At 49.0% G+C, this 276,884-nt stretch overlaps 2 protein-coding genes and 1 long non-coding RNA gene across 8 annotated transcripts in view; 2 read left to right on the top strand and 1 right to left on the bottom strand.

Moving 5' to 3' along the window:
* The first annotated feature begins 76,604 nt into the window (after positions 1-76,604).
* On the top strand, positions 76,605-78,137 carry LOC123845573 (uncharacterized). Its single transcript, XR_006791065.2, has 3 exons — positions 76,605-76,625; positions 77,283-77,391; positions 78,040-78,137. It is a non-coding gene; the product is annotated as an uncharacterized LOC123845573 (long non-coding RNA).
* A 6,373-nt stretch (positions 78,138-84,510) lies between these two features.
* Positions 84,511-217,338, top strand: CPXM2 (carboxypeptidase X, M14 family member 2). Of its 6 annotated transcripts, XR_010412608.1 has the most exons (16): positions 84,511-84,909; positions 97,243-97,341; positions 120,534-120,643; positions 138,674-138,813; positions 175,812-175,896; positions 176,870-177,020; positions 188,258-188,346; positions 194,733-194,861; positions 196,079-196,270; positions 197,261-197,440; positions 201,870-202,016; positions 202,697-202,994; positions 207,543-207,682; positions 208,676-208,825; positions 209,656-209,755; positions 215,285-215,303. XR_010412608.1 is itself a non-coding variant. In XM_064595405.1 (15 exons), the coding sequence occupies exons 1-15, from the start codon at positions 84,603-84,605 to the stop codon at positions 215,536-215,538; spliced, it is 2,421 nt and encodes an 806-aa protein (XP_064451475.1). In that variant the 5' UTR covers positions 84,513-84,602; the 3' UTR covers positions 215,539-217,335. The 6 variants fall into 6 exon arrangements, 5 of the variants coding, with proteins under 5 accessions (XP_064451476.1, XP_064451475.1, XP_064451478.1 ...); XM_064595405.1 differs by lacking the exon at positions 208,676-208,825 and having other exon boundaries at positions 84,513-84,909; positions 215,285-217,335; XM_064595409.1 differs by lacking the exons at positions 84,511-84,909; positions 208,676-208,825 and adding an exon at positions 98,260-98,375 and having other exon boundaries at positions 215,285-217,336.
* A 42,726-nt stretch (positions 217,339-260,064) lies between these two features.
* GPR26 (G protein-coupled receptor 26) overlaps positions 260,065-276,884 on the bottom strand; it is a 24,355-nt gene continuing 7,535 nt past the window's right edge. The window contains exons 2-3 of the mRNA XM_045876315.1: positions 274,464-274,577; positions 260,065-260,337 (exon numbers count right to left, since the gene is read on the bottom strand). Coding sequence (XP_045732271.1) covers positions 260,106-260,337; positions 274,464-274,577 — 346 coding nt within the window. The 3' untranslated portion in view covers positions 260,065-260,105. The remainder of the gene's footprint in view (positions 260,338-274,463; positions 274,578-276,884) is intronic.

Below are 276,884 nucleotides of genomic sequence, written 5' to 3'. Positions count from 1 at the left end.
CCATCGCTGGTGGCCACTGACCCCGTCCTCAGTGTAGCATCTTCAAATCTCTCTCTGACTCTAGTTCTGCGGTCACATCGCCCTTCTCTTGACTGTCCCCCTCCTCCCCTCAGAAAGACTCTGGTAATTACTCTGGGCCCACCCGGATAATGCAGGATCTTCTCCCCATCTCGGTCATGTTTGTAAAGGCCTTTTGGCCACGTAAGGTGACTTATTTACAGGCTCCAGGGATTAGGGTGTGGATGTCTTTGGGAAGGGTGATTGTTCAGCTGCCTATAGGAGGGTGGTCCTGCGAGCCAGTCAGGCAGTCAAGGGAGTCTTGCCCCTGGCCTGTCCCTTGCAGCTGTCCCCTGTGGGGCCCAAGCAGATGTGAGTGGGCAGGCGGCTGCCTAGCAGAGTACCAAGCTTTATGACATGTCCGTCCTGAGATGGTGCGTCTTCCTGTCCAGCAGGATCCTGTGGCTGGGGTGAGCAGGATAGGGGGAGGCCAGGCAGGGCCAAAGACCTACTTTTCTCCCAAAGTCACATTGCAAGTCATTCTTAAGTGTGTTTCTCCAGGTGAGCCCAGGGCCACCCCAGCCCCAGATAGAACTATTTCTCCCTCTCTGGGTAGAAGTGATTTCTGAGGGCTTACAAGTTTTTTTTTCTTTAAAGTTACTTTCTCAGTTCCCTAGGGGACCCACACCAGCCACGTGGGCAGGTTTGAGTTTCTGAAGTTCAGCTGTTTCTGAGTTAGTCATGCTTCAAGGGGAGCAGCTTCTGAAAGCTACAAAAATAGTTCGCACGGTTTCTGGTCCCTACGAGAGCCTGGGGGGCCGTGACCTCTGTGGGTCCATGCTCCAGAGGCGGCATGGGACGGCTGACCTCCAAACTCTCTCTCCTCGGCCCTGCCTCCTGGCCCCACGCTGGACTCAAGTCCACGACCTCTACTCTGTCACTGCTCCTGAAGCCCCTGGCAGTCTGGACCCTGTCCCCAGCCCTCCCGCCCTGCCATTCCCCTGCCACCCTCCACCCCCTCTTTTGCTGACCTGCTCCAGCGCAGGGTCTCTGAGGGCTGTGTCTCCCCTGGGTCTCTTAGTGCTGTGCTCCCCCAGAGCCACGGAGTGGGGCACGGAGGAGACTATGAAGGGGACCCCTTCTCCCACAGTGGGGGTTCCTTGGGGCACAGCATGGGGCTAGCAGAGAGGCCACTGGCGCTCCTGTGGCTCTCTGGCATGCACCCTTGCTCTGCCTGCTCTGAAAGGCCCCTTTAAGGAAGGCTCTAGAAGCAAGGAGGTCTATTTGAGGCTGATTCCTGGGCCTCCCTGAGTAGCATGGCTTTCCCAGGGCCACATGGTGACGTAACAGCGGGGACCCAGTGGAGCAGAGAAAGGCCGGGTCCAGGGCATCATGATGGGAAAGCGTCCAGCTTCTCCCCACGTCATGAGCCATTCTTCCACCAGAAGGGATGGGCTGACTTGCACCCACCAAACTCTACCCCCAGAGAGGGACAGCATGGGAGGAGGACAAGCCCTGGGCCTGGAGCCGGATGGGCTGGGTTCAAGGCTTGGGTTCCCCAGTGGAGGGCCTGAGATGCACCCACCCCATCACCTTGGGGACACCACTGGCCCTTCCCCCATCCACAGGTCTGGGGGCCTCGTGTGTGTGTGAGAATTAGTGAGACAATGGTACACAGAAGTACAAACAGGATCAGAGAGGCTGCCCACCTGCCAGAGGTCACACAGCTCTGATCCCCAGAGACAGCAGAAGGGCAACTCATTTTTTACTTGTTAACTTCAAAGTCAGTGCTTTTACCTGCCGTGCCAACTGTATACCCACGGTCCCCCCAGCAGGGCTCCCCAGCCTGTCCGCCTTTCACGTACCAGAACTCCTCCTCCCCTTTCAGTCCCCATTTGGAAGACCCTCAGGGATGGGGCCGTGGTTTCCGCACACCTCCCGATCTAGGGCTCTGGGTGGTGACTGGAACTTCTTGGGGAAAACAAAGGGAAATGAACATGACTTTGTTCTGCCCAATGGGTTTGCGGTGGAGTCACCTGACCTCCCACCTACAGGCTGAGGGCCTGCGGGCTGGCTCAAGGGGCCAGCAGAGTCCTCAGAAGTGGGCTGCCCACCCCTGGGCTCAGCCCTGCCCCGCCGTCTCAAAGGCACCAAGGGACACACTTCAGCTAGAAAGTGTGCAAGAGCCAAAACTTAATTTTTTAGCCAATGTTTCCTGAACATCTACTTGGCGCAAGGCACTGGGCCAGACATTGGGCTGGGCTGGGCTGGGGGCTGCTTTTCACCTCTTCATTCCCCAAGTGATTTCGGAGTGCTGCCTGGGTGCCCGGCACTGGAGGCTCCCAGGAGAGCCGACCTGGTCCCTGTCCATGTGGACCCAGGATCTCGTGCAGCAGACAGATACGAGTCAGAGCATCACCCAAGCAATGCCGAACTGCAGCAGCTTCGGGTGCCACGTAGGAGAGGTGCTGAGAACAGTGACCTGTTCTTGCGGTGACCGCCGCCCCTCCCGAGGCCACTGCATACCCTGTGTGACCTCCCCATCAGTGGCAGAAACCCAGTCGGAATGGGTGACCCAGCTTCCCCCAAATGGCATGGGCACCAATCCCAGCATGCTTCCGACTGGCCAGGGCGCCCCCAGGCTGGGGTTCCTGATCCTCCTGGGAACCAGCAAAATAGAAGAGATTACGCAAGTTCCTGTTTAACAGCAGAAAGAACAAATTTCCACAAACATTTCCTGATCGGATTTTACATAAAATAATTCAGTATTATAATACCAGTGTTTTGGTAATACAGGTCCACCCGTGAGAAGGTGGAATTCTTTTCGGGGGTAACATTTCACTTAATGAGATTCAAAGTTCATGTACCCTATCACATCCCTTGTGGAAGTTCATCCGTAAAGACTGTTCCTAGCTCGTCTCCTGGCCCCGCTACCCTCCACTTGGGAAACGCTAGACTCCAGCTTCCAGAGCAGTTTCTTCCTGGCTCCACCTCTTGTTTCTGACCTTGAAACGTTGGGGGGTATCCCACGCTCTGTCCTCAGCCCTCTGAGCTAGCTTTACCCCAGTCCCTGGCCCCAACCGCCACCTCTATGTGATGACTCCCAGACCTCGGCCCTGTGCCGGTGTGTGTCTTACCGGGTCACAGCATCTCCAAACTAACTGAGCGACCCAGAGCCCTTGGGGTCTGACCCCGCCCCCGTGTCCCGCCTCAGTCACAGTGGCCAGCCTGTGTAGACCGAATCTCTGAGCTCCCGTCCAGTCACTGCTGTGTCTCTCACCGACCCTGGAGCCCACCTGCCCTGCACTCCAGCTCTTACTGTCTGTCCTGCACAGAAGGCTCTGCCCCTTGGCTGCTTCCTTCAGGTCCTCCCTTGTGTCCCATCCTCCCCGACGAGCTTGACTAAACAGCCACTCCCTCCCCCTACCCCAGGGGTTGCTCCTCTCCTCTTTCCCAGAAGCCACCGTTCTGTTGCTTCTGCCCCCCAATTCTGACCACTCCTCGCCACCAGCCCTGTATTAATCATGGTTTCAGTTTCTGTATTTCATGACTCTTTGACGTCTTGGGAACTCGTTGACCCTCCGGGGGGCAGCTATGTCCTAGAGGTGGCAAACAAGTCCCTTCTGCGTGAGCCTCTGATATGCAAACCAGCCAATCCAAGCGCCCTCCTCCAGACCACCTCCTTTATGGGTCACCCCAGGGCCAGGTGCCAGACAACCAGGACAGCCCTTAGCCTGGAGCCCAGCCAAGTCATCAAACCGGCCGGTCCCAACCCTGCTTAGCCTGATCACCCTCTGCACCCATTTCTTCCCTGGAAACCTCTTCTTCCTGGCCCACCTGCTGGTCCCCCACGTGGCCCTGCGTGGCATGTGTGCCCTCTCCTCTTGGGAGCTGTGAATAACAAACTCTTCAGTGGCACTTATCTCCTGGTCTGTGGGCCTCACTCTGTCACCTACATGAAGGGGCACCTGGGTGGCAGAGTTGGGTGAACATCTGACTCTTGGTTTCGGCTCAGGTTATGACCTCAGGGTCATGGGATTGGGCCAGAGTCTGCTAAAGCTTCTCTCCCCCTCTCCCTCTGCCCCTCCCTATGCACGCTCTCTCTCAAGTAAATAAATAAATCTTTTTTAAAAAAACCACCTACATGTAAAAACATCCCACCCCCAGTGGGGGGAGCCCCGCCAGGCCTCCCAGGCCCCCCACTGTAACTCTTTCCCTGCAATCTGCAGCCAAGGCAACCTTTTAAAACATCCCTCCAACCATGTCCCTCTCTGCCAGGAAACCCTCCTCAACCTCCCAGCTCGCTTAGGATAAAAGGCGGAGCCCTGCCAATGCCCCCGAGGCCCTCCCTGACCCGCCCTGCTGACTGACCCCTGAGCCCCCAGCCACCCCCACTCACCCCTCCGGGCCAGCGCTGACCTAGAAGCCATCCTCACAACGCCGAGCCCTGCCCTGCACCCCATGCCTTCACTGTCCCCTGCCCGGGGCACACCCTTCCGGGCCTTGGCAAGGCTGGCGTCTTCACCTCCTGGAAATCGGCGGTGGGAGAGGACGGGCTGGCTGGGTGGGGTCACATTCTGGCAGCATCTGTAACTGTGGGATTAATCCGGCAAGTTGGATCAGTGGGAAATCCTACTGAGCCATATAAGCATTTTTAAACATGTTGTTTTTACTTACACTATTTAAAGCGCATTAATTTGTCTGTCTTTAGTAAAAGGGCCAGAGCCTTTCCTGCACACGTGAGTGTGCAGACAGGAGCTCAGGGCTGGGGCTTGCAGAAGCAGCGTCGTGATGAATCAGTGCTGGGTTCCGATTCGGGCTCCCTGAAGGGGCGCGGGCCCTGGGAGGCAGCTCCCGGGCAGTGGGAAGTCCTTCCTCACGTATGTGCTTGTTCTCAAATTATCTCCCTCATCTGTGCTGGGACTTCCTCAAAGCCTCCGGGCTGGTGTGCCGAGAGCAGCCCATGTTTTGCTCTCGCACGTGGTTAGTCTGCAGCAGGGGTTCCCCAGGGGTCCGGGTGCTGGGGACCCTCGAAACCCTTTCAGGAGGTCCCCCTGTCCAAACCGGTGTCATGATCCTACCAAGATGTCATTTGCCCTCCCGCGCTCCCAGTCCTTCTGGAATGTCCAAGGGACGACGTTCTGCGGCCCCAGGTCCTCCCACAGCTGGGGCTCGAGCATGCACGGGCTTTACAGATGCATCCGCCTCCATGTCCAATGCGGTCAATAGGAATGGACGGAAACCACGTCCCCAGACTCTCTCTGGGATCTTCCATCATTTTTAAGAGTGCAAAGGAGTCTGAAGCCAACACAGTTGAGAACTGCTGCTTTGTCTGTTTAACGAGATCGTCGTTTCTGAGGTCGGGCCCAAGTGGCCGAGGACGGATTTGGGAACAAACATGACTGATTGATGGTAAACAAAACCTCCTGGAGGGCACTTTGCAGAATGGCCCGGAGCACTGAGCTTGCCCTGAGAATCCGCCAGGATGGGGGGGTGGGGGCGGAGAGTCAGAGACGGACATCTGTCCCTGGGAGGCCGGATAGGTAGCGGTAGCCTGAGTAATCGTGGCACCAGCTGTTTACTGAGCACATGCCCAGCGCCAGGCCCTGTGCCAAGTGCTCCTTCGAGAGGCCCTTTGGATCCTCACCTCCACCCCAGAAGGGAGGTCCTGTCATCATTCCGGCCTACCATTATATGGATGGGGGAACAGAGGGAGGAGAGGGGCCAGATAAGGAGCCCCAGGGCCCCCAGCGACTAAGCAGCGGAGGTGGTCCTTGGCCGCAGGTCTGCTGGTTTCCAGGACCTGAGTCTTTACCTGCCCACCTCAGTTCTGAGTCCCTGAACTTTGAGTTTCCAAAGAGGTGGGTGGAGAGGGCAGAGCCTCTGGTGGAGAGGGGTGGTCACATGGCCTTCCGGAGTCTGGGCTGGGAGGCTGATGCAGGCACGGGGGCTGTGGGCAGGCCCAGGGGGCATCTTCAAGGTCATTTCCTTGTGGAAACAGCTGAGTGGATCCACACAACAGCCCCCCTTCTCTCTACGTGCCCCCCGCCCCCTGATGCCCAGCCTTCCTGGGGACACTGAGGCAGAGACTCAACCCTGGCCTCCTGCCCCCACTTCCTGCATCGCCTTCTGTGTCCTGCATCCACCTGGACCGGGGGAAGTGAGCTGAGGAGCCCCTGCCTTCTCGGGAGAGGGAGCAGGAGGGCCTGCCTGCTCCATGGGCCCCCCCACCTCAGTCTGAGGCTTTCTCCGAGCCCCGGAATCCTGGGCTGTCCCAGCAGCCAGTTTTGAGGTTAGGAAGAGCCCCCCTGCGGCCGGCAGTAGCTCCTTCCGCTGTGAGTTCGAGTCACAACTGAGGAATGGGGAGTGGCTGCCTTCCTCCTCAGGGTTGACCTCCAGAGCTCAGAGGGGGCAGCCAGACATCTCAAGTTAGGCCCCACAGTCGCCATGGAGACCATTTGTTTACTCCTACCTCCAAATGAGATAATCTGGAGAACTGCCATTTTCTGTACTTTCAACATAATGGAATTCAGGAAAATTCCAAAGCCAAGCCAACCCCCAATTCTAAAGACAGAGACCTAGGCAGCCTGCATAGAGATCAGGATGTGGCAAACTTCTCTGTCCCGCCTCTAATCTCCTTCCCCTAAGAGCATGTATCTCGCTGATGCTCATTTTCTCCCTCCCTGCCTTTGCCCAAGCTGTTTACTCCACCAGCAGTGCCCCCACCCCACTGTTCAACTGAGTCAGCGTCTTACTCCACCCCAAGGACAAGTTAAAGTGTCTCCTCCTCCACGATGGCCTCCTGGATTCCACCCTCCCTCTCACCTGCATGACGAGGTCCCTCTCCCACCTAGTGCGGCATTCATGGCTTTCTACCTGACCCTGTGGCCAGTTGTGTGTTCCCACTCCCATCCAGACAGCGAAGCCTGGGGACCCTCCGCCCCCCAATACCCAGCAGTGGAGTGAGGGAGGCAGCAGGTGCCTGGAGAGAAAACCAAACCAGGAGCTGGACGATACTGGGCAAGTGGCTTAACTTCTCTGAACCTCAGTTTCCCCAGCTGCGGACCAGGGTAGGGGCCTGGAGGATGTCAGGGGGCCTTTCAGATCTGCTAATCTTGTTATTGCTTTTTAAAAACCTGCCGCTCTCCCCCTGACACTTAACATCCTCAGGTATTTTGCAGATTAGTGTGTGGAGAGGAGGTGGAGAAAGGGGTGAGGGTGGGGGCTGGCAACCGGCTCCCCAACCTTCTGGGGTTCTGGGGACAGCTCACCTGGGGCACGGGAGGCACCGAAACTCAGCCCCGTGCTGCCCCCGTGTGGCCGCGCGGGCACTGCAGCCTGGAAGCCTGTTTCAGCCAATCTTTGCGAGGACGGCCCTGGCCATGTCCCATCACCCATCTGGACCCCCACTGTCTTCCCACTCACCTCTCACGAAGGCCAGGGAGCTCCCAGGAGCCAAGAGTAACCCCAGTAACAGGGCTTCCAAGGGTGGAAGGACTCCAGGTCTCAGTCCAGCCAATTAGGAGCATTGTCCTGAAGGCACCTGGATGGGGGAGGAAGGGGTGGTCCTGGGTGTCCCCGGAGGTGCACCCTGCCTGCTTCTTGGCCTCCAGGCTTTTAGGCATGATCACACCCCAAGTGTCCACAGGGAAAGGGAGGCTGGGAGAGGGTCAGTCGCAGAGCTGAGGCTCCTCGGGAGCCGGCCTGACTCCCCATCCAGTGCTCCCTCCACTCCATCTGGAGACTCCAGGACACAGCTCTTGATGGGCTGAACTGAGACCCTTCCAGCCTCTTTGTACCTGGCCGTGGTGCAGACACCTCCTCCCCAGCCCCTCCCCACCTTGGTCCTTCCACCTGGGATGCCTCCCCTTACCAACCCCTCACTCCCAACTGACCCTTCCAAGCATCCAGTCCCGAGCCAGCCTGCGCGTGGCCAAGGAGGGCCCTGAGGAAGCCATCACCTACCCCAGCAGGCTCGGAGGTGGGGGTGTAGGAGATGGGGAGGGCCTGGGCTTGCAGCTTCTGCCCACAGACATACAGAACTCCATCCCTGCCCATCCTTGTCCCGCTTCCACCTTCTCGCTCCTCCCCTGCATCCTCTCCTGGCTGTGCTCTCCTCTCTGTTCCTTGCAAAAGGTCTGCCTGGCTGCAGGCCCCACCTCCTTAAGTCTTGTGTCTGTGATCTCTTGGCCCCAGCAGGCAGACTCTCCTACCCCTAGCCTCAGACCAACCCTTCCTAGATGGGGAGGGAGGAGCTCAGTGGGTCCAGGGGGCTACTGGGCTCCCCACCCCCCCGCTTCCTTTCCCAGGGCCTCCCTGTGCTAACTGAGCACCTGTCCTGCCTCAGTTTAGACACGCTGGGGTCTGGAACCTCCATGTGGCAGCAGGAACTCATCCTGCTTGACCCAATCTAACAGAACAGACCTGACCTCCCCTCTGTCCCCCGTGCCTTTGAGTTCTTTCTGCTTCTTCCTCCCACTCCCTCCCTTTTCCCCCTTCCTCCCCACTTGCTGTCCCTCCAGCAGCAAGGAGTTTGCTGGGCTGGGCATGTTGGGCTGAACTGGGCATGTTGGGCTGGACTGAGCATGGCTGGGTTAGACTGGGCACAGCTGGGCTGGGCTGAGCTAGGGTTTTTTTTTTTTTTTTTTTTTTTAAGATTTTATTTATTTATTTGACAGAGATACAGCGAGAGAGGGAACACAAGCAGGGGGAGTGGGAGAGGGAGAAGCAGGCTTCCCACTGAGCAAGGAGCCCGACGTGGGGCTTGATCCCAGGACCCTGGGATCATGACCTGAGCCGAAGGCAGACTGAGCCAGGTGCCCTGCTGAGCTAGGGTTCTGAAGGGCAGATCATGACCCATATAAATCCCCGTGCCCCACATCACCAGGATCTTCAAAGAAACAGTCCAACCACCATAGGAAATGATCCCAGTTTACTAGCATCTGCTAAGAGACACTTTCCTCTGGCTCCTCGGGTTCATGGGCTTTCACACAATCCCAGCAGCTCCAGGGCTCCTCCCTCACCAGCTGGGGGCTGCTCTTTCTGGAACACTCGAGCTTCTGGGCTGGGTATCAGAGGAGAGACCTCACCCCTGCCTCCTCTGAGAAGTGAGCCAAGAACAGTTGGCTGATGTTGCGATGGCCAGAGCCCCCTGCGGCAGGTGGTCTAGCAAGTGCCCGGATGGAGACCCATTGCTGGTGAGCACCTGTCAGTCATTTCATTGCAATCCCATCTGCCCCCGGCCTGGCCCTCCTCACCGCCTTCCCCATTCCTTCCTCCCTTCCAGATTCTAGTAGCACCCCACATTATATCTGCACCGCACTCTGTGAAATATCCTTACATTTATCTCCTCGCTCACCAAATCTTTCTGCTTGTCTAAGCCACCAGTTCTGCGAGCTCAACTATTGGTTTTAGGTTTTAAATGACTTTTTTTGGATCATTTTCAGTTGTGGGACTTCAATGTGGTTCATTTTCAAATCTCGTTTTTTTCACAGAATCTTGTTCCTTCCATATGGTTTTTATTTCTTCTTTACATAATCATTTTAAACATGCTTTAAGTTTGATTTATAATCTCAACTGAACTCTTCTGTTATTTAAATGTGGTTTATAAATGATTTAAATTTATGTGTGATTTAAATATGATTTGTAGTTTCACACATTATCAAATGTAAGTCATAAATTTAAGTATGATTTATAATTTCATTTGAACTGGTCTATTATCGCAAGTGCGTGGGGGATCTAATCCTGTTTATCTGCTGATTTTTACTCACTGGTAATTGCTTCCTTGTGTAGTTTGTGATTTAAAGAAATTATTGTGAGTCTTTCTTCAGCTGGTGTTACCAGTTTTTGCTATGGGGGCCTCATGTTCTCTGCGGTGGAAAATGTCTCCAGGAAAGCATTTGTCTTTGCTTTGGCCTGAATCCAAGGGGTCACATTTCTGAAACCAAATTTTGCGATGACTTTTTTGGTTTGGGATATATTGAAACTTTCCATCTGACTGGGGTGGGGTAGGTTTGAGCTTCAGTTTCAAACGGGAGCCTTTTTCCACCTTCACCTTTTCTGAGCAGTCAAGCTTTGTTCCTGAGATTTAGCTCTGGTTTTCCTAGTCTCTCTTAGAAAGAAGGGCCAGGCTTCCAGGGTCCTGGCTTTGTTCAGAGTTCTCAGTTCACCTCCGTCTCTTGTATGTCAGAGCTGTATCTCCCCTCCTACGAGCATTAAAACCCAGCCCCAGGGAGGTCCCCTCTACTTGTCAAATGAGATGCAACGTGATTCATGAATTGCTTAATAAAGCCGATTAGATCTTCATAAATAAATAAATAAATAACCCCCAGCCCTGAAGACACACACTTGCATCTCCTGCCTCCCTGGGCGTAGGTGCTCTTGGCTCATGAATGATCCCTCTGGCTTGTAGTTCCTACTTTATGTCTGGCTCGAGAAGTGCTCCCTTTCCTTCTTTCAAGCTTGCCTCTGATTTACAAAGAACTTGACATAGATTTGGGGGCAGAGATGATCAGCAGGGCAGAGGTGATCAGAATTTTGGGAATTGACTTTCTGTTATTAATTCCTAGATTAATTCTGCAGAGATCAGAGGACTGACTTAACTGTGAATGATGTAAATCCCTTAAAACGCGTTGGCGTTTGCTTTATGACTCAACATATGGTTCATTTTATTAAATGTGCACTTAAAGAGGTGTCTTCTGTCATTGTTGGATACAGTGTTAATTAGGTCAAGCTAATTGTGCTGTTCAGCCTTCTATCCTTACTGCTTTTCTATGTCTGTTGGGAGGACTGTGCTAATGTCTGCTAAAATTATTGTCTGTTTGTCTCTTCCTCCTTTTTGTTCGGTACTTCTCTGGCATAGTTTTTGGTGTTATCATCTTTTGCTCTTATTTGAATCTCTCATAACTAATTTATGATCAAGTTCTTGAAAATCCAATAAGACAATTTTAGTCTTACTTGGAGTATTTAGTCCATTTATATTTAACATAATTATTAATCTATTGGGATTTTTTTTAAGCTACAATTTTACTATTTATTTTCTATTTGTTGCACCTATTTTATGTTGCTTTTCCACACCTTTGTTTTCATGTTTTCTTTAAGGGTTTATCGCTGTTTTCCCTGTATAAACTTGGCGCTAAATTATACTTTTATTTGTGTTTTCATAATTGTCCTGGATATTACAATATATATCCCCTACTTATTACCATCTAATATAATTTAAGACTTTTATTTCTTCCACGCAATGTGAAGATCTTAGAACACTGTATTTTCCCACCGTTTTCTGTTATTGTGAAGCATTTTCATTCTACCTATGTTTTAAATCAGAATGCTGTGCGCACAGTGGGGGGCCTGAAAGTCTCAGGGCAGAGGGTGAGGGTACAGGGAAGGTCAGGAAGGGGAACATCCATGCGCTTGGTATGTTTCAGGGAGGAGAAGACACATAAACCATCCAGTTAGCCAGGAGGGCGGACCAAGCAGAATCCACCTGCCTTAACCCTGCAGGATGACCTGGGAAAAATGAACTGATGGGCTCCTTCTAATTCCACAAACCCCTTTAACTGGGTTGCTCGTTAGGAGGACCATCACATTCTGGGGCAGTGGGGCAGAATGTCACAAATTAAACAAAGTTGGAAGGTGGCCTGTCCCTGGCTTGTAACTTCAAGAGCTGAGGTCTAATGCTAAACAAAAGATTCCGAAGGCTCTGCAAAAATGTTTTCCGTCATGAACAGTACCTTCCCTTCCAGCTAAGGCAAAGCCAGATGGCCAGGAGCAGAGCGTCTGGGGGGCGTGGGGTGAGGAATATGCCGCAGCGGAGCTTGAGTGGGGAGCAGGTGCTCACGGACCGAGCCTCAGCTTCTCCAAGTGCATCAGCCAAAGCACTGAAGACAAAAGGTAGCAGCAGCATCTGGACGGTGACAAGGTGTGTGGCACTCGGGAGAAGCACGGTTGAGAACTTGCCAAAACCCAGCAAGAAGGCCCGGGGCCGTGGCTGTCCTTCACCGTCTGCGGTGACCTTGCCCTTCAAGGTGCTGACCTGGCCTGGCGCCAGTAGCGGCCCTGGAGACCCGCTGGCCCCCAAATTAGGAATTCACAAGCAACTCTGGGTTTACAAGAATCAAAAGCATATTCCTGCCCCCCCCCCCGCCCCCCCGAAGAGTATGTCAAGATCCAGAAACAGTCACACAAGGAGACAACGAACTAAAACCTCTGGAGAGTTGCCGTTGGGGTGACTGGAGGTGGGGCTGACCTTATCAGGGTGACCCACTGGTCCTGATTTACGTAGGACTTCCCTCATTTCAGCACCGAAAGTCTTGCTTTCTGGAAACACCCCGCCCCTTGGTCCTGGGCTCCGCAGTTGGCCAGGTGGGCTGGAATTGCAGGGTGAGCCAGAAGCTGGGGGCCTGAACTCTGTCCCTCCGCTGAGTCCTGCTCACCTGAGCTGTGGGGCGGGAGGCGAGGGTGAGGCCTCCGTGCAGACCCCACAGCTGGGGTCACCTGCAGTGTCTGCGGGGCCAGCCTGGTCCCTGAGATACAGGAGAGAGAGGTTCCCCTTCCTGTGGCCCGCCGTTTCCAATCTGACACCTGGAGGAAAACCTTTGTGGCCCCCAAGTATATTCAGAGGGACAGGAACGTTATGGGAAGCAGCCATAAACACAGAGCAGCAGGGAGAAGGGCGGGGGGTCTGCAGCCAGGACCCCTCCCTGGGTGCAGCTGATGGTGGGGAGCCTGGCACCCCCCACCGCGCCCCGTGCCAGCCGCCCCCCCCACTGCGGCTCCAGCGTGCCTGCATGACGGACGGACTGGGGGGGATGGTGAAGACCCCTTCCTCTTGACTGCCTCTCCCCCCCCACCCTGCTTCCTGGACTGGGAATTAGAGGACGTTTGTTAAAAATATTAAAATAGCACACAAACGATTTGACCATCCATCCATATTCCGCAGAGAAGATGAAGAAGCCCGCTGTCCTCCAACCAGGCCACTCTCCGCAGGGAACTGACCTCAGGGCTCCAGGGAGCAACCAACTATTACAGCGTGGCCGGGACCTCTGGGGAGGAGCTGAAGGGCACGGAGCCTCCTCCAGGGAGTGCTCCTTCCCTGGGAGCGGGATGCCTGGGCGCTGTGCCTCCTTCCCTGCCTGGCCAGGGGTGTGCAGTGAGGCCAGGACATGGAAACTCAGCACCAAAAGGAAAGTCATTTCCACTCCCCCCACCGCCAAAGGGTGCGCACACATGCGCACATACGTACACAATGCATGCACGCACACACATGCAGGCATGCACACATGCAAGCACGCAGACACGTGCACGCGCGCACACCCACACGCATGCACGCGCGCACACACGCTCACACATGCACGCACGCACACACATGCACGCAGACACGCACGCACACATGCGCAGACACGCGCACACACGTACACACATGCATGCACGCACACACGCACGCAGACACGTGGCGCGCGCACACACCCACACACATGCATGCACGCGCACACACACACACATGCATGCACACACGCATGCACGCAGACACGCGCACACATGCACACACACGCAGACACGCACACACGCATGCAGACACACACACACATGCACACAAATGCACGCACACCTTGCCACTGTGCCTTATGGTACTTATCAGCATTTTTCAGCGTTTTCCTGACAACTTGAGAGCTTCGTGGGATTGGCTCAGGAATCAGGACAAGATGTGCTTCCTATGAGCTAAGCTTGTGCCTTCCCTTATATCCCTTTTGATTGGTCCCGCTGCTTAAAAAGGAAGTCTCAGAGTCGCTCCTCATCACAAATCATATTCATAATCAATACTTAATATACTGCAGGGCATTTTAAAAAGTACACATAGGCAGAGTTGGTTTTTCAGGCTTTCCTGGGCTCCCTGCCTAAAACTCTCAGCCAGGAATGGATGGGGGGGAGGAGGGAGGAGAAAAAGAGTCAAACCCTCTGTGCGTGTGTGCGTGCATGTGTGTGCGCGGGTGTCTGCGTGCATGTGTGTGCGTGTCCATGCACGCGTGTGCCTGCGTGCATGTGTGCGTGTGCACATGTGTGTGCATGTATGCGTGTCTGTATGCATGTGTGCGTGTGTGCATGCATTGTGTGCGCGTGTGTCTGCATGCATGTGTGTGCGTGCGCGTGTGTCTGCGTGCATGTGTGTGTGCGCGCACGTGTGTGCGTATGTGTGTGCTTGCATGTGCGCGTGTCTGCATGCATGCATGTGCGTGTCCGCGCGCGTGTATGAGCGCACACATATGTGTGCGTGCGTGCATGTCTGCGTGCGCGCACGCACGTGTGTGCGTGTCTGCGTGCACGTGTGCGCGCACGTGTGTGCATGCACGCATGTGCGCGTGTCTGCATGCATGTGTGTATGCGTGTGTCTGTGTGCATGTGTGTGTGCATGCACGCGCGTGCACGTGTGTCTGCGTGCATGTGTGTGCGTGTGTGCGCGCGCACACGTGTGTGCGCGCGTGTGCAAATATCTTGTACCCTGAGGCTTCAGGGTTGGGTCCTGCAAGGTGCAGGAAGGATGTTCCTTTCCCTTAGGGTCCCCCAGAGCAGCAGAGAGCGCCTGGATCCCTGGCCCCCGGGTAGTGGGGCCCCACTGCCACCTTCGGAGTGTGTTAGCAGAGCTGCAAGTGGCTGTGGGGGCCCAGGGCGGAAGAGGCCCATGGGGGGCTGGTCAGCCGTGTTCTAGATACTGAGTGCTCACCAGGGCCGGGGACTGTTCTAGTGCTGGGAGCGTAGCCCCGAGCAAGATGAGTGTCTGTCCTCAAGGAGCTCCGGGCACCTCCTGAAGAGGCTGGACAACGCAGAACCAGTCGAGGTCCTGTCAGGGCCGGTCTGGGCCACGGAAAGCGTGAGACAGGGTAGTGTGGGGGGGGTGTGGCTGGCAGTGCTGCCTGGAGAGGCCAGGGCAGGAAATGAGCATGGGCAGGGGTGGTCACGCCGAGGGTGAGAGAGGAGGGGGCATCACCTCAGCTCACTCCCCCAGCCAGACTGCTCTGCAAAGCTCTGGACTGTCACATCCAGCAGCCCATTTGCCCTCACCACTAGCATGTGCATGAGCACCTCACACTCCTGACCTGGCTGACCTTCACCACCTCTGGAAACCTGCTGCCCACCTCCTTCCCTGCCTTAGAGCCCGATGCCTCCGTCCTCCCCCAGGCCTGGGTCCCCGGCCAGGAGCCATCCTCGGCTTGGCTCTCTCACCCACACTCCATTGGGTGACTAAATGCAGACTCTGGCCACCTCACCATCTCTGTGGCTGCTATCCAAATGCACGCCTCCATCCTCCTGGTGAGTGGCTGGACAATGGTCTCCGCACCCTCAGCCCTCACCCCGGACTCCTTACAGAAGAGGCATTCTGAGTATGAGCTAGAGGCTATCCCTCTGCTCAAACCCTGCCCAGACTCTCCACTACTCAGATGGACGCCGAGTCCCTGTCACAGCTCCCAAGGCCCTACGTGGCCTGCTCTCATCCTCTGTGACCTGGTTCCTGCCATGTCCCCTTGCTCCCTCATTCCAGTCCCACGGGACCCTCTCTGTTCCTCAAACCCGAGGCCTGCCCCCACCTGGGGGCCTCTGCCCTGGGATGCTCCTGCCTGGGACACTCCCATCACCTGGCAAGGAAGCCACTGTGACCCTCCTGCTCTTCTTTTTCTCATGGTACTTTTCATTTTCTATACAATTATCATTTACTTATTCAGTTGGCTTATTATTTTCCTACCTCCCCCTAAATAGCTCCAGGGACATAGGGAGTTCTGAGGTTTTGCTCCCTGTGTGTCCTATCGCAAGCTCCCAGATTGGTGCCTGACACATAGTTTGTGCTCCATAGATGCTGCTCACCGTTGGGTGAACTTGAGCCCTGGTTGGGCACGGAAGGAACTTGAATTTTTCTCTGGCCACTGCAATCGGCAATAGGAGGGTTTAAGCAGAAGTGTGATGCGAGCGGATTTATGCTTTAGGAAGAACCCTGCCTGCCATGTGGAAGATGGACTGGGGTGGAGGCGGGACACCCAGGAGCAGGCAGGGATCCTGGCCATTTTCATTCCCTGGGAGGTCCTGGAGCAGCGCTTCCCACAGACTTTCTGCCAGGGTGGAAATGTTCTGTACCCGTGCTGTCCGGAACAGTGACCACCGGCCACTTGCGGCCACTGAGCACTGCAGCCCGGCTCGTGTGATTGAGGAGCTGGGTGTTAAATTTCACTTTATTTTGATTCATTGAAATTTAAATTGCGACATGTGTCTAGAGGCTCCGTATGAACACTGCAGTTCTAGAATCTTGGACAAGGGTGGAAACAGGGCAGCTGGTGGAGGAGGCCACACTTGCGATGCATTTGGGAGAAGGACCCCAGAGACTTGGATTCGGGCGGAGGGAGGGAGGCTTTGGCCTGAGCGTCAGACAGGGAGGGCTTAGCGGGAGGGCTGTGGATGGGAACGGCACTTCTGTTCTATTGCACGGGTCTGGAGCGCCTGCAGGGAGGTCTGGATTCCACTCGCTGTTATTAGGGGAAGGGGGGCTGGGCTCCCAAGGTAAGTCCAGAGGCAGAGAGCTAATGCCTATCCTGCCCCCTGGGCTGTGGCCTGTCAGGTGCATCCTTGCTACAGATGGTAGCCCACGAGCTTCAAAACCCGGCTGGGGGAGAGCAGACTTTCTCCCACAAATACTCCAGGAAAAGCCGCTGATGAGAAGCCAGTCTGACCGGAGGCTGGGATTTTACTGGTGATTAAGTTGGGGTCATGGAAAGATGCAAATTGGCTGGATTTCTGAGCCTCTGTCGCTGTCCTCTGGGGTCAGAGAGCATGTCTGTGGCAGCCGATGAAGGCTTTGAAGATATCTAGACTGACTGACAGAGGGGGATGAGCAGAGGGGGAAAACCCCTCATTAAAAAACAGTTTTCTTCGTGCAGTTTTCTCAACCCACTTCAACACCTGTTCTTAAATGTTGAGGGTTTCCGTTAAGCCCTGAGTCCAATGTTTTAGGCATTTTGGTCTTGAGTGTTGAGTTCCAAGTGGCCTCTGGACTCTGAGCTACGGCTTGTATCCCAAGGCCCTTGTTAAGGACCTCTTGGCAGCTGGCCAAGGGGCTCTAACTTTGAAAATAGAGCAACACTCTTACCTGCTGCGTACACGTGAATGGATCCTGGTGTGCGGGGATGGGGTGACCTGGAGCCCAGCCCTTTCACCCCCAGCCCTCCGCACCCCCTCCCTGCCCCCAGCTATGCCGCTCACGCATGTGCAATTCAAGCAAGCAGCGATTTCATTAACAAGCAGGACATGAACGAACGTTCTCGGTCCAAATACGTGGGTAGAATGGATGGCACAGGGATATGCGGGACTCTCTTACTGACTTGGTGAATTGTCGCTCCCAGGTTAGGAGCGGGGACCTGAAAGGGACACCTGAGTCCCCAACTTGAGAATGTGGACTCCATTTTCCGGTCCCTTGACAGGCCCAGCAGAGGGCAGGCTGGCCCTGGGAATGCGCTAGAGGCACTCCAAATGGGAGGCGCCAGCTTCCCAAGCAGGAGCCCGTGGAAGCCTGAATCTGTGACTCCCTCCAAAGGCTGTCTCCCCACTGCGCCCTGCCAGGACCCAAGTTACTCCCCATCAAAGAGAAGACCTCTGGGAGTTCTCAGCCAGGTCCCCCTCCCTTCCTACACTGCCCTGCCCTGCTCCATCAATAGGAATGTCCTGGTTCACCTGTCTCCTGGGGGCTGGGGTTCTGGGGGCTTGGAGTCCGGGTCTTGAGAGAAGGCTGCCTCCCTCCCTCCTTCCTGCTGCTTTATTAGGGCCAGCTCTCTTGGAGCTAGCTCCGGGCCTGCTGAGCCCACACGGCAGCCCTGGGCCATCTCATAGCCCACCTCAGCTCCCCGCCTTCCTGCCCAGACAGCCCGGCACAGAGGAGAGGAACCTGCATTCTAGACCAGCCCAGGCTCTCCCAGGTAGTGTTAAGTGACCTTGGCTCTCCTCACCTTGTTTTCTCATCTGTAAAAGGGGACTCAATGGGTTAATATTGGAGAACCGTTGAGAAGAGTGTCTGAGATAGATACCTGATAGATGATAGGCAATAGAGATGATACACATAATTTTCTTATGCTGTGGGGCACTTTGTTTTTCCACCTGAAACCTTCAGTGACCTCAGTGTCCCAAGGCCAGGTGCCCGCAGCCTGAGGGGCCGCCCTCACCCATCAGAAACCTGCTTGCGTCCGAGCTTTGTCAGCAGGCAGGGCCGGCAGCCGTCGCAGCCCTCCTGGATCTCTCAGCTTCGGCGGCCCACGTCTCATGCTCTATGTTCTTTGGAAGAGACATGAAACTGCAAAGTGCTGTGGAAGGAAAGGGTATTGAGTTTTCCAGCTCTTTCTTTTAAATCCTTAGAGGTTGAGTTTCAGGGCCAGGCTGGAAAAGTAAGGAAACCCTGAAATTCTATATAGGTCTGGATCATTCCAGAAGCCCCCAGAGATATGCAAGACTGCAGAGAGCTACCAGGAGCTGCAAAGCCTCCTCACAGCCCTCGCTGGCGGCCTGGGCACAGGTGGCGGATGCTGAGCCCAGATTCGCATGTGGCTGGAGGAGGGGGGCGGGCTGCGGAGGACACAACACTGCCCAGGGCACACTCATGTCCCCCGTTTGGGTCACAGCACAGGAGACCGGCCCCTGCACGAGGCTTAACCCCAGCCCCGAGTTTGCTCCAGGTCACCCTAGGCCCCCGCCCCACCCCAGCCCATCCTGCAGGCCGTTCCTTCCGACAAAGTCCACTGGGAATGGCTTTCTTTCCGGATTCAACAGCATGGCCGGCTTCTGTGGCGTCTCCCTGTAGCTTAATAGGATGCGTGCGTCGTGTGAATTCCCATACAAAACCTCTTTGGGCTCATCATCTTCATTTTGTTGGGTTTCCTCTGACTCATGTCATCAGTTGAAATGTTAATTCTAAAAAGATGGCCCAGCGCACAGAGCTGGATGGAGGTGATTTGGTCTGGCTCCTTCATAAACAAGGAGGAAAAGGGCCCAAGGAGTGACTTGCCCTAGATTGCCAACCCCTGGCAGAGTGGGAGGGTGGGGGCTTGAATCCAGGTCTCCCGAGCCCCTTCCTTGGTCCCCAGGGCTTTCTTCTATGCTGCTGCTGACTCAGCTTGCATTTCCAGCACTGATTTCCCTGCAAGTAGCAAAGCACTAGAATGACCCGGGAACTCAGGAGGCCCCAGTAGGAGCTCAGGCCTTCTTGGAAAGGAGGTCTGGAGTGGCGTGTACCCACTGTTTGCTGCAGGTGTGGGACAAGGGGAGGGGGCACAGAGCTCTTTCTTTCCTGCTTCAGTCATTCACTGAGTGGGAATCCCAGCGCCCCTGACCCCCCTGGGGGGATGGGTGACATCGGGGCTCTGCTGTCACAGAGGCTGCCCTCAGACCAGAAAGGGGAGGGGCGCTGGCGGCCAGTGCCCCCGCTGGAGAGTGGCCACACTGGCCCATGCAGGACGGGGGACCAGGAAAGCAGCACTCATGGCTGTGCCCGGGGCCCTTGGGCAGATCAGAGCCTCAGTTTTCCCATCTGCACACAGAAGGGGGCCGCGATGCTAACAGTTTATTTCACAGTGTTGTAAGGATAACGTTGAATCTCTGAGAGCCTTTACTAGCAAGAAAGGTCCAAGAGGAGCCAACAATGACTTTTTCATGACCCAAGCGCACAGGTCCTGTGGGTTTGGCTGGTGAGAGTGGGGAATGAAAGAGCCATGTCACCAGCGTTAAAGTATCAAACAAGGAGGCTGCTCGGCTGGGTGGCTCTGGCACGTTGGCAGCCTCCGCAAGCTAACCCAAACCGGAGCTGAGTCAGTGCGCTCGATCGGAGAAAATGAAGCTTGAGAACAGTGGATCACGGGCAACTAGCTTTCCCCCAGGAAGGCGGCCACTTAAGCTACAGCCAATCAGGGGCGCCTGGGTGGCTCAGCTGTTAAGCGTCTGCCTTCGGCTCAGGTCATGATCTCAGGGTCCTGGGATCGAGCCCCGCGTCGGGCTCCCTGCTCCGCGGGAAGCCTGCTTCTCCCTCTCCCACTCCCCCTGCTTGTGTTCCCTCTCTCGCTGTGTCTCTCTCTCTGTCAAATAAATAAATAAGATCTTAAAAAAAAAAGCTATAGCCAATCAAATACATTTCCTTGCTTTGTTCGGCGTCTTCTGTAAAAACCTCTCCCCAGCTCCTATCAGTGAAGTATTCCTAACCTTTGGATTCAAATCAACGTATGCTCACATAAACGTGCATCAGTTTATCTTTTTACCACTAAGCACGTCGCACAGCATGCCACCGTCAGCCTCCCGCAGTCCCTGAGGGGAGAGCAGGTCTCCAGGGGGAGACGGGGAGGGGGCGCCCAGGCAAGTGGCTCAGGGACTGAGAAGGTTTTCAGCCCCCTGTGCACAACGCCCTCGAAAACCTGCTCTTTCCCCGGGGGCAGCTGTAGCTAGTGGCCCGAGGGGGCCCCTCACATGCCAGGCCCCTCCAGCATCACGAAGGATGGCAGATGGGCAGACCTGCCCCTTCCTCCCAAAATGAATCAGGCCATTTCTCGTCACCGAGGGCCTGCAGGTCTGGCTGGGGAGTGGAACCCAAGTTTCTGAGGGTGGAGGCTTCTAGGTTCAGGGTAAACTGAGCCCGGCCACTGCTGAGGCTCGGGGAGAACAGGCTCAGCCCCACGCGGAGGCTCTGTGTGGTGAGAATGTGGGGATTGGGGCACCAGGTGTGAGTAGTGGCTAGTAAATACCCACGGCCTTTCGAAGAGGTCGGTGCTGATCCTGGAGATGCAGGGTGTGCAGGGCCCAGCGTCGACACGCGAAGCATGCCCCTCAGCGCTGCATTTCCTTCTGTCTGTTCAGTGCAAGCCATGGAAGGTCAGAGTGTCTGATAGCGGGCGGGCGGCCTCCCTCCCTTAATAGCCACGGCCCAGGTGGCGCGGGTGGGCGCGCGTGTGTGTGTGTGTGTGTGCGCGTGCATGCGCGCGCGTGTGTGTGCGTGCGTGTGTGTGTGCGTGCGTGTGTTTTAGGCGGCAGTGCTTCCCAGACTGGGCTTGGAACACATGGGACCGTTCCAAGTTTAGAAAGCAAATGTGAGAAGGATGAAGGGGGCGCTGCCAGAAGGTGTGGGCTGGTGCATCTTGGTGCCTCTTCTGGAAATTAAGGAAGAAGAGTTCTAGTCCGAGTCCTCCCGCCGCCAGCCGTGTGGTCTCGGAGAGGCACTTCCCTCCTGGGGCTGCCACTTCTCATCTGCTATCATTCATCACAGCCACGGCAAAGGCTCTCCCAGGGGTGTGCTTTGGGGTGAGGAGGGACCCCCATATTCTTAGGGGTTGGATGGGGTTGGGAGATGGCAGGGGAGACTGGGAGTCCCAGGCTTACTCTTCCAGGAGCACAGAACGAAGGCACCTCGGGCTGCAGGCTGCCGCCTACCTGCCGTCCACCCACGGTGCTCCAGAAAGTTTGCATTTGACGTAAGGATTCTGCAGCTCCGTATCATTTGGACATCTTCGCATCCAGAGCTCGAACATTCGATGATTCTCCTGCAAGCCCTCCTTCTAGGATACCAACCATGCTGGTTTTCCCAGGACTGAGGCTTCAGTACTGAAACCCGGAATGTTCTAGATAAGTTAGACCAGTTGGCCACCCTATCATGTCCTTACTGAAGCAGCTTATCTTTGGGGGAGGGAAAGACACACCATTTAGAAAGCCTCCTTGATGCCCATGTGCCAAGAAAAATGGGACCAGTAACCCAATCCAGTAGTAACACTGGATGGGAAGGGGAGGGAAGCTCATCCCATCTGTTTCTGAAAAAGAAGCTTTTATTTCAACTTGCAAAACACAGAGGGAAGGCAGCTGGAGCCCGTGTAGGTGTGACTGATGCGAGCGGAGGGGAAGGGGCCACTTTTAAAAAGGAGAAGAATTTCACACTGAATCTCTTAATCTGTTTCACAAAGAAACTCATAAAACCTTAATATAGCCCCGGGGCTGCATATTTATCAGTGCGCAGCAATCAAGGGCTTGGACCGAGCCCAGAGAGCCTGCAGCCGTGGCCCGGGGTGGGGTGCGGCCCACAGCGGCAGAGCCCCGCTGGGCAGGGTGCAGGGGGCACAGCGCGCCCCACACGCCAAGGAGCCGAGCTAGGACCCCGTCTGGGGTCCTGGGTCTCTCTCTCGTCCAAGAGCTTGATCATGCCCAGCCCTGCCCCAGGGAGGAAGTGGAGCCCGGGCCCCAGGAAACCCTGGAGCATGTCACTCCCCAAGCGCAGACCACATCTACGAGGCAGTGTGAGTTCACTAGCACGGTGGACACACTTGAGGTGCGATCGAGAATGGCTGGAGGTAGCTGAGAAGGAAGGGGGGCTGGCTCAGGGATCAGGGAGGCTCCCGGGGCTTCCTGGGGAGGGGCCCGGGGCTGCGCTCCAGAGCATCTGGGAAGGCAGGAGGGAGGGCGCCGAGGGCCGTGCAGGCTGGGCAGGTGGCCGGGGGAGTGCAGGAAGGGGCGGATGCCCAAAGTTAAGATGAGAGATGAACTCCACCCTCGTCCTGGCCTTGGGGACAAGAAGAAGAAAAGCAAAGCAAAGCCTGTCCTTCCGAAGAGCTTACCATCTAGACACCACCTGGGGGAGATGAGCTTAGAAACCAGTGCAGGGGGCCCCTGGGTGGCTCAGAGGGTTAGCGTCTGCCTTCGGCTCAGGTCATGATCCCAGGGTCCTGGGATCGAGTCCCGCATTGGGCTCCCTGCTCGGCGGGAAGCCTGCTTCTCCCTCTCCCACTCCCCCTGCTTGTGTTCCCTCTCTCTCTCTCTGTCAAATAAATAAATAAAATCTTAAAAAAAAAAAAAAAAAGAAACCAGTGTGGGAGCGAGTGCGAGCCGGGACCACGGGCCAGTCTGAGCCGGTGGTGGTTGGATCCTCCAACAGAACTGGGACAAGCCACGGCCATGGGCGCACCTTCCAGATCCTCTTCTCCCCTTTTTCCCCTCTGCTCTATCACTGCCCTGGGAATCTGGGAATTTTTATCTCTTTCATGCTTTAAAGAAGTAACTTCCTATGGTGGTCTATGCGGGAATAATGAAGAATCAAGCGTTTCCTGCTCGAAGGCAAAATGTGAAAAATAGAGAAAATATAATGAGTTTTTCATAAAGCTGAGTTTTCCAACTTATAGGCGCGCCCTCTGCGTGGAGAGCGCACTGTTCCTTTCTCCGTCGCTGTTTGATGGGCATCGGTTAGTGGAATTGTGGTGATGGGATGGCGCTCTGGCCGTTCTTGCTCTGCTTTGTTTAGTATATTTGTTTGTTTTAAGCTGACAACCCAGTATCAGCCCCTGATTCAACTTAAAATGAGAAGTAATTTCAGATTCCTGAAATCCTCAAGCCTGAGGACCGCTGATTAGACCGCCGATTCTCTCCCTGACTAGAATGTATGTCCCTGTAACTTGGAAGTTTGACGTAGGGACATTTGGCATCAAGAAGACAGAAGTGTCTGGACTGTGGGGGACTAAGACCTAACTGACTGTGCCCAAGAGTACGTTGTGTCCCCGGAGAAAACAGGGCCCACAGAAGGCGAACCCCACAGCTTCCGTCCTGCCTCCTTGGCTCCGCCCCTTGGAAGACGAGTGCCTCTGTGGTCATGGAGGGTGGGGACAACTTGGGAGGGGGTGTGGGTGATCCTGTAAGGTTAGAACCTACACAACCTTTGTGAAAGTTTGTGAGGGTTTGAAGCAGGTATGGGAAGGGAGAAAGGGGAGAGCAGGCTGGGGGCCAGCCACCCTCACACCGCACGTTCCACGGCTGAGGTCCACAGAGAACCCTGGCAGGTTGGGAATATGACCGCGTCAATGTACGCAAGCCATAGATGGTCGGAAGAAATCGGAGAAAAAAAGAAAAAAGGGGAAACAGGGGAGACGAAATAGAAAGTTAGAAGATCAAGTTAGAAAGTCTAGTATCTGCAGAAGAGAGCCAGAAAGAGCACCCAATAAAATTATTAAATTCATCTGCTAATGTGACATTTTCAGCTGGGTGAAAAGTAAGCATGCTGAAGCCAAAACAGAACTCTGAGCCCTCCTGCACGCCACTCCCCACTTGTAACGCACCCCCTGCCCCCAGACAGGCCTCCCCTGCTGTCCTGTGTCAGTGACGAGGACGGTCATGGGCTTGGGAGATGGAGCTGGGAGGAGGCAACACCAGACTTGCCATTACGTTGTCTGTGACGATCTTCCTAAGTCAGGAGAAGTGCTGGAGACGAGGCAGGGCTGACGCCACCCTTCTGGACCCGGGACCCCGGGAAGAGTCATGGCTCCAGGGAAAGGCCTGACTTTCTGATTGCCCAAACAGTACCATTTGCTTCTGTCGTCCCCACTGTTTTCAGCAGAGAGCTGCCCCATCAAGCTGAGCGGTGGGCAGGAAGGAACCAGCCTCAAACTTATGCGTAGATTCAGCAAGAAGAATAGACAAGGAGGAAAGGAATCTTAAAGATTTTTTTAAAAAAAGATTTTATTTATTTATTTGAGAGAGAGAGAGCATGAGAAGGGAGAGGGTCAGAGGGAGAAGCAGACTCCCTGCTGAGCGGGGAGCCCGATGCGGGACTCGATCCCGGGACTCCAGGATCATGACCTGAGCTGAAGGCAGTGGCTTAACCAACTGAGCCCGCAGGTGCCCGGAGGAAAGGAATCTTAACTAAAAGTCAGATGAACAACATGCCTCCAAAGAGGGCTTGCTCACAGAAGGGAAGGACAAGGTCAAATGAGTTGCCCACAGTCCCCCAGAAGCCAGAGACACAGTCGTCTGGAGAGTGGGGCTCAGCTGAGATCTGTGGATGCTTCTGGGAAGAAGCTCGGGGACAACAGAAAAAGATGGAGGGTAAGTGGGCAGAACGGGGGGAGACAGTGAAAAGAAAAATAAAACATCTCAGGGATGGAAACTATGTGCAAAGCAACAAACCCCTGAAAACACGAGTTTGACCCAATCATGCAAACCAAACCTGCATGAACAAAGATGCAAATGTGATTATGGAGATGATTTGCGTGGAAGGCGAAGGACGAGCGGGTGCTTCCGAAGAGGAGAACAGGAGGAACGGAACAGAAAAGACATTTAAGGGAATTACGAGAAGCAAACTTTCCAGAAGAGGGACTTGAATCTTTAATTCAACAAAGTACATTGTATCCCAGGAAAGAAAAAATGAACAGAGTGATGAATGCTGAGACATAACCACGTTTAGCTATTGAACACCATGACGGAGGCAGAATCCTATAAAGAACAAACCCAAACAGGGGCGCCTGGGTGGCTCAGTCGGTTAAGCGTCTGCCTTCAACTCAGGTCATGATCCCAGGGTCCTGGGATCGAGCCCCGCATCGGGCTCCCTGCTCGGTGGGGAGCCTGCTTCTCCCTCTGCCTCTGCTTCTCTCTGACAAATAAATAAATAAATAAAATTAAAAAAAAAAAAGAACAAAGCCAAACAAACTGAAACAAGACAAAGATTCTCCCCGACATCCCAGTGCCTGTGGATGGTGGCCAAGGTCTACAGAGTGTGGAGAGAAGGGGAGTGCGACCTAGCATCCTGGGATGCCAAAGGTGGTGGTGGCAGACAGTTCCAAAAAGCCCTTTTTATGACAGAACCCTGAGAAATCAGACCACACATCTCAGAAACCAGCCACCCTCCTCCTAGAAGGGTTGGTGGTGAGCATAGAGTCTATTCTGTCCTGGAATTAAGACTCTGTAACTCTTGGAATGACGGTATGGGACAGGACGTCGGCGTCGCAGAGCTAGCCAGCGTAATGATGCCAGTAACCGAACTGGGGGGGTGGGGTTGGGAGGGCGAGGGCACTATTTCCCTCATCTTTCGCGGCCAGAAAGATGAACACACTTGAACACACAGTCATCTCAAAATATAATAACCCCAAGTTCTTATTATTTTTATACTCTTTCCCTCCCTTAACTTTAAAGAGATCTTTTGGTCCTTTTTATATTGCTTGCATTTTTTTTTTAATGACCATGATTTTTTTTTTAATCAAAAAAAAAAAGAAAAAGGTCATTATCCTGAAAACATTTCTTTTTGAGTTTTCTCTTTTCCATCTGGTTTGTTTCATTTAAAAAAAGAAGAAGAATTCCCTTGCCTTTGAAAGGCAGTTATCTTGATTCAACATCCCCAGGGCAAGAAAGGAGCTGAGAGAGCTGTGGGCCAGAGCCTGGGAAGGGTGGGTGTGGGTCTCCCTGCTTCCTGCTGAGTGGCGCCAGGCTGGGAGGCTCTGGGAGCCCCTGGCTCTTGGAGAAAGGGTCCATGGCCAGCAGGGGGCTGAGGGGGTGCCCTGTGCCGGGGATGGGGCTTGCTTTGTAGGGCAGAACCCTGGGAGGCAGGCAAAGAATATGATTGCCCAAAGCCAGTCTGGAAGGAGATTACTGGGGACTCCCCTTCTCCCTCCCATCCCCCTCCCCCTTCCCATCTCTATCTGGGGTTTGGAGTCAGACAGTCCCAGAACAGCAGTTTTGCCTTCTGCTTTGTCTTTCCCCAGTCGTGAACTGTGCCCCGTCCCAAGCAGGAGCTTGAGCAGAGAGAAACCGGGTTATGCATGTGGGGGGGGGGGGGGGAGGCAGAGACAGGGGGATGCCATGCATGCATCCTTGTATTTGTGCCCTGAGCAGCCCCTCCCTGCAGGCTCGCACAGTGTCCCCAGACACAGAGGTGATCTGACACTCTCAGGCCTCTTGGCGTCTTTGTCCAGCGTGAGGAGACCACCGAGGAAACCGTCACAGAAGGCTCAGGGCCCTAAGGGAGTTGCAGGGGGTGGGCTGTGTGCCAGGCACCACCCGAAAAGTGGGCCTGATGGTGGCTCCGGGCTGGGAAGAGGGTTGCTTTCTGGAGGAAGGCCTTCTCTGCTGGGCCTCAGAGGATGACAGTGGAGTGGCTCATGTGGGGTGTCCTCCTGGCTCTTCGCTGGCAGAAGCTCCCCTTTCCTTCGATGCCCGTGTCTTCTGGCCTCCAGGCCTTGCTGACTGAGCCCGGCAGGGCGCACCTGACCTGCGTGGCCCAATCAGAACGGAACAGCGCCAGATCGCTTGCTTCAGATCCCAGCTCCCTGACCGATGGGTCGGGCGAGTTGGCACTGGCCCTGGGCCTCTGTCTCAGCATGAAGTGGAGCCCGGCGCACCCACCACAGCGGCTCGTGGAATCCCCCGATGAAAAGCGTGTGGCACTGTGCCAGGTGCCCGGTGCGTGGCGGCACAGATGTACCCAGGAGATGGGAGGTGTCCTGGGTCTCCAGGGGCCCAGCTGGCTGTGGTTCTGGTCCTTCCAAAAGGCTGACTTTTCTCTCATTCTTGGAGTTCATAATCCAACCTGTGATTTTTATGATCAATTCTCCTTTTTGCTAGCATGGTGGTGATGGGGGTGGTGGTGTTCTGTTACTCACGATGGTGTCCTGGGGGGGGACAAGGGTGTGCAGATGGGGTGGGCTAGGGGATGCCTTCTAGGGCCTGATGGACAGGAGCAAAGCTAAGCAAGCTTGGGCTCATGCCATTCACCTGGAGCACAGAGCCTTGGAAGGGGCCGCATCAGCTGGGCGGCAGGGCGACCCGGGACCAGGCTGTGGGGGATCGAGGTGGCAGCCAGGAAGCAGAGTGTGGGCCTTGGCACATTGTGGGCACTCAAGAGGAATTAGCTTTCACCTCCCTGCCGCCTGACACTAGCGAGCCACTGCCTCCCCCCACCGCCGCCCAGATCAGCCTGTCCTGTGAGGGGGCGGTTGAACTAGAGGATTTCCCAGACCCCTTCCAGCCCAAGAAGCTGAGTTCTCTGGGCTAAGTGATGTGCAATTTGTGAAATGTAATAATACAGCTTATGCTGATGTAGGCACCCTTCAGACCCCCGCGCCGGCTTCATCCCACCCAACCCTCGCATCCTAGCTCTCTGTGGATAGACGGGGACGTCAAGGCTGGAGAGGTGCCCACCTGCCAAACAGTAAGTGGCCGAGACACTCATACCTGGCTTTTCTGACTCCAAATCCCCTGCGTTTAATCAGTATATTCTTCCTGCGTATTGGTGGCCTATTTATTTATTTATTTATTTATTTATTTATTTATTTATTATTTATTTATTTTTTAAAGATTTTATTTATTTATTTGAGAGAGAGAGAGAGCGCATGAGAGGGGCAGGGTCAGAGGGAGAAGCAGACTCCCTGCCGAGCAGGGAGCCCGATGCGGGACTCGATCCCGGGACTCCAGGATCATGACCTGAGCCGAAGGCAGTCGCTCAACCAACTGAGCCACTCAGGCGCCCTTGGTGGCCTATTTAAATAATGATTTTTTCCCCCTTCTAACTGGTGAGTAACAAAATACCCGAAGGGAAGAACTAGTCGGTGCACACAGAAAGGACAGTGGGCAGGGAGGGAAGGAATAAAGGGCCGTTGGGGAAGAGCTGTGCCAGAGCCGTTTCCCCTTAATTGAGAAAGTGTTTGGAAAATACCCGCTTTCCTGCATAATGAAAGACTGGAGAAACCAGCTTATTTTAAGGTACCATGAGCTAATGCATATGCATGTGAACACTGATGTGCAAGCTTGTGTGATGTCTGCTTTCTCATTTGTTTTATCCGGATGTTTCTGCATTCAATATACATAACAAAATGCCCCCATTGTGGTCTGTTTCTTGTTTAAAGAAAAAAAAAGCTCTAGATTTAGAAACGCAGTATAGAACCAAAAGCTTTTAACTCATCGGCTTCATTAAAAAACAAAACAAAACAAAATAGAATAAAATAAGGCACCTGGTTTCCTAAAAAAGAGGTTTCGCAATGGTCCAGCTAGGCTGCCCCTGTGTAGCCCACCCTCCCTCGGTGGGTTGTTATTACTCGCCCCGCAGAGCCTCCCTGGCCTGAACTCTCAAGTCGGTATTTGCTGTGTGGATGCACAAGCAAAGAGCTCTCCCTTTAGAGAGAATCCAGTTATCTGACCTTTTGTATCAAAGACCCATCTGGAGAATTTTAATCATTCCAGCAGAATGGAAGATTCTGGTGGCTCCCGGTTGATCTCTGTGATTATGCGGTTTTATTATCTCTCTAGGTAAACAAGGACGCTCTCTCCGAGATGCTCAGTGCGAGGGCGTGTGGGCCGAGCGCCCTGTGGTCTTAGGAGGGGATGTTGTGTCTCCAGCTGAGATGGGTTCTGCATTGTATTTTAAGGGGATTAAATCACATACGTGCCCTTGTTCTTTGGGCCCCGTTAGTATTGCTGACCTTGCTGGCTTAGATCCTAGGCCGGCACTGTCTCCTACTGGCCATGGTGCCGCTTGCAGTGAGTGACCCTCCCCCCCCTCCCCGGGCACTTTCACCAGGCTGAATTAGCAGGTGTCTTGCCAGCCCTGGGGTGAGCAGGGGATGGTGGCCATGGTCCAGGAAAGGCTTGGGTGGAGAGGAGAGGTGTGGTGGGGAGGGGATGGGGACAGTGAGTATTTTCAACAGCAACCTGCCGAATTTCCTCCGGTTCCGGCGACCCTGCTCTACTAAGGGAAATGAGCTCTATCCTAGTGGCAGTGGGAAGGTTTCAAAGGGTTGTGAGCAGGAGAGCACGTGATTATAAACGTGGCTGCGGGGAGAGGGTTGGAGGAGGAAGGAGAGGAGGCAGAAGCCGCAGCTGGATATGACGGGTCTGCTGTAAGGCTGTGTTGGGAGAAAGGTGAGGGAGATGTGTTGTGTGTCGGGGGGAAAGGAGGGCGAGTTCTGCAGGGCTTGGAGCTGGACAGCATCAGCGCGCTGAAGACAGAAAATGCCCAAGCCATTGTAAACACCCTCAGTGAATAACAACAGGCTTGTAAAATTAGCTCCCATTTGTCATTGCTTATGCCACAGAAACTTTCCAGGATTTTTCTCCTCCACAGTTTTAATGATGCTTGAAAATTTATTTTGCTTGTTGCAGATAATATGCACACTCAGAGGCAGTTCCTCGTTTCACTATCCCTTCTGTGCTGATGTTCCACACCTTCTCTCTCTCTCTCTCTTTTTTGGAGAGACAGAGAGAGAGAGAGTGAGTGTACACATGTGTATGTGGGTGATGGGGTGGGGAGGGGGAGAGGGAGAGAGAGCAAGATCCCAAGCAGGCTCCATGCTCAGCATGGAGCCTGATGCAGGGCTCGATCCCACGACCCTGAGATCATGACCCGAGCCCAAATCAGGAGTGGGACGCTTAACCGACTGCACCACCCAGGTGCCCCAATACCTCTTCTCTTTTACGACTTAAAGAACGCATTTGATTCGTACAGTTCTCACACCGCCTTAGTTCTGGATAAACGGAAAAACTTGGATGCTGGAAAAGCAGCAGTGCATCCAGCCCCAAGTCTGCGTCCATACCTTCCCCAGTTAGTGCTTGCGGCGATGTGGCCTCAGCCGTGGCCAGGAACCCCCAGCAGAGTTTGCTAGAGGCTGACCCCACCCCACGGCTCAGCCCCTCACCCTCAACACCGAACGGTTGCAATTCCCTCACCTCCTTTCTGCCTCCATGGCTACCCTGAAAACAATCTGTCCTGCTTGGTTGTGTCCCAGCTGCTGTGTTCTGCATAATAGAGAAACTGGAGTTCCTCGAGGTAGGGGTGAGGCAGAGGGAGGAAGGGTGCAGGGGAAGAGAGGACCCAGGGACACGTGGGGAAGATGAGAGAGTTTCTGGGGGAAGAAAGAGTTCCAGTGGTGGTGTGGCCAGAGACCCAGAATGCGATTCGGATTCGATATCTGCACAAATTTTGTGTGAGCCGGCCGTTCTAACAGCAAAATCCACCCAAGTCGTGTTTCGACCCGGGGCCGTTCACTTCTTGCTCTCAGAACAGCCTGGGGGTTGGCTCTCCTCCACAGTCGCTCAGGGACCAGGGCCCCTGCCCCTCTCCGTCCTCATCCGCATCGGTCAGCGGGAAGGGAGGGGACCCAGAGTGGGACATGGGCGGGGCTCTTCCAGCTCAGTCCTGGCAAGGGCACCCTCACTTAACCTCACTGAAGTGTATCTTACATATCATAAAATTTGCCCATTTCAGATGTACAATTCAATGCTTTTTAGTAACTTGGGAACATTTCCATCACCCTCTCCCCCCATAAGATCCCGTGTGCCCATTTACCGTTTCCATCCACAGATAATTCCTAATTTACTTTTCATCTCTACCGATTTGCCTAGTCTGAACATTTCCTATGAAAAAAATCATACAACACGTGGTCTCTCTGTCTGGCTTCTTTGGGCACAATGTTTTTGAGGTTCATCCTGACAGCGCTTGGGTCAGTCGCTCGTTCCTTTTCGATGCCGAGGAGCATTCTCTTACCTGCAGGGGTGGTGCCAGGTTCCCTCCTGCTCCCCCTCCATTGGCTAGAGCTCGAGTCACATGGCCTAACCCGACTGCAAGGGGCGCTGGGAAAGGTAGTCCGCGTGCCCAAAGGAAGGCAGCCTATTGTGAGCCGCTACACCGGGCACTCCCTCGCTGCCTCCGGTTACCCCACTAAAAACCTGTACACGTGCAGATGCCACACATGAGTGGTGTGTGTGTGTGTGTGTGTATAGAAACCGCAAAGTCCAGGTCTCAGCTGGCTGCATGAGCAGCACACGGTGTGCACGGGAGGACGTGGGAGGGGACACAAACCATACCGTGAGGGCCAGAGGTGATCTTGGGGACATGAACGTAACGCCTTCCCTGCCCTGCCAGACTGCGCGCTTCCACGGACCCTGGAGGAACGGTCGGGGCAGATCTTACCCAGCTCCTCCCAGGCAGGGAGACACGTGGGTCACAATTAATGGAATCCTTTCAAATGCACTTGAAACAGTTCTTGAGAGGGACCTTGCGGGGGGCGGGGGGGCCCGTTCTAAAGACATCTCTTTTGTGCTTTCACATTTCCACATCAGCAGCTTCTCGTTGACTCTGCTTAGCTGCTGATGCATATACATCAGCCTCCAGCTCAGAGTCTGGAGGCAGAGTTTTAGCAGAAAATACGAACTTCCCTTACACTTGGAATAGTCATCAAGGGGGAAAATGACGTTCAGAAGAAGTGTGGTCTTTGTAGGGGGGGAAAAGAAATTGTACCCCTGGGCCCTTCCCAAAGTCGATGCTGCTGCCAGAAGCTGGGGTGGGGGGGGCAGAGAAGCTACGGAAGTGCAGCCTGGGAGTTATTTCAGGACACGTCTCACCCTGGCTCTCTTTGATTCCCAGCAGTGTTTTTCACTTAATATTAATCATTTGGCCAGAACGGGGAGGCTAATTCCTTCATGGACCGGGGGAGCTTTCCAGGCCAGAGAATTCCATCACCTTCCATAATAGGCCCAGCTGCCCACGCCGACCTGCGGGTGGCCGGCTTCTCCTGCCGCTGAGGCCCCGCACCTGCTCTGCAGAGCTCACACACTGGCTTCGGGTGCCTGAGACCCACCAAGCATCTTAGTGACAGAAAGAAGTATGGCTGTTTCTTCCCTTCGAAGGCGGGCTGTTGGAAATGTGGCAGAGATCCTGTCTGTTTTCCAGAAGGTGGGGGCATGGGGGTTATAGAAAATGCGGCAAATAACTCTGAGGAGTCATCCGCAGATTTCTCTGCCCCTTCCAGAAATTCTTGTCCATCCACAAAGCGTCTGGGGACGGTCAAGAGGAAGAGAGAATGCGGCGGCGTTTTGCCCAAACTTTGCAGTCATTTCTTAGGAAAGTAGCTCCATTTTCTCAAGTCTTGCAAAATGGCAGTGTTGAATGCTTGGTTTTCATACCTGGTTCAGTCCCCTTAGTTTAATAAGGCCTGGGGAACAGAAGTGAGTGAATCTGTGTCAGAGCTGGAAGTAAAACACTGCAGATCTTGTTTCGTGCTTTGAGAGCCTATATCAGACCTCCTGGTTCCCCTCGACACGAAGGAGCAGGTGGGCAGCCAGTATTTGGATAGACTCTGCTCCATACCAGCGACCATTTTCGGCATGTTTCCTATGTTCTCAGGTAATCCCCCAACCCACTAGGTGCACACTGTTGCTATTCTCCTTATATGAACTGAGGAAATTGAATTGAGTACCTCTCTGGAGGTCACACAGCAGGCAGGAAAGAGAGTCGGGATTTGAACCCAGGTCCGTCTCGTGCCCAAGCCTGGGTTCTTTGTACCACACTGTGGATGAAGGGTTCCTGACATTCTAACCTCACAGGGCTCCCATATCCTGTGCCAAGCTCTGAAGTATTGCAGGATGGCCCCAGGTGGAAACAGCCACAGGTGACCAAAACGATGGGCTTCTTCATTTTTTTTTTTTTTTAGATTTATTTATTTGAGAGAGAGAGGGCATGCGAGCATGTGCAAGCAGGGGGAGGGGCAGGGGCAGAGGGAGAGAGAGAATCCTCAACCGGACTCCCTGCTGAACACGGAGACCTACATGGGGCTCGATTCCAGGACCCTGAGATCACGGCTTGAGCTGAAATCAAGAGTTGGATGCTTCACCGACTGAGCCACGCCAGCGCCCCATGGTGGGCTTCTTTGATTAGAATTTCACGAAGGACCTGCCCCAGCTCTGGAGTCAGAAATGCTTTCCTAGAGTCACCAAGTGCAGAGACCCTTCTCCTCTGTGGGGCAGCAGGGGCTCTGTCTCCTCCTCCCTCCAGGACCAAGGCAGGCTGTGTTTGTGCGCATGGCGTAACCACAGTGAGCAGCCCCACCATGGCCTTGGCCCTGGACCTCCACTCGCTGGGGCTGTCAGCAGTGTCTCAGCAACCTGGCTTCAGCCCATTGGCACACACATGCCCCAACATACAGCCAGTGGTGATGTTTTTATGATCCTGCTTGTTATTTTTCTCTGCACTCTGTGGACCTGAAATACAGCCCAAGGGAGCGTCGGGCCTTCCTTGCAGCCTACCGACCACCTGAAGATTTGCCTCTTGCTGATCATTCTGAGATGATGCTCGAGTCCACAGAGATCCCTGGGGTGTCACATCCTGGTATTATTGTTGTCGTTGTCATCATTTGTGACCATACGTTGCTCCACTTTCCAGGAACTCGTACATTCACATGCTTTACTGTTAAAAAGATCATTTAGTAAAGGTTAAAATCATGAGTCTCAGAAAAATGTGAAGTAGAATACAGGCAAGTTTAACGCATCCCTTAATGAGGAAACCAAGAGTATGTTACCATCAGTTCAAAGGAAAAGTCAACACAAAAATATAGAGGCCATCAGGAATGCTGAAGGGAATATAGAAAGAAATGCAAAGCTGACCAACATCAATGGAGCAATAGTCAATTGCATTCTTACAGACAAAACTCATTTGCACTTCTAGGGATAAGCACTATTTGTACTGTTCTAAGGTTTCTTTAACTTGCAGAGTAGTCAGCTGGCTCAGACAGCGAGAGGTGCGGACCCCTAAAAAATCCGATAACCCTGGCTGGGTGCATTAGGCAGGGCGCCAGTAACCCTTTCTCTCTATGTCAAATTCTTGCAAATTTTCCCGACGCCCTTATAAAGGTCTACACACGTGTGCTTATGAGCCATCATGCCTGCTCCTTCCAGGTTTGCATATTTGCGTTCCCCCATCCTTATCTCAGATGACGCTTGGCGGGGGTAAGTGGCCTGCCCAAGGAAAAGGCTCTTTTCCCCAAGCACCCCCAAAGGGAGAGGAGGGTGAAGGACATCTGAGGTCCCGCCTGTTGCAGGTGCAAAGGTCTTCATTATAGCCTACGTGGATTTTGCATTTTATTCCCTCATTTATCCATGTTGGGTTAAACATTAAAAGGATGTTTTAAAATTACTCAGTTAGGGGTTGAAATGTGTCCTCCAGAAAGACATGTTGAAGTCCTGACCCCTACTGATGTAGGAAAGATGTTAGGGTTTGAAGCCAATGGCCAAGAAAGAATTCTGGAGACGTCTTTGGTGCAAAAAGGTGGTTTTATTAAAGCCCGGGACAGGACCTGTGGGCAGAAAGCTGCGCTGGGGTCATGAGGAGTGGCCCATTATATACTTTCAAGTTGGGAGGGGGTTAGGGATAGCGTAAGTTCCTAAGGAATTTGGAAGTAAGGTTTCCAGGACCTTGAGGGGGCTAGCTATTGTTGGGAAATTGTCCTTTATTACCGTCTAATAGAACTTGAGTCATGAGACCCTTCAGAGGCATATCAGTGGGTCATATGCTTGGGGGATGATTGCCAACATGTATCTTGGGGGTAGAGATAAAGGAAGTTTCCAAAAGAATTTCTATATGTTAAAGTAGACTTACAGGATCCTGGGAGTCGGGCTAAGACTACCTTTTGCCCTTGCAAAGTATTAACATCGAGGCAGCCGAGGTCCTAGAGGAACGTTGCTCTGCTTGTTTCAAGGACTTGTCAGTGGGCTATAGGTAGTAAGGAAATTTATTTTTTCTTTTTGCCTTTGTTTTCACTACTACCTCAGAATGTGACATAATTTGAAATAAGGTTGTTGCAGATATAAATTTTGATGGGGTCGTACCGGAGTCGGGCTTTAAATTCTAAATCCAACATGACTGGTGTCCTTAGAATAAGAGGGCAAAGACACCGAATGGCAGACAGGAGGGGAGAACGCCATGCGATGGTGGGGGCAGAGACCAGAGGGCTCCCGCTGTCAGCCAAACGACACAGACAATTGCCACCAAGCACCAGGGGCTGGAACAGGCAAGGCGATGCTCCTGCAGAGCCTCCAGAGGGAGCAGGGCCTGCTGACACCACCATACTGGACTTCCATCTTCTGGATCTGGGACACAAGGCCCGTCTGTCCTTTAGGTACCCCCATTCTGAGGGACTTTGTTATGGGAGCCCCGGGAAATGAGCCCCCACCGTGGAGACTGTAGACGCTTCCGGGAGAAGTGCGGGCTCTTCTGTCCCTTGGCTTCCAGACCCAGGGCGCACTCATGTCCTGGAGAGCCACGGGCTGCTGCTTCCCACCCCACCTCCCAAAATTTGGTGTCAGCTTTAAACGCAGAAGAGGAGAGAGAAAAGCTGCCGACATACAAAAGCTTCTTAGGTAGACGCCGAGGGATCCCCGAGGACTTGGAAATGAAGGAACGCCCATGTGACCATCAACCCGGCAGGCTTCCAATCAGAGATGCGCACACCTGCTGGAGAGGGATCCCCAGGCTTGGAAGCTCCTTCGTGGGGCTGATTCCTGGGAATCTCCCAGAACGTCAGGACCAGGGCTCGTATGTCAGCCGCAGGCGGGTCAGAGAAGAGGCACCCAAGCAAGTGTAGGTGGCGCCTCCCAGGGAAGGAGGCGGACCAGCTGGCACCTGTGGCCCTCTCCACAGGGGCTGCGCTTTTGGGGTGAGCCGGGCGCAGGGAGCTTTGTAGTCAAGACACCAGGAGGACGATGTGCCCAGCCAGCTCTGCCTGTGGAGGGGAAGGTGCGCCGGCCACCCTTCCGATGGCCTCTCTCTCCGTAGACGTGGCATCTACACCACCCCAGATGCGGGTCCTCTGGCGGCTTGGCACCAGGCGCTGGGCCCAATCGCACACATGCATAGTCTTCTTTTGATCCCAACAATCATGTATAGTAGGGACAGTGCCTTGCTCTTCCCCCTTTTTAAGATGGAGAAATCGAGGCCGAGACAGATCAATAACTTGCCCGAGGCCACACACGGGTCATTGGCCAAGGCAGGATTGGAATCCAGGTTTGACTCCAACGCCGGGCCCCTTTGACTCTGCCTCACCAAGAGCTGCCGCGTAACCCAGCTGGTCCAAACCCACTGGGGCACCAAGAGGGGAGATTTCCTGAACCCGCCTGCCCTCCGCCCCAGGGCCCTGCTCTGTGCTGCTGTATGGCTTTGGCTTGAATACATGGGTCCTGTTTCCAACCTTACCCGAGGCAGGCCCAGGTAGAAAACATCACCATGGTAACCCTTGTTTCCAAGGGGCAGCATGTTGCTTCTGGAAAACATGACACCTTTGTTCCCAACACTCAGTGCTCTGTGGGTCTGCAGGGTGAGTTTAATTGGCATCGCTCACAGTTGGCTCAGTGGCTACGCTTCTCAGCTTTATGTCCCTGGTGTGGTATCCAGCAGACCAGGAAACATGATGTGTTCGCTCCGAGAGAAGAGGGAGAAGGGGAGTTGGGTGTGTCATCTGCTTTGGCTCCAGGCTGTCTGATGAGAGGGGCTAGCAGGGCTGGTGCTCTGGCTGGGCTATGGGGACACCCGGGCTGCGTCCCACCCGTGTCCCCCTGAGGAGGGTCACCTGGGCTGGGTCTCACCTGCGTCCCAGATGAGGGTTGCCTCCCATTGTCACCACCTGTTCCATGTTGAAACCTGGCATGACCCCCCCAATTTCCATTGGCCCTCAGTAGACAGAGAAGAGAGGGGTGCCATCGATCACTTGAATGACGGCTATGGCAGACATTGCTGGTCGGTCAGCCAGCAGCGAGTCCCCTTTCTTGCTTCCTGAAAGCGTCTGTCATGATAACCTCTTTCCCTTTTGCCAGATGCCCATTCTCCCAGACTCCCTTGCAGCCCAGGTGGCCATGAGACAGAGCGCTGGCCAGTGAGATGTTTGGGGATGTCTCCTAGGAGGCTTCTGAGGCAATTACTCCCTTCCTAGTAAAAGGACCAGACCCTGGAAAAGTGTACCTTTCTGCCTCCTGTCAGGGATCACTCATGTGAGGACATGCCATTTGCAGCCATCTTGGGATCAGGAGGATCACAGACACAGCATGTTGACATGATTGGGCTGCAGACTGCCCTGCATCTTTCCATTTCAGGCCTCTTGCTTGGTGACAAAAAAAAAAAAAAAAAAGTACTTTGTATTGTCTGAGCCCTTGTTACTCAAAGTGTGATCCCAGATCAGCAGCTTTGGTATCACCTAGGAGCGTGTTAGAAATCCAGATGCTCAGGCCTGGCCACAGACCTACTGAATCAGAATATACATTTTTTAAAATTATTTTTTTCTAAAGATTTTATTTATTTATTTATTTGACAGAGAGAGAGAGAGAGTGCACAAGCAGGGCGAGCAGCAGAGGGAGAGGGAGAAGCAGGCTCTCCGCTAAGCAGAGAGCCCAATGTGGGGCTCAATCCCAGGACCCTGAGATCATGACCTGAGCCAAAGGCAGATCCTTAACTGACTGAGCCACCCAGAGGCTCCCAGAACATACATTTAAAAAAGATCTCCAAGTGAATTGTGTGTACATAAAAGTGTGGGAAACACTGACCTCAGAGTGGGGGGTGGTGGTGGATATAAACATCTTGTAAGAACTGAGATTTTTCTGGAGATTAATTTTCTTGGTGGTATTTTTGTGTTTACGCCTCTTTGAGCTAGAAACAATGAAATCTTAATTCTTTTAAAAGGAAGGCAAGGCATCCCCAGCACCTCAGCACCTCCTCCCCATCCAGTTGCAGAAATGCAAGGGGGTGGGTGGGGTTCACAGGTCCATGATTGGTGGCTGTGGGCAAAGGACCCCTTTGAACTTGGCTCATCGCTCTCAGGATTTGATTATCCCTCATCTTTTCTGAAGTCTGAGCTTTACATTTAGAAAGATTAAAACCTTCATGTTCAAAACAGAGCCCCGAGAAGTAAAAAGTGTTGCCTGAGGCTTTTTCTTTTAAAAAAGCTCGTTTTCCTTCTCAGACAAGCAGTCAGGATGATTGGAGGAGAAAACTCAGTGTATATTTTAGCTTCAAGAAACAGTCAGGAGAGGGGCACCTGGGTGGCTCAGTCGTTAAGCGCCTGCCTTCGGCTCAGGTCATGATTCAAGGGTCCTGGGATCGAGCCCCGCATCGGGCTCCCTGCTCGGCAAGAAGCCTGCTTCTCCCTCTCCCACTCCCCCTGCTTGTGTTCCCTCTCTAGCTGTCTCTCTTTCTGTCAAATAAATAAATTAAATCTTTAAAAAAAACAAACAGGAGACTTTGTGGAAAATTGGAATTCTTTCATAAGGAAGGGTATTTGGTTCCTGGAAGTACACAGAGAGTTCAAATCTTGTGGAGTTTCTCTCCACAACACCAGGATTTTTTTTTTTTTTTTAAGATTTTATTAATTTATTTGAGAGAGAGAATGAGAGAGAGAGAGCACATGAGAGCGGGGAGGGTCAGAGGGAGAAGCAGGCTCCCCGCCGAGCAGGGAGCCCGATGCGGGACTCGATCCAGGGACTCCAGGATCATGACCTGAGCCGAAGGCAGTCGCTTAACCAACTGAGCCACCCAGGCGCCCACAACGCCAGGATTTTAATGTTTGGTTTTGCCCTTGTAACGGCTCAACACTGGAGAAGCACGCTGGCTAACAGAAAGTGGGATGGAGGGACTTCAAATTTGCAGAACATCAGAGAGGATGCTCAGTACCAGCGTGAGAAGGGAGGCTCCTCAGCTTATAGTTCAACGCCTTCGCCTCCCACCCCCCATGCAGAAGGAGGTCTGAGGCCGTGAGGGAACCAGGGCTTTCCAGAGTGTGGAGTCGGGTCCAGAACCCAAGGCCATGTGAGCACGGCCCCCGCTCCCCCTACCCGCCCAATGCCTGAGTTATTAGTAGAGGAACTTGGGGCCAGGTGGGTTTCCCGTAGTTTGTCAGGGAGGCCAAGGCCCAGAGAGGGGGCATTGCCAGTGCATCAGATTTGGAAGAGGTTCCAACTTTGCTCCTTCTAGCTGCCCTTGATCTCAGAGTCTCCATTCCCTCCTCTGGTTGAGATGACAAGAGATGTGGTATTCACAAGCTTCCCCACCCACCTTCCAGGGAGGAGCCTTGGCTTGTGGCACTTGCTGCCTGGTCTTCCCCCTGGCGAAAGAGGTGAAGGGTTCAGAAGTTGCAGAAGAAGCCAAGGGAAGGGAGCTGATGAGTGCTTGCCGAGGAAGAGAAAAGATCAGGTTGTGGCCTGAGAACCAGGGAGTGGGAGTATGGGGAGAAAGAGGAGGGGAAATGCCACTGCGTGCGAGATCTGAGGACAGTAGAGAACGTTTTAAAGAGATCTTGAGTGTCCTGTGATTTAATTCTCCCTCAGGACAAGACATTCAGCCAAGACCTTCATTCCTTTCCGTGGCTTATTGGAAGTGTATTTCCATTTTGTTTGGATGCACATCGGTGGTGATGAAATGGGGCTCAGAGTGGCCTCATTTTACTTGGGAGACATGTAAACTGTGCATAATACCTCTTCTGTGTGCCTGTTGCCCAGAAACAGAACCCCTGCACCAGCCTGAGGCTCCCACACGCAGGAAGCTGGTGTGCAGCCAAGAAGAGCCACAGACCTTTCTGGAATCTTCTGAGTAATCATCAGTTTCTGACCCATCTGCTCCTGTAGTTGCTGATGGATCTTCAGATGGCAGTAAGGCATAATGGTTCAGACCATATGCTCTGGAGTCAGGCAAATATGGTTTCAAGTTCTGGACTGCCTGGTGACTTCGGGAAAGTTAATTTGCTGCCTTTGAGCCTTAGTTTCCTCATCTGTAAAATGGGGATGATGAAGTTGATCTCACAGGGTTGTTTTGGCGATTAAATTAAATAATAGATACAAAGGACGGAGCCTAATCCTTGGTAAAAAAAAATTCAGTAATCATTAATGAGGATGATGATGGTGATGAATATGATTATGATGGTGGTGGTGATGATGGTGATGGTGGTGATAATGATGGTGGTGATGATAATGGTGGTGATAATTATGATGATGATATGATGATGATGGTGGTGGTGGTGGTGATGATGATGATGGTGGTGGTGATGATGATGGTGATGATGGTGGTGGTGATGATGGTGATTATGTGATGGTGGTGATAATTATGATGACGATATGATGGCGATGATATGGTGGTGATAGTGGTGATAATGGTGATGATGATGGTGATGATATGACGGTGGTGATGATGATGGTGATGATATGATGGTGGTGATGATATGATGGTGAGATGGTGGTGATGATGATGATAATGATGATGATGATGATGATGGTGGTGGTGGTGATGATGGTGATGATATGATGGTGATGATGATGATGATGGTGATGATGATGATGGTGGTGGTGGTGGTAGTGGTGATGATGATGATGATGGTGGTGGTGATGATGGTGATGATAATGGTGGTGATAATTATGATGATGATATGATGGTGATGATATGGTGGTGATAGTGGTGATAATGGTGATGATGATGGTGATATGATGGTGGTGATGATGATGATGGTGGTGGTAATGATGATGGTGGTGGTGATGATGGTGATATGATGGTGATGATGGTGGTGATGATGATGATGATGGTGATGATGATGATGGTGGTGGTGGTGTTGATGATGATGATGGTGGTGGTGATGATGATGGTGATGATGATGATGGTGGTGGTGATGATATGATGGTGGTGATGATGGTGGTGATGATATGATGGTGATGATGGTGGTGATGATGATGATGATGGTGACGATGATGGTGGTGGTGGTGGTGATGATGATGATGATGGTGGTGGTGATGATGGTGATGATATGATGGTGGTGGTAATGATGATGGTGATGATGATGATGGTGGTGGTGATGATGGTGATATGATGGTGATGATGGTGGTGATGATGATGATGATGGTGATGATGATGATGGTGGTGGTGGTGGTGATGATGATGATGATGGTGGTGGTGATGTTGATGGTGATATGATGGTGATGATGGTGGTGATGATGATGATGATGGTGATGATGATGATGATGGTGGTGGTGATGGTGGTGGTAATGATGATGGTGATGATGATGGTGGTGGTGATGATATGATGGTGGTGATGATATGATGGTGGTGGTGATGATGATGGTGATGATGATGATGGTGGTGGTGATGATGATGGTGATATGATGGTGGTGATGATAGTGGTGATGATGATGATGATGGTGATGATATGATGGTGTTGATGATGGTGATAATGGTGGTGGTGATGAAGATGATGATAATGATATGCTTATTTCTCTGGCCAGATCTTTGCTCAGAGTCCCTCCCTGGCCCTCTTGCTCACCTTGGCTCTTTTTCCTCCCAACTGCCTTGGGTGGTTCCAGGCCTGGACTGCCACCCCCTACACCAGCTTCAAAGTGTCTGGCACCTAACTTACCAGCCACAGTGGGAAGAGCATTTAGGCCATGAGGTGGGGTGAGGGGATCCTATATCTCCCTGCCAGAGCTGTTGAAGTTGGCCATGGGCTGTCTCCTCAGTTTCTGGGCCTTCCTGGCCAAGGCAGAATTATACCAGCAGCCTCACCCCATCAGAGGTGGGGCTTTGAGTGAGAGATGCTGTTGAGTCCTGAGTTCTCCAGGCTGAGCTGGAATGGGCAGATGCCACCTGGTCCCTGGAGCCTAGTCTGATGGTTCCCTCCTGGAAGGGCTTTGTTGGGGCATAGCCCCTCAGTTTCCTGTTCCCGACCAGAGGGCTGCTGCCTCTACTTGAGGCCCCGTGGCAACTGGAAATGGCACCAGTTGAAGTCTTTATTCATTTAGAATATAGCTCTCCCTGAGACAGGCCATGCGTTAAGCCAGCCATGTCAAACCCTTGTGCGTTCTGGCCACCGTGTTCGTTCTCACTCCGTGCAACAGCGTTAATAGCTCACAATTTCCAGGACCGAGCATGCTCTGTGCATCAGGTTTGGTGGCAGGCCACTTACCTCATTCTTTCCTGCTGTACACACCCCTCCCTTTAGAGAGAAAGAGACAGAGGATGTGAAGCTAAGTAACTTGCTAATAGATGCTGGAACCTGGGCTGAGATGGGAAAACATACGGAATGGAACAACCTAGAACTTTCTAGCTGGATTGTGCCTGCCTTACAGTTTTGCCTCAAGAGGGCTTCGGCTGCTTCTTCTAACTTCAAGTAGTGAGGTGCTCACTTTCACTGCAGCCTGACAGAACATGAAGGCTCAGCATTGGGATCAAGGGGAACGTGAAACAAAGCCCACGTGACACCGAGCCGACAGGATGCACAGCTGCCATCCTTGTGCACAGAATTAGGTTTAAGTGGTAGACAGTGCATGGCAAATCCAGACACAGGGAGAGAGGAAGATGGGCCCTGCCATCTCCTCCTTCCATGTGGGTGGGGGCGGGCATGGAGGAATGGACCCACATGCTATGTTCCTAGGACGCGCCCCCACAGGAGAAGGAAGAACAATGCCCACTATTTAGTTTCCACAAAAGAGCCCTGACTAGAAACCAGGCCTGCTCTGGCATGGGATTCATAGGATCTCTTCTTTCACTTGGGGGTTTGTAGCGGGTTGAATAGTGATCCTCCCAAAACTCATGTCCATCTAGAACCTGCCAATGTGACTTTATTTGGAAATAGGGTCTTTGCACGTGTAATCAAGTCAAGATGAGGTCAAACTAGATTAGGGGGGATCCCAAATCCAGTATGCCTGGTGTCCTGCTAAGAGGGAGAACCTCTGGATCAGGGATACAGACACGCCAGGGAGAAGGTCAGCAAAGACTGAGGCAGAGACCAGACTGATTCATCTACAAGCTAAGGGACACCAAGGATGGCCAGCCAACACCAGAAGCTGGAAGAGGCAAGGAAGGATCCTCCTCTAGAGTCTCCAGGGGCAGCAGGGCCCAGCTAACACTGTGATTTGGACTTCCGGCCTCCAGAACCATGAGAGAATAAATTTCTCTTGTTTTCAGCCACCAGTCTGTGGTACTTAGTACCAGCAACTCTGGGACACCCAACACAGTGCTCTTGTCTCATGTCTTCCAGGGGACAGGGGCCCTGCTGGTTGTCTGCCTGCACGTTTCTTCCTTCTCCTTTGCTAACAGAACCTTACATTTGCTCAGTATATCACCCCCGTGCCCTGCTCCAACATGAATAAAGTGGAGGTGATTTTCCCTGACCCCAGAACACCCCCAGGTCCCCTGACTCAGGCCTGGGCCTGTTGCCCAGTGTCCCTCCCTGTGTCTGGTTTTGGGGCAACAAGACAGGAGGGGAGTCGGTGGGGGTGGTCGTGGTTTCTGGGAAGAAAGGTCTCCTCTCTCTCAAGAAGGAGCCTCCAGGGAAGAAGATGGCCCCTTCCTCCTGCACGCCTTGCATCTTTCTGAGGGTGTCGTGGCCTTTCTCCACCTGCCCAGGAGCGGGGAAGAGAGGGAGCAAGCACAGGCTGGGTTGGGGCTCCATTTTGTGAGATAATGAATCATTATTGTTGAAGCGAATTTGAGTTGGGGGTTTCTGTTTTGTGGCCCAAGGCGTCCTGGCTGACCTCCAGGCCTGGACTCAGAGTAAGGCAGGTAAGAGCGGACCCTGTGGCCAAGTAGGAGAGGAGAGAAATTGTTGTTAAGGCCGGCTGCCCACACAGCTGCTGCCCAGATTTTGGTGTGCCTCCTTCTCTGTCTCTTGAAGTACAAATACGGTGACATCACTTTTTGGCTTTCTTCTTGATCCCTCTAACAGCTTGTCCATGTTGAATTATCCCCTCCTCTGATCCAGGATCGGAACACCTGGGATTTATTTAATCCAAAGGCAACCAGTCTGGGGTCAATGTTGACCCTGGACATGAGGTGGTCAGTGCGGGACTGTTGCCACTTGCTGCCACGTGGTGTTGCTGTTGGAGACTGGCCCTACTTGTCCACCCTTGTGACATCCTTGCTGTTCACTCCCCGTGCAGGCCACGGTGGGGCCCCGTGCTTGGTTCCAAGGCCATATGCAAGGTGACCTTTAATTACACCTCCTTGGTCAGCTATTGTCCCTAACGCATAATCACTCTACCATCCTGGTTTGGTCTTGAGATCTTCTTGTCTGCCAAGGTCCCAGCTCCAGGGGACACAGGCACACTCTACTTCGGAGTTGCGCTCTAGGGGTCCTGTTGTTACAGCTCATGGTGCTTTATAAGAACTAACTCTCCCAGGTTGGCCCAGTGCCTTGTGCACCACCAGCCCAGCCCCCTCCCTCTGTGCACTCCATACTGGGGCCCTCAATATGTTTCATACCTGCCATACTAGGAAAGCATCTTCACGGACACCAGCTCTTTTTTTTTTTTTTTAGATATTTATTTATTTATTTACTTTTAAAATTTATTTATTAGAGAGAGAGCGTGCACAAGCAGGGGGAGAGGCAGGCAGAGGCAGAGGGAGAAGCAGGCTCCCAGCTGAGCAAAGAGCCCGATGTGGGGCTCCATCCCAGGACCCTGGGATCATGACTGAGCCCAAGGCAGATGCGTAACTGACTGAGCCACCCAGGCGCCCTTGACACCAACTCTTTTACGTCCCCAGACCCAATTCCAATGCGGGGGTCCCTCCGCAACACCAAGCCATTCTCAGACACCAGCAGGGTGTCCCAGAATTCAGCTCCGTTTTGGCCCTGTCCACCCGGGGATAGCATCAAAGTCCGTGGGCTAAGGGCTCAGTCCTACGTGACTGCCCCTACCCCTCACTTCAGGTCCCAGGAGCAAGCCCCAGGCTGTTACCTGTGCTCCTAACCAACCGGTACAGACTGGAGGTTCCAATGATCTTATGTTAGATTAATTCACTAGAACGGCATGTGGAACTCAGGGAAACACTTAGGCTTACCCGTCTATTAAAGGATATGATAAAGGATATGAATCAATAGCCAGATGAAGGAACACATAGGATGAGGTCCTGAACACAGGAGATCGTGGGGCCCTGGGCCTGGCTTGGTGGCACCTGGAAGCCTTCCAGTTCCCCAAGCAAGAAAGCTCTCCAAAGAAAAAGGGCCAAAAGCCATCCTCTTGTTTTTTTTTTTAAGATTTTATTTATTTATATGATAGGGAGAGAGAGACAGCGAGAGAGAGAACACAAGCAGGGGGAGTGGGAGAGGGAGAAGCAGGCTTCCCGCGGAGCAGGGAGCCCGATGCGGGGCTCGATCCCAGGACCCTGGGATCATGACCTGAGCCGAAGGTTAAGCCATGATCATGGCTTAACGACTGAGCCACCCAGGCGCCCCTGTCCTCTTGGGTTTTGATGGAGGCTTCATGATTGGCTAAGGCATTGGCTATTGGCTGATTCAACCTCCAGCCCCTCTCCCCCCTCCCCTCCCCGGAGGTGGGGGGCACTGATCATTCCAACCCTCGAATCACATGGTTGGTCCTCCTTCAACCAGCGCCACCCTTGGGTGGGGTCCAACAGTCGCCTTCATTAATAACAAATCACCAATTTCCCTTTTCTGGCTCTGAAGCGTTTTCAGGAACTGTGCGCGAAGATCAAATGTAGCTGAGAAATATGTATTTGGTCATCTGAGTGATTGCCCATGAATCATTCTGTATTGGCATCTCTTAGTTTACCCCCATGTTTCCTGCACTTGGAGCTCTGGGTACAGGCATCGGAGTTCTCAGCCCTCCTGCCCCGGAGGCTCTTGTGTTCCTTGCGCATTGGTTCACTGTGTACCCAGAGCCTTGCATTCAAGGAGGAGAAGCAAACTGAAGCACACACTGTCTTAGCACTGCTGGGAGCAGAGTGGGGGTCAGGGGAGTACCCAGGAGGTTGGGGAGTCTGCACAAAGATGCATATTGAGCTGGCCACTGTGAAGGACAGCTAGTTAGTTGCCCTATCCTGCAGACTTTCTGAGCATTCTCTGGAATGTGTTTTGGAACTGTCCCACCCAACAAAGTGGGAAATACTCTGCTAGCTCCTGACCCCATAGGTCAAGAGTGTCCCATGGGGTCCTAACTAGCGAGCTGAGGGCGGGGACTTTCGGGTTAGCCGAGAGCCCTCTGGGGGGGGGGGTGCCCAAGAGAGGTGGGATACCAACCCCCCAGCACAAGAGAATGCTTGGCCTCTCGACCTTGCACCTGCAAACCAAGCACGGAGTCTGGACAAAGCCCTGGACAAAGATGATGGGCTTCACTGGGGCCACAATCTGTGCTTGAAGAGGTAGCTGATAGGACCCTTCTGCAGTTTCACCTGTCCCTTCCTAAGACTCACATCCTTTACTTTAACCAATACCTTGTTGCCCTGTAAGGCAACTCAGACTTATCTTCTGTGTACAGTCCCGAATCCTGATTTTTCAACTATTGCAGAAGTATTTCTCATGTTATGTCAAACTCTTGTGATTTCCTCCTCAGCGCCCGCCTAACGTTCCCCGTGTGGCACACAGTTTGGAAACGGTGGTGCTACTCCAAACCCCCCCACGTGGTGGGCATCCTTCTGCAGAAGTTGTCTTCTCTCCCATTTAATTGGTGGACAATGACTACCCTACTTCTTTTTTTAAAAAAAGATTTTATTTATTTGAGAGAGAGCAAGCGGGGGGAGGGGCAGAGGGAGAGAGAGAGAGAGAATCTCCAGCAGACTCCCCGCTGAGCACAGTGCCCGACAGGGGGCTTGATCTCACCACCCTGAGATCATGACCTGAGCCCAAACCAAGAGAGTTGGATGCTTAATTGACTGAGCCACCCAGGCGCCCCCTATCCTACTGCTGTTTGCTTAATATGAGGGCAGCGGGAGGAGTTGAGAAGCACGATCATCCCTTTTTGATGAAGCTCAATTTACCGGTTTCGCAAATGTTGCTTGTTTATGAGTTGTGGGGCTGCCTTCCCCCGCTGGAGGCGCAAGTCTTCCACGATCCTGGAGACGCTTGGATTTGACAGTTGCCCAGAGGGACCACAGAACACACCGAAAGTGATTACACTCATGGTCGTGGTTTATTACAGGGAAAGGACACAGATTAAAACCAGACAAGGGAGGAGGTATGTGGGGCAGAGTCCAGGAGCGTTCCAGGCACGAAGTGCCCAGATGTTCTCTCCCGGTGGAGTTGGGAACTTTTCCTGGCAGCCACGGGAATAACACACCAAAGTTTGCTGACCAGGGAAGCTCACCTGAGCCTTGGTGCCCAGTGCTTTTATAGGATGTGGGAAAGGCAGACCTGGTTGGTTGCTCATGGCTGACCTCAGTCGGTCGTCTCTCTGGAGGCTGAGCTGATCACGCATGGCCCAAAGGAGGCGCCCACCATAAATCACAGTGTCAGCTTATCTGCTGTGGCCCAGGGCCTCCAGATAAACAGACACTCTTATCAGGCAGGACATTCCAAGGGTTTGGAGGTCACCTCCCGGGAGGTGAAGGCAAAGGCCAGATCTCTCCTTGGGCAAGGTTAATTCCTAAATGCACAGCACCCGAGTACACGCGTGACCACGAACATACACGTCTGCGCACAGACATCCAGGAATGCAAGTTCCATTAGTTTGGGGTTGTTCAAGGAGTCATTTTCCAGAAAGTTCCTCTGGTCTCCCTTCCTCCTTTGTTAAGTAACAAATAGACACCTCAAGGCTTTCCCTTGTCACCCCCTCCCTCCCATGGTGGCCAGTGCCTGCCCTACGTTTTGGGAGCCCTCCCTGCCTGGTGCCTTAGTCTGTGTGGGCGGCTAGAACAAAGTACCACCCACGGGGTGGCCTATAAACAACTGAAATTTATGTTGCCCCGAGTTGGAAGCTGAGAGTCTGCAATCAGGTTCTGGCAAGAGCCCCCTCCTGGAGTCCGCGCAAGAGAGGCGGGGAGCAGAGAGGGGGAGAAAGCACGCTGGTGACTCTTACAAGGGCACTAATAGCATTCATGGAGGCTCCACCATGACCTCACCAGCCCCTCTTCACCTTCCAAGGCCCCCACCTCCTCATATCATCACCCCGAGGGGTCGAGTTTCAACAGGATTTGGGTGGGGCGCAAACATTCAGCCCATAACCACCGGGGAGCCTCCGTGGTCTGCGCTCTCCGTGGAGGTTACCAGGGTCAAGTTGTCCTCACGGATGTGGCTGGAGACTCCAGCCTGGGCCATAGACCAGGACATCATGGCAAACCCGGTATGGGTAAGGTCCCCCCCTGCTTGCACTCAGATCTGCCGCTTTGGGGATGAAAGATTTATTAGCTCATTACCCAGTGCTGGCGACTTCCTGGGTTGCTTATGCTCCACAGCTGTGAAAGGGCTGTGATCATCAAACATTAAACTATCCAATTAAAATTAACGCCAGGAAATGCCATTGCAAATTGTTTGGGGAGCTTTCTTTTAGTGCCTTGTTGGATCCACTCTTTGGATGTCTTTTTTGCCTGCTTTTACCGTAACAGGGAAATTAAAAGCACATGGCAGCTCCCAGGCCTGTTTTGAGTTTTCAGAGCCCGGCTGCCCAGCTGGAGGTCTGAGGGGCCGGTTATCTCTTGGTCGTGGGCACTCGGAGGCTCTGGCGGCGGTGGGAGGCCAGGCTGCCGGGACGGCGGGTCCGCCGGGCCCCAGCCGAGCACCAGGCATCCTGTGCGGGGCCCAGCAAGACTCGCGCTCTCGCGCCGGCTCCGCCCGGCTGGTCCCTCCTTGGCCAAGGGAGGACCGCGTTCCTTTGGAACGTGTCAGGCCCAAGATAAACGAAAGCTGGAGCCACGGGGCTGCTGGAAGCTGCACGACCCAGTTTGTTTTTATTCCGCAGACAGCACCTCTCCCTCCGGCTCAGACGGCGCAGCCGAGAGCAAACAGAAGGCCTCTCATCGGCAGGCTGAGAGCAGGGCTGGGAGGCCAGCAAGAGGCTTCAGGGAGAGTCCGGGGTTCCCTTACAGGTCCCCTGTGTGACGCTGTGCACAGATTTTCCCAAGCAAGGCGATCAAGCCATCAGGTGTTTCGTGTTGAGCAGGCCCTTCCGTGTGTGTCGTGTATCTGGGTGAGAAGGGGCCAGGGCCGCAGCTGTGCCCGAGAGAGGTGCCGGGCTCCCCGGGGGCGAGCCATGGACGGGGCGGGCAGCGCGCGTATGGGGCTCGAGGCAAACCAAGGAGGCCCCGGACCTCGGGGAGCAGGACCCGGCAGTTGGGAATGTGCGTTTCCCATGCTTTTCCCCTTCCTGTGGATTATGGGCGGGGTATTTAAACATGAGCGGGGGCTGGCGGGGGGCAGGCTATGTAGAGGTGTGGCGTACACTCGCCCCCCAGGGGGAGGCTGCTAGCCCCTCCGGGCCATCATCAAAGTAGGAGCTCTTGGGTGGCAGCTCATGTGGAGGTAGCCATTTTAAGATAAGGCTTGCAGAAGGCAGAGGAACATTTCTCTGCAGGAGCAGAGGTGGGGCGGAGAGGAGCCATCACCAGGGCTTTGGCTGGAGCACCCACTTCAACGCAGGATCTAAAGGGAAGTGAAACATCTGGTGCAGGGGCAAATGAGGCTTCCTCCAGGGTGGGCTCCTGGCTTTCTTCTTCCTAGACTTACTGTCTGCTTGGTCCTCAGTGTCTCTGGTCTCTGCTCAGGTGCAGTTGCTATTCTGTAATTTCTCTTTTGGCAGGGACCCCGGAGACTCTACCCCATAAGACCACCAAGGGGACCAACCAGGTAGGCTCCAGCTCCATAAGGCTCAGTCAGCCTCATTCCCTCCAGGGGATGATCTGCTGGTGCCCCAGCTCATTGGCTTCTCAGAGCCCTCACTGTGTCTGTCCCAATCACAGTCCAGCTCGTATTCTGAGCCATCACCTGTCCTGGTCCGGCCTGCCCTGCCCCATCACCTGTGACAGCTCCCTTTCTCAGATCTTCTGACAAGGACCTCAAGATGTCTTCTGGCTTCAAGCCCGCTGGCTTCTTGAGGATTCTCTGGCCCAGCCTCCTGTCCAGCAGAGGAACCAGCAGCAGGCTGCCTGTGGGAGTGTCCCCTGCTCCACTCAGAACCACTGGTGGCTTCCCAGGCACCCACTGGGGCAGCCCCGTATCCTAGTTACTACTGTTATGTAACCAACCACCCCAAACTTAGTGGCGTACAGCATCTACCTTTTTATGCTTCCAGATTCTGTGGGTCAGGAGTCTGCAAAGAAGTCCATGGGGATGACTCGTCTCTATTTTCAGATGTCTGAGAAGATTGAAAGGCTGTGATCCCTTGGGCAAGGTGCTTCACGTCTCTGTGCCTCAGTTTCCCCATCTATAAAGTGAGGGTGACATTAGTATTCATGGGGTCACAGGGAAGGGTAAAGGAATTACTGAGTGTAAGGGTTTAGAATTGGGCCAGGCACGTGGTAGGTGCTGGGTAAGCCTCTGTTGTTCTGATGGTCTGTGAGAACCGGCTGAGTCATTTCTCAGAACAATTCTTCCAGGCAGATACTGTTAGCATGCCTATTTTATGGATGAGGACACTGAGGCACAGGGGGCATTTTGCCGGTCAGTATCAGTGGAGGGTGGGGCACAGGACGCTGCCAGAGAAGGAGCCTCGAGGAGGCCTCAAGGGAGATAAGAGGAGAGACAGTGCTTCTTGTTAAGGGAGCAACGTCTGAAAAGGCCCTGGGGTGAGCCAGAGCATGGGGTACAGAGGGCACAGAGGGCACCGTGTGTGGAGTGTGGCCGAACCTGGAAATCAAGAAAGAGAAGTGATGACAATGAGCTGAGAAAGTTGGTAGAGGTTAGCGGGGCCCGCCCTCCACACATGAGCATTTTTTGGGTTCTTATTAGGTGCTCGACCCTGTATTTCATCTGAGAGGCTCTATCGGTTAGGGTGCATTTGGCTGGGACTCAGGAAACCAGAACGACAATGACTGAAGGCGGTAAAGGAAGTTTCCTCACATCACAATAAATCTGGAGCCATGCAGTACGGAGCTGATGCCGCAGCTCAGAAGCCAGTGGGGCCTCCATTCTCTTCCTATCTTTTTGCTATGCCTTGTGGTTTTAGTCCATGAGGCTGTAGTCCTCATGGTTGCAATTTGGTTTCTGCATCTCCAGATACCACATCATGTCCCAGGCTCTCTCATGTGTACACTCACCACCCCCGCCCCACCCCCAAAGGCAAAGAAGAAAAGGCAAAACCAAGAGGGAACCAGGCTAGCTGAGTCTATCTCCTTCAAGAAAGCTTTGCAGTAAGCCAGACCATGTTGCGGAGCCAGCCTACTTGCAAGAGAATCAATCGAGGAAGGGGAATAGTTTTATCAGGACCCACTGCCATTTTGTCTACTGCCCTGTAAAAAATGATATTCTCTAAGTTCTGAAGGAGGGGAGAATGGATGTTGGGGAGTTCAGGTTGAGGGAGAGAGACGAACATGTGAGCAGATGATTCCAATAGACCTTGGTCGGTGGACGATAGAGATAAGCTGAGGTCACTGGGGGCCCATCAAGGGGTGTCCAGCCCAAGGAGGACTTCTCAGAGACGGTGGTGTCTGGGTGAAATCTTAGGGACAGTAGGAGGGAGCAGAGACTGAAGACTAGTCCTTGGAAGACCGGGTTAGCATTCCCAGGTCCTCGCTGCCCCCCAGTGACTTGCTTTGGCCAGTGGAACTTGCCAACACAGCAAAGGCCCTCCTGGCCTTGCCCTCTGGCCCTCCTGTGACCGACCAAGAGAAGGGCACATCGTGGGTAGCTTCTAAAAATGCCGTGGTCTTGGGGTATATGACCTCTGGGGCCCTTCTGGAGCTGTAATCCTGCCATGCTTTGAAAGCATTATACGCACATATCTGTTACTGGGATTTCATTGGGAGTCTGTGGAAATGGGGCAATTTACCTAAGGTGTAGATCTCGGAGGCTAATTTTGATTGTATGAAGTTATTGCATCTTGTTATAGTTACGTCTTTAAACTCCATGAATTTTGTTCACCACCACATCTCTCGTTTCCAGAACCGAGCCTTGACACTTAGCAGGTTATCGGTAAGTATTTGGTGAATGAATGAATGAATGAATGAACGAACGAACAAATGAATGAATCTCATAGTCTAGAGGAGGAGCTCACAGGTACACAGAAGACGAAAACCTTGTGGCAAGAGTGGGGGGGTGGGGAATCACGGCACGGCAGGAGCCGGAACCTCTACCTTGCAACACAAGAGAGAGATCTGGGAGATGCCAGTTTTGTTGGATGTGTACAACTTACGAATATTTTGGCATAGGCTTGGATTTCCAAGAGGATGTTTTCAAATTAGAATGTTCTTGAAATTTATGCATTTCAATTAACTTCACGCTATTATGTGAAATTGTTGTTGAAGCTACTATTTCTCTTCGTACATTAATTAGCAATAAAAATGCCGATGTGTTTTGCAGATTTAACAAAGCCCGGCAACGATGATTTTTGATTCACTGGGAAAAAAGTTAATAAGCATGTGAGATGCTTTCTAGTAATCTCCACTACTTAATGAGCTCTGGAAACTCGCCGAAGAACTAGGCAAGCATTCAGGCCTGACTTCCTGGGTTATTTTAAAGTGATATAGTTTTGGGGCACCTGGGTGGCTCAGTCGGTTGGGCGTCTGCCTTCGGCTCAGGTTGTGATCCTGGGGTCCTGGGATCGAGTCCCGCGTCGGGCTCCCTGCTCAGCGGGAAGCCTGCTTCTCCCTCTCCCACCCCCTGCTTGTGTTCCTTCTCTCACTGTCTCTCTCTCTCTGTCAAATAAATAAATAAAATCTTAAAAAAATAAATAAAGTGATATAGTTTTTACATGGTAGAGATTACACTGAATTGAGAAAAATAGCCAATGGGTAGTACCCCCAAATCTCTTGCTGCTAAAACTTTATGGGTGAAGCAGTGGAAAAAGCATCATCAGAGTTGGGGCTTAACTTGGATCCATCAGCCTCGTCTTTCTCCCCCTCTCCGTGGGTGGTAGGCTTCTTAAGGTCCGCTGAGGTTGCTGGACCATATGGAGAAGGTGTTCACTGTCATATCGGAACGGACACGTTAATGAATTGCTACGGGAACTAGAACCTCTAATCCTTTTTTTTAAAAAAAACATTTTATTTATTTATTTGTCAGGGAGAGAGACAGCGAGAGAGGGAACACAAGCAGGGGGAGCGGGAGAGGGAGAAGCAGGCTCCCCGCTGAGCAAGGAGCCCAATGCGGGGCTCGATCCCAGGACCCTGAGATCATGACCTGAGCCGAAGGCAGACGCTTAACCCGACTGAGCCACCCAGGCGGCCCTAGAACCCCTAATCCTTAATAAAATTTATCAAATTCACAGAAGGTACACTTCACCTAGATTCATTGGAACATTTTGCCATATTTGAATGTTCTCCCTTAGGACCGTATCTGTGTCAGTTTCCTGACTGTAGATACATACTGTATACACACCCACACCCACACGTATTATTTGGAAGTAAGTTCTATTATGACATTTCACACCTAAATTCTATTTCTTCAGTACGTATCTCTTGAGAACAAAGACACTTTCTTGTATCAACCAATATTTTTGCTACACTAAAAATATTTATTTATTTTTTAGATTTATTTATTTGACAGAGAGTTAGAGAGCACAAGTAGGCAGAGCGGCAGGCAGAGGGAAAGGGAGAAGCAGGCTCTCCCTGCCGGGAGCCCGATGTGGGGCTCGATCCCAGGACCTTGGGATCACGACCTGAGCCGAAGGCAGCCGCCCAACCGACTGAGCCACCCAGGCGCCCCACTACACTAAAAATATTTTAACTATATGATATTCAGTCTAAGTTCATATTTCCTCAACTGTCCTAAGAATGTGTTTCACGGGTATTTTTTAAAAAACCAGCCTCCATTTCAGCCACACCTTTGATTTGGTTGTCGTGCCTCTAAGTCTTTTTAATCCAGAATGGTTTTTCCACTTTTTCTTTTTTCCACAACATTAGTTTTTTGGAGAATGCAGACCAGTTGTCTTCTAGAATGCCCCACATTTTCAACTTGTCTTATTGTGTCCTTGTGGCTTTTGCATGTTCTTCTGTCCCACAATTTCCTCTGAGTTGGGAGGGAGGGCTAGAGGCTTTGTTAGATTTCTTTGGTGAAATACTGTGTCGTCGGGTGAGGGGGGGGGGCATTGTAGGTATCAGCAAGCCCACAGCATCAGGCTGAGCCGCTGCTGGGGATCTCATCACTGGGTTAAGGGAGCACCAGAGAGGGGTCTCCACATTAAAGTGACTTTTCTCTTTGTAGTTCATCTTCTGCGGGATGACGTGCCATCACCTCAGGAATGTCTTGCTTCCCCAACTACTTTTCACCCGTGTTTCCAGCCTGAGTTCATTATTATATTGGATTTGCCAAATGGAGCTCTTTTTCCCTTTCGCTGGAGCTGGGGACATTCCATAGAGAAGAGATTCCTCCTCCACAGTCCCACCCACTGGGGAAAGTTCTCTCACTTCTCTGAGCCTCCTTTTCCTTGGGGAGATTAATCTCAGCTCTCAGCAATATTGTGGGGCTCTGCGAGGTAAAGTACAGCTTATAAACTGCGAGGTTCTGTATTTGTTTCTGCAAACTTGGGAGGTGGTTACAGAGGCAAGCTGACCAGACCAGCTGCTGCCCAGCGAGGAGCTCTGCAAACACCCCACGTAACGAGCGTGGTTGGAGCGGATGAATGAGCACCCCAAATGCAAGAGGAGTAAGAGGAATATTCCAGTGGAATAGCAATAAATTAACATGGGGAGAATTGCATTCTCTCCAGACAACATTTTACCCTTTTTCAAATTAGAAAAGCAAATCTTGAACCCAACCTGTTTGGCCCTCATTCCTCTGGGCTCTGATGGTCCCTGTGACCATGCTAATTAAGACAACTGGACCCACCTCCTGCTCTTCAGCAATCACTGCCCCTGAAGTTTCTAAAATGTTCTAGTTGATTTTGCTCCCCAGGGGATATTTGGCAATGTCTGGAGATGGTTTTGGTTGTCAGCCCTGTGGGGGTGGGTGCTTCTGGCCTCCAGGGGCTACAGGCCAGGGGGGATGCAGGACATCCTACTGTGCCCAGGAACCCCGCCCCCCATAACAGAGAAATGGATGCCCCCAAAGCCGACGGTGTTCAGGTTGAGAAATCTTGGAATAGACAAGAGACATTCTCAGTTCGAGGGAAAGGATCCAAAGGGCAGTGAAGGAAAGATGGGGTGGGGTGGAAATCCCACCTTTTCTTGGCAGGAATGCACTGTGCAAAGAGGGAAGGTTTCCGCTAGCCAGGACACCCTGCAAGCTTCAGACCTCAGTTTCTCCTCTTGGCTCCTGGAAGAGGTGGAAGACGGGACTTGGTTGTCCTCCCCCAGCCCGGAAGCTGCCGGGGAATGATCAGCCCTGGCTCTGCACCACCACATCTCCAGGATTCTCCCCAGCTTCCTAAATGCCTGTCTTTCTCTTCCTGATGCAGGCTGATCATGGCACAGAAGGCCGCCTCCATCACCGCCCTGCCACCCCCCTCCCCCGCCCGAGCGACTCTGGTTGCATCTGAGCCTCTCAGCTTGTCCACTGTCTGGAGGCTGACCCCACACCCCTCAGCAGGGTGTTCCACCCAGTTGTCTGCTGCTGGCTCTTGTCTCCTGTGCCAGCATCTCTTAAGCTCTTCAATCCGCTTTGGCCATTTGTGGCTCTCTGGTTTTTGTTCTTTTGGGTTTTTTGGTTTGGTTTTGTTTTGCCTTGGGCTTTGTTTGCTCCTTTAAGTGGTTGGTGCTATCAATTGTAGGACAGTGATCACCATTAGCACCGTGGGGAGTCCTTTCCATAAAGACCTTGTTTTCCATGTCCACAGAATTAAGAACTTCGGGCAGGCTGTAACTATAATGTTCAATGATACTGAACTCTAGGTTTTTGCTGGTTTGTTTGTTTGTTTTGATCCCAGTTATCTTGAATAACTGGAACCTCATGAGAATGAGCGAAAGAGGGGCACCTGGGAGGCTCAGTTGGTTAAGAGACTGCCTTCGGCTCAGGTCATGATCCTGGAGTCCCTGGATCGAGTCCCGCATCAGGCTCCCTGCTCGGTGGGGAGCCTGCTTCTGCCTCTGACCCTCCCCCCTCTCATGTGCTCTCTCTCTCTCATTCTCTCTGTCTCAAATAAATAAATAAAATCTTAAAAAAAAAAAAAAGAAAATGAGCGAAAGTTAAGTTTGCCATATTCTTCATGGTGTGGGCACTCTCCCACACCCCTTCTCTCTAAAAAGAAACCGACGTGATAAGCATGTTATGTTTCTTGTACCAAAACTGAGACAGGGACTTCACCTTTTTTCCAAACTAACCAGTGCTTTAGAAGGAATTATTTTAACATTATAAAAATAATTGATCACCCACTGAAATTTTGGAGAAAAAATAAATGAAGAGCAAAATTACCAATAGTTCTTTTACCAAAAGAAGTCACTAGTAACACTTTATTTTCCTCACATCCAGTCCTTTCTCTATGAAGAAGCATATTGCAACCATGCCATTGGACATAATTGCAATCATATGTTTATTTAAATCTGTATCATGATGTTTTAAAACATTAGGTTACAGGAACTTTTCAAGGTTATTACCAACCCTTTATAAAATAACTGTGTAGTGTTCTGACTTTTACAATTTATTTTGTAAGGTATATACTGCCGGTGAGAGATTCTCCTGGTTTTATGTCTTTACTTCTCTTTCATTCCTAAGCAATATTTGTGCTACACTGAGGATTCTGGCTTGACAGTTCTTGCCTTTAAGAACTTTAAAAATGGGGCACCTGGGTGGCTCAGTCGTTAAGCATCTGCCTTTGGCTCAGATCATGATCCCAGGGTCCTGGGATCGAGCCCCGCATTGGGCTCCCTGCTCCGCGGGAAGCCTGCTTCTCCCTCTCCCACTCCCCCTGCTTGTCTTCCCTCTCTCGCTGTGTCTCTTTCTGTCAAATAAATAAATAAAATCTTAAAAAAAACAACTTTAAAATTAATTTTCAACTGTCCTCTGGGCTCCAAGGTTTCTGATAAGAAATCTGCTGCCACTCAAATTGCTGTTCCCCTATGCGTAATGCATCATTTCTCAGACTGATTTCATGAATTTTTCTTTATCTTTGGTTTTCAGCAGTTCAATGATGCTATATCTTAACATGGTTTTATTTAAGCTTATTTTGCCTGAGTTTTGCTGAGTTTCTTGAATCTGTAAATTTATATCTTTTACCAAATTTGAGAATTTAAAAACATTTTTTATTCTTTTTTTTAATATCATGCTCTTTCTGGGTCTCCAATGACATAAATACTTGACCTTGTGGTATTGTCCCAAAGGACTTGGAGACTGTTAATTTTTTTCCCAATCTTTTTACTCCCCATCATGGGATCATTGCTATTGATCTATCTTCAAATTAACTGACTCTTTCCTTTGCCATCTCCATTCTGTTGTGCTCCTCTAGTGATTAAAAAAAACTTTTTTTTTGGCTATCGTATTTTTCAGTTTTAAAATCTCCACTTGGTTCTTTCTTATTGGTTCTATATCTCTGCTGAGAACTTTTGACTTATTTGTTTCAACAGTGTTCTTTCCTACTTCGTGGAGCATGGTTGCCTTACTTATTTTAACTCTTTTGTCTGATCATGCCACCAACTGGGTCGTCTTGGGGTTGGCTTGTCCTGATTATCTTTTCCCTTGAGAGTTGTTGGGATTTCCCTGGTTCTTTGTATGCTGAGTGATTTCAGATCATATCTTGGATAGTTTGAATCCTATGTCGTGAGACTCTGGGTGCTGTAAAAAGCCTCTGGTAAACGTTGTTTTTTGTTTGTTTGTTTTTTTGTTTTAGTGGGCAACCAACCCTACCCATCTTCTGTGGGCTGCGGTTTCAGCGTCAGCTTACCTTTCAAAGCCTTTGCAGTGCTATTCAGATGTGTCCTGTGTGTGCACCATGTGGGGTCCAGTCTGGCATCTGGACTGTGCTTGTACTGCAGTTAAGTTCTTGACGATGTGTCTCTGCTGCTTGTGTCTAATCCATACACACGTGTGGTTCAGAGATGAGCCTGGGGCTTCATACACAGAGCCAAGGGATCTCTTTCTCCAGCTTCCTCCATACATTCCAGCTCCCAGGGTCCCCTCTCTTGGTGCCCTGGCTGGAAAGCTGAGGTTTTTAGCTTCCTTATATTCTCACACACACCCCGTGCCTGGGTCTGCCTTGGGGACAAAGCAGCTCAAAAAAAAAAAAAAGAGAGAGAAAGGAAAAGTCCCAGGCATTCTTCCTGCCCCACTTCGAACACTAGGGACCCCTCTTCCAGGTTCCTCTAGTCAGAGAAAATAGTTTTCTCAGAATTTTCAGCACTTGCATGACTGCCATGCCCACGGATGCTACAGGGTGGCGGCTTCCTGACTGGGACTCACTCAGGGCGGGGCTGGAGAGGAAAAGGAGAAGACTGTAAAACAAATTTGGGATTCTCCCCACATTCTGTATTGCAGGGGCTGCACTGCTGGTTCTCCAGTCAGATAGAGAGGAATTCTCTTGGAATTCACTTTGTCTACATCTGCTGCATGGTTTTGGGATTTGACTGCCTTCATGTCAGCCCGAAAGTATGGGGGGGGACCCCAAGATGCTCACTACCGTATTTGTATTTTTTCAAGTTCTGATTCTCTCTCCACTCCACTTTTTCTTATTTATTTTTTAGAGTACTCTGATAGTTGTTCCATATCATCTACCAAGGTTTCTAGTTGTAATCAGTGGGAGGGATGGAGTGGGGTGCACCTCCCAGCCAGAATCAAAGCCTGTAAGATTATTTTTCATGGCTGCGTAGTATTTCATTGAACACATGTGTCGTGTTCCTTGAAATTTTCTCCTGTTGGATTTTAGGTCATTTTCATTTGTTTCCATTATTATGAATAAGCCACAGAGGATAACTTTTTTCTGTGTTAAGAATTATTATCTTACAACAGATATTCAGGAGTAGAATTACTGAGCCCAATAAGGTAAAAATTTTTAGACCTTGGGTTTCCTTCTGCCTGGAATGCTCTGCCCTATTTCTTCCTGCAAATGGGTCCTTCTTGTCATTCTTCTCTCAATTTAAGTCACCTCCTCAGGAGGCCCCTGACTCCTCCATCACCTGCCATATACTCTTGATCACGACATACTGTTTTAATTTTTTCCTGGCTCATTTCTCTGTATAAAGTTGTCACATTCATCATTTCCCTGGTGAGTGTCCCTACTATAATGTCATCCTCCAATACAGGGACCTGTCTCTCTCACTCCCTGCTACTCCCTGGCACCCAGCACAGTGCCTGACACATAGTAGGTGCTCAATAAATGTTTATCAAACAGATGATGTAGCATAGTGTTTAAGAATGTGTTCTTAGGGTGCCTGGGTGACTCAGTTGGTTGAGCGACTGCCTTTGGCTCAGGTCATGATCCTGGAGTCCCGGGATCGAGTCCCGCATCGGGCTCCCTGCTCAGCGGGGAGTCTGCTTCTCCCTCTGACCCTCTTCACCCTCATGTGCTCTCTCTCGCATTCTCTCTCTCTCAAATAAATAAATAAAATCTTAAAAAAAAAAAAAGAATATGTGTTCTTAGACTGCCTGGGTTTGAATCCTCACTCAGAGCTCCAAAATTGTTGAGAGTAAGGGTGATAACATACGAGAAGGTCTGTGCCCGGGGTCCGGCAAGCGTTCAGGGAACATCTGTGCTTACTGGTGCTCTCCTCAAATTGTTCCTCTGTAAAATGGGCCTACAAATCCTTCTCCCCTCTTCAATGTACAAAAAGGGAATGTTAGTGGGAACACATTTGGTTGTTAGGTAAGAAGGGGCCATTAAAATCTGAGGCATTCTGGCTGTTAGCGTACAAAATAGTAAAAAAGTGTCAAATGGATTGTGAGCCCATTACATCCGTCTGCTTAGAGCGGCAGTTGAAATGAAGGTTCTGTCCGCGGGCTCTCTCCAACTCCCCAGTGTCTTTGCAATGTTTCATTCTGAAGGAAAGCGTTGAAAAAAGTCCACACTGGGTGTAAGAAATGACTGTGTAATTTAATTATTTTAATGACATTAAAGATGTTAGTCACTGTTAACTTTCCTTCCTGTGGCTGGGTACCTCAAAGTGGATCCTTAATTAGAAATGGAATGAAGGATCTTTTCTATGGGCTTCTCTAGAGAGACGTTCCGGGGAGACTCAGGACATTCAGAATATTTTGGCATCTGGTGATTGTATAGATCTATTTTCATCTCCCACTCCCTGCCTCCCTGCCTCAAGCTCTTTCTGCACGTCTGTGCCTCCACCCAACCTCATTCAATTTCAAGAAAGCCAGGCTCTCAGCCTCTCCACCCCACCCTCCCTCTCCTCGCTCCTTCCTGGCTTCTATTTTTGCATCTGTCCTTCTTCCCACCCTCTTCCTCCCGTTCTCCCTCCCTGCCCCAGGGCAGGTGGGAGGCAACTTGAGCCAGAACTCGAAGGGGCCCTTGAGATAATGCAGGCAGATCAAACCAGTGAACATTACTTTGATGCATTTTGTATGCCCGGCTCTGAGCTGAGGGTAGTTGAGATCCAAGGTCCTGCCCTTGAGGAACTTCTGAGTTAATGAGATTAGACCCATGCACGCACGTGCACATGCAAACACACGCACAAGCACATGCACACGCGCGTGCGCACATGCACGCACGCACACATACACACACACAGAGGAAAGTTTAAGAGAGAGAGCATAAGGCAATCTGAGAAAAATGGCCAGCTGCAGTGGATAGAAACTCCCATGGGACTGTGGGAAGGAGCAGTCCCTCTCATACCTAGTTGGTGTATGGGGTGTTGGGGGGATGTTGAACTTTGTAGCTTGGTGGCTTGGCTGTCTAAGGTCACAGACCTGGACTGAGAAGCCCAGAATAATTCAGAGCCTTGTGCAGTTTATGGCTTGTCAGTGCAGAGTGGCTTCTGTACCCCAGGAACCCGCCCTCACCCCATGGGTCCTTCCTCTTCTCCCTTTACCCAGACACCCCTGTCACACAAATCATGGCGTTTTGCCCCAACCCCTGGGATGCAATTCCAGCTCAAGAGTGGCCAACACATTGCTCCCAGGGTTGGAAATGAGTGGTGGCAGAGATGGTCTCCCTCCTGCAGGAATTTGAATTTGCACCCACCTTCAAGCCTGAGAGCGGAACAAGTCTTATGACAAGTGTCTTGAAATCCATAACCTTCCAGAGCTGGAGGTTGGCTCCCCAGAGGGCATGGAGATGGGCTCTGGTCTGGGCCCTAGAGAGGACTCTGGTTGCAGTAGCAGAAACCTGCTCAACCCCAGAAGGGGGCTTTGTTGGAAGATTCCAGAAGTCGTCAGGGGAACTCCAGGGCTGGGGCTGCACGGCGGCTTCCAGAGCAACCGGAACTAGAACTGGAATATCTAGAGGACACTTTCTCAGTCTCCTGTAGTCTGCTTAGCTTTCAAAGTAATACGGACCAAATGTTGACTCTGGACAGATTCTGAATTACAGTGACAGTAAGTCAAGACACAGTCCCTGTCCTCAGGGAGCTACAGACCAGCAAGGAAAGTTGATGTTACACAAGGCAACAAGCTAATAAAAAATGACCAGTGTGCTGAGTGCCAGGAAGGAAGCAAGCAGCTGGCCAAGATGGAGAACAGTAGGTGGGGCTTATTGTGGAGGGGTGGGGGAGGAGGTCTCTCTGGGGGATAAAGTGCAAAGGTATGAGGAAGAAACAGGTGCACAAAGGTCAGGGCAAAGAACATTCAGGCAGAGAATCAGTGAGTGCAAAGGCCTGGAGGCAAGAAAGACCCCACATTTTGAAGAAAATACAAGAAGCTGGTTGGAGGGAGGGATGGGGAAGGAGCCAGGGAGGCTGTTGGCGGGAACAGGTCCAGTCTCAAATGACTGAGAAAGGAGTTAGCCCTTGATTCTTAATGTGATGCGGGTCCTTGAAAGGGTTTAAAGCAGGGGGATGACTCGATCCAATTCTTGTAAACTGATTCCATGCAGAGCAAACTGGGGGGATCAAGAGTGGGCATCTGGACTGGTGAGGAGGCCCTTGAGCAAACTCAGGCTGGAGACAGGGGTGGCCAGGAGTGGGGGAGTTTAGAGAATAAGAGGAGGAAAGGAACTCATGGTTCATTTTGGAAGTTGAATGGACAGCCATGGCGTGCTGATGGCAGCTGTTGCTGGGGGTGTGGAAATCAAGCTGAGTACCAGGTTTAAGTCACCATCTGGGAATAGGATGGTGTCATTTACTGAGAGGAGAAAACAAGTTTGGGGGAGCCAATCAAGAATTCACTTTGGATGTCCATCTGGGATGTTGATGCAATGTCTAAGTGGAGACGTCCAGGAGGCTGTGGACATACCGACCTGGAGTTTGGGGAGCCGCTGGGGCCTGGGGACTACCTGGGATCCATCTACATGTGTGGTGTTTAAACCCACAGGAAAGAAGGAGAGCTCCCGGAGAGAGGAGCAGGAGAACTAGAAGAACAAGGGTTCACCTTCCCCAGGAGCCCAGCCACGTGTCCCAGGGGAGGCCCTGGCCCACTACTCTGACGTTAGAGTAAGACCCTAGTGCGATGCAGCTGAGAGAGGAGGGACTGTCTGAAGTCTTGGCAAAGGATGAGGAGTCAGAGCCCGCCTGGTCAGGGGGGCGGGAGGACAGCCACGGAAGTCAGGCATTCAGGATCCAAGATGGGGGAGTATTTGGGAAGCAAGCCACAGTCCACAGTGTCCAATGTTGCTGAGAGATCGAGGAAGAAGAGGACAAGTCATGCTTGGCCTCAGGGAGTCCATGGCCGACCTTGGCAAGAGCTGCGTTGACCTTCAGTTTGACCATACTCACTTTCCCGGCTTTTCAGTCCACAAAGTGGCTTAGAATCCCTCTGAGCTTATATGCTCCATCCACAGGATGAGCCACCAGCCAACACGACTGCCCCTCCCTTGGGTGGAACCCAGGTCCCCAAGGGAGGGAGTTTGCGGTGGTCACCCTGGGGCCAGCAGGTGCAGCTGGGGGCCGAGGGCAGCTCCCAGCCTCCGGGGTGCAGGGAAGCTGCTGCTTTCTGGGCTGGACCAATGACTGGAAGGAGGCCCACTGCATGCGGTTAGACCACTGGTCCCCAGCATCTTCCAGAGCAGAGCATCAGAGCCTTGTCTCCATGGCCCTGGAGCTGCTGGTCACCATGGAAACAGAGGCTTTGTTCACCACTTCCCCTTCTCTCTCTCTCCTCCTCCCCCAGTTTTCCCCTTCTTTCCTGTCCTTACAGACACTCGCGTCTCCCCTCTCCTTTGCCTTCCTCGATTTTTATTCCTCATTTTCTAATTCACTTGCCCTGCTTTTCTCACTTGTTATTCTATTACGTGTAGCTTTGTTAGCCGCCTTTAATTCCTTCTGTGGGCTCAAGGTGGTGAATACATAGCTGTGTTCATTTGGACATGTGTGCATCCCCATCTACACGCATAAGCACGTTCGGGATGTGAGAATCCTGGTGCTCTTTGACCACGCCAGTGCTAGCCCAACAATTATTAAAAAGAAAATAAAGAGCGGGGAAGGTGCATTCTAGCCTTGCCATTCACCTGATGCTACTTGGAGTACAGGATTTTCTTTGAGATTCTCCTGAGATCCGCACTTAGATACGACAGCTTCTTTGGCATATCCGTGAACAAGTTAAAACAGCCAGGGTTTGATTGCTCCTATCTGAACAAGCATAGCTATCAGTCATGCTCAGCTACAAACACCCACAGCGCATCCTTTATTTTATGTACACACACAACCAATCCAGGTTCTTCCAAGAATGCAGCTTCCAAAGTCTATCCATATTAATCAAATCAAGGCTGAGAGCCCAACAGCCAGGGGAGAATTGTGCAGATCGAGAGCTCCCACCTCCCCAGAGCAGAGCCTGGAGGCTTCTCCGTCAGTAGGTGGTCCCCCAGCATAGCAGGAGTTCTGGACGGGGGGAGCTCCCCCAGCTGGCTAGCCCCGACGGCTGTGGGGCGCCCTACCCAGGGAGGTGAGGGACCAGCTCTGGTACTTCCTTCAAGACCTGCAGAGCCAGTTGGCAAATGAAACAGCAACAAAACAATTGAACCTGTGAGCTGGCTTCAGAGAGACAAAAATAACTCGATGGTCAACTGGATTGGGAATGTTTGTGTCTTTTTTTTTTTTTTTTTTTTTAATGGTAAGTCATGAGAGTCAAATGGCAAGAGCGGATTGTTTACAAGGGTCCAGCACAAAATGAGTTCATTGCCCTTCACCCCTGGGCTGGATGGGGGGTAGGTGTGTTTGAGGTCATGCTCCTGAGCCCGGGAAGGTCTCCCTCAAGGGGTGAGCCCCAAGGCAAGTGCCCCAGAGGTTGCTAAAAATGAAAACAAACTACCCGTGGCCATCAGCCTCCTCTCTCTTTCCCCCTTGAGGACGGTCTCCGGAGGGCCAGTCTGCAGATGGGGGCTGTGGCCTGGGCTTTGGAGCAGGGTCCCAGAGTCCAGCCTTAGCTGCCCCTCACATGATCTGGGGAGATGGACTTGTTTCCTAAACCGTGCGGTGGACATGAGAAGCCCCCCGGCCCCCCTGGCAGGGCTGCTGTGGGCACAGGTGTGGATGCGGGCCCAGGAGCTGGCTCACAGAGGGTGGGCAACAATGGTGCCCAGGGGCGCCCTGGAATGCCTTGGCCTTCACAGTGACCTAGCAGGTGCCTCATGTGACCTCTGGGCTCACTCCGCATGCTTCTGGCCACCTCTCTGTTTCAGCGGCGCTGACCCTCCCGGTTCCTAAAGGCTCTACGCTTCTCTTTTCTGGGTTCTTGGAACTACCCCTGCCCTGGGCCTCACTGCCAGGGTAGCTGGTACTCAGCTGCAGTCCTCAGCTCTGTCACTGTCCCCTCCCCTCGGAGAAGTACCTGGTTGCTCAAAGACCAGGAGCGGAGCCCCACCAGGGAGAGGGGCTGCTGTGCCCCCGAGGGTCCCAGCTCTGCCCTATGTCGCAGTTTGCTGCTCACTTGTCCCCTGGCCCGTGAGGCTTTGAGGCCAGGGGTCCCTACACTTAGCACGGGGCCTGGAACTTAATAGACACTCAATAAATGTTTGCGAATGACTTAGTGATATATCAAGAGAAGCATAATTCAGGTGCATTCTGGGCTGAATTGTGTCCCCACAAAAAAGACATATTGAAGCCCTAACCTCCAGTATCTATGACCGTGGCCTTATTTGGAAATAGGGTCTTCGTAGATTTAATCACATTAAGATGAGGTCATTAGGGCCGGCCTTAGCTCAGGGCTGCTTCTGTTCTTATAGGAAGCCCGCGATCCGGACAGAGAACCGGACACACAGGGAGAATGCCACGTGACAGCAGAAAGGGACAGCCAGAGGGAAGGTGGCTGCATAGAAGTGGCGGCAGGCACAGGAGCGATGGGGCCACACGTGGGGCCGCAGAAGCTGGTAGAGGCCGAAGGGATCCCCTGCTCAAGCCTCTGGAGGGAGCAGCTCTGCTGACACCTTGAGTTTGGACTTCTGGCCCCCGGGACGCCGAGAGGACAGTTTCGGGTTCTTTGAACCCACCGGCTGGTGGTACTTCGCTACAGCAGCGTCCTCGGTGAGTCAGAGATGAGGGGTGGTTGGCCGAGGGGCTGTTGCCACCTCTGTCTTCTACCCATTACAGTCTGGCCTCAGGCGTGATTCATGTTGAGATGGCATCGGAAGGCCTCTACTGGGGGAGGGGACATGGTCTTGGTCACTCCCTTGAAGAAGGACCCACACCCAAGGCCACGGAGGCCTAGAGGGGGCAGGAGTAAAGGAGCCCAGCCAAGTGTCCCAGGGGAGGCCCTGGCCCAGGACTCTGACCTTAGAGCAAGACCCTAGTGCGATGCAGCTGAGGAGAGGGCTGCATCAGGAATGAGGCAGGCGTGCAGGGCCCAGGGGCGCAGGTTGGCCCATACGGTGCGGCTGGGCTCAGGGGGCGCGTGGCTATCAGAGGCTCGCTCTGGTGTGCCAGGCCTGGCTGCAGAGTGGGCCCGCGGTGGTCCTGCCTACCGACCTCTGCACGGCTATCCTGCGTGGGACCGCCCCTGGACATTGAGGAAGCTCCGAATCCTCCCCTCCATTGTTCAAGAACAGGACAGGAGAGAAGCATGGATGTAGTTATCCACTCATCCCTCGCCTTCTTGGCTTATTTTAAATGAAATCAGAATGACTTGTTGAAAGCTGTTCCTGAGGGAGCTTTTACTGGCTTTCCATTTGAGTCATGCTTTAGACTTTGAGCAGTGACTACCAACCTCTGCACATGGGGATGTGTCAACAGAGATGCAGCGATATGCAATGGAAAGAGAAATATTCCGGGGTCATCGACTAGCCCACCAAGTAAACATCACTGGATACAAGCAGCCCTGGACAAAGGCATTTAGAACTAAATGATGGGCCGGGGAAGGTTAACAAATGGCAGGCACACAGGCTCTGATTTGTTACATGTGACTGTGCAGAACATAAATTATATAGCTGCTTTCTGGGCAGGGCACCTGTTAATTACTTTATTCAACCCAGATTCGTACTTTGGCAAAAGAGGTTCTTAGAAAAGAGGTAAGCCTGGTGTGGACTGCAGTCTGAATTTACAGAGGCAGAATTTGGGAGGTGGAGGGACCTTGCCAGGGGCAAGTCATACCCGCAGGCCCAAAAGACCTGTCACAGGTGGGACGTGGGTCAGTGGGGCATTCCCTGGAAGCCTTTCCTGGACGTGGAATCTCAAAATAGTTGAAATGCAAGTGTCTTGTGATGTAGGCAATGCATGGATCCTGCTCTCTGGTGAGGGCTTCTTTTTTAAAAAAATATTTATTTATTTATTTATTTAATTTATTTATGGGGGGGCAGAGGGAGAGAGAGAAGCAGACTCCCTGCTGAGCAGGGAGCCTGATGCGGGGCTCGATCTGAGGACCCTGGGATCATGACCTGAGCTGAAGGCAGATGCTTAACGACTGAGCCACCCAGGCGCCCTGGGTTCACTGTTTTAAATCCTTTTTTTTAAACAAAATTAAGGTTGTATACTCTGTACACTGTAACGAGGGAGATGAGTCATTTATACGTTTGTCCAAGCCCCTTAGAATGTACGGTACCAGGGGTGAACCCGAAGGTGAACTACAGACTGCGGGTGAGAAGGACGCGTCTGTGTTGGCGGAGATTCATCGACTGTAAGGAACGTTCGGCTCTGCTGGGGTTGTTGATAGTGGGGAAGGCTGTGTGCGTGTGGAGGGGCGGGGGGTATATGGGATTCTCTGTACCTTCCTCTAAATCCTACCGTGAGCCTGAAACTGCTCTTAAAGAACCAGTCTGTCATTGAAAGGAAGTTAAGGCATAATGTAAGGATGGTGAAATTTACACATAGTAAAATAAGTGTGCAGTGTGCTGAGTTTCAGCGAATGTATAACCAGCACCCAAATCAGGATATGGAACACTTCCATCACGGCGGGAAGTTCCTGGGCACCTCGCTGCAGTCAGTAATTTCACAGCTGTTTAAACTGTCAACTTTGAGCATGTGGAGAGATTCGGCCAACTCCAGATGCTCTGGAAGACTCTCCTTGGTCGCCTGACCCCTGTGGGGCTGTCCCTAGCACCTTAGGAAGACGGGCCAGGTGGCCCTTGAGACTTCCTCAGAGAGGGCTTCCCCGCCCAACGTTTCCTCAAAGAGGACTCCCCTTCTCTCTGCTCACAGCTCCCTGCCCCCTGCCCCCCTCAACCCCCTGCCTCCCTATTCCCTGTCTCCCTGCCTCCCTCCTCCATTCCTTGCCCCTCCTTGCCTTCCTCTCTCATTTCCTCTCTTTCTTCTTTGTTTCCTTTTACAGTATCCAAGGCTGTATGTTTTGTTGATGCTTTGGTTTATTTCCTAACACCTCCCTCTCTCTGGAATATAAGCTCCCCGGGGGCCGCGGTGAGGTCTCTCGTGCACATCCACGCATCCCAGGCCCTCGGGGTCGAGTCCCTCTCTTGACACCCAGCAGACATTCACAGACTGTTTCAGAATGCACGAATGAACCTAGGAGAGGGGATCTGTGATTCTAGGATGGGAACAGTGGAAGAAACATTTAAAAATTACTCTCCGGGTAGGCCAATGCTGTCAGGGACTCTTAACTGGTTCCTAAGAGAAAAAGTACACCGGGACTGCTCTGTGTCCCCTGCCGTGATCCTCTGCAGAGTGGCAGCAGGGAACCTGGGGTAGTGACACTGTCCTCTCCCTGCTGCATGGGGGTGGTGAGGTGCCCTGCTCAGCTCACCCCAGCAACGCTGCCTGCTCTGCACATTGTACGTTCCAAGTAGATGCATTTTCACGATAACATCGTATAAAGCACAGACATCTGAGAAAAAAGATCTGGCTTGAAGAATAGTCTCTCCTAATTACCGAAAGCTGTGTGGTTTGAAAGGGAAAGAGTTTTCCATTAGGAGGCCTCTAAAAATAGTCACTGTGATTTGAACCACCTTCTTCAGTTTCAGCCCGAATGTTAATTACATTAGCAAATCATTTTGGCAGCTGGAACAGGTATCCCCACCATCCACGGCAGCCTCTCGTAAACACTCCATGCGGATGGGAGCCCTCTGGAAACGCAGCTCTTTAGAACACACACACATGCACACTCAGCCCCTTCTGACGCTTCTCACAGGTGTCTCTCAGCATGAAGTTCATTGTGCTGAACTCTTAGGGGCAGAAACTCATAAATCCTCGAGGTGAGCTCCAGATGTGTAGCAGACATCCATCAAGCAGCTGGTGGGTAGTTGGAAATTTCCGGGGTAGAAGAAGACGGGGGCTGGTCATGGGGGGAGGAAGCAGTGCAGGCATCCTCCCTAAGCTTTCCCCCGGCACTGTGTAGGGCTTGCTTTCCATCATTCCGGCCCATGGTGGCTCGCGACCCTGCTTCTCTCTCCCCTTCTAGAAAATGCATGGGAACAACATGAATCCCGAGGAAACATGAGAGGTTTCCTGCACAGATTACTTATCTTTGGAAGGTCCCCAGGTCTTATGGAGCCAAGTTTGGGAAAATTCAGCACCCATGGGGAAAAATGTACTATTTATTATTATTATTTTGGTTTGGCATTCCATGGCAGGGAATTTGCAGTGTGAGTTTTATGAAGTGTTATGGCTTCTGGATTTAATTTAAACTTTATTCGGATATTGTACACACATGGCCGGAGGCTCAGAGACAGCTGAGTAGGGCTGACATGATTGATAGCAGGGATATTTGGGGAGCGGCAGTCCAGCAGACCCCTCAAGATCTCGTGGCTGTCTGAAGATGGGCCACATCTACTGGAGTGGGGAGGCTCCCATGGGCAGGAGGAGAAGCCAGCCTTGGCTTAGCATCAGCCTGACCCTTGTGAGGGGTTTCCCATTTGTGAAGCATCTTTGATTCCATCTCTTTTCTGGGCTTGGTCAGCATTCGTATCCCATTTTATAGATGAGGAGGCTGAGGCTCGATAAGGTGAAATGATGAGGTTAGCCCGTGGTCTGCCCGTGCCTCCCTTTCTCACACGTGTCTAAGGAGACTTCTGGAATGAAGTTCAGAGACAAGGGAATCCGGAATGGGAGCAGGTGGAGGAGCGCAGGGGAGGCTTCCTACAGCGGGGTGTGGGCAAGCAGGAGTGTGAGGGAGCCATGGGGACGCTGTGACTTCGTTCCCTACCCGGCCATCACTGGGGGGGAGGGGGGCGGAGAGCGTGGGGAGGTGAGGCTTGGCCTGTGCATGCAGACCAGGGGTCTGGACATCATCTTCCAGATAGCAGGGAAGCACCAAAGGGTTTGACTTGTGCACTGACAGAGGCGGAGAAGGCAGACTTTCAGGGCGAGGAGCCTCAGAGCAGGACGCAGGATGGAGTGGGGTGGGTTTGCGGGGGGGCAGGCAGGGAGGCAGTGAAATGAGAGAAGTCACTGGCGGGAGGGTCTATGACTCTGCTGACTGGGTGACCTGACATGGGGTACACAGAACCAGAGAAGGGGGTGGCTGGGTGGGAAGAAGGAGGAGCCAGGAACGTGATGGGCAAGGCAAGCGTGAAGCGGGTTGGGCCCCGGGGCCACAAGGAGGTCTGGCGCCCCATGTGGTGAGTCGAGCCACTTCTGGGTCATTGGCATCCTCTATCCTGGACTGAAAGCTTCAGGGGTGCAGTCATGGTGCATCAGAAGGTCAGGGAGCCCCCAAGGTCACCTGCCAACCCCCCTGGTTTGCAGATGGGGCGACCAAGGCTCTGAAAGATTAAGGCAGAGAGAGTGGTGTCCCTAGAACCAGTGGCTTGGGTCCAGTGCCCTCTCTTTAGACTGCTGTCTCTGGGACCATGGCTTCAGCATCCAGGTCACACCTTCCGGAAATCAGACTGCTGTGTCCCTCATCATTTTGTCCTGTTCCCTCTTCGCCTCTGTCGGAAGGACGAGTTACTGCGCGCACCCATTAAAAGTGGCCTTGCTGAGGGCAGCACGGGGCATTTGAATGCAAGCACCTCAGAAGAGAGCTGCAAAGCCCTGCTCTGTCCTGGTCTTAGGGTCACTTCCCTGCACGGCTGCCAGGCCCTGAGCATGGTCACTGGACGCGCTCTCAGGGACTCTGGCTTCCCAGGGCCAGCGGGGCGGTGTCTCCACGAGGAAGGAGGAGTGGGGCAGTGGTTGGTGCCCCAGTGGGCGGGCGAGGTAGGGGAATGGGGGAGGGGTGACAGAACAGGAAGCAAGGATGGGACTGGTGGTGGCAGAGGGGACAGTGCTGGTGGGGGCGAGTGGGGGAGCCCGATGTGTGAATGCGGAAGAGACACTCAGTTTGGCCAGAGAAGGGCTTCACGAATAACGAGGCAGGGGTGAATTTGGAAACACAGGTTAAGGGCAGAGTCAGGGAGAGCCTGTCCAACCTTGACCCCGTACCAGAAATTGTGCTCAGTGTGGCCCCGCCGCAGGGAAGAAGACATACGAAGTTAATAGTGGGGGCGGTGATAATATAATTGAATCCTTCCCAGGCTCTGTTTTCAGCACTTCACACACATTAACTCATTTACCACGTCCCACCAGTCTGTGAGGTGGGGACTGTTATTGTCCCCATTTTCCAGAAGGGGACACTGAGGCACAGAGCGCTGAGGGACCTGCTCCAGGACACAGCTGGTGAGTGAGCCAGCATCTGAACTCAGGCATTGCCCCAGGGCCCACTGTCTTAGCCACTGAACCCGCCTGTCTCTTAGCTCCTCAAGCATCAGAGTGATCAGGAGAGAATGAGCGACCAAGCGTGGCAGGGGCCATGAAGTAAACGAACAGGACGCAGAGCCAGGAAATGAGGGGAGAAGGGTGAATCCTAGAAACAGAATTGTCCAGAAGGGGCTCTCTGAGGAAGGGACATTTAACCTGAGCCCTGAATGGGGCGCCTGGCTGCCTCAGTCGGCAGAACACGCGACTCCTGATCTTGGGGTTGTGAGTTCCAGCCCCACGTTGGGTGTAGAGACTACTTAAAAAAAAACAACAACCAACCAACCAACCAAAAAACCGAGTCTTAAAGGATGGAAGGGGGAGTATTTGTTTCAAAAGTATTATTTGGAGGGATTTAACTAGACCGGGGAAGGCTTCGTTTGAAAAAGAAAATACTGCATATTGGCTTTAATTGTTGTTTTGCTGTTTTTACTTCACCTCATCAGCCTTTTTTTTCTCCGCAGAGGGAGCTAAGCACCCGACTAGCTGGAGCGGAGTAAACGCACGAAGCTCGACAGGGCGGGCGCAGGTCCTGACCAGGCGGACCCACGTCAGAGGCTGAGAACGTCCCAGAAGGTCTCCTATTTTTGTCAGGCTGTAGCTTTGCCTGGCAAACCGTGTTTAATTTGGACCTTTGGGGTGTTTAAAAAATTAATTGGTTTGGCTCCAGCTTTCTTCCTTTGAGAACAAGATCTGTTGTAAAATTTAAGTGGCCGTGCCAACTGGGGAATGTTCTCTGCACCTTGCGAGGAACCTCCTGTCCCCGGCAGGGGGCACCCCCCCTGGGAGAAGGAGAGACTGTGCCCTGGGCTCGGGGGAGGAGTGGGGTCTCCCTCCTCACGTCGTACACCCTTCCCTGGGATGGGGCAGGGGACCCGAGGGCTGGGCAATGATACAGGTGGTGGGATGGGATAGGATAGGAGGGTGTTCCAGATCTTCCGGCTGCGGTAGAAGGCCTGGAGGGGCCCCGTGGACGCAGTTGATGTGGACTCTTTGGAAGTTTCAATGCACGACCGTTCGTTGAGCACATACTGTTAGCCAGCCGCTGGGATAGACCCTGGAGGGGACACACAGAAAAATCAGGCTCTGGACCCTGCCCTCAAGTTCTTTTCATGCAGCCATCCAGCCAGCATTTACTGAGCACCTTCTGCATGCAGGAGAGATGCCAACTGCTTTCCAATGTTTTCTCCCTTGGAGGAGATCACTGAGTAGTGAGGAAATCAGGGCTGCGCCCACACACAATGTCCTGAGGGCTGTGGGGACCACGTGCAGGACGCCGTGGGAGCCCGGTGGGGCGGGGAGGGAGGGTCGGCAGGGAGAGAGGACCTCCCCCCACTGCAGCGGGGAGGGCTTTCCCAGCAGTGGGACCTCAGAGTGTGAGCAGGAGTTTGCCAGGAAAGGAAGGGCCAGGGAGCAGCCAGGTAGTGGAACAGTGTGCACAAGAGGAGGGTGATGAAGAGAGAATGATGGGCATGATGTGGAGGTCTCCTTCCTCCATTAAGCAGTAACGAGCATGAGCCTCGCTCCAAAAGGGCAAGAAGACAAGTAACAGCCACATACCATGTGGCCAGCTTTATGCTAAGCAACCATGTACATTATATTACTAGCGTCTCACCACCGTTCTCTGCTAGGTCAGCATGGGAGTCTCCCACTTCACAGATGCACAGACTGAGGCAAGGATGGTGCAGTCCGTCCCTGCCCCGGGCTGACAGCTAGTGAAAGGTTGGGTCAGGATGAGAGGTCCTACACCCACGTTGGTCTGACTTGGGCGGTGACCTGCTTCTGCTCTGGGCTGCACTGCCCCAGATGGACCACTGCTGGTTGGGAAATTACGTTTGCAGGCTCTTTATATATTAAAATATACAATGTAAACACTTCAATATCTAACACGCCTCACTCCCACCTCCGGGATGAAGAATGGAAACAAGAACAAGCATACTTTCTGTTTTATCCATTGGACTGTGGAAGCTTGGGTTTAAAAAAAGATTTAAGGATTTGATCCAGGTTGTTCCGGTGGCTGCCAACTTTGGTTTGATACACAGAGCACTGGATTTTCAGCCTTGAAAGCTAACCTTCTTAGAGATAGAAATGGATTCTTTTTTTTTTTTTTAAGATTTTATTTATTTGACAGAGACACCGTGAGAGGGGGAACACGAGCAGGGGGAGTGGGTGAAGGAGAAGCAGGCTTCCCACTGAGCGGGGAGCCCAATGCGGGACTCGATCCCAGGACCCTGGGATCATGACCTGAGCCGAAGGCAGACGCTTGATGACTGAGCCACCCAGGCGCCCCTAGAAATGGATTCTTAGTATAAACTTCATAACTGGCTGTGACAATTTAGCTTCCTTAGCATGGGGTGGGGGGGAGAAAAGGGGGTGAAAGGAAAGGGAGTGTTTGCTGCCCCCAAGAGCTCCCCATCTTTTATGCCTGAGCCCCTCCGAAGCTGCGTTTCAGCGCATGATTTATGACTCGAAGGGAGTCGGCAGCAAAGCCCAGGTGTGAAGGAAAGATGCCAACACTTCTAAAAAAATGTGTTTCCTGATTGTGCCCCTAAGGGTAGATGTAATTAAGCTGAATTTTAAAAACCACTATGCCTCTGCTTTTGGTTTATGCTCAGTGTTATGATCTTAATCAGGTAATTGTAGCTTGAGGGCAGGATCTATTTTTCTCACCGTATGGGGCTATTTATATAATTTAGTCCCCGGATGCAAAAAGGCGTATTACAAATGATCTTCATATACTGCATTTGCTTACCTGTGCCGACAGCCGTTACTCCTTAGAAGTAATGAGAAAGGTAAGGAAGAATAAAGAGGTCACTCCACATTCCCAAGTAATTAATTTGGGCTGACTCTAGAAGGTAGTGCCATAAAATTGATTGGTTTATTTAATTCAGTGGAAAAGGAAAAAAAAAATCCGTCTTCTGTTTTCCAATGGCAACATAGAAATTGTTTCTGTGGTGTGCATCCTGAGTTAATGTACTATCCTCTTTTATTTATTTATTTATTTATTTATTTTTTTAAAGATTTTTTAAAATTTTTATTTATTTATTCATGAGAGACAGAGAGAGGCAGAGGCAGAGGCAGAGGGAGAAGCAGGCACCCTGCCGAGCAGGGAGCCCGATGCGGGGCTCGATCCCAAGACTCTGGGATCATGACCTGAGCCGAAGGCAGACGCTTAACCGACTGAGCCACCCAGGCGTCCCTGTACTATCCTCTTTTGATAAAGCATTTTAGCAGGAAAAAACTGCTTCTCAGCTAAATTTCTCTTTTCCATTGGGTTCGTCATTTTCTCTTAAACAAATAATGGGCATTCAAGCTTGGTGGCCGTGTGTGCATTTGGAATGCATCAGGGCATATGAGTCTAGTCTGCCTGTCAGATTGATGTCACCTGTCTCCGTGCCCTGCTCAGTGCTTGAGGGTTCCTGTGACCCCCACCTTGTCACCAACACTTGACATGACCCAGCTTTCTCATTTCTGTCCAGCTGATGGTTGCCAGTGGATACCTCCTCATTTAAATTTGAATTTCCCTGATTACTAAGGACTATGCATCTCTTTATATATCATTAGCCTTTTGAGTTTTCTGTCGGTAGCCTGTTCATATTCTTTGCTGTTTTGCTATTAGGGCTTTTCCTTTTCTCCTTCCTTATGTATCATGGATATGATTTTTGGGTCCGATTGAGACGTTGCTGGGTCACCTCCCAATGTGTTGGCTGCCCGCCCATTTGTGTCCTTTGTGGAACAAAAGTTGTGTTTCTCGGGGCACCTGGGTGGCTCAGTTGTTGAGTGTCGGCTTTCGGCTCAGGTCATGATCCCAGGGTCCTGGGATCGAGCCCCGCATCGGGCTCCCTGCTTGGCGGGAAGCCTGCTTCTCCCTCTCCCGCTCCCCCTGCTTGTGTTCCCTCTCTTGCTGTGTCTCTCTGTCAAATAAATAAAATCTTAAAAAAAAAAAAATTGTGTTTCTCAATATAAGCAAGTTCACCAATTATTCGTGTTCTTATTTTCTCCTGGTGGTTTGTACTTTTGAGGTTTTATTTAAGAAGTTTGTCCCATCTCTAGGTCCCAAAGATATTTCCATTATCTTTATGGTCTCACTTTTCACATTTAGTTCATTCATCCATTTGGTGTTCACCTTTGCGAGCGGTGTTAGACCAGGATCCACACTAAGTTTTCTGCCACAGAGAGCGGGATCTCCCAAGGCCGTATGGTGAGGATTCCACCTGGATTCATAAAAATGTTCTCATGTTGTGCATTGTTCTCGATGTACTACATGTAACTCTGTACCTAAGCTCTCCCTTTTGCTACCTGAGTCTGTGGCTTGTTTTGTGCTCATACCATGAATTCTATTCCTTTTTTCTCTTTTCCTTTTTTTGAACTGTGGCTTTGTAAGGTGTCCTAATACCTAGTCAGGTAAATGTAGGCCATTTTAGCTATTTTAGGACTCCTTTCTTCCATATATATTTTAAAATAAGCTTACTGAATTTCTCAAAAAAATCCAAATGGATTTTTTCTTGCATATAACTTACTTATAATTATTTTATTTCTAGATTAATTTGTGTGTGTGGTGCTGTGTGTGTGTGTTTGGGGGTGGGGAGAATTGAATCTTTATAGATGCTAAGTAGGCCATGAAAGAGTATGGAGTATCTTGCCATTTGCTCAGGACATTTTCCATGTACTTTATTAAATTTCAAGACTGCCTCCTTGCAGAGCCCCTGTATTTTTGGTTAGACAAATTCCAAAATAATTCCAGCTTTGATTAGCTAATATTGTGAATTTATCTTATCTTGTATTATATTTTCTGGTTTGAGAAATGTTACTGGTGTAGAGAAATGTTACTGATTTTTAAAAAATTTATCTTTTATTATTCTATCTTGCAAAACTATGTTTTATTTTGTCTGATGATTCTAATGGTCTTTCCTGGAGAAATGATAAGATTATTAATCTCTAATAATAAAGATTTTTTTCTCTTTCCTTCTTAAATGTACACATTTTCTGTCCTTTTCTTTCCCTGTAGCATTGCCTACAGCTTCTAGAACCATAGGAAGTAATTACAATGATGGTGGACATCTGGCCTTGAATCCAGTCTTAAAGAGAATGCATCTAACTTGACTCCATTACTTATCATGTTTGCTGTGGATTTTTGGTATATAGCCTTTATCAAGATAAGAAACTTCCCTTTTATTTGTAGTTTGCTAAGGGTTTCTTCCCTAAATGGGTGTTGAATTTTAAGAAATGCTATTCTGATTCAGATACTTTATTGACGATTCATTGATTCATATAATCATATAATTTTTGTCTTTTAGTCTGTTGATGTGATGAATTACATAGATTTTTTTTTTCTTCTGTTGAACTATCCTTGTGTTCCTAAAACAAGAGTGTCTTCCTTGTACCATATATAAAAAGAAACTATTGGATTCAATTAGCTAATATTTGACTTAAGGATTTTTTGTTCATTATGTTCATAATGAAATGAGCCCATTATAGTCTTATGTTGCCACTCTCTGATTTTAGAATCAAGATTACATTAGCCACATAAAACGATTTAAGCAGCTTTCACTTTTTTTGTTTCCCAGAATAAAACTTCCGTAAGATGGGAATTTGGGCTTTTTAAAAAATGTGGCAAATTCATTTGTAAACCCACTGGAACTACTTTATAAAGACTAGTTGACTCCCATTTTAACTTTGGGTTCTCTCTTGTTTGGGTTCTCTCGTGTCAACTTTGGCATTTTTTATTTTTTCTAGGAATTTATTAAATTTTTTAACTTGCTAAATTCACATTACTTTCTTATTATATTTTTAGTCTCTATGCTATCAAGCTCGGTGATGTGGGGAGATGAGGGGATGTTCTCCTACAGAAACTGCAGTGAGACTCCTGTTTTGGGGTTTGGTTGCCTGAGAACGGGCTACAGGTAGGTATAGGTTGACTTTGCCATCCCTAGGGCCTCCCCGAGTTTGTGGACCAACTGCATTTGGCATTGGTGTTTTAGACAGCCCTGCACCCTGACAGCGGGGAGAGACAGGGGAAGGCCTGAGCTTCAGGCTTTCTAAACCCTTTCTTCTGATTCTGGGCCAGAGTGTGGCAGCCCCATGAACATGGTAGTGGTGGGCTGGGGGACAGGGCAGTTTCTTCCTAGGCTTAGCTTCTTGGCCTTTTGCATTGAGCTTCTCTTCATGCAAATGAAAAGATTGCTCTCCTTCTCTTCATGCATTAGGTGACCACAGGAGCAGCTCCAGAATTTCTGAATTTGAGGAACCTAGATCTTAAGCAATCCCATTGGAAGGAAGGACTAGAGATTTGCTGGGTGAAAGCCACCCCCACTAGAGCCCCTCATGACCAGCACCTGGGGCTTGTGCTACACTCTTACTCCACACTCGGCTGAGTGCTTCTTGGACCATGTGGTGGGCCAGGATTTCCTTGGCCCTGAGATTGTGAAGGGCATACTGGAGGCAGAGATTTTGCAGCTGGACAGTTGGAGCTTAAATTCCCGATTCAATCACTTGTTAAGGGGGTGACTATCAGCAAATGATTGGACTATTTCTGGTTCCCTCTGCTGCAGGATGGAGGAGAGTAATTCTCCCCTCACGAGGCCTGGGGAGGATTGTGTCAGTCAGGGACCCAGCAGGAACAGAGGCACACACAGATGAAGTGACTTGAATGAAGCCTGGATGCACGGCGGGATTGAGGAGACAAAAATGGGATACCGAGGCACCAGAGACTAGTGACATCAGGCTTAAGCCTGCAGGAAGTCATTACTGCTGTGAATATTAGTAAAGGGAGTCCTCCCTAAAATGGAGTTGGGGGCCGACCGGGGGAGCACTCACGCCCCACCACTTGTCCTCAACTGCAAATCCAAAAGGAAGAGACAGACCTTGCCAGGTGGGTACTACTTTGTTACCTAGCAGGAGGAAGAAAGTTTTTCCTTCTCCTGTGGCAACAGCTCAACCAATGAGAGATGGCCACAAATCAGCCAATGAAAAGCCACCCTAATTCAAAACCCCAATGGACATTTTGTTTATAACAGCTCTCCCGGGGCGCCTGGGTGGCTCAGTCGGTTAAGCGTCTGCCTCAGGCTCAGGTCATGATCCCAGGGTCCTGGGATGGAGCCCCGCATCGGGCTCCCTGCTCGGCGGGGAGCCTGCTTCTCCCTCTTCCCCTGCTCGTGCTCTCTCTCTCTCTTTCAAATAAATAAATAAAATCTTAAAAAAAAAAAAAATAACAGCTCTCCCAACATCCCCCTTTCCTCTATAAAAGAGTGTTCCTCTCCTTTGTTCTCTGGACTTGCCTGTGCTTTTGCCATAGCTGATTCCAGGTTGCAACTCTCTGCTATTCCTGAATAAACCTACCCTTGGTTGGTGACATAACTGTCAGTTTTATTTTTTAAGGTTAACACCACCCACCAGCCTGCAAAAACGAGCTGAGGAGGGGGGTTTCAAGGCAGCAAAAAAGATGCAGCCACCCCGGGACCCCTGGGGCCAAAGTAGGGAGGGATGGGGAAGGGTTGTAGGAAAAGGGACGAAGTACCCAGATCTCTCTCTCTCCTCTCTCCTGCCGGCACCTTCCATTGATCATAGCCCGTCAGAAACCAGAGGGCGGGGGTACTCAGCCCATGAGGGTCAACCTCCAGGATGCTGAGGGCTGAGAGGGATGGAGATTGGACCGGGTGCAAACAGACAAAAACCAGCATAAAACTTAGATGCGGTCGTATCTGCTAGTTGTCTTGCACATAGTAGGTGACCAGGAAATGCTGGCTCTCTGGGGCTGGTGAGCAGCGCCTGGCTATTCTGAGTCCGGTGTCTCCCCAGGTGTCCATGGGCTTGGTTTCTTAACAGTTTCACAACAGCATTTTATGTTTACAAATGGAATCTCTCAAGCCAAAGCCAGTTTCCCCAGGTTGAAATGAAAATGAAATCACAGTAGCAGAGGCACTAGTGAAGAAGGGATCTGGGTTGCAGGGGGACCCATGAACTAAGAATAAGCCTCTGTCAGAAGATGCCGAATCTACAGAGCCTAGGAGTAAGAACAAACATGTTGAAAATTAAATATGAAATGGGTAATTATGTAGTAATGAGACTGAGGACATTACAAAGGACACTGTCATTTAAACCACCTCATCTCAACACAGTAATGAACGGGAAAAACCCTCCAGCTTCGTAATTATAATCATAGTTGCCATAACAACTTAGTGTCTCTCTCTGTGAGCATCTATCTCAAGATTATATTTTTAGCAACGACTGTGCCTGAGCATGTATTTTTCTTTATATAGCAGCTAATTTTTCAAATTACTGATCTTAAAAAAAAAACAAACCCACAATTCCGTCTTCATTCTCTCTGAGTGTAAAAGTCTCCGGGATAATTAGGGAAATGAGCAGGTGTGAAAGTCCGTTATGAAAAATGCTATGAAAGTATTGATGTCTTGACAACATTTGTTTCAACAGAATGTTCTCTGGACCTGTATACTCTATTGTTCCTTGTCAAGCAGCTTAACATAAATCTTTGCTGTGCAGCTCATAAATATTTGAAAAATTATTAGCTCTGTAAGGTGTTTGAGGATTATTTGACAAGTACAGATTTATGTTTTGTAACAGAAATTGGCTTAATGGAATCCTGAGTCTCAGGAACAAATGGATGAGTAAATAAACACAGGCTTAACTTGCTCAATAGAAATGCCCATAACAGATTCCCAAGTGAAGCAAACAATGGGTTGACTTTAAAGGACACCATTTGAAACAGATTCCCAAGTGAAGCAAACAATGGGTTGACTTTAAAGGACACCATTTGAAAAAGTCAGAAAGACCAGGAGGGATCCTGAGCTGCCATTTTGGTTTCTGAGTTTGTCCCCAGCTGGAAGGTTTGGTTTTATAGCATGATGAACGTCCAATAAAAGTTAACACTTTACCAAGCTCCACTTACACTCTCGGGAAATGCCAAAAGCCCTTTGTTAGGATTCCAGACTTGAGCTAAATAAACAAATTATTAGACTGAGAACAAGAAGATCTCAGAAAGCAGCACTCTTTGACGATGCCACAAAAAATCCTTAGCCAAGATTAGACGTGCAGCAAGAGTTTATTGAGAAGTTTCTGTCTTTCTTGTGCTCTCTTATTTCTGTGGAGGATGTAAAATTAGCAGGTTGGAATAATTGCTGGTTTATTTTTTATTTTTTTATTTTTTTAAAGATTTTATTTATTTATTTGACAGAGAGAGACACAGCGAGAGAGGGAACACAAGCAGGGGGAGTGGGAGAGGGAGAAGCAGGCTTCCCACTGAGCAGGGAGCCTGATGCGGGGCTCGATCCCAGGACCCTGTGATCATGACCTGAGCCGAAGGCAGACGCTTAGTGACTGAGCCACCCAGGCGCCCCTAATTGCTGGTTTATAAAGAGCTTATAGACACCGTGTGAGGGGAAATGAAGAGTATGCCTTATTGTCTGGGGCCATGGGTGAACCAGGAGAGCCAAGTGTGGGTGAGCAGGTGAACCTGAATCCTACGTGGAGGGATTATGTGGGATTGGTAAGCACTCTGTTCTTCAGTAGGACAGCAACATTATAAAATGGGTGTCTTACGATGGACTCTGAAAAACAAACTGAGGGTTCTAGAGGGGAGGGGGGTGGGAGGATGGGTTAGCCTGGTGGTGGGTATTGAGGAGGGCACATTCTGCATGGAGCACTGGGTGTTATGCACAAACAATGAATCATGGAACACTTCATCTAAAACTAATGATGTAATGTATGGGGATTAACATAAGAATAAAAAAAAGAAATAAAAAAAAAAAGAAATTCATAAAAAAAAAAATGGGTGTCTTAGGGAGAAAGCCCGGTAGCTTCTCCTGTGGGGCGTACAGCAAGTCATAGAGGCCAAGCCAAGGAGGCCTGCTGAGCGCGTGTTCCAACAATCTGGCTCGGGGCTCTGAACAATGGGAACATTGTTCCCATTGCCGGAGGGAACGGAGGAAGAGGTGAATTCAAGAAAATGTGCCGCAAGAAGCGCTAGGACTTCCTGAGGGGTCAGATGCAGTAGAAGGTAAAGCATAAATGGGACAAAGTCTTGATCTGGGGGGCTGAAGGATGAGCAGAGCCTCCGGGGCAGAAGATGGCTGGGTTGAGAAGCAGGATGAGGCTTGGGAATGAAGAGCATGAGTAAGCTTGGCCATCCTGTCTTTCTAAAGTTCATGAACGCTGGCTGTGCCCAGCCCATTTCCAGGCGAGCAGCCCCAGAGGGAGGGAATCGGAGGGAGACAAGGCAGCTCCAGGAGCCTTGCAGGAGGCTGCTAATGTGTTGGGAGAATTGGCATCGATGCAATCAATTCTTGTTCTCTTTGTTCTGCTTGCTTTAATTATGTGTCTTTCTGTGGAAAACAAACAAGCAAGCCATACGAGGGAGAGCTGTGATTAGTGGGATTTGTTTCCTGATTTTAGGGATGTGTTGAGACTCACGTTTGAGTGGGGGCATTCTCTGAACGTTTACCAGACACTGCAGGGTAGGTGTATGTTATTTTATTTGCCTAAGAGGTGCCAGGAAAGTAAAATGTTTTTAGGACTTATGCGTTTGGGGTTACCAAGATTCATATTACCTGACTTTAATTATTGGATAAACGTTAGTCTTGGCTGTAGTTTGCTCTGTGTCCTTGGGAGAGTCTGGGCTTCAGTTTTCTCCTCTGTAAAATGGGAGAGAGAAGGTCAGGCTCAAGTTTTAACTGTATCAGAATGATTTGAGGAGCTTCCTGGACATGCCCGTGCTCAATCCCTCCTCTCAAAAGATTCTGGAAGTCCGGGGTGGGGCCCGGGCACCTGCATGTTTAGCAGGCTCTGGGGGCTCCGACGGAGGTGGTGCACGGTGCCACCCTGTCTGGGTGGGCTCTTGGCCCCTTCTGGCCAGGATTCTAGGCGATCTTCTTGCTTGTGCTTCCTGTAGCTAGCTGCAACTCCTGAGTGCACCACTTGCAGAAGCTTTGGAACTGCAGCCCTGTTTTGTTGTCGGGAGGGCCCGGCTTCAGAAAAAAGCAAGGCTGAGCCCTGGGGATACATCATAGGCGAGGGTGGGCCAGGATCCACAGGGGGTCATGAACAGGGCCCAGAGCAGGCCTACGTGGAGAGTGGAGGGAGGGAAGGGGACCCTTCTCCTCCATCACTCTGGAGACCTCTGCTGGCTCTGGATTCCAGGATATTCGGCAGGTGTGGGGGCTGTTGATAGGCCCAAGGCTTCCTGGCGCTTGGAGACAGGGCAGGGCCCTGCCTCAGCCTGTAGCCTCCTGTTCTCACTCTGGCCATTCTCTTTGGTCTGCGGCCTGGGACCCCAGAAGACCTGCGCTAATGGATGGCCCGGTTGGCGGCCTGCTGGAGGACAATGAGAGAAAACGAGGTGGCAAATGGAGAGGCCGGTGTAAAGGATGGCAGCTGGCCCGACCCAAGCCCTGCCCACTGTGTGGGCTCAAAAGTGAGACTCCAGGGAAATGGGGAGGCTGTGCCCGGATGCCCAGACTCAGCTCAGTGGTCTCCTGGGATATCAGGGCCCAAAGGACTGGGAAGGGGATAGCCTGATCTAGGGTCAAGGCTCAGTCCGTCCCTGGGGTAGGCAGAATGGCCCCCAAAGACCCCCCTAGCCGAATGCTAGGGACCTGTGAATGGGTTACATGGCAAAATGGATTGTACAGATGGGACTGAAGTTACTTGAAGAGAGGGGGTTATCCTGCATGATCTGGGTGGGCCCATCTAATCCCAGGAGCCCTTCCTCCAACCAGAAGGAAGGAGGAAAGATGTAGCAGAAGGGGAGGTCGGAGAGGTTTGAAGTCATGGCGGAGGTGGGGGGCACTCAGCATGCCAGTGCTGGCTGAGGTGTCCGGCCCCCATACAAGGACCAGGGAGAAGCTACTAGAACTCATGGAAAGCAGGAGAAGGAATGCAGGCAGTCAGGGGCATTCAAGAGCAGGGTGCCGACAACCAGCAAGTACTCGGGACCTGGGTGCTCCCACGTGGCGGAACTGAACTGGGCCAGCACCCATGGGAGCCTGGAGGCAGGTTCTGCCCCAGAGGCTCCACTGGGGAATGCAGCCCCGCTGATTTTAGCCTAGGGACACGGCTCACACTTCTAACCCGCAGAACTGCAAGCAGTTGTTTTAAACCACTAAATTTGCCGGAGTTTGTTACAACAGCAAGAGGAAACCAAAGCAGGCTTCCTTTCCGCGATCCCAGCCTGAAGGACCAAAACATAGTTGTCCAAGGACAGAAGGTACTTTTTCAAAGGTGACTGAGCTCCCTGCCTGCCCAACTAGAAAACGCTCCCGCAGGAGCCTGCTCTTTGCATGAACCGAATGACCTCTGTGACTCCAAGTACGGCAGCCCTAGGGTAGCTCCGCTTTGTCCCTCTTGTCCAACAGAGTCCCCGTCTCAGGAGCTGGGGCCCTCCAGGGTCACCAGGGCCCCCGCCCTCACGGAAACTTTACTTCTTGGAGCCCTGGGGACCTGGGGTCTCAGGAGTCCCTTCTTCACAGTTCCTGAAATAGGATCATGGTCAAGTTGAGCGAAAGGTTTGTACGGTCAGTGGAGAACCGTGTCTGGTGTGGAGCCAGGGACAGAGCAGCGATCAGCAGGCAGGGGGCTAGGCTTCGGCCCCTAACTGGCTTTAGGACATTGGGCAAATCGTCTCTCCTGGCGGGCCGCGCTCCTCCAACCTGTGAAGCCGCTCGCGCTTCCTCCGGGGTGGAAACTCAAAGCTTTGAGACTCTGGGGAAGCCGGCGCCCAGCAGGGCAGCTCACCGGCCGGCGTCGGGGCAGCGGGACGGGACAAGGCTTGGAGACGGCCGATGGGACGGAGAGGGCTCGAACACCTGCCTCCGGGGCCGGCCTCCGCGGGGTCCGGGCCGAGAGGGAGGCGGACGGGAGGGCGGGGCCGGCCCCCTGCGCCCGCCCCGCGCCTCGGCGCGCCCCTGCCCGCCCCCGGCCCGGCCCAGCGCAGCCCGGCCCAGCCCCGCGGGCGGGTCACACGCGCCGTCGGCCGGCCGCCTCCCGCGCCCCCTGCGCCGCGCTGCCGTCCCGGCGCCCCCGCTCCGCGCCGCCGCCCGCGCCCGCGGCCCGCCCGGCGCTCCCGGGGCCCGTGACCCTGCCCGGGGCGCGGGGCCGAGCGGGCATGGCCCGCCGGGGGGCCGCCGCGCTGGCACTGGCCCTCGCGCTGCTGGCGGTGGTCCTGGCCGGGGTGGGCGCCCAGGGCGCAGCCCTCCAGGCCCCGGACTACTACGTGCAGGAGACCTGGAGCCGGGAGCCCTACTACGCGCGCCGGGAGCCCGAGCCCGAGCCCTTCTCGCCGCCGCTGCCCGCGGGGACCGGGGACGGGGAGCGGGAGCCGCGCCCGCCGGAGCCCAGGCCGCCCAAGAAGGCGACCAAGCCCAAGAAAGCGCCCAAGAGGGACAAGTTGGCTCCGGAGACGCGTCCACCAGGTAAGGAACTTTGTGCGCGGGGCGGCCCGAGGGGGCGCCGTGGCCGCGCGCCTCTCCCAGCGGCTGGCTGGTCTGAGGGGACAGCTGGCTTCCAGGCCTGTGTGTCGGCGACGCCAGAGCCCGCGAACCCAGCCATCGCGCCCCCCCCCCCCCCCCCCGCCGCCTCCCTGGGGACTGCGTCGCGCATCCCTCTGGCCGCTCGGAACTTCCCGGACAGACACCGGTCGGCGTTTCCCCGCAGGTGGAGGCGGAGTATGGAAGCTGCCTGCGGAGCTGGTGGCCCAGGTCTGAAATGGGCTGGGCAGAGGCTCTTTCCGCCCGACACCCCTAGTCTTGCTACACTTCTTGGGAGTGAATTTACGGTTTGGCCACGTGAAGGGCTGGCGGGCTTTGGCACGACGGCCTTCTGGGGGGAAACTCAGCAGTGGGCCTTTACCCAGCCAGCGCCCCTCTCAGCTCCCTCCCTCCCGCTTTCTGGGGGTCCCTGGAATCCTCTGCCCAGGTGGGGCAGGATGGCAGAGCCTCTGCTGGGGGGGCTGGGCCGGGCCGGGGGCGGGCAGAGCCTCTGCTGGGGGGGCTCCTGTCTCCGTGGAGAGGGGGCGGGCTGCAGACGGAGGGAAAGCCCAGGGGGCCTGGCAGCCTGCAGTGCCCGCCTTCCATCCGTCCGCACACCCTTCTCCCATCCATGCGTCTCTGCCAGCCCTGTCTTGGCAAATGACTTCCATTCGGCTTCACTCCTTGTGAAGGGGAGACTTTTCTCTTAATTGTTCCAAATGTTCTTTGCTCAAATTGCAGAGGGTCCTAGGATTTCAGGACTGGGGAGTGAGCAGGATTGTAGCCAAATTCTCTGGCCCTGTGATGGCCTTCCTTGAAAGGAGATACATGCTGGTGGCTCCATTACACCGCTCCTGGCATGGAAGGAATTGCTTTTGTTTGGTTCAACTCTTCAGCAAGTCAGCAGGAGGCAGCGGGAGAGGCGAGGAGGTGGGGACACAGATCTCTTGAATGTGTGGACCCATCTCAGCAGCCGCTCTGCACATGTGTGGAGGTGGGGGCGCATCCTGCCATGCTCCAGGTTGTGAGCGACTCTGCCAATGGGCAGGCAGTTCTGTGAGTTGTGTGACCCCCAACAGAACCATCCAGAATTTCCAGTATCTTCTGGGGAATTATGGGAACTAAGATGTGTAAAACCCCAGCGGTTTAATAGCAGGAGTATGAAGAGACAGTCCTGTTTGGAGAACGTCTGCTGGGACTCTGTTAGGAGCTTCATGGGTAACTGTCTCGTCTAATTCTTCCAGTGGCTCTGAGGGGTGGGTGTTCTTTTTATTTTACAGATGAGGGACCGTAGGCGCTGACAGTTTAAGTAACTTAGTGTCACTTGCTGGCTTAGGAGATTTGAAAGCCCTTCTGTGCTTATTTTTAACCCAAGGCCTTTCTTGTTTGGTAGTTTGAATCAGATTTGCATGTGTTTTTGGTTTTGGGTATCTGCTGTGATTAGCGCAGTGCTGGGCATGGTGGGTGGGAGACACGTATGTGGGGTTCTGGTACTTGCTGGGGGGAGTGTGGAAGAAGCCCCAGACTGAGTCTGAAGACCATACTTCATACCCAGGTCTGGGAGCTCAGCACTCAGCGTCCTGGGACTTGGTGTCTTCATCTGCAAAGGACGCCCGCACCTGCTACTTCTCTTTACTTGGTCAGGTGCTTTATTTTATTTTATTATTTTTTAATTTTTCAAAATGTTTTAAGGTAGTTACTCTTTATTTACTTATTTTTAATTAACATATAAGGTATTATTTGTTTCAGGGGTACAGGTCTGTGATTCATGAGTCTTACACAATTCACAGCGCTCACCATAGCACATGACCTCAGCTTTTCCACAAAAGCTTCCGGTGTGTCAGCTGATGGTTGTGCTAGTCCATCTGTGAGCCGTTCATTCGTTCCGCAGGTGGTTACCAAGAACCTGTTCAACGCCAGGTGCTGGGTGAGGTCCTGGGAGTAGAGAGCGCAGGTCATTCCCTGCCCCTGTACACAGCACAGAACTTGGGGGGCTTTGAAAAAGGGATCACAGTTGTGCTGAGGGCTGGATTGCTAATCCCCAAACTGGAAAAAGGTTCTTGGAAATTCCAGAGACTCAGCTTCGAGGCCTCCTGGGATAGCTGCCTCCCCAGGCCTGCCACTCTTTCTAATGATCTGTGTGGGTTTTTAAGAGCCCACCACCTAGGACAAGCAAAGTGGGATATTTATCCCAACTCAAAACTCCTGTCCTCTTTTTTCCCCATGTTTTTGGGTGTTTGGCCAGTGGAGCCCTCCACCCTGGACTCTTTTTTTTTTTTTCTTAATTTTATTTTATTATGTTAATCACCATACATTACATCATTAGTTTTTGATGTAGTGTTCCATGATTCATTGTTTGCGTATAACACCCAGTGCTCCATTCAATACGTGCCCTCCTTAATACCCATCACTGTGCTAACCCATCCCTCCACCCCTCTCCCCTCTAGAACCCTCAGTTTGTTCCTCAGAGTCCATAGTCTCTCATGATTGTCTCCCCCTCCAATTCCCCCCCTTCATTTTTCCCTTCCTACTGTCTTCTTTTTTTTAACATATAATGTATTATTTGTTTCAAAGGTACAGGTCTGTGATTCAACAGTCTTACACAATTCACAGCGTTCACCATAGCACATACCCTCCCCAATGTCTATTACCCAGCCACCCCATCCCTCCCACCACCCACCACTCCAGCAACCTCAGTTTGTTTCCTGAGATTAAGAATTCCTCATTATCAGTGAGGTCATATGATACATGTCATTCTCTGATTGACTTATTTTGCTTAGCATTATACCCTCTGGTTCCATCCACGTTGTTGCAAATGGCAAGATTTCATTTTTTTGATGGCTGCATAATATTGCATTGTATATATATACCACATTTTCTTTATCCATTCATCTGTTGATGGACATCTTGGCTCTTTCCATAGTTTGGCTATTGTGGACATTGCTGCTATAAACCTTGGGGTGCATGTACCCCTTCGGATCACTACATTTGTATCTTTGGGGTAAATACCCAGTAATGCAATTGCTGGGTCGTACGGTAGCTCTATTTTCAACTTTCTGAGGAACCTCCATACTGTTTTCCAGAGTGGTTGCACCAGCTTGCATTCCCACCAACAGTGTAGGAAGGTTCCCTTTTCTCTGCATCCTCGCCAACATCTGTTGTTTCCTGATTTGTTAATTTCAGCCATTCTGACTGGTGTGAGGTGATATCTCATTGAGGTTTTGATTTGGATTTCTCTGATGGCTGAGCGATGTTGTGCACTTTTTCATGTGTCTGTTGGCCGTTTGGATGTCTTCTTTGGAAAAATGTCTGTTCATGTCTTCTGCCCTTTTTTTTTTTTTTTAAAAGATTTTATTATTTATTTGAGAGCGAGAGAATGAGAGAGAGAGCACATGAGAGGGGGGAGGGTCAGAGGGAGAAGCAGACTCCCTGCCGAGCTGGGAGGCCGATGCGGGGACTCAATCCAGGGACTCCAGGATAGTGCCCTGAGCCGAAGGCAGTCGCTTAACCAACTGAGCCACCCATGCACCCGTCTTCTGCCCATATCTTGACTGGATTATTTGTTCTTTGGGTGTTCAGTTTGATAAGTTCTTTAGAGATTTTGGATACTAGCCCTTTATCTGATATGTCGTTTGCAAATATCTTCTCCCATTCTGTCGGTTGTCTTTTGGTTTTGTTGACTGTTTCCTTTGCTGTGCAAAAGCTTTTTATCTTGATGAAGTCCCAATAGTTCATTTTTGCCCTTGCTTCCCTTGCCTTTGGTGGTTTCTAGGAAGAAGAATTTAAAAATTCTTTAAAAATTGCTGTGGCTGAGGTCGAAGAGGTTGCTGCTTGTGTTCTCCTCTAGGATTTTGATGGACTCCTGTCTCACATTTAGGTCACATGTCTCACATTTAGGTCTTTCATCCATTTTGAGTCTATTTTTGTGTGTTCCACCCTGGACTCTTAAGTGGAGGAGACTGGTTTAAGAATGACTCGATCAGGGGAGTCAGTGGTAGTTGTATTCAGTGACACTGTGCTGAGAAAATTCATTCCTGCATCGGACTGTCTCACATGCAGCTGGTCATCAGGTCGTGGGGAGACATCGATGGAGGAAGGAACCTTGTACAGCAGTCTGGGGTGTGTAGTGTGGGCTTCCGGACCTGGCTCCACGGGGTGGATGATGCATGCTACGCATTAGGCTCTGCAGGACTAACCTGGGAGTGAGGGGTTGGATTTAGAGATGGATAAGAAGGTAAATGTGTATATAACTAATTTAAAGGTCAATTAATTGCTTTGTCTTTATAGACTATAACATCTTTTTCAGATAGCTCTTGTCTTGCATCAAGGTCTGGCTCAAGGGAAGATGGAAGGCAAATGTTCTGTGTGGCAGACTCTGGAAGGAGTCTTGTCTTAATCCCAGAGGAAGGTTTGCTTAAGGAACCTAGGACACTGGGGACTTGATCTTAGTGTGAATTTATCCCTGACCTGTGGCTCTTCCTTAATGCCACCACAGAAATGTGCAGTGGATGGCCCATGTTGACATTCTCCTGGAGGTGGCTTGGGCAGCTGAATCCTTTCGTTAACTGAGACCATTGCATTTTTCCATGAGGGGCTGACAGGTTCCTGGAGAAGTGGAGCTCTGATATGCTCAACAGAGTGGGATCTTTTAAAGAATTTTTAAATCCTTTTATTTTGAAACAATTATAGACTCAGAGGCAATTGCAAACATAGTACAGTGAGGTCCTGTGTACCCCAATGATAACGCTTTCTAGAACTATATAGTACAGGATTTCTCTACCTTGGCAGTATGGACATTTTGTGCCAGTTGTGTATGCTGTGGGGGTGGGATGGAGGGGCTGTCCTGTGCATTGCAGGATGTTTAGCAGCCTTCCTGGTCTTAACCCCCTGGCCTCCAGTAGCATCCTCCTCTTAGATGTGACAACCAAAAATGTCTCTAGATATTGTCAGATGCAGATGTCCCCAGTGGGTTGAGGATTGCTGCTCTATACAGTCTCAAAACAGGAAATTGACATTGGTACAGTACTGTTAACTAGATTACATACTAAACATTTCAGCAGTTTTTATGTGCACGTGTATCTGTGTGTGTGTGTGTTTGTGTGTGTGTGTTCTCTGCAGTTTTATCACATGTACAGATTCCTGGAATCACTCTTCGCATCAGGATACAGAACTGAGGACCTCTTATTTATTTATTTATTTATTTATTTATTTATTTATTTATTTATTTATTTATTTATTATTTTTATTTGCGAGAGAGCAAGCACTAGAGAGAGAGAACAAGCACGAGTGGGGGGCAGAGGGAGAGGGAGAAGCATGTTCCCCGCTGAGCAGGGAGCCTGACGTGGGTCTCGATCCCAGGACCTGAACCAAAGGCAGATGCTTAACCAACTGAGCCACCCAGGCACCCCTGAGGACCTCTCTTTTTGAGGTTGTGTGGGACTCACTATCAGACAGTTTCTGAGGTCCTCATTGTGAACATCAGTTAATCCCAGAATTTCAGAACTTGGAGGAAACCACGTGGTCATTACATGCAAATTCTTGTTCACTGTAGGATTCTAACCCTGGGCTACCCAGTCTCTGCTCACACACTTCCACCGATGGGCTCCTCCCACCATGTTCATTGGATGAGCAGTACTGATTGCTAGAGTGTTCTTTCTTGTAGAGACCTGACTACCTGCTTCTTTCTACTTCCATTTATTCAGCTCTTGCCAGCCAAATTCAATAGTTTCTAGGTCTTTGCAGTTGGACTGCTTTGGGACCCAGAGACTGAGGCCCAGGTCCCTGCTTTCCATTATCCCAGCATGAAGAATAAGATAGGGAGCACATTTTTGGCATGTGGGTGGATTTGGGGTGTACTTACCTTGTATGTCATCTCCAAATTGACGAGCTTGGTTTGTGGCCATGCTTTTGGTAGAGAATAAAATGGAACAGAGAGTAAACCATGGTTAATATAAGTCATTTACCCTTTCCCTCCCAAGTGGTAGTAAGAAACAAACAGGCTAATAAACAAGACTCTAAATAGGTGATCTGAAGATTTTTTTTTTCTCCCCGCCCCCTGCCCCCATTGGGCCTTGGGTTACTTTTGGGTTCCTGCTTGTTTGTTTATTTGGTGCTTTCTTCCAGGATTGGCAAGAATGCGCCACTGTTTTGAGTATGGGCACGCCCGCATTACACCCTCAGGCCTGGTGCATAGTCCTGAGCCCGTGGAATTTGCAGAGTGGGCGGCGAGCCACGTTTGTTTGGATGTCTGTGCCCGGAATGAGCGAGTTTGCGTTTTGTAGTGTGTTGTGCCCCAGCCACTGGGGGAAGGAACCAAAGACTTGTTATTTGAGCATATGTGGTCGTAAACAAAGCCCTTCTGTTGTGTGCTGCAGGCCAGTTGCTGGAAAGGGCCTCACTTTTGAGCTTTGCCTGGTCACTCTTCAGAGTGTCTTGCTGTGTTTGGCCTTTGGATGGAAACGTCTTCTCTTGGGCCAAGCTGGAGCCTGAGGATCAGGAGAATGTTTTTGTCAAGATTTCATATGTATTTTAATATATTTTTTTAAAATTTTATTTATTTATTTGACAGAGAGAGACACAGCGAGAGAGGGAACACAAGCAGGGGGAGCGGGAGAGGGAGAAGCAGGCTTCCCACCGAGCAGGGAGCCCGATGCGGGGCTCGATCCCAGGACCCTGGGGTCATGACCTGAGCCGAAGGCAGATGCCCAACGACTGAGCCACCCAGGCGCCCTTCATATGTATTTTAAAAGCAGTCACACATATCATCACATGTGAACAAATAGCAAGAACTCTTTACATCAGGATATTATACGCTCCCTTGAAGAGTTAAATCCGAAGTGTTTGTCCAGATAAACTCCCTACAGAATCCTGAGTGGAAGGACATTTAATAAAAAAAGGTTGCTTGAGGGGCACCTGGGTGGCTCAGTCGGTTAAGTGTCTATCTTTGGCTCAGGTCATGATCCTGGGGTCCTGGGATAGAGCCCCACATCGGGCTCCCTGCTCAGCGGGGAGTCGGCTTCTCCTTCTGCCCCTTTCCCTGCTCGTGCACATGCTCTCTCTCTCTTTCAAATAAATAAATAAGATCTTAAAAAAAAGGGTTGCTTGATGATGTGCATCAGCAAGCAGCTTTCTAAGACACCACCTCTCTTTCCAAGATGCTTTCCAAAGTCAGCTATTCATGCTGGTGAGTCCCTAGCCTGTGCCCATGGTTCCGAAGCCAGGATTTGTGCATGGATCATGAAGACACTCCTGTGTTAGGGGAAGCTGGACCGGAGGCTGTGGTTCTTAAAACTGGCCATCATGTTTTCCATGGGCCTCAGGTGTCCATGGCTGTCAGATCTCATGGCAGATGGTGCCTTCAGTGCCGGGCCAAGGGTAGCCAGGGCCCCTGGAGGTGGGAGTGTGGAGGTGAGGCTCTCTTTCAATATCCATAATGGGGCCAGGGAGCCTGAGTACTCAGGCTTGGCATCTCCAGCAATGGCTCTGCCCTCTGTGGCCTTTTGAGGTCCCTGCCACCATGCTGCCACTCTTCAGTCACGAGACCCATGAAATTAGGGTGTCTTGGCCAGGGAGAAGGGCTGGTGTCCATAACCGGCTGGCATCCAGTTGGCTACTCATCCAGGCATCATAGAATGGTTGGAGGGGCACAAAACACCTCCAGAGTGTTAATTTAAGACTCCACTGTCCCAGATTTTTATGGAATGCTCGATCATGCAAACCACGTGTGGTTGTTTGGCAGTTTGTTCAGGGTTCAGAGAGAGCTGGGACCAGAATCTGGCTCTGCCGCTCACGGGCATGGGTGACTTCTCCAAGCCTCGGCTTCCTCACCATGACACGGCAAGGATGATAAAGCCATGCTTCCAGAGGTATGACGGGTCAACTTCCAGCCTCCCGCGCTGGGACATGGTTCAGGGGTACCTTCTACCCTCTTCCCAAGAGTCCCCAGCCAGGCTGAGTCCTCATGGGTCCTGCTCTGCACACAGCCTGAGTTACTGGAGTTTCCTTCTCCAGGTCTTTCTCCTTCCACTTCTTTACTTGAACTTCATGAAGTCCCTTCCCAGATGCACGTCTGCACCTAAGGAAGGCTGCATCTCGGGCTCTTTCCAGATGGAAGCCAGACTGAGACAGGCCAGTGAGCCCGGTGCCCTACCCAGCGCCCCCTGAGTCTGCATCTGCTGCTCTTAACTGTGCTGGCTCTAGAAAAGCAAAGGGCTTCTTATTTGGTTGCAAGTCAGGAAGGTGTCCGCTGCTGCATAGATCATCTCCCTCGGGCCCTGAGGGAGACCCAAGTCTACACGAAAGGCTGGCCCAGAAGAACAGAGGATGGCCACCTAGTTTCCCAGGGAAGACACAGCCAGGCGGGGAGGGGAAAGCTTTAGACTGATTGGTTGATGGGTTGATTTTGGCCTGGCCCTGGTCAAAAAGTACTGAGAACACTGCCCTCGTGCCCCCATCTCCACCCCAGACCTTCAAGGTCACCGATGAACGGAGCCAAGCATCTCGTTCAACCACTCAGCCTGCCTTTCAGGATCTACCCGCTCCCCCAGTTGCTGTTTCCACCGGTAGCCTGCCTTTCTCAGAACTGGATACCTCCCTGCGTCAGGGCCCTTGGCCTGCTAACAGCCACACGGAGCACGCGTTTCCAACCACACCTGCGCAGTCCTGCTGGCCCTCGCTCCAGAGGGTTCTCTGCAGACCTGCCTGTGTTGCAGTGCTTTAGAAAGCTGTGATTGCTGGCCTGTGAGACCTGGCACTCCCGGGCAGCGCCCCTCGGGCGAGGCCTTTCCTATCCTGTGGGTTCCTTAGCACAAGGCAGGAGGGGAGCCTAGGGCCCTGGGCTGATTCCCTCAGGAGAGAGAGAGAGAGAGAGAGCAGATGCTGTGGGGCTGGAATTTCCTGGGGAAAATGCAAATATGCAGCAAAGAATTTTTTCGGTTTCTGGGGGGGGTGGGGTTGCTACTGTAAGCTCCTTGTACAGAGAGGGGAAAAAATAGTTTCCTGTCAACCCAGAAGCATGATGTTTATCACCATCGCCCAGAATAGAACATGTGGCCCGCGTCGGCACCTCGCTTGCTACTTTTAAGGAATTCGGTTTTGTCACGCGGCCCAGATGGAGTTGTTGATTTCTTTCTCTGCACACTTCTTGCACTGAACGCTTGTCTTTCATCCCTGCCGACCGTGAGCTGCCTTTCTTGCGGCGAGAGAGAGGACAGGCCTGGGCAGGGCCTCGCCCTGGAGTCCGCTCTCCGCTCTGCCGCCTCCTGGCTCTGTGGCCGACCCTTGGGTGGGTGTCTTCCCCCCTCTGTACCCCTGTGTCCCTGTCTGTAAAGTCACGTTCATTGCAAGCTTCCTGCCCTCAGTGGGAACTTGCCGAGGTCCAGTGTCGTCATCCCCGTGAAGGTGCCGCCTTGCAGACTGTGAATCAGGCCCCGCGGGTGAGCCGTGATTCTTCAGCAGCTGGGATGGCACTTTGTGCCACTCGGGGGCTTGATGACGAATCCGGGATGGAAGGACAGCCTCTGTCTTCTGTTGGGTGGTTGCTGCAGGCCCGACGCGGCCCGAGGCGCTTGACATGTATTGTTTGTTTCCTCCCCATAGCTTCCACGGGAGCAGGTGCTTGTCTTGTTGATGAGGGAGTGGCTCCTCGGGAGGTGACATGCGTCACCCGAGGGCACGCCCGTGGTCCTTGCTGTGGCTGGGACCAGATCCGCCCCCCCCCCCCCCCCCCCCCCCCCCGCCATGAGCTGGAAGGGCGCCCCCTGGAGGAGGTGGAAGGGCCCCGCCTGTGGTTTCTGCTCCTTTGCCACCCCTTCGGGGGATTCTGTTGCCCACGTGCCGGTCCCCTGGGGAGTGAGACTCTCAGAGCTTTGACATCTGCCCTGCATCTGCATCTGGGCCTTTGTCGGCTGCCAAGAGCTGCGTGGGGGCGTGTGCGTCACGGGCGTGGATCCAGCACACAGGGGGGTGAGGCTGAGGGTGTCACCAGGCCATGCTCTTTGACTCTTCTCCTGTGTTGTCACGGAGGCCCCAGAGAGGTTGCCCTGGGAGACAGAAGGCTTGCAACCAATGGCCAACTTCTGGGGAGGGTTGGGATAGAACATTCTTTTCCAGAACTTTGGCTTTTTCCTTACATGTTTTGTAAAACTTTATTCCCCCTTAACATCTTATCTTTCTGCCAAATCAGACTCCACACTCTTAAAAGTGATGTCACCAGTTTTTCTGACCAATCAAGGTCTTTGCAGACCCCTAGTCAGGCCCCTTCAGAAGGGGCCGTCTTTGGAGATCACTGGCCGTGACATTCTGACCCACAGAAGTGGGACTGATGCTGAGGTGACACCAGGCTGATGTCAGGTGCTCCTGGGTCCTCTGGGTCAGCTCTCTTCCGCTGGCCTTTCTGAACATTCTGATGTTTTGACTTTCTGGACCTGAGGGGGACACTGACATGAAAACTGAATGATACTCCCAGCAGGCATTGCCCCAGAAGTTGATGGAGAGAGCATTACTCTTGGCTGGACCCCACGTGGCCTTTGAATTTTTTGAAGATTAAAGGTTTTCTTGATAAGTATCTTTTTTTTGGGTGGGGAGGGGGGGAAGACCGTAGAACAGACTGAAATGATTCATTAATTGGCACACAGTCCACTAAATGTTTTTGGTATTTCGACTTGCTTTTTAAAGTCCAAGCTAAGTATCCTTCTCCTGCCCCTCCTCTTATTTTTGTCAGTTTGTCATTCAGTGACTCATTAGCATGTCCATTCACTCATTCATCACAGCTCATTCTGCACCAGACTCCAGAGACAGAGCAGTAAGCAAAACCAGACACAGTGCCGGCCCTCACGAGCAGACCGGCCTATGTTACGTGTTGCTCAGCACAGGTGGGTGCACCTGCAGTAGGAGCCCTTTTCCTGCAGGTGCACCCCTATCCCAGCCGCTGGGGTCTTGACTGTGATGGCTCATAGCCCATCCTTTCCCTGGAGCATTGCCCCTGGAAGCCTGGTTCTCATGCCCCAGTTGGTCCATCTGTAGGCAGAGGCTAACCAGCAGTAGAAAAGGTGGCTTCTGGTCTCAAGGTGGGGACAGTGCTGTGTGTGGTTCCCACTGCAGAGCTCCGCGTGGTATCAGGCTGAGTCAGCCTCTGGCTGAGGGGGAGGACAGCCTTACTTAGCTCCTTCCTCTGCCCCATCCTGCTCCCTCCCCTTTCCCTTTAGAGCCCTCCCCCAGTGTATCATGTCCAGCTGAACCTCTACATCAAGCTCTGCTTAAAGGCAACTCGACCTAAGACAGGTGCTATCAGAGTCCACCAAAGGAGGCATTGATTTAGGTGGGGAGTTCAGGAAAGCCAAAAGAGGAGATGCCAGAGCTGAGATTTGCAAAATTAGCAGGAGTCAATTAGACAGAGATGAATGGAAGGGTGCTCCAGGAGGAGGGAACAGCACATGAGCTGAAGGCTGCAAAGAGGCTGGTGTTTCAGGAGTAGAGAGAGGGAGCTCAGTGTGAGAGGAAGCTGAAGGGGCCAGGGGCATGAGCAGGTAGCCTTCCTAGGCCCTGGAAAGGATCTCTGCTATTGGTGGGAGCATCACCCCCGCCTCCCACCCCCAGGTACCCAGCCAGGGCCTTTGGAGAGAATTGGAAGGAGGAGCCCAGCATGGTGGGAAACGCTAGCTCTGGGGTCAGAAGTCTGGAGTTCCAGCTCCGTGTTATCAGTTAGTTAGGTGTGGTGTCACTCTGGGCCCCAGAGCGGTCAAAGTACTACCACAAGGAATTTTTGCAGCCTTAGAATAGTGACGACCGACAGGTATACATTGTCTTTATTAAGAGTATTTCTTTCTTTCTTTCTTAAAATTTATTTTAATTTTACTTCATTTCAATTAATTAACATATTGTGTATTACTAGTTTCAGAGGTAGAGTTCAGTAATTCATCAGTTGCATATAACATCCAGTGCTCATTACATCACGTGCCGTCCTTAATGCCCATCACCCAGTTACTCCCTCCCCCCGCCACGTCCCCTTCCTCGACCCTCAGTTTGTTTTCTACGGTGAAGAGTCTCTTAGGTTTATCTCCCTCTCTGAAGGAGTGTTTATTTCCCTGGGTGTTCACAATCACAAGCTGCATCTCCTATAACCTCTAGCAAGCACCTCAGAGTCCAGGGTGCCATCAACCGGGGACAGGGGACACAGAGGGGGCAGACATTGCTTTGCAGAAGATAGTGGAGCTCTCACCGTCCTGGGAGGGCTCTGGCATATGTGGAAGTAAAGGCATTCCTCTCTGTCCTTCTTTTTAGGTAAAAATAGCAACAGAAAAGGCGTGAGGACTAAGAGCTCTGAGAAGGCTGCCAACGGTGATCACAGCGTTCCCGTGGCCCGTGGTGATGTCAGCAAGGGTGAGTGAGGCTCTGCAGAGACCCTCCTGCTGGTTCCCTCGCCGGCCCAGGGAGGGTGGAGGCCCCTGGAGCAGATACCAGCTGCAGATCCCCCTGGGGCTGCCTGGGGCGGCCGCTGGCCTCTCCGGCCTCTCCTTTGCCTTTATTGTTTGGGGGTGCAAACTTTCCGAGCTGCCCTCTCCCCCACAGTGCACAGTAATCCACAGCCACCTTTTCCCCATTGGCTCAACTGAAGTCATTTCTGAATCTCCCGGAGCCCTGGGTTGCCTTCCCAGCCCCTTCCACTTCCCCGCCTCCAACCCCACTAGGATCTCATTTCCTTTCTTGTGGGGCCTCCCAACTGCTCATGTACATTGCGTGTGCATTTCTTATCTCCCAAACAGACCCCGGCGGCCTCTGGAGTCAGAGAGCAAGTCTTCTATTTACAAGCCCCGTGATGCTAGTCTTGGGGTCTTACTCCCTTGTAAAAATATTAGTCTTTTAATTACTTACTTTAGGATGGTCGAAGCCATTACTTCTAGACTCCTGGGCCAACTCTGGCCCATTTGCAATAGCTCTTACTATGACTGGCTACCAGCATTACAATTATTGTGTCTATCATAAGCTCGGGTATCCGGGATCACACTTCGGCTAATGCTAATAGTTTCCTAAGTGCCTCAGCTCTCCATAGCTGAAGGCCGGGCCCTGGGCCTCCCGTTTGGTATCTCCCCATGCCTGCCTGTGGTGTCATCGTCCCCATTATCCATATTGTATGGCTAAGGAAGACGAGACTTGGTAGCACGTGCCGTTTGCCTGTGGCTATGGAGCCTCTAAGTGGCAAAACAGGGATTTGAACCCAAGCTTTTCTGGCTCTAGGCTTCCTGCTCAGCAGTACAGTGGCTTAAATAAACACAGCGTTTCACAAATTTGCATTTACAGAGGCAGGGTCCGTGGTCAGCTGCTGTGTGAGCCTGGACACCGTGTCACGGCGTCGATTGTCAGAAAGGGAATGGCGTGTTCCCTTAGGCAGAAACGCGCCACCAAAGCCATCATAGGTATGACTAACGGTGCATCCTTAAATAAAAACAGAAATTCAGCAGCAGGGACCTTCTGCAATCACTTCACAAATGAGCATTCTATTCCATCTTAATGCGGCAGTTCTGTAGGGTACCCCTGGCCATCGGGAGGACCCAGCGTTTTGGGCGGGGAAGAGGGGTTGTTGAGGACACGTGTGATGTGGGGCTGTGCCTCTGCTTATTCACCCTGATGAACCCTGGTGACCTTTGGGGTCTCAGCGAGATGGGTGGTAATAAGACTCCCACCTGGGGTGGGCCTTGGGCATGACTTCCGTTCCCTTGTCCCAGCAGGCTGATCTGAACACCAGCTGTTCCTTCAGGATCTCAGATGCCCCAGGGCAAGGCAGCTCCCAGTGCTGGCCTCCGCTCTCTGGGCTCTTGCTCCCATCCTACTTGGGCCTCAGAGTCCCTTACTATCTTGTTAATTTTTAAGTGCTTTAAACATTTAAAAAATATTTTGTCTAGGTCTTTTTTTTTAGCTTCAGCACAAGGGTTGGTTCGAATTATTTTAGTTATTCATTACCAGAATTGGAAATTATTAAGATTTGGGAAGGCATTTTCTTTTTTTTTTAAAGATTTTATTTACTTATTTGACAGAGAGAGAGCGAGAGAGAGAGCGAGAGCAGGAACACAAGCAGGGGGAGTGGGAGGGGGAGAAGCAGGCCTCCCGCCGAACAGGGAGCCCGATGTGGGACTCGATCCCAGGACCCTGGGATCATGACCTGAGCCGAAGGCAGGCGCTTAACGACTGAGCCACCCAGGCGCCCGGGAAGGCATTTTCAAAAAGTTTTCAGGGCCTATTTCTTTACACACACACGCACACGCATGCACACGCACACGCTAGCCCACGCAGAGTCGCTCCCCTGGCCTTGGCGTCAGAGCTCTGTCTGATGGGTTGGGGTCCCTGGTCTCTCGAGCAGTCACTGTGGCTCTGATTCATTGAGTGCGTGACGAGTGACTCTGGTCTATGAAACTTCTTTACCTTGCTCTTCTGTTAAAACAAGATTGAGGAATCGAGCATGACGCGGGAGGGAGAGATGCTGTGGGGGGCCGTGATATGCAATATGGAAGAGAGAGAGGACTTGGTCGTGGAGGCAGGGAACACAGCAGTTAGGAACGCTGGGGTCAGGCAGGGGCGCCTGGGGGACGGTGTGGGGTGGAACGGGGCCTCGCAGAGCTAGCTGGGCACTCTCAGGACCCTGTGCTCAGCCTCCTCTCTGTCTCTGCTCAGGTCTCCCTGGGGGGCCTTGCTGGAGAGGTGGCAGAATGAAGGGGTCAGGTGGTGGGTTAAACAGATGCCACCTACATCATGTGCAAGGTGGCAGATGGAGATGTGACCCGCTTCATTTTCAAGGTGGTGGGTTACGTACAGATATTAACCCCTCCCCCCTTATGTGAGCGATGACATCACGAGTTTGCCTCAGATGCGACTCTCGGAGAGAACACGTACATGGGCTGAGGAGCAGCGTCCACTCGGGCAAGTGTCCAAAATGCATCTTGGATATTGTCCTAAAATAATTGGCTCAGCTGGTTGAATTATTGCTCTAGTTCTTCACCTCTCCTTGGGTCCAGCCCTTTGCCGTGTGACTTTTCAGTTCCCTTCATAAAAGGTGAGAGCGCCTGGGATCGAGCCCCACATCGGGCTCCTTGCTCAGCGGGACGCCTGCTTCTCCCCTGCTTGCTGCTCCCCCTGCTTGTGCTTGCTCTCCCCGGCTCTCCCCCCCTCTCTCTCTGTCAAATACATAAAAAATCTTTAAAAAAAAAAAAAAAAGGTGAGAGCGCCCTTGACTTTGGGCCGGCCCATGCCTCGCTGCGTCCGCTGGAGTAAGGTGGAGTGCCAAGGTGCCCGTTCTGAGCTGAGGGCTTGAGAGAATTTGCTTGTTTCTATTGGCTTCTCATTTCTGGCCCCTGCCTCCTTTTCCCCCAAGGCAGACGGGCTTTTCTCACACCATGTCCTATGCTGAAACACATGGCTTATGTGTTTTCTCCAAAGGGAACTGGACAGGCATCTCAGTTGGTGATTGAGAGGACAGCTTTGGATCAGGCTCTACTCTCACTGCCTGTGCAACTCTGGACAAGTTCCTCAGTTCTCCATGACTCAGTTTCCTCCTCTGCAAGAGTGGGGAAGAGATCCCTTTAGAGGATTATTTTGAAGTTTCAATAGTGTCCGAAGGGTACAGCACACACAGCCCACAGCAAGCTCTCAGTGAACATTAGCGATGGCTTTTATTTACCATCTGGGTTTTTTTGTGCCTCAGTGAGAGGACTTGGCAGGCATTTTTAAAGAATCAGATCATAAAAATACGGTTTATTGGCCAAGAAGCAAAATTGAGGATATTATGTCATTACTTAAATAACCATTTAAAATGTAACCATTACAAAAGTACAAAACTATTCTTACCTCTTGGGCCATACAGATGCAGGTGGTGGCCTGGGTCTGGCCATCCCAGGGGCTGAGGCTTGTCAACCCCTGCCAAGAACTTCACTTTTCTGCAAATGCTGTCTCCGGGAAGACTGCCCCGATCACCTCTCTTTCATTTTCCTACGCCTCCTCCTCAGGGTCCCAGTCCCTTCCTGTCTCACATCCTAGTGATTCCTATGGGCAGCTCTTCTCCTCTGGGAGGATATGAGTACTCAAGAGCTTGGTCTCCCCTGATTGTCCTCAGGATACACCCAGCCTTGGAGTAGCACTCAACAAGAATGGCAAACTTGTTTACTGAGCACCTGTCCTGTGTTGCAACTAGTGTTCTGGGCTCTAGAGCAGGTATTTCATGTATGTTCAAGTGGCTTCTTCATGACCCAGAACAGCAGGGCTCGCCTCCACAGGAAATGCTCTTGGATCAGTCGGAAAGGAACGTGATTTCCCACCATCATGGAAGTAGAATTGTTTTCCCAAAGCGATGCATGTTGGTGAACCGGAGCTCCCTCGTGCCTGGGCTGGGTGAGATTTGAGGCCTCAGCCAGGTATGCTTGGGGATTGACCCACTTCGTGTGTGTGTGTGTGTGAGACACTGGAGAGTTTTTCGCTGTAGCAGAGACAGTTTGGGTTTTCATCCATACCCTTGTTGTGATCCTTTCCCCGGTTTTGCATGGCCAGGTGCTTCTCGGGGGCTCAGCTCTGGTCTCCCCCAGACATCTGGCACAGCGGCTGAGGGCACGGGAGTGAGTCCTGGCTGACCTGGCAGATGCTATGATACACGGTCACATCTTCTCCAGGGGTATTTCAGACCCTTTGGAAGTGAGAGGGGAGGCGAGGGGCCAGAATTGGGACAGGGTCACATCCCTCTCGGACCCACTTTGCTTGGGAAGCCTGATGAATGTGGGCAGATGGGACACCAAGGGCTCCTCCATACCTGTCTAGCTCCCCCACTTTCCACTGTGTCTCAAACATGCCTAGAAAGTTATTCTTCAGTCTCTGACACGTGTCTTGTGAGGATCTTCTGGCTTGCCTTTGCAATGGGGAGAGATTTATTTTGTTCTTCCAGTGGTTTTGTGGCAGGGCCTTCACTGGGTTCGATTAGGGGTCCCGGGCTCACTGCTACCCGCGAGTGTAAACTGAGTTCTGTTAATGCCATGTGGGCACAGGCTGTAGAAGCTTTCGTTTGGAACCTGGGCCACAGTGGAGGTGCCAGCATAGAGGTATGTCCCAGACAAGGGGTTGGGAGCCAGAGTTCTGATGTGCTTGGGAGCACCCACGGGCTCCGCTCCTGTCTGTCACCCAGCTTACCCCAGGTGTGGATCTGGTCGACCAAGGTCACAGGAGTCCTCTTACAGAGTAGAAACATGCTTCTTGTTGCTCTGGGGACTTTGTTCCTGTGACAGTCTGCCCGTCTTCTTTCCATCTTCTCAGCCCTTCTGTGATGAGATCCTCTTCTTGACTTCTATGTTGCTGACTCAGGATGGCGTTAGCAGAAAACCGAATTCACCATGTCATACCCTAAAACTTAAAAAAAAAATTAGAAACTTAACTCAGAGTGGAAGCTGTTCTAAAATAGATTTTTTTCCTGGCTTACAAAACATTTTGACTATGAAAGTAATGGATGCACCTTGTAGAAAATGTGGAAGATGTATAAAAACAAGGGATGGAGCGCCAGGGTGGCTCAGTCGGTGAAGCGTCTGCCTTCAGTTCAAGTCATGATCCTGGGGTCCTGGGATTGAGTCCCGCATCGGGCTCCCTGCTCAGCAGGGAGTCTGCTTCTCCCTCTGCCCTCCCCCTGCTCATGCTGTCTCTCTCTCTCAAATAAATAAATAAAATCCTTAAAAAAAAACAAAGAAGGGAATACAACAAATCCATAGTCTTATCTTCCAGGGATAATCACAGTCAACATTTGGAGTCTCTCTCTCCAATCTTGTCTCTGTGTGTGTGTGTGTGTGTGCATGCACGTGCACGTGTGCACTTACATGCATCAGGAACAAAATTACAGGTATGTGTGTAGATGACACACACACTTCCTACAAAACTGAAATAGTCTTGTTTTGTAACCTTCTGCTCTCACTTAAAGTGCTACTGTTACGTTCCTATGTCATCAAATACTCTTATGGCATGATGTGAAGTGGTTTTCCATTTTATGATGGAGTCGTAACTGACAGTTCTTCCCAGGTTGTGAACATTTCTACACTCCTTCTGTCTGTGTCTTCACTCACTCGCTTGCTCCTTGAGTTCATGCTTCCTGGAGGAGGAATTGCATGGAGTTATCACTGCTCTCTCGAAAGGTTTATGACAACTTTTACAGTCTTTTGCCCATTTTCTCCTTGTGTGTGTATTGTTTTATGAGCGCTCCTTGTATGTGAAGGACAGGACCCTCTGTTTATACATTGCACTGTAGGGTTGTTAAGAACTCTGGAACCGTACTGAGCTCAAAGCCCAGTCCACAGTTGACTAGATGTGTGGTCTTGAGCGTGTTATTTAATCTCTTTGTGCCTCAATTTTCTCAAATACAAAATGGGGGTAATAATTGGACATATCTGTAAGATTGGGATAAGTATTTAATAAGATAGCTTGAATAAAGCACTTACAACAGTGACTCGACCAACAGGTTCCATTGTGGGAGCTTTGTATCGGTCATTCATTTGGGCACTTGACTCATTTTTTTAAGGCCTGTTACCGTGCAGGAACACAGAATGATCTATTCCTTGAAAGCTCGAAAGAACAAGACTGTAAATTCATTGGAACTAGGCATTTTCCACTGAAGAAGTTCTTTGATAGATCTACTTTCTTTTATGGTTATTGATCTATCAGATTTTCTATTCTTTTCATTTTGATAAGGTTTATTTTGAAGACATCGTCACTCTGTTGATACATTTTCCTTTTGCAGTTTATGTACTTACGTTTTGTTAATTTATCAGCTAATTTATTTATTTATTTTAGAGACGTTTTAGATTTTTTTTTTTTAAAGATTTTACTTATTTATTTGAGAAAGAGAGAATGAGAGAGAGAGAGAGCATGAGAGGGAGGAGGGTCAGAGGGAGAAGCAGACTCCCCGCCGAGCAGGGAGCCCGATGCGGGACTCGATCCAGGGACCCCGGGATCATGACCTGAGCTGAAGGCAGTCGCTTAACCGACTGAGCCACCCAGGCGCCCGAGATGTTTTAGATTTTGACTTAGAAAAAAATAAAGGCAGAATACAGAGAGTTCCTCTGTATCTCTGCTCCTCCTCTGGGTTCCCTTATTATTATTATTATTTTTTTTTTAAAGATTTTATTTATTTATCTGACAGAGAGAGAACAAGTAGGCAGAGAGACAGGCAGAGGGAGAGGGAGAAGCAGGCTCCCCACTGAGCAGGGAGCCCGATGCGGGGCTCGATCCCAGGACCCTGGGATCATGACCTGAGCCCAAGGCAGATGCTTAACCGGCTGAGCCACCCAGGCGCCCCAAGGGTTCCTTATTATTAGCATATTGCATTCCCGTGATACCTTTGTTACAAGTGATGGGAATTTTGATATGTTCTTCGTAACTGAAGTCCATGGTTTACACGAGAGTTCACGGTTTTTGTTGTACATTCTATGGGTTTTGACAAATTTATATAATGACACGCAGCTACTATTACAGTACCATCCAGAATGGTTTCACTGCCCTAGAAATCCCCGGTGCTCTGCCTACTTATTTCTGTTTCCCTTCCCTGATCCTCTGGTAACCACTGATCTTTTTACTATCTTCAGAGTTTTGCCTTTTCCACAATCTCATGTGGTTGGAATCATATAGCATTTAGCTTTCTCATTTCTTTCGCTTAGTCATATGCACTTAAATTTCCTCCATGCCTTTTCATGGCTCGACAGCTCATTTCTTTTTATCACTGAATAATATTCCATTGTCTGGCTGTATTGCATACATTTGTTTATCCACTCATTCATGTAAGGACATCTTGGTTGCTTCCAACTTTTGGCAATTATGAATAAAGCTGCTATGAATATTCATGGGCAGGTTTTTGTGTGGCCATGTTTTCAACTCATTTGGGCAAATACCAAGGGAGCACAATTACTGGATCATATGGTAAGAGTAGTTTAAGTTTTATAAGGATTTTTTTGGTCTCTTTTATAGTACCCCCCACTAACAACAACAACAAAAATTGCTGTTACTATTTGTTCTTTTTTTTTTTGTCCTTTCAATATGCATTCTGAAATCTTTACAAATTTGTTAGCACATCACTGATGTGATTTTCTGCGTAATAGTTCGCTCTTACTGCTTCATGTAGGATATTTCCTACTGTTGTTTTGAAATAAAGCAGACATAGGAAAATTACATAATGATAACATATGTTTTTTTAGCAAATATTTATAAAGCCAATCCCTGTGTCACCATCACCGGAGTCAAGAAGTAGAGCCTTATCAATCTTCTGTATCACAGCTTTATCCCTTCCACTTTGGAGGTGAACTCTACCCCAGTTTTAACAGATTTTCTTCATAGCTTTACCACTTATGTTTGTATCTCTAAATAAGCTAGTTTGGCCTGATTTTGAAATTTATATAAATGGAATTATGCTGTGTATATTCAGTCATACGTGTCTTAGAATTTTCTATTAACATTCTATATTTGTTTAGTTCCTTCATTTTCATCACTGGGTAGGATTCCATCAGGGGACTATACAACAATATTTTTTTATCCATTTCAGTGCTGATGGATGTTTGACTTATTTCCAGTTTCGGTATTTTATGAAAAACGCTGCCATGACAAACTCCTGCATACATCCTAACGCCCATGGGCTTAAGTTTCTCCAAGTATGTATACATTTAGATGTGGAATGGCTGCGTTTAGCTTCACTGTTGAACAAATGCTCAATTGTTTCCGTCCGTGGGGTGGCGGGGTGGGGGGGTGGGCACGCCATTCTGACTTCCTGTCAGCATTGTGTAGGCTCCAGGCTTCGCGTTCTGAATAACTCTTGTATGATCAGACTTTAGTATTTTGCCAATCTGGTGGGTGTTCAGTGGTGACTCACTGTGATTTCATTTGCATTTCCTAATTATTAATGAGGTTCAGCATCTTCTCATAGATTTGTCATTTGAGTATCTTTTCTGGTGACATTTCCATTCTATTTTCTTCCTTATAGATTTATCCATTCTGAGTTTGAATTTTGATTTTATGATGTTGGTAGCAAATATGTTCTCTGTTTTCTCCTTTTTATTTCTGTGGGGTCGTAAGGAACAGAAGTTCCTAATTATAATGTAGCCAAATATATCTTTTTCTTTTTCTTTTTGGTTGCTACTATTTGCGACTTGTTTAAGAAATCCCTTCTTGCTCCAAAGTCATAAAGATGTTTTATACTGTCTTCTAAAGCTCTCTTTCCTTTTTTATTTTGCACAGTTAGGTCTTCAAATACTTGGAATGGATTTTGTTTATTTATGATATGAAGTTAGAATTCAATTTTATTTTTTCCTTGTTTCCCTGTTGTTTTGCAGTGCTACCTTTGTCTCTTGGGGATTCAGAGTCCATATATGTATGGCTTTGTTTTCAGTCTTGCTGTTCTTTATCATTAACTCATTTTTCTACCCATACACAAAATACCTTACTCTCTTAACCAGTATAGTGTTATAACACATCATGATATCCAATAGAGCAGGACCTAGTTCTTTAAAAGTGTGCATGCACACACATATATTTACACCACCCAGTCAGGTTCATCAAATACCTTACCGAAAACTTTTGGAATTTTGATGACCGTTTCATAGATTCCATAAATCAACTTGGGGGAGAATTAGCATATTTACAACATTAAGTCTTCTAATCCATGAACATGGTATATCTCCTCACTTGTTAAATCTTTTTAAATATCTCCCAATAAATGGATCTTGCCCATCTTTACTAGATTTATTCTTAGATGTTTGCTATTTTGTGATGCTTTTAATTTCAGTTTTCTAACTCTTTATTGCCAGTATACAGGAGGACAGTTGATTTTTTTTCTATGCTGATTTATATCCAGCAACATTGCTAAACTCTTATTAAAAACAATTATTTATATATTTACTTGGGTTTGGGTACAAAATCATAATATATGCTAAGTAATGGCAATTTTGTTTTTTTTTCTTTCCATTTCTTATACTTTTTACTTATTTTTCTTTACTTCATTGGCAAAGATCCCAGGTTAAAAATAATGGAGCTTTCCATAGGTTTTAATTCTGCCTTTGGGTTTGTAGTTTTTTTAATATTTGACCTTTTTTCTTGTAAAGATTTATTTATTTATTTTAGAGAGAGGGAGAGAGAGAGGAGGGGCAGAGGGAGAGGGGGAGAATCTCAAGCAGAGTCCCTGCTGAGTGTGGAGCCTGACGTGGGGCTAGATCCTATGACCCCTAAGCTGAAATCAAGAGTTAGATACTTAACTGACTGAGCCCCCCAGGAGTCCCTGGCCTTATTTTAAATAATTTTTCTATAATTAGGATGAACAATTTTAGGAAAAATATTTTCCTCATTGTTACATGAAATCACTTTTAAAGGTACATTATTGCTTGGAGTCTTTCGTGTGATATATCTCATGTTCTTTTTTTGTGGAATTTTGTCCTTCATAGATGGCATATCAGTGATTTGTTCTTTACTCTTCTTTCAATGAGGCAAAATGCAGCCATATTTCCTCCACTGGGGGGCAGTTGCAGCCCTTTCTCAGATCTACAGATGTTGACCCGGTAGGCATGCAAATGCTCAGTACAGTTTTCAGTTTCAAGCAGCTCTTTATCTTCTACATATTTTTGCTTCCCCGAGGTGCTGATTTCTTCCCTGGGTGCAGTTCTTAGATCCTCTTTTCTGATGGGATACATGGGGGAACTATAATTATCTTCCTATGCTGTTGTCAGTGCTCTTGTCTTTGCCCCACACTGTCCTTCCGTGTGACAATCGTCCCTCCTTCCTGTTGTTTTCTGAGAGTTTCCAATCCAAACAGTTGTGGAAAGCTGATGGGGGTCGGGGAGGAGAGGTGAACACCTGGCCACCTCAGAAAGCTAGATCTGAGCTTTGGAGATGGTGTCCAATTTTCAGTTTTCTCATTGCTGCAGACCCTGGACTTCAAAATGGATGCACGCAAGAGGGATGAAGGGTTTTCTGTCCCTCCTCTGGTCATCTCCATTTTTTTTTTTTCTCCAGCTGTGGGGAATATTCTTGCACATCTGGCACTAGGTTGAAGCATGGTTGAGCATCTTTCTTTTTAGGGTCTTTGTAGGTTTTTAGGATGTGTTTGGGAGATGTTGCAAAAGCTTAAATAAGAATTCCCCAAAGTCTGTGATACTTCTGTATAACTGGTGATTTTATGAGATACGTTAAATAACCTGGAACACGTTGTGAGAAAGTTTTTTCAAGGGGTCTTAAAAAAAAAAAAAAAAACCTTTATTTTGAAATAATTAGAGATCCACAGGAAGTTGCAAACAAATGGGTCCCGTGCACCCTTCACTCTGCCTCCCCTGGTGCTGACATTTTGCATAACTGTGGTATAATAGCAAAATTTACGGAACATATTCAGATTCCACCCATTATCCGTGTGTGTGTGTGTATGTGCATTAGTCCTGCATGCTTGTACCACATCTGCCATTTCATGGGAATACCATCACAGAGAGATACAGGGCTATCTCTTCACTGTGGGGCTTCCTTGTAACATCCCTTTCTAGCCACATACCCCCTCCCACAGTCCCTAATTCCTGGCAACTGCTAGGCTGCTCTTCATCTCTATAATTTTGTGTTTTCAAGAATGTTAGATGAAGTAAACCATATGGTATATAACTTTTGAGACTGGGTTTTTTCATTCAGCATAATTCTCTTTTCCTCTTTCCGAATTGGACAAATAGACTTAGTTGATACTAGTATGATGTAGTAGTCAGGAAAAGCAAAGTCTTTTTATTATTACTATTATTATTAAAGTATAACACACAGAAAAGTCTAGAAATCTTAAGAGCATAACACACTGGATTGTCATATGCACCACTCACATGTAATGTAAATGCACTATTTTAACTAACATTTAGATCATAAATTGATGACCAGACCATGAGGCCTCCCTCTCACCCCAGTTAGTCACTAGCCCTGTTCCCTCTCAAGGATAATCCCCATTAGAGATTACTTTTGCCTGTTTTTAAACTTAATATTCATGGAATCATACATTGTGTCTGATTGCAATCACTTAATAGTATGTTTATGAGATTTCTCCATGTTATTGTGTATAGTTCATGATTCGTGTATTTTCAGGGATTTATCATATTCTGTGGCATGGCTGTACCACAGTTTACTTATTCATTCTCATATTAATGGACATTTGGGTGGTTTTCAGTTTTCGGCTATCACAAATTGTGCTTCTAGGATCATTCTTGCATATAAGTCTCTTGGTGTATGTGTGAGTGAATTTCTGTTGGGTATCTGCACCTTGGTAGAGTTGCTGTGTCACAGGGCCTGCAAATTTATATCTTTAGTAAATTCCCCTAGAGAGCTTTCCAGATCAGTTGTCCCGTTAACACTTCTCTACCAGTATTGTTGCTTTGCCTCCTTGCCAACATTTGATATGTGTCTTTTTAATTGTATTTATACTGGTGTGTGGGTCCTGGCATTTTGTTGTGGTCTTGATTGGCATTTTCCTGAAGACAAATGACTAATGCTCATGCACCATCAGAATATCTTCTTTCATGAATGCCTGCTCAGATCTTTTGCCCATTGTTTTTCTTATTGATTTATAGGAGGGTTTTTTTGGTATGTTTGCCTTTTTTTTTTTTTTTAAGATTTTATTTATTTATTTGTCAGAGAGAGAGAGGGAGAGAGAGAGTGCACAAGCAGGGGGAGCGGCAGGCAGAGGAGGGAGAAGCAGGCTCCCTGCTGAGCAGGGAGCCCGATGCGGACTCGATCCCAGGACCCTGGGATCATGACCTGAGGGGAAGGCAGACACTTAACTGACTGAGCCACCCTTGTATGTTTGCCTTTCTTTTTTTTTTTTTTTTTTAAAGATTTTATTTATTTATTTGACAGAGAGACAGCGAGAGAGGGAACACAAGCAGGGGGAGTGGGAGAGGGAGAAGCAGGCTTCCCGCTGAGCAGCAAGCCCGATGTGGGGCTCGATCCCAGGACCCTGGGATCATGACCTGAGCCGAAGGCAGATGCTTAACGACTGAGCCACCCAGGTGCCCCTATGTTTGCCTTTCTTAAAATTACTGTGGATGTGAGTCCTTTGTCAGATGTATGCACAGTAATATCTTCTTGCAGTTCCAGGCTTATCTTTGAACTCTAGTAATGCTATCTTTTGAATAACAGATGTTCTTAAATTTAATACAGACAAATCGTCAGTATTTTCCTTTAGTGCTTTTGTTGCATGTTTAAATTCTTTTCGCCTACTGCAAGATCATGAAGACATTTCCCTATGTTGTCTTCTAGAAAAAGGCTTCCTTTTGCAGTCATGTATTTCCATTAAAATTCTTGATTTAAATAAAAATACGAAGTAAAAGTGCAGGTGGTACTTGGATATGGAAAAATTCACAAAGATAATAAGCAGGTGATTGAGGTTTGAGAAATGCTATTTTGAAAGAATAATTCCTCCTTTTTTGGCCTGATAAGCAATATAGAAAGAACAAAACAGTGTACAAGCTAATGATTATCAGTTCTGTTGGATCATAATACATGTTCATTCATTTACTGGGGAAATATTGATGGCTTTGGGGATTCAATGATGGGCACTCAGAGTTGCTCGCCTGTGAGGAGAACAGGATGCTTTGTACCTTTGTTAGCCAGGGGTGGGTAGGATGAGAGGGGTGGATGTCGGGGAGGAGGTCTTGGAGGCTTTTCAAGTGAGCAGCCACCAATCAGAAGTCAGAGCCTCTGTGATGCAGGTGCTCTGGGGAGGCTTTTCAAGTGAGCAGCCACCAATCAGAAGTCAGAGCCTCTGTGATGCAGGTGCTCTGGGCCTGGTGTGTGCAGGGTTTTTAGCCCACGGATTCCGCTCCCTGAGGATTTCCTGTGCTGCATCCACAGGACCTGTGTAAGGGGAGCTCTGAGCCTCTGTAGCTTTAAGGGAAGAGACACCAGCCAGATTCTGAGGGTCTCAGAAGATCACCTGGGAGCCTTAGAGACCAGGGCCCCTCTGCAGTCCTGTCCATCAGAGTCTCTGGGGAGGGCTCTGAGCAGCAGTTTTTTGAAGTTCCCCAAGAGATTCTGATTCTGATGTTGAGTCAGGGTGAGAACTCTGGGGGAGGGAGTCCTGCGGTGAGGGAGGTACCTTCCAAGGGTGGCTGGATAAGGCTGACATTAACTCCTTTCCCCAAGACCTTGGGTGGAGGGGCCATGCCCCTCTGGGAAGCTGGGCATGTCTGAGACCTGCAAAGAGCCACTGTAGACCCGTCCTCCAGCGCAGCAGGAAGCTGCCTCCACGCGCTCATCCATCAAAGGGAATGTCGGGTTCAGAAAGGTGAAGGATAGAATGTCATATATCAGAGCTATTCGATTTATGGCGACAGTGCATCTGTGCACTTGTCCCTGCCAGCACTCTCGAGGTCTTGGAGAATTCTTTGCTCTGCTTCCAGCCGACGATCAGAGCAGGTCCGATGGCCTGGGACGCTGAGCTCCCCTCGGCCAGCTGGTGACGCCTGTCCCGGCCCCACTGCCTTTCTCTGGTGTGACCCCAAACACCACCACGAAACTTGCATTTGCCTTATGCTCTTGCATTGTCAAGTCAAGCAGGTGGCGTACCAACTGTCCCTGGGCTTTAATGGCCTACCTGATCTTCAAATTTTAACCTGCGCGCTTAGCTATGTAACTCTGCACATGCCTCCTCCAGTCTTAGTTTGTGTACGTGTAAAATGGGGATGATGACACCCTTCTCTTGCGGTCCTTAGGGAGATGAAATCACAAAATGTCTTCAGAGCATCGGGCTCATGGTGGTTGCCTGCATGTTAGCCCCATTGCTCTGCAAATCATTAGTCTTTTAAAAATACTTTTCGTGACTTGTCTGTCATGACTGCTGCCCCCGGATGGATCGGGGTTTTGGGGGTGGGATGTTGGGGTTGGTGCTCCAGACCCAGAATTCTAACTTACACCCTCCATTTGGACCTTGCCCTGTAACTCCGGCCACTGGGTCCTCCACTGGGAGACCAGGGCATCGTGCATGGTCCTCACAGCCGTTTTGTGAAGTGGCCACAGCACAGAGAATTTAAGCTCAGGGAAGATCAAATGGAGCGTACATGTGTGCTCATGTGCTTGTCAGAGGAGGTAGGTAGAACAGGGCCCAGGCCTGGTGGACGGTGCCCGCTCGGCACAGGGCCTTCTCGTAGAGTCGTGCTGCCTTTAGGAGCCACGTGGAGTCATCTTTGATGACTGTCACCCTCTTTCCTTCTGGTTATGACACATCTGTTTTCTCTAATATCTTCCTGAAGTCTTTTTTCTCCCACCCATTTTCATGTTCTCCTCTCCCACCTGCTTCTGAGGATTAATCTTTTTCCTTTTAGAAACAACAAAAACTTGATTTGATGATACAGGATTTTTTGTGGGTTTGTTTTGTAGGAGGAGCAGGGAACAGTGCTGTGGGGGGCTCTCTGGCTGCTGTGGGGTCCCTATGGAGTCCCTGGTCCACAGCTTCAGTGCAGCCTGGCTGGGTCTGAGCTGGGAGGGTGGGGGCCTGAGCTTCCCGGGGGACTCCCAGCACTCTGTGAGCCTGGCAGTGATCTCCTTCATCAACCTTACAGGCTTGGTTGTAATACAAGCATATTTCAGTTCCGGCTTCTGGCCTTTTGACTTTCCAATCGTGGACATTTAAATTGAGCTTCGAAGCACTTGTTTCTTCTGTTTTACTTGCTAATTGGGGCAGCGCTCCTGGCCCGTCTGTGAAGTGTTTGGAAGGATGCAGATGAGCCCTCCACGTGGGGGGTGGTATTGTGGTCAACAGCTCCTCAGACAGGGCAGGATGTGTCTCTGAGAATTTAAAACCAAAGGAATTCTGACTTCTTGTTCTAACCTTGCATCGCCGGAGTGCTTTGGTTGGAGAGTTCTCTGGGCTTCTTTTAGGGGAAATTACTGTATGGAGTGATCCGCTCTTCCCATCTGCTGTGTGTGTGTCTACAGGTCTCTGTGTCTCTGGCTCCTTATTCCAGAAGTTCTCTCAGCAAGAGTCTCTGGTTCTGGTGGGAGGGGGTACATTTTCTAAGTATTGTATCTCTGAAAATGCCCTTAGTTACCTGAACGGTTGACTGGTAGCGGATTCTAGATTCCAGTTTGTTTTTGTGGAGCCCTGGGGAGCATAGGTCACCAGTGAGAAGTCTCATGTTGGTCTGAGTATCACTGTCTTGACCCTCTCCAGCAGTTGGACAAGCCAGGGACTAGAGCTGGGCTGATGGTTTGTCTCTTTTTGACCCTCTCTGCCCTCCTCGAGTTCTGGTTTTGAAGATGCGGAGGCTGATTCATTCTGTGGATTTTGTTTGGCCGCTTTCTGCCCCTGGAGTTATGTTAGCAGCAGTCCCCTGTTGTGTCCAAAACCAGGGCCCAGATGAGTTATGGGAGCGCTGCAGATGTCACCTCAAGGAGTGGGACGCGGTCCGGAGCTTTGGCCCAAGGTCGTGGAGCCTGGTGGCCAGATGTGGTACAGCCTGCCATTTCTGGCTCCTTTTCTTTGTATGACTTTTTGGTCTTTGATAGCTCGGAGTGCAGCTGGAGGGAGGAATGGTCCCCGTGCCCCTCTGTAGGCCTCTGCAGGGTGGGGGACCTGAGGGGGACTTTAATGCTATAGCAACATGGGGCACACGCCTCGCCCAGCTAGGTATGAGGCCTCCAGACTGTTCTGTATGTTTTTGGTTTCCTACCCACACCTTTCTCCTGAGTGGCTGAGTGCGCTTGGCAGTGGTTCCTTAATTGTCCTCTGTAGTTTTCTTTCCAATGCAGTATTGTTCCGCTTTGCGGGTGAAACCAAGGTGGAAGGGCAGCTCATTTTGCTCATTGTGGACCTTGACTAGACCTGCCAAAAGTCTTGAGGATGATGTTCCCAGGGTAGAAAGAAGAGGGGAAAAATGAAATATACTGAAATTCTTCAGAGTTAAGTATTTAATATGGACATTGCTGTACTCTGTATTTTGAATTTACTTAAGAATCTCTAAATCAAAAGCTTTTTTTTTTTTTAAAGATTTTATTTATTTGACAGAGAGAGACACAGCGAGAGAGGGAACACAAGCAGGGGGAGTGGGAGAGGGAGAAGCAGGCTTCCCGCCAAGCAGGGAGCCCGATGCGGGGCTCGATCCCAGGACCCTGGGATCATGACCTGAGCCAAAGGCAGACGCTTTATGACTGAGCCACCCAGGCGCCCCAGATCAAAAGCTTTTTGTCCTGTCCTTCATTGTCCCGTCCTTCAGTATAGGAAAACCCTTCGTTTTTCTAAATGTGGAGATCCCTGTGTCAGACTTTCAGTGTAAACCATTAAGATAGGCCTAGGAACTTTTTGTCAAGAATAACATGGTTTTGACCTGGGATTTTTGCCTCGTCGATCCTTGCATCAAGGCATGTGGGATAGTTTGTGTTTAACTGCTTTATGTTTCAACATTTTATTAATTAAAAAAAAAGTTGTAGGGGCACTTGGGTGGCTCAGTCCCTGCTCGGCGGGGAGCCTGCTTCTCCCTCTCCCTCTGCCCCTGCTTGTGTTCCCTCTCTCGCTGGGTCTCTCTCTCAAATAAATAAATAAAATCTTAAAAAAAAAAAAGTTGTAAATGTGATTCTGGGGAAGGCAGGGAACTTCCAGCTGGTGTAGCATGTAGTCTCGGTCGAGTGGCACCGCGCCCTGTGGGTGGGGATGCTGTAAATGTGTGTTGAGCTACGTTCCGCTGATGGTCATGGGAATCAGGCGAAGCCCATATGAAACAGACACGTCGTGGCAGGAAGGGAGTGGATGAACCCCAAGGAAGGAGAACGTCCAGTGGGGGTGGGGCAGAGGGGAATTTCGTGGGTGAAGACAGCAATAGTGCTTTGTCTCCAAGACCCCTCTTGGGGCTTCTGCCATCTGAGTGTGCAAATGATGCAATTTTGGAATATAGGTGAGGTTCAGTGGGGTGACGTCCGGAGCCGACGACCAAGAAAGAATTCTTGAGGTGCAGAATGGTGCAGAATGGTGATTGTTAAAGCTCGGGAACAGAACCCATGGGCAGAAAGAGCTGCTGCCCCAGGGTTGTGAGGGGTGGCTGATTATATACTCAGGAGTTGGGGAGGTAAGGAAAAAGGGGGTGTCCAAAAGGACTGTCATATGCTAAAGACTCTCAGGATACTGGAGGCCTGGTTATTGTCAAGCCAAGGCTGTTTCCTCCCTCTAATGAGGAATTAATATGAAGACAGTTGGGAGTTTCCTGGAGGAATGTTACATTCCTCCTATCACATGTCCTTGTCAGTGGGCTTTAGGTTTAGAAGAAATTCCATGTTATTTACATTTCCTTCTGCCTCAGCCTTCCTTAATTTTATGGAGGGGAGGGTGATGTTAGGGCTTCAGGAACTGAGTTATGGGTCTCTGGAAGTTAGGCTATTGATAAGAAAGCTTCTTCTTTGTAAATCACTAGGACATTGGTAAACTGAGGGAGACTCCTGTCCTGCAAGACTGTAATCTCTATCAGTTAACCATTTGTTTTTCCTTTAGGGCAGCCAGGGGTGCCTGAGGAATGTCACACATACCACATGGGCGGCGGGGGAGCGTAGGGTACCAGCTTTTGCTTTGTCCTCAGTGAGCCTTCTGCTCCCTCATCACGGGGACAGCATGCTGAGGGGGAGGAGAAAGTCACTGCAGCCTTGGAGAGCTTCTTCAGCAGTGGGCTGGGGAGGACGGTGGGGACACGTCAATGATATTTGCATCCACAGCCGGCTGGGCTTCTGCTGCCAAGCAGGCCTCACATATGGAAGGTTGTGGAATGGTCCGGTCTCCGAAGACGCTCACGGGAGGGGTCCTGAGTTGAAACCTCACCTGCTGCTGTAGATGGCATCTGTCATTGCGTGGATGAAGCCGTGGCGCCGTGCCTGGGGACAGAAACCAGAGTGCAGAATGCAAAATCCAGAAGGGGAGGGGTGGAGAAGAGGGGGATGTGGGGCTGGGCGGCGAGGGCAGACAGCTGGAGAACCCATCGTTCCACGAGGTGCAGGGTGGTGCCCGGCGGTGCAGGGAGGGACTGGGCTGCAGGGCTGCGCAGGCAGCTCCAGACGCCCCTCCCATGTGCGCAGGTGGGAACCCGAGACCGGCATCCGCCCCCTGCTGACAGCACCTGACTTTGATGGGCAGACTGGCCGTGCAGGGGGCAGGCCCTCCCTGGGACGAGCGGTGTGAAGCTGGGTGTGGCCTCTCGGGAGGGGTGGTGTGACCGGAAGTGCTGGCGGGGTCTGTCCCATCCTCTGGAGGCACACGGTTCGTGGTTTCTGCTGCTTGGGTGATGAGGGCTCTTGGGGCTCTACCCTGCACCTGTCCCGTGCCCCTGCCTCGGCCCCTCCGGGGAGCTTCCTGCTGTGTCCCCAGCGATCCCCATTCCTGCTTAAGTTAAGGTTGGTTTCTAACAACAACCAGAGATGCCTCACGACCTTCGTGTGTCGGCAACTTTGCCGTGGCCTTTCCCAGTGTGGGTCTGTCTCTAGTGTCTTTAGCAATGGCATGGACGACAGACAAGGCTTCAAACAAAACCAAATTCTCTGAAGATAGTGTCTTCTGATAAGGAAAAAAAAAAGTCCTTATTAGGATTCAGGGAAGCCGGCATTTGCTTGCAGGTTGAGTGTGTGTGTGTTTATCTGGGCTTCTCACCAAAGACGCCATCAGCTGTGCTGTGGACCGAAGGAGTGGCTTTTCTGGCCTGTGCTGTCACATCATCTCAAGAGTGGGCAAGAGTGGACATTTGTTGGGTGGGGGTGCTGGCTCGGTGGGACTCCACATTGGCTTCGTGTGCATGATGGTTGAGCCCCTCGGGAGGGCAGGCATCGAGCTTTTGGGTTGATATTAGATGTGCAGTCGACAAACACCCCACTTAGGGGCACTTTCTTTTTCACCCCTTGTGTATCCTGGTGAGAGGATGTGTGGAGCTTCCACTTATCAATATGAGTGGTTTTGGTGAATATGCAATTTTATTCAGGTAGTTCCTTTTTTTAAAGATTTTATTAATTTATTTGAGAGAGAGAGAGAGAGAGAGCATGCACACACAAGAGAGCCAGCACGAGGCGGGGAGGGAAAAGGGTAGAGGGAGAGGGAGAAGCAGATTCCCTGCTGAGCAGGGAGGGGCTCCCCACCCCCCCCACGGGACTCCATCCCAGGACCTGGGGATCATGACCTGAGCCAAAGGCATATGCTTAACTGACGGAGCCACCCTGGCGCCCCCACATAGTTCCTTTTTGAATTATAATATTCATGTTCATATGAGATATTCTCTTTTTATGGAAGAAATGCTTTGGGTAGCAATTATTCTTCCTTATTTAACTAGTAAATTATATGTGTGTGTGTGGTCCGTCTGTCAGTTTGCCTATCTGACTATCTAAATGAGTAGTAGAATGTGTTAGCTCGATGAAGTACCTGGAATTCACCACTTGCTGTGTTTTCTGCTCAGATGGAGGGACCAGGGGATGGGAACATGTTTGATACAGCTATGAAAGAATTTCATTGAAATGGCAGTGAATCCTTTTTGCATTTCTGATGCTTGCTTATGTGAGAATACCAGGCTTCTGAGCACCGTGACATGGGAGGGACAGACCAGTGCCCTGTTCCCTGTCAGGATCTGAAATCAAGGCTGGAGTAGCTAGCAGAATCGAGATGCAGAGGCCATTCCCAGGACACAGGGAATCGTCCAGCAGAACCACTGACCAGCCAGTTTGGTGTTGGGGCCCAGGAGATGTGGGTTGTTCCTGAGGATGCTGATGTGTCTGAAGCAGGGCAGGCTGGGGCTAGGTGACAAGGAGGAGGGGGGTGAGAACTGGGGACAGTGGGTAGCATCTCCAGCTGAGGGAGCCCCAAGCCTGGGGTCAGGGCCAGGGCTGAGTGGCAGGGTGAAGGACATTCTGGAATCTAACCTCCCAGAGAGTATAGGAAGTGAGCCTGACCCTCAGTCCTTGCCCTGAATCTGGACCAGGGCCTCAGGTGCCTGCCAGTGACCACTAGGGTCTGAGAGGCTGGAGGGATATGGCCCAGAGAGGCGAGCAGCATGGAGAGGAGGTGCTGTCCATCCTGAGGCCACAGTGGGACCTCGTGGGGGCTCGGGCTCCTGCTCGCTCACAGCCTGGGCCCAGGGGCCAAGCTGCAGAGGGGCAGGTGGGGCTGCTGCTGGGTCAGCATGAACAGGTTCCATGACTAGGCATGGCTGGTGGAGGCAGGCAGCATGGATTTCTGAGTAAGCGTGTAAGAAATGTCTTTGCTCAGTCATCAGATACTTGGTCAATTTCCAGTAGGCATGATGGAGAATTGCTCTTTTAGCATTGGGACCAAGGAAATGCCACCCACGTTGGTCAGACCCCTGTGTCCTCCAGGCCTGGAAAGTGCCTAGGGCAGATCCTAGTGGGGGAGGGGTGTTAGGAGAACTAGAATACCCTCTGTGAGGTCAGCCTTGGGTGGTTAGGCATGCTTGCTGCCTGGATCCCCACTGGCCACACGCCCCGCTCTGGCTGCATGCCCTCCCCATTCATTCTGTGGTCCCCACTGGATCCACGCCCTCTGCCCCCGTTCACTGCCTGGTTCCTGCTCCCATGGCCCCCCCCACTTGAGGCATGGCCCCCCCCGGCAGAATCCAGCTGGGGCACCGTTGCTCACCGTGCCACCTGAAGTCTCCTGGGGTCTCCTGCTGCGTCATGTGGCAGTGGCACCATTACCCCCTCTTGGTGCTCCTCACCACGCTGGGCACCAGTCCCTCTGCCCCCCCCCCCCCCCAGCACAGATGGCTGATGCATGTGTACCAACCCAGGCAGCCGCGTGGCAGACGTGGGCAGGGCCAGGGAAGCAGCGTGGCAGTGTTTGAAAGCCCAGAGCCGAGAATCTGGAGGCCAGGATCCAAGGTCCAGCTTTGTCGCTGGCAGGGATGCCTGGGAAGGCTCACCTCCAGTCTCAGGGCCTTGGCTTCCTCTTTGAGGACTTCCTCAGGGGAGGACTGGATGGTGTCTCGGGGCCTGGTGGGTCTGAGTCCCTCTGATGGCAGCCCCCGGGGATGACATTTTTCTTTCTTTCTTTCTTTCTTTCTTTCTTTCTTTCTTTCTTTCTTTCTTTCTTTCTTTCTTTCTTTCTTTCTTTCTTTCTTTCTTTCTTTCTTTCTTTCTTTCTTTTCTTTCTTTTCTTTCTTTCCTTCCTTCCTTCCTTCCTTCCTTCCTTCCTTCCTTCCTTCCTTCCTTCCTTCCTTCCTTCCTTCCTTCCTTCCTTTCTTCCTTTCTTCCTTTCTTTCTTTCCTTTCTTTCTTTCTTTCTTTCTTTCTTTCTTTCTTTCTTCTTTTTCTCTTTCTTTTCTTTTCTTCTTTTCTTTTCTTTTCTTTTCTTTTCTTTTCTTTTCTTTTCTTTCTTTCTTTCTCCCTCTCTCTCTCCCTCCCTTCCTTCCCTTTCTTCCCTTTCTTTTCTTGATTTTATTTATTTAAGTGAGTGAGACAAAGAGCACAAGTGGGGGGAAGGGCAGAGGGAGAAGCAGACTTGCCGCAGGGAGCCTGATGCGGGGCTCAATCCCAGGACCCCGAAATCACGACCTGAGCCGAAGGCAGATGCTCAACCGACTAAGCCACCCAGGCATCCCCGCCCCCCCCGCCCCCCCCGGACCGACTTTCTTCCCCAGTGGCCCGCAGAACACCCAGGGTAGCTCCTGTCTTGCCAGGCTCCCCCAGTATCCTGAGGCCAGAGGGCTTTTTTTCCCTGCAGGGGTTTGTCATGGATGGACAGATACCCCCACCTCCTCAGGTCCCCATCTCAGCAGTGAGCCACATAGCTTTTTAAACGTGCCTCTTACAGGAGGGATTTCTCACACTTGTAGTAGAAATAGCTTTTGCTTCTCCTCCAGAGTTTGTGTTTTCTTTCACCAAGGGCAGATTTGAGGAGACAGATAGCATCGCTTGGAGACTTCTAGCCCCACGGCGGGCTGGGCAGTAAGAATAGCAGCCCGGGAGTCCCGAGGCCTGGGACCCGGCCCCAGAGCTGCTGTTAAAGCTCTTACCCACAGGGACGCTGGTCTGGACAGGGAGGCTTGCCAGAGGCCTGCCCATGTGCCAGCATCTTATTCCAGGGGCAGCTTGGACCAAACTGTGTTTGGTAGTTGTTCTCAGAACTACCAGTTTTGCTAAGAATGGAAAACAATAGATTTTTTTTTCTACTTATATTGCCTTGTTCATTAGCATGCACAATACAAAGGCCAGAGTTGCTGAAGCAAAATCAACGAGTTCTGATTAATTTGCAGAGCTCAACCATGGGATTGCTCTGAAATTTCTAACCAATAGCACTCCCTGGCTGAGTCACACTGTGGAAGGATCCTTAATTGGAAAGAGCCTCAGACAGTAGCATGGACAGCAACAGAGAGAAGGAATATCAGAGCACAAACAGCCAGAGAGGAAATGACGACGAGAAGGGCAGTTGGCACACTGTTGACGTTTGAGTTGACCGCATCTGTCTGGACATGCCTGGGGGATGGGCTGCGCTGGGGGGTAGGGGTTCAGGGGCAAATTGGAAAGCGGGAGGGTAGATTTAGAAAACCAGAAACTTGCCTTTGAACATCTGTCTTTGTTTTTAACGAGCATTGTCCTTTCTAGGTTGCCCACCTCTTGGTCTGGAAACCTTAAAAATCACAGACTTCCAGCTTCATGCATCTACTTCCAAGCGCTACGGCCTCGGGGCGCATCGAGGGAGACTCAACATCCAGGTACCAGCTACAGGAAGGATTTTGGTTGCGTTGCTAGTTGCTCAGGCAGGAGACGCAGCCCGTGGTTGGTTGAGCTTGGGTCGGATACCCTGTATGATGTTTCAAAAGCATTAGCCCCACCTCTCCCACCAGGAAGAGCGATGCCTCAGATCCTCGTCTTAGAGAGACAGCCCTGAGATGAGACTCAGGATACGTGTCTTCTGCAAAGGGCACTTAGTACAAAGGATGCTGCCGGTACCTGGAGCCGGGTCGGCCCCCCTCCACCTCTTGAGCTCGTGCCCTTCGTGTGATCTGCCTGGACCGGGCAGGAGGAGGGCGCTGGACTCCAGGAGGCATTGGCAGCCAGTGGCTTTTGTTCCTCTTCCCCACCCCAACCGGTGCTTCTCACCAACACACACATCTCTTCCAGACTGTTCTGTGGCTCCCCCCAGGTCCAACCCTTAGTGGCTCTCTTGGAGCCCAGCATCTCGTGTCTTGGCCGCCTCCTCTGAGGCTCAAGGGTCATGTGACCTTGGCCCTCACTACTGTCAAGGTCCTGCTCCAGGAAGGTGAGCTCCTCCTTGCACAATTTATATACCATGCGGTTCTTGACTTCTTGCCTTTTCTCAGGCAGGTCCCCTGCCTGCAATCCCTTGCCCTCCACCCTGCCAGGCAGCGTAAGTCCTGCAGCATCCATGATGATCAATTCCTCATGCTGCTCTAACAGCTTATCATAAATGCAGCCACGTAGGCCACACACACTTACTCTCTTCCAGTTCTGGAGGACAGAAGCCCTGTTGGGCTAAATCAAGGTGTGGGCCGGGCCGTGTTCCTTCTGGAGCTGGAGGGGAGGGCCCATTTCTTCGCCTTTTCCAGCTTCTAGAGGTACCTGCATTCTTTCTAAGCCTCTGATCCTTCTTCTGCTTCCCTCTTCCACTTTTAAGGAGCTCGTGATGACATTGGACCCTCGTGGATGCTCCAGGATCATCTCCCATCTCAAGCAACCTTAATTACATCTGCAAGCTTCATTTCCTTTTACCAGATAGCCCCGACTGTTCCCAGGTTCCAGGATTAGTGAGTTGGCATCTCTGTTGGGGAGGGGGCGTTATTCCACCAGCCCATGCACGAGGCCTTTTCCCTCCTGCTCCAGCTCCTACCATTCCATCCCAGTTCAGTGTTTGGTCATGTGCTGTCCTGTGTGCGTCTCTAGTATCTTAGCTGTCTTTCCCCAGCTGCTCCATAACTCCGAGTATGTTCCAAACCCCTTCTGCGCACGCGCCATCTCATCCAGCCTCCTGGGTCCTTCATCCCTGAGACGGGCCATCCAGGGTAGCAGCTTCTGAGCGACAGCACCAACACCTTGTGCTCTCGGTGGTCTCTGTAAGCATGCTGCAGGCAGCCGCTGTGCGGGGGAACTGGATGAGGGCGGACGAGGCCCCTGCCCAGGAGCTCACGGGCTCCAGGGTGTCTGAGCCGAGCTCCGACTCCCCACGTCCGCTCTTCCCTCCTCCCTCGACACTCAGCCGCACCCAGAGACTTTGAAGCTGCTCCACTGGCGCCACTTTGCGGGCCAGGATTCCGGCAGAATGTTTCTAGAACTAACTTTCATGAAGTTTGGTTTATATAAGTAGTATTGTTTTTTAATAACAGCTGATAAGAAACATTTGGATGTGTGCAACTGGACATTGTGTTTTTCAAGAGGATGAAGTCTCCAAGTTTCACCAGCGTGACTAGTAATAATGGGAGGGCCTGCAGGGTCCAGGCTTCCATGGAAGTAAACTCGGGGCTAGCAGGGCTGGATCCCAATGGATGTGGGCCTGTTTTGTGTAGCAGTGAGAGGAGCTGTCCGCTAAGGCCTTGAATGCTCTCTCGATAAATGAAGTTATCCTTTATTAAAGAGGAAGTGTTCACATTTATCCATGCTTTCAGTCAAAAACTGGAAGGCCCCGTTAGTCCTGAATTTGTTGGTGGGGTAGGGGGAGGAGTTGTGTTGTTCCAGTTGGAATTCTACTCCTAGAGTGGGCGGGTGGAGCATGGGTGGGGGCGGGGGGGCGGTCAATAGTGCAGGGGTCCTAGGCATGTGGAGTTCAGACCTTGGCCTGGACTTGACACTTCTAGATTTTGGGACCTTGGAACTGTTATCTTATGGCTCCAAGCCTTTGCTGCCTCACCAGAGAAGAGGGAGTCCTGAGAACTTACAGGATTTGTTGAGCAGTGAAATTAGGTGATATATAATTTTAAAACATTTACTGGATCATTTTTCACTTCTCTGCTCATAGCTTCTGGTAGCTTCCAGGTTCTCTTGGAAACTCCCAGCGGGCCTTGTGTGATTGGCCCCTTTTAATTCTTGTGGGGTGTTGTCCCTCCCTGAATGCTGTTTCCTTGGGTGTTATCTGCCCCTGCTTGAGCAGAAGCCCCAGGTTAGAAGGGGCTTGGTCTTTCCTCTCCCTTCCTCCCAGCCCAGAATGTCGCCCGGCACACAGGACAGCACAGAGGGGGTCATGTGAAGACCTGGCTGAAGGGGAGATGGAGGGCGTTCCCTGCCCTGCCTTTACTGGGCCCCACAGGAGGGCCCTTTGGTGGACAGTCATCCAGCAGGAGGCAGCTGGCCAGGCTGTCCTTAGGTCCTCGTCATCCTTCCTGGCTACTTCATCCTTCACCCAAGGGAGGCACAGCCCAGGGAGAAGGCAGGCACCCTGGGCTGGAAGTGTGGACAGACCCACCCTCCTGACTTGAGGCAAGGGGAAGTAGGAGAGTCGTTGAAAACCTCTTCAGTGCTGTTTGTCCTTATGGGGATTTAGTTTTTTTTTTCTTCAGTGGTATATCATTTCCTAAATGCTCTCCGAACAAAATCTCTGCACCTGCTCTTACAATGTGAAGTAGCTGCTTTAACAGGCCAGCCGCCTCCCCCCAGCCCTTGGGTGCCTCCACCCCCGGTGGGTGAGGTGGTGTTAACCACAGAGGGTGGAGTGTTGCCTGCAGCTGTGTGAGGGCCTTCAGCACAGCCCCCACGGGGAAGTAATGACTGGGTTGGGGCCCCTATTGTGGTTCTTACCTTCCAGAATCGGTGCCCCATGAAGCCTGATTTCCCCGCCACAGGTGCTCTAAAATACATCTTCCCACACATACCGTTTGAAATGGGGTTTAAAAATATCATCGGGTCTCACTGAGGAGTATTTCGTAGGTGTGTCAAGCTAATGGGATCTGATGCGCGAGAAACACGGAGGTGTCAGAATTAGAAACTGTTCAACTGCCGTCGTTCAGGATGTGAGCGGGGCGGCCCAGCCCTGTGCCTGCCCAGCCCTGTGCCCGCCCAGCCCCCGCAGGCTCGGCCGCGGTTCACCCGGGGCGGGTGATGATTCGACCGCGTACACCTCTCGTTTCTGACCGTGATCTCACCCCGATTGACTCACCTGTCACCCTCACCAAATGATCTTGCAGATGATGGGAGTCTTGCTTTTCTGGGTGTTCCCACACTTGTTACCGCCGCGTCTGCCCACACGTGTGTGTGCTTATTAGACGCGTCTACGCAGACGCGGCGATGCTGGGGGGACTGGGGGGACTGGGGTACCGCGAACGCCTCGTGAAGGGGTCGGGGCCGGTGGCGCACTGTGGTTCTGCTGTTGTAGATTGGCTTGGCAAGACCAGCACTGACGTCGTTTTGACCCAGAAGTAGCCCTGGTTCGTGTGCCCTCGTTGCTAGTACGTGAATGATTCGTGCGACCCGGTGCCAGCCCCTGACCCCAGAGTGCAGCAACATGGCTGAGCGCAGAGCCTCAGAGCAACTCCCTCGTGCGCGCGGTGCTCATCGCCTCGTGTTCCTCTGGCGCATGGGGGTCGTGTGCTCTCTTTCCGGGTGCTTGTAGCTTAGTTCCTTTGCCCCCTCGCCCTTGTCCCCGCAGCCTAGCTGCTTCCTCTCTTCCTTCTCCCACCTTCGAGCACGCGGCCTCCACTTATAGCTCCTTTTTTTTTAAAGTCCAGTCCTATCACTGTGGCTGTATTCAATTTTTAGTCTTCTGATCACATAGATTTTGAGTAGTCTGGCTAGAACTCTTGTTTTTCCTGTGACCTCAGTTTTCAGAGTGCACATGTTGCAGACGGAGCTTCTACTGAGTTGCATTTGCCACATTATAGTAGAAACGCTTTTCTTTGTCTTTGTGCTCTTGAGCCGCTATGACAATATCCTATGTCCTAGGGCTTGTAAGCTACACAAACTTCTTTCTCACGGTTCTGGAGGCTGGGAAGTCCGAGGTCAAGACGCCGGCAGACCCGGTATCTGGAGAGGGCTGGCTTCCCGGTTCACAGATGGCCACCTCCTTCACCTTCTTCTTTGTCCTCAAGTGGTGGAAGGAACTAGGGGCTCTGGAGCCCTCTTTTATAAGGGCTCTAATCCCACTCACAAAGGGTCCGCCCTCATGTCCTAGTCACTTCCCTGAGACCCTGCCTCCTAACACCATCACCTTAGGGGTTGGTTTCAGAATATGAACTGTGAGGGGACGCACACACCGTCAGTCTCTGACACTCTTTTTTCCTCATTTTAAGCAGAAGACTTTGGAAGAATAAAAGCACTTTATAACTCCACTTATAACCTCTTTTATTTTGCAAGTGGAATTTTACTGATGTTGATTTAATAATAAAAGCTTAGAGAAGAAACCCAAGTTCACGTTTCTTTTTTTTTTTTTTAAAGATTTTATTTATTTATTTGAGAGAGAGAGAATGAGAGAGAGCACATGAGAGGGGGGAGGGTCAGAGGGAGAAGCAGACTCCCTGCCGAGCAGGGAGGCCGATGCGGGGACTCAATCCAGGGACTCCACGATAGTGCCCTGAGCCGAAGGCAGTCGCTTAACCAACTGAGCCACCCAGGCGCCCTCACGTTTCTTTTTATTGAGGGAAGACAGGTCTTCCAAGAATTCAAGGAAGAGATCCAGTTCAGCAGGATGGCATAGGCTTGTCCTCTCACCTTTGATTATCCTTCCAGCCTGCCCATGATCCTCTAACACCAACCCACTTGGGAGCCCGTGGTCTCATTTAGAAACAACCATGGACTTCTTCTGCTCCAGGAGCATTCACAGGCAGAGTAGAAATGAGCATTTTAAGTCTCAAAGAGAAGGTTTCGGCAATGAGCTCTAAAGTCACTCTTGGATCATCATTTGCCTCTAGTCGATCTGAGGAGGTGGCTCTGTACTCAGGTAGGTCATTTAATGGCAGCTCATCTCCTGTCCTGTCCTTGCAGAATCTTCTGAAGACCCCAAGAGATGTTCCATGGCTCATAAACTAAGCAAGGTGGAGTCCGAGTCCACTCCCTGAGTGATTTATCCCCCCAACTGTTGTTACGTCAGATGCTTTCATTGCTGCAAATCCTTGAGCAAATTAGAGCATCCCTTGCCACTTCAGAGGGCTGGGTTTCGATTTCATTCTTAAGACTCTAAAGCTATGGTAAGTAGGAGCCTGACATGGATCAGAAGAGCGTGGCTGGAACTCAGGATACCACCATGATTCTTGCCTAGAGCTGGGAATGCAAGACAGTCTGTACTCAGATCAGCGTTTTGAAGAAAGAGTTGACATTTTGAGGTCACAAGAAAAAACTTGGCGCCCTACATGAACACCTCCAGATGTCTCAGTGGCGCCTGCTCATGGTCACGTGGCATTCTGTGGCCCATGTCTTGTCTCACTGGAGTTTGACCCCCGAGAGAAGTTCATCTCTGGTACCTCTCTCATGAGGAAATGTCTGGTTATAATGAGAGCATCTGTCCGAGCCATTACTCAGTACCACTGAAACCAACCACAGCTCCTCTTATTAGTCATTCTCTTAAAGGAATTCTCTGGAGCACCTGGATGCTGATATTAGGATCCAGTTCTAACATTCTCATAATCTTTGTACCTGAAATGAGGTGTAAGCCTTGAAGACGGCCGACGCCTGTGGCTTCGGATGCACCCCCATGGGAAGGCCTGAAGTCGGTTATAGAACAGTCGAACCAGGTTTCATCCTGGTGTCCAAGCTGATGTGCGTGGGCACATCTCATCATCTGTCTCCCTGTCTCCTTTGGCCTTGAGACACCTGGTGTCCCACTTTGCCCAAATGTGGGGGCCACTTGGGGTAGCACTGTTTTCTCAGATGTCACCCTGTGCCTGCCCCACTCCTGCTTATCAATGGAATCATCTGCACCCAGAGTCCTCTGCCCCCCCCCCCCCCCAGCCTGTCTGTCCCATCAGATCGTCCCGCTTCTCTGGGTGCTCAGCCTCCAGTCTGATTCTGGCTGCACCAGACCCATTTGAAACTCTGCAGGTCCTAGTGGGGGCTGTAAATATGCTAGGTGCTGCAGAGGCAGAAGTAATCACAGTGGGGATGGCTTCCAAACCAAGGAATGTCCTGCTTGCTCCGATAAAGGGATTTGTGCTCTATCTGGCTTTAAGAAGCAGTCTGGGAGACAGTGTTTGGAGGCCAAAATGCTGGAATTTTGGATGTTTAGATTTTTATGTGAATAACAGGACCAAATATTCTAAATCATAAGTCTCTTGGAAAATTGAAAAGGAGAATTTACCAGAATGATGATAATGCACTGTTCTTATTCTCCAGAAGCTTAGGTCATAAACAACCGAGAAAGGCAAAGAGTAGAAGAACAGGGAACCAAAAGGAAGGGGCCCTTTGGGGCTCCCCAGCCTGTGAACCACAGATTATTAAGAAACCACAGGCCTTTTGGTTCAGATGCAGATTCTGTTACTTGCTATGTGAATTTTCTTGACTATTTTATGAAATCTCATTAAATTGATATTTCATTTCATCTTCAGTATACTCGGAGGAAAACTCTGTTTTGGAGGTAAGGAAATTGAAGTCAGAGGTTAAATGACCTGCCCCAACCCCATAGCTAATGAGTGCCCAGCTGAGACTCAAATTCAAGGTTTCTGGCTGCGTTTTCATCCTTTGTTTTCTCCGGTACCCACAAGAAGTTTTAGTGTGTTCTCCAGCTTGTGGCCTCGGCTAGCATCCCATCCTGTGACTCATGTCCTGGACCACTGGCTTGAGCATCCCCCAGTACCTTCCAGGCCCCACCCTGGCAGGGCCCAGAGAAGCCTAAGGGGCACCAACAGTCATGGGCCTGGGCCTTGTTCAGCTGGCACGAACGAACTGGGCCTCCGCAGATACTGACTCGTAGGAACGGGCCCTATGGATTGTCTGCCTAGCCACGCGCAGGCCAGCCTGGCTATCTCCTGGATGTGGATGGGTGGGGGTTGGTGTGCTAGGCATTCTGCACCAGGGATTCCATGGGCACAACACTGCACAGGTGGAGAAGCCTGCATTGGCGGGGGGGGGGGGGGGGGGGGGGGAATGGAGGAGAGGGCAGGGAGAGGAGAAGAGAAAGGAGATCAGAGCAGACACTTTGATTGACTGGGGGATCGGTCGATTGATTTCATTAACACAAACCTACCTCCACTCCTGGGGAAACCATGAGGAGCAAGAACAGAAATAGTGCTGATATTTTAGCAAATATTTAGGGAAGACCTGCCAAGTGGTGGGCTCTTGTCTAGGTGTTCGGGATACTTCAGACCCAACAGACATAGATCCTTGCCATCTGAAAGCTTCCATTCTAGTGGGGGAGGCACATAAAGCAGGGAATGTAATAAAATAGAGCTTTTCTAGTGTGTCAGAAGGTGGTGTTATGGAGAGAAAACACAACAGACTTAGAGCTGGCAGTGGGGGTGAGGAGGGCTGGCTCTGGGGAGGGGACAGGCTGTTGTTAAAGGTAAGCAAGGGTGGCTTCATTGAGGAGGTGGTCCTGGGGCTGAGTCGGCTTGAAGGAGATCATCAGGGAGTCAGGCAGGTGTAGGAGGAGCACTCCAGGCAGTGGGAATGGCTTGAGCAAAGGTCCTGTGGTGACCACATGCGTGGCGCTACCACGGAGCAGCAGAAGGCTGGTGTAGCTGGAGCAGGGTGGCCCGGGAGTCCCGTGGTGTCCCTGGGCTTATAGCTGCATCACTCACATCTCTGTCTCTAGGATCACATGGCAGTCCCCCATGTGCCCCTGCATCATCTTCCCTCTGTGTGTGTCTGTCTCTGTGTCCGGATTTCCCCTTCTTGCAAGGACACCCATCATCAGATTTAGGGCCCACCCTACTCTGGTCTGACCTCATCTTCACTGAGCTAATTTCATCTGCCATGCATGACCCCTTTCCCAAATAAGGTCACACTCTGAAGTTGCAGGGGTTAGGACTCGTATATATCTTTTTGGAGGACATAATTGAACCCATGACATTGTGATTCTCTGTGCTCAGTAAACCTGCCTCAGACTGCATATCAATGAGATTTCCCTGTGGGTGGGTACTTGAGCTAACACTTGAAGCAGGACAAGAAGTGAAGAGGTTATCAGACAAAGGATTGGTGGAGAGGGAAGAATTCCAGGTCAAAAGGAATGGTATGTACAAAGGCCCTGTGGTGTAGGGAGCAAGACAAGATGTTCTCAATCACTATTCATCAAGGAAATACAAAATACACAATGAGATATGGCACATATCCTTTAAGGAAAATGGACAGTATGAAGTGTAGGCAAAGAAGTGGGACAATAGAAGCTTTTATACAGTGCTGAAAATATAAAATAGCACAGATTTGGAAATGTTTTTGGAGTATCTGCTAAAGCTCAACTTTCTCATATCTGTTCATCTAACAAATTTACTCTTATGCCTAAAAGAAATGCATTCATATGTACATGATAAGGCAGGGACAGGTAGGTTCATGGCACCATTATTCATGACAACCCAAAATGGTAACAAGACACATGCCCATCAACATACAATGAATAAATCACTCTATATGCGTACGATGGAATACTATACACCAGCGAAAAAGTAAGTTATTGCTACCTGCGATAATATGGATTGATCCCACAGATATAACATTGAGCAAAAGAAGCCAGGCACAAGAGAGTAGTTATGGTAAGTTTCGTTTACGTAAAATTTAAAAACAGAAAAACCAGTCTGGGGAAATGGAAGTCGGAGTAGAGGTTATCTTTGGGGGGCAGGTGATACTGGGAGGTGGCCAGAGGGAGGTTGTGGCAAGCTGGTCATGTTCTACATCTTGATGTGGGTGTGGACATACAGGTGAGTGTGCAGTAAAATTTATTGAACTTAGGACTTGCGCACTTTTTTGTATATATTTTACTTTTAAAGAATTTTATTTCAACTTTTATTGAAACTTAACAATGAAATCATGTATCTGTTCTCCAGCTTTACCATCGTATTTCAGAATTACCTTTTCTTTGGTTCTTAATAAATTTAATTCCAGTACAGCATACCTCAGAGATGTTTGGGGTTTGGTTCTAGGCCACCTCAATAAAGTGAATATTGCCATAAAGTGAGTCAAATGAATTTTTTGGCTTCCCAGTGCATATAAAAGTTATGTTTACACTATACCATAGTCTATTAAGTGGGCAAAAGCACTATATCTAAAAAATAAAGTATATACCTTAATTAAAAAATACTTTATTACTAAAAAATGCTAACCATCATCTTAGCTTTCAGGGAGTCATAATCACTGGTCACAGATCACCATAACAAATATGATAATAATGAAGAAGTTTGAAATATTGTGAGAATTACCAAAATGTGACACAGAGACAGGAAATAAGCAAAGGCTGTTGGAAAAATGGCACCAATAGACTTGCTTGATGTAGGGATGCCACAGACCTTCCCACCACAAACTGTAAAAAAACACAGTATCTGTGAAGTGTGATAAAGTGAAGCACAATGAAACCCAAAGTATGGCTGGGCAGGACTACTATTTAGTTACTAAAATGATTTTAATATTTTTACATAATGTAAACATCAGATTCTTTAAGGGAGTAATTTAAAAAAAAAGTTTAATTAAGGTGTAATTGACATACAACATTATATTACTTTCAGGTGTTCAATACAATGATACAGTGTTCGTATATATTGTTGATATTTGTATATATTGTGAAATAATCACCATAGTAAGTCTGGTTAATATCCATCCTTATACATAGAAACATTTTTTTAATTCAATGAAAACTTTATTAAAAAGCTGGTAAATCATAGAAAGGTGTATTTGATTTAAACTTTAAAGGCAATGTTAAGAATATGATGAATGAAATTAGGTGATGAAGGAGAAGAAGAGGACATAGCAGCAGGTCGAAATGAATTCCTCACTGCCTATAGTAGGGAGTCAACAGGGGCTTTCTAAGAAAATATAGAATTAAGCATATTGCACAAAGGTATGTTATGTAAGTTATGTAGTTATTAAATTAATTACTGAAACAAAGACATATCTTTAAATTTGTAGAGGAGGGCACCTGGGTGGCTCAGTTGGTTAAGCGACTGCCTTCGGCTCAGGTCATGATCCTGGAGTCCCGGGATCGAGTCCCGCATCGGACTCCCTGCTCAGTGGGGAGTCTGCTTCTCCCTCTGACCCTACCCCCTCTCGTGCACTCTCTCTCACTCTCTCTATATCAAATAAATAAATAAAATCTTAAAAAAAAATTGTAGAGGATAAGAAATGAAACTGATGAACATAGGGGGAAAAAAAAGAGAGAGGCAAACCAGGAAACAGACTCTTAACTAGAGAGAACAAATTGAGGGTTGCTGGAGGGGAGGTGGGTGGGGGATGGATGAAATGGGCGATGGGGATTAAGGAGGGCACTTGTGATGAACACCGGGGGATGCAGGGAAGAGTTGAATCACTAAATTCTACACCTGTTACAAATATCACACTCTGTGTTAACTAACTGGAATTTAAGAACTTGAAACAACAACCACAGAAAAACCAAAAACAAACAACCCCCCAAAAGAGTACTTAAAGAGTAAAAATCACTTATAGTTCCAAAAATAAATAAAATATTTCAGAGGAGGCGTGGACTTAAAAGCCAAGAAAATAGCTCAGTACTCAAAGATGAAGCACAACAAAAGAAGCAGGAAATATACAATATCTGAGAGAAGTTGATGACTCATATGATGACAAAGAACATTTGCCAATGGGCTAAGTTGAGCACTCACTTGTTAGTAGAAGAAAACTTAGGTGTTATCATAAAGCGAATTCAACCACATGTCTCAGCAGGTACAAACCTGAAACGAAGTGAGTTTTTCTTAAACAACAAGTGGCTTATAGTATATTAAATAGATTTTACTTGAAAGTGTTTGAAATTTCAAGCTCTAGGTATTTATTGACCAGTGCAAGGAACTATTTAAGACTTTGATTTTGGGTTTTAACAATCACTTCAAAAACAATGAATATTTCTTTTCAACCAGCTCTACTGGTGATTGAGGTCTGAACTGGGACAAGATGCTCTGCTGATTTGCAGAAGGATTAGCTGATTTGTACCTGGGCAGTTCTATGGGTTTATCAAAGGTCTATCACAGAGGTTTACTGAAGGAGGTATACTGGCAAGATGATGGCCCCTATATGGGAGATTAACTCTATTAATCATATGTCACATCTAATATTTTTAGCTGAGGCCACCCCCTGTCCAGTGGCGGTACCTTGTTAACATGTAAGGTTTCAGTGAGTACTTCTAAGATTTTCTCAAAGATATTTTAAAATAACCATCACATTATTCTGTTTTTGTCCGGATAGTCCTGGACTGTGTCTGCCCAGTGGCAGCTCTAAGTAAGTTATCCTGGAATTGCTAAATAGTTATATTCAGTTGGATATAACTTTTTAATTCATTCCAGATGCTTCTGTAGAGAGGCAGCCCATGATTATGAATTACAGTGCAGATCAGTGACTTTATAACAGCATAGTAATTTTGAGATTCATTTTTTTCTATATATACCGTAAGGCAGGGCACTTTTCATGATGTCTAGCATGTAGTAGGAGCTCTGTAGACACCTGGAAAATGGAAGAGTAAACAAATCAGGCTTTATGTCATTGCCTTTCCCTTGGCTTTTTAAAATTAGAATTTATATTAATCAGTTTTGTAAGCAAGTAGTTTGAGAATCAGAGTGTTAAAGGATGATTAAAAAAAAAAAAACAAGAGAATGGTGGTTGCCAGGGGCTGGGGGAGGGGAGGTGGGGAGGTGTAGGACAAAGGATACTGACTTTCAATTATAAGAGGAATAAGTTCAGAGGATCTAATGCATAGCGGGGGACTGTGGTTAATAATATGGTACTGTACACTTGAAAGTTGCTGAGAGCCCATCTTAAGCATTCGCAGCACATAAAAAGTTAACCCGGAGGTGATGGATATGTTAATTATCTTGATCTTGGTAATCATTCCACAATGTACATGTACATTGTACACTTTAAGTATAGCAGATATTTATGCCTGATATATTTATGTAATATATTAAATATATAATTATATTTGTCAATTATTACTCAATAAAATTGGAAAAAACAAAAAACAAAGGTGCCTTGCCTGTGGACCCCCACACCCACCCACCCCCTGAAGCCATCACATGCTGTGAGTAAGGCAACTACTCCAAACTCCTTTTAATTGTTTCTTTGGGAATTTAAATATTTATTTCTATTTTTTTCGGTGGGTGGGGGTAGGGACAGAAGGAGAAGGAGAGAATCTTAAGCAGTCTCCACGCCCAGCGTAGAGCCCAATGCGGGGCTCAATCTCATGACCCTGAGATCATGACCTGAGTTGGAACCAAGAGTTGGGTGCTTAACCAACTGAGCCACCCAGGTGCCCCAAATACTTATTTCTAAATAGTATGCACATATTGATATGTATTGGTTTGCACATTTTTGACTTTTTATTCTGAATTCATATTATAGAGGATGAAAATTTCAGCTCATTTTTATGATCCCTTTACCTTAACTAATCCTTCCAGTGAAATTGTATCTCAAATTTTGGGTAAATCTACATTAAAGGTTTTCATTATTAGGATTGTGTAAATAGTGCTTACAACTTGAGCCCAGAAATAGTGCAGTTTCGAGCCAAGGGAGATACACTCTGTATCCTTTCTTGACACCTTTTTGTTTTCCTAGAGCTGCTTGTATTTTTAAAAAACATTTCGGGCGCCTGGGTGGCTCAGTTGGTTAAGCGACTGCCTTCGGCTCAGGTCATGATCCTGGAGTCCCGGGATCGAGTCCCGCATCAGGCTCTCTGCTCGGCGGGGAGCCTGCTTCTCCCTCTGACCCTCCCCCCTCTCATGTGTTCTCTCTCATTCTCTCTGTCTCAAATAAATAAATAAAATCTTTAAAAAAAAAAAAAATTTCCTGTGCCCTGTAATAGGTCTGGGTCTGTAAAATACCCCTTAATACAATTTTTAAGGTCAAACCTGTTCAGTGATTTTTGGTCTCAGAGTTGTTTTTTATGTTTCTGTAAGACATTCCTTCAGGAGCCCTTGACCTGTAGTGTTGTGAATGGCTTGCTTTCCAGATCTTTATACAGCTGCTCTCCTGGGACTATCTCCTCCTCATTCGGGGAATTCTCTCCTATGTTGGCACCCTTGATTTCTGGATCTTGTATCTTCTTTTTGGTGTTCTGCCTCATTTTTGTGGAGCGCATTCGTCTTACAGCTTTATGGAATTGGGGCATGAGAAATTTTGGGGGATCTGTGAATCCGAAAATGTATTTTACCATCGCAATGGACAGTTTGGCTGAGTGTAAAAATCATGGGTGAAAAGTCTTTTCCTTCAGAATTTTGAAGTCATTATCCCTCCATTCTTTGAGCTTCAGATGTTGCTACTAGGACTTCTGGTACCATGCGGATTCCTTTGGCTTGGTTTTATATATTTGTTTTATTTTTTGTTTCCTCTCTGGAAGCTTCTAGAATCTTCTCTTCATGTGTGATGTTTTGAAGTTTTATAAAGATATGTTTGGGTGTGGGTCTTATTCATCATAGTGGATTCTTAGTGTTTTGGAGACTTAAACCTTACAGATCTGGGACATTATTTGCTTATAGTATTTTTTTTTTTATAATTTCCTCCCCCGCTCTTCTTATTTTTCTTTGATTGCCCATTGTTATTGTAATTTTCACATTACAAGAGCTCCTTTTTCCTTTCTAAGAATATCCTTCTTTTGTTTTATGCAAGCAAGAGCTTCTTCAAGGGATAGTCATTATAATTTCTTGGAGATTTTCTTCTGTTCCCCATTACATTTTTAGTTTATATAATTTCTGTTTGTTGGAAGCCTGGCTACCTTGTGTCCTGGAGCTGGAAGGAGGAGGCGAGCTAGGGTGTCTCACTCTTCAGTCTGCTGCTATCCACTGACTGAGTTCTTGGTTTTTATCCATCATATCACACCTGCCCTCCTGTGTCTGGAGCCCCCAAATCCAGAGCCTCTAGGATTGTTTGGTTTTTTAAAGAGAAGAATTTCAGGTCTTCTGTGGGGTAGGGAGATCTGTAGACAGAGCTCTGTGGGAATCTATTTTTTTTATACATGTTTTGAATCAGTTCCCTGTTTTCAGCCCTGCCTCGCCTTTCAAGCTACCCAGGAGTCTAGTTTCAGGGCTTTTTAAAGCCCTGGATGACTTGCTTCTCACTGGTGTTCCCCTTGTAAGCTTGCATCTCCTTCTCTTGCTGAGTCATTTGGGACTCCTCCATCTGATTTCTATCTTCATATATTGTAATTTGGAGATTATAAATGTCTTCTAGTTTTGTCAGATCTGACAAAATTTTGTCAGATTGTATTTCTTTATCTTGTTTTCTTTGGAGGGAGTTTTTGAGACTAGAGTGCAGAGAAATCAACATTTACCCTATCATCTTGAAACAGAAAAATCTGTTTTGTTTTAGAGAGAGAGAGATTGGGGCGGGGGGGGGAAAGCAGAGGGAGAGAGAGAATCTTAAGCAGGCTTCACACTCAGCCTGGGCTCGATCTCACCACCCTGAGATCACAACCCAAGCTGAAATCAAGAGTCAGACGCTTAACCAACTGAGCCACCCAGGTGCCTCAGAAAAATCCCATTTGATCTTAAGTGGCTAGTATCAGGTTTTCTCTTTGTTTTGGATTTAATAATTTCCACATTTATCTTAAGCAAAATTTAGTCTGTTAGATGCATTGGTGTTTTTTTTTTTAAGGTAAAGAAATGATGAATATGACTTAATTGCCTAGAGAAAATTATATTAATTCTTAACTTATGGAGCTCTGTAGTGTACAAATTATCATTCCATCTTAGTGGTGTTTTCAAGACTAGCTTATACTCCAAGGAATCCCACTTTTTATTCCAACAACTTCTGATAGAAATTTGTCTAACATTTATGAAGTCTTTCCTGCATTTTTGAACAGAAAGGGATGAGTGTACCCTTCTCTTGGTTTCCCAGACGTCCTACTGACATCACGGATTGCTCTGTGCTAAAATTTGGTGACACCTCGGGGACTGGCCCCTCCTCTTTCGCTGAATCCTTCCAGGCGCTTGCTTTATAAATTCATAATTGATTTTGCAGAGGTGGCTGTCACTTCCCTGTTGAATCAGCTTCGGAAGGGGCCTTCCAATCCCCTGACACCTTACTGCATTTAATTGAAGGTCTAGTGTGCTCAGGAAGAGCTGAGATCGGCAGCAGAAGCCAAATACCCAGGCTGGCCCAAAATTTAATTCCAAGTCGGAGTCAAGTAGACTTCGGTGGAATAGCATGGGGATAACTCCTCCACATTCTGTGATTCTCTCGGGGTGACACTCCCAGGCACTGTGGCAGCTCTGTTCTCGTCTTCTCAGCCCGCGGCCGGGTATTCTCAATCTTAGCACAGCTGACACTTTGGAGGAGATGCTGCTTTGTGGTGCGGTGGTATTGTCCTGGGCATTGCAGAATGGTGAAGAGCATCCCAGGTCTCGGTCCATCCATTGTCAGTAGCACATATGTGCCGGCTGGGACAGCCAAGCCAACTATCCCCCAGGGGACAACATGGATTCCTACTGAGAACTTCAGACTAGGAGTCTCCTCTTTTTTCAGATTTTGTAACTCTGTTCTGGATATTTGAAGTTGTAGAAAATGTGGCAGCAAGGGCCCAGAATAGTATTGTAATTCCTTATAATTTTGTAGAATGTGGGATAATTCATAAAGCGCCCATATTTCCATAATTTGCCAAATCGTCATTGTTTTAAATATACTGATAACTAACATTTGTTAAGTGCTTGCTTTTTTTTTTTTTTTTTGAGCCCACACAGGGTGCCGGGTCCTGTTGTAAACACTGTCAATACCCTAAGGGAGAAATGAGCGCTGCCCCCGTTTTGGCAGATGGGGAAACTGAGGCACAGAGCATTTCGGCAAATTGCTTGAGTTTATACAGGGTGGAAGTGGCAGGACTGAGATTCACACCGAGGCAGGAGGACTTCAGAGCACAAGCTCTTAACCAGCACTTTGTGCAGTGGTTGATTTTAAGGTGCTGAGACCAAAACACCAGCTGCGCTTGTAGACTTTAGCCCGTCCATTCTGAGCACCAAGAGGGCAGGACTGCACACGTTTTCCACCTTTCCATTCCTCTTACCTGGGCCAGTACCTGGCAGATTGTAGAGGCACGGTGAAGGTTCATTTTAATAAATGAAGTAAACACCAGTCTCATGGGTTGTTGACGCGAAAAGAGGAGCCCAACAAAAACTAAGTGTTATGGTTTCTCAAAGGAAGCTCAGTGGTGGTATTGTAAGTACTGATGTGCTAAACAGGTGTCTGTCATTGGGGGATCCCTGCCTTTGGTGAGGAGGTGCAGGGACCAGGCCAGTAGCCTCCAGCCTGGGGCAGTGGTCTCCTTGTTGGCGGGCAGTTTTGGGAAATGAGAGCTTGGGTGTCAGAGGGTCACCCGCACTTTAACAAAACCCACCAAAGCATGGGTGCGTACCGGTAAGACACACTTGCATAATTTAGACTTTCTTTGACGGTTCTAGAAGGCAGAACCTTGTAGCACTCCCAGGTCCCAATCACAGACGCTCCGTATGCTATGAGACCCCAAGGGGCTGGTTAATTGAGAGCTTGAGTTTCTGGAGAATGTTGACTAATGGGTGTTTCCAGTCACCTTCACCCAAGATGGTAGTGCTTTCAGGAGACCGTGATATGTGAGTGTTCTGACATTTCCCTCAAAGCTCTTTCCAGATTGTTTCAGGAGGGGGTGGGAGTGCATGTACTATGGTTTGGTCCTGATACAAGGCTGATGTTAGCTGGCGCAGAGATGGTAGGGCCCCACTCATGGAAGCCTTGGCCGTGTTGTTCGTCTGCTGTAGCTGGACTGCGAGTTTCACATCACTGTTGCCCATTAGAAGTAAGGCTGCCCCAGAATTTGAGCTGAGAGGTGCTCAGAGGGAGGAAAGGTGGGCTGGCCTGCTTTCAAATATCACTTAGAGTTTTTTTCTGATTCTGTATTTGTGAAATAGCTATGGGAATAGCCATGGGTTCATGTAGAAAGGATCTTAGTAAATTAGGAAGCTTCACTTAGTTCAAATATCCTTTTTTCCCCCTTTTATCTCATCCTTCCTTCCTTGGAATTCTTTCTTGAAATGGTGTTAATACAGGGAAAATTCCAGAGCAGAAATGTCACATACCTTGTAAATTCAGGTCAAAAGAATCTTTGGTAGCAATAGTAGCCAAAACTCAACACGTCAAGTGACTTAAATGCCAGTAAATAAATATTCAGTAGATAAACTTACCCTTCAACATTCAGCTCGGATAGCACCTCTATCCTGCTCTCTCCCAGACCAAGTAAGCCATTATCCTTAAATGCTCCTGTAGCAGTTTGCTCCGGTTCCTGGAATAACACAGGCCCCATTGTGTTTCTAATTTATCTGTTTTCATGTCTTTCTTCCTGCCTGGATGGTGAGGTTCTGGGAGGGAAGGATTCACCTTTGTATCCCCAGCACCTGGCATGTGTAGGCTGGTACGTAGGAGACGGTCTGTGCCTGCCGGATGCATGAGTAATAGGGGAGCTCATTAAATTTCATCTTCAACACTGGGCAAGAAGAGGACGTATCATATTGAAATATTTCCAACTTGTTAATAACAGGCCACTCCGTGTTATGATTTAGGAAAAGGAGTGTTCAGGACATAGTGATTTTTTTCTCTGTCCTGTGCTCATTTTCTTCTACCCCCCGCCCCCGAGCCCCCACAAGTCTCATGAAAATATTCATTGATTCTGGGTCTTTTTGAAGAACATCTCTCTTTCTTTCCAGGCAGGTATTAATGAAAATGACTTTTACGATGGGGCGTGGTGTGCAGGAAGGAATGACCTCCATCAGTGGATTGAAGTGGATGCTAGACGTCTGACCAAATTCACTGGTGTCATCACTCAAGGAAGGAACTCACTTTGGCTGTAAGTGTGGGTAGACCTGTGCTTTTCTAGACTCCATGCCTTGGGTCTAATGTTATAGGGTTTGGACAGAGACAGGGAAGATGCAGAGAAGTATCTGGTGATAAGCAACAGAAGTGAAGAAAATTGGAATGTGGACAGGATGCTGGGCTTGCTGTAGACACAAGCATCTCTTGAAATGATGTTATCCCCTGTACGAGAAGAGAGAGAAGGACCCACCTGGCAGGTTGGGCTGAGTAGACAAAGGTGTTGTAAAAACAATGCAGCTTAGGCAGGTGGCTGCCATCTTGGATCTGTGATGAGTTACTGGTACCCTGACTGGTAGACTGAACACAGCCCAAGCTGGGAACTCTGACAGTGAGCAATAGGTAACAGGTCCAAGCCACTGTTCTGGAGTAGATGGTATGAATCCTTTAGAATCTGAGGACTGGAAGCCCAGAGAGGTTCCCAAATAAAGGACTGTAGAGAAGTAGTAGAAATGAAGGGTGAGCCAGTATGAGGCCTGAGAACGAGATGGAGCCCATTTCTCAGAATTGACCTTGGGCCCAGGGTTGGGTCAATAACAAGATGAAACTGATAGTAATCCTAAGAGAGGTAGGCTCTTCATCCCATGGTAAAGGCACACAGTGGAATATTGCATATTACTCAGCCTTAAAAGGAGAGGACATTCTGACACGTGCTATACCATGGATGAGCCTTGAGGACATTATGCTAAGTGGAATAAACCAGTCACAAAAGGACAAACATTGTGTGATTCTACTTAGTGAGACCCCTTGGTGGCCGCCGGGGCCTGGAGGAGGGGGAATGGGGAGTTGTTGTTTAATGGGTCCTGAGTTTCAGTTTGGGGTGATGGAAAGTTCTGGAGCTGGATGGAGGTGGTGGTCGCACAGGGATGTGAATGCACTGAATGCCACTGAATTGTACACTTAAAAATGGCTGGAATGATACATTTTATGTTATGTATCTTTACTGCAATAATGAAAAATTGTATGTGCCAAAACAATGCGCACAATAAAACCAAACAACCTCCCCACCTCAACCTGGGGCTGGTCATGGAGACGGAAGCAGGGCCACATCTGTGGGGTTGTCCTGTGACTCCAGCCATGTGGACAGCAGACAAGTGAAGACCGGGAGCTAGGCAAGGCCTAGAAGGGTCCATAGGACCTTGGGTGCTGTCTGAATTTAAGCAAGAATTTTCAGGTTCCTCTGACATCTGATGACAACTGAGAAGCCAAGGGCACAAAGGCCTCCCACGCTGACATTAGGAAACTGGCCCAGTTAGCTAAGACCCCTCCTGCCCTGCCCACCTCACCTTCCTGTCTGTGCCACACTCTAGAATTTCATTTCAGTATTTGCTCATTACCTCTTGGCAGTTGTGTAAAATCTGTCTGTAATTTGTTGATTCGATTACTTTTTAATTCCTGGAAAGGTCAACGTTAATAAATAAACCAGGATAAAGGAGGGGAACCTGACATCTGTGCTCACATTTAACTGCCTGTCATTGTCACTGTAGAGGGGACTTTCTTACGTAGTGACAGTTGTCAGGCAGTGACTCATCATCTATTTTCCTCTGCGCTTTTTTATCGTAAAGACGATATTATAACATCTAGCAACATTTAAAAACAGCACCCATGATTCCACTGTCCTTAGACAAACATAGTTTTTTGGGGGACATATTTGTAATCCTATTACATATGCAATCATGTTATTTTAACTTAAGGACGTATCAAAGCATTTTTCATGCTGTTACTGAGACTTCGTAATGGTCATTTTTTTTTTTTTTTTTTAAAGATTTTATTTATTTATTTGAGAGAGAGCACATGAGAGGGGGGAGGGTCAGAGGGAGAAGCAGACTCCCCGCCGAGCAGGGAGCCCGATGCGGGACTCGATCCCGGGACTCCAGGATCATGACCTGAGTCGAAGGCAGTCGCTTAACCAACTGAGCCACCCAGGCGCCCGTAATGGTCATTTTTAATAGCCTGTAATTTACCTTGCCATGGCTCCGGCTACCTTCTCAGTTTTCTGGTGTCACATATCATTTTGCAAGAAAGCATTTTCATACTTTTTTCTTCCTTTGAATTATGTCCTTCAAATACATTTCCGGAGCTGGGATAATTTGTGCATTTTGACAACATTTGGTTATGTATTTGTGCTGTTTTGTGTAGTGCGTTTTTTTTCACTTTGCTTTTCAGCAGCGCCCATGTATGTGCTCATAATGATGATTTTTGCTCTGTGGTGTGCACTGTGCTCTAATCAGCTCATTACCATGACAATTGTTTTCACTGTTTAGATTCTGAAAGGCAAGAATTTGGGGGAAGAAAATGTTGAATTGCTCAAGGGGAATGGAAACTTGGACAGAAAGATTGATCTTGAGATTATCCATAGGGATGAATGAAGGGATTTTACCTTAATGCTGGGATATTAACCTGTCTAACCACTGTCATTAGAGAGCCAGTGGTCGAGTTATTATTGGATTAGAAAGACCGAGCAGCGTAGGAATAACACTCACATTCCATTTCATCTAGAACACAAGAGCATTTTAGGTGAACAAGAAATTGCAGTAGAACAGTATCTTTCTTTGACTATGCCTAGGACAGGAACATCTTAGAAGACAAGGGATAGAATTGCTTTTTTTTTTTTAAAGATTTTATTTATTTATTTCAGAGAGAGAGAATGAGAGAGAGCACATGAGAGGGGGGGGAGGGTCAGAGGGAGAAGCAGACTCCCCGCCGAGCAGGGAGCCCGATGCGAGACTCGATCCAGGGACTCCAGGATCATGACCTGAGCCGAAGGCAGTCGCTTAACCAACTGAGCCACCCAGGCACCCGATAGAATTGCTTTTAAGAGTCAGATTTTTTTTTTTTTGGCTAAATGTCTTTTAAGTCAAATTGTCCTTCAAGGACGATGGAAAGAAATTTGATGAGTTTCAGTTTGTCTTACCTCCTGGAATAGGAATGTCTCCACTAAGGACTGAAGAGGAAATAGGACAAGGATGAATTTTGGTATCTGAACCTTTTTATTCCCCAGAGGCATGAATAATGGTAGAAGCATTGGGATCTGTCCCAGGATGACCAGAAAACATGTCAGCCATGGGAACCATCAAATGCTGACAATGAAGAAGGCAGCAGGTGTCCCTCTTTCCCTCTCCCCATGACCTCGGTCCCCACGCTGTTCCCAGGACAGGTGTCTATGGTACCATTTTTTTTTTTTTTTAAGATTTTATTTATTTGACAGAGACACAGCGAGAGAGAGAACATAAGCAGGGGGAGTGGCAGGGAGAGGGAGAAGCAGGCTTCCTGCTGAGCAGGGAGCCCGACATGGGGCTCCATCCCAGGACCCTGGGATCATGACTTGAGCCGAAGGCAGATGCTTAACAACTGAGCCACCCACGGGCCCTTATGGTACCATTTTTAATATTCCTATTTACGGGCTTCTGTGTTCCTCCCTGCTGGTCTGGGAGTACCTTTATGATAGAGACAGTGCCTGGTCGCCTTGCCCTGTACCAGGCATCTATTAAGACACTCAAGTAATGATTTTTTAATGAACGAATATTGTTAGGAAGTAACAAATTGACAAAGGTCCGTTCACATGGAATGGTAATGAGTTCATTAATCTGCGAGTGTCAGTGACCGAGAACAAGTTTGCAGTGGGAGTCGGGAGAGGAGAGGGGCCGTGGAAGGTTGAGGAGTGACGATTTCTAGTGATGTATGGTAGCATGGACAACAGAACGCCTTTGGAGTCACGTCACGGCTCTTGACTCTTGTTGGTTATGAGACTTCCCTTCCCTTGGAACCTCAGCTTGTTGCCTGAAATAAGATAACTATTCCCTCTATGGGGTCAAGATGCAGTGGAGGTCAAATGAAATTACCCAGCACATAGTAAGTGCTCAGTAAATGTTAGTTTCTTCCCTCTGCATCTCTTTGGGTTTATTTAAAACAGTGGCTTGGAAGCTTTATTTTTAGCCACAGAAACCTTTGGAGGATACAGGGAGGCTAGGCTGCGCTGTGTGAATCTGGGGGGCGCAGGGGAGCTTTGCCTGCCTAGCCCGACCTCCCCCCCCCCCCACCCCAGCGGAGCAGCCCTGGAGGATGCCTTCATCCACGTAGCTCTGGTAACAAGCATACTGAACGGCCTGAGGGCCCTCTGGGCCGGTTACAACCCTGCCTGCTCCTCCAAAGGCCCGTGGCTGCTTCCTGAATCTTGTCGGGTAAAGGGAAATTGTGGAATTCAAGCCAAGACAAGCAAGGGCAGGGTAGGAATTAGAGCTTGATTTTTCTAGTTAAACATGCAGAACCTACCCTCATCTCAGAGAGTTGCATTTTGGTTGGGAATGTTTTAGGAATGGAAGGGCAAGAGGTTGCCGGCCCTTTGAGGTCGGAGCCAGTGGGTATTGCTGTGTACAAAGGCTTCTGTCTGGTTGTTAGAGTACGGGAGCATGTGGGAGTTACAATGCATATATATTTAAGGATATTATTAATACTTTTCATCTGTAGGACTTTCATAGCTGGTATTTTTTTTTTGTGTGAAGATTTTATTTATTTATTTGTCAGAGAGTGTGAGAGAGAGATGAGAGAGCACACACAGGGAGAAGCAGGCTCCCCACTGAGCAGGGAGCCCGATGTGGGGCTCGATCCCAGGACCCTGGGATCATGACCTGAGCTGACGGCAGACGCTTAACAACTGAGCCACCCAGGTGCCTCATATGGTTGGTATTTTTAAGTGAACATCCATAATCTTACTTGTTTCTGACATTCTCTTTGTGTGTTTATGAATTCATTCAGCTGTTACTGAGCACTCCGTACTCAGCCCTAGGGATACAAGGTGAGCAAGGAGTGGCCTGCTTGCAGGGAGCTTTCATTCTGGTGGAAGAATCCAGTATGTTAACAGATTCACTAGCATCCGCAAAGTACCCGTTGATGAGGGATGGGGAAAGAGCTGTTATCAGATTTGGGATGTAGGCGTGAAGGAACATATGGCAGGTCACAAGGCTTAGCCTAGGTCTGTGACTAGTTCATAATCCAGTTGATGACAAACTATAATTCTAGTTTTAATAATTTTTCTATTTGAAAGTAATAAAGTATAATTATTTTCATGATACTGAATAATTTATATTTTTCACCAGTAGAAATTATCCTTCTCCATCGCACTGCAGTTTAGTGAAATGTTAGTATACTAATAAAAGCCAATCTTTAATTTCCCTAATTTCAGAAAGTATATTAGACATATGGGTGTTACAGTTATAACCAAAGTGATGATTGACAAGTTAATTATTCTGCTGGAGGGGAATAGATGCTGTAATGATGTGGGCAAGATACAGGCGATTAAAAATAACCACGTTTTAAATTTTAATTGTTTAATAAACAAAACGATTCTTATTCTCTGGAGAGTCTGTAAATGTGTCCTTAAAGTGGGGTAGCTGTTTGACTGATGAGTTTGTAAGGTGAGGACTGGGAGGGTTTGGCTGGTTGGCTGACTTTTTAAAAAGCAGTCGGGCTCTTTAGAGCCAGAGGCGTGGGTCCCCGGCTGTGAGCCAGGCTTGTGACCGAGGACACAGTGATGGTGGAGCTGGCTTTCTATTTGTCGGTGGAAAGCTGTAGCAAAGGTTCTGAGTGTGGGCCTCCCCGTACACAATTCTGATGGTGAAGGAAAGGAGCAGATGAGGTGCCCCAAGGAAAGGCTTGTCTCCCCCTTCTGCTCCGGAGACAGCTGTGTTCACAAGGGGGGCTGGTGGCCGACGGGGCAGATGGCTGAGGGGCTCGGGGGTGGCTGGGAGGAGTGGGACTGACGCCGGTGGAGGAGCTCACCCTGGAAAGGAAGAGGGTCTCCTTGTCCCTTGACATACTGAAGGTGGGGGAGAAACCCTGAGGTGGATTCACAGCCTTGGCACTAGAGGGTTGGTTTTACATTCTTGCTGAAGCAGGAGGCGGGGTCCTCTGCAGACAGTGAGTGTGGCCGGTATAGGGGTTGGACGCTTCTAGCAAGAGGACAGGGAGAGCTGCCGAGCGCTCAGCTGGTGTCCGGAGCTCATAGAATTGTAACGGTCCCACTTGGCACTGAGGGCACTTTCTGCACTAGGGGGCGGTAGAATCGGTGGCCATTTCCCTGGAGGAGGTCCGGGGACAAGGGCATTTTGTGAGCTGGTAGGACACAGAGCGCATTTGGAAGGAAGGGTGTGAGGTTCAGTTCCAGGGCTGGTGGGGGAGGAATCAAAGGCAGAGGGCTGATTCCCTGGAAGTGAAGGGCAAGTTCAAGGAGCCACTGGGGGAGATGAGGCTTTAGAAGTGACACAAACTTGGCCGGGAGGACAGGGGTCATCTGAAGACTCCGCGGGGCCAGCAGAGGTGATGATCTGGGGCCCGGGGGGGCGGGGGGTGTGAGCGGAGTGTCCGAGAGGAGCAGACGTCTGGAAATCTTGAGGCTGCAGGGTTGGCGCTCCGTGCTGTCCCTGTTGGGAGCGTCTGCAGGACATGCTGGACCCCAGCTCAGAGGAGGTGAGGAGGGGGTGCCTGAAGAGACGGTGGGGTCTGGTGAGGAGGGAAACGCAGGTAAGAAGAGGCAGAGGCAGGGTGCCTGGGTGGCTCAGTTGGTTGAGCGACTGCCTTCGGCTCAGGTCATGATCCTGGAGTCCCGGGATCAAGTCCCATATCGGGCTCCCTGCTCAGCAGGGGGTCTGCTTCTCCCTCTGCCCTCTTCCCTCTCGTGCTCTCTGTCTCTCATTCTCTCTCTCTCAAATAAATAAATAAAATCTTTAAAAAAAAAAAAAAAAAAAAAAAAAAAAAAAAAAAAAAAAGAAGAGGCAGAGGCAAATAGAGACGCCGCTGAAGGGTGTTCATGGGCTGGAGGGGGAGCCTTCCCAGCACCTGCCTGGCCCCGGGGTTCTGCCCAGTGACTGGACCTCCGGCTCCCCAGTGAGAAGTGTTCACCCAGGCCCTCCCTTTCTCTTCAGTTGATCTGGTTTTCTGCCTTCATGGCTCTCTCACTGCCCCCGCCCCCACCTCCAAGAATGCACAGAGGCAGCCCCCCCCGGGGCGCCAGGGGCTGGGGCCGGGAGCTCGGAGGGACGCCCAGCAGTCCCTGGAGCAGAGCTCGAAGGGAGGCTGGCTGGCACACCATCACTCATCTCCTGTTGAGTGTGTGTGTGTTTTCAGAATGCGTGGTGCTGTGTCTCCTCACTTACCGGTGACATGAAATGTTTGCCACCTGCGGGGGCTGGGAAGACAGAAGCTTCCAAACTCCTTTCTAACTTCTTTGAAAACTGACAGTCTTTGAATTGCTGAGTTTGGCACAAAATGGAGGGGTTTTAATGAAAACCTCTGCAAGTTCAAGTAAAAAGCCAGGCATGCGATCAATTCTTCATGTTATGTTTCCACAATGCAGGGAGAGTTGTTTGAAATTAAATAAAACTCTCACTTATGCCTGCGTGGCCCATACCTGGTTTCCTGGGTGCCAGTGACTAAGAAAGAAGCTCTCAGAAGGTAAAATCTTTGAAATGGAAACAACTCTAGAGCTCCTTCCCAGGGATGGAATTTCCACCCTGCTTTATTCAAGGGTCCACTTTCCCTAGCTGTGACTCCCTGGGAAACCCTCCAGAAGGTTGCTGGGTACACCCTGTCTTTTCTCTAATCGGTTTCCAGGTGGAGGGGGACCTGCCTGCAGTGGGGCCCCTCCCCTACTTAGCTCATGTCATGCTTCCACCCTGGACCCACATAGCCTTTGTGGATTGGCTCCCACTATCTGTCTCACTCATTCCCTTTGCTCACTGCACCCCTAGCAGGAGCCTCCTCTTTGTTCCACAGATAAAGGAAGCATGTTCCTGCCTCAGGGCCTTTGCACTTGCCATTCTAGCTGAAGGCTCTGCCCTCTTGCATTCAGAGGCTTTTTTCTGACCATTCTTTTGAAACTCACTCTTAGTCGCTCTCTGTCCTTACTTGGCTTTATTTGATGACCAGTTTATTTGTTGGTACTGGCACTGATCTCACTCCCAGGCAGCAGGCGGGACCTAGCTCTTGTGTGCCACCACACCCCCAGTGCTAGATAGCGCCCTCCAGAGGGAAAGGCTCAGCGACCGCCCCTCCTGCTGCATCACTTGAAATTGTTCAGATCATGGCCCAACTCTTCTATCCAGAGGCTGGGCTGCCACCCGCTGCCCAGAATGCACTCGTAGTAGGGGGGCTCTTTAGTGCGCAGACCACTGAGAGAAACTTGTCACACCCTCTGGGGAGGCAGCTCTCCCATGCCTTCGCTGTCCTTCCTTCTCTGATGACCAGGTCCTCAGCTGGTGTGGGAGGGCAGACAGGAGCACCGATTCCGGGGTGAGTCGGGGATCCAGACTTCCTAGTTGGCATGGCCCTGGCTATGTTTCTGAGCCTTTCTGTGCCTCAGTTTCTTTATCTATAAAATGATGACAGTGGTACTTGCCACATAAGGTGGCTGAGGGGACTGAACCAGTTAATACACGGCAGGCAGTCAGGATAGTCCCTGGCATGCAGTGAGCGCCCTGTTGCTGCTGATTTCTTGGTATTTCTTCTGGTCTTTTGTGGAGAGTCCTGCTCGCACTCCAGCCCCTGTGCCAACCCCTCTTTCTTCTCTCCAGCTGGTGCTCTTAGGGCACTCAGACCACGTCCTCCCCTCTTTCTGATGGGCCTCGCTCCCTGTGTGTGGTCTTCGAGTCTGACCCTGGGGCAGGTGGGTGGTCCAGGTGGGCTCCCGGCCCTTCCCGGCCTCTGTTTCCTGGTCTGTCGGGAGAAGTGACGACTCCCTGTCTCAGCTCATTGTGAGTGTTCAGTGAGACACGGTGGCACATTCGGGACACAGCAGAGACTCCGTGAACCGTGGCTGCTGTGATTTATAACGTGGCCTCACCCCCACTTTCCTCGGAGCTCCCTCCTCTAGCCGTTCACAGCTCGAACCTCCAGTGCCCCCTCGCCCCCAGAGGGCACCCAGGAAAGACTAGAACTGGCTCGGTCGCATTGCAGCGAAGAAGAAGAGCCTGACATTTTGTGAAAACCTTCCTGTGACACATCTGTATTTTACTGACATTAATTTGGCCAGCAGGAGAATTTCTTTAAATAAAACCACGGTGGTTCCCTATACCAGGGTGACTGAGCACTCTGCCTTACTGTACAAGGTGCTCTCAGTAACTCTGCCAGGAAGGTCCCTTCCTTGTCCCCACTCTGTGGATGAAGAAACTGAGGTTTGGAGAACACAAGTAACTTGGTTATCTCTCTATGTTCAGAGTAAATATACCCGTGCTTTCTGCGCCCCCCTTCCTCCCGCTATTGCTCACGATTTTCCCCTGCGCCTTGAGGCCTCAAGCCCCACGGATGGACTCGTGGGTGCTTCTGCTTGCAGAATCTGGGGCCAGAGGGCATTGCCGGCTGCACCCAGGGCCCACTTACCCATCAGACACAGCAGGCACGGTGCCAGGGGCCTTGTGACCTTTAGGGGCCCATGACAATGTTTAACCCCTTTGACAACCTGAATAAAATAAATGAGCTTTTAGATGGAAGAAAAGGTTTTAATAGATAATGTTCATATCTTCATCTTTATACTCATGTGGTCAAAAAATGGTTTTAAATTTTTTTTTTTTTTTAGGGAGGAAGTGGCCTGTGCTCAGCAGAGTAGTGGCCTGCCCTGATGTTTATGTCCTAGTCCCAAGAATCTGTGAACGTGCTAGGTTTCATGGCAAAGGGGCCTCAAGGTTGCACATGGAATTAAGATTGCTAATCGGCTGACCTTAAAATAGAGAGATGACCCTGGGTTGTCTGGGTGGGCCCAGGGTAGACACAGGGGTCCTTAAAAGTAGAAAGGGGGGGCACAAGGACAGCTGGTGGGATGGCAACTGTTGCTGGCTTTGGGGCTGGAAGAAGGGGCCCTGAGCAGGGAATGTGGGCAGCCTCTAGAAGCTTCCAGAAGATGCACAGCTCTGCTGATGCCTTGATCTCAGGACTTCTCACCTCCGGAATGGTAAGATAGTACATGTGTACTATTTAAACTGCTAAGTCTGTAGTGATTTTATGGCATCCTTGGGAAACTCATAGCATCCACAAAGGCAAAAGTTTCTAGGGTCCCCAAAAGTCCTCAAATGGCCTGGCTGCCCCACAGCTTTGCTCTCTGATGCAAGGTCATGCCATGCTAGAGAGCTCCAGCTGAAGGCAGGGCCTGCCAAGTAGCTCCATGCTCGACATGCATTTTAACTGAATGGAACTGGGCCAATTCTCTTCGCTCTATTTTTTAGGATTCTTGTGAGCCATTTCTTTGGTTCCTTTTGTCCTGGTCTCTTGAGTGACTCTTCCAGATTTAAAGGGCTTTAAATATCTTCTTTTTACTTTAAGTTCTCTGCAGTGAAGCTCCTTAACTAGGAGCTGCTTCATCCTTTACCCAAATTTATTGGACTTGGCCCCCAAAGTGGTATTTTTTCCCCTCTTACCCGGTAGACATTTTTTACTGGAGGTAATGGAAACTGGATAATATTTCTAAGTTTATAACATTCCCTCCTATGGTCTGCATTTTCAAAAGGCCATGGTAACTGGTCCAAAGTGAAAAATCTAATAAATCAATGGGCTGATTTTTCAGTGCCCAACATTTGTCTGTACTGAGAATATAGCAGACCCATTTAACCGTGTGGCTGATTGCAGCAGAGAGAGGAGGCGGGACGGAGGGAGAGAATAAGGAGGATGTATTTTGTGTTCTTGAGTGCTGTGGGTACCATGCCTATTAGAGACAAAAGGCAACACCCCCCCATACCCCCCATATTGTTTCAAGATGCTACAAAAGGCAAGTTTAGACCTCTGGGGAGCAGGGGTCTTGCCAACATAGCTTCGCCACAGCCAGGATTTGAGCCTGCAAAGCTCTGTCAAGGAGGTGATGGACAGGAAGAGGAAGCTGCCAGCCTCCTCATGGTTCCAGCAGAAAATTGGCCTAAACACTAGGAGAGATTGTTGGGCCCTTCCTTCTCTGATTGAAAAGGGATTTAATAGTGTGCTTTCCCTGCTTGTGTGAGTAAGTGGACAACACTCAGTGCTATTTACAGCTGGGGTCGTGGCTTATTCGTGGTCCTTTTAGTTGATTGATTTTGCTCATTTGCCATAGCTAGTGGTATTTGCCAAAGCAGATGATAGTTGTTGGTGAGGATTTGGGGACATTCTCCCCTGTGAGGTGGAAGGAGAGAAGAATCTGACCAGCAAGTCCAAGTGTCCTGAAGCTCCACTGTGGTAGAGCCCCGATGGGCGTCTCGGATCTTACCCTGTGTCCACCCAAAATTAGTTCTTTGTGATTTGAGCTACTCGTGTTTTTCCCAGTTACTCCCTTTCTTGTCACTTTGCCTTTTGCTGTACAAAAACTTTGAATTTTTATGTGGCTAATATAATCAGTCTCTGAAGGTTTATGTCATATTGGAAGGCATTGTCCCTTCTGAGGATGTAAATAATTTCCCCCATATTTTCTTTGAGTGCTTTTATGATTTCGACTTCTGCATTGAAATCTTTTGAACCGTTGTATTTTGGAATGTGTGTTGGCTTAGGTGTAATAGATCAAAGTCATTCTCCAATGGCCACTAGGATGTCCCAACATTATTTTTTCCCCATATTTTCTGCAACTGCTATGGCGTGAATGTCCGTGTCCTCTCAAAGTTTGTATGTTAAATCCTAATACCTGATGTGGTAGTGTTTGTGTGTAGAGCCTTTGGGAAGTGATGAGGTCATGAGAGTGAAGCCCCCATGATTGGGATTATAAAAGAGGCCCCCCCAAGCTCCCTAGCCCTTTCTACCATGGGAGGTCGTAAGGAGAATCTGTGACCTGTGGCACCCTGTGACCATCTCGGACTTCCCAGCCCCCAGAACTGTGAGAAATGAGTTGCTGTTATTTATAAGCCACCCGATCTGTGCTGTTTGGTTATAGCAGCCCACAGGGACTCAGACTCCAACTGAAGGGCCTCCAACTTGATATTCTAAATTCCTGTCTTTCATGGGGTTATAAATTCTAGCTGTGTCTTTGGTCAGATTATGGTTTGCAAATATTTTCTCCCAGTCTGTAGCTTCTTTTTTAATCTTTCCCACATTGGCTTCACATGTTAACCTCTTAGAGGAAAAGATTTTAATTTCAACCAAGTCTACTTTATTGATTTTTTTTTTTCTTTCCTTTATGGGTTGTGTTTTTGGGGTCATGTCTAAGAACTCTTTATTAAGCTCTAGATCCCAAAGACTTTCTTGTATAGTATCTTCTAAAGTTTTGTAGTTTTATGTTTTACATTTAAATGTATGATCCATTTTGAGTTAATTTTTATATAAACTGTTAGGTTTAGTGGGATTTAATGATATATGGTTAGACCTAATGCTGTATAATTGTGTATAGATATATATTTGCTTCCTCACCAAAGCTGAACAGACTCTCTCTCCACTGTAAAATTGCTTTTGCACCTTTGTTTAAAGTCAGTTGGCCATGGGGCACCCAAGCTGGCTCAGTCAGTAGAGCATGGGATTCTTGATCTCAGGGTTTTAAGTTTGAGCCCCACATTGGGCATAGAGATAACTTAAACATAAAATGTTAAAAAAAAAAAAAGTTGGCCATATTTATGTGGGTTTATTTCTGAGTTCTCTGCTCTGTTCCACAGATCTGTGTGTCTGTCCCTCCATCCGTACTGCCTTGTCTTTATTAGTGTAGCTATATAATGTCTTGAAACAGGGTAAATGGATTTCTCTCACTTTATTCCTTTTCAAAATTGTTATAGCAATTCTAGTTCCTTTGCCTTCCTATGTTAATTTTAGAATAATATTGTTTATATCTATAAAAAAGTCTTAAGAGGATTTAACAGGAATTGTATTAAACCTATCTATTAACTTGGGGAGAATCGACAGCTTCCTCATACTGAATCTTCTAATCCACAAACAGGGAATGGTTTCTCATTTATTTAGAGTTCTTTGATCTCCCTCGCCAGTGTTTAGGGTTTTTTAGTATACAAATCCAGTACATGTTTTGTTAGATTTACACCTAAGAATTTCCTCTCTTTTGAGCACATGTGAATGGTACTGTTTGCTAATATTTTATTAAGGATTTTTGCATCAATATTCATATGTGACATTAGGTTAAAGTTTCCCTTCTGTGAGCAATCTGTTTATTTTTGGTATCAAATCTTCCACAAGTGAGGGAGGGAGGGAGGATTTCCTTGCTTTTCTATGCTTGGAGTACGTCCAGGCATGAGCTTTCTGTGGGGCTGGGGGGAGCTCTTGCATGACTGCCTCAGCACCAGTCCTCAGGCTGTTTAGATTTTCTGTCTCTTTAGTCGGTTTTGATAAATTCTATTGTCCTAGAACATTTGTGTTTTGAAATATATTCAAATTCGATTCAGCAAAATTGTTTAAGGATTCATTTCTTCTGGCCAGTGATTATTTTCTCATGATTTTGAAGTGTTTGTGCATTTCCTTCTTTTACTTCACTAGAATATCTAATATCTATCTTACCATTTTCCCCTCCTTTATTTATTTTTAATTTTTAAAAAAGATTTTATTTCTTTATTTGACAGAGAGAGAGAGAAAGCACACAAGCAGGGGGAGAGGCAAAGGGAGAGGGAGAAGCAGGCTCCCCGCTGATCAGGGAGCCCGATGTGGGGCTCGATCCCAAGACTCCTGAGATCATGACCTGAACCAAAGGTAGATGCTTCACTGACTGAGCCACCCAGGAACCCCTCCTCTTCTTCTTTTTTTTTTTTTTTAAAGATTTATTTATTTTAGAGAGAGAGCGCACATGAGTGGGGGGAGGGGCAGAGGGAGAGAGTCTTCAAGCAGACTTCCCACTGAGTGGGGAGCCGGATGCAGGGCTTAATCTCATGACCATGAGGTCACGACCTGAGCAGAAACCAAAAGTTGGATGCTCAACCGACTGAGCCACCCACGCACCCCTTTCCCTTCCTTTTTTGAGAATAGCAATCCTTAGAATTATTTATTAGTTCTGCTCTTTTTCTGTTTTTGAATTCATTAATTTCTTTAGACCGATTCTTTCCTTTTGCTTTGTTTAGATTTATTATTCCACTAACTTTCTGAGTTGGACTCTTCATTCATTCATTTATTTTTCTCCCTCTTATTCATTGATACCACTTTGTAAGACTGAGAAACCTTTGCTAAGTACTGCTTACCTCTGTCCTGGTGGTGCCGACATAGGATGTGTTATTACTGTTGTTTTCTAGATGCTCTTTAGTTTTGATTTTGGTTTTCTCTTGGATCAGAGATTGTTTAGGAGACTGATTTACGTTTCCTGGGGCAAGTGGGTTTTGGATTTTTAATTTCATACGTGGCTTATTGAATCAGAGAATATTGCCTCTACTTTCTAATTTCTTGGTACTTGGGAAGTTCCTTTTGAGATCTAAAATAGAAGGACTATTTTTGTTTTCAGACTACAGAACACATGTATAGCCATTAAATTTACCTTATTAATTATGGTGTTTAAACTCCTTTATGCTGATGCATCATGGCTGAGGGAGACTGTCTCTCTCCATCCTGTGTCTCCTATAATTTGTTTCATTAATGTTAGTGCTATGTTTTAGCGCATAGAGATTCATAACTGCTTAATGCCTTATTGTGAGCTCTGTCCTTTGGAATCACGTTATCACATAGTGCCATTCTTTGTCTGGCTTAATGCTTTTTTCCCCCTGAATTCAACATACAGACTTTACAATTGCAATCTTGGCTTTTTCTGTGTTTGCTTTTGCTGATATCCATGTGCCCCTACTTCTATTTCATTGTTTCTGACTCACTCTGTGTGTTTTTTGTGTATATCCATAGAGTTGTGTTTCCTCTGATGATTAGGAAGGTCTGTAATGTAGTTCTTGTGGCTCTTTCTCTGACTACAATTTTCTATAATGCCCCTAATACAGTATTTCTTCAGACACTACCGATGAACACCCTATTATGAACAAATGATTAAATGTGTGTAATTCTCCTTCATATCCTCCCCTCTCCCTCTGCTCCTTCCAATTTTAGCTGACTTGTTACCTGGCTTACTGTTCACTTCTGCATGGTAAATGTTCCTAAACCTCCACTACCTGATTTATTACTTTTAATATCTTTTAATTGTCCTTCTCCTTCTTTAGCTATTTGGAGCAGATTAAAAAGCACCAGGATACCTGGGTTTGGGGTCTGAACTGGGAAAGCCTCTTGAACTTTCCATGCCCAATAGCACCGTCTTCCCAAGGAGGCAATAATCCTGCCAGGTGCTGCCTTCTGTGCACGGGACAGGCTGCGAACTGTCCATCCTCTGTGTGACCCCGATCGAGCCACTGGACTTCATTGCTTCTGTTTCTTTATGCAGAATAATGATAGTTACTGACCTCATAGTGTTGATTAAATGAAATAAAATAAGTAACAGAGCTAGAACTGTGGCTGGCACATAGTTCCCGTCCGGTAGGTGTTCCTGATTATACCCGATGATCCTGGTTCCTGGAACCAAATGAAGCTGTAGTGGAAAGTGGGCATCCCAGAAGGTGTCCACACTAGATACCTCTGAGGGCTGTAAGGAAAACCATGGAGCCCTCTCCCCTCCTCCCCAAGAGCCCTTTCTGCAGCAAAGACGGTGCACTAGAAATAATGGAGCTTATACGGGCAGACCTCACAAAACCCAAGCAGTGTGGAACCAGAACAACAAAAACTGACAACAGTCCTAATAAAAACATCAGCATCAGCATGTTACATCCGATATTCAAGTACATAAAGGGTACTACTTTGAACAGAAGGCTGAAGTTAGCTTGGAAGGGTTGAGGCTGCTATGTTGGGCTTGGGAGATAGGGATAGGTCGGACAATGCCGTCAGAAGGTAGGGTGGAGGTTAGCAGCTGCGACTCCAGCCAGATGTCATGGGGACAGAGATGACAGCTTTGGCTCATTATCTTTTGCTTGTTTCTTTTGTGCAAAGATAGTAAATAACTGTGCAACGAACACTTCCAAGTTAGAGTTCATGGCCAAACTGAGCAGAAAGGAAGAAGGAGGATGGGTGTGTGTTGGGATCCTTGATGGCCTGCTGCATCCAGCTGAGCTCATGCAGCTTCCATTTGGCTACTGTGACTCAGTGGTACAAACATTAACATGCTGGGAGACCATCATGTATGGACCACAGTGAACTCTGCCTTCTGCTGGCATTGGTCCTCTCTGTACACACACACACACACACACACACACACACACGCTCACACACACACTGAGTATCTGTGTATAACACATGGTGCAAGGGCCTCTGTGAAACCTAGCCAGTGGATTCTCTGTATTACCAAGTCCATTCTGAATTGTGGTCTCAAGGCACAGCTGAGGTCCATAAAAATGAGTGTTTTCCCCTCATAGTCCTCTACCCAGAAGCTTCTGGTCTTTTTGGAATTTCTGGTAGGTGTCCAACCATCTCAGCAGAAATTTCCAAACCATGTTTGGTCATTCTGATTTGGGAGGAAGGAGACTTTCAAACAGGAAAAGACACGATTTGGTGGGGTCTGTGTTCTCCCCGCGTGGGCTTGGCCACTTCCACCCGTGCTGGCAAAATGGCAGCCCACGGCCAGGCCTGGGCATCACTCCGCACTCGCCGCTGCCTTGTTACATTACAGAACAGTCATGATGAAAATAACGACCACATGGTGAGCTTCTTCAGTAGCAAGTACATTGCATGTGCTAACTTTGTGCCCAGATCTGTGGCCTGATCCCCCCCACCCCCCGCCACCGCCCCGAGACACTCCACCTTGGCCTGGGAACATCGACCTCTCCCGGTGATGTGGATTGTGCTCCCTCCATACCATCTCTCATGCCTGGTAGGAAGGTTCCTGTTTTCTTGTTAGGAAGAGAGGCTTTGGGGGAGACTTTCCATGTGGTGCTAGCTTCAGTCTGGGTGGAGAGAGTGGTTGAGCCCATGTTTTTTTTCTAAGCATCTTTAAAAGTTAACATCTTTGCTAAGTTTCAGAAAGCCACTGTTTTTCTTCTTTTTGAAAAACCTTCTGATCTCCATGTTTCTTTAAAGTCTATTTAAAAAAATAACATCAGCGCGGCCAACAGACCAGTCAATTGGCAATGCATTTAGAACACAAGGCGGGCAATAGGAAGTAAAAAGCAAAATGCTTTCCAGTTTTACTCATATGAAATTCCACTGACTTTCTCTCCAGAGTTGCATAGTGAAATGTGAACTCTTAAAAGAAAAATAAAAAAGAATCCTTGTTTTTTGATTCTGCTTTGAATTTATAACTGGGATGTAAATTGGCCTCAATTCTTGCAGGCATTGATGAAAATGACCCTAACCTGGGTGGGGAAATTGAGAAAGTGCCAGAGCACAGCAGACATGAGAAAGAAATATGGGCATTAATTTTTTAATTAAAAAATCATGGGTATAGTTGTTTTTTTTTTTAAAGATTTTATTTATTTGACAGTGAGAGAGGGAACACAAGAAGGGGGAGTGGGAGAGGGAGAAGCAGGCTTCCCGCTGAGCAGGGAGCCCGATGCGGGGCTCGATCCCAGGACCCTGGGATCCTGACCTGAGCCGAAGACAGACGCTTAACGACTGAGCCACCCAGGCGCCCCTCATGGGTGTAGTTTTAAAAAGTCAAATAGCACTACTTATACTTAAAAATAGTAGCCTCCAGGGGCGTCTGGGTGGCTCAGTTGGTTAAGCATACGACTCTTGATCTCAGCTCAGGTCTTGATCTCAGGGTCGTGAGTTCAAGCCTGGAGTTGGGCTCCACGCTGAGCGTGGAGCCTAGTTAAAAAAAAAAAAAAATAGTAACCTCCGTCCCATACCCTCGGTCTCGATTCTTGGTGTCCCGAGGCAACTACTGCTACAAACCCTTTAGCCATCTCTTCTATTTTATTTATCTTAATGCCTGTATTTCTGAACAAATGCTTTTAGTACTGTTGCATGATTGTTTTGTTTTATTTATTTATTTATTTTTAAGATTTTATTTATTTATTTTAGAGAGAGAGAGAGAGTGAGCAGGAGGAGGAGCAGAGAGGGAGGGGGGAGGAAGGGGGAAAGAATCTCAAGCAGACTCCCGGCTGAGCACGGAGCCTGACATGGAGCTCGATCTCACAACCCTGAGATCATGACCTGAGCCGAAACCTGGAGGTGGATGCTTAACTGAGTGTGCCACCCACGTGCCCCTCTTGCATGATTGTTTTAAATTAGTTATTATCTGTTCACTTTCTACTGTGAAAGGTGAGAATGTCTTTTTTTTTTTTTTTTTTAAGATTTTATTCATTTATTTGAGAGAGACGGATAGTGTGAGTAGGGAGAGGGCCAGAGGGAGAGGGAGAGAATCTCAAGCAGACCCCGGGCTGAGCACGGAGCCCAACACGGGGCTTGATGTCACGACCCTGAGATCACGACCTGAACCGAAATCAAGAGTTGGACATTTAACCAACTGAGCCACCCAGGCGCCCAGAGAATGTTTTTTATTGACTTACCTCCAATGTGAATGCACACACATTCATTTTCTCTGTCTCTGTCTCTGTGTCTCCTCCCATCCTCCCACAGGAGTTATATTATCAATTTTAGCTAAATCAGTATTTAATGTTTGCATCATGGTCATTGCCGAACCATTATTTATAGCTGGGTCACATGATATACTATAATTATACTAACTTTCCTCTGTAGCTTTTTTGCTTTTCCTGGAGGTAATAATCACTTCTTTTTAATGGTTCCTTGATTTTCTCAGTGCCTATTGCCAATTCATTCCAAAGCTTTCTGATAGACCTGAAAATCTCCCCCGGATACATCTATAATATCAGCAATGGAGTCTTATTCTTGTCTTCCCGGAGATCCCCCTCCTGGAGTCATGGGGCCTCTGCTGGGATCTGAGCTTGTCTGGTCTGCAGGCCCATGGCTGAGCTCTGGCCGGCCAGTACTCCTGCTGGAATTCTCTTCACCTGTCTCCTGAGTTGTATTTTGTGTTTCTTAGATCCCATGTCTCTCGGTTTTTCCATTTATTTTGGTGGCATCTGTCTTCTGGGAATGGAGCTTGGGAGGTAAAATTTTGGATTCCTTGAATGTCAGCATAGGCATTTTTTGTCGGCCTTAACCTTGATGGGTAGTTTGGAAATAATTTTCCCGAACAATTTTTAACAGCTCTATTGAGATAATTCACCCATTTCATGTGTATACAATTCACTGGTGTTTAATATATTCATGGAGTTGTGGTATCATCACAGTAACCAATTTGAGAGCATTTTCATCATCCTGAAAAGAAACCCCTTACGTGGAAACATTGTCCATTGCCCGCTTCAGTGTTACAATGTAGGCATCTGAGGATATTCACACTTGTAACTTTTTGAATTATTTTTCCTCAGTAAAGTTTTAGGGTTTTTTCTATATCCCTTATGCTAAAAACTACCCAATGTGTGCCGTGTAACTGGCACTTGACATGACCTGGAAATACGGAAAATCGTATTTTTCAGTTTGGGAAAATTCTAATTTTCCTTCTTCTTCCTCCTCCTCCTGTACCTTTTCCTCTCCTTCTTCTCCTCCTCCTTCTCTCCATTTCTCCTGCCAGTTTTTTTTTTTTTTTGAAATTACTGTTATTTGCATGTTGAATCTCTTGCATTAATTTTTTCCTTCTGGCTTAAAATGCTAACCAATCTTCACCTTGTCCCCTCCTTTTCATCCTTCATATTTCAGCTCACACACCGCCTCCCCAGGAACACCTTCCCTGTGCAGCCCTAGACTAAGTCAGCCCACCCCCACCCCCACCATTTATAAGCTGTCTATGTTTCCCCTTTGAATAATGTCACAGTTGCAGTTCAGTAATTAATTGTATAATTAGTCATACAGTCCCTGTCTTCCCCACCAGACGAAGCTCTCTGAGGCCAGGAGCCAGGTTTGTGTTGGGCTTCCCTCTGCCCCAGCACCCGGCACACCCTCCCTCTACCTGAGTTATTCTGACAAATATTCGGTGCATGAGGGAACGAGGGTGGCGTCTGTGCTGGGAAGAGCAAAGTTTGAGCTGAGGTTGGCACAGTTCATTAAGACAAGTTCCAGTAAGCAAAAAAGCGATGTTCACCCCGTTCAGGGGCTGTCCAGAATGTTTGGAGAAAGCCAGTTTCTGTTCACGGAACAGCTCTTTATCGCACAAGGCTGTCAGGTGGCTGAGCTGTGTCCCCTGAGGTCACTACAGTCCCCACCTTCTTCATGGGTCGTGTGTTTGTTTCTGAGCCCTTCCTGTTATTTAGGCAAATTAACGGGAGCATGTGGAGGAAGCTCGTGTCACGTGATACCCATCCCAATGGGTAGACTGTCATGTAAGCCCCGGAAAACTCTGTGCCTCAGTTTCCTCACTAATTAATCGCCAGTGACCCTTACCCCTTCCTCAGAATGGGTTTGAACAAAGCAAATGGAGGATTACTGTGTGTTTTTGAATTGTCAGTTTGGGGTTTCTAAACTTCAGGACTGATGGCACCTTGGGCTGGAGACCTCTTTGCTAGGGAGTCTGCCCTGTGCATTTTAGGATGTTCTGTGGCATTCCTGGCCTCTGTCCACTAGGGGGCCCCCTGGTAGCACCCTACTTGGCACCCTAACCCCCATTCATAAGTCAGAAATGTCTCCAGATGTTGCCAAATGTCCCCTGAGGGACAAAATCACCCCTAGTTGAGAAACATCGTTGTACACACGGACATGGGGTCTTTTTCCAGTCAGATGCAACTGGTGATAGTGTCCAGGGCCAGTTGGCGTCCCCAGTGCAGGGGAGACACACCCGCACAGTTGCTGGAGTGCTCAGCAGAGCATATTGAGTGTTGGGCTGGATTTGGAAGAGTTTTCAGAAGTTTCCCATGGCCAGTACAATGATCCACTTGTTCTTGGCAGTTGGGCTCATGATGGGTACAAAACAGAATGCACCTCTTTCTGGAAGTGTTTCTGACATTGTGTTGAAGAGGCCAGATGTTTTGAGAAACACCAGGTAACTATGGTAAGGGGACCGTGACGTCAAACATTGATTTGTCAGATTGGAAGGAATTTCCTTAGTGTGTGTTTGAACTCTCCTGTCCACTCTTGGAGAGAGACTGGTGTGTTGGGGTGGGCAGTGACTTAGATTTAGACTTAGATTTCTGTGGCTGCCATTTTCTGGCCAAGCTCTCAGCTTCCCATTCATTGCCTATAATTAGGTAACCTTTATCCTGCTGGGACCAAGGTGGTAGGACATGTCGGGACCCACACGCCTAGGGAAAGAGAGAAAGGGTCTGGAATGAGTCTAAGAATGGAACTAGAATCAGAGTGCGGTTCTTGTGGTAGGCAGATGTTCCTCCCACAGTATGTCCACATTCTAATCCCTAAAACATGAGAATATGCTACCTTAGATGGCAAAGGGGACTTTGCAGTTGTGATTAAGTGAAGGACTTAGAGATGGAGAGTAGATCCTGGACCAAGCTGGACAAGGCAAAGAAACAGATTCTCTCCTAGAGCCTCCAGAAAGGAACCAGCCCTGCTGACACCTTGACCTTAGCCCAGTGAGACTTCTATCTGACAGAACTGTAAGATGATAAATGTATGTTGTTTTAGGCCACTAAATTTGTGATAGTTTGTTACATTAGTCATAGGAAATTCATAGCTCTCAGAGTCTTTGGAAGATAAAACAAGAGTCCATAAGGCCCAAAGCAGGGCACTTAGGAGCAGCCATTCTGGAGCGAGCGCTGATCCTTGTTTCACATGGTAACCCTTGGCCTGCTAGAGGGTTGTGTGCATGTGTGTGTGCGTGTTTGCACTGCCCAGCATACAGAGCCTTACAGAATGGAGACATGGCTCACCCTGAACAGAAACTCAAATTCCAGCTTACTTGGAAGGGCTTATGTCCAATTACTTAGAGCATGACACCCACACATCTCTATTCCACTTTAGTGCTTACATATCCTTTGTCTGGTGCTATTACTACTATTATTATTATTATTATTATTTTATTTATTTATTTATTTTTTTTTTGAGAGAGAGAACACAGGGAGGGGCAGAGGGAGAGGGAGAGAGAGAGAATCTTAAGCAGGATCCATGCCCAGTGAAAAGCCCGACATGGGACTCAATCTCACAACCCTGAGATCATGACCTAAGCCGAAATCAAGAGTTGGGCACTTAACCGACTGAGCCATCTGGGTGCCCCTTGGTCCTATTATTTTTATCAGGACATTAGAAAGAAGATGAGATTTTTTGTAGTACATCCGCTGTGTTTCTGAGTACTAGAGTTGATCTATATATATACATACATATGTATGTATATATATGAGCTCATTTAATCTTCACAAATGGCAGATGTTATAGTATAGTGATAATGCTGATCTGCCATTTCTCCACATTCAGTTTTGCTGGAAAGCACAATGAAAAGTATAGGATTTGGGATACCAGGCTGCCCTGTTTCTTTTGGCTCTTCTGAAATATCCCTAGTAATGGTAGCGATGTCTGTTTCCTACTCCACCTGCTCTCCTCAAGCTGCAGTGGGGAATTTGGCTGCTGGGTGGCTGGGCACATGATTATCTGCCCTCAGCAGGCCTCATTTGCTTGGTGGGGCCAATAGGGATTTCTGAGAACATTTGCCCTTGCCTTGCTGTTCCTTGCCTGTTTCCAGGTACAACTCTGGACTGGAGGTTGTCTCCCCTTATGACACATACTTTGTTGAAGTCAGAAGATGTAGCCAACCCACTCTAGGATCCTAATCGAGGCTATGTTGTCCCAGCCTCATTGGACCTATGGACTGAATCACAAAACACAGCTGGCCTCAGTTTCACTGCTTTGCCCCTGCAGAACAGTTGTTAGCTTCCCAGCCTGGGCTCATCCTCTCTGCCTCCCTCTGACTTAGCATGCTGCACATTTGAGGATCACTGAACCTTCAGTTCCTTTTTGAATAGGACTTCCTTGGGTGACAATTGCCAAATCCTACCTTGAGAGACAGGGAGCTTGTGTCTCAGGGAGCTTAAGAGCAGGAGTGGAAGTTGTGAACTCCGGCTGGAACCTGGGGTCCAAGCACTGTTGGGACTCTCTCTGAGGGTCTTGATTTTGAGCTTCCCTGTGCTTCTGGCTCACTGTTCTCTCTCTGTAGACTGGCCTCTGGCCTCTGCTTCTCCAGCTACATGATGGGGAATGGGACTGCCATCAGCACCCAAGGTTTACAACTTATAATTGCAGCTACGTCTTGGTTTCAAATCCAGAATCCCAGGGAAGAATGTATTGGCCCCACTTGAGTCAAGTGTCAAGTGTAGGCAAATCAACTGGGCACATCGTCAGGGTACTGTGATTGGCCGAGTACCCACATTAGGCTGCGCAGCTGTGGCCAAGGTGCAGAGTCCTGCCTAAAACGTCTCCAAAGGTAATCATGTAGAAGGATATGATAGCGCTGACCGAAAATGGTAGGGCTGACCACACAAAATAATGTGTTTAGACAGATACAATTATAGGCCACTACTATTTTTGGAACACCTTCAAATACTTGAGATTCTCATCTCTTTATTTATTGAAAACAACTGATGTTACATAATATTCATTAGAAAAGTTTAAGGTATAGATTTCAGGTTTAGTTCATGTTCTTAATGTTCAATTTCTTGAGTATTGAAAGTTGTTTTAGTGACCATACATCACCCTGTGTTTGTGTTTGCAGAAAGTGAGATTATTTGCAAGTACTGAGAAATGCTGATTATAGGGTTAAGATGTAAGCATTTTTGACTGAGAGCAATTACTATGCATCAATGTATAGCTCCAGAGAGCTTGTGTAAATACCCCAAACATTTGGTGATTGATCTGGGGATGCTGAAATCCTGTAGGTAGAGCCTAGGGAAAAAAGGAGTATGAGGAAGATCGAAGGATGGGAGGTGGGAACATCCAGGTTTGGAGAAACAGGAATACAAGTGATCTGACCCTTTCCTCCTGACCAGCCCAGTTCGCAGCTACATCTTTCATGACAAACTTGGCTTGTTCTTCTTAGATAAAGTAAGATCCTGTGTGTGGAGGCACTTTATAAACTGAAGTGCCATATGAACTCTTATTAGGAAATGCTAATATAGTTGCTCTTTCAAGAAAGAAAACATTGTATTTGTATGAAATTACAAGGGCAGAGATTTTATTTTTTTTTCTTAAAATATGTCCGTTAAGAGGTGAATGTGGTGTCTTCACATACATCCCTTCACAAGAGATGATTGTGACATTTAACTGTGTAGAAACCTATTATACAACATTAGATAAATGTTTTAGCTTTCTCAGTATGTAATATTTGATAGATACAAAAGAACTGATGTAATACATATAAATGTAAGGTATTAAGCATTACAGTGAAACCAACACTCATGAACCCACTTATGCCAATAATACAGAAATTATCTATGTGCTCTTTCCTAATCCATCTATGTTCTTCTTCCCAGGAGTGGAACCATTCTCCTTCTGAGGAGTTCATCTTTCCCTTGCCTTTTAAAAACAGTCTTATCACCATGTATCACACATGCAAAAAAAATTCTCTTTCTTGTTTTGAGCTTTACAAAAATGATTTTATACTTTAAGTAGCTTTTGGAACTTGGCTTTTTTTACTCAACATTATGCTTCAAAGATCATCCATGTTGTTGCCTGTAGTTGTGATTTATTCATTTGTATTATTTAACTCTGTGAATATGCCATTTATCCACTCTTCCTTGATGTAGACTGGATTTCTCCCTTTTCAACTTTTCATTATTTTATTTTATTTTATTTTATTTTGCTCTTAAAAATAATATTGCTCTTTACATTCTTGTATCTGTCTCCTGGAGCATGTGTACAAGGAAATCTCCATGATCTATATTCAGGAATAGAATGTCTGAGTTGAAAAGTATGCAGATGTGACAAATTGTTTTCCAGAGTGGCTATCTGAGTATCCTCTCTTTCTCCAGTGGTGTTTTAGAGTTGCTCCACATCCTCACCACTGATTTCTTTATGATGTCTTTTGAAAAGTAAAACTTCTTAATTTTTTTGGTTTGATTTTAATTGTTTTTAACTTTTATTTTTTTAAAGGGAGAAAGAAAGAGTGTGCACATGAGCTTGCAAGTGGCGGGGAGGGGCAGGGGGAGAGGGAGAAAGAGAATCTTAAGCAGGTTCCACATCAGCACGGAACCCCACACGGGGCTCAATCTCACAACCCTGATATCAGGACCTGAGCCAAAAGCAAGAGTCGGAAGCTTAACCGACTGAGCCACCCAGATGTCCCTAAAAGTTTTTAATTTTAATGTAGCTCAATTTCTTTGTCTTTTCTGGCTAGACTGATTGTGTCTTATATATAAGATCCTTATATACCTCATGGTTATGAGGTAATTCTCCTATATATTCTTTAACTTTTTTAAGTTTTAAGTTTTTAAAATAGTTTATCAATTCAGTAGTGATTTTTGTGAAAGATGTGAAGCATAAGGTCCAATTTCAGTTTCCTTTAATATTAATATCCAGTTGCCTTGAGACCATTTATTTAACAGTTCATTTATTTCCTGCTGATATGCAAGACATCTCTATCAAGTTTATATATGTGCATGGGTCTGTTTCTGGACTCTCAATTTTGTTACATTTATAAATTTGTCTGTATGTCCATCATTATCACAATATCTTACTAAAGTTCTTTAAAATAAGTTCTAATGTCTTGTCCCTCCACTGTTTCTTCTTTGCATAAAGTATCTTGATTATTTTCCTCCATATAAATTTTAGGATCAGTTTGTCAAATTTCTTTAATATGCTATTGGGATTTTTGGTGAGAATTGACTTGTTTACAATATTTTTCTATCCACAAACATGGTATGGATCTCCACTTATTTATATCCTTTAAAATGTCTTTTAATGAAGTCTTCTCTGTAAATGTCTTACATGTCTTTTGTTCATTTTATCTCTAAGTACCTGATTTTTGGCTGCTGGTGTATAGAACTGTAATGAGTTTTGTATAGTAACCCTATATCCAGTCACCTTGCTGAACTATCTTAGCAAATATAATTATTTTTCTAGTTTCTTTTGAGTTTTCCTTGTAGACAGTTAAGTTCTTCAGGATTTAAATTTGTTGCTGTTTCTTTCTCATGGGAGAATATATTCGTGTGTGTTTCATGGTTTTTAAAAATTTGAGCTCTCATGTGATTGAATTTAGCAAAGCCTCTGAGAGCTTAAACTGAAGACTCTTCTTTAGAGAGGATTTGTGTTTGCTTCTTTGGGGAGCCAAGCAGACACTACTACGGTTCTAAGACCATTTCAATCCCCTTTAAGGGTCCAAGGAAAAGTCCCTGGTTCAACTTCTCTAACTTTTGTTGTCGTAGGCTTTGTGTTTTGATCCCAGCACTGTTACGTGCATGTGCATTTTTCCCTAAGGCAACCCCCCCCCCCCTCAGCTCTTTCTTTTCCTTGGAGATTTCCTTTACTTGCTTGCAAGCCCACTGATGGTTTAAAACATTCCTTTGTTTTGTGTGTAACCAGGATCCAGTTGTATTGTAGCAGAAGGCTTGACAAGCATTTAGTCTGCCATTTTGTTGGTGGGGGGCATTCTTGGTTTTTATTTAAACCAAAGCAACGTCAGGGCACCTGGGTGGCTCAGTTGGTTAAGCGACTGCCTTCGGCTCAGGTCATGATCCTCGAGACCCAGGATCGAGTCCCGCATCCGGCTCCCTGCTCAGCAGGGAGTCTGCTCCTCCCTCTGACCCTCCCCCCCTCTCATGTGCTCTCTCTCTGTCTCTCAAATAAATAAATAAAATCTTAAAAAAAAAAAAATAAACCAAAGCAACGTCAGGTAGTAAAATATCTGAATGTGTTCCAATTTTTTTTTTTTTTTTTAAGCCCTCCTTCCCTATTTTCCTGATCTGAAGGAAGACTGAATTGGTAGGGAGTGTGGTAATCTCATACAAGATTAGGATTTTTGCTTTTTGTTTTGGTTTGGTTGTTATTTATTTATTTGTTTGTTTGTTTGTTTGTTTTAAGTGAGGAAGCTGGCTGGAGCCCAGAGGAGAGTCCCCTCCCTCTTTCTGCAGTCAGGAAGTTTTTGACACAAATGCTTCTTTACTTGGGCTGCATTGCTTTGAGTTGAAATCTCTAGTCACAGAGAATTAAATGTCAAGGTGGTTTTGTGATGTTGAAAATCTCTCTGAGGCAAGTGGAAAAAAGCCACAAAGTGCTGTGAATTTCAAACCTTCCCCAAGGATTAAGAGGCCAGAAAACATGGACATTATAGCTCCAAGAGCTTTGAAGCTGGCTCTGTAATAACAATGGATGTGCCTGTGACAAAAGAATAAAATATGCAGCTTTTGTGTTAGATAGGGAGTAGGAGCACTCACTAGCCTGCCCCCCCTTTTCATTCCTCTAAGCCACACACCCTTCCTCTCTCCCTCCACCACTGGCCTCATCATAACACTTAATCATATTCTCTTCTAATGTCCAGCTTACCTCCCTGTCTTCCTCATTAACCTCTAAAACCCTTGAGTAAAGAGATCATATATAATTTATCTTTGTTTTTTCTGAGGCTGGCATGATATTTGTGATACAGTAGCTGCAGGCTGAGGAGCAGGACTTAACACATTCCACAATGTTTTCATGTGGATAGAACTTTCAGGCAAAATTCAGTCCTACTGCAGCATTACTGATTGGCCCAAATCCCTCTTCTGTCATCCTGGATTATCAACCTTCTTAATTTTAATTAAGATTTAATTAATTCTTAATTTCTTTATGGTTGTGTCAGATTGTTACCATTACTGGGGTGCAAAGGGTTAAGCTAGAGGATTAGTCACTTCCTGGAAGTGTCTGGAGGAGCACCTGAATTAAGTTTACAGTTCAACTGCAGTCCTGTATGTTGTATAGCATTTGACATTGTCTTCATTACGATAGTGTCATTCTTCTTAAGAGCTTAGGTTTATGGATCAATTACTATGTTCCAGGCACTATGCTCAGACCCTCTGTGCATTACCTCATTCAGTCTGCATTCACTGTACAAAGACATAGAGTTGTTACCTTGTTTCGCAGCTGGAGCTCAGAGGTTACATAACTCTCATACAGGTCACAGCTAGTAAGGAAGAGCTAGGATTTTAGTTTGGGCTTCTTGACCTCAAAGCCTGAGTGAGGTCTTAACCACTATACTAATACGTCTCTCAATCTATAAATTAACCTATGACCTCCTTGTAGGTATCATTATTTTCAGAAGGTTTGGCAGTTTGTCAAGTTTATAGAGTTAGTAAATGACAAATCTGGATTTGAGCTCAAATGCTTAGCACTCATTTCCCTACTCGTACTCTTATTGTACATTTACTAAATGCCATAACAGTAGCTTCAAGTTGTGTGTGTAAATAAAACAATGCATCAGAAGCCAGTATAGTCAAATTTTTAAAGTACTGAAAGAAAATAAATGTCAACCTAGAATTGCCAGCAAGAATATCATTCAAAAATGAAGAAGAAATAAGCCATGTTCAGACAATAAGGACTGAAAACATTTATTGCCAGCATACCTGATTAAAAATAAGTATCTAAGGGAGTTCTCCAAGCAGAAAGAAAATGATCCAGATGGAAATATGGAAATGCAAAAATAAATGAAGAATACCAGAAAAGGTGGGGCACCTGGGTGGCTCAGTCAGTTAAACTTTGGACTCTTGGTTTCAGCTCAGGTCATGATCTCAGGGTTGTGGGATCAAGCCCCACATTGGGCTCCATGCTCAGAATGGATTCTGCTTCAGATTCTCTCTCCTTCTCCCTCCCTCTCTCTCTCTCTCTCTCTCAAATAAATAAATAAAATCTTAAAAAAAAGAATACCAGAAATGGTAAGTAGGCTTATGAATATTAACTGTATGAAACAATAGTAATTTGCTACAAAATTTAAAAAATATATAGAATAAAAATGAATTAAATATTAACTATAAATATACTTAATATGAATATTAACACTAAAAATATATCTAGAATTAAAAATTAAAATTGAGTTCCAAAATAATGCAAAAGATAGAGGTAAATGGACTTAAAGTATTGGATGGGTCTAGTATTATCATGGAAGTGGTAGAATTATAATTTGAATAAGACTAGAAACTTAAGGATACTATTGAAATATTTAAGGTAATTATGAGAAGAATAATGTGAGTGTATAACTAGTAAGTTAATAAAGAGAAAATAGAATAATAAGGATATTTGATTATCAAATAAAAATGTAAAAAAAAAGAGAAAGGGAAATGAAACAGATGGGTCAAATAGAAAAAAAAATAATAAGATGATAGATATAAATCCAAATATAACACTGGTTACATTACCTTTAAATGAACTACAATCTCCAGGAGAAGAATAATATGATCATACTGTACTTAAAGAAGAAACCTCATAAAACTAAACTACATGCTATTTACAGGAGACATAGTTTAAATTTTAAGGAGACAGAAGGTTAAATGTAAAAGAATGGAAAGAAATACATATATCCTAACCAAAATAAAACAGGTTAGCTATCCTAATATCAGACAGAGTTGACTTTAAGGCAAGAAACATTGATAGAAATAAAAAAGAGAAATTTTTTAACCATAAAAGACTCAATTTACTAGTACTATATGACAGTCTTAAATCTGTATGCACTCAATAGCATAGCTACATTTTTTATATATTGATGGCAAAGGTTCAGAGAACTAGAAGGAGAAGCAGATAAATTCACAGTCAGATTGATATTCTTTTACATACCTCTTTCCATAGCCGATAGAATAAGCAGACACTCATCAAGTATACAGAAGATGTGAATAACACAATTAGTACATTTGATCAAAATTTTATATGTGGAACACTGCACACCATAATTACAGAACTGACACATTGGTTTTAAGTGCACTGGAACATTAGTCCAAATTGGTCATGTGCTGAGCCATAAAGGACGTCTCAACAAATGTCAAAAGATTGACATGATTCAAAGTTTGTTCTCTGTCCATGATGGAGTTAAACTAGAAATCAGTAATAAAAACAAAACTGGAAAAGCCCCCACACCTGTAAATTTAAAATTATACTCCTAAGTAGTCCATGGTTAAAGGAGAAATCACAACTGGAATTAATATTTTGAACTAAATGATAATGAAGATAAGACATATAAAAATTATGGCATGTAGCTAAAGCAATGCCCAGAAAGAACTTTAACTTAAATGCATATATTAGGATTGAAGACTGAAAATTAATGGTCTTAAGGAACTATACAAAATGAACAGCAAATCAAACCTAAAGAATGTACCAAGAAGAAAACAGTGAAGATAAGAGTAGAAATTAATAAAATATTAGTTTGCATCTTAGGAAATTTCTGGTAGTCAACCATTTTGATCTATAAAAATGATTGTTTCATATGGGTCTTATGGTGCCTAACAGGAGGTACATATGGTTTTATATGGTTCCTATAGGAAACACATAATAGGGTAAACAAAGCCAAAAGTTGGTTCTTTGAAAATATTAATAAAATTAATAAACTCTTGGCTGATTAGGAAAAGAAAAAAAAATCAACTATCAACATCAAAATTGTAAAAGGGAGAATCACTAAAAATGCTACAGACATTAAGAAGACAATAAAGTAATTCTAAGAACAGGTTTATGCCAATAACATTGAAAATAGTTGAAATGCAATAATTCTTCAAAAAGCACAAGTTACTAAAACTGACAGAAGAAGAAATAGAATATCAGAGTAGTCTAATATCTACTAAAAATATCAGTTCATTATCAAATATTGTTCCCCCAAAACCTCTTAATTTCAGAAAGTTTGATTGAATTCTTCCAAACATTTAAGAATGAAATGGCACTTAAAAAAAAATACAGAGAATGGAAACAGGGAAGCATTTCCCAACTATGAGTTAGCATAACCTTGATATCAAAATCTGATGAAGACATTACAAAAAGCAAAATTATGGAAAATTTTTTTTCATGAACATAGATACAAGAAATAAGCAATATATTACTAAATTGAGTCCAGCAGTATATAAAAAGGATCATGTATCACCACTGAATGGAATTTATTCCAGGAATATAAGGGTATTTTAGCCACAATTGTAATCAAACACTGTAATTCACCACCTACACAGGACTAAAGAGAAAAATCATATGAACACTCTGATACATGCGGAAAAGGCATCTGAGAAAATTCTGTAGTCATTTGTGTTTAAAAGAAAAAAACTCCTTTTAAATTAGGAATAAATAGGGCGCCTGGGTGGCTCAGTTGGTTAAGCGACTGCCTTCGGCTCAGGTCATGATCCTGGAGTCCCAGGATCGAGTCCCGTATCGGGCTCCCTGCTCGGCGGGGAGTCTGCTTCTCCCTCTGACCCTCCTCCCCCTCATGCTCTCTGTCTCTCATTCTCTCTCTCTCAAATAAATAAATAAAATCTTAAAAAAAAAAAAAAGAACTGTAAGTTTTAATAATGTTAAAAAAAGCCCAAACAACAGGAATTGCACACGTCCTATTGAATCATTAGAAAGTAGTTTGATAGAAACTGAAAGACTTCATTCAGTGTTTTCTGAACATGGACATGATATGGAGCTGCAGTAACTATATTACAACCCAAAGACAGTAAGTGTGAAAAATGAGTATAGCTTGATGTTTTCTTAGAACTCTGAGACAAGTATGGAAAATGAACATAGAAGGGTGTCTTCTTAGAACTCTGAAACAATATGGAAAAATGAATGTACACCGAGTCCTCTTGTGAACATTCTCTTAGGGCTCTGAGATAACAAATATGACAAATGAATGTCTGTTGATGTTGACTCTGGCACAAATCAGCCAGCTGAGTAAGTCCCAGCAGCTGCAAACATCCAGATTTTCTTGTTATTTGAAAAATAAAGAACTCATACTTCATTAAAATAAAAACAAAGAAACAAAGGGAAAACCTTACAGGAAATATCTTACCCAGTGGTGGAATACCTAAACCTTTCCTTCAATCTCAGGAATCAGACAAGGATAGCTATTAGTACCACTTCTTTCAGTGTTGAATTGGAGATCCTATCCAGTGTAACAAATAAGGCAAGAAAAAGAAATAATAGACTTAACATTTGGAAATAAAGAAGCAGAACTGTCATAGTGCTCAGATGACATTGCCATGTCCTTAACAACATCCAAAGGAATTCCAGACTATTAGAATTAATGAATGAATTAGTGAAGTAGCTGGCTATAAAATCAACATACAAAAAGCATTTGTATTTCTACATACTAGCAACAAACAAGGAGAAAATAATATTTAAAGTAATATCATTTATAAAATCATCAAAAACATCAGCTACTTACGAATAAATTCAGCAAAAGATAAGTAATATAAGGCCTAAATAAATAGAGGAATATACCATGTTTATGGATTAGGAGACTTAATATTGAAATATCTTGATTCCCTTAAAACTGACCTTATATTTAGTGCCATCTCAATTAAAATCCAAAGATCCTTGTTTTGGAAATTGACGAGGTAATTCTAAAATTTATATGGGAACACAAAGGGCCAGGAATAGTCCAGGGAACTGTGAAAAGCAAAAACAAAATAGGAAAATGTACACTACCAGATATAAAGACTTACTATAAGGCTATAGAAATCAAGACAGGATGGGTTTAGCACCGATAGGAAATAGCCCAATGGAAGAGAATAGAGCATCAAGAAACATGCCTACCACATGATCTATAGCAAATGTGTCACTGATGTGCTGTAGAAAAATAATCATATAAATGGTTCTAGGTCACTTGAAAGCCCTTATAGAAAAAAATGTATCTTGACCCCTACCTACACCATATAATAGTCAACTCTTTGTGGGCTACAGATCTAAATTAAAAGGTAAAGCAATAAAGCTTTTAGAAGAATGCCTAGGAGAATATCTTTATGATCTTGGAGTAGGCAAAAATGTATTGAAAAGGGCACAAATACTGAAAACTGTAAAGAAAACAAAGGTTAATTGGCCTATGTAAAGATTAAGATGTTCTGTTTATTAAAAAATACCACAAAGATGGGGTGCCTGGGTGGCTCATTCGATTTGGTGTCTGCCTTCAGCTCAGGTCATGATCTCAGGGTCTTGGGGTTGAGCCCCACATCGGGCTCCCTGCTCAGCGGGGAGTCTGCTTCTTCCTCTACTCCTACCTCCACATGTGCATGCTCGCTCTCTCTGTCTTTCTGTCAAATAAATAAATAAAATTTAAAAAAGGATACCACAAAGAGAATGAAAAAGAGGATGCAAACTGGAGAAGATATTAGCAATCCATATACTCAACAAAAAACTCCTATCTAGAATATATAAAGAGCTCTTACAAATCAAAATAAGAAAGACGATTTAATTAAAAAGGGGGGAAATTTTGAATAAGCATTTCACAGAAGATGATATTCAGATGCCCAATAAACATACAACATGTCAAACTTCATTAGTCATCCAGGACATTAAAATAAAAATCACCACGAAATAACAGGGCACACCCATCAGAATAGCTAAAATGAAAAAGGAAGAAAATACCGAGTGTTGACAGGAATGTGGAGCAACCAGAACTCTCATACATTGCTTGTTTGAGTGTTAGTAGTTAGTTACTTTGGAAACCCAGTACCGCTGAACACATCTGTATCCTGGGACCCTATGATCACACCAAACAGAATTTTGTGTAAATTCGCCACCAGATACATACAAGAATATTCATAGAACCGCTGTTCATAACAGCCCAATCTGGAAACTACTCAGATGCTCATTAGTAGTAAAATGGACCAAGTGTCCATTCTTTGAGTGGAATACTAGACAGCAATGAGAATGAAAAAAATCATAATATGGGCAACAGTATGAATTGTCAAAGACAAAACTAAGCCTGAGACAAAATGAACAAAGGCTGTTTATGCATAAACCTGTGGCAGGAGGACCTCTGCCATCACTTTCATTTCAGCAGGAGCGGTAGAAAGGTGGTAGAAAGGAGAGTTTGTTAGAGTAAATGGGAGTAAGTGGGAGACACTAAGGTCATCTCTGGTTTTCAAACGTTCTGTTATGGCAGAAATTTTGGAAGTGGAGGAGCCTTTCTAATTGGTCTTGAGGTACTTCTGACCATGCTTGGTGGACTGCAAGGGGGCCAGCCCCCTATTGCTTGGCAGAGGAAGTTTCACTCCCATCAAATGGTCTGCATAGCCCACCCAGCCCCGTTTGTCCTGCCTTGTCCCTCGCTCTGCCCTCCAGGAACACCAGCTTCCTTTTGCATCCTCCAAAGTGCCATGATCTCTTCTTCCTCCATCTATGAGATGCTTCAACTCCAGTGGGAGATAAATACACTATCAGATAATTCTAGAAAGGGGTATAAAATTATAAGTGGAACTAAACTATGAAAGAAAGGAACATATAAGAAAAGAAATTGGCTAAAATGGAGAATTAGACCTGCCTTATCTGATAAGGTTTGAGGTCTGAATGATTTAGGGGCAGACAGGCTGGGAGAGGAGGAAGATGAAAACAGTATGTGCAAAGGCCCTGAAACAAGAGAGTATAATCATTATCAGGAATTGAAAGAAAGAGCCCAGAAAACAAAAGGTAAGCAAGAGTCTTACAGAATGTGATGAGGATTTTGGTCTTACTACCAGAGAGGAGTGGTATTTTAAGCAGGTGGTGACATGATAATACTTCATTAGAAAAACCAGTCTCTAACTGCAGGATAGATTGGGAGGCAGCTTAAATGCCAGGAGACCAATTAGAGGGACCTGCAGCAGTCCTGGCCCGAGAGAATGGGCTGGGGTGGTGGCAGTGAAGATGGAAGGGGTTGGGTAGATTCCAGAAAAATGTGGGAGGTGACATTGACAGAATTTGGTGATGGTCTCAATGGAGGTGTGGGGGGGTGCAGAGAAAGTGGGGTATCACGGAGGATCCTGGGATTTTGTTCCCCTGGGGGGATGCCAGTACCTTTTCTGAGGCAGGAGCTCGGTCTGGCCCAGGTCGGGATGGAGAGCAGGAGCCATGCACCCATCGGTTGGGGTGGGGTAAATATGAGATGTTGCTGGGACATGAGAAGTGGCAAGAGGTCAATCAGACAGAGCGAGGGACGGATGTCTGCAGTCCAGAGTGGAGGTCAGAACCACGTAAACAGTTAATTGCCCTTCAAACCTAAGTAGTGGATTTGTCCACGTTTAAGTTTGAGAAATTATTTGATTTTCATTTCTTTGGTTTTTTTCCTCCCCCTTTCTTTGGACAGCTTATTTTAATTTTTCTTTCTACCCCTCTCTTATTGTGTGTTTCTCTTGACCGAGAGGCTTCCTAAGGCTATCACCTCCATCTCTGCGGGTGGGATGGGCCCCCAGCTCGGCGGGCTGCCTTGCCAGATCACCGTGGGGCGTCACAGGCACACAGACCAACGGACCGCAAAAGGGACTGCAGTTGCAAGGTCTTTAGAGATTATTTGAATGTGGGACACAGGTTGGTATTTGGGGTGAGGATATTTTCCAGTGCAGAGGACATGTGCTGTGCCTAGGGGCCGTTCAGATGCATCTTGATGCGCTTGATGCATCTCGGTCTGCAGGTGCGGGCTCAGCCTTCACCCTCCCAGGGGGAACATGTTGTTTGACAGCTTCCAGCATCTGGCGGGGATTCAGACAAAGCTGGTAGGGAGGAGAGAGAAGAGAGGAGGCTCGAGGGGAGGGTTTGTTTCCAAGCATCTATTAAAGCACCTAGGAATGTGCTCGCTTCGGCAGCACATATACTAAAGCACCTAGGAATAATTTTCACAAGTCAGATGAACCAGAATGAAGAAAAGCAGCTCATCTTTCTAAATGAACTTTACTAGGCTGTGCTGATTCAGAAACTCAGAACCGTATTGGGATATATCTGGATCCTGAATCCAAGGAGATTTCACAGTAGGAAAAGAAGGACTCCAAGTGCTTCAGCTGGCAGAATGTTCTAAAGGATTACTGAATTGGTGTTTCGTTCCAGTATTTTTAAAAAGGATGATGCTCCGAAAGAATCTTCTATATTGGTTAACAGTTAATGTTATGAACAGCTGAGGCTGAGAGACCAAAATGTGTTTTCCCCATGTTTTTTTGATATGGCCTATCAGACTGACCCCCACTCTGGGAAGTCCATTCATGGCTGTTGTCACCTCAGTGATTTCTCTGCAGCAGGACATGATGGTGGGCCTGGCGTTGGGCCCAGCTAGTGCTGGATTATCACTGGGGGCGGGGGGATTGTCTGCATGGCTGTGACAGCCAAGGAGAAGCCCAGTGTCTCCTAGACAGGCAAGCTGTTATTTTTTTGGTTGGTGGCATCTCGTTTCTTATGTTCCCAAATCATTTAACAAATGAAATTTCTAGACCAACTGCAATTTTTACTGAGGTTACTTTTCTGCATGGAACTCTATTCCCGTGTGCGATGTAAATATAAAGAAATATGTAAGTGTCTGTAGATCTTTATGTGTGACCAGCGTGCAGGACTTACTTGGTACCACGCACTGTCCTAAGTGTTTAAGGAGTATTAAACCACTGAACGCTCACGTTAATCCTTTAAGCTTGGTGCTTTTAGGATCCTCATTTTATGGATGAATCAACAGTGACATAGTTGGGTCAGTTAGCTGGCCAACGCCACAGGGAGGGTGAGCAGTGGGGCCAGGCCGTGAACCAATGTTGTCCACTGCTGAGACCGACCAATGACCCTTGAACAACGCAAGGGTTAGGGGCACTGACACCCTGTACAGTTGAAAATCTGTGTATAACTTTTGACTCTCCAAAATCATAAGGAGAGAAAACACATTTATAGTACTGTCCTGTATTTATCAAGAAAAATCCACGTGTGAGTGGACCCTTGTAGTTCAAACCCGTGTTGTTCAGGGGTCCGCTGTTCTTCCTTATTGCTGCACCTCTACATTGAAGAGGTGAACGTTTTAAAGATTTATTTATTTATTTATTTATTTATTTGAGAGAGAGAGCGCGAGAGAGAGGCAGGGGGTGTGTGTGTGGGAGGGGCAGAGGGAGAGGGAGAGAGAGTCTTAAGCAGATTCTGCGCTGAGCGCAGCTCGATCCCATGACCCCGAGATCATGACCTGAACCGAAACCAAGAGTTGGATGCTCAGCTGACTGAGCCACCCAGGCGCCCCAAAGGTGAACATTTTAAAATGTGTAGTTCCAATGATGTTTTATTTTCTTTTAGGAGTGACTGGGTGACCTCCTACAAGGTTATGGTGAGCAATGACAGCCATACATGGGTCACTGTTAAGAACGGATCTGGAGACATGGTGAGTTTCGTGTTCCCTCTGTCCATGCCCTTGGTGTCTGGCTATGTGGGTCCCTGCAAAGAGAGGCAATGTGTGCCCCATCGGTATCTGCTGATGCTGTGTCGGCTCAAACCGATGATGGATAATGTCCCCCTCCTCCCTGCCCCGCTTCCATGCCCGGAAGCTCAGCGCCAAGTGGCCCATGTAGAGCTAATGTGAAATTCTGAGCTGCTGGGATGCAGTTTCTTCCACGATCCACCTTGCGGGTGGCAGCCTTGGGGGACACGTGGCACAGGAAATATGCCTGCGCCCCTCACAGCTACGCGGGTGCAACAGTTCTCCAACTTCCTTTAATAATCCATCTTTCCACTCCATGATTCGCTCCAGATTAGCCAGTTCTGATGATCAGGTCACCCTCTTTGTCAGGTTCTCAAGCACATCCTTCCTCCCATGGTATCCAGAATCTTCCACAATCTGATGGCATCTCTGCTTTCAACCTTCTCTCTCTTTCTTACCCCCTGCACACACTTCCCCTGTGTTCCAGGAAAAGAGGGCCAGTTGCTCTGTTCCTTCTGAAGCCCACCTCTGGGCTTCTCCAGTCATTCCTGCTGCTTGTCTCTAGAATCCCTCCCATCCCACAGATCTAAATAGTTTTCCTTCAAGGCCAATTCAAATACCACCTGCTCCCTAAAGCTCTGCCTGGTCCTTTTCTTCTTCTGAAATCCCAGAGCTCTGTGGCTATCCCTCTGCCATGGTACTAATAGACTTCACCCAGATTATCAAAGTATTCCCTCCTCCTCCTCTCTCCGCCACCCCGGTAGATGGGGGCTTCCTGAGGGCAGGGTCCATGCCTGATTCATTTCTCTTTTCCCCTCAATGCCCTGCACACAGTGGGTGCTCCTCAGTGAAATCTTATGGAATGAGTGAATTACCCTTTATCCCTTGATAATCGAGCTCTAAAAGATTCGCCTTTTTCTCCCTTGTGCCTAAGTAGATATTTGAAGGAAACAGTGAAAAGGAGATCCCTGTCCTCAACGAGCTGCCCGTCCCCATGGTGGCCCGCTACATCCGCATCAATCCACGGTCCTGGTTCGACAACGGGAGCATCTGTATGAGGATGGAGATCCTTGGCTGTCCACTGCCAGGTGAGCCTGCCCTTCCCAACTTGCTGCAGGGGTTTGCTGGTGGAGAACAGGTGCCTGGCCAGGGTGACTGCAAACTAAGCAGTCTTGTACTCCTGTAAAAAAAAAAAAAAAGAGATAGTACATCTATTGCAGAATATTTCGAAAACCTAGCTGAGCAGAAAGAAAATAAATAAAAACCTCCCCTAATCCCACTCGGAAACGCCATGAATATTTGGGGGTACCAAAGTGAGGTGCCAACTGTGGTCGTGCCTCCTGGGATTTTAAGATCATGCACGTTTCAGGGCTGAAAATTCACTCAACGCTACCACTCAGAAGCAAGCAAAAAAAAAAAAAAATTAGAGAAAATTTTTCATAGCATATTTAATTATCCTTGAGTGCTCCCACTACTTGGAGTAGAGGAGGTGGCAGAAGTTAATTTTAAATGTGACCACATACACAATCTCTTTCTGTTGATGTTGCTTTGCTTGGGTGCCTGGGTCTTTGGGTAAATGCCTCTTTATTTCCCGCAGCTTATTTTCATATGATGATATCTGGGTGTGACCTCAGGGGGGCAGGAAGAAGGGGGCTTGAGTTCACGTGTGTGTCCTCTGGATCCCAGCTGGTGTCTGCTCTGGACAGGCTGATCTGGCCTGGCTCATGGCTGGCTTGGTCTGGCCTTTCAAAATCTGTGAGTTTGTGCCCATATGGAGCCTGCAGATGGCAACCCCTTCATCCCGCCCGGGCATCTTCAGGGCAGGAAGCTAGCTTCTAGCACATTCCTAAGACTCTTCATTAGGGCCTATAGGAATTTCCACATCCCTGTCCACCCACAGTCCATCCCTAGGAACAAGGAACACGGCTTTGGGTTATAGCTTTCCTTACCACTCTTGTCTAGTGGGAGAGTGAGGCCTTGCTACTTTTGGAGTTTGCCCAGCTCTGATGCTCTCAGGAATCACTGTAGCCATCAGGCTATTTCTGTAGCCATCAACCCCCCTCCCCCACTGTGAACTTACATTTCTTGCTTTTCAAAGCACATTTAATGTCATTTATTGCTTTTCTCTCAATCCGTAATATCCAAGTTCTTGCTTTGCCAAGTATGATTTTTTAGAACACAAACTCTGTATTGGTGAGAAAGATGGGTCTATCTGCCTACCTACTCACGCTCACACCAGGCAGATTCTTTGTTATATATTTGGACTTACTAGCTTGTGAAAACTTTTTTTAATGTCATTAAAACTATTAGAGACCATCTGTCTTGTGGGTGCATTTATCTAGTCTATAGACAAAAATCCTGTTTTTAATCTGTCTTACAGTGGAAAGTTCAGTTTTTTCCAATATTTTGGTTCCATAAAGAACCACACGAGGAACGTCTTCGTTTCTATGTCATTGTGCACATCAATGATTACTGTGTAAATTACAGGATTATTCAATCACAGGATGAGTGCTTACGTCAGATTATGATAAATAGGGTCCCTGGTGCAAAGGGTGTGTGCATTTTCAAGGCTGATCCGGAGAGGATGTTGAAGGCTGGCCTGATTTGGGACCTGGGCCTCCTTTTGTGGCTGGTTGGTGCTGGAGTGGTCCCCCCAGGCCCCCCCTGCCGCCCCCAGGGCCCGCTGGGCTTTCCAGAGCCCGGAGAGTCTGCAGACACAGACGCAGGTGGGTGTCTGAGAGGCCCTCTTTGTGCCAGGCCGGGAGACTTGCTCTCCTGTGTCACTCATCACAGCCTCCATCTGCTTGTTTGAAAGAGCAGGGTCGTGGTTTCTCTCTGTGGGCAGGAATTCATCCATTGTTGGTAAACGGCAAAGGGCACCCTGTGAGAGTCTCATGAAATAAATATTTCCCTGTGAAGTTATGCTTGGTGTGTGTGTGTGTGTTTGAAGATAGGTCCTTGGGGCAATTTAAACACAAAGACACAACAGTTACAATGTGAATTCTAGGTGAGTTTCAAGTACAGACTTGGAATGGCTCTATTTCCAACCCCAAATATTTAGGGCCATTTCTCTTCTAGAAGTTACTTAGCAGTCTGCCCAGAGGGGAACTGGCCTTTGTGCGTTCCTCCTGGCAGCAGTCACATCTAAGGGACTAGGGCAGCCCGGGGGCCCCCTCGTCCACGTGGGTAAGTGAACCTTGCTCACTGCCCTGCTGTGGGCACAGTCCCTTTGGGCAAGTTAATGAGGCCAAAGACAGAGATGACCCAACCAACTCAGCTGCTCAATCCCAAGGTGACCTTGTGGTCTAAATGCAACCTCCCAGAGTTTTTTCCTGGAACTCTTGTTTATGAAAAATTCATTTACCTTTTTCTTCTGCTTTCTTTGTTCTGTGCATACCATCTTCCTGAGAACTCTCAGTTCAGGGCAGAGGGAGGTGGTGATTCTTTTCAAGCTTTCATGAGTAATGTGTCCAGAAATTTTTGAACTGGAAAATGAATTACTGCATGCCATGGTCTATTAATAGGATTTTTAAAGCTCAAAAGGAAAAGAAAATGGAGTGTTGTTTATGGTTACAGTTTCAGTTTTGCAAGATGAGAAAGTTCTAGCGATCTGTTTATCCACAACAGTGTGGATATACTTAACACTACTCAACTGGACCCTTGAAGATGAGGTTAGGATGGCAAATTAGATATGTATTGTACCACAATTAAAATTTTTTTAATTCAAAAAAATTTTATTATCCTTTTTTCTTTCAAAGTTACCTATTTGCGCATAGTTGACACACAACATTACATGAGTTTCAGGTGTATAGCATGGTGATTACGCTGTGCTCACCATGACTGTAGCTCCCATCTGTCACTGTAAATGCTGTTGCAGGATCAGGGACTGTGTTCCCAATGCTGTGCCTTTTATTCCTGCGCCTTATTCATTGCAGAACTGGAAGCCTGGATCTCCCGCTCCCCTTCACCCTTGTTTGTCCCCAACCCCCACCCCCTCCCCTCTAGCAACCACCGGTTTGTTCTCTGTACTCATAGGCCCGATTCTGCTTTTTGTTTGCTTGTTTATACATTTGGTTTTTTAAGATTCCACATGTGAGTGAAATCATACGGTACTTGTCTTTCTCAGTCTGACTGACTTCACTTAACGTGATACCCTCTCAGTTGTTCATTATTTAAAAAGTGAAAAAAAAAAAAAAGTCGGGGCACCTGGGTGACTTGGTTAAGCGGCTGACTCTCGATTTTGGCTCAGGTCATGATCTCAGGGTCCTGGGATCAAGCCCCACGTCAGGCTCCACGCTCAGTGGGGAGTCTGCTTGAGATTCTCTCCCTCTCCCCCTGCCCCTCCCCACTCCCCTCTCTGTCTCTCTCAAATAAATAAATAAAAGTATAAAGAAGTCCTCTTCCCCACATTTGAATGGACTTGCCCATTTTGGATGAACGTGAATAAAGATCTATGCATATCAGAAGCTGGGGAGAGCTTCCTAAGATACATTTTTAATAATGAATATTTCAGGTTAAGACACATGCTGGCTGACTTCAAGGTCACAGAGTTGGTGGTTTTCAGCTATTTTGCTGTTGTAAACAATACTGCCATGTGTGCTCTCTGTTTCTGGAAAGGGCCCCATCGCTCTGCCTGCGATTTCCCCACAGGACGACAGGAGCGTACCCAGGGGCCCGGGAAATGACTTTCAGGGCCGGGGATGGCCGTGCTTGAGCCCTGGTGCTGCTGAGCGGCTACTCCTGTGAAGGTGTGATTCCGACCTCCCTGGGGAAAGCGCCACTCCTCCCGCCTGGTGTTCCCTTCCCCCGGGTCCGAGTGACTGCCCTCCATCTGCACAGGGCTGAGGTGTCTGGGGTTCTTGGATTCAACTCAGGACCTTGTGAGGAGCTGTGCGGACACCTGGGGACAGGAGCTTGTTTGTCCTGCGGCATGGAGGCGCTGCTAAGGGCAAACGCCCCACAGTCATTCCTGTGGGTGGACCAGGACCGAGGGACACGCTGCATCTCCTTCCTTCCTCCTCATGCACATGCCCTCCCAGGCATAAATCACTGAGAAAATATTCCAATCATAAGACCACCACCTCTCTGGCTGACCTGTTTCAGCCAGCCCCACCCCCGTCTCATCAGTATGGAGAAATCAGGAGAAAGATGGGCTCCGTTGGGTTAGCAGAGCTGCAAAAGACTTCGTCAATCTAGTTGCTTTGCTACCTTCCACTTTTCTTCACAAAGCCCACAGTTTGCATACCTACTCATCCCATGGAACTGGTCATTATTTTGGGCCCTGGCCTAGGTTTTTTTTTTTTTTTTAATTTATTTGAGAGAGAGAATGAGATAGAGAGAGAGAGCATGAGAGGGGGAAGGATCAAAGGGAGAAGCAGACTCCCCGCCGAGCAGGGAGCCCGATGCGGGACTCGATCCCGGGACTCCAGGATCGTGACCTGAGCTGAAGGCAGTCGCTTAACCAACTGAGCCACCCAGGCGCCCCTGGCCTAGGTTTTGAAAAGACAGGCATCAGAACAAAAGTTGCCAGGGCCCTTAGTTTGTCTTGCTTTGCTAAGCGTGAAGTGTTCAGCCTCTTTCGGATGAAACTAGAAGCACTCATGGGAAGGGCTATGTCCCAGCTGCAGGCTGCCTTCGTTGTTACTGGTTGCCCAGGCCTTGTGTGATCTGAAAAAAAAGAGAAGAATTCATGTGCCTTTCAGGGAAGCTGGGTGCACAGAAAGGGCATGAGCTCTGGCCTAGATCAGGTTCATGGTCTCCCATCATCCCCTGGCACCTGTGGTCTTGAGTAACTTGTGGAAATGCTCTATGCCTTGCTTTTCTCGTGTCTGAAGTGGAGATAAGAGCTTCCCTATAGAATTGGGACTAAGTGTTTCCACTCCTGTGTCGCCCTTTCCTAAAGCATCCCCGTGGGATGACTCAAGCCCTCCCTGTGTACCTATGGAAGATCCCGAGTCTCCTTTCCCCTCCTGCCCCCCGGTATTTCTGGGGCTACCTGGGGTGGTCGCCTGCACTTGCCAGGGTGTTGCTTTCTGCCTCCTGTTTCCCATGCCTTCTCCCAGCGCTGCTCCTGGTCAGCTCACGCCATCATCCCCCTTCCCCCTGGATTGGAGAGCAACAGTCTCTGCAGATGCTGATTCACATGAGGGCTGACTGCTGAGGTTTGGGGATAAAAACAGGGTTTTGCTGCACGTAACACAGAACTACACAGACCTGACAGTTAACATTTCTGTCCCTAAGACTCCTGGTCATCCCAGTGGAGGGGATCCATGGCCTGCCACCATGCTGCTGAGACTGTGTTCTCTCCGCCTAGACCTTTCCTCTGCTTCCCATTTCCTGTCTGGCTCTTGTCTTCCTCTGATTTCCTGTCTCTTGGGCTTCCGGGTTGGGGGAGGGGAGCGAGTGGGATTGAAATATCGTTTCTTTTTTAGATAGAGACCAGGAACTCCCTTCCCCTCCCTTGTCCCATCCTGACTTGATGGAGCCTTTTGCCTTTCAAAGCCATGAGTTCCATGAGAAGGACTCTATTGCTCTCCTGGAATGCACGTGGGCTGCGTTCCTTCTTCCTTGTCATTGTTCATCTGTGCTTCCATTCCTGATGCACAGACCCCCCCAGAGGCGAAGCAAGAGCCATTTGTCGAGTGCCCTTATGTAGTCACTGCGGAACAGATGTCATTCCCCCCACTTTCCCCTTCTTCCTTCTTCTCCTGCCCTTGGTTGGACCATCGGTTCTGTGGCTAACTCATTTCTAAGGTCATCAGCCCGCATGGATGGTGGGAGGATGAGCAAGAAGATGTCTCATTTCTTCTCGTCCTGGTTTTGTTTTGTCCTCTGTGTGTTTCTTGCAGGCTATGGCTGCTCTTAGGACCTGCTGGTGGGGATAAACCTCTACTTTTCCAGAAACCAGAGTGCCTACCTCTCATATCTCCTCCTTGTGCAGAGGACTCAGATTTGGGGATGAGAGAGCAGGTCACATGGGGAACCACAGATTTCCCTCCTGCCCTGGGTTCAGGAACACAGCAAGAAGCCTCCCTCTTCCTATACCAGAGTAGCTCCGTTCAGCAAGGTGGGCCGTCCTGCCCCGGTGGGCCTTTCTATTGGGCATGCCATGACTGACTGCATTGGGTTGAATAGCGTCCCCCCCGCCCCATTCTTGTCCATCGGGGACCTCGGAATGTGATCTTATTTGGAAAGAGGTGTGATCAGCTAAGATTAGGGTGGGCCCTAAATCCAATGACTGGTGTCCTTAGGAAGAGAAAAAAGAGAGACAGAGGGAGAAGGCCATATGACGAAGGGGCAGAGATTGGCGTGATGTGGCTACAAAGCCGGGGATGGCCAGCAACTGCCAGGAGCTAGGAAGAGGCCAGGAAAGCTCCTCCTCTCGAACCTGGAGGGTGCACAGCCCCTCCCACACCTTGATTTCAGACCCCTATCCTTCAGACCTATGAGAGGGTACATTGGCTTTAAGCTGCCTAGTTTGTGATACTTTGTTCTGGCGGCCCTAGACAGCTAGTACACTAGAGACCCAGAGATGGCATAATGTCCCATAGTTGTTCTCAGCCCCAAGGATGTGGTTGGCATTCACCACGTCCTCTGCCCTACCTTTCCGCCTTCGTTCCACCCTGGCGATAGGGCGTAGCATCGCAGCATGAGGTGGGCCCCTTCTCAGAGGTCTCCCAGCCCCAGGAAGTGTTAACTTTTTCGTAAGTAGTCTTTCCTAAATAACTTGATTGGGATCTCTATCCATCCGTCCCCCCATTCATTCATTCCTCACTCCTGCATTCATACATCAAACACATAGGATGTGCCCGTTCTGAGGCAGGGCCCTGGGATTCTGGGAGAAGACAGACACCTTCGCTGCCCCCAGAGCTCTCGAGTATAACCAGGGAAGCGTGTCAGGCATCCTTACCCCGAGGGAACCCCTCTCAGTTCAGGGGGATCCAGCCTTGCTGGGTGCTGCCTGTTGTCCCTGCAACTGAGGGCAACGTGCCCTTACTGAGCTTAAATAAACTCGTGGTTTCTCTTCTTGGTCCAGCTGCTCCGTGTTGATTATTGGGGAACTGTAGAAACATCAGCACTTTCGACAACTGTCTTTTCTGGCGATGTGTCTCTGGTGGCAGAGGAGGCAGGCATCCCTTTTTTTAAAAAAAAAAAGAAACGAGGTGAAACTCGTGTAACGTCCAATGAACCATTTTCAAGATACAGGTCAGTGGTATTTGGCATATTCACAAGGTGTTGCAATCACCAGCTCTGTCTAGTGTCTGAACTTCATCGTGGACCCATAAACCCACCCACCGGGGCCCATCGAGTCATCACTTCCTGACCCCCTCCACCATCTCTGTGACCTCTAATCTCTGCCTCTATTGATCGCCTGCTCTGGATAGGAATGTCAAAGGCATCGTGAGCCCAGTGATTCTTGATTGCATGTGAGCCTCCTTTCCAGCAAAGATAGCCTCTCCTGTCCCCACTGAGCGCCCACTCCCGTCAAGCAAGGTCCCCAAAGCAAGCAAATAGCAAAGCAGAACAGTTCGAGAATCTTGATACCACCCCCCCAACTAGCCCCCCCCCCACCGGATTTCCAGGAATGCGGTTTGGTCTGGAATGATCACTGTTGTCTTGAAAAGAGCCCTGTGGAGTGAGCTGGTGTGTGTGTGTGTGTGGGTGTGGGTGTGTGTGTGTGTGTGTATGGGAAGAGCGGGTGTCCACAGCAATGAGGAGGCAGGAATGTCCCAGGTTCCTAGCAGTCTCCTAGGGCTGCCGTAAAGAGTGCCCAGACCTGGGTGGTTTGGAAGAATAGAAAGTTACTGTCTCAGTCCTGGAGGCCAGAAGTCCTATCTAGATCTAGGCGTCAGCAGGGCTGGCTCCTTCGAAGGCTGTGAGGGAGAACCTGCTCCCTCTTTCTACCCCAGCTTCTGGGGGGGTCACCTCTGGTAGTCTTTGGGTTCCCTGTCTTGTAGATGCATCACCCCATCTGTGCCCTCACCTCCGCAGAGCCTTTTCACCGCGTGCTTACCTCTGTGTCTGCACCCCCCTTGCTAGAGACACCAGGCATAATGGGTCAGGGCCCACTCTAATGACCTCACTTTAACTTGCTGACCTCTGTAGAAACCCTCTTTCCAAATAAAGTCCCATCCGGAAGTGCTACGGGTTAGGACTCCAACATATCTTTTTGGGGGGGGACATAATTCAACCCCCATAATGCATAATCAATAGACAAGTTCAGGCAAAACAGGATTTTAAAGAGCTGAGTAAGAGAAGAAAAGTCGGGGGGATGGTTTTAGGCTCCACACGCCCTGTTGGGAGTTTGTCCCTGTAACTAAGGTGTTCCGGAAGGAATCGGCTGGTGTTCAGGACATATGACGTGTGAAACCACACACTCTAAGGGAAGCAGGAGACTGATTCTTACAAGCTCCATCTGTGAGGATAAAGGCCTCACAGACTGAATCAGGACTTACGTTTCAAATGCCAGAAGCCCTATTCTAATTAGCTTATGGGGGGAGGGCTTTTGGCTCACGTAAATGAAAATTCCAGGGGTGGATCTGATTCTGACTCTGGCTTCAGGCAAGAATAGTTCTCCTACGTCAGGGTCTTCTCGGGGAGTCAGGCCTCCCCTTATGTTCATCTCACGGACAGGGAGATCAACACCCCAAACTCATTCCACCATCTGAGCAACTCCAAGAGATGGAGGCTCTCCTCTTACAGCTCTCGGAGGAAAGTCATCTGATTCCCAGCGTGGACCCTAGGATCTTGGGATCACCTCTGAGCCAGTGACTATGGGCAGAGGACACGGTTTCATGCCTGAACCTCAGTCACATACGCCTAACTGTGCATGCTAGGCAAGGCAATTTTATCTGAAACATCTGGAATAGATTCCCCTCAGGAAAAGGGGGCCTTTTGCCCACAGAAAGAGGAAGGGGCCAGCAGTTTGACTAGGTGACTGGGATTGCAGACTCTGGGCCCCAAGCGGGCCAGATTCGGTTCTTGCTCATCTCTTTACCTACACTACTAAGCTCTTAATAGGGTCTCAGTAAAACTTTATCTAATCAGAATCAGTTGATAAAGAATGATTTGCTCAAAATGTGGGCGATGGGAAGTTGTGAAGAATACTGACCTGTGGTTTGGAGATAGTTCCAGAACTTGTACCCTTGTCCTTAGGCAAATTGACTAGTCTTAGGGAAGGCAGAAGGTTGCCAAACATGGAGCTCCTTTGTACTTAGGGTTCTGAGATTTTCTTCAATCCTTTTTAAGAACCTTGAAGGCATAACTTGTGTGTGAAGGCAAAGGGGCTTTAAAGAGTTTTGGAAAGAGGCCCCTGGGACTTGGGGAGTGTTGAGTAGCTCTTAGAAAACATCATATGGGTAAATGAAGTGTAAATTAATGTGAAAACTATGCTTTACCTTTGCTTTGAGACATACAGGTTTGGAAACCCAAGGGGAGGCAGCTTGTCTGTGGTCAGCCCACACTCCCAGAAGGAAAGTGCTTGAAATGTGTTTGGGGGGCCTGTGCAAAACCTGATCAGCTTCTGCTCTTTCCTGGACAAAATGGCAGCCTGCCCTCCTACTTTCTCCCTTTCAGGGATAGTCCCTGTTTCTCATGGTATTACTGGCAAATAATACTTCGGTGGATACTAAAATCTGGTTTGTTGGCGTTCGGGTCTCTCTGCGATTTTCAGCGCACTGCATGGAGCCTCAGTTCTCAAGGGTGAAGCCAGCGCAGGGGAACCCTGGCAAGGTCGGTTACGGCGGTCATGGCCGTGGCTCGGTGGCTGGAAGCTGTGTGCGGTGTGCATCCAGGGCCTCGTTCCTGCCGGCAGCATGCTCGGTACTTGAACACGGTGCTCCTCAGACTTCCGAGCCTGTGGAGTCAGCGGGGATTGTTTTTCCTGTGGGTTCTGATTCAGTAGGTCTGGACTGGGTTTACAGGCAGCCGGAGTGCTGGTCTGAGGAGCATCTTCGGTGGCGCAAAGCGGGACCCGCGGCTCCTGACACCACTCAGAGCAAACGCTCATCCCTCTGTCCCCCACCCCTGCCACTGCCTCTGGACTCCCCCTTCGAGCCTCTTGGATCAAACCCGCAGCTGCTGCAGCTTCAACCTTGCCTACAGGGTGTCTGGGTTAGGAGAGCCCCCTGTCAGGAGCAGTATGTTCTCTCTGCGTCGGGAGCTGGCCAGGATTTCTGGCTTCCTCGTCCAGTTGGAGATGCCATGGGGCTGGCAGGTCCAGGGACAGACCTCCAGATCCACTGAGTGCTCCTCCCCTTTATCCTCCTCCTCACTCTTCTTCCCCAGCCTGTCCTTTGAGGGTCCTCTCTTCTCATAATTCTGAGGCACTCAGAATTTTGTTCTCATAATTATATAAACAACAGGGCTTATATGTATTAAAGAAAAAGGTCAATTTATATGGGGAAGAGAATCAAGTCAAGAGCAGACCTCTCCTCCCAGACCCCCGAATCCCAGTCCCCATAGGTGACCAGTGTTAAGGTAGCCTGTTGGGGTCTCTGGCTTCAACAACAGAAACCCCAGCCCCCCTGGCTTAGTGAGTAAGGGACTTTGACAAGTCACGTGATTGGAAGTAGCTCCTGATGTTGGTGGGGTTCTTTCTGTCCTCTACTCCGGAGAGATTCTCGCTCCTCTGTGCCTCCCTCCCATCTGGACCAGGAAGAGTGGCCAGGGTGTGCTGGGCTCTGATTGGTTGACACCAGTCACGCTGGCTCCCTGAGCTGGGATGCGAGGTCTGTTTCCTGGAAGCTTTGGGATGATTCCCAAACCACACAGCGTTTCTGTTAGGAAGGATGGAAGTGGCCTGAATGCTGGATGAGTAACAAATAGTGTGCACCATACTTCCAGAAGTTTCCATTTATGTATACGGTTGTGATATTCATTCACTGATTCATTCATTCATTCACTCACTCATTCAGTGCCAACAGTTTGCCAGGCACATAGATTATTCCAACTAATACCAACCGTGAACCAATGAGGGAAGTACCTTTCTTCCCTGTTTCCGGGTGAAGAAACTAAGGCAGAGACTGCTCCAGGGACTTATCTAAGGTCACACCGCACTTAAGTAGAAGAGTGGAGATTTGAACCAGGCGTTCTGGCTCCAGGTCCATCTCCACCACTGGCTAATTCCGACTCCTGAGATGCTTCTCGAAAGTCGGCTCTCTCACCTCTGTGCGATTGTTAGAAGCTTGAGATTGGGTTGTGTCTCCACATGAATCAGGCAACGTGGTCAGCCCTCCTAACCACCCCAGGAGGGCAGGGACTGTTTCCTGACCTTACAAGTAACCGAATTATGTGAGTGAATTCAAAACCATATTTCTATCCCTAGATCCAAATAACTATTATCACCGAAGGAACGAAATGACCACCACTGATGACCTGGATTTTAAGCACCACAACTATAAGGAAATGCGCCAGGTAAGCTCCAGAATTCTCAAAGAGCATTATATCCTGTGCCCAGAAGAACATTGTTTGGTTTTTTTTCTTTCTAGAAATTAGGATGGTGTGTTTGGGATAGGAATCTGAATGATCCTTTTGGTTTTCTGAAGCCACACTGAATGCTCGTGGTTTCTACATTGAGAATGCCTCACTGGGGTGCCAGTGACCAGAGGAAGGCTCCCTATCCAGCGAATGGTTGAAACAGAATTTGGACGCAGACTTTTCTGATTTAATAATAGTTCTTAAGATTCACTGTGTGTTTGAGTGATAACTGACTTGAGGATGTTAGTCGTAGGCAGAGTTAAAGAAGAAAAAGGATCTAGAACACCACCGATAAAAGTAATAGCCGGAAGCCTGTATGTAGGACCTACGTTAATTTACTACATTAGCAGTGTACCTGCATCAACGTGGTCAGCCCTCCTAACCACCCCAGGAGGGCAGGGACTATTTCCTGACCTTACTGATGGGGAAGCCCAGTCACCAAGGAAATCTAGAACTCTACCCCTTGTTATTCACTCTCTGATTGTCCATCTTGGTTATGTAACAGAATCACCTGGGGAAATCTGGAAAAATATCTGTACTTGAACCTCAGCTCAGGCCACTTTTTAAAGCAGAATCCTTAGAAGGAGGGCCTGGAGGTCTAAATTTTTAAAAGTTATCCCTGCATTTCTAACGTATGGCCAGGCTTCAGAACTACTGCCTGATACCTTTATAGATCTTAGGACTTTAGTGCCGTTAGGAGCAAAAGTTCATTCCAGCCGAGATCGTCCCCAGATTTAGTTACAGAAACCAAGTAATTTCGGGCGCCTGGGTGGCTCAGATGGTTAAGCATCTGCCTTCGGCTCAGGTCATGATCTCAGGGTCCTGGGATCGAGTCCCGCATCGGGCTCCCTGCTCCTTGGGAGCCTGCTTCTCCCTCTGCCTTTCTCTCGCTCTGTCTCTCATGAATTAAAAAAAAAAAAAAAAAAATCTTTAAAAAAAAAGAAAGAAAGAAAGAAAGAAACCAAGTAATTCCGAGCCGTGGACAGTGTTTGGGTGAAGGGAGAAGGGACCAGCCGTTTATGAGGACAAGCTGAAAGAACAGCTGTGCTGAGTGCTTTGCCTATAAAATCCTGTTCAGCCTTTGCCCCCAGCACGGTGCTTGGAAAGCTTGGGGGACGCTGACAAATGAGAAATCCTTGGATACCTGAGAATCTGTTTGAAGAGACAGAATGGAGAGATATCCTCACGAATGCATTTACAGAACAAGGATTCACCAAGAGCAAATTAGCAAGGCTCAAAGCAAGGGCTCATGGGTGCCGAGAGAAGGAGCCAGAGGCCCAGTCCAAGTGCTGGAGACGTTCCTGAGGTCGGAGCAATTAGACTGAGCCCAGAGGCCTCTCTGCCTCATCCCAGGGAATCAACAAGCCCTGTTTGTCTCAATGTCATTTAATCTGAGACGCTCCCACAGAGCTTCCAGACACCTGTCAGCTTAGACTTAGAGGTGGGACATGCTAGAGAAATTCTCTTGCTGTCCAGCTCTTCAGAAATCAGGATAATGTGTCTGGACCTGAGTTCTGTGAATCATCCCTGCTGCTCTGCATTCTCTGGCACTCACATGGCTCAGCTCACCCTTCCATTTCATGGAGCACTTGTGGGTTAATTCAGCTCTACTTACTGCACATCTCGGGATATCTTTGCGAGCCCAGAAACTGGGCAAATATCCACTCAGCTGGTGCGATTAATGTCAAAAGCAATGAATCTAAATGCATTTAAAATGAGCTACTGCACAGAGACTCTGGGTAGCTGGTATCTTTAAATAGTTGTTCCGTGTAGAAAATCGGGGTCTTTCCAGAAAAGGAGAACTAGTGGAGTGTACTTCATTTTCCTGGGCAGCTCTGCTCACCATCACTTGGTGATGTAAAGCCAAGGAGACAGTTGGAATGGTCAGTGCAGCCCCTGCAGGTGATGGTGGGTGACCCCAGGGCTCCGCAGACCTCAACTGGAAACCGTTCAGGGGAGCATCTATCAATCCTGAAGGGTGTTCAAGCCGGAAGTGAATTGCCATTTGGATTCCTGGCTCCTGGGGATGAAAAAGAAGCCAGCATTTTTAGCAGTTACCCGTATGGAGTCTGCTGGCTTACTATAGAAATCTACTTCAGAAAAGAAAAAATGTTAGTTTATCCTAGTATTGAGAGAGACATTTCCAACAAACAAACAAACAAACAAACAAAAAATGAGAAATAGCAGCGGAGCAGGAAGAGAGAAGAGAAAATAGAAAAACATATTGCGTGGGAAATGCTGAGAATGTGGGCAGGAACTATTTCTCGAGCACTGACTTACAAGGTGCTGTTCTGCAGGGGGCCCCCGGCGGGTAGGATGGGAAGGGAAGGGGACAGCAAAGAGCAGGTTGCGCATCATTGGTGTCGTGGGGCAGAGTGAGGCCACCCCTCCAGGAGCGCTCCAGCCTCCGTAGCATGTGTCACCATTTCTAACTGCTGGGTCACCTCTTTGTCTATATACATCTCCCTCATTTGGGACCATGAGGGCAGAGACTCTGTCACTTTGTCATAAACCCATAACGTGTACTAGATAAATATGTACTTCCGAGCTCCTTCCAGGGGAGATATTTGGGGGATAGGAGGGAGAAGTGACCGGCCCAGTTGGCCTGGTTGGGATGGGCTTTGGATGCAGATGGGGTCGGCTATGGTCCGGGGCCGTTGGCCAGCCTTGGGCAGGTGGAGACAGAAGGGAGGGCACCCAGGCAGCAAGAGCAAAGGGATGGAAGTAGGAGCAGAATGGCATGCTTTTGGAACAGTCTGCTGGGAGAGAAGGCTTGCCTGAGTGCTGGGAGAGGCTTTGGTATAGCGTCTGAGAATCAGAGGGGGTTTTATGTGGCAGAGCAGTGTTTTAGGGAGATCTGTCTGGAAGGCATGTGGGAAGTGGACTGTCGGGCATGGCCGTGGTCCCCAAGAGAGGGGCCACCAGGCCCGAAGACAGCTGAGAGAGAGGCAGTTCTGAGGAGGACTGGCTAGTCCTAGGTCTCCTGTTGGAACGAGTTGGGAGAGAGAGAGAGAGGGGTCTGGCATGCTTCCCAGGAGGGTGAGGTACCATCCACAAAGGGAGAAAAATAAGTGGTTTCGAGGAAAAGGTTCATGGTTTGACTTTGATTTCCAGGGCAGCGAAGGCGGGTCGGGGCGCCAGGCTGTGGGGCAGCAGGCTGTGGTGCACTTGTGGGGGGCGGGGGGGCGATGGTGGCAAGAAGCCAGGGCAGGGCAGCCCACCTGCGGACCCGGACGAGCCCATCTCCTCAACCCTGGGTGCCTCCTACCACCATTCTCCCCTCCTACCCTCTGGGATTCCTTCTCCATGGGACCAGATGCAGTGCCTGTTTCTCAGGCAAATCAATAAAGCTGGTGGAAGGGGACTTTTTCTCTTCTCCCTCTGCCCTTTTTAAAAACATTTTAATTCATCGGAGAAACAATACTATGTCAACATCAAATGCAAACCCAAAGTCTAAGGTCCATCTTCCCTGAGCCCACCACCCTCAAGAATCAGCCATTTGCATTTCCCCCCATTCCTGTCCAGGGTTTCAGTCTCTACATTCACAGAATTCATTCGATTTTGATGAGAGGATGGTGATAATTTTGCCTTGCTTCCCTCAGTTAATGTTGGATCACGAGCCATTTTCCACGCTCTCGCCATAGTTGTAATTGTGATGCTGCAGAACGTCCCAGGGAGTGGATGCAGTGTGCTCTTCCCTGCTGCCTTGTGCCCTGGAGCACTGGGACATCTCCCGGCTTAGTGTCCCTGGGGAGAGGGTGAAGCCACCACAGCAAGTGCCATGTGCCTGTCATTGTAGCATCCTTTATGCAGAAGTCCCTTCTTGTATATTGCTGGAAACTGAATTGCTAGAGAAGGGCTCTGTTTCTCTCTCCTGCAGAGGAGGAGGGAAGCAGCAGAGCCTAGGATTCAGTAGATACAAGGTTGGCAAAGTGTATTCCCATCTCGGGGATGAGGAAACAGAGTCTCAGTGAGGCTCAGACTCTGCAAACCCACACGCTCTCTAGGTGATCGATCTCAACCTGGTTTCATATCACCACCCCACCCCCAGGAGGCTTTTTAGACACTTTCTTAATTATCCTCTGCCCATTATATTAAATATTAAGAGTGAGATTTTGTTGGGTAGGGCTGAGCTTTGGAGGGCCACAGAGCATTGTGATGTGTGAGACCTTTAGCCCCAGACAACCAGTTTTTGCCTCTTGGGGGGTGATGTCACCCCCACTGAGAATGCATGCTCTGAGGCCAGGAAGAAGTTGTAGTCTTTACTGTCACTTTAACCATCAAGACTGCAACTCCAATAAGACATCTTTGACTCTTTTCAGAAATAAGCATGGTGGATCACCAGCTAGGTCATTAATGGGGCTGGTGGCCACTGGGGAAACCCTTCCTGGCATTTCAGAGAGAATTTCTTTCTGTGCAGAGGGAACTGTAAAGAACCTTCAGAAAGGAGATTCCTCAAATGCCTGTGTCCTCATTCTCATGTGTGAAGGTGCTCATGACACCACAGCACACGGAGGGAATGTGGCTGGGAGGAAGACGCTAGGATGGCTGGGGTATGAAGAGGTGACTGGTGAGTCACGGCTGAGGCTATCCCATACCAAGAGATGTCTCCAGGGCTAAGTGTGCATCCAACGGAAGGTGCAGTTTGTGCTCCAGTGTCAAGGTCCTGATCTCAAACACAGGTGGCATGTTGCTCCTGCAGCTGATTGGATGGAGGAGGAGGGTAGGCATTAAGTGACAGCCAGGCTGTGTGCTGGATGGTTGTCTTTGTTGCCTAGTTAAGGATGACTCGAGGGGCTGTGTCTGCAGAACTAGTCATTGATCCGAACCAAGGCAGTGGATCATCTGCTGCTAAGGATTTGCTGAGGTTGATGGTGGTAGATGAGGATGACTGCAGTCTGTAGGGACTAGTATGTGGGACCCCAAATCAGATGGTGATTGTGCTGTGGCCATCTTCAGAAGGGTCATGGCGCGCAGCTGACAAAACGGGCAGCAGAGATGTGCTGGTGTTCATTGCTTTGCTGCACCTTCAGGGACGCAGAAGAGCCCTGAGTCCACAGCACCTGGTACCAGCTGGGTGACCCTGGGCAAATCACTCAGTGGTTCTCTGAGCCTCAGTCTCCATATCTGTAGAATGGGGACAGTCACCTCTGCCTTACTTACTTCACCTGGAGGTCATGACAGTGAAAATCAGTGAAGAAATAGAACGTGTGGCTAATGCAATAGTTGACATTATTAGTGACACTATTACTGTGTCCCTTGGGAAGATGTGGTGCTGTGCACGTGGTCCCCCTTCAATGCTGCAGCATGTATGTGTCCCCACGGTGATGGGTGTAGAAGCCGTGGTTCCCTCGCATGCTGTCTCTCCAGTGATGGCGGGTCTCTGCTTTTGCCCTGTTGCGGACGAGAGTTCCCAACAGCCCCCCCGTTCCCCTCAAGGGCAGCCTGTACTCCTGTGATCAGCAGAGCCCTCCTTACCTCCTTCGGCAGCTCGTCTCATCCCCTCAGACCAAAGCTGTCTGTCTAACGAGCTCAACTTTAAATGTAAAATTCAGGAAATAACACATGTCGAATTTCACTTCCTCGTCAAAGCCTACTTTCCCTACCTTTTCACCACATGACGCACCATTATCATGGCTTCCCTGCACCCCCTTACTTAGCATCAGTGAACTGGGTCTTCAGATGGCTCCCCTCTGTTTTGCACCGTAAGCTCCAGCAGAGTGGGAGCCGTGTCTTCCCTCAGCCTGACACACCAAAGATGCTCATTAAATTATGAGAAAAAAATTGATACTCGGTAATAAATATTTATTTAGGCAGGGTTATGGAGAGCAAAGACTCAATCTGTCCCTTAAAAGATCTGTAGTCTTGGGGCGCCTGGGTGGCTCATTTGGTGAAGCATCTGCCTTTGGCTCAGGTCATGGTCCCAGGGTGCTGGGATCGAGCCCCGCATCGGGGTCCTGCTCGGCGGGGAGTCTGCTTCTCCCTCTCCCTCTGCTGCTCCCCCTGCTTGTGTTCTCTCTCTCTCTCTCTGTCGCTCTCTCTGTCAAATAAATAAATATAATCTTTACAAAAAAGGATCTGTGGTCTAGCGAGGAGACAAAAATAAAACAGGAAATCACAATAAAAAGGTAAGACCACAGCCAAGGAAGGTGATAATCACAACCCGAGGAGAACATTCCAGGCATAGGAGATAGCTCTGGTATTTGGGGAGGGTGAGGGCGTGTAGGGGGGCTGTGGGAGGGGACCAGCAGGTGGCTATCTTGGGAGCTCTGTGCCTTTAGAGAACAGCCATCATTGCTTAGAGCCTTCGTTTTGTTTTTCAGCTGATGAAGGTTGTGAACGAAATGTGCCCCAACATCACCAGAATTTACAACATTGGCAAGAGCCACCAGGGCCTGAAGCTGTATGCCGTGGAGATCTCCGACCACCCTGGGGAGCATGAAGTCGGTGAGGTTACCCCTCTGTGAGACACCTGTCCCTCCATGTCTTGTGCCTTCTTAAAGAGCCAGGAGATGGCTCACCTCTGTGAGAACATTCATGAAACAGGCCAGGTGCTGTCCACACACCACTCTCACACACAGATTCTGCAAATTCTGGTTCTGTGAAGCTCTTATCTTGTGATATAGGCTGTTGACTTATTTAAGGTAGAGATACCTTCCTTTTCTCCACATGAACCACATTTAATTCTATTCTCCAGCTCTGAGGCCAGTCACACTGACCAAAGAAGAAAGTGGCCAGAGTTGGTTAGGACTGAATCCTTTTATAGAAGAAAGTTCTGGACTTAAGTTATTAATGGCTTAAGTTAGAGGGAGGTCCCCTAATTTTTTTTTTTTAATTTAATTCTACTTTTGAGCATTTCCTATCTTCAGCCATTTCTCATTCAGTCACTCTGGAACCTGGATTCTCCTCCGGGTCAGAGGGGCTTCTCAGGTTTTCTTTTTGGTAAATCCGCAAGTCCTTTAGAAATCCACCGATATTTAAGTCTGAGATTTGTCTGCTTCGTTCAACTCTAAATTTGTCAGTATCTCAGGAGTTCCTCCTAGGAGTTTCTTTGAAAGGGTAAGGGCTTGATCTGCAGGTAAAATCACATTTCCTTAAAAGCAGTAGCTTTGCCAGTGAGAGAAGAAGTATTGTCAGCCCATGCTGGGCACTGATAAGCCCCAACACTGGAGAAGCTGAGCTCGGAAGAGGAAAACCTCAAAGGCAGCCCCCTTACAAAATTGTGTCAGTGTTGATGTCCCCTGCTGATCTGTTTTCTGCTTCTATTTTTCCATCTTTCTGTCCTTGTAAGATTTAATAGGACCTTCTTTTGAGAAGAACGCTTGCCTCCCAGGAGAAAAATCATTGTTATGGCTTGTGTTTCATTTGTAAATTTTAAACCTTACGCACTGTGTTACTTTCTCCGTTCTTGTTAAATAAGAATAAACATGATTACCCAGGGGCTGGTATCATCTAAGAGTTTTCTACACATTTTCTTATATACCTATTTGGGAATTAAAAAAAAAAAAAGTATAGTGATATAACTTGGGGGGCCTCTTTGAAAGAAGAGCTAGGGTAAAATTGTAAGTTGATATTACTCAGAGATTTTTTAATCCTAAATGGTAAGGGCTGTCCTGCTCGAAGCATCGATATGAACCTGTATTTTTTCCCGTCTTTGAGTAAAGGTGAGCCGGAGTTCCACTACATCGCAGGGGCCCATGGCAACGAGGTGCTGGGCCGAGAGCTGACCTTGTTCCTGATGCAGTTCCTGTGCCAAGAGTACTTGGCCCACAACGCGCGCATCGTCCACCTGGTGGAGGAGACCCGGATTCACATCCTCCCCTCCCTCAACCCCGATGGCTACGAGAAGGCCTACGAAGGGGTAATGACGCTGTTCCTCTTGGTCAGGGCAGCCACTAGGCCCCCGCCGCAGAGCACGCTGGGCCACGAGTCAATTTCTGTTCCGTATCACTGGCTTCCCTTTCAGTGTCTCTCTGCTGAGGCAGGGAAACTCACAGGGTTCATGAAAGATGCAAAGCAGGAATTGAGAATCATGGGCACCCGAGAGGTAGACATGCCAACAAACTGGAGAAAGTGAACAGGAAGGAATAATACTGGTTGCATTTTCAATGATCACAACAGAACAGAATAAAAATAACACTGAACATCGATGGAGCTCATAATCAAGGCAGGCCTTCAATTCAGTTGTTGCCTATAATCCTTTCAGTGCTCTGAGAAGAGTTGTTTTTATTATTCTGATACATCGTTTACATTTCATGTTCTAGTTTGTGTAGGTTATAGTTAGGTATAGACTATTATTAGTATTATCTGGGAATAAAGTGGAAAACTGTGCTTGGTACCTATCACACGCACGCCTTATAATACAGAATTGTGGTTGTGTTTATGGGTACAGAGTTGGTTAGGGATTTTCAGTGCCCGATTTGCAAGATCCGTTGGGCAGGGGTTTGCGAGCCCAACTTATGGGCATGGCGGGGAGAATGAGTTAACACGGTGATGGTTGATTTTGCAATGCCAGACTCTTGGATTCATTCCTACTCGGAGTTTCATCTGACCAGTCTAGAAACTCTCTGGGGGTGGGAGGTAGGGGAGAAGGAATTTTAATACTTCCTGAACACTGCCATGTGGCTGGGGTGAGGCTCTGCATTCCCTCTTGGGGTGATTTGGCGATATTACCCACCACCCACCTAGTACTAGAAGATGCTTCAGTGTTCTGGGTGCTGTCTTTGGGCCAGAGGGCGCGTGAGGCTTAGAGACACACCCAGGTGGGGATGGTGGGCGTGGAGACGGTTACGTCTTGTGTGAGAGAAGTCCGGAAGCCTGTGGGTCCCTCATGCTTGGAATTGTCCCCCAGGGCTCGGAGCTGGGTGGCTGGTCCCTAGGGCGCTGGACCCACGATGGCATCGACATCAACAACAACTTTCCCGACTTAAACACGCTGCTCTGGGAGGCAGAGGACCGACAGAACATTCCAAGGAAAGTTCCCAATCACTATATTGCAATCCCTGAGTGGTTTCTGTCTGAAAATGCCACGGTGAGTAAAAATACCCCATCATCTGCAGAGCAGTGGAAGGCCAAAGTTAACACCCGCTGGTATTTGAGGAGGATCTGACATTTAAGAGCAAGACAAAACCATTTTGTTTTTCTTTCATGTTTTCTCCTAAAGTGGGGAAGTGTGCTAGATAATAACTACCTTTAAAGTTTACATTTGCGGATATTCTTCATAAAAGAGAAATCGCTGAATTAGATTTCTTTACAACCACACAGGGCTTTAAAAACAACAACAACAAAAAAAGCCAAAAACCCTGCCCCTGAACTCTGTGTGTCATTACTATCCTTACTACCCTCAGCTTTGGCAGTGCTATGGAATTGCTATGAAATTGTCCTTAGACCTTATTGATTGCTTGAGAGATCTTAATTTTATTTTAATAAATCCCTACGGATTATTACATGTCATGCTTCTTTGGAAAGAAAAAAAAATGCATAGAATGAGAAATGTTCGCCCTGAATTTTCCGGTCGTCTTTTGCAAAGAACGTATGTTGGAGAAAGAATTTTCACAAAATTTTGCATGCCTTTTATTGCCTCCCCTGCCCATAGTCATCTACCTCTTTACCCCTGACCTCTGATAGTATATGTCCTTCAGGAGGGCTGCCTTGATTGCTTGCATGAGTTAGGGTTAGGTTCAGTGGGAACAACGGAAAAACCAAAATGGCAACAGCTTAATGAGGGAGAAGTTTATTTATTTATTTATTTTTATATAGAAGGACCCTAAAGGCAGATGATAGAAGCTCGGCCAGATAGAAGCCCCATGAGCATCAGGAACCAATGACTTGTCTGTCTTTCTGCCTCTGCCATGTTAGCATCTGACTTCCATTCTCAAAATCCAAGATGGCAGTGGGTCCAGCTGTCATCTCTGTGAAGGAAGAGGGAAACATGAGTTAAGAAAAAACCAAAAAGAAAAAAGAAGATCCTCCTCTTAGAGAATTCAGTTAATTTTAAGAGTCATTCCTAGATTTCCTCCATAATACTTATGCTTCAATCTCATTGGCCAGAATTTAGTCAAAACATGCTATCAACCCACTGCGGGGAAGGCTGGAAAATGCTACGTTTTAGGCAAGCACATTGCAAGCTCAAGAAAACAAAAATAAACATAACTAGCTTCTGTTCCTGAGGAATCAAGGAAGAGATGATGAATGGATAGAAGGCAACTCCCCCACTCTGCCTTGGGGCTCCAGCCCACCGCATGGGTGGGTACCGCTTACTGGAGGAAGGCCGGCATGCTTGCCTCATTTAGGGATGTGCAGGATGGTGTTACCCAGGCCCTCAAGAAGCAACCAGTCAAGTGATGTAGACAGACAGTGCTAGTATCTGTGCTGTGGTTAGGGTGCCCATGGGCAGCTTATGGGGTGGTAAAGGGTTCAGTGCCTCTGAGTCTTCTGCATTCTCTCTCATATTTCCTAATTCCAACCTATACAATCCCCTACACACACACACACACACACACATTTTGCTTTCAGACTAATGTACTAATGACATCTGGTAAAGCTGAGAATTCAAGTGATGTTATAATTTGGGAACTCTTGGACCAGTATTGGAATATGGTTGCCAGTGTTCTTGGCCCTGAGGCTATGGGAAATAAGGAATTCTTCAGCATAGCCATAGAAAGTCCTTGGATATCAGTCTTTGCTTTAAGACTAGAATTTAGCTTTCTGAGCTTGTTTTTGGGAAACACAACGGGGAATTACACAGATCTGCCACCACAAATATCTTTTTCAGTTGTGGTTATGTTAGATAGATAAGCAGTCAGCAAAGATAAAGACTTGAAGAACAGTCAACAGGCTTGACATAGCGATCTATAAGAAGTCTACAACCACTAGGTAGATAATAACATATTCTCCTGAGTAATCCCTTGAGTGTTTTAAAAAATTGACAATGCTCTGGGCTGTAAAGGAAATCTCACCCAGTTTCAGAGAATACGAGTCAGACCATGATGCTCTCACCAACATACAGTTCAACCAAAGACAGTAATAAGGTTAATGAAAATATCACCACGTCTTTAGAAAATAAAAAAAAATACTTCTAAATAATGAGTCAAAGAGAAAGACTGTACTGGCAACTAAAAAATAATCAGAGCCCAACAGTAATGAAAATGTTACATATCAAAATTTGCAGAGTGCCACAGAAACTCCTGTGCTTTCAGGAATTTTATACCTTTCAGTGATTATATTCCAAAGAAGAAAGGCTAAAAAATAGCTAAAGAAACTAGCACACGAATAACAGAAGAAACCCCTCAAAATGTATAAAGATTGTGATAGAAAAATAAGAGTATAAATCAAAGAAATGATAGAAAACCAAGAAGAAAATTACGAAGGGATTTGTCTGCATGAAAGAATCATTTGATAAGATTTAATAATCACTCCCAGTAAAATCTCTTAGTGAATCTTTATAATACAGATAACTAGTTTCAGGGTGAAGAAGGCTATTTTAAAAGACATTAATCATAAAATAAAAGATTAATAAACTCAACTACATCGAAATAAGAAAGCTTGCTCATCAAAAATTTTAAAAACTGTAAGAGAGAAGCTAAAAACCGAGAGAAATTATTTGCAAATTAGGTAATTGGAAAAGAATGAGAACTTTAAAATACATAAAGAATAACAAATAAGAAAAATATAAACGGCTCAATAGAAAAAATGGTAAAAGAATATGAAGAGGCAATTTGTGGAAGAGGAAACATGGTTAATAAACATGAAAATATGTTCAGCCTTACTAGTACTAAGGAATGCAAATAAGAGAACATTTTACACCCACTGGTTGGCAGATTAAGAAGTCTGACAGTAGCTGAGCGTTGGAGAGGGTGTGGGGCCAGTGGATCTCTCATGCATTGTGGGTGCAAGTGTGAATTAGCACCATGACTTTGGAAAATAATTTGATTGTCTTGTAAAGTGGAATATGTGTATTTCCTATGACTCTGCAGTCCCACTTCTGGTGATTTATGCAAGATAAATTTCAGCACATGTATACCAGAAGAAAGCTCAAAGCAATGCTGTTCAGTACAGCAGAAAATTGAAAATTACCTGTATGCTCACCATCACAAGGACAGATAAATGATGACATCGTCATACCGAAGTGGGAAAGACTGAGCTACAGCTTTGGGCAACAATGCAGAGATACGTCTTGGAAACATGAATTGAGAGAAAAAAATTGCAGAAGACAACAATCAGTATGGTTACCCCCCCTTTTTTAAGAGCAAAAACAAGTAAAACCAAATAATGTATTTTTAAGCACACACATACAGGATAAAACAAGAAGAATGAGAATCATATCATTGAGGATACAGTGGTTACCTCCGAGTGGGAAGCCGGAGGATGGGACAGGGGAGTCACATATTATGCAGAAATTGTCCGTAAGATCTGGTTTTGGGCACAGATGGTGGGTTTATGGGTGTTTATCGTATCAACATAGAGAAGAGGACAAGCACGGACCAGCGATGATACTGTGTCATGAGCCAAGTTCTACAAGTAGTCCCATCCAGGGCCCCTGATGTGTTTAGGAATAAAAACAAAACTTAATGAATCCTAAGTCAATTTCATTCCTCAATCAACTTTCTGTACTGCACAGCTAAGCCATTTCCAGTGTTTCTTTCTTTTCCATTATCAAATTTTATTCTGCTGAAATTCTCTTCATAGGAATCAGTAACTTAGGATAAATAATTGAATTCATATCAGTATTGACCTTGTCAGGCTTTCTAATTTTTGCTTCTAACATTGTGAGTTCCTTCCTTCCTCCCTCCCTCCCACTCTTTCTCTTTCTTTCTTTCTTTCTTTCTTTCAAGTTTTTATCATAAAAAAAAAAAAATGCCAATCATACGGAATTGGAGCGAAAGCTTTCAGGCCCCCCATGTGTCCATCTCAACTTCAACACCTGTCCGTTCTCGGTCCATCTACATCTGTACCCACTTTCTCCTCCTTCCCAGAATTACTGAGGCAAATCCCAGGAATGGTGTCATTTCATTTGCAAATATTTCAGTAAGTATCTCTAAAAGTTCAGAGCCTCTTTTAAAGCCATGAACAATTACCATTATTATATCAAAATCACTTATTTCTTAGTATTATGAAATATCCAGGCAGGGTTCACGTTCGCCCTATTATCATTCTCTCTCTCTTTTTTAAGATTGATTTATTTGTTTTAGAGAGAGAGGGAGGGGGAGGGGCAGAGGGAGAGAGAGAATCTCAAGCAGTCTCCCCACTGACCGTGGAGCCCTTTGGGGGACTTGATCTCATGACCCATGAGATCACGACTTGAGCCCAAATCAAGAGTCGGCCGCTTACCCGACTGAGACACCCCGGTTTGTTTAAATCAGGAGCCAACTAAAGCTCCCTCATTGTGATCCGGTGCACTGGCTTTCCAGTCTCCTTTAACCAAAGCTTTCTCCTGTTTCACTTCCTGCCTTTATCCTCAGAGTTTTGCTGTTATTCAGCTCGTTGCTTATGTCGTAGCAACTAGGTTGTCAGCAACTAGATTAGATCGTCTTGTCGCATTTTCCACTGTCTGGGTGCTGCCGAGTGTATACTTATCATGTCATGTAACCTATTCTTCTGTGTTTCCGGTAAGTTGGCAGTGAGCTGTAGACCGAACTGGGCTCCACGGAACAGGGTGGGCAAGCTACAGCCTGTAGGTGGGCTACTTCCCACCCAGGTTTGTTGGTGCACGTGGTGTTTTATTGGAACACCATTTGCATATTGTCTCTGGTGCTTCCCCAGCTACTAGGACAGAGTTGGGTAGTTGGGACAAAGACTGCAGGCCCCTCAAAACCTCAAGTAATTCCCATCTGGTCCTTTGCAGAGAAAGGCTGCCGGCCCCCAGATTAGAGGCTTGGTCATTTTCCAGGTTGATGTTTCTCTTTGAGGTGTATGTTCTTCCCTCGGGAGACACATTCTGTTGGTTTTCTCTCTTTCTCTGCTCTCTGGAGCCGGGGATGAACATGCCTGGCCCATTGATTCATTGGAGTTGCCATAGTGTTGATATGCTAACTCTGTCTTTCCCTCTGGGCATTAACTGGAATATTCCTGCAAAAAAGAAACTTCCCTAGATTTCTCTTTTTTTATCCATGATTTGCACGAAGTCCAGTTTTCCTCGGACCGATTTTGAAATTCTACATTTTTGCTACAAGTATTCCATAAAATGGTTGCACTTTCAACTATGTCCCTGTTTGGAAAGTAGGGCGAGAATGCAGTTTCCTTCCGATTTTTATTTCTCAAAGCCTGCTTGAATTCGCTGTGTTCGCAGGTGGCGGTAGAGACCAGGGCTGTCATAGCGTGGATGGAAAAAATCCCCTTTGTCCTGGGCGGCAACCTGCAGGGGGGCGAGCTGGTGGTGGCGTACCCCTACGACATGGTGCGGTCCCTGTGGAAGACACAAGAGCCCAGCCCCACGCCCGACGACCACGTGTTCCGCTGGCTGGCCTACTCCTACGCCTCCACGCACCGCCTCATGACCGATGCCAGGAGGAGGGTGTGCCACACAGAGGACTTCCAGAAAGAGGACGGGACTGTCAATGGGGCCTCCTGGCACACTGTCGCCGGAAGTAAGTCTCGGGTGGCCTCGCTGTCATTGTGCAGCCAAACGTGGCAATGGATGGCTGGGACAGGGAGGGACCCGGCCGTCCCTTATCATTTGTCATGGGGATAGTAGTGACTGTAGTCTGGCTTTGACAGGGTGCCAGCACTCTACGCAGACTCCTCCTTCATCCTTCCGATAGTCTTGGGGTGTGTGGCTACTCCCCGTTTTATGAACAAGATCACCAGGGCTTGGAGATCTGAAGGGATCTCTCCAAGCAAGAAAGGGGGCAGAGCTGCATCTGCTTGGCCCGCTCTCAGCACCGAGCTACTCGGATTCTGTAGCGTCAGAGATGGGTAAATGTAGACTTGCAAGGAAGTATCAGATCAAAAACAAACCCAGCAGAGGGGCAGAGAGCATGTGTGTGTTGGTGCTGGGGCTGGGTGTTTTTACCCAGAGCTGTGCCCGTCATGGGGGTGTCCCATGCTGTAGGCCCCCAGAAGGGCCGGGCATTGATCCCACACTCAAGTGTGAAGTGACTCCAAGCTGCAGGTGTGTCCTGAGGCCCGATGTGTGGTGAACACTGTTATACACACCTCCCGTCTGCTGGAGGTCGGTGGCCCGGCCTCCCAGGCAGACCAGGGCATTTGGTCGAAGCCCGCCCGTGTGCGATGCGGGGAGTATGCGGTTTTGCTCCTGGCATCCACACAGGACCAGAGGGGCCTCCAGCAGGGACTTCGGGAATTCCTTCATAGCAGCCACAGAGGACCCTGGGGTCCCATTTCAGGATAAGCTTTCTTTGCTGCGTCCGGGATGTGCCGGCCCAGGGCTCCCAGACGAGGAGGGATGAGGGTGTCACATTTCCTAAGGTCCCCCAGCTTTGGGATGGCAAGACCCCAAGCATGATGCTCGCTGCTTATTTTCTTGACTTTGTTAGGGTTGTCGAACCACCGATGAATTTGAAAAACGTTCCATGTCAGCTAGACCTAGATTCACATTCCAGTTCATCCCTCAGATGCTGTATGACTCCAGGGGAGTTCCTTGACCTCTCTGAACCCCATATTTTCCATTTGCGAAATGGGCATGATGGTAACAATGAAGATGGTGAGCCCTTTGGGACTGTCGTGAGGCTCACGTGGGTGGCAGGTGTGGGGTGTTCTCTGTCTAGCTTACCAGAGAAGCATACAGCTTTGACCCACTCCCCTGTCTGCCTTCCCCCCTCTTCCCATAGTGTATGCTCACATTCACACCTCCTGCTCTCTTTTTCCCTAATTAACCATCATATTATTTCCCTTTGCTAGATTCAGCCTTCACGTGCTTTTCAGGTATGTGTCCGTGCTTGGGAAAAGAAAACTAAAAAAGGAGTGAACAGATTTGTTCCCGTGGCCATGTTTTAACATGTACAGAAAGCTTGCCATTTTCTTCTGGGTTCCCTACCCAGCAGAGGTGTTTTATTTATTTACCATCATAGTTTTGCCCTGCACAAAAAAAAAAAAAAAAAAAAAGGCAAATCCCTGCCAATCGAGAGAATTTTCTAATGGCCAAAAACCATTCTTGCTTTGCAGGTCTAGCCCTGAAAACCGGCCACAGCCTTAACGTGAACGATCTGTTTATTTTTCACGGCTGCCTGCAAGTACCTCGGGTATAGACCCAGCTGGATTCGCCGGCGCCAGGTCAATAGTCACGTTTTGAAAAGTTGGCTGCCACATAATCACATAGGCAGCATTTGATTTTTTCCTATCAATTATATTTTCCATTATTTCAGGGACTTCTGTGGCAGAGCCATGGGGCGGCTCGAGCCTTCTTAATCATTCGTCCTCCTGGTGGTGTGAGGAAGTGTGCAGATTCCTCTCTCCGTAGATTAATGAAATGTGACTTCTAATTTCCTTCCCTCCCCCTCCACCTCCACTCCATCTTTTTGTTCGGTTCTTGCTCGCTCATTAGCAGCGACTGGCAGGCATTAGTTAATGGAGATGGGGCCGTGGAGAGCAGGCTTCAGGAAAGCTCAAAACACACATCATTTGTAGCGTGTGCATCTCAACTCCCAGAGTGACGCCAGGCCCCCTTGGTTCCCAGGCTGCCACCCTGCATCCTCTGCCCCATAATGAAGTGCACGTTGAACTGGTGATGGGCACCCGGGCCTTAAGGAAGGCACAGCTCCGTGCTCCACGCGGGAGCCGAGACAGTAGGATTCTAGGCCAGGAGAGCACAGAGGAACATCTTGCCCATCCCGCTGGGACGTGGGGTGTGGGGAGGGGGGTCTGTCTGGGTCACGCCGCAGTTCCTTGCCCACACGTCATGCTTTTGCAACCATTCTTCAGCAAGTATTCTCGGCTCATGCCATTTGCTGCTGGGCCAGAAGTCAGCAGCAAAGGTAGCCTGGCTCAAGCTTTTCCGCCCTTCTCCTGGCTTCTCAGCATTTCACGCATTCGTCTGGTACTTTTAGTGCTTTGAAGACACGTGGCAGGGTGGCAGGCCCACTCCAGAGTTTCATATGTAACACTGATTTATTTCCGTATCACCAAGGCCTGAAAGGCTGGGCGTAATGAGAATGTTATAGGCACAGAGGCATCCAGCCCTCTCAGTTGTATCCTGCCTGTGCTGACTAGTGGGCCTGGTGTCTGTCAGCCACACTCTGCCCTCTTGAAATTCCATACTTCGGGTTCAAGTGGATGCGTTGACGTGGCCTTTTGACCAGCCTTCTCCAGCCAGACCAAACCCCTGTGAAGAATGTCCCATTGACGTGACAGGGTCCCACCCCTTCCATCCCGCAGCTCTCTGCCTGTCTTATCACAAACGTGGTCAAAGGCCAACCTGGTGACATGTGAGTGGTTCAAATCTGGAATCCTCCAGAGAGGGCGGCTGTATGTTTTGTACCATTTTGCTCATGACGTTAGTGATTAGGCAGCAGATTGATGTGGAATTGCTCTTGCCCCCCAAAGCCATGATTTTTAATCAGGCATTTCTCCTAAGCAGGACATCACTGAGCGTGATGGCGAGGTAGGCAAGAAGGAGGGAAGATGCATGGTGAGGACCGAGGCTGGTTGCGCAGGAGGACCTGCTCCTTCTCAGTCACCACAGAGAAACCCAGCACGCCCCACTCTGCTCTCTCAGCCCTGACCCTCGGAACCCAAGGGGGGCTCGTAGAGGGGCTCCTGCAGGGCATGTGCTTCCTGCGGCCACGCACAGCATAGCTGCACTGTGTTCTTGCTAATCACCCTGTTGCCCAAAAACAAAAACGTCAGGAAGAATGCCACCTAACATTCATTTCTTCGCTTCGCAAATACTGGGTGCTAGAGTGGGTTGAATGGTGCCCTCCCCTGAAAGAGTATATATCTGCTTCCTAATCTCTGCAACCTGTGAATGTGACCTTATTTGAAAAATGGGTCTTTGCGGTGTAATCAGGCAAGATGGGGCGCGTTCAGGGTGGTATGGCCACAGACATTGCAGGTGCAATTAAATTAAGGGTCTCAAGGTGAGGGTATCCTGGGTTACCTAGATGGGCCCTAAAATCATTGATAAATGTCCTTAAGAGAAGGCAACACAGACACAGGGGAGAAGGCCACGTGAAGACAGAGACAAAGGTCAGAGTGACGTAGCCACAAGCCAAGGGACGCTGGGGGCTGCCAGAAGCTGGAAGAGACGAGAAAGTTTCCTCCCCTAGAGCCCCTGGAGGGAGCACAGCCCTGCCAACACCTCGATTTCAGACCCCCAGCCGCTAGAACTATGGGAGGATACATTTCTGTTGTTTTAAGCCCCCCAGTTTGTGGTCGTTTGTAACAGCAGCCCTAGGATGCTGATGTGGAGCCTGACCCCATGCCAGGCTGGGCGTTTCACGTCCTGTTGCAATAGTGTCGGATGTTCGAGATCCCTCTGCCGTCAGGCTCGGTGGGTGAGTGTGCTCGTCCTGCGGCCCCCGAGCAGCCAAGCCCTGGAGATAAGAGCAAGGTGTTGGCATCACACATACCTGGTTCAAACCCCGAACCCAATGTTCTGGGTACATTGCTTAGCTGTTCTCTACCTCCATTTTCTTATTCATGAAACTGTGCTGCCTGCCTCTCTGCTGAGTTTGTGGTCAGTGGATGCAGAGCGCTAAGGACAGGTCTGGGCTCGTGGATGGCACTCAGTGGAGGGCGGTCGGGGTAGCTCTTGGTATGAATTAGAACAGAACACTGTTCCAGAACTGCAGCTGAGAGAGAGTAACTAGAGAGAGAAACTTAATCAAATGCTTAGAATCCGTACTGTTAATTCATGGTAGCTTTAGTCTAAAAATAGTGTGTTAAACTGAGTTTAATAAGCAGAATTTTATCTGAAAAGCACTTATTTCGGTCTTCCTTTTGTCAGAGTTGTTCCCGTGTACTCCTGTCTTCCCCAGAAACCATTCTGGCTACATCTTCTCTCTCCCTCCCCAGCCCCTCCCCTCATCTTTGCTATAATTCATTTGTAGTCTACAGTAGATACTGGACACCTCCTTGTTCAAATGAGGTCTTCTGAATCCCGTTCTTGAACATTCTTGCTGTCTCCCTCCTGCCCCTTGTCACTGTTTGGTGACAGCATTGTCCGGTTGGCTTGGCAGGTCTCAATGATTTCAGCTACCTTCACACCAACTGCTTCGAGCTGTCTATCTACGTGGGCTGTGACAAGTATCCGCACGAGAGTGAGCTGCCCGAGGAGTGGGAGAATAATCGAGAGTCCTTAATCGTGTTCATGGAGCAGGTATGGCATGAGCACACATCGGGGTGGGGGCTGGCAAAGGAATGGGGCCTATTAGGGGACTGAAAGCCTGAGACTGAGTTGAGTTAGTACTTGGGACTCCGGCTGTCATGCTGGGCCAGCCCCAAACAGTGCTAGAAGAACCACCGTCTATCTGCACTTGATTCAGCCCTGCAGAGTGAGCTGTAAAGCCTTGTCAATGGCTCACACTGGGTCATCACAGTGAGTGTGACCAGATGCTGCCCTGTGGGGAGGGGATGACATGTCCGAGCCAGCATGCTCAGGCCCCCTGTGCTAGTCTGCTAGGGTTGCATAAAAACAGACACCAGGGGGGCTCAAGCAACAGAAATTACAGTTCTGGAGGCTGGACGTCCAAGATCAAAGTGCTGGCAGGTTTTTTCATTCGGAGGAGCCTCCCTGGCTGGCAGATGGCCGTCTCCTCTCCTTGTCCTTATATAGTCTTTCCTCCATGCACACACACTCCTGGTGCCTCTGTGGGTCCCCATTTCCTCTTATAGGGGAGGGAGTCAGATTGGATCAGAGCCCACCCGAATGACCTCATTTTAACTTCATCACCTCTTTAAAGACATGGTCTCCAAATACAGTCACATTCTAAGGTCCCAGGAGTAAGGACTTCACCATGGGGATTGTTGGAAGATACCGTGGTGCCCACCATGGCGGTGAGGCTGAGAGGCTCTGCTGCAGGTGTGGGAGGCTCCTGGGAAGAGGTCCCCCGAGCCCCTGCCAGGGTTCTGCTTGCAGTTGGTGAGGAAGCCCTGCTGGATCCACTAGGCACCTCCCCCGCCTTCCCTTCCTCTTGCTCCCAAGGACACACCCATCCTGTAGCATTGAGTAAACCAATTCTAGGTCCGTGCTACAATGAATCCAGTAACATCCATGCCCCACTAAGGAACAGACTAACCGGAAACCAGAGGAATAAACAAAAGGAATGTTGGGCCTCAATTATGTGACTCTACTGTGACTCCCATCCATTAGGAAGTGTGGTTCTGAGGCTTGGCAGGATCGTGCACGGAGGCCGCCCCTTCCACGGGTTGTTGTAGATGAATCAGAAGACACTTTTCAGGCAGTGCTCAGGCTGCCAGCTTCCTGGTACCTGCACCTCCACCTCCACTGACCTTGGCAGAGGTGAGCCCTGGCACCTAGCGTCCCAGTCTGCCCCACGAGGGTCTCTGGAGACTCTGTGCAGCCCTTGCACAGAGTGCACTTGCCTGGCACAGTGGGTGTGAACCTGTTCTTTCCTCTTGGGAAGCTATGAGCACACTCTCTGTCCACGCCCTGGCATTTTGTGAGTGAAGGCTCTTTTTCATTTCATCTATGAAAAGAGAGAAGGCTCTGATCATTCTCAAGTAATCCCGTGCCACCAAGGCACCTGCTATGGATAAAATGCCCAGGCACAGTAATACGTATAGTGTCATTGGAAATGATAGTATGTCACCTGCGATTGTCACATCGTTCTATGGATGGGGAAACTGAGGCACGAGGTTCAGAGTGATGTGTATCATGTGACACAGTTCATCAGCAGAAGGGCCCTATGGATGGAGTTGTAGTTTATAGGAATGCCTTTGACTCTTTTCTTTTCTCTCTGACCCTTAAGTGGTTGGGTCTACATATTAGGTCCACAGAGTTCAGGAAAGTCTAAACAAATGTGCCTAGAAAAAATTAAATTCCATTTTTACTGGGTGTGCTTGATATGAACCATCTCAGATCCTAATATTTTTTAAGCCTCTGGAATATCTGAACTCCGATGGAAGACTTCCCAGTACATGGACCCAAAGGGAACCCAGAAGTTTACACACCAAATCCAGGCACAGCCAGGGAGCTTTTGAGCTAGATAAGGTGCTGAAAGGGTTCCCGGTGGCCCTGGGGTGGCGTTCGGCTTACAGCCTCCTTCACCATGTGCTTTGGGTCAAGTGCATCATGAGCTCACCCCGTTTCTTGTTGTGTTTGCTGAGCAGGTCCATCGCGGCATCAAAGGTGTGGTGAGGGACTTCCATGGGAAAGGAATTCCGAATGCCATTATCTCTGTGGAAGGCGTTAACCATGACATCCGAACAGGTAACCACGAGCATAGACGAACTGTCTCTCGGTAGGGAATGTCTGTTTTCTCGAAGCGTTTTACTTGGGTTAAAATCACATGTCAAGTGCCGGAAACTTCTTACGGAGAGCTGAATTCTTGTCTCTTTCCTCGGACACCCCATGCAGACCCTGGAAAGCATGATTTTCAGCCTGTGCTTTCTGCTTTTTCCCTTATTCAGGTGAAAACTAGAGGTGCAGGGAGGTAAAAGGACCCACTGGTGGTTTAAGGGGCAGGTGGGGCCCGGGTTCGGGTGTTGGACTCCCAGCCCCAGCATGGCCCTGCTCACTCAGGGCTTCCCCGCTGCTGGGAAACCCATGTAGTTTTCCCTTGTGCCCAGGACCGTTGTTGCCCAGGATGGTACTCGGTGCACCCAGAGCCAGGTAAGGAGACAGTGACCTTGACTGTGACAGGGAACGTGTGCAACGTGATGCAGTGACAGGTGCGCGGGGGAGAGAATTGGCTAGAAGCCTAAAGCAGGTTGTCTGCAGGGGTTCTGGTGGTGATGGTGTGTACGGGGGCCTGCTGACACCCACGCACTGGGGTTTTCGGCCGCAGGGAGACTGCAGAGCGTGGTGTCATCACCATGGGCAGATGGCTTTGCATTGGTGTCAGCTGCAGTGGGCGGGGGGCATTGGGTCCTGTGTTGGTTTCCAGTGCGTGTCGTGAAGATGACCACAGACTTACAAGATCAGAAATGTAGTCTCTCACAGTTAGGGAGGCCGGAGGTATGAAATCCTGGTGTCAGCAGGGCGGTGCTCCCTCCGGAGCCCTCGGGGAGGACCCTTCCTTGGCTCTTGCAGCTTCCTTGGCCACGTCACTCCACTTCTTGCCTCCATCTCTGTGGCCTCCTCCTCTGCCTCCTCCTCTCTGCCTCTTATAAGGACACCTGTCATTGGATTTAGGGCCCCCCCGGGTCATACAGGATGATTTCATCTGGAGATCCTTAATTGTATCTGCAAAGATCCTTTTCCCAAATAAGGTCACATTTAGAGGGTCTGGGTAGTAGAATGTGGGCTTCTGGAGACCATGATTCAACCTACTCCAGGTCCCACCCGGGCACCGAGCACAGACTCAGCAGCAGGAGAAGGGAAATCGTGATCGCCACGAGAAAGACTTGTTCAGCCCTCGGACACACTCGAACAACTGGGAGAAACAGGATTTGAGGCTGACTCGGCAGGTGTTTAATGCGGTCTGACCTTGACCTGTTGGTTCAAGAGTTTACACTGGACAGGGCAGCCAGTGGCCCGGGACTGAGAGGGTTCTCAGGATGTGTGACTGTCAGATTTAAAACAAGGGCAATCCCAGGGAAACTGGGCCAAGTCTATCTTGCTCCTGTGCTCCCCATGTGTTATCACTTGTATGGCCTGTGATGGCTGGAATGATCTACAACGTGCGGATGAGGAACAGAGGCTCAGCCTTGGTTCTGCCCCACCCCCACCCCCAGTCTAACAGCACACGGATGCAGTATCTATGCCCGCTCAGCATCTCCTCGGCTGCTGGCTGGTCTCAGCCCCGGCCCCTGTCGGAGTCACTGTGGTACCCCCAAAGCCATACGGGATTGGGCTACCGGTTACCTCCCAAACCTCTTCTTCTGGGGTGACCAGCTCTCTTGGTTTGCCCAGGACTGTCTCCATTTAAAACTGAAAATCATGAGTCCCGGTTTTGGTCAAACAGGAATATTTGCTCCCCTGTGCTTTCTGCCCTCTCCCACAGCCCTCCAGGCTCCTTCCTGGAGGGCTGAGGCCACACGTCGGGGTCCTCGCTCTAGCACCTCGTGCCGCCTGAACCTCCTTTCCTTAAGAATCCCTTGGTTCCTTCCTTGTCCTTTTCAGGTCTTTGTTCAGCTGTCACTCTGTCAACAAAGCCAACCACAGTGACCACCTTTTCTAACATTGCACACCTGCCCCTACCATCTGTGATTCTTCCCGGCCTCCTGCCTTCTCCTCCCATAGCGCTTCCACACCTGACATCTGACTACCATCCTTCTGGTGTCTCTGCCCCTCCCTCGCTGGCTTCTAGACCAGGGGTCCTTGACCCTTTTGTGCCTCAATTAAGTACAAGCACACTGCCTGGCATTCAGTAGGTGCTTAATATTTATTGAATGAATGAATGAGTTCGAATGAATGAATGGACCCGACATGTTGTTTCTGGTAGCACAGAGGGGCTGAGCTGGGATTTGAGCCAGGGGCTAGGGACTGCGAATGCGGTGCCCCTGTGTTTGCCCCCTGCTGTCCCTCCTGAGGGGACAGGAGCCTCTTCTCTGGATTGTTCACAGGCATTAACAGACCCAGTCCTTCAAACAAGCGATCCCAACTGACCTTCAAGGAAATGGAGCCTCTGGGACCGTAGGAGGGGGGAGGCTGGGCTTCACACATCGCCCACGTGTTCTTCAGCGCCATGCTGACATGACTGCCTGCCGACATGCCCGGTACAGGAGGCCAGGGATTGTTTAAATGGGTGAATTGTAGCTGACATGCCACAAAATAGTAGACCGCTGTGTAATGCCATGACGTGCCTCGAATTTTCTGAACCTGCCTACTGTTTGTCCTTGACCTCATAGCCGCTGCCCGTGAGCTTTCCCGCCGTGCAGCAAGGCGTTCAGGACATAGCTGCCCTTCACCTGCGTCCGCGGGGCCGTGCGTTCGTTCCCGGACTCATCCGTCCGTTCGTCCATTCGTTTGTTCACAGGTTCTGAACGCGGGGTGCTGGTGATCATTACGAATTGAGGGGGGCTGCTGTATCTGGCTCCGCATAGGACTTGTATTTTAAGCATTGCTACCAAGCTCCTGTAAAAGAAAGATTCACAAAAGAACCTAGAATGTTCTTGGGACTATTAGTGCTTGGTATGCCATGTGAGAAAACAGGAGGGTTTTAAGTGGGGTGGGAGAGAAAGAGCCCCCCGAGCCCCACAAGCCAGAAGAGAGCGCTGTGCCCAGTGAGCTCGGAACCTCGAGGCCCTGTGATCACCAAAGTGGTTTGGATGAGCCGATGGGAGCCGCCTCCCCCTCTCCTTTATTTCCCCCTAAAATAATGTCCCAGTGTATTCTCCTGATAGATGAACTCTACTTTACATATGGTTCCTTATCATATTTATTTCGGCGTCTTTCAGTGCTCAACATACGCTCTGAGTTTGCCTTGATCTCTCTCCAAGGCTTCTGTGATCTGACAAGTTTTCTTTCAGGAGGGATTTTGCATAAAATCAACAGGGGAATTGAAATCCAAGGAGAGAAGCTAGTCAGAGTACTTTCTAAATGCATGCAAAGATGTTGGCCAAGCACCTGGCTCAGAATGCCCCATGACCGTCCTCTGTCTGGTGGACACTAACCTGACCTGCTACCGAATGGACATTTGTGAGCATGTGGGTTGTCCCTCTGTCCACCGTGCTGAGCGACACCAGCTGTGTACCCACCCCCAACCCCACAGCTCGACAGAACATTCACCCTTGAACACAGACCTGGTTGCCCTGTGGGATAGTAACCTACCATGCTGACCCCTGAATTTTATGAAGTGGATGATTCTAGACTTTACTGGTGGTCGGGGGAAGAAACTGAGATTACAAGAGCCTTGGGGAGAAGTGTGGGGAAAGCCTAACCAAGAACTTTTGGGGGAGAGGGTGCATTGCCAGGTAGAGGAGAGCATCCATGTTTCAGAAGTAGAAACTTGTTGATTCCAGAGCGGACACCCCTCATTCTGATTCTGTGAACCTAAACAAATTCCTGATAGTTTCATTCATTCTTTGAACATATCTTACGAAGAACATCCTGTGTGTTGGCCTAGAGCTACTGTGGTAAAGGAGACAAATATGGCCACTCACCTCAGGGAGTAGACATTCTAGCGGGGGAGATCTACAAACAATTATAAAGGAAAACTTTAAAGTTAATTGCACACTATGGTGAGAGCCAAGGAAGAAAGACTTGGGATAATCTGTAGGAACCCAGGGGAAAGCAAAGGAAGTTTCCCTCTCCGAAGGGTGAATTGCATCGTGAGGCTCAGGCCAGCTGACTGCATGACAAAGAATTCATCATGGGCTTTTGCCTGCTGCCAAGCATGAGGTGGCATTTTATTTCGTTGAGAAGCTTGCATTTTTTCCCTAAGGAAGATGCAGGGCGCAGCCCCGAGGAACCGGGGAGCAAGCCGCCTGCGCTGGGTGGACCCCAACTCTCCCCACTGAGGCCTGTTTGCCAGTGAGCGGGCCATATGTACGTGTGGCAGACGGCTGCCTACGGAATCCATTTTTCACAACACGTTCTCGGGAGCTCACTTACTTGCGTGGGGGTGTCTCCGCTGAATAAAGATGGTAACTTCGACCTGACGCTTCAGAGTGTCCTACGTGAGTTTGGGGGAGATAGACAGTCGCACACACACACGGCGCTGCTCCCGTCCCTTCGAAGACTTCAGGGCTTGTGGTCGACAAGGGAGCCCGGCCCGGGGCCTCCTTACCCCTCTCCTTTTTCTTCTGGCACCAAAGCCTCGGAATGGGTGGGACACCCAGGTTGCCGTGAGAGAGAGAGCCGAACCTGGTGCTGGGGGGCCTGCTGGTGACTGGCCGGGTGACCTCATGCCGGACATCATGCCTCCCTGGGCATCAGATTACTGACGTGGAAAGGGGACTCATCATGCAACCTGCCTCAGAAGTTTGCTTGCAGATTCAGCGGATCAGTGCCTGCCTTGACCTTCTGGGCGCCACGTCCTCCATGGGTGGGTGGGGGAGGTCACTGGTGACCCCTTCTTCGCCTCAAAGCCTCTTTTCAGGTCAGGGGTCTAAGTGTCCTCAGCCTGTTGTAGGCTCCTGGGAGGAGAACGTTGGCCTGGAAGCCCTCTCTGCAACAGACGTGGAGTCCAGAGCTAGGGGTGGACCCGGGGCCCCGACGTGTTATTGGGTGACTGAGCAGCAGTGTCGCGGGGGAGGGGGGAGCTCCGCTTCGCAGCACCGCTGTCTCGGCTCCTACAGCTTCACGTTTCTCTTGCCGCCCCCGCCCCCTGGGCCCAGGAATGCAGGTACCAGGCCTCCTCGCAGATCATTTGGCCCTGGTCCCCTGGAGTCTTTTCTCTTTTCAGAAGTGAAGAGCCCCACCTCTTAAAAGAATTACTCTTCTGTATTTATCGCCAGGCTAAGGGAGACCAGGTAGCCAGGCGCTGATGGCTTTTCAAGATGGCATTTTGTGGTGAGGGCATAGCATTTGGAAGCTCAGGCTCATAATGAACAGCGTGTATTGTCACAGAGGAGAGAGTGTGAGTGATCATTTCTCCATCTTCACTCATGTGTATGAACACTGTGGGGAGCCTACACCCCAGCCCTCTGCCTGTTAAAACCATTAAGGTGGCTTCCAAAGAGGAAAATAAGAATTTGCAAAAAAAAAAAAAAATTTGTCCCTGCAGAGGCTCGAATTCCACGAGGCCAGCCTCTGAGTCTCTCTCTGGCTGGGACACCGGTTCTGGAATAGCAGGGCTGGTGGTATCTGCCTTAGAAGAGAACTGCTCTGAATTCACCTCCTTTCTCTTCACAGCCAGCGATGGGGATTACTGGCGCCTCCTGAACCCCGGAGAGTATGTGGTCACAGTCAAAGCCGAAGGGTTCACCTCATCCACCAAGAACTGCATGGTCGGCTATGACATGGGGGCCACGCAGTGTGACTTCACACTCAGCAAAACCAACCTGGCCAGGATCAGGGAGATCATGGAAAAGTTCGGGAAACAGCCCATCAGCCTGCCAGCCAGGCGGCTGAAGCTGCGGGGGCGGAAGAGACGACAGCGCGGGTGACCTCCCAACACTTGAGACCTGTCCCGGACCCGTGCAAATTAAACTACCCCCAGTTGTAGCTCCATAGAGGACTCGCTCCCTATTGTTTTCTCTGTAATTCACGAAGGCCTGGGAGAATGTGTGTATTGAAAGCCTGGTCCCGAGGGGAGGGCTGAAAGCTTAGGATATTTGTTGTTGTCTTTGTCCCATTTATCCAAATAACTCAGATCAGCAGAGAAAGGCTGGTAGGAGTGAGAATTCAGCAACTCAACCTGAGAATTAGAGACAGAGAGGGGGTTTGCCAGCTCGGGGTCTCCTGGCTGCACCGGAAGGGAAGCCGGTGCTCCCCTCCCCCTACTTGCTTGTGTTAGATCACACGGAATAGAACATTTCCGTGACTTCCAAGGCTTGTGACAGCAAGAGGTCCTCGTGCATTTGCATTTTGCGTGGCTCCAGTTGCAGCACTCCTGGGGCCCTGCGGTGCCAGAAGTTACCATCTGAGATGCTCACGGGCATTCTGACAGAACCCACCCTCTCTGGCCCCGGGACATTCCAAGCTGCCACAGATTAATTCCATGCTCTGTTGACAACAGAGCCATTACCAAGTGAGCATCTGTGAGCCTCTTGAATCCATATAGTCCCCCTTTCCACAAAGGACTGTGTTTATAAAAGGAGAAAAATGCTGAACTAGTTCACCAGTGATTGGTGGGCAGCCGGAGTGCAGGGTCCACAGAGAACCCCCAGGCTCCCTGCTGGTCCAGCAGCCCCGGGTGCCGCCCTGGACAGGGACAAGCAGAAGAAGGCGCCCTTCCCAAGGGAGTCGATCACTCAGCCTGGCTCCCCTCTTTGACCTGCAGGACTCGAGAAGGGCCGGAGGGAGGCTGACTTGCAACCCTCTCTCTGCTCAAGATGTTCCTCCTTTCATAGAAATGAGCGCTCATAAGTTGGCCTAACATCACCAAGGGAGTTATTTTTGATGTGTGGGATGCCAGACCTTCCACTTAGGCCAAATGTGATGAAAAGCTCTTAGAGTTATCTGTGGAATATTGGTTTGGGAGGGGTGATACAAGAAAACACTTTGTCTTCTTTGTATGAACGTTGCTGCCTCACTGACCTGGGGAGAGTAAGAAGAATAAAGCAAGCTGATGGTGAGATCCTTCCAGCGTGTGGTTTTCCTGGGCAGACTCGCCACCACCCAAATGCCATGCCCACTGCCTCTCCCTGAGGTCAGTCCCTCCAGAGGCGGTGCCGGCCTGGGGAGGGGTACCCTGTGCCCCTCACCAAGCTTGGTACTGCTGCTGACAGCTGTGTGTCTCCTGCCTCCTTCCCAGGGGAGCCACGTGCCTGGGTAAAATCATCCTGATGCTGGGCAGCCACTGGTGACTGCTGGGGATGCCAGCGAGCATCTTTCCAGAAAAGATCCTTATGCAGCTTTCCGACCGTCTACCCCAGAGATGGCAAACTTGCCTTATAAAGGATCAGGTAGTAAAGATTGCGGGCTTTGCGGCCAGTTTCGGTCGCAGGTACTCAGCTCGGCTGCGGTAGCTCAGAAGCAGACAGGCATGTAATACACCAAAGAGCAAGCGTGGCTGTGTTTCAATAAAACTTTATTTACAAAAACACGTGATAGTTGGATTTGAACCCCCAGGCTGGGGCACAGCTCGCTGACCCCCATTCCAAATCAGCACTATGCAATAGAACTTTCCATGGTGATGGAAAGGTTCTATTCCGTGCGATCTAACACAGTAGCCCCTGGCCGCGTGTGGCTAGAGAGTGCTGGAAACGTGGCTCGTGCAACTGGGGGCCAGAATTGCTGGTGTTAGATAACTTCCATTCATTTAAATTTCACTTGTAATAGCCATATTAGCCCGTGCAGCTCCCCGTGCAGCCCACGGTAGGAAGAACTGACCTGGCGTCGTCAGATGGGTGTATGAAGAAAGCCCTTGCAGGGGTGAACTGGCACTATGTTCAGAAGGGCTGTAGCCATTCCAAGTGCCTCAGCAGACCGCCTTTGTCAGGGCCCTGCACTGGGTGCCAGAGTGGCTCAGTCTTATCGCTGGTGACTAGCCCTGTCCCCTTCGGGCAACATGCTCTGCCGTCTGCAGGCCCACTGTCGGCCCTGGCCCACCGGCCAGCGTCCCGGGCTTGCAGGCCAGGGCTGTGGGCTCTGGGCCTGTGCCACCCCTAGTATGTGGCCTTGGACCCGGCAGCCTCTCTACTCTCCCATCTGTTCCTGCAAAGTAAAGCTAGGCTGGCTGTGGTGTCCCCTGATTTCTGGGGGAGAACGGACACTGGATTCCTCACGCCCTGTTCTGTTGGAGCTGTTTCTCCACTCGGCCCTTTCAGTGGGCGCCCTGGCACCTCCATACTAGCTGCCCCTCTCCAGGCCTTCAAGCCCCGAACACCTTTCCTGACCTAGCTCCTGGAGCTTCTCTGCTATGCGACTTCCACCTGCTTTCAGCCAGAATTCCCCCTCCTGGATCTTGCCCACAGGCTCGGCGTGGGCCTCCGCAGGTCTCTCCCCAGATGGAAAACCCTTCTGCTTTTCTCTTGAGACCCGTCTTGAAATGCTGCCTCCTACAGGAAGCCTTCCGCCCTCTCCTGACCTGGACATGTTTGAACAGGTCTGCAGAGCCCTCAGGGCCTCAGAGGGACCGTTCCCCATCCCTTTCCACTGGAACTTTTATTGCTTCTGGTTCTCTCTGCCTTTGGACTGGAAGCTCCCCAAGGGCCGGAACGATGCCCCCTGAGTACCTGCTCCCCCAGGGCTGGCTCGGCTCCATCCTCACAGCAGGTGCTCCACAAACACGTATAGAATCGAACTGGCCTTGTGCCTTGTGGTGCTTTTCTTTTAGGATTCCCTTATAAGGTAAGAAAATGTGACTTCAGAAATTGAAAATGCGCCACTTGAATTTCGTGTCTTTATCTCGTCAGTGAAGTCTGGTATTTGGCTGAGCACAACAACATGTCTAAAAAATGTATAGGCTTTGCTTTCTATCTGGATGTTTTCCGACAGCATAAAATCAACACAAAACCTCTGCTTCTGGCAGAGAATCCTGCGTCTGTTTATCCCTGTCCTCCTACTCAAGGCTGAGGAAGCTGCAGCAACACCGCTCTTTTTAACGTGAGCTGTGTTTTGTGTTGAAGGGCACTTAAGGAGCTGCCCCAAATCTTCCTCAGCCACCACCACTCATTTTCTTTAAAGATTTTATTTATTTATTTGACAGAGAGAGAGATAGCGAGGGCAGGAACACAAGCAGGGGGAGCGGGAGAGGGAGAAGCAGGCTTCCTGCCCCAGGGAGCCCGATGCGGGACTCGATCCCAGGACCCTGGGATCATGACCTGAGCCGAAGGCAGACGCTTAACGACTGAGCCACCCAGGTGCCCTACCACCACTCATTTTCTGTGACTGCAACAGGAAACCTCAGGATTTCTTCAGGCTTTGTGTCACAAAGACCTTAGGAACCACTTTAGAACGACATCACCCTATTAACGTGGGAACTAGCCACGCGGTAGCAAGGATGCTATATTGACGTGGGGTCTTAGGTGGCCGGGCCAGAAGAGCGTCTCAAGTGTGCAGGTTCTGAATTGGCTCTAGTGGTCACCCCCCTGCCTGGAGGAGCTCAGATTTCCACGCCTCTCTGTTGGCGTCCTTCTACCAGTGGTTGGTGTAGTTGCCACCTGCAAAACCACACTCAGCAGGACTGGCCAGAAAGCTGCAGAGCCTGGTTCGCCACGCCCCAATTCTGCAGCACCAGGACAACCTCTCCTGAGGCCGTGGGAGCTCTTCCTCCTGCCTGTCTATCCCCTGCCACCGAATCACAGCCCCAACCTCCCAGCCAAGGCACAAGGAGTCCAGGGAAACCTTGACAAAAGGAACAAGGGGACAAACATATGGGCCACAGAGGAGAATGACAGGTCTTTAGAGCTGAGGGATGCCTCGAGATGAATGTGTCCAAGGGCAGCAACCAGGTCTCCTCTTGGAAGCCAACTCTTGATTTATCAGCAGTAGTTGCTTGGAGCTCTGTGTTAAGAAGGATTCTGAGGCAGAGTCCTGGCTCAGTGGGATCAAATGGTGCAGTTTCTCTGGGTCCCCAAACTAGTTCCAGTCCTCCTGGGATTAGAGGGAGGACAACTAAGGCCCGGGGAGAGGCCTCCTGTGTCCGGAGCTGTGTTTCAGCCTGTGGCAGAGGCAGGACTCAGGGCAATGCTCCTTCCTGTGTCCTAGGAGAAAACTCTAATTCGGTCCCAGAGCAGCCTGCCCCAGGGCTGTGCCTCTTGGCTGACTTTCTTAGGAGCAGATCAAGCTCCCGGACAGTGATGGAAGCCTTGGGGGCCGCAGGTGCTTTTCAGAAATCAGAGGACGAAAGATCGGAACCCTTGTTTGATCAGCTTCCCCGGGAGACTGTGAGCAAGGAGCTCAGGACATGTGTGCTAAGGCCCTAAGTGTGCCCACGGGCCTGCTTCTGCAGGCTTTTTTACCTCATAGCTCCCTGTCCACTTCAGATGATCTAACAGCGAGGCGATGGCCCGACTCCCCGGTCCCATTTTGGTTTTGGGTCGGAGACGTGCATCAGGGTGCTTCCATGTCCTTGGCAGCCTGGCCAGGGTTCTGAGCAGCAGGAGGCCAGCACCACGCCGATGTTTCTGGTTATGTCTCACGAGAGCAAACCCTACAGAGGAAGGGGACAGGGACTCCACTCACACTCATGAGTGCTGCCGTGAATGGGCTCTGTCCACGCCTCATCCGTTTGTCGCCACTGCAAGAGGGCCTCTTAGAGCCTCCTCCAGGCTGTCTGTGGAGCCAGGCTGAGGGTGACACCGAGCTGAGCTGAGCCGTCCGTCCACCACCAGCAGTCAGCTCTGCCTGACTCAGCTCCAGGCTGTTACAGAGCAAAGGTGTCGCAAGAGCTTCATCTTTGGAGTCAAGAAGCCTGAGTTGTAGTCCCAGCCCTGCGTCTTACTCCCTGCACAGTCTTATCACCTCTGAGTCTCGGTCTTCTCACCTGCAGAGTGGGTGTAAGTGCAGGGCTGCACACACATCTGGGGCGAGGATCCCCGTTGTGAGCATTTAGGCCGGCAGCTGGCACGCTGCCAACACCAAGATGCAGAGAAGAGACCAAATGTTTATCTTCGGGTACTGTGTTCCCAGCACGAGCAATACGACTTTTCATCCCCACAGCTGCGTTAGAGGTAAATATTTAATTTTCAAAGGAGGAAACTGAGGCCTAGGGCATGCCTAGATACGTGTAGCCAGATCATTTACTTTGATTTTTTTAAGTTAATCACTCTGATGGAACTTACCCTCTGATCTACTCCTTAATCTGCTCTTGAGACCTGCAGCAGCTGAACGGTGAGGAAGGAAGAGGGGAGCCGAAGAGACGGACGACCACAGAGCTACAGAAGAGACCTGCTGAACGTGTGGAGCACTTACGCTCTTACTTTCAGACTCCCCAGATGGGCCGGGGGTCATAGCAAAGGCCTCTGTCCTTTGGATGTCAACCCCTCCAGCTCCGGCAAGTCCAGAGCCTCTAGGATGTCAGGATCCGGCTCTGCATCTCCGCTGGTTCATACGGAACACACTGCACAGGGTCTGGGGGATTCGCTGGGGCAAGAAGAGGAAGGAGAGGAACTTTCCATGGCATCCCTCGGCCTGTGGAGGAAGGAAAGGGCCCACCAATCACTCAGCTCCTGGGGGGCAGGGGGAGCCAGAGGGGAGGGACAGAGCTTTGGGATTGAATGGACTTAAGTCTGTCCCAGGGCCGCCTCTTACCATCTGAGTGACGTTGAACAAGTAGCCTCATCTCTAAGATGGGCTTAGTAATCCCTGCCTCGCAGGGTTGTTGGGGAGATTCAGTCAATACTAATAAATTTACAGTGCTCGGAACTTCATCATTGAAAAGATCTAGAAATAAAAGCGGGCAATCTTTAGAGAAAAGTACATCCACTTCTGAAAACAGTCTGGCAGTTTCTCAAAATGTTCAACATGCAGTTACCACATGATCTGGCCATTCCACGCCTAGGTCCACAACCAAGAGAAGTGAACACTTAGGTCCACAAGGAACTGGTCCGGGAATGTTCACAGCAGCCAAAAGGTGAAGACAATCCAGATGGCCATCTACTTACCAATGTGTAAATGAAACATAACAGATCCACAAAATGGAATATTATTCAGCCAGGAAAAGGACCGAGGACGTTACAACATGGATGAACTTGGAAAACATGTCACTAAGTGAAAAAAGCTGGTCACAAAAGACCACATGCTGTGTGATTCTGTTTATGCAAACTGTCCAGAGGAGGCAAATCCACAGGCACAGACCGTGGTTGCCCAGGACTGGGGGGATCAGGAGACGGGGGGATAGTGGCTAAAGGGTATGGGGGGGGGTGATGAAATGTTCTAAAACAGATTGTGCACAACTCTGAACATCCACTGAGCTGTATACTTTAAATGAGTGAATTGTCCACTATAGATTATATCTCATTAAAGCTCTTTTTTCAAAAAACATGGCCATACCAAATCAATAAGCATCATTTTCAAATATGACATTCTAGGCAAGACCTTCATTGCATAACCAACTTTTCCAGTTATATCCTAGTAACAAGGAGGACAGTTCCTATCGAAGCTCTACAAATAACTACACAGGCACACAAAGTCAGGGGACTCTGTCGGAATTTCTGAATTCAGGTATTAAAAACCAAACCAGATAAAAATTCCAAGTTTGTCCTTCATTAGCGCCTTCCTGTTCTGGAATCCATTGACACTTTACTTGAGGACACCCATCAGGGCTTTTCAAGAAAAGACTAGCTTAATAATGCCAACAGGTTATTAACATGCAACGCATTCTCTGTTCTCTTCAAATGTATCCGTAAATAAGCATTTAAAAAATTCTCAGTTTCAAGGGGAACCCTCCTGCACTGTTGGTGGGAATGCAAGCTGGTGCAGCCACTCTAGAAAACACTATGGAGGTTCTTCAAAAAGTTGAAAATAGAGCTACCGTACGATCCAGCAATTGCACTACTGAGTATTTACCCCAAAGATACAAATGTAGGGATCCAAAGGGGTACATGCACCCCGATGTTTATAGCAGCAATGTCCACAATAGCCAAACTGTGGAAAGAGCCAAGATGTCCGACGACAGATGAATGGATAAAGAAGATGTGGTATATATATACAATGGAGTATTACGCAGCCATCCGAAGGAATGAAATCTTGCCATTTGCAATGACGTGGATAGAACTGGAGAGTGTTATACTGAGTGAAATAAGTCAATCAGAGAAAGACATGTATCATATGACCTCACTGATATGAGGAATTCTTAATCTCAGGAAACAAACAGGGTTGCTGGAGTGGTGGGGGGTGGGAGGGATGGGGCAGCTGGGTGATAGACATTGGGGAGGGTATGTGCTATGGTGAGCACTGTGAATTGTGTAAGACTGTTGAATCACAGATCTGTACCTCTGAAACAAATAATACATTATATGTAAAAAAAAAAAAAAAGAAGAAGAAGAAGATAACAGGAGGGGAAGAGTGAAAGGGGGGAAATCAGAGGGGGAGATGAACCATGAGAGACAATGGACTCTGAAAAACAAACTGAGGGTTCTAGAGGGGAGGGGGGTGGGGGGAAGGGTTAGCCTGGTGATGGGTATTAAGGAGGGCACGTTCTGCATGGAGCACTGGGTGTTATGCACAAACAATGAATCATGGAACACTACATCAAAAACTAATGATGTAATGTATGGTGATTAACATAACATAATAATAAAAAAAAATTTAAAAAAATTAAAAAAAGAAATTCTCAGTTTCCATGGGGCTCCTGGGTGGCTCAGTCAGTTGAGTGTCTGCCTTCGGCTCAGGTCATGATCCCAGGGTCCTGGGATTGAGCCCCACATCGGGCTCCCTTCTCGGCGGGGAGCCTGCTTCTCCCTCTCCCTCTGCCCGCTGCTCTGCCTACTTGTCCTCTCTCTCTCTCTGTCAAATAAATAAATAAATAATCTTATAAAAAAAATTCTCAGTTTCCATTTCCCATACAGAAAACAGTCATGGTTCCAACCATAAAATCAACAGCTCTTTGGGGTCTTCCATAATTGTGAGGTAAAGGTATCTAGAGACACACCCACACACAAAAATCTGAGAAATGTTGCTTCAGGACAAAACTACTGTTTTCCTTGAAAAATAGAAGCATGTACACAAATTTTTTTTCTCCGTCACTGGTGCCAAAGTAACTTCCTTTTCATAGAGCAAAGTGGGGGACGGTTGCTTGAGACTTGCTACCACTCACGAACCCACAGATTGTTCTATTCTAGCCACATCTCTCCAAAAATCTCTGACAGTCAAAAATGTACATGTTCGTTAATATGCCACAATGTATTTGAAAATATGAAGCAAAGGTCTATAAAATTTAAAATTGTGCTTAGTAATCAATGTTTCGGTATTCACCTTGCTTAGAAATGATCCAGGCATTCAATAATTATCCACTGATTAATGCCATATTGGTCTGAAGGTTTAAATTACTTAGAGGTCTTGGAAATTGTCTTCAAGCTGACACCCTACAGAACATAATTACTGTTGAAATAGAGTTTTTCAGAATGATTCAATTTAGTGGAACATAAATCTCAGGGTCGTGATTTCAAGCCCCGGATTGGGCTCCACACTGTGCGTGGACCCTACTTAAATACTCTGGAAAACAGTATGGAGGTTCCTCAGAAAGTTAAAAATAAAGCCACCCTACGACCCAGCAATTGCACTACTAGGTATTCACCAAAAGGATACAAATGTAGGGATCCAAAGGGGTACGTGCACCCCGATGTTTATAGCAGCAATGTCCACAATAGCCAAACTGTGGAGAGAGCCCAGATGTCCATAGATAGGTGAATGGATAAAGAAGGTGTAGTATGTATACAATGGAATATTACTCAGCCATCAAGAAGGATGCAATCTTACCATCTGTAACAATGTGGATGGAACTGGAGGGTATTATGCTGAGTGAAATAACTCAGAGGGAGACAATTATCATACGGTTTCACTCATATGTGGAATTTAAGAAACAAAACAGAGGAGCATAGGGGAAGGGAGGGAAAAATAAAATAAGCTGAAATCAGAGAGGGAGACAAACCGTAAGAGACTCTTAACCCCAGAAAACAAACTGAGGGTTGCTGGAGGGGAGGAGGGTAAGGGATGGGGTAACTGGGTGATGGGCATTAAGGAGGGCACTTGATGGAATGAGCACTGGGTGTTACAAGCAACTGATGAACCACTGAACTCTACATCTGAAACTAATGATAACACTGTATATTAACTAATTGAATTTAAATAAAGTAAGTTAAAAATAAATGAACGAATAAGAAAAGACATGCCATTTTTAGTAAATCAAAATGGTTAAACCAGTCTCATTTGCCAAAGAGTTACCTTAATTACATGGATTCCTCAAATGCTTTGAAGTTAGTTCGAGTAACATAGTAAAAGTATTAGAAGTTTAATGTTCTTATTTTCTAACAATTATAGGAAATAATCTCTATAAGTGTTTATCTCTGTAAGCCAGCCAGATCCTCACTCCTTTAAGAGACTTTGTAATTTAATTTATTAATACCCTCTGGAGATAGGAAAACATCCAATACATAATGCACAGTGGAGTTCTTTCTGAATTACAGACATGCAGACACGGATGTCCCGAGAGGAGGACCTATAGCTCCAACTCTACCATTTTAACCACCATTTATAAAAACTCAGAGATCCAAATATCAGAGATATTTTCGTTTTCTTTCCTGGTAGGCACACGATTCTTAGTTGATATGACCTGAAAATAGACAAATGGACCAACAAAAGACTGCTTATGGGTGAGCTCCTACTTTCAACCACCAGTAATGGCCTTTCTAGGCACAGAGCTGCTCTTAAATTTCAGGGTTCGCTTTGCTGGTGATTGTAGAGTCAGAGTGTCTGGGAACACATCTTCCCTGGAGCATCCCCTGCTCAGTGAGTGCGGGTACGTGTAGGCATGTAAATACTCCAGTTGCTTTGATTCCGATCAGGACTTTTCTGAGTGGACCCTACACTGTCCCAGAGCTCTTGGTGGGACTGGTCAAGGTTGCCCTTGGTGGGACACGGCTTAACTTAACATGACGTCCGTCCTACCTTAGATCCTTTTCCTGATCCAAGCTCTCTGCGCCCCTGCCAGGTTTTCCTGGACTCACTCCCTAGTAAATCTCCCGTTTATACAAATTCTCTTCTCAGAAGCTGCATCTGGAGAGCCCACCCTCAGGGTCTACCTATTATCTGCTTCATGTTTAGTAGCTGAACCCTGGGTATATTCAGGGGTTATTTTATATGGACAAGAAACAGGCTCCATTTCTAAACTGTCGTGGGTAGGGGTGGCACCATGCTATAAAAAGGTTCTGGATAAAGAGATGTGAAAATTCTAAGAAGTGAGAATAAAAGGAAGGCATGCCTTTTTTGATCATTTCTCCTTCTGTCAGGCTGGAACAGAGGCACGAAGGCCGGCACCCCAGCAGCTATCTTTGATACTGACCTTGAAGATAAGAGACAAAGAGTTGAGGATGGCAGAGTCCAGAGCCTGGAGATATCCAGGTGCCACCCTATCAGTCCCCAGCTATCTCCCTCTAGATGTTTCCAACCTAATTTCAGCCACGATGAGAGGGGGTTGTACGTTATATGTAGCAGGTCTTCATCCTAACTGACTCAAGGCTCAAATCCAGGTCCCTCTGATGCAAAAGTTAGCATCTCCAACCCAGAAGCAATGCTGAACTCAGGAACATTTTTGCATATATTTTTCTAATTTAGTCTGTCTCAGAACTTTAGAAACCAAAAGCCAAAATGCTAAAATGTGACTAAAAAGAAGAACCGTGTTGCTGGGGTATTTTCAGCTCGTGTTCAGATGTTCCGTTATGCACGGAGGTCCTTTATGAACATCCCCACCGAGTCGCCTGCTATTTCTAATGTTCCTCAAGCTGTCGCCAGGCACCACCTCCTAACGCAGCACCATTGTTATGGATTGTAAAGTGAGAATGGGACGCTTCAGTATGCCAACCTTGGTGGAGAATGCCGCTGCATTCACACATTTGAGGGGGAACTTTTAGCACAGGGAATCCTTATCCATGACCCCGGGTCATTTTGCTCTTGCAGAGAATATAAGCCCGATGTTTTAAAACTTTTCTTCACACCTTCTGGCTGATCAATAAATAAAGAACTTTTCAAGGTATTTCTTTTTTTTTTTTTTTTAAGATTTTATTTATTTATTTGGCAGAGAGAGAGCGCACACAAGCAGGGGGAGCTGCAGAGGGAGAGGGAGAAGCAGGCTCCCCGCTGAGCAAGGAACCCGACGCGGGGCTCGATCCCAGGACCCTGGCATCATGACCTGAGCCAAAGGCAGATGCTCAACCGACTGAGCCACCCAGGTGCCCCTCAAGACACTTCTTTTAGTTAACAGAAAGGTCGTGAGCTGCCAAGGGCGTTTGCTTGAGTGTTCAGTTGCTTCATTAGGGATCCAATTGCCTGTGTTCTCTTAAAACCCCAGGAAAGAAACGTGTCCCTTTTTTTAGGGCATACATTTCAAGTCAGGCGGTAGAAGGGAGTGAGACACTGAATGTACACATGGGCAGCAGCCAGACCAGATATAAAAGTAGAATTCTGACCCACAATCTTCAGAATCCAGCCCAGGAAACCAGCCTGCTGTCTGCGAGTCAGACTTGTAGGAAGCTAGACTTCTATCTCTTGTAGTCATGCACGAAGTCAAACATTAACCCCTGAAGCAATCACCGCAGAGTGGCCAGGACGTGATCCATAGCTGACACCTTCCCGATTTTCTGTCCCTGCTTCCAAGTTAGGACCTACCAGGGATGGTCCACTATGGTCCCCTAGCCAACCACATAGGACACACTATTTCTTGTTAGCCAGCCTCCAGCTGCCCCAAGCCAACAGCCTCCAATCCAAGCTCACTGGAAGCCTTCCCTTTTCCTGCCATGAAGCTTTCCTGATCTTCTGCCCGCATCTGAGTCTGCCAAAATGCAAGAGATGGTAGCTGACTCCCTCCTGCGATAGGCTCTGAATAGATAGCCCTGGCTTTGGTGATCTTCATGTATTCTGCACAAAAGAGAAATGGCTTTGACTTCACACTGTCCCTCACTGCCTGTGTGACTTCTGGCAAGTCTCTTGACCTTGCTCAGACTCAGTGTCCTCACCTGCGAAGTGGGCCAGCAAAGGTGACCCCACAGCGTCTCTTTCATGACCTGTAAGGAGGCAGTGACACAAATCGTGCTGCCTGGTGCTGACACAGAACAGGCGTGCAGGAAGTGAGGAAGCCTTCTGCATTACTAAAGTCACTTCCTGAAAATCAATTCTATTAGTCTCAGACTTTTTTTTCTTTTCTTTCTTTCTTTTTTAGGAACACTGGGTAAATAATTTTTTCCCCCATTTACACGGCAGTTTGAAGTTTACAGGGGATCTGCATATCCATTGTTTTATCTGTCCCTTCCAGCAGCCCCCTGGGTTCTGATCAGCTCTGAGATGCAGCTGGGGAAGTGAGGCTGGGGCAGATGCTGGTTGACCAGTTGCCTCACTAGCAAGGGCTGTGCAGGCAGAGTTAGGCAGAGGGTAGGCTCTTACCCACCCTGTCCCTGTTAGCATGAAGATGCAAACCAAACATGTTTGTTTAGCTCCCGGGAGTACGTGTGTAGGATTTACAGCCTTCCAGTATGGAAGGTGGACCCTGATCCAGAATAGACCTTCCTTCCATGATGCTGCCAACTCCTGGGCTTTCCCCACGTGCAGCCTCGGGTTGGTTCTTAGGGCCACTTTCTAGGTCACTCTTTGGTCTGTTGTGCTGACACTCTGTTATCAATGCAACAGGGACCATTCGAGATGGAAATGGGATGTTGGTGCTCTTGAGGGTCTTAAGACCAGCGGTGTAGAGGTATCCGGGTCCCTCTCTGCCAGTCACCTCTTCCCTGTCCCTAGAGGCTCCATGCAAGGGAGAGCAATAGTGCCATAGGAGATCTGAGACAGTCTGGGCCAGTGACGACTCCCGAGGTCACAAACCGAGCCCTGCCCCATCCACAATGGCAGTGCTGGACCAGTGATTTCAGCAGGGCTCAGTGCCCTGTGCACTGAACGGGGAATCCAAATGAGGGCCTGCCTAGGTCTGAGTAGGGGCTCAAGAGGGAAAGAGAATAGAGGTTTGTCCCTTTAAATGTGTAACCCCACCCAGTGCAAAAACATAGACCCGCGATTATCATTGGTTCTGGCCAAGTGACAACCAGCTCAGCCCTCAGAAGCGACCGGGGAACAAGGAAAGGGGAAAGTTTGGGGCAGACTTTGACCTGGAAGAGACCAAAGTATCTGCTGTACCTCCTGGGATGCGTTATAGCTAAGATGTAAAGGTATCCTACACAGAAATGGAACCCAACCGCTCCAACCACCACGTGGATCATCTCCCCTTCTCTGAAGAAACTGTGTGTCCTGCCCGAAGCAATATTTGTGGAGTCCCTTGAAATGAAGGTTTGTCATAAGATGAGCTTTGTCATCAAAAGCCATTACTGAGTGTCTGCCGTGAGCCCATCTTAAGAGGCCCTATGGCCTTAGGATGGAAAAGACCCCAGCCTTGCTTTCGGAATGCAGGCAAAAACAGGGCTGTCAGTAACCTTTGATGGCCATCCTAGAGACTTGCCAGTTCTCTCTGATGACTTGGCGTGGTGCTGGGCAGGGAAGGTGACCTTCAGCTGCATTTGGAAGATAAACCAGAAATCGCCTGGCAGACCAGGAATGGAAGAGCAGGCCTCTCCGGGGACAGGGGACAGTCTGCAGGGCACAAAGATGCAGAAATTGTATTATATTTGAGGCATTGTGAGAGGACCCCACATTAGAGAGGGATAAAAATCGGGTAAGGGAAGGCAGATCCTAACCAAGAGGAGAGCAGGGGGCAGGATGGTGCCAGGCTCAGGTGCTGGATTAGGTTTTAAGCAGGGTGCCATGGGAGCCCAGGAAGGACTCAGCGAGGGGCATACACCCAATTCCAAGAAATACAAGAGTGCGGGAACGCGGCTTCTCGCTGAGAGGTAAGGGGCCATTTCCATGAGCGGTTACTTCAGTCTAAAAATACCCCTGTTAAAATCCTTTCTTTTAATAAATGGAATGGAAGAATTGTTCAGTTCTTAAGAAAGAAGGATAAATAGGCTTTTTTTTTTTTTAATCAAGAAACTGAGGGATTTCATTGCAAACCTGAATTTGTCAAATCTGGTACCTTTACAACCACGTCTCACACAGCAGCCCGCCCCGCGCTGTCTGCCAGGACTGCAGTGAGACTGCGGAAGATTCGTGTGATTATTGCCGTTTTATCGACACGGAAGTGAGGCCTGGGAATGGTCAGGAACTTGCTTAAGCTCCTTGCAGTTTATCAAAAAGCAGAATTTTTTTTTAAAAAGATTTTATTTATTTGACACACAGAGAGAGAGAGAGAGAGCACAAGTAGGGAGAGCAGGAGAGGGAGTAGCAGACTCCCTGCTGAGCAGGGAGCCCGCCGTGGGACTTGATCCCAGGACCCTGGAACCATGACCTGAACCGAAGGCAGACGCTTCACCGACTGAGCCACCCAGGCGCCCCTAAAAAGCAGAAATTTTGAGAGGACAGCCTTTGGTAAAAAGATAGGTACTTGAAAGTTTTGCAAGATGGGAATTTGGGGCAAAAAATGTCCACAATGGGATATTTTGTCTAACTTGTATGCCTTGGGTTTGGGGTTCTGTGAAGTCTGGGATGAACACTGGGTGCAGGGAGTTTATTTGGGAGGTGACCCCAGGAAGCAGGAGTGAAGGAGGCAGGAAAGGGTCTCCGGGAAGAAGCCAAGATGAGGCCACTGCTGTAGGCAATGGTGGCCCATGGCCCCAGGGACTTTGAGAAGAATGTGACGCCCCCCTCTCGTGTCCGTCTGCGGGACAGGAAGCTGGAGCTGGCGTGAAGCCTGATGGGCTGCTGGGTGTCCGAGGAAGGCCGGGATGTGAGAAGCAAGCAGCGCCGTCTGGAAGGGGACACTCCCAGCAGGAGATGCATGTGAAGCTCCGTGGCAGGTGGACCTGGGGGCGTGGGAGCACCAGCTGCCAAATGTGTCTGTGACCCCAGAAAGGCACATGGGGCAGGTGGGTCCGGGACACTGACCCATGCACCTGATGACTGGGTGGAAGATGCTCTGAATTCACACCTCAGTGCCCTGGACTAGGGAAGACCCGGGTAATCTCTGTCCCCTCATCAACCTGATACACTGTTGGTTATAAGGAATCGAAACCACTGGTAACTGGAGGGCAGGAAATGAAGGGGAAATGGGGCTGAACACTTCTATTTGTTGCCTCATTCACATAACCAAGGTTCACCGAAGCCTGCTGTTTGCCAGGCACTGTGCTGGGGTTCAGGGGTGCAGCAGGGAAGGAAAGGGGAAGGTCTCTGTCCTTACGTTGTCCTGGTGTTTCAACTCCCCTGGGCTCGCTATGGATACATCAAAGACAGGACATGAACTCCCAGGGGGAGGGAATCAGGGGAGGCGGCTCCTTGTCAAATGTAGTGACGTTCCTGACTGCTTAGCAGGTAGAAGTCATCCAGGGAAAGGATGTGGGAAAAAGGGGCGCCTGGGTGGCTCAGTCGGTTAAGCGTCTGCCTTCGGCTCAGGTCATGATCCCAGGGTCCTGGGATCGAGCCCCGCATCGGGCTTCCTGCTCCGCGGGGAGCCTGCTTCTCCCTCTCCCACTCCCTCTGCTTGTGTTCCCTCTCTCGCTGTGTCTTTCTCTGTCAAATAAATAAAAAAAAAAAAAAAAAAAAAAAGATGTGGGAAAAGGTCTGCAGGATGTGGATTTCTGGAGGGAGATATGAGACTGGGAGTAAATCTCAAGGCTTCCTGATGGGGTCAGGAGGTGGAGGGATTAGGAGATGGGGGCCCTTTTACTGCAGGGGAATAAGACGTTCTGGGGGAAAAAATACACCCTCCAGCCCTGTGAGGTCCAGCTAAGTTGACGGATCAGGTGTTCAGGTCTTCACACATGTGGCAGAGGGACACTGAAGACTGCTGTGGATCGGGGATGAGCGCGGTCCTTCTCCAATTCTTTTGTTCCATATTTTAGGAAGAAAGCTTTGACGGCAGCAGGAAGGATGGCGTTGGTGGGGGGAGCGGGGGGAAGACTGGGGGGAATGAGGAGCCAATTGAAAGCTACTCTACCAGTCCCCGCGAGAGATGATAAAGGTCTGGAGCAGGGCAAGGAAGTGACATCACATTTCAGACATTTTAGGGCTTGCTCAGAGGGATTCTCTGCTTCAGGTTCCAGGGGAAATGTCAAGTCTCGAGTCCAACACGTCTAACTCGCCCTATCAGTGCTTGAAATTGTTGAAGCTCGGCGTGGCCTCTGGTGTTTCCAAGCCAGTCCCTCTTCCCCCCCATCAGATAGGATTGATGCCAAAGCTGAGACTCTCCAAGGGCTTGGGATTGGCCAGGCTGCCATGGATCATCCCTGTCCATCCCACTCATATTCAGACCACAGTTCTTTGAGTTGAGCGGATGAAATCCCCTGGCTTTAGCAAAAAACAAAAACAAAAACAAAAAAAACAACCAGGAGGCTGTTACCACATTTTAAAAGCTGTCTTCAGGCAGGATTCTCTTCCAGTCTTAAAAATCTTGAGTAAAACCCACTCTCCCTCCCCTTTGTACTAATGGGAAGAAAATGCGAATCATCATTTTCTCCGAAGAGGAGCATATGCTTAATTGGCTATACTTTCTGGAAATGAAAGCACGAAAGCATGGTATTTTTCTATACATTGGGAACGGATTTAAAAGTGTGCCAATTTTTCCAACTGATGCCTATCAGTACAGTGGATCCGTCCCTTGTGGTGAAGCCAACAAGAGGATCTAATGAGTGTTAGAGTCCTTGCCTGGTCAATGAGCTGTACATCCTGTGCGTCATGTAGTGTTTCCCACACAAAACAACTAATATCCTTCTGAAAAAGAAATGTGCCTTCTATGGGAAGGAAAACGCTGTTGACAGTAGCCGTGTCCTAAAAGAATTGGTGCGTTCTCCCGGGGATACGTCAAGCTACTGAAAAATGAGTGGTATCAGCTCACACATTTAAGTTACCAACTACCAATCATCCCATTCAGCGTAAATGCCAGAGGCTGATTTACATTCTTGTTCCTGACATGAGTTCTGGATTTAACATTTAATTAGGTGATTGAAAAATGATGGTAGGCAAGAGAAATGTGAGGTTCTTTCTAGGGGTGCCCTTCTGTGGGCACACTTGCCAATTCCCAGCCTCCACACCGTGAGGGGTGGCCCTCCCAAAGCCCGACTCCTGGAGGACTAGGTGTTCGTGGGAGTGGTTTCCGTAAATCCCCAAGCTCTCCCCAAAAGGCGAGTTCACCTATTTGCCCAGCAGGCTCCCGGGCTAGGGAGTGGCTTTTGAGAGGAGGTGCCAAGTTGCTTTCATTCAAGCTGAGACTCCGGACAGGGGTGGCGGTCGAGTGAGCCAGGCCAGGAACAGGTGAATGTGTGGTGGGTGTGCCCAGCCTGGAATTACCAAGCACTCCGTACAAAGGCAGTTCAGCATGACCAGATCTGCTGACTTTTCAAGAAATGCTGGAAATCAGGATTTTTGTGGAATGTATCTGCTGGTCACGAATTCAAATAAAAGTAATGTCTGGAGCCAGATTTGGTTTGTGGGCATGAGTTTGTGACTTCGAATTAGAGACAACTCTGTTAATGTTTCCATTTCTTTTTCCTCCCCCCTGCACCACACCCGGAGAACTAATCCATGTGAACTAAGCTTCTAAAATCATATTATAACTCTAGGAAACAAGGGCATCTTTATTTGAACTTTTAGGGTCTGATTTAATCTTTACAAAGCATTTAACTCGATTATTACTTAAGCCAGTCCCCAAGACATCATTGCTGGAGATAAGAATGTTAAGAGGACATGAGGTTACCAAGATTATTTTGGGGCTTTTTTTTAAATTAACTTTTAGGGGAACAAGTCACCTTTGTCTACAAGCAATTCAAATAAAGGATCTTCTGTGTTCAGGCTTGTTGTTACCCCCACTATCTGCTGATCCTTAATAGGAAGAGATGTAGTCTGCATTTCTTGGGATTTATTTTTATTTTTATTTTTATTTGCCTTTTTTGACCCAGAAAAGCTCAGTAAGATGCTACATGTTGCTTCTGTCTGATCTTTCTTGGAGGGGAAGTATTGAAGCAGGAGGGAAAGGGGGTTCCCTGGGGCCAGGAAAGGAAGTAGGAGAGAGGCCTCTCCCAGAACTGTGGTTCCTGGCACCAAAAATGATTCTGAGGGAAAGGGATGGGGGTGGGGATGGCTACCCCAAATAGGCTGGCAATGGAGAAAGATCTGGGATACTAGGAGTGGAGGTGGGGTACAAGTGGGGGGGAGAGGGAGTGCTGGTTATGGGGGGTAGAGAAGAGGAGAGAACTAACCTCTGGGAGTGGTCTAAGTGTGAGTGGAAAACAGATACAGTGAGGGGAAGGGGTCTGATTTGTTTCTTGACTTTGCTTGTCAAGAGTAGTTCTTCTTGAAATGAGTACAGAGGGTCATCTTTATTATAGAGGTTTCCGTTGCAAGAGATAGAAAAGCAACTGAAATGGGCTTCAGATACAAGGGAATTCATTAACTAATGCAAATGAAACTTTGTAAGTGTGTGGACATCAGGCATGGCTATACCTGGGCACAGATGAGATCATGGGGCACCTTTCTCCAACTTTTGTATCTGGTTTCCTCTGAAGTTGCTTCCTGGTGAGAGGATTCTCAACATGTATTGTTAGAGATAAATCTTAGTAGGTTTCTACCAGCTTAACAACACAGGGGAAGAGAACACTTCTTCCCTAATAATTCCAGGAAAGTCTTTGGATTGACTGGGCTTCTCCAAACTTGGGTTGTGTCTAGGAAAAATACAGTTTTCTTTTAGCCTCACACTAAATACTTCTGAAACCAGATGTGTGAGTGTTTTCCACACCAACCAATTCTCCAACACCAGCTGTGTGTCCTATAATCCAATTCAGTTCTAACACTATCTACCTGGAGTTAGTGTTAGATCCAACAGATTAAAGGCCCAAACCCACAAGGCGCCTCACTTCAGATGTCAGTTCCAAGTCCACTGCATTTCTGACCAATTGGTTATAAATTGAGGTTCCCTTGACTTCCTCCTTGGGTTTAATATTTTGCTAGAATGGCTGACAGAATGAAGAGAAACACTTACTTACATTTCCTGGCTTATGACATAATAAAGGATATGATAAAGGATGCAGATGAACAGCCAGATGAAGAGATACATAGGGGGAGGTCCCAGAGGGTCCTGAGCACAGGAACTTCTGTCCCCATGGAGTTGGGGTGCAGTACCCTCCCAGTACATGAACACCTTCACCCACCTGGAAGCCCCCCAAAACCTGTGTTGTTGGGATTTTTGTGGAGGTCTCATCAAGAAGGAAACTCCATTTCCAGCCCCTCACCCTCTTCCAAGAATGGCGGATGGGGCTGGAAATTCCAAGCTTCTAATCGTGGCCTGGCCTTTTTGTAAAAGCCATATCCGGGAGCCCACCCAGAGTCACCTCATCAGAGCAAAAGACATTCTATCACCCAGCAAACTCTAGGGGTTTTAGGAGCCCTGTGTCAGGATCTGGGGTTAAAAACCAATCTTAGTAGGAACTGGAGGCAGAGACCAAAATAGATGATTTTTAAAAAATGTTTAATCTTTTTTTATTGAAGTTTAATTAACGATCAGCGTTACATTAGTTTCAGGTATACAACATGCGAATGCAACAGTTCTGTACATTCCTCGGTGCTCACACGGTGAGTGTGCTCACCATCTGTCCCTGAACAACGTTCTTAGAATCATTGACTACATTCCTCATGCAGTGCTTCTCATCTTCGTGACTTATTTATTTTATAACTGGAAGTTTGTACCTCTATTCCCCCCCCCACACACACACCTCCCCTCTGGCAACCACCAGTTTGTTCTCTGTCTGTAAGAGTCTGTGTTTTTCTTTGTTTCTTTGTTCACTGGTTTTGGTTTTTTTCAGATTCCACATTGTAAGTGAAATCATATGGGGTCTTTCTCTGTCTGACTTCTTTCACTTAGCATAATACCCTCTAGGTCCATCCACGTTGTTCGTTTCTTATTTCCCAGATCACATGCCCATCTCTGACCCAGTTTCTTTGGCACAGGGGATGTGGTACTCCTGGGGCCACGCCTGGGTCACGCGTCCACCTCCCAGACTGGGAAGGGGGATCATGCCTATCCTAAGAACTTGATGGGAGAATGAGAGAAAGGGTGGTTCTACAAAGGAAAACCAGGGTGCTCTTCTCAGAAAAGAGGGATTGCTCAGCTGCAAAAGCAACATATTAGCTCCGTGAAGACAGACTCTCACTGTTTGGTTGACCAATATGTCACTGGTGCCATGTGTCCACTCTGTTGCAGGCACTTGACTGGGAGCGAGAACACGGTGAACTGGTCCTTGCTGCAAGTTCTTACAAATGATCTTACGTAACCAGGCCTCTCTGTTCCCTTCAAGCACTAGATTGTCTCTGAGTCTGATTAACAAGACTGCACAAGCCTCCCAGGGAAATGTGTCTCCCTGCTGGGTGTACCCCATGCCTCTACCCCATATGTGCGTGTGGGGAGTACGTGTACTGAGCCCCAAGTTAACTACACTCTCTGCAGTAGAATAGCCCCCATGTGAGGTCTACAAGAACAGCACCTGTGGGCAGATGGCACCCACCCCCCTCCTCATTTGCTCTCTGCTTGCCCTGCTGTGACCTGGGGAAGGCTCTTTGCCTTTGACATTTAGTGGCCCTAAAAGACTTGCCTTATTATGGGAGAGGCAGCAGGGACATAGGTCTCCTGGATATGAATGGAGCAAGCACAGATGACACATTTCTTTGCTTCTGGTCGTGCTTGCAACCTCGATTCACAGATGCATTTATTTGGTTGCATTTTCCAAATCCCACCAATCTCTTCATGCACCTTTGCATCGCTGGTTGAATGTCCTTCCTGAGTCTTGTGTCTGAGAAAATGAGAAGAAACCCTTGAACATGTACTAGTACATTTCTGCCATCAAACTCAGGCTGTGGACTTTCTTTTTTAACTAAGAATTTCTGTCTAAAATTGTACTTTGTAATGTCAGGATGACTCTAACTCTGGGGTTGGCTATAGAAGGGCCTGAACAAGCACTTTGTTTGAAGGTCCAGGAAAGGATAAAAGCACAGTTGTGAGTGGAAATGTAGGTCATTCTGTCCTCCTCCAGCCACCTGCTGATTTCTCATCTCCCGACCCTGAACCTGACCCAGGGTAGAGTCAGGCTTAGGAACTGGGGACGCGGTTTTGCACAACCCCTGTGGAAATGTCTTGGTAGTATTAAGGAACGCTTGGAGTCAGATAATCTAGGGCAGGGAGATCAGGTGTTGCCTCTGCTTTGGAACCAGCTGATCCCCAGGGGAACCTGGAGCTCAGGCAGTTTTGTGTTACTGAGGACAGTCTGGGAGCCATGTTTGTTTTCAACAAAAAGCCCACGGTCCAGAAAGACTGGAGAGAGCACCCCTGCAGTGACAGCATGCTGGGCCAGAGTTCCCAGGAGCACATGGGCCTAACTCGAGGTCCCCATGTAGAGTCTGACTGCTGCTGAGCACCCAGAGGTCACCCGCCCCTTGCCATGCCCTTGACTAACTTGAAGTGGCTGCAGGAAAGAGCAGATCCGTACTACATCTGCACTGTCACTCCCCATACCTGCTTCCTCCATTCCTGCCTTCCCGCCTATGCCCCCCCCCACCCCCGCTACAGTGCTAATCAGGGCTGTGTTGGCATGACCCCCGGGGAGCACTTGGTTTATACTAGTGTCTTTTCTCCCATTGATGACACAGACCTCCCTGAGGTACAGTGGAATGGTTGCATTTGAATCTGGATTCACCACTTAGCAAGTCTGAGATCCTAACCTCTCCAGGCTGTACTGTTTTCATCTTTCAAATGGGGATCGATCATAATACCAACACTACCAAGCTATTAAAAGATTGAATATTATAATGTTTATAAAGTGCTTGACACATGCAAAATAGTTCTTAAGATCTATGAGCTTTCTCTAAGAAATATTTACCTATGAAAATCCATCAATGTTGGTGTCACAGGGAGTAAAATGTTGGGGTCTATAAAAGCAGCGGGGCTCATAGATTATGGCTCCCTCACCCCTTCACCTCCTATCATGTTTATCCACAATGCCTTCTGACCTTTCTGGACTAAGGGAATTGCTCACTTTTCCCTGCTCTTCTACCAGCTCCTTCCACGAGTCCTCCTTGTCCTCTCAGAATGGCCTTGATGCTTATTTTAACCTTGGTTCTTGTGTGGAGAGGGCTTTGGTGGGCACAGTACCATCATGGGTCCCAGCCAAGTCTTATCTGGCAGCTCTCATGGCCCTGACTTAAAGATATGGTCTTCTCCACCGGCCGACACGTGAGGGTGCTAAGCACCTGCAAAGGAGGGACCACCTTTGGAGTCTTAGCTGGAAACCATTTTTCTAAAGCAAAGCTCACTCTCTCCTCCTAAGAGGCTGAAAGGGTATCATTTCACAGGTCCCAGAGGATAGAACATTGAGTCTGTTGATGGAGTTCTGAAGTTTTTTATTTTTTTCCCCCAAACTTGTGTGTCTTCTTTTTTTCTTCTCTTTTTGGATTTTGAAAATGTTTCAGAGAGTTTCACCCTCTCTAAGTTACTGGAAAGTACTTTAAAGGGTTGATCCCCTTTTCTAAAGAGGAAATTGAGGCATGGTACGTTCCAAGGATATACTAGAGGGAAACTGTTGAAGAGTATGCAGCTTGGAAGGGCGCCTGAGTGGCTCAGTAGGTTGTCTGACTTTGGCTCAGGTCATGATGTCAGGGTCCTGGGATCAAGACCCATGTTGGGCTCCCCGCTCAGCAGGGAGTCTGCTTCTCCCTCTCCCTCTGCCCTTTCCGGTGCTCATGCTCTCTTTCCCTCTGTCCCTCAAATAAATAAATAAAATCTTTAAAAAGAAAAAAGGGTATGCAGTTTGGAATGCCCCACACTCAGGTTCGGGTCTGGATCCTCACATCCTGAAGGAGTAACCTTACTCAACATACTCACTTATAAAAGCGAATAAATGTAGCTTTAACCTTTTTATTCTCTTAAACTTGTCTTCTGAAGAGCAGTTTTTAATTTTATGAATTCTGGCTTATCCATTTGTTGTTTGATGGATCATTCCTTTGATTCTGTATTAAAAAAATATGTGCCTAAACTGAGCTCACAAATATTTTCTCCTCTGTCTTCTTCTGCAAGTCTTACGGTTTTCGGTTTTACATTTAGGTCTGTGATCCATCCCTGGGAGAAAAATCTTTGCAGGGTTCCTATCTGACAAAGAATATGTATTCCAAATATATTTAAAAAACCCTCAAAACTCAACAAGAAAAAGACCTAAACAGCCCAATTAAAGAAATAGGCAAAAAAGTTGAACAAGCTTTATTAAAGAAGATTCAAGGAGGGCAAATCAGCCCATGAAAATATAATGAACATCAGAGTCATTAGAGAAAAGCAAATTGAAACCACAGTGAGAAACCATGACACACCTGTGACAATGACTACAATAAAAAACCAACCATGCTAAGTGTCTGTGAGAATGTGGAGGACCTAGAATTCTCATACGCTGCTCACGGGAACGTAAAATAGTACAATTATTTGGAAACAGTTGGTCGTTTCTTGAGAAGTTACACTTAGACTTACTAACGAATCCAGCAATTCCACTCACAGTTATTCACCCAGGAGAAATGAAAGCATATGTTCATACAAAGATGGGTAGATAAATGTTCATCGTAGCTTTGTTTGTAATAGCCCCAAACTGGAAACAACCTAAATGCCCATTAACAAGTGAATGGGTAAAAAAGACTGTGGTACATTCATGCCATAGAATACTACTCAGTAATAAAAAAGAACAAACTATTGGTAATATACAACGAACTGGGTGAACCTCAAGGTCATTATGTGAGTGAAAAAAAAACCAAGCTCAAAAAGTTACGTACTGTATGATCTTGCTTACATGCTAATCATGAAATGACAAGCAGAGACGTGATAGACACTTGCCCACTGGGGCTTTTCCTTTTTGAACACTTGCTCTTGGAGCTCATCACCACCCTATGAAGCCCGGACCACATGAAGCAGCCACATGGAGGATAATAGAGACCCTCTGGTCTGCAGCCCCAGCAGAACTCCCAGCCAACAGCCAGCATCACCTGCCATCTTGGATGTTCTAACCCAGTAGAACCCCTGGAAGGCTGCAGCCCAACCATTGTCACAGGGGGCAGAAGAACCTTCCCCTTTGATCCCAGGCGAAGCACCAAATTGTTAAAGATAATGATATGGTTGTTGCCTTAAGCCACTAAGTTTTGGGGTGGTTTGTTATATAGCAATAGATAACCCAAATAGGTTCCTACATCCCAGTAGCTTAGTAACTCTGGTCGCAAACCTTTTATAAGGATTTCCTGTGAATATCCTGGAGTCACCCCTCATAGGATTGACTTGAGCCAGTGTCCATCCATGAACTAGAATGACCACAGTCAAGGAAGGTGCCGGTCAGCTAGACCTGGGTCATACATCCAGCTCTGGAGCTGGAATGGAGTCAGCTCTCAAACAGTGCCGCCCAGACAGGGAGTGGGGAAAACCCTTTCCCAAGGGAAGACCAAAATAGGGTTACCAGAAGAATGGCACCGGGTGCGGGCAGAGCAGACCAAAGCAAGGCAAGAGCCCAGCCTGCTACAATTAGACCACGGAGGACTCCCAGAAGAGGGAAGAAATGAATGAATTTGGGGATCTGAGAGGGTTGACATAACCACAGGAAGATTCATCTTTGTGCAGATCATGGGAGATAATTTTAGGTAAAGCATTTCACCCAGTATCTGGCACGTAGTAAGTGCTCAACTCTTGATAGCTGTTATTTTTTTGTATTTGTTATTACCACTACACTGTAGCTATAAATTATTAAGATACCCCTTCCTCTGCAGACATTAGCCCATACTTGGTCCCAGCACTGGCCATATTTACATAGAAGTACATTTGGCTTTATTTGAAGGACTGTTTCCAGACTACGAGGCCCCAGGAATCAGAGGCGGAGAAGTGTTGTGCTTGTCTATTTGAAAAGCCGTTGTCTTATTAACTCTTAGCCCCAGGGACTGGACTCCACAGTAACTCCTCATTTAGGAGACAAATAACTCAGCCTGGCCTAGTCCTGTCTGGTTTTAAGGTTTCCATGGAGACTGGGATGGAGACAGAGGTAGCTTCAGAAGCCCTGACACCTTCTTGTGCAGCCAGGAGCCCAGCAGTCCTGGGGCTCTTCTTTGAGATCAGAGATAGGTCGTGAGGGGTGTGTGTGTGTGCACACGTGTGTGCATGTGTGCACACGTGTGTGTATGTTAGAGACTTGGCCTTATGTAGCCACATGTACACAGGGGGTCCTCGCGTATGAGAGGCAAAGTACTCCTGGAAATCCCAGCGGAGAGCCACCACTCATGCCCTGAATGATGTAAGAGAACACTCCAGGCTGGCTGCCCCCAAAGCCTCCCGTGCGTGGGGCCTCACTGCTGAAGACTAGCTGGCTACTTGGCGCCCAGGTGCCCAGCATTTGTTAACCTTTCAGATCAGAGGTTGGACTGCATCCCCGTTCCAACTATTTGAATGTCCCTGGCTTGGGTGCCTGCCCTTGGTCTGCTGCAGAGGCGACAGTGGGAGCTGTGACATCAGTCTCTTGGAGCCTGGACTTCTTGCTGTCACAGGTAGCAGGTGGTTTGGGAGAGGAGATGAAGGGGAGGAGGTATCTGTGTGTCTTGGGCACACGCGCTCCATGTAGGAATCTATGTCTATGGTTTCACTGCAGAACTTTTGCTGAGCACGTACTCCTCGCCTAGCACTGAACAAGACGCAGCTGAACAAGACGCAGCCCTTCTCCTTGAGAGGCACACAGTCTACGTGGGGAGGTGGACAAGCAAACCAGGAACTGGAGCCTGTGGGCTGCAAGCTGCCGGGGAGCCCAAGGATAGAGCCACCACCGAGCCCCCCGCGGACTGCCGTTTGCAGAGACCTGCCTCGCTCCCTTTCTGCTGAGACTGGCGTCTTCTAACCACCCAGGGAATGGTGTATGCACCTTCTTCCAGACCCCACCTGCGTCAGAGGGGGTGGCCATGTGATCTGCCATCCTGGCCTGACACCTCTCCTCCCACCAGGACATGACTTGTGACCTGGTTCCTAAACAAGGCAGCCCTTGTCATTTGGTGAACGGGGAAGAGCTCTTCAAAGAGGAGAGCAGAGAGGAGGAGGATAGCGTGGAGGCGTCTGGCCAGGGTTGCCGAGGGTGACCAAGGCTGGCTGTCTGGGCTGGCTGGGGAGTGGGTTAGTGCTGGACTGTGGAGCCTTGTAATCATCCATAAAATAGGGATTCACAGGTGTCTGCCAAGATGGCAGATGTGGAAGCTCTCTGAATTATTTTATTTTATTTTATTTTTAAAGATTTTATTTATATATTTGACAGAGAGAGAGAGAGGGAGGGAGAGAGAACACAGGCAGGGAAAGCAACAGGCTGAGGGAGAAGCGGGCTCCCCGCTGAGCAAAGAGCCCGACACGGGGCTCCATCCCAGGACCCTGGGATCATGACCTGAGCTGAAGGCAGGCGCTTCACCGACTGAGTCCCCCAGGCGCCCCTCTGAATTATTTTTAAAAGACTATGTCCAGGTAGCACGGTTGCATCATACGCTTATTGCTGTGAATGTGGGGGGTCGGGGGCAGGACTCAGATCTCAGACCCCTTCTCTCCTCTAACTAGACTCGGCCTCATTACACTGGGGAGTCCAAAGTCACCACGGACCCCCCACTTAGATGCTGCTTCGCCATCTCGCACTCACGAGCCAAGCCCCTGACCTCGCCTCACCCAACCCGTTCTCCCTGCCACATCAAGTTGGCAGAAAGTCCACCCTTCTGCTTGTCCTGGATGAAAACCCTGGAATCCTTCAACTTGACTCCCTCCTCGCACAGCCCCAGCCAATTCCTCAGTCCGTCACGTTGGTGCTACTCTCCCAATACTTCCAGACGGGTCAGGTAACACATCACTATGTTCCTGTTGGCCCTATTTTGTTGGGACCAAGAGCATCTTCTGGGCGTGGCCGTGTGGGCGCCTCAGAGTGTACCACTTCTATAGAAAATAGAAGTGAAAATAGAAAATAGAAGTGCAGCCCTCAAGGAGGATCCACTCGAGCTGCTGATCATTGACATTAAAAGAAGGAAGGAAAAAACCAACAAGCGAGCGCACTGGACCAATTTAGTCTTGTTAAATGCGCCATAAGAACCGAGTGTGGGAGGGAGCATTTTATCAGCTTCCCTACTGTTTGGAATTGAAAAGGCGCCTGCTTGCTAACACGTCGTGGAGAAAGTCACTTGGAGAGTACAACTGTTGGATAAATAATAGGATGTTTCCCTGAATCTTATAGGCCATGTAGGGGGTAATTTTGAAGAAGCCGAAAATGGCCCGAAAAGGTGGAATTGCAGCTTTTTTCTGTTTTTTTTTTTCATGACTTATTGGGGCCATCGGTGGTCCCCAAGTCCTCCTTCCATTTTCCAATGTTTTATTAAAGGGATATGATATAGATGGTGGTCAGCGTATGCATCCGCTCGGCCGGGCCAGAGCCGCCAGCTACTTAACCAAATGATCGTCTACGTCTGGCTCTCAAGGTGTTTTGTAGATGCGGCTAACGTCTCAGTCAACTGACCGTCAATAAAGGAGATTATTGCTCTCAGTAATGCAGAGGTTGGGGCGGGGGGGGTACTCATCCAGTCAGTTGAAGGCCTTGAGAGTAAAAATTGAGGTTTCCCAGAAAAGAAATTCTGTCGGAAGACAACCTGAGTTTCCAGCCTGCCAGCCCTACGAATTTCAGACCTGCTAGCCCCCATAATCACATGAGCTAATTCCTTAAAATAAATCTCTTACTATAGTTAGTTCTACTTCCCTAGAGAACCCTGACTGATATGCTTTTTTTTTTTTTTACTTTTACGTAGTTTTAAGGCAAGAATCTGAAAGCGAAGTGACTTAAACATAGCGCGCACCACCCCCTCTCCAATCTATGAGGTTGGAAGCGGAGGCCTCCCCGCAAGTGAGGGATTGGGAAACAGGGGCATTAGTCTTTCTTTGTTTATTGCCAAGCTTATTTAGGGTGCAGAGAGAGCAGCCTCTTCTCTCATTCTGATGCGGGAGCCCCTGCCCCAGCTACCAGTCTTGGCTCCGTCTCCCGTGCTCTGCCTTTCACCTCCAGCCTGTTCCCCAAACCGCACTGGCCCCGTTTCCACAGACCCCTCACTCCTCTGGCCAAGGTTACTGAGATGGCCTGGTCTTTCTGATCCTTTCTGCCGAATTTATGTCTTTCTCGAAACTTCTGGCTTCGTTTCTGTGCCAGTCCCCTCCTCCTCTCTCCTGTCTTCCCTGGGTCCCATCTCCTGTGGCTCCACCTGGGGCTTCTCTTGAAGACCTGGCTCTCTCTCACTGAGCACACAGTTGCAGAGTGATCCCTCCATTCATACAGTTTCAACCAGCACCTGGATCAGATGATTTCCAATTCTCGTCTCCAACCAAGAACCCTCCCTCCTTCAAAGTCATCTCACCAGCTGTGCCCTGGACGTCCCCACTGGGGGCACTTCTAGCACCTCGGACTGGACATATCGCCAGCAGACCTATCAATCCCACCCGTGTTCTTGATCTCGATGGGCAGAATTTCCCTCCACCGGCTGCTGAGCCATCGTCTCCCTGATCACAAGTCAGTCACTTTTGTTCATGTCTGATTTCCTTACGAGCAATACAAATGCTTCCACTTTATTTGGGAGAGTGAAGTTGGATTCCCCTGATTTCTGTAATGGCATAATTGGCTGCCTCTACCCCAGAGAACACTTGCAGTAAGCATGGGTGCTGCTGTGTTTGTAATCAAAGAGCAAAATAATAACCAGGGGCGGTCGAGAAGCACAGTAAATGTGTTCGCAGTGCTTCTGATCAGTTCCCAGCCGTAGGGAGCTGGAACGCATCCTAGTGAGGAGAGGGACAGGGTGAGTTTGGGGAGAACAGCACTCAGAACTCAGGGGGACTTCAGGCCTTGAAGAGGACACAGCCTGTGTCCTGCGGACAATGGGAGGGGTTGTGAGATGCTCAGGTTGATGCTCCAGGCTGCAGGTGGGGCAGGATTAGAAGGGTCAGCTTTGGCCCAGACTCCTTCTGGGGATTCAGCTGGTCTGCGGTGGAGCCCCCTGAGAACAATTTGCAGCCCGGCGACACGCTGTCCTCATGGGGGCAGCCGGGCTCCCCTTTGGCTCTGATGGCGAGAGCACTGCCAGGTGAGGAGACTCCCCAGAGCCACACGTCCTCATGGGCTCCGAAGTCATCACTCTGCACTGTAGCAGCCGTGCCAATGTCCTGTGCCCGGCCCACGTGGCATCTCTGACAGAAGTCCTTGAAGCTCTTTTCCTCTGGGTTTCCAGAGCTGCCCCTGCCCCTACGCTACTGATTTGGGTCAGAATGAGCCTTCCCGTCTACCAGTTTCTAGAGCTTGTTCCCATGCCTCAACCACCCAGGACTCACAACAGCCTCATGAGCTGAGCTGGGCAAGCCTGGGCCAGAGTCTCCAAATCCTTAGCGGCCCCCTGGGGAGACCCAGAGATGGGGGATTGGGGCCACGGCCAAGGTCACAGGAGACTCAGACCCTTCTCACTGACCCTCGCTGTCTCTTCCAGAGAGGCTGCCCTGGAAGGCTAGAAATTTCAGAGACCCCAAAGAGTCTGCTCTTCACTCCAGAAAACGTGCTGAGTTTCTCAGACATCGGAGACTAAGTAGGACACTAATGTAAGTGGAGCACCCACCGTGTTCCAGCACTTTCCAGGGGGAGCTCACCCCATCCTCCTAACGCTTGAGGTACCATGACCACCATTTTACTGGTGGTGGCTCTCACAGGTTAAGGTCACGTAGATAGCAATGCCTGTTCTGTTCCAGGTCATTCTGATTCTGAAACCCATGATTTTTTCTCTCATGCGTGCTGGAGGAGAACCTAAGCAAGATTCCGGGTTAAAAAAACAATCTACACCTGCTCTGTAACAGTCCAGTGGTTAGGGGCCCTCCGGTGCCCTGCTTAGGTCTGCCGCTGGTTGGATTACACTGGGTGCAGCTGGTGGGAGAGACAGGGAGGGAATGGACAAGCCAACCATCCCTGGCTGGCATTCAGGGACCTGCAGCCCTGGAAGCAGGTGCCAGGACCTTTCCTTGACCGAGAGGAGAGAGGTCAGGCCAGTGCCGTCAGGAGTCAGGGAGGAACGTCAGAGTCAATACCAGAAGGTCAGGAAACAAAGAGCTGGAGGCTTGTCCAGAAATGCTCCACGCCTTGCTTTGATTACCATTATGTCTGAGTCGGGCTTCATTTCCGCGTGTTCTTCAATTTCAACCCCATCTGCTGCTCTTGGTTACCCACCTCCCACCCAACTTCCCTTGTTCTCATTCTCTTTGGGTTTAATTTCCATGTGAGGCTCTGCCTTGAGCTGGCTCACAAACCTGCAATTAGGAGGAGGCACCTAATAAGACCAGGAGCAGACTTCTGCACTGGGCAGCTGATTTTTTAAAAAATGAGATAAATAGGGGAAAATGTCAAAGGGGATCTCCACGCTGCTCCAATGACAATTAGTGTGTGTCCGGGGGGTTGTGACCCTGCATCCTTAGGCTTATTTATTTGCTTGCTTGTTTATTTATTTTAGAGAGAGAGAGAGCAGGGGGGAGGGGCAGAAGGAGAGGGTGCCCCTCACAGTGTTGCTAATAATGGAAATTCAATTACAGAGGCATTTATTTAGTACCAGCTGTGTACCTGGCTCTGTGCTGAGCACCTGGGATACAGACATGAGTAAGCTGCAGCCTCTTCCTTTAAATCTCATGGAGAGAATCAGGGAATAAAATAATGGTGGATGTAATGAATGCCCCTAAGCATCCTCCTGAAGTTTAGATTTAGCCAACAAAATAAAAAGGGTAGCTCAAGGCTTTAATTTTTCTTTTTTTTAAGATTTTATTTATTTGACAGAGAGAGACACAGCAGAGAGGGAACACAAGCGGGGGGAGTGGGAGAGGGAGAAGCAGGCTTCCCGCGGAGCAAGGAGCCTGATGCGGGGCTCGATCCCAGGATCCCGGGATCATGACGTGAGCCGAAGGCAGACGCTTAACGACTAAGCCACCCAGGAGCCCCTAGGCTTCGATTTTTCCTGAACCAACACCTATTTCTGGTCCATTCTTCCTCCCCAAGAGTGACATTCTCCTTGCTCTCTTCCCGCAGCTAGAGCCCAGTGCAGGGGTCAGAGGACGCGACCCAAACTCTTCCTAAGATGCTGCTGGGAACAGCTCAGCACCACGGGCCCCAAAGTGGCCACACACCGGAGCCATCGGGGTTGCTCATTGCCAGTGTCGATGCCAGGCCCTCAGCAGATTCTGATGGTGCAGGTTTGGGATTGGTCCCAGCAGTCGTGTTTGCAGTGATCAGTGCAGGCAATTGTGATGCACTCAGGTTTGGGAACCACCAACCTAGAGCCAAAGGACGGTTCTCCACCTGCAGCTGCTGCTGCAGGCAAGCACCTCTTCCCTTCTCTGGAAGAATCTCAGGGTTAACTGAAAGAGGTCTGATGAAAAACTTCACACCAGGGGTAAATGATGAAATCACACGCTAAGCTGGGGATTCTTCAAGGGTTCCACCAGACAGAAGTCAGTTTATGAAGTTGGATAGAAAATAGCATCTTCAGGGCGACTGGGTGGCTCAGTCGGTTAAGCGTCTGACTTTTTTATTTCAGCTCAGGTCATGATCTCAGGATTGTGAGATGGAGCCCTATGCTGGGCTCTGCACTCAGCGGGGAGTCTGCTTGAGGTTCTCTCTCTCCCTCTTCCTCTGCCCTTCCCCTCCCCCAAAATAAATAAATCTTGAAAAAAAGAAAATTGCATCTTTATTTTCACTAACCTCCAGCTGAAATTCAGCAGCACCTTCAATTATAAATGCGGATAGGGTGTTCACCTGCCCACTTTGCCACCAATGGAAATCACAGGTAGCTTCATATCGCTTTACAGTTGTTGCGGATACTTGAAATATTGTCGAGGCTCATCTTTTAAAAGGATGGTAATTCCTAGACTCACTAGAACTTAACATTTAATATATTAATAACAAAGCACATACATGACTATGTTGCAAACATATATTTTAAAAACATTTTGGAAACTACATTTTAATATAATTCATTTACTTTGAAATCTTCTGTGTTTTACTTCATTCTTTTTTTTTTTTTTACTTCAGTCTTTACAAAAAATGTTATTTGTAAGAGGGGTCCATAGAGTTTACATACTGCCAATAAATCCGTGGCACATCAAAGGTTAAAGACCCCTCCTTTAAAAGAAGACTTAGTAGGGATGAATTTCCTCTGATTAGGAGAATTTCGGGCAGTGTGCCGAAGTGAAGAATTTTTGATAATAGTAAAAGCAGACATATTGTGTATTGATCAAGATATCTAGGAGTTGGGGGCACCTGGGTGGCTAAGTCGCTTAAGCATCTGCCTTCAGCTCAGGTCATGATCCCAGGGTCCTGGGATCAAGCTGCATGCTAGGCTCCCTGTTCAGCAGGGAGTCTGCTTCTCCCTCTCCCTCTGCCCTTCCCCCATTCGTGCTTTCTCTCTCTCTCTCTCAAATAAATAAATAAAATCTTAAAAAAAAAAAAAAAGGATTTCCAGGAGCTGGAGGGAATCTTTAGAGATTTAGAGCTTTACTGGTTGTTGAATTAACTTTATTCAGCTTAAATTTATACCTAATAAGATGCACCCATTTTTTTCTGTGTGTTCATTGTTTTAAAATTGTGGCAAAAAAATACATCAACTTTACCATTTAACCAATTTTTTGAGAGAGAGAGAGAGAGAGAGAGTGCAAGCACGTGAGCAAGGCTGGGGGGAAGGACAGAGGGAGAGGGAGAGAGAGAGAGAATCCTATGCTGGCTTCATACCCAGTGCGGAGCCCAACACAGGGCTCAATCTCACAACCCTGAGATCAAGACCTGAGTTGAAATCAAGAGTCGGACGCTCAACTGACTGCACCCCCCGGGGCACCCCACCATTTAACCCTTTTTAAGCGTACACAGTTCAGCTGTGTTAAGTATATTCACACTGGGGTAAAACGCAACCATCCGAAGCGTGGCAGTTGGGTGAGTTCTGACAAATGTAAACACTTATGTAGCTGTCAGTACAACTAAATACACAGCATTCCCATCACTCCCAAATGTGCCTTCGTGCCTCTTTACAGATGCCACTACCCCAAACCCAGGTCACCCAGTCACTATAGACTCGTTTTGTCATTTTTTTTTTTTTTGACCATTTCATATCGATGGAATCCCAGAGAATATACCACAATTTTTTACTCATGTGTTGATGGATGTTCGAGTTGTTTCCAGTTTGGGGGTGATGAATGAAGTTTCTACAGACACATGTGCACAGGTCTTTCTGCAGACACGTGTTTTCATTTCTCCTGGGAGATCTGAGGAGTGGAATTGCTGGATCCTGTCGTAAGTGTAAGTTTACCTTTATAAGAAATTGCCAGACTGCTTTCCAAAGTGGTCGTGTCATGGTGCATTCCTGCCAGCAAGGATGGGACTTCCTGTTGTTCCAGTCCTCCCAACACTCACTATTGCTAAGCTTTAATTTCAGTCATTCCCTGGGTAGTGGGATCTCACGAGGTTTTAATTTGCACTTTCCCAGTGGCTCATGATGTTGAGCACCTTTCTCTGTGCTTGTTGGCTCTTCTCTGGAAGCGTCTATCTGAAACTTTCACCCCTTGTTATTGGGTTGTCTTCTTACATATTCTGGGTATGATTCTTTTGCCAGACACATATACTGCAAATATTCTCCCTATTTCTATAGCTTGTCTTTTCACTTTCTTACTGGTATTTTTACTATGATAAGATCTAATTCATTGACTTTCTGCAGTCATGCTTTTTGCATCAAAGACATATTGGCCTGCCCCAAAGTTGCAAGGCTCTTCTCCTATGTTTTCTTCTGGAAGCTGCATGGTTTTAGTCTTTACAACATTTGGGTGTATGATACATCTCAAGTCAAGCTCAGTGCACGGGCTGAGGGATGGGTCAGGTTTATTATTTCTTCATGTGAATAGCCAGACACTCCAGTAATATCTGGCTACAAAGATGATCCTTTCTCCTACTGAACTGCTTTAGCAACTTTGTCAGAATCAATGGACCATGTACATGTTGGGTCTATTTCCGGACTCTCTATTCTTCTCCATTGATTTATATGCCTGATTTACACCACAACTTTATTTTTGAAGATGAGAAATCTGGAGCCGAGAGAGGGAAGAAACTTGTATGAGATCAAACCAAGTAAGTTAGAGGCTTGGGACAGAACTTGTTCATATTCATCTTCAACTCTTGCTGGAAGTCAACAAAGAGGGAAACAGTAAATAGTAGCATGGATATTGATGCTGAAGGATAATGCTTGCTTGGGAGCCCACCAGCCTGACTGTAGCGGCCCTGCAGAAGTGAGAGGCTGGTGGGGCTGGAGGTGGTTCCCCACACGGCAGCCGTGGGACCTTCCATGAGCCTTTCCAACCCTGTAGGTTTCTGTGTCAGTCAGGGTTCTCTAGAGAAACAGAACTAACAGATACAGACACACATGCACACACATATAAATTTATTCTAGGAATTGGCTCATGTAATTTTGGAGGGTGAGAAGTCCTCTCATCTGCCCTCTGCAAGCTGGAAACCCAGGAGAGCCATCAATGTAATTCACTCCAGGTCCAAGTCCCCGAGAAACAGGGTAGCCAAAGGCAAGAGCAGATCAATATCCTGGATCAAACAGTTTGGGCAGAAGGGGCAGATCCTTCCTCCTCCTTTTTGTTCTATTCAAGACCTGGAGGAACTGAGTGGGGCCCACCCTCACTGGGAGGATATATTGTTTTACTGAACCCCACTGATTCAAGTGCTAATTTCGTCTGGAAACACCCTCACAGACACACCCAGAAATAAGGTTCAGCCAAATACCTGGGCACCCCATGATCCAGTCAAGTTGACCAATGAAATTAACCATCACAAATACTCAACTGGAAAATGGTTTTAAGAAATAAAACCAACCTTGAAGGAGTATTAGGGAATTGAAGAAGGTGATGCTCTGGAAGGATTTAGCACAGCATCTGGAACACATAGGTTCTCAGAGGTTCTCAGGAACCTGAAACTCTTCACACCCTTAGCATAAGGGTCTTTCCTCCTGCTGCCAACCCCAGAGATGTCCCCTGGTAGTGACGAGGCTCTCATTGGCTGGGACATCCCATTGCCAGGACATTCCAGTTCCCTCCTCTTTCTTGCTTGTTCCCCTGGGGCCTGGGCTGGGACCCACACGCCACTCCCCTGAGGCCACCCCAGCCCTCCTCGGTGCAGCTGGGTGCTCAGCTCAGCTCCGCAGGGCCCAAAGAGGCCCCATCCGAGCAGTGGTCTGGGCCCCACCCTGAGAGGATATCTGTGGGGCACACCCCAAGCTCATCTAGGGAAGGGATGCCTCCTGCATGGTGGCCATTCTGGAGGCATCTGTGGGCCCAGTGAGATCGGAGCAGGGACTGTGGGTCCTTGAGGAGGTGCTGGAGATGCCTAATACCGCACGATACCTGGTTACTGTCAGCAATTAGTCATCTAGCAAAGTCTAAGGAACCGGGCCCAAAGTGGCCAAGTTGCATGGTATCTGGGAGGGGTGGGGGATGCATCTCCCAGAGACAGGCAGTCAGTCCCTGGGCAAGTGTGTTTGGGAGGGGGTGGCTGCTGTGGGCTTGGGTGAGTCAAGAGATGGCCCCAAAGGATGAAGACCTACCCCTCAGAAGGCTGTGTGAGGGCCGGGGCATCTGCGGAGTGGAGATGGGAGAGAAAATAGAATCCGATACAGGAAGATAAGAGATAAAAGAAGTATACACTTATGTTCCACCGTGAAGTTATGTAAAGCCAGCATTTCTGACAATTAACCTGTACATGATAAAAATGTGTTCACACCAGGTCATCAAAGTATGGACAAGATTTTATAACAGGAGGCTTTATTGGACAGAATCACAATATATACTCCCCCCCCCATATTAACTATCGATTCTATCATAAAAATATATTACAACATTTGATATGTTTTCACAAAACACAAGCCATTGTAAACAGAGCAGGCAACATTGGCCTTGGATTCAAAAATCTTGAGTCCCGTTGCAACAGAAAAACAGTGTTGGCAAGTGCATTACATGAAAGGTAATATTGTCACATTGGGAGGACTTCTAATAATACGTGTGTGTGTGTGTTTAATGGAGCTGTATTTCTGTTTAATAAATTAGGAGAAAATAAAGTTAAAGCTACAATGTTAACAAACATTAGAGACTGCTAAAATTTTGCTTCATTTTTTTTTTTTTATACTCAGTATGCAGTTGTTTGAGTTTGTGAACATTGACCCATACGCATATACTCATGGGTACACAGAATCATGACGCACGTGTTCATGGGCACATTTGCTCCAATATAAACATACCCATTTTCCTATGGGTCTGACGTTAGGGATAGAACATTGTACAGAAGCCAGATCACTTTGTCTCCAGGAATGAAATCTCTTTTATTTTTCTAAATCCTGGTTTCCGAAAGTATTTTTCAAGTATCCAAATATAAACTACATTTCCACGTGGAATCCTAAATGAGGTGGCACATACCTTAGGTTTCTTTAATGTGGGCTCCCTTTTGTCATCTACTGGCCTGTTCTCTGGATGCCCCAAGCTATGGACAGTGTAAGTCCCCCACCCCACTTGGCACAGACACCAAAAAATAATGAAATCTATGAAAACTCAAGGTAAGCCGAGAATTTGACTTTGGTGCTCTCATTATGTGGAGCTTCTAAGAGTTCCAAGGGTAAAATCTAACTAGTCTCCTCTCACTTAAGAGAAGTGATGGTTCTCCCACTGGGCACTGAGCAGGGTAAACCTCTGTGTGGGAGATGGGCATGCTCCATTCAGGAGGATGAACAGGGAGGTTGACCTCCACAGGACACAACAGAGGGATAGATTTATGTCCTCCTGGGAGCTGTCTCACCAAAATGGGGATGCACGTCCAAATGGCAAGGGTTTCAATCTCTTCTCCCAAATGATCCTACAAATGTAAAGATGGGCCTATTCCAATATTTAGAAGAATGCTCCGTGGGGTAATGAGGGGAAGGCAAGGCACCTGTATGATGTGTCACTGGACTGCCAACGCTGTTTGTGACCTGCAATTAACCGGGTTTCCCCTGGGGAAACCCTGAGGGGCTTGGTGAGACACCATCCTCATTAAATGTCCCTCAAATGTTCCAGAAGAGGTTATATTTACATGCTTGTTGTAAAACAGGATTGTTGAGGTTTGGAATGATTTCAGTTTTCAGGGGAACTTGGCATTTAAAGGTTTTTAGAGCATGGGGTTTGGTTACAAGTAATTAAAGCAGGGATTTGGTATTAAATGACCTGAAGGCAAGGCAATGGCAGGCTGAGCCTTTAGGGACTGGGTGTTTGGTATTTTAGCCAGGCATGACCCATCCATCGCTTTGCTCTGGTCATCAGGAAATGGACTGGCTTAGATGAAGGAATCAATGGCGTGCCATCATGATGGCATCTGATGCTCTCCCAGGCACAATCCCTCTGGACAGGATGGGGTGAGACTGAGGCCAGGGCCTTGATGGTGATGATCAGAGTGAGCTTCCACGTCCAAATACAGATTCTGGGTTCTTTGAAACTATCAGAAACATGGACTTGAGGTTCTCTTGAATACATGCAACAGCTCTTCTGTACCAGGGGAGAAATAAGATCCTGACTATAGAGTCACGGGCCCGAGGGACAAAGGACGCAGGAAATGTCACAACTCAGTCTTCCTAAGAGCACAAGCATTCCCAAAGGTGCGCACAGTCATTTGAGTTGACAATCCAAATTATTTTTAAAAATCCTTAAAGATGGGTATACGTGATAAACTACAGCACTGCTAAGATTGAGTAGATTCATAATGTTTGACCTTGAAATGCTAGAGACATCTTTACATGACGCTCCGCGTGAGCTGATTGTACAAAGCCTGATGACAGTGTGGGTGTGAAGGGGGTGGAGCTGAAGTGCCACACGGCACAGGACAACTTTCGCAAATATGGTTGTTCTGGTGGCCCCGGGGGTACATGGTAGTCCCCATTAGGACCCTGTAGTGATTCTGCATATGTACGCTCACTCCTGAAGATACACCTTTGTGTCCACTCGTGTATATTGTCAGGGACATGCCCTGGCCAAGTGTACTTGGTTTCTGAAGAATGAATTATGCCCTCCTCCTGCTCACAGTTAAATGTAGATGCTCCTCAAAATAAATGCAATGCATTTTTGTCCTTCCTTCCTCCCTCCCTTCCTTCCTCCCTTCCTTCCTTCCTTCCCTCCCTCTTGCCTTCCTTCCTTCGTTCTTCTCTTCCTTTTCTTTTTTGATAGCTAAATGCATGTAGACTCCCCCCACCCCCCCACCCCGCGCCCACTTTTTCTCTAAGAGATCTCATTTCGGTACTCCTAACTTCAAGACTTGGATCATCTTCCACGGACCACAGATCACGTTCACTCCCTCAGGAGGCGCTTTCTCTCCTCTGGGCTCACTTGACACCAATCCTGAACACACACTAAGCCCTGAGCCCATAAGACTCCTTACCGGGCACCTTCACCTCTCCTCTGTGTCTTGTCCTATGTTCTTCCCTACTATGTGTTCTGGGCCAATGTCATTGCCTCTAAAAGCCTTCCAGAACCCTCCTTCCCCACTGGCCAAGTGCTTCAGCCCTCCCTCTGCACCCCCCAGCGGTGTGCTCACCCCTCCCAGGGCAGCCCCGCTTACGCTGTCATTTCCTGTCTCCCCCAGAGGCTGGCACAGTGCAGGGCCGGGCACACAGAGGTGCTCAGGAAACATCTGAGGAGTGACAGGCACGTATTTCTGCAGTTCTGGGCTGGAGCCTGCAGCTGCCACATGGCACTCCCTGAACGGCTCCAGGACTCTGCTTTCCTGGGCCCCCCCACCCCCCGCACCCCCCGCAGACCGCCGCGTCTGCCGTGATGTCTAGGTCAGGCTGCCCGAAACCACGTGTCCCAGCCACTTCCCTGTCCCGATACAGATTCCCCGGGAAGATGAGCAATTTCGTGCCCTGTATTTGTGGAAGGAGGCACGAGGAGGCCTTTGACGTCATGGCTCCATCTGAACTGGAGAGGCAACGGCAAGCCTGAGCTTCCTGCTTCTCTTCCTTCCCCCGGGGCCACGGCTTCGGCCGGCACCAGAGTAAAGGCAGCTGGCCAAGGGATGGCCTAGCTCTTCTGGGGCTAAAAGGCCAGTCAGTCTTGAGAGAAAGTGGGAGCTCGCTGGGGACGTGGAGAGGCTTACAAGCCACATGGCTCCCAGCCAAGTTTCCCCTCTGAACCCTTAAAAGCAAACCAGGGAGGCCACCTCCACCCAACCTCTCCTCCTGGCCAGCTCAGCCCGGGGTCCTAAGCCAACACCAGGGTCTTCCACGGAAACCCTTCCGGCTTCAGGACATGAGGAGGTTGACTTTGGTGCCAGGACGCTGCTGTGTTGTTCTGACGTCGTGAGGGCTGTTGGCCCAGAGTTTCAGGAAAATTCAGGTTGACAGCGAGCCCTTAGACACCAAAGACATCTGGTCCGATAGATTTCCTGGGGGTGAAAAGGGCCTGGGGACCATAATCCCGGGTACAGAGGTGGCTGCTCAGCCTCCCCCTCTCCCCCCGAACTCCCCTAGAGGAAGAGAAGTCCGGAGAAGTCCTTTCCAAGCAAGCGGCGGCCGAGCGAGGCAGGGGCCCCGGGGCCTGGCTGGTGGGTGGGGGTGTGAGCACAGAAGTGGGAGCCAGGTGTTCTCTGCTGCTGATGGAAAGACGCCCGCTGTGCCTCCAGCTGCCTCGAGCTGGGTGCCGCAGGGGACTCCCCACTGGCACTAGCCTACCCTTTTGGAGACTGTGGCCCTGTTTTGCGTTGCCCCTCACGTGTCTCTAACTGCCGCCCCAGGATTTACAGATCTTCTCAGAGGTCTGAAAAGGAGATGATAGTACCTACATCCTGGAAACAGGAGCCGAAAACCCTCAGCCCGGCGCTGGCTTGTAGGCTTCACTCAGTGCACACGAGCTGTTAGGACTATGGACCATGGTCATGACAAGGAGCTGCTCCCGGGGGGACGTGGCCGGGCCAGCCTTGCTGGATGAAGTGGGGAACCGAACACAGACCCGCACCCAGGGGCCGGCCTCCGGCACTGTCTCCTTCTGGCCCGGCCTCCCTGGCCTGGCTCCGCTGCGGGGGAGGGAGGCTGGGTGGGAAGAGCGCTGGCCTAGCTGTGGTCAGCGGCAGGGGGGCCAGATGCCGTCGGCTCCCACAGCCAGGCTGCAGGTGCAGTCGAGACCCAAGCAAGTGTCCCCATGGGACCCTCTGAGCGCCAGCTTCCTGCTCTCTAACAAAGTGTCCCGGCCCATCCTCTGCCGACACCCCACGGACGCCCGCGCTTACTACCCGGGAGCCCCACGGGATGGAATGAGGCTGCTTTGCAAATACCTTTGGAGGGGAGGGGGGGCAGCTCTTCCACCTGAGTCTCTGAAGATGGGTTTTTAGAATTTCACGGAGTGAGCGCTATGTCGCTCTGAGAGTAAAATGACTCAGCCCCTAAATGAGGCTGGAGATTGAACTATCTGGAGATCTGGGGAAAGATACAGGACGAAACAGATATATTTAGAAAGGTCCAGCTTTCCATGGAGTTTATCCAGGTGTCCAAGATCCCCATTCTCGGGGAAGAGTTGGGAAGTCCCCTGCCGCCGTCACCTGGGCACGGATGTCTGAAAATGCAGAATCCTAGGTCCTGCCCAACCCTCCTTGGACCAATCTCCAGGGAGGGGGTACAGGAATCTGCATTTTTAAACAAGCTCCCTTGGTGATTCTTGTGGATAATGAAGTTCAAGAGCCAAAGGCTGTTCCAGATGCTTTAGACCTTCCAGGAAGGCGGTGGGAGCCGCAAATATATCCGGGACTTCGCTCTTCCCTGTGGTGCTCACGGTCCAAAGGAAAGGAGCCGATGCAAGGAATTTCTGGCACCTAATAAAATATCCTCATTAAAACAATAAGCCATCTGGGTTATGCTGCATTTGGGTTAAATTCTAGAAATGCATGGCCACAGGCCACACCCTAGGCATTTTCTACCTGCCCCCACGTAGGCTTGGCCTGTCCTGTCTGTCTTCTCTCAGAGAGAAAGGCACCATGAAAAGAAAACTAATTTCAGAAACACGAGGAGAGAGGTTTATTGCTCAGGGTGACAGGAGACTGAGCTGAATCCCAGAAGGCATGGACCATTGGTATCCGGTGGCTCAAGTCAACTTCCCTCAGGACCCAGCTGCCTTCTAAGTAAAAACAGGCTGGCTTTTAGTGTCACAGCTTTGGGAGGTCAGCTGACCATGAGACACACAAACCCCAGATGCCATGACCCTCACCTGAGCTGGCAGTCCCTTAGGGGGGTCCTAGGGCTCTGACGTCCTCTCCTTCTAGAAGAAGTGCAAGAAAAAGATGGACTAGTTGCAAAGTGACTGAAAGAGCCACCCGGGGTCAGTTTAAATCTACATTTTAAATTAAACAAATTAAATCTACATTTCTGATCATGTAGGGCTAGAAACAGAGCCCTGTGTGGGGGGCCAGGAATCGGACGCCCCCCAAACCCCCAGGCCAGGGGTCAGTTCCAAGCTTCCTGAAACGCTTTCCCAGCTGATCCAGCTGTCCACCGGAGTCTGGCCCTTACACATCGAGCCTCAGGCAAGACTGAAGTCAAGTAAGTATTCCCAGGCCCGCTGATCTTGCTGTTTCTGAGTGTTTTACCTGAGAAACCCATGTTACGTTTGATAAATTAAATTACCAAATGAGGTAGATAATTCACCTGGGAATAAGGAAGCCAGGGGACAATTTTATAGACTGGGTATAGATGAATACCAACATTCATCTAAGGGTAATTACAGCAGAGTTGGTTGGTGCTGACCCCTAATGTCATGTTTTTCTCCCTGCTTCTCCTTGGCTTTTAATGCCTGTCTGAACAATAGTGAAAACACCCCCTTGGCTGACTTATCTGGGCTTTTGTCTACATGATGCCAATACAACCGGTTTTATTGTGGGTTTTGTTTTAGCAGTCTATGGGCGTGGCAAAAATTATGACATGTATCTTTTTAAAATGCGTGGTGTTGTGGGTGACAGATCTTTTGTTTTGTTTTGCTTTGTTTTTTAGCTCAAGAGGAGGTAAAAGAGATCTAGTTGCATCTGGGAGTATAATAGGTTGCCGACATAGAACAAGCAGAAAGAGGACTTGACAGAGTCATTCCCCGACATTGAAGAAAACACATTTTGCTGCTTGAACTTGACTGTCTAGTGGCCTATCTACTAGGTCACTACTCTTTTGCCCAATTTTGAGAAGATTTGCGTGAAAAGGGAGATTGTCAGATTCAATTGTGGCTATCTTCTTGACTCCATACTTGTTTTCAACCTCATCGGTACCTTTGGTGTTGGGACAAGCGGGGTGGGAGTGAACAGCTGCTTGTCACTAGGAAAGTTCACAAAAATGAATGTCTACTGTGATTCAAACTCGATTCAAACGAATGTGCTCTGAATCGGAGCAAGTTTTCAGGAACACACAACGTCATGTCTTGGCAGTGGTGTGCGGCTAGGTGCTGAACAACCAGCTCTCGGTGAAGCAAAAGTCCTGGTTTTAGACTTTGCTGATTTTCTTGGCCTAAATATTCCCATCACGGCTGATTTCAAGCTACCAACGTGATGTCCCTGAACATGGAACTGGGGGGAGAACGTGCCCCACGGGCTCCTCGAGGCAGGTGTGAGCACACCTCCAACTATAACTGACAGGTGCCAAGGCCTGGGAAGCTACATCTGTCCCTGTTCTAGTCTCCATGAAAACCTTGAAAGTAGGCAAGACTAGGCCAGGCTCAGCTATCTGTTTTCTAAATGGGAAGCTACGGTAAATCAGACAACATCTTTTTAAGGAGATGTGCATGAAACTTCTCTGTCTTTCCATACTGGGGACCCCTGGCAGTAAAAAGTGTCAGGCTCTCCCCAGTTGGTCCCTGCTGGACCGTGTCCTCCCCCCTGCACTTCCAAAGTTAGGACATACAGAGCTGGAAAGAGAGAATGAGCCCTCGGAGTCTGTGGCTCCCCACCCTTTTTACCTAGAGGCATCAGAACAGAGGACCAAGAAATAACTGCTCTTGGCATTCACACGTCTTCCAAAATAATAAACAAAGACGGATGGGCAGAAATCTCAGCCCACTCACCTTGGTTTTCCATAAATCAAGATGGGGCTGCCAGTGGGTTGGCATAGGTATTGAAGTTATCACTGTCAATAAAAATGTCACTCTCCCTTCACTAGCACAGGGCACTTTCTTGATCACCTGGGACAGCCTCGACTTCTTGTTGATAGACTCACGGAGACTAGACGTGGAGCCACTGGGGGATCCTGGAACCCAGTGCCTTAGAACCAACGCTAAAACCCTGCTCAGGTCAGTTCTTGTGGGTGGCTCTCACAGAATGTGCCGGACGAGATGTGTGAGACAAGGTGAAAAGCCTCCTGCAAAATCAGGTCACACCCAGGGGTGGGGGCACCAGGCAGCCACCTTCCTCCTGCCTCTCCTTGGCTCCAATAGTTATGACGTGTGAATCAGAAGAAGGCGAGTTCAAGGTCAGACCTCCAAGAACATTATCACATGTATTACCTGCCTATTTGAACCATTTTCATGCTAAGATTGTCTACACACACAGACGTTAGCTTTTGCGGGGATGTGGGGGACCAGAGTTTAATCCAATGTAACCATCTCTAAGACCACTGCTCGGCAACAAATGGGCAGCCGCTAGTTGTTAAACATTTTCCCCTTGGGCTCAGGGTCCCAAGAGTCCCAGCTGAGCACAGTTTAGTGCGTCCCAGCTGGATAATATTTGGGTTAAAGCAGCCGCCACTTCCACGTGGAGAAGAGCAGCCATCCTGGACGTAAGGCCGAATGGCCACTGCCAACCGCACTTTCAGCATGACTGATGTCCGTGGAGACCACCACTATTCTTCAGCATGGAGCCCAATGCCTAGTGGTTAGGAAGCAGGTGGATGCCATGCTTCCCCACCTGCCACCAGCACCGCATGTCCTTGATCAAGACCAGACTCAGCGTCACTCCTGGGGAGTCTCTGGTGAGTCCAGGAGCCCAAAGGAGCTTCTCCGAAAGAAAAACCCAGAGTGAGCAACCATGGTCATCCTTTGGTGCAAAATAGGGACAGTCCAGCCTCTGCCCTTGAGGAACCAGGAAGCGGGCTTCAGGGCCCCTGTGAGCCAGGGAACCGGAATCGCTGGCCGCACAGGTGGGTGGCAGCTGGGGGTGTCCACCCAGGAGCCCAAGCCCTCCCTCCCCGCTTCTCACCAACTGTCTCATTCCTCAGTCTCCAGCAAGAGCGGCGTCCTTCACTCAGAGACCGGCAGGATGTTCTGGCTGTGGGAGTCGCCCACGAGGCCCGAGGAGTGCAGGGAGCGCCTGTGGAGGAGCCTGTTCAGAATCTCTTTGCAGCTTTTGCGGTACTGATATCGCAGTAGGGAGTACACGAAGGGGTCAGACGCGGCCTTGCTGTAGGCCAAGCACTTGGACAGCACCCCCCAGTGGGAGCCAATGGGCACCGAGGAGGACAGCTCCACCAGCCTGCGGAGACACGGGGAGCCCGTTACCGAGAGCACAGCCTCCTGGCCAAGCCTCAGCTTCTCTGGGACTGCCTCCTGGACTACAACTTACAGCAGTAACAGGGATGGACGGTGGACATCCACCAGGCCCTTTATTCATTTCAGCTCCTGCAGTAACCATGCACTTTCCACGTGTGACCTCGGGGAACCCCAGGAGATGGGACTGCCTCCATTTTGTGTGTGAGGCCATAGATGTCCAAGGAGGTTGAGTAATTCGCCTAAGGTCACATGGTCAGCAAACTGTTACAAAGGCAGGATTTGAACCCAGGTCTGTCTGACTCTGGAACCCAGGCTTACCTAAGAAACAGGCTAGTGGCTAATTGTGTCCTGGCCGCTGGCTCCAACTCTGCTCCCGTCCTGCTATGTGACCCTGGGCAAGTCATTTCCCTTCCTTGGGCCTGTTGGTTTTATATGAAAAAGGAGGCGGTTGAATAAGATTATCTCTACAACTAGAAGAGACTGATTCTTTTGCTTCAAATCCAGCTCCACCCTTTTAAGAAGGTTGCCTGGGAGGGAGGGCTGAGAATAATTTTGCAACCATTCTGCAAAGCTCAAAGTATATCCTGCATCAGGAAGAATCCGTAGGTGACAAAGGCCTCTTCCCGGGATTCTGATTCTGGTGGCCCTTGGCCACGGCAGCAGTCAGGGGACCCTCAAGTGACCTCATGATACGTGGGAGATACAGCCCATGTCTCAAAGGGGCATTTTTCTGAAAGTCCCCCCGTGTCCACTGAAAAACTCCACTCAGTGGTGGTAACGCCAGGCTGTGAGGAAGTGAAAGCCTTCCTCGGTGTAAATGGAATTCCCCCCAAATCAAGCCACTTACTCTTTCTCAAGTGTGTCCAGTTCCGGTGGCCATATTTGGACCTTATCCAGCATGGATGTAAGGTCAAAAAGGCCACAGCTTGGAAGTCCCAAGTTACCCTCTCCCTGCCCACTGCCAGATGAGGAAACTGAGGCCCAGAGAGGAGAAGGGGTCACCCAGCGTCACACAGCAGGGAGTGAGAGAGGAAGGCCCGCCTCCTGTGCTCTAACTGGGGTCCGGCACCTGTCTTCCCCCCGGGCCCGTGCTCTCTGCATGATGGCAGGCAGCGGCGGTTCTCAGTGCGCTGGGCCGCCCAGGGGAGGCCGCAAAACAGACTGAGCTCGGGCCGTCACTCTGTGCCGCCAACCGGAGGGCTTTCCTTGGCTTTCTTTGGGCTGAGGCTGTGAGGACAAGCTCATGCAGGGAAGGAAGAGAAAGCTGGTAGGGTTCAAGCCTCCATTGCCATGCCCTCCCCTTTTAAAAAAGATTTTACTTATTTGCCAGACAGAGAGAGAGAGAGAGAGAGCACAAGCAGGGGGAGCGGCAGGCAGAGGGAGAAGCAGGCTCTCCGCTGAGCGGGGCTCGATCCCAGGACCCCGGGATCATGACCTGAGCCAAAGGCAGACACTTAACCGACTGAGCCACCCAGAGGTCCCGCAATACCCCTTTTTGGAACAGACCCTTAATGAACCCATTCTGAAGCCCCCCTGTGTGGCTTTCTGTTTCCAGAACCACTGGCTACCCTTGCTCTCTGACCTCGTGGGAGAACGTGGCCTCGTTTCTGCTCATGGCCTCGTTAGCCTGAATGGGGAAATGGAGCTGTTAGCATTTGGGAAAGCTGCACTTTTAAGAAACCTATTTTGGGAAGTGATGACTTTAAGGGGACAAAAACCCTGAATTTAGAATTCACACCTAATAATAACAATGAAATAGCTGAATGCCAACACATTGCTGCTATGTGATGGCAAATGGCTTTTCCAAAATGTCTGCTCTCCTGTATGTCGCTAAATTCAGTCTTAGTGTTCTTGGCTCTCCCGAGAGGACTTATTAAAAGAGCCAAAAATCATTAAGCCATCTGGCAAGATCAACATGATTATTTGCAGGTTCTGTAGATTTCACAGAATAAAATGATTTGAGACGATGTAAAATTTCACTGCTAGATAATTAAGAGAAAACTTATTTTGTTTGCTTCTCAGAGATTTTATGTAAAGTCTCAATTCTCTGCCAGGTTCAGTAATAATAATTCCCAGTTAGTTGCGTGTCTCCTTTGGGCAAAGTACTTGATGTGCACAGTCTCTCCTCTTACAATGATCCTGTAGAGCGGGAATTATTCCCATTTCACAGACCAAGAAACCCAGGCTCAGGGAGCCAGAGGCTCCTACACGGAAACCTGGTTCCACCAACAGCAGCCCAAGTGCTGGGGCTCAGATCCTGCACCGCAGACGGAACAAGAGGAGTTCTACATCTCCCCCAGACCCAGAATCCCTTCTCCACAGGTTCCGTGCTGCCCGGGACTTTGTCACTTGCCCCTGGCCATGGTCCACACAGTGACTCCTGCTCTGAAAAGCTAGTGTGTGGCCTTCATCAGGGCCTCTAGGCAAAGAGATGCTCTGGATCTGCACAGCCTAGATGCTGCTCTGGTGGAGGGGCAGGGCCGGGCTGCCGCCGAGCCACCCCCTTCTGTGCTCGGAGGTGGTGGCGGGCAGACCCACTTCCTGCACCTCTGAGCACGTGGAGCCCTGCCCCACACTGTGCACCTGCTGTGACTGGCTTTGCGTCCACCTAGCTCTCCCAGTTCCAGGTCCCCATTTGTTCGAGGGGCCCGGGATTTCCACATTGCCACACTGCTTCTTTCTCATTCTAGATCTGAGCAGGGATACCATGTGGCCCCCTCCAGATGACCTAGTGCAGAGGGAATCCTCCAGCCCATCTTACGCCAGGTCTAGCTCCGCTCAGCCCCTCCGAGCGCCCTCCCCTCCAGGAAAGGGGCATTATTGTTCGGATACGTCTTCGTCTCCGTGTGGGCAAGGTCTCTGCATGCTACACGTTCCTGCCATTCTGGGCCTCGTCTCTCTTTAGGGAAACGGAAAAGCGCTTGGTGGATGACTGAACTCCCTCCTCCTGCCCTGGATGGCTCTGACCCACGAGCCCCAAGTTTAGGGATTATTGGGCTTAGGTATACATAATGTGGTACACTTTGTTATATCACCTGCCGTGGGTTGAACTGTCTCCCCGAAATTCCTATGTTGAAGTCCTAACCCCCAGGACCTCAGAATGTGACCTTATTTGGAAGTGGGGCTGTTGCAAACGTAATCAGTAAGGATGGGGTCAGCCCGGAGTTGGGTGGGCCCCTAATCCAACATGACCGGTGTCCCTATAAAAGGGGTAATTTGGCCACAGAGGCACAGAGAGATGGCCATGCGGAGATGTAAGGCAGAGAGACTGGGCTATGCTCCTACAAGCCAAGGAGCTGACAGCAGATCCCAGAAGCCAGGGGAAGGCCCTGGAACAAATTCTCCCTCGTCCCTGGCCTCAGGAGGAGCCGACCTTGCCATCACCTTGATCTTGGACTTCGAGCCTCTGGAACTGAGACAATACGCTTCTATTGCTGAAGCCACTCAGTTAGTGGTAGCTTGTTCCGACAGCTCTGGGAAACTAATACACACCCAGTGAGGAAGCCCCTGGGGACGCAGGGGGTGGTCAGGCAGGGCCGGTTGTAACAACACAACCAGGCCCCGAGTCCCTGCCCTGCTCCCAGAGCCCTGTGTGCAGCGAGGTAGAGCCCAGCGTTTGCAGAAGCACTGGGCACGGCCTCTTCTTCGACCTCCAGGAAGCAGAGCTTGCTGGCCCCCGTCCCTGACCTTCCATCAAGCACCAAAGTGACTCTCCGTGTATTTACTGCCTGGGATACGAACCAGGAAAACCTCTGCCAGCAGGCTTTATTCAGGGGGAAACGTTTATGCTTCCTGCCCCTGATGCCCTGACACAGCTCCCCACTCAAGCCCCCTGGGGTGAGAGCCCACACTCCGGGTCCGCAGGGCAGACTGGGGAGAGGGGAAGAGGGCCAGGAGCCCGCTTTTCCAGCATTCCAGGTGCTTCGGCTGCACGTGGTTCAGGGGTGTGCCGCGAGTACCCGGGGGCGTCTGAGCACTGCCAGGATGGGGGGGAGGTGTGAGATGCCACTGGATTGGGGCCTGTTCACACGTCGGAAGCAGAACCCAGAGATGGATATTCTTCTGACTCAGGGTGACGCACAGCAGATCCCCGCAGGTCCCCTCCCCGTGCCTCACTCCACCAGTCCTAGGTGCCTGGCCCCACCTCTGCACCCCTCTGCCCTGTATTTGTTAAGGGGATTCTTCCAGGGAGCCATGCTCCTCTCTCTCAGCAGGAAGCCCTCGGATCCAGGTCACTGGCTGGTCCCTGTGCTGGCTGTCACCACAGAGGGCTGATGAGGCCGGGGAGCCCCTGCCCCCTCACCCTTCACCCCTATGTCTCATCCCCACCCGGCAGCCTGGCAGTCCTGGTCCCCGCAGGGAGGATGGGGTACCTTTGCCAGAACTCCAAGACATTTTCTGAACCTCCAGAGAGACCAGTGTCTCCATTCTGCTCAACAATGAGAATCTCCAAGGAAACTAAATTCTGGGCTGAGGACAGACCAGTAAGATCAACAGCTGTAGACTCAGCTCCCCTTCCGGGTCCCCTGGGGCTCAAGGCTTCACAAACATTGTCTCAAACTCCTGATAGAGGCCCCCCTGCTGTACAGAGGAGGAACCACGGCGCGGCCTGGAAAACCCAGGATTGGAAGGCTGGGCTGGGGGTACCAGCGACCACGTGCCTGCCTGGTGCCAGGATGCCCCTCCCAGCTCCTCGACCCGGTTCCAGGGTACAAAGCCCTTTACCTTCAACTCTTGCTTGGAAAGCGGTAAATTAGCACCCTCTCTGTGCACCTTCAGTACCTCCTTCATCTCTCCTCCCCTCGATGCTGTGCACACGCATGCACACACACACACACACACACGCTATGCACCAAAGGCAACGTGGGCCACAGAACATTCTTTGGGAAGCCAGCCTGATGTCTTCCCAAGACTCCGGGAGAACTTATGTGTTTGAAGACCTGTAAGTAATAAGCTGACACTTAACATTTTCATGAGACATTAGAATGGAAGGCATTTTATTAAAAGAATACTAACACTGGACAACCACCTGCATATTAAACCGCCCTGCCATCTCCGTAATTCCGTGACTTTGAAAAGCCACAACAATGGTGCTGTCAGATCCACTAAATGCTTCAGAGCCGCACTCCGGTGATTTGGGACAACCGTAATTATTTGGAAGCATATGTCGCTGCAGAGATAATAGCCTTGGGAATGCTTCTAGACAAGTGAATTTTAATTCAGAAAAAATTAATTAGAGCTTTTGGATGAGAATCTGTTGCAGAGCTTCAGACCCTGCTCAACACTTGGAAAAAGTCAAATGTGACCCATCAGAGCTTCAAGGACATGGGAGCCGGTATGAGTGTGTAATAGAAGGTAGTGACTCCCAGGAAGAGTGAAGGTGGAGATTTCCAAATGTTCTCCACAGTCATCTGACATGCCCCAAGGTGCACATATAAGTGGCTCTTTGGTTGGGACAGTTGGTGGGACTGTCTTTCTGAAAGGTATTTGCTGCACGGTCCGCACTGTGCCGACCAAGTCTACTGATAGGTCCAGCTGCCAGAGCTGATGGCCTCTGGGCCCTACTCCAGGTCTACCCAAGCTGCTCTCAGCCAGGTCGTCAGAGGTGACCCCATGCAAACCCACCACTTCTACCTGCCTTTACCCATAAGAGTCTGGGTGCTATGTCGGGGTTCACACTGAGATGCTCGGGCATAGGAAGTTGGATGGGCATCCACCTTGTAGATGGGCATCTCTATATTTCCAGTTGCCTGGTCCCCAGGCTTTGGAGATGCAGCATGGCTGCAAGGCTAAATTATTGCCAACAGGCTTGACACTGACCTTTAACCCTTAATTCTGCCGGTTGTTACTCCTGTGACCTGAGGTAACTCATCTCACCTCTGAACCTCTGTAAGACGAGGATTCTAATACTTACCTTACAGGAGAGCTGTACTAGGTGCAATCAGGTATGTCCTGGTAACCCCTCGGTGCATTACAGGTGTCCAATGAGAGGGGACAGGTGCAGTTATCAAGACTTCGTGTTCTCCAAGAAGGGAAGCTTGAGAACCTATCTGAAGACCTGAATGGTTCTTGACCCAGGAATGATGCTTTCCCACCTAAGAAAATTATCAAGCAGATGGGAATAGTTGGGGACCCCCTCCCAGCCAGCCAGATCTTCCTGATCAACTCAAAAAGTTGGCAGAGCTCACAGCAGAAGCCCCTTCTCTTCTCCAGCGTTCCAGTTCTGCCAGCTCCCAGCGTTCACCACGGTGGTCCCGATGCAGACCCGCCCTCTTGCACGCATCCCCATTTATAAGGCTGGAATGGGTGCAAGCAGCAAAACAGGTCACATGGATAGACAGTCACTGCAGAGAGGGGGGGCAAAGATGAACTTCCCAGCTGGCAGCTCAATGACGGGTTTAAGTGACACCTGGACAGCTGGCTCCCGGTCATCCCCCAAACAGCATCTTTCTGGTTCTTAGTGGGTCATGGCACAGAGTGCCTTCCTACTTCCTTCTGGGAGGAAGGCGGGAGCTCTTGTGTTCCCAGAGGAGAAGCAGAGCAGTGCAGCGCGAGGGACCCGGCGCGGGCTTTGGTTCCAGGCAGACCCGAGCTGGGACCCCGGCTGAGTCAATGCCTGGATCGGGCGAGGCTAGAACCTGCCTGAGCCTCAGTATCCTCATCTCGAAATGAGGATGGGACGTAGGCACGGAGGGTGGCGCAGGTCCAGGCACAGAGGTGGGACTCAATAGGATTCGTTTCGGAGCCAGAGCTGGTTCTGGTTCTTGACTTTTCCTCTCTGAATTCCACAGGGTCTGGCAGTTGCTGCCTCAGTGGTTTTGACTGTCATTTCCGGGCAGGGAGCGAGGTAGAGAACAATGAATCGGTGCTGCATCCGGAGAGTCCCGGGGGCTGCTCCGTGGCTATCCAAGGCTGGCCTCAGGCCGCCCCGCTCCCTGTGCCTTGTGAGCCCAATGACCTTTGCAGTTCCTTCCCTCTCTGTGCCTCAGTTCCCCCGTCTGCAGAGTGCAGCTCCCACGGCTTGCCCAGCCCACCCCTCGGGAGCACTGTAGGGTCCATGAAGATAACATGAAAGTGCCTGGAAGGCACAGCATGTCAGGTCCAGCTAACCTGGTGCCAGAACGTAACTCCTAGCTCCCACGGGCCCACCTCTGCCCGACATGCTGCCTCCTGGTGCTTGTTAATCCTCGTGAAGCCAGGAGCTCTACACAGCTCAGGGACCTGACTCCTGGCACGGTCCACACCCGCCTCATATTCTGGTTGCTTCTTTAGGCCTCAGACTGCCGCTGAGCTCAATTCACTTGAACCATCATCAACCAAGCACCTGGCAGGTTGGAGAGACACAGATGCCTACCGCCCCCAGGAGGGCCTGTATTGTGTGACCAAGGAGGTGACCTCCTTCATCCTGAGCTCTGGAACTCTCCAGGGCCCACCCCTGCCCTGTTCCCAGGGCTTCTGCCTGTCCCAGGGCAGGGTGGCTCTCCACAAGGCCTGTTGAGGGGCAGCTGGCTGCCTGAGTCCCAGAGGACCTGTGTGATGGTTAATGTCACATGTCAGTTTGACTGGCCACGGGTGCCTAGACTAAACATTCCATTTCCAAACGTACTTAGCAGTTGAATCAGTGGGCTCAATAAGGCAGATTGCCCTCCCCAACTGGATGGGCCTCAGCCAACCCACTGAGGACTTGAATAGAGCCGGAGTCAGAGGAAAGAGGAATTTGCCCCTTTCTTTCTTGCCTCACTGATTGAGTTGGGACATCTCATCTCAGCTTCTCTGGCCACGACTCATACCATCAGCTCTCCTATCAGCTCTCACACCAGCTTTCCAGAGTTTCCAGCTTACACAGGGCAGATTGGGGGACTTCTCACACTCTCTCTACGATCTATCGCTCTGTCAATCTATCGACCTATGTGTCTGTCCTACTTGTCTGTTTCTCTGGAGAATCCCAATACAACATGGTCATTTGACAAGGTGACCTACCCCCGTGGGCAAGAGGGATCTGGGGAAGGGAGTCAGGGAGCAATCTTTGCATGCCAAGATACTTTCATGCCGCAGCCGCAGACGTGAGTGAGAAAGCAGGAGAGGGCTGGGGTCTGCGAAGACCCACTGGAGTGTTCTGAGAGTTTGAAGAGCTGGTAGACAGCCCACTAAGGTTGGAGGCCCAGATGCAGCACGGACTCAGTGCGAGACTCTAGGCAATGCAACGGCCCCCTACAACCCAGGCTTGTTTCCTCATCGGTGAAGTGTGTGTGAGTGTGTGTGTGTGTATGTGTGTGAGAACTGGAGCTGTGGTTCTCAATACCACTCAGGATTAGAATCCCCTGGGAGGTTTTAAAACCAGCAATGCCAGGCGCACCTGGGTGGCTCAGTTGTTAAGCATCTGCCTTCAGCTCAGGTCATGATCTCGGCATCCTGGGATCGAGCCCCGCATCGGGCGCCCTGCTCAGCGGGAAGCCTGCTTCTCCCTTTCCCACTCCCCCTGCTTGTGTTCCTTCTCTCGCTTTGTCTCTCTCTGTCAAATAAATAAATAAAATCCTTTAAAAAAATAAATAAAACCACCAGTGCCAGGCACCACACCTGGGGATGCTAATTTAACTGGTCCAGTGTGAGGTCTGGGTAAGGTCTGGGGGTTCAAGCTCTCCAGGTAACGCTAATGTGAAGCCAAGTTGGCAACCCATGGCAGCTGATTAGGAACTGAAAACCACACAGCCACTGCCCCTCTCCTCAGGCAGGGGAGGCGCTCATTCACTGCCCTTTTCACCCACTCCCTCCCGGCCTGGCTTCGCGATGCCTCTCAGCACATGCTCAACTGGGCACAGGCTGTGGGTTCCTGCTGGCCCCCAAGGCACAGCCAGCTTGCGCTCCCTGGATGAGATGCCCAGGAAGGGACCTTTCGCTTCCAATACCCATGGCTCTAGGTTCTCCACAAGGAATCACTTCCAGCAAGGAGTTAAATCCTGAACTACGCTTTGGGAACAGAGACTGTCTTCAGCTTCTACTGAGGTGGGGGGTCGAGTGTACACTTGGAAACCAGGTTGAAAAGAGCAGGAGAATCCATCACCACCTGAAGCGACCTGCATTCCAGTGTTGGTGACAATAGGGTGATCTGATGGACTCCCTGTACTCAGTGTGTGGTTCCTGGCCCAGACTCTCAGCAAGAAGGGAGAGTTTGGGGCAGGTTCTCTGGGGGTGAATATGAGAGCAAACCCTGCCCCACCCCACCCTGTTTGGCAGTGTGGACACCCTGACCGTGGAACTGTGGTTCTGATGTGACCTGGGCCACGCCCAGCACATACCTGGAGCCCACAGAACTCCCCACATGTAATGAGCATGCGGGCACATGCCCAACCCCCTGGGGTGTGCCTGGGGCCTCCCGTGACCATAAACATGACGCACCTCATCAGAATCTCTTCTCCCCTCACTCATAGGAGGGGTGTGGATGGAGCAGGTGGTTCCAAGAGGGGTATAATTTCATGGGGACTAACTCTGTGTTTACGTGCCAGCCACAAACATTGCTCCCTGCTACCCTAGTTGGGGCCTGATGTCCCCCCATTCAGGCTGTCCAAGAGCCCCTGCCTTGTTGCCCCTGATGTGGTGGAGGGAGGCAGTGACTTCGTTGCTCAATGGATGCTTCTTGATAAACTCTGATATTGGGCAGGACACTGGACACGGGAGGAAGGGAGGCAGAGAGTCCTGAGCACTCTTGGAGCGCAGCAGGAATGGGGGTCACAGGGGAGTGAAGGACACATGATATGAGCAGCTAGAAGTCAAGGGAAAGACGGTGCCAGGAGGAAGGGCTTCAGCACACCTCATTCCCCAGACCTCTCTAAGACCAGTGCTGTCCAATAGGAAGAGACGGCAAGCCACAGGTATGGAAAGATGCAGGTGAAATTAATTTTAATCGTATAGTTTATTTAATCCAAGATATCACCATTCCCTATGGAATCAATATAAAAAGTATATATATATTTGGTCATGCTAAGCCATGGAAACCCAGTGTGCATTTTATACCTACAGTGCATCTCAATTCAGACAGGCCATGTTCAAGTGCTCTAAAGGAAACCATGACTGGTGAACCCCATGCAGGGCTCTAAATCTGGCTCATGCTGTCCCTTCGGCTTGGATCATCTCTCCAGCATAGCCAAGCCTACTTCACAAGGCTGGTCCAGGAAGCTCCAGCCAGGCGAGCTCGCTCCTGTCTCAGAAACACTGGATCCTCTACCTATCGGATGACGTCACATAGTGTTCTGTCCGGGTGCGAGGGCCATATCTACGGGGTCAGTGTCTCTGCAGAGGGGGTCTCCTGCAGGACCTCACCAACCCACGCCTCCTCTGCAGGGTCTTTTTTATGCTCTGCACAGAAAAGGTGCTGGAGAAATGTGTGCTGGAATGAAATGAGGGAATGTTTGCATATTTTATGAGGTTTGCTTAGGACGGTTCCCTTGTTCACATAAGAAAGCCAAGACAGGAGCCGAGGGGACTGGTGGCGGTGGGGGAAAGAGAGTCTCTTCGATAAATGGCGTTGGGGAAACTGGATGGCCACGTGCAGAAGAATGAAACTGGACCACTTTCTTACACCACCCACAAAAATAAACTCAAAATGGATTACAGACTTAAATGTCAGACCTGAAGCCATAAAACTTCTAAAAGGAAACACAAGCAGTAATTTCTCTGAAATCAGCCGTAAAAACACTTTTCTAGATCTGTCTCCTCAGGCAAGGGAAACAAAAGCAAAATTAAACTATTGGAACTACACCTACTTCTGCACAGCAAAGGAAACCATCAACAAAGTGACAAGGCAACCTACGGAATGGGAGAAGATATTTGTAAATGACATATCCGAAAAGGGGTTAATCTTCAAAATGTATAAAGAACTTACACAACTCAACACAAAAAGAACAAATAATCCAATTAAAAGATGGGCAGAGGACCTGAATAGGTATTTTTCCAAAGAAGACAGACAGATGGGCAACAGGTACATGAGAAGATGCTCAACATCACTCATCGTCAGGGAAATGCAAATCAAAACCACAATGAGATAGCACCTCACACCTGTCAGAATGGCTAGAATCAAAACCACAGGAAATAACAAGTGTTGGAGAGGATATGGAGAAAAGGGGGCCCTTGTGCCCTGCTGGTGGGGATGCGAATTGGTACAGCCACTGTGGAAAACAGTATGGAGGTTCCTCAAAAGATTAAAAGTAGAATTACCATATGATCCAGTAATTGTACTACTGGAGATATATCCCAAAGAAAATGAAAACACTAATTTGGAAAGATATATGAACAACTGTTTATAGCAGCATTATTTATAATAGCCAAGATATGGAAGGAACCCAATTGTCCACTGACTGATGATGAATGGATAAAGAAGATGTTATATATATATATTCCAATATTATATAATATATAATATTCCATATATATATGGAATATTACTCAGCCATAAAAAGAATGGAATCTTGCCATTTGCAACAACATGGATGGAGCTAGGGAGTATAACGCTAAGTGAAACAAGTCAGAGAAAGACAGATACTATGTGATTTCACTCATATGTGGAATTTAAGAAACAAAAAAGAAACAAAGAAAAAAAGAGACAGACAAAAAAACAGACTCTTAAATACAGAGAACAAAGTGGTGGTTGCCAGAGGGGAGCGGTGGGCAGGGGCTGGGTGAAATAGAGGGCATCAAGAGTACACTTGTCAGATGAGCACTGAGTAATGCACAGAATTGTTGAACCACTATATTATACACCTGAAACTAATACCACACTGTATGTTAATTATACTTCAATAAAAAAATAAAATTAAAATTTACCACTCCCCCCAAAAAAAGAAAGAGTCAAGATAGGAGCTGGGTCGGTGGCGGCAGTGGGCCTGGCAGTGGCTTCCCCGAAGCCGTATTTTGTATGTATGAGGTTTTCTGGGCATAGCTTTTTCTCCTTAGTAAGTTGCCATTCATCCCCATAAAAGAGGAACAGTTCTATGAATATTTTTAAAAACCCCAAATGCATCAAATCCATTTGGAGGGAACATATTGCATTGTGAATCTACTATCAATTTTACCGAAACGTTATTTTCTGGGCACCATTAGATGAACCAGGCTATAATCAGAAAAAAAGGAAAATTTTGTTGGGAAATGAGATTAAGCCAGAGAAAAATCCAATAGTTTAAAGCTGGAGCCACATTACCTAGGCTCCTCTGAGGGTTCAAGTTCCCGTCGTTAGCCCACAGGTCCCCTCTCCAGTGGGATCTAAGAGGAGAGCCGTCTGCCTGCCCTCCCCTCCCATTGCCTCTTTCCTCATTGGATTAATCCCCTCACTGCACGCACCAGCCCATCACAAGTACAAGGGAGGGAGTGCCAACCACAGATGTCATCCATGCCAGGCCTGTGCTGTCCATGCCCCCCATGCTCAAAGGCTTCAATCCTCAAAACAACCCTAAGCAGCAGGCACTGCTCACTTCGATGGGAGGCCGGAGGCTCAGAGAGGTGGTATCACTGGCCCAGGGTCACACTGCAGGAAGAAGTGCAGCTGTGGTTTGAACCCAAGTGGGCACGTTCCAGAGCCCATGCTGGTCACCGCCCTGTCGCCCCACCCGTGGAGAGCAACAGAAACCCGCTTGTCTCTGCCTGGGTTTCGTGTCCCTTGGAAAACCTGATCCATGCAAGCTCCGGGATCCTGGCTGGATGTGGCGCATCTAGACCAAGGGTTCTCACCCAGGGGTGATGCTGATCCCCAGGGCAGTGTCTGATGACATTTCTAGTTGTGAACACTGGGGAGCAGGAGCGGGGTAGAGGCGAGTCGTGGGTAGAAGACACAGTGCTGCTAACAGCCTGCAATGCACAGAGCAGCCCCCCCTGAAAGGGGATCCCACGCAAGATGTCAGTAGTGGGGAGGGGAGGTCTAGTCGACGGTTCTAGAAGGAAGAACTGACGGCTCTTGCTCTGCCCAAGTCAGACCTACCCAGAGACCTGCAGACTGTCCCAGGTCCTACATGCAAAGCGAGATTTCCCCCAGAGAAGGCGGCTGTGAAGAGACAGGGGAAGACACTCCAAGAGAAGAAAAGATGGGGGCTGCCATGGGGGAGTAGGGCCCCTAGGAGGAGGGGACAGATGTCCTCCTGGGCCAAAGAAAACGGATGGTACTACAGGGAACCAGATGTCAGCTCAGGATAAGGATGCACGAGAGGAACAGGGAGACCTTGCGGTGGACTCCTCCTCCCCAGAGCATGCAAGCCCACCCTAGGAGATAGCCAGGCAGGGGGTCCCTTCTGCCTGCCAGCTGAGGACACCACGGGATGCTGGGATGCTGGGCTGTGTCCTCTTTCAATCTCTCTCTCTCTCACAGACACACACACACACACACACACACACACACACACACTGCACAGATCCTACTTCCCAGGCTCAACATCCGCTTCCTAATCAAACATCAAAGTCCCTTTTTATCGTCAACTTCCTAAACAGTGAAGCCATTCTGGATACAGAGTTGTGGTTTCTTTTTCCCCTCCAGTGTGCAAAACTGATGGGATGATGCTTTTTGCCTGGCTGAAGCACAAGAGAAAAATCCTGCAGCTAGAGCAGGTTGGCTTTTGGAACGCACGGCCCCGCGGCCAGCAAGCTGCACCTCGGGGCACAGGCGGTGGCGGATGGGAGCGAAGATGGCCAGAGCGGCGGGACAGGCAGGCCTACCTGGCTGGGCATGGGGTGAGCTCCCTGCCCCCTGGGCCGATGGCACATGGCGCCTGCTGTTGACCAGGGTGTCCAGGCAGAGGACGCCTGGGGAGCGGGGCCACACCGGGCCCAGTGGGCAGTAGGAACCCAACCAGGGCAAGGTGTTTCCTCTGTCCATTCTCCCCTTTCCTTTCCTTTTGGGGCTCTTGGGGCTACAGGGTTAGACGATGTGATTTGGGAATCAAGGGGAGTCTTTCCCATCCCTTCTGGTTCTGAAGGCTGCATGCGCCCTCCTTCTCACCAAACCTGTGAAGTAAACTGTCGCCCCAACACCCCCTCTGGAAACATGTGTTCAAGAGAGAGGCCGGTGACTGCTCCAGGTCACGTGGGCCCTGCTTGGCCCTCCAAAGCCCCAGTCCGGCCGGCGAGGCTCACCTGGTGATCACGTAGGGCGCGAAGCATACGAGGAAGGTCCCTATGAAGGTGCTGATCTTCTTGGTGGCACGCTGCCGCCTCCTTCTCTGCTCCTCCAAGCAGCGTTCCCGCACACTGCGCATGAGAGAGGGGAGGATGACTTGCTATTAATGAACACAGGCAGGGCCTTGAGGGCAGGGGCTCCGGGAGGGGCCAGAGAGACCTGAGGTCAAGTCCCGGCCATAGGCGTGTGAGACCTGGGACACGTGCGTGACATTGCTAAGCCTCAGGGTCATCATCTGTGAAATGTGCATAGTAATATAATAAAATGCCACCAAGGGCTCTTTGGAAAATTAAATGCAAAAAGCACACAGATGCACGGAATGCGTTCAATGCGTAAAGCACATAAAGCAATTAACACAAGGCCCAAGTGCAAGTAAATATAAATTCTCATTATTACTACTCATGAAGTTCACTGATCACCTACTGCATGCCAGCACCAGAGTCTACATTCTCTGAGTAGTATCTCTAATTCTTGTCTTTACTGATATTCATGCTGCCAGGTGTGCTCGACCTGCCACGTGGGTTTCACCCGCCCTGTTTTACAGTGAAGAGTATGAGCTCAGTGAAGCCAAATGGTTTGCCCAGCTGGTAAATGGAGACAGGATTTGAACCCTTGTCTGTTTCTCAAAGCTGGTCCTTTCTACCTGGGCTGACCTGGACTCTTCCTTTCCTCCACGCCTTCAGTCCTGGATCTTCCATCCCAAAGCCTCAGCCCTGCCTGCAGCTATAGACACTGCCTTAGGGGGTCACAGGGAGGAGTCACTTGGTTCCTTCAGGGACCAAGCTCAGTGAAGCTAAGAGAATGTTAAGTCTCTGGGAAATCAGGGACACAGCTTAGAGGATGGAATCAGGAGCTTGCTGCGTATGCTTCTAACCACAGCCCGGTCCTGACTCCACCAGCTCCAGGGACTTTCGAGAACTGACATCTCACGCCAACTGAGAGAAGTGGTTCATGCAACCCATTTCCTGTAGGCACAGGGTAATTCATGAGCACCAGCGAGCTGTCCGTTACCACCGTCAGAGAGCCCGAAGGGCCAGTCCAGCCGTAAGGTCTCACATGCTCCATTCCATGGGATTCCAGGTGGGCAGGTGTTTCTACTATTTATTTATTTATTTTTTTAAGATTTTAACTATTTGAGAGAGAGAGAGTGAGCATGAGCGGGCCGGGGGGCAGTCAGAGGGAGAGGGAGAAGCAGACTCCCCGCTGAGCAGGGAGCCCGATGCGGGGCTCAACCCCAGGACCCTGAGATCATGACCTGAGCCGAAAGCAGGCACTTAACCGACTGAGCCACCCAGGCACCCCATCTACTGTATATTTTTAAAATAAATCACATTATTCCAAAAATGCACAAGGAGGAAGACTGCAGACAGAGTTGCGCAGGATGTGGAGATGATATGGCCGATAATATAGGCCCTTCCTATAGAGTCCTGGCTCCAGAATTAGCCTAGTCTGTTCAAGGAAAGCAAGGGGCAGAGGGAATGTGCATGAGCCAGGTTCACAAGCAGCATGAATGGCAGGGCGACCTCCCCTTCCTTCCACAAGGACTACTGTTTTAACACTGAATTAAAACAGGCCCCTGAAATTCTTGCAGGACTTTCTCCCCTTGCCTTGGAAGGTAGAGTTGGGAACTGGAGTTCGGTTTTGTACAAACAGGTTTCACACTGGCTGAAAAAGTATTACTATTAAATCACATTACTAATTAATTTATAATAACTAATATTAATAAAAACCCACATTTCTTGAGGCTTTAACCCGTCCCATTTTAGACACTTTGATGGAGATTCATGTGCATTAGTTTATTGATGCTCACAATGTCTCTCTCTATACATTGAGGACTGATACAACTATAATCTTTTTTTTTCAAATAAGCAGATGAGGCACAGAGGGGTTAAGTAACTTGCTCAAGATCACACAGCTGGTGAGTAGCGGTGATAGGATGACCAACTTGTCCTGGGTAATCAGCACTGTCCTGGTTTTAGCACAGAAAGTCACGCATCCTGGATGCTTTGCATGGGACTGGCCCAGTTTTAAAATGGAAAACCTGCCTCCACCCAGAGCAATCCAGGATGGTCTGTTGCCCCAGGTGGTAATGGGATCTGAACCCAGGCCATCTGACTTCGGAGGCTTGAGTGTCATCTCCCAACGAGTGGGAGGGTCTTCACCAACCCCTTGGGAGGCACCAGGGCATCATCTTATCCAGAAAATCTGAAGAATACAGCCAGTGGGGGAGGAGGACTGGGGGACTTTGTCTGAGGTCACCCAGCAAGAGTCAGTCTTAATCTCCTGGCTCCCCATTTATACTTGGGTCTCTGCAGAGTCTTCTACCAACATCCTCTGGCTCTTGTAACATGTGCACGATATGGGTGGGCATGGAGAGA

This window comes from Mirounga angustirostris, unplaced genomic scaffold (assembly GCF_029215605.1).
Source record: "Mirounga angustirostris isolate CCGP_5_RB_7025 unplaced genomic scaffold, mMirAng1.0.hap1 SCAF_6, whole genome shotgun sequence".
In the NCBI taxonomy this organism is placed as follows: Eukaryota; Metazoa; Chordata; class Mammalia; order Carnivora; family Phocidae; genus Mirounga; species Mirounga angustirostris.
Note: the sequence above shows the minus strand (reverse complement) of the source record. Positions and strands in the feature narration are given on the sequence as shown.

Excerpts from the sequence above, each read along its gene's own strand:
- CPXM2 (XM_064595405.1), top strand. The coding sequence starts at position 84,603 with ATGGCCCGCCGGGGGGCCGCCGCGCTGGCACTGGCCCTCGCGCTGCTG. Across the intron at positions 175,897-176,869 it reads AGAACGGATCTGGAGACATG|ATATTTGAAGGAAACAGTGA; the intron begins GTGAGTTTCGTG and ends GTGCCTAAGTAG. Across the intron at positions 196,271-197,260 it reads ACGAGAAGGCCTACGAAGGG|GGCTCGGAGCTGGGTGGCTG; the intron begins GTAATGACGCTG and ends ATTGTCCCCCAG.